The sequence below is a fragment of the Phaenicophaeus curvirostris genome, chromosome 4 (assembly GCF_032191515.1).
Source record: "Phaenicophaeus curvirostris isolate KB17595 chromosome 4, BPBGC_Pcur_1.0, whole genome shotgun sequence".
Taxonomy (NCBI): domain Eukaryota; kingdom Metazoa; phylum Chordata; class Aves; order Cuculiformes; family Cuculidae; genus Phaenicophaeus; species Phaenicophaeus curvirostris.
The window spans coordinates 16,782,365-17,070,722 of record NC_091395.1 but is presented as its reverse complement, the minus strand read 5'-3'; the positions used below and the strand labels follow the sequence as shown (position 1 = coordinate 17,070,722).

Sequence of the window (288,358 nt, the reverse complement as noted above, 5' to 3'; positions counted from 1 at the left end):
GGGAAGACAAGCTGATACCGAAAACGCCGGCAAATAAAACCCTCCAAGACTCCTTCTGGAGTTTTAGAAAGCAAGCGTCCTTTATCAGGCCCAGGCAACACGAGACAGTGATCTCCATCAATCACCCGCAGCGAGATAAGAGCTGGGGACGGGATGTATTTCCCACTTACATGCATATGTATAAAATTTCCCAGAAATCTTATGTATATTCTATTGCTTTCCAAGGTCTAATTTTAATGTTATGATGAACTTCACTACAGCCAGAAGTGTTGCTAACTTGGAGCTGGCTCCAGCTCCGTCTGACCTTGCGTTTGAGATGGGGAGAGGCTGAAACGGAGGGGATTACAGGAGAAGACACATCTGTTCAGCACAGATCATACTGGACACAGGTCGTTATCAACTTTAATAAATAGAAGGAAAGAAAACACGGTGTCAGAGGTACATTCTGTCTAACTTTGAAAAAAAATACAATTGCTTAGATGAAACTGAACTCTAAATCAAAAGTATTTAACTGTAATAGTGACTCCTTCTTGTATCAAAACAAATAAACAAACGTGAGAACACCTAAAATCAAAAGGTCCATAGTGCTTTGGCACAGCAGGGTGAGATATTCTTCAAGCCGATGAGTCGGGGACCCGATCTGCAGGTTGCGGTGTCCGGCTGAGCCGGGGCTGTGTCCCCCAGGGAGGGCTGGCTCTGCCCTGCCCAGAGCCCTTTCAGCCTCCAGCAACGGGGACAGGTGCCAGGGACCTCACCTTGCACAGCTTTTGCCCCGGGAATTCACCGTGACCGGGAGAGGGGTCTGCCTGAATTAAATCAAATATTCGTTTTATTTAGCAAACAAAACGCTTTACTGTTACCGTATGTTCTTCATTGCAAGAAAGCAGTCGGTTACTTTCCTAAAGTGATGGATAGATATTTGGACACCTTTTTGTTGTAGCAGCTCTGTAAAGCCACTGAATCACTCGTTGCCTGCCCTACATGGTGGAAAGGAACAGAGCCAGGAAAGCCTAATGTCCTTCTGGGTGCTAATTCCAGCTCTTAATCAAGATCTGATTACCAAAAAGGAAGACAGAGCATAAAAACGCTATAAAGATTTAAAATTTTTCTATCTTGCCCATAATTCACCCTGCAAATGTGTCCATTATGGCATTCACTCTAGCAGGAAAACTGCGATGTTGTTGCAAGATTCCCTACAGCAGAGCTCCTGCCAATGATGATGAATAATCTCGGTCCATATGCTTACTCTGTACAGCTCTACAGTACCAGCGTGCTCTCATTCTCTTTCTGCTTCTTCAAAAACACAGAATATCTGCAGAACAGTAAAAGCTAATTAAAAATAGTTAATAGGTTAATCAGGCTTGGTCTTATATTTATCTAATGCAGAGCACTGATTCTTTAGTAATGTAGCTCTGAGGCTTTATCATGAGCCAAGAAAATGAATCAGACATTTAATGGGGATGTGGAAACGGAAATTTCTTGTAAGACTACAAAATTGCAAGCCAACAATACACTAAAATATAATAAAGTTATCATTAAAATTCCACACATGGGAAGCTATCCTCTGTGTCCTCTCTCCCCGGGTGATAAACCTGGCCAGAAAATTTTTCAGGAGCCAGGCCTTTGGGCACACCTCACCTGCTTTTTAGTGTTCTTGTCCCCGAGTGTCTGCCTGCAGACCTGCTGTGACAGCCAGAAGCAGAGGCATCACTCCATGGGTGAAGACCCCCATTGCAGACCCCCTGAGCTGCTCTTCACGGCACCAAGAGCCATGAAACGCTGCCAGCTGTAGCTGGGGGCTGTACTGGAGGTGTTAGCCTAGGTCTGATATCACTTTGCGTTACTCGTTTGGTCTGATTGCGCAGGGATGGTTTCTGTGAGTAACAGCTTTGCGCTTCCAGCCGGTGGAGGATGCTGCGAGTTCTGCCTTCCTCGAGGGCTTCCAGTCCCTTCTGAGGACCTGCTCGTGTCACTTGGCTGCTCTAACGCCGTGGTCCCCACATCCTGGCCGAATTTCTGTTTCCATTTACACTGAAGGGTACCCAGAATAACTGGGAACGGAGGCTGAGACTGAGTGGAAAGAGAACGTGGTCATTGCCTTTTTAAAATAGCTGCAAGGATAAGGCGGGTGCTGCAGGCTGCTGCTCACAGTCACATCTGCTGCCATTTCAATATTTCTTTTGCTTTTCTTAAAAGACACGTTCGAGTATCCGGTATCCCCAGGAAGGCAAAATATTTTTCACCTTTCTGGAGCACTGAAAATGTTTGATGCCGGAGCAGAGCAGTTAATTTTACTTTTGATGAGTGATCGTTGATTCCAGCCTGACCCCTGCTGGGGGAAAGCCAGGAGGAGAGGATTACGAGTGCAGAGCGTCTCTCTGCTGGATCCACGGGCTCCCCAGGTGAATAGATCATCGAATCATCGAATCATCAGGTTGGAAAAGACCCACTGGATCATCGAGTCCAACCATTCCTATCAATCACTAAACCATGCCCCTCAGCACCTCGTCCGCCCATCTTTTAAACCCCTCCAGGGAAGGTGACTCAACCACCTCCCTGGTTGGCCTGTTCCAAATCTCCCCTGGCGGAGCTTGAGGCCATTCCCTCTTGTCCTGTCCCCTGTCACTTGGGAGAAGAGGCCAGCACCCTCCTCTCTACAACTTCCCTTTCAGGTAGTTACAGAGAGCAATGAGGTCTCCCCTCAGCCTCCTCTTCTCAGGGCTAAACTCCAGCTCTCTCAGCCGTTCCTCATGAGGCCTGTTCTCCAGCCCCCTCACCAGCTTTGTTGCTCTTCTCTGGACTCGCTCCAGAGCCTCAACATCCTTCTTGTGGTGAGGGGCCCAGAACTGAACACAGGATCCGAGGAGCGATCTCACCAGTGCCAAGTACAGAGGGAGAATAAGCTGTTTCTGATACAAGCCAAGATGCCATTGGCCTTCTTGGCCACCTGGGCACACTGATGGCTCATGTTCACTCGCTGTCAACAAACACCCCCAGATCTTTCTCCTCCAGGCAGCTTTCTAGACAGACTTCTCCTAGTCTGTAGCTGCACAGGGTTGTTGTGCCCCAAGTGCAGGACCCGGCACTTGGCCTTGTTAAACCTCATGCCATTGCTCTCAGCCCAGCAGTCCAGATATAATAGATAGAATAGAATAGTGTGCCTGCAAGGACCTGCTGCAGGTGCACCCACAGCTCCGCTGGCATCACGGCTCCAAAGCCCTGCTAGCAATAGCCGTGTGGCATTACTGATTACCAGGTCTCTGTTTAACCTAACTAATTAGTGCATGATGGATTTCTCATCATGACTGTGTTTGTCTGCTCCTGTGTGGTGCCACCAAGAGCTGTAGCTGGCACAGGTGCCCCTGTGATGCAACGTGGCATCCAGACAGTGCATTTCCCTCTAGCCACGAGCTTGCAAAGGACTGCAGTCCTTGCAGGAGGGGTGGCCCTTCTCTCCACTGGAAATGAGTGCAGAGATGCCAGGGACTGCTGCTGCCTCTGCCCACCTCAGTCTGCAGCATGAGTGCTTTTGAGTGGCCCGCTCCATGCCCAGGTGGGCTTGGGGAGCCCCTTGAGGGCTTGGACGCATGTGGCTGATCATAGAATCACAGAATCACAGAAACACAGAATAACCAGGTTGGAAGAGACCCATCAGATAATAGAGTCCAACCATTCCCATCAATCACTAAACCATGCCCCTCAGCACCGCGTCCACCCATCCCTTGAACACCTCCAGGGAAGGTGACTCAACCCCCGCCCTGGGCAGGGGTGCAATGTAGTGTAACAGGCTGGTTTCCTCTCTGTTCTTTTCAGCTGGTGGGGGGATCTCATGATATTTTATTTGTTGGTCCAAAGCAAGGGTAACTACTACATCTGTACTGAACCAAGTATGGAAAAAAACCCCAAAGCTATTTTAGAAACCTGCTACTAACAGTCATGCTGAAATGCGCGTGTTGGAGCCCAGATGTGTAACAGCAGGAACGAGAAGCACTTGTGCTCCATCTCACCCATTTCTCTTTGCCCAAGAGCTGCGAATGTGCTACCCTTCCAAAGTTACCTTCCTTTTTCTTTCCATTGTGCATTGCTGCACGGAAATTTCCCGCTGTGTGGTGCATGTGCATATGAGGTATGGATAAAGATGCCAGTTCAGACCCGACAGAGTTCATCCATCATCCCCAAGCCCTGGTCAGCCAGTTGAGCCACCCAAGCACATGCAGGGCAGCGAGTGTGCCCACAGTGCAGCGGTTGGGTGTGGGTCCAGGCTCTATCTCAGTGTTCCCGTGAGTGCTTTCTTGATGCGGATAGCCAGGTATCGCTGCAAGGCTGACGCTAATGTCTGGCTTTACTTTGGCTTCACACTAACAGCAAAAAAAAGTATGGAAATCTAACCGGCGTAGCTGGAGCTTTTCTACAGATTCTTTCACTCTGTGAGACAAATATATGTTCAGTAGGCGATCGCCGGCTATCGATCTCTAAGCAGCCCCCCATGGAAATCAGCAGAGAGAGCTTTGCTTAGAAATTGTTGGCACAGGGTGGTCCGGTGTCAGGGAACTGGAAATCGTTAAATTGATGATCTAAATGGGGATGGGAGGGAGAAAGCGGCGGCAGCAGCTATCATTATGTGCATATTTTTATGATTTTTAGAAAATCGTATTTCAGCATTTTCACATCGAAGGCTGACAGGACCGCATTGATTAGCAGAGTGAGACTAAGTGACTGAGAAAATTTCTGAGAGCAGTAGACTTTGTAACGCGACCTTGTTTAAGAAAAGACCTTGCTTGCTTCTTTCCAGCGTCCCGAGGTGGAGGGACATAAGCGGTGTGCGGGCACAGGGGGAGCTCAGGGAGCAGGGAGGTTCTCGGGGAGCTCCGGGAGGTTCTCGGGGAGCCCCGGGCTGTTCCCAGGCTGCATCCAGCACCCAGCGCCGTGTTCGTTCCCGCAGCTCCACCTAGCGAGGCTCTCTGCCGGCTCCCCGCCGCTGGAGACCGCAGCGATGGGTCCGCAGAGCAAGGCGGGTCCTCTCTGTCTTCCCCATCCTCCCCAGCCCTGGTCCCATCAACCCAGGCCAGGAAAGCTCCCCTCCAGCCCAGCAGCAGCAAGGTCCTCCTCAAGCACCCAGCTCTCCTGGCAGAGCAGGACTGGAAGAGAGAAGCCCATCTGAGGGAAAGGCACGAGGGACAAGGTGGAAACTTGATGCTTTCAGCCCCTCTTTTACAACCCAGTGAAAAAGCACCTCAGTGGTCTACAGGAGTTTCATCTCAATAGTGAACTTCATCTGGACTACCACCCCTTAGCTCTTTGCTTGTGAATCACTGCAGCACACTCGGGTCACTCCAAGCTCCCACTGCTCTCACAGCCTTGTCTCACTTCTTCTCTGAACCCAGATGGGCTCAGCAAGGCCACACTGGCCCTGGCACAAAACAGTGACAATGGGACAAGTGTCCAGTTAGTCTCAGCGTGTGGGCAAATATCGAGGGGAGTAACTACGCACTGCCAGGCCAGTTCCCCTGCCCCACCAGAGCAGCCAAGCAGACTCTGTGCTGCCCTTCCCACCACTGTAAACCCTTACCTCGTTATGCCCTGCACAGAGGCTGGCTGATTGCTTTGTACCTTTATTAGAATAAAATAAGGGAAGATACAAACTTATTATACAATAATACAACCTATGCAGTGCTACACACTAGGAAAAGTCTGGCTAGAAAGCTGCCTGGAGGAGAGGGACCTGGGGGTGTTGGTTGACAGCGACTGAACGTGAGCCAGCAGTGTGCCCAGGTGGCCAAGAAGGCCAATGGCATCTTGGCTTGTATCAGAAACGGCGTGACCAGGAGGTCCAGGGAGGTTATTCTCCCTCTGTACTCGGCACTGGTGAGACCGCTCCTCGAATCCTGTGTTCAGTTCTGGGCCCCTCACCACAAGAAGGATGTTGAGGCTCTGGAGCGAGTCCAGAGAAGAGCGACAAAGCCGGTGAGGGGGCTGGAGAACGGGTCTTATGAGGAGCGGCTTAGAGAGCTGGGGTTGTTTAGCCTGGAGGAGAGGAGGCTGAGGGGAGACCTCATTGCTCTCTATAACTACCTGAAAGGAGGTTGTAGAGAGGAGGGTGCTGGCCTCTTCTCCCAAGTGACGGGGGACAGGACAAGAGGCAATGGCCTCAAGCTCTGCCAGGGGAGATTTAGGCTGGACATCAGGAAAAAATTCTTCAATTTTTCACAGAAAGGGTCATTGGGCACTGGAACAGGCTGCCCAGGGAGGTGGTTGAGTCACCTTCCCTGGAGGTGTTTAAGGCATGGGTGGACGAGGTGCTAAGGGTCATGGTTTAGTGTTTGATAGGAATGGTTGGACTTGATGATCCGGTGGGTCTCTTCCAACCTGGTTATTCTATGATTCTATGATTATTTGTGTAATCGTGAAGGACACGATGCTTCTGCTTGCCCGGTGCCAGCAGAGGCTGCTGTCCCACCATGGAAGGGGCAAGAGCAACTCCTCCTGGATGGGGCCAGGGCTGTAGACTCTACCGTTGAGTTAGGAGTGTGCTATTGCTTTCCTTGGGATTTTCTGGAGCAGAGCATCCTGGCAGCAGGGTGAGCAGCAGGAAGGAGTTTTTTTCTCTCCCTCCTGCCGAAACGTGCCACCACCCAGCACTACAAACTCTAAGTGACCTTACTGTCCCCACCAACAGCATGGGGCTTTGTTACAGGGGCTGTAAGTGCTATGCCGTGGAGAGCTGAGCAGCACCTCCAGAAGCCTCAGAGCACGTCGTGGCTTCTGCCAGGCTCAGCCCCATTCTCTCTTGGAGGGGAGAGGACAAAGTGCCTCGTGCAACAGAGGTGACAGGCCTGCAGCTGCTCAGGGCTACCTGGCAGCTGTATGGAAGTGCAGGACAGCTGGACTTCTCTCCACGGGTGTGGTGGGGAAGGAAGGGAGAATGCTGTGGAGCCTGGGAGCTGCTGACTGAAGCAGGAAGACTGATGGTCATTTTTTTCTGTAATAAACGGAATCTTTAGGAGAGAACAGTTGTTCAGGCTTCTGTTTCCCCCCTGTGCTTTCCTCTCTCTAGAGAAGGACAGGAGATGCAGAACACTAAAAAGCTTACAGCCAAGGAGGGGCAATTTCCTGCTGTGAGATTGTGAATCCAACTTCCCACCTCAGTTTGAAGTGATCTTGCCAAGGACTCTCGGGATAAAGCATGCCACCATTTCTTGCCCCACAGAAGAAACTGTCATTTTTCCACAGGATTCTCAGTCATCTCTACCAGCTCCCTCTCCTGTTCATATTAGTGCTTTCCTTCTCATCTGTCATAACCAGTGGTGTCAATAGAAGTCATGTTCTGCATTTTCCATGGACTTCTAGTGGTACTGGAGACAGGGTAGCAGGGAATGCCTGGCTGCAGCAAGATACTCAAGGGTGTTTTGTCTCATCTGCTATCAGCCACGTTCTTGATGCTTTCCTATTTTGAAATTATTTTTTCCAGTATGAGCTTTGTTAGCCGTGGCATGGAGAATAATGTTCAGGAAGAACTTTCTGAGCCCATTTCAGCAGCTGCCTGAAAGTGAGTCTTCTTGTATGGGAAACAGGAATATTTCTGTAGTGTGCAATTGGATGGGGAAAAAAAATGGATCAGAGTTATCGAGCCTGAAGACACAGTTCTGGACTTCTTTCATCTTATCTTGGCTTTTCACTGCAGGTTTCAGGTGAGCAGGCAGATGTCTGGCACAACAGCAGAAGCAGTAGAAAGCCACTTGCTGTGATTAGTTTCCATTCCCATTCCAACTCTTGCTCTTACAGCAGTACCTGACCAGAGACTGGCCAGTTTGGTCAGAGTCCCAGCAGGAGCTAAAAATGCTGAGAAGCAGAACTGATGCCCCTTTGGGGCAGCCAGTACCTGATCCTTCTAGTGTTGCGTATCCCTCCTTCACCATGATCTCAGCATGAGGCAGGCAGCCAGCTGAGAGATTTGGAGGACAAGTAATAGGCTGATTCACCCCAGGTTCCTTGTTCCATTTAGCACACAGAGCATGTCTCTAGATGAAGCTGTCTGTTCAGGATCAAGAACTTTTCCAATAAATCTGGCACCTCCAGGTAAGAAAAAGAGGCAGGAGAAGAACTTGCTGACAGCTGCCCCCATGTGTGCAGGCGACCTGCAGAGGAGAGAATTGAGATCAGGAGCAGGAGTGTTGTGGCATACAGAAGTCACTAGTCAAGACTTGCTGAAAGGCTTGCAACCGCAGTCCTCAAAACTTAAAAAAAGTGAAGAGGCTTAGGGCTCTGTTGCAGCTCATGTTTTCTTGACTCTTTTTAGGCGAGGAGAAGACACTTCTCTCAACCCGTATCGCTGTGGTAAAGAGCTTGGGGTCTCATGTAACACAGTTCAAGTTTGCAGTGTTCGGAGAAAGATGGTAAAGATGCCAAAGGTACAACCAGTTAGCAATTTGTAGTGTATTTTTATGACTATGGCCCTGGAAGATAACTCTCAGAGACTTCACCTAAGGGAATATGTAGGAGCACTTTTGTGAAGCACAGCATGTACTTCAGACTGAAGACTACCACAGCTAAATGGCAGCAAACCAGGACTTCACAGGGCAAACTTTCCAGATCATGACTGTAATACTTGGCTTAGTTTCATCTGCCAACTGCTCACCACTTATAAAATACACTCCGAGTGTGCCATAATGCTCTTCCTGTCCCTTAAGATAGTAAGATGGTACTGCTGGCAAAACAGAGTGATATTTTATAAACTGCTAAAAATCAGAGGTGATCCCCGCTTATACCTTAGATGAACCTTATACCTTTTCTTATGAACTGGAAAGTAATAGAATGGATAATACTAGATTAAATGAAATGGCATAATACATCTTGAAAGCAGTGTAAAAAGTAGGGAAGCAAATACAGAGACCAAAAGCAGAGACAAGTGCAAGTTGTTCTCCATGCACCACGAGTCAAGTAAACAGTAAATATTTCATATGAAAGTGTTTCTCTGAACTGAGAATGGGAGATGTTGCTTAAGCTGCAGTTGCTTTTGCCTCAGTGTAAGAAGATGACAAAATACCCACTGATGAGACTGGGGATTAGACTTGTATCTGGCATGTCGGGGAGCACGTCTGTTGCAACGGGATGAAATGGGAATCACTCATACTGTAGTAGGAAAGCCCCATCCCTGAGAGCCCAACCATAAGAGAGTTTTGTGGTCAATTCAGTTAGAAGGCATTGAAAGAACCAGAATGACCCAAGACTGAAGAAGGAAAATAAAGTTTGGGCACAAGCACAGTCCCTCTGAGATCATGCAGAAGGGATTATCTTTTGCAGATGAAGACAGCTGGCTGTTTGATGCAGGCATCTGTGGTTTTAAGCCTGGTGCCAACCATATATATGTTAACATAAATGGTCTCCACCTTCAGTGAAACCAATGGGAAGTGCACTGGGCACAATGAGTTTGCTTGGCAAAGTTTCTCCTGTCAAGGAGGGAGCTGTGTAGGAGGCAACAGGTCTCTTCCTCCCTCCTGTCCTGTCTGCTGCAGGCTGTGGGTTAGGGTTCCCACGCTTGCCTGCGGGGAACCAGGCATCCCAGCACTCCTTGAGTCTCCATCCTGCTGGTACCACTCTGAAGGTGCTGCTGAGCTGTTGCGTAGCAGTCCTATCTGTGGAGTCACCCAAAGGAACCGTTATGTATCTAGTGAGGCCTTTTTAAAAGCATCTTATAAAACTTTATGGGGAGCAGCTTGCTCTGCAGTTCTGCTCAAAACACCCAGGGGGTAAGCTACCTTCTCCAAAGAATTAAGACTGACTTCAGTGGGTATCAGCTGATTCTGTCAGTGCTGCTTTTCATGACTTGTCTAGAATGGAGCCAGCTCTTCTTTTCTATCAGGCAGTGGCTTGGGTTTTGGCAGAGTGGTGCTGTCAGTCCCTTTAAGCAATCTTGTGATCACCTCCTGCAGCCTTACCCAGCTGGAGTTGCAAAGGTAAAGTCTCTAATCCTGGCATCAGCCAGCTTGTTTCTCCATCAGGCTTATCCCCACCTTCTTCCATGCCCACACACTCCTTGCAGAAGGTAACCCTGCCAGCAGTGAGGAGCTGCAAGCCGATAAATTATGGTATAGCAGAGTTTTGTATTAAAAGAAAGGCTCTGTATGGTTAATATAACATACAGTGCATGTGAAATCATGCAGGGAGGGTGTGTTGCAGATTCATGGCATGTTCAGGCAGTTGCAACAAGCAAATTCAAGAATTAATTTCACATCTTATATGAAAACAGCAGCAGCTTGCCAAACACCCACCATGTATGAACCTTTTTTTTTGGAAAAAAGAAAGAACATCTCATGGATTATGGTAGGAAGGAAGGATCAAGAATAATTCAGTAACTGTGCAGCCACTAGAACCAAACAGAAGATGACAGCTGCCTGAGGCAAAGGTTTCTGCAGCCAGACCTTTCACAGTGGTCACTAGATTATGTTCCTTAGACTTCAGTGCTTAATTTGGAAATAATGAGGTCAGTTTGTTTTGCTATTTTGTTTTGGTTGTTTTCTGGCATACAAGTGGCCTACTTTATAAAGTTCAAATGTGCAAGTAATAAGCAAATAATTCTCAACCATAAATACCATGGACTGTGGTGTTTTTATGCCAGACTAGCAAATGTAAACAGGTTACATGACATGTTAACTAAACACAAAACAACAATTCAGTGCTGTCAGTTGATTTAAATTACTAAAATATAGATGTGTTTGCTGTATTCATGATGCCTTGGCAAAGCATCATTGGCCTTTGATCCATTTTAAACCCGGCAAGACAGTATTAGAGTTCATACTGTATTCACTTAGACGGGGAAAAGCAGCATCTTGTTGACTCATACACTCCTATATCCTGGCGCCTTTCCTTTTTTTTTCCAGCATTTGAATCTAGTGCTTAGAGCTGGAGGAGGCTTCATCTCAGAGTGCACAGTTGTGTAATAATAAGCTTCTGACCTGGAATTTCAGCTTCCAGCATATCCCAAGCACCTGGGCTCCAGTGCCCTGCTCCCACGCGTCCTCTCAAGGCAGCACCAGGCAGTGTTTTTCAGCTCTCAGTTTTTTCAGAGGAGCACAGGGTATTAATAGCTCGCCTTGTGCTTTGTAGAAAAAACACCCGGTGCGATCTGAGGCTGTTGAATTGTTGTTTTCTCTGCTTCTTTCTGGCTTGTGGTTATCTTCGTTATAGTGATCTAGGCATGCAAAAAGACTATGAATTGATTAAATGCAAGCCATTACAATATTGTTCATGATTAATATTATCTGAGGGGATACCGAGCCCTTGTTCACATTGTTTGACATTGCTGTCTATGCTGACTGGCAGGTATTGACATTTTCCAGTTGTCTCACTTGCTCCATGCACCAGGAGGAATCCTTCTACAAAACCTCAAAGCTGCAAACAACTTCTGGTTCTGAGACTGCCAGCAATAGATGTGCTGTTCTCTCCTGCACGTGTTTCAAGGTGCCTTCTGTTCCTCAGCCTCCAAGCAGACAGGGGATCAGTTCCTTTCATTTGCTTCTGCTGCAGCAGCAGCCAAACAGCCCCACTCTGCTCCTGCCCTGCACAAGAGGCTTTCTATTGGTCAGAGGAGGCAACAGCAGCCCCTAGCCGGCTGCCTTTCTGTCAGGAGGCTTATGTAAGTGCTTTAACACAGGGTTTATATAACCATTTTAATGTCAGGGGCATAGTTTTGCGTCTGCCTGCGGAGAACTCCCTCTTCTGTGTGTAGGTTGAGGCACACAGTAGAAAGGCAGCTCCTGGCTAAGCAGGCAAGGCAAATCTGCCTGCTGTGGATACCTGGAGCGTAGGGTATGGGAATACAAGGAGAAGTCAAAGGCAAGACAGAACAACAAAAACCTCTGAGGCCTCACAGATCAAGATACCGAGCTTCCGACCAAGTGAGGTGATAATTTTTCATATCAGAGAAGTCAGCTAACACCTTCGCATGCAGAGACCATGGAACTTTCTGCCACACATTGTGAAACCACGCAGGGTCAGAATGTTTGGAGAAGTGATGTTACCTTCCAGCCAGTGTAGTTATTTGCCTCAAAAGAACCTGAATAACAGGGTGTTGACTTGGAAAATTCCCATCTAACCAGTCTAACCAGCGGCAACTCAAAAGACACACGGGGTTCTCATGACTGCAAGGGATTGCAACTGGAGAAGCAGGACAACTGTGCTCTCATGCTCTGCTTGCTTTCTAAGCTCCCAGCCCTGCAGCTTTTCTGTGAGCCCCTCACCTCTTTCCTCTGGGCTGGAGAGGCTTGAAAGGCTTTGCTGCAACACAGCTGTTTCACTGAGCACTTTGCAGGTTTAAAGGTGCATGGCAGCAGCAGGAGCACCTGGTTGGGAGAGAGAAGGAGCGAAGTTTGGGCTGGATTCCTAGTTGATCCGCAAGACTCCGGTCCTTGTTTTTAATTCTCTCTATCCTGGTGGCCCTGCCCAGGAGATTGCTCATTCCCTCACCCCACTATCACCAGTTCTTCATTGCTTGCTCTCTTGCTTATTCCCAAAACGCAGTGATTCATCTTCTTGTAATCACCTTGCCTCTGCTTATTAATATGTTTTCAGTACTTTGCCTTTTCCTTCTTTGCCATTATCATTACTTTCTTCCATCACACCATTTGATAAACAAGTATTTTTTTCTCCAAGCTTTTCTAGGCAAATTCTTTTCCCGTTCACTGTTTAGGCTGAGGATGAAGCAAAGATGTAGGACAAATGGAGGCTCCTACTCCTCTCCTGGATGGGACATAAACATCTGCTTAATGATCTTTATGCAAGTACTGAAGGACTGTCTCTGTCTTGTTGACCACGGAAGGGCCTTTTCCATGGCAAAAGCATAGCATCTAGTCATTCTCAGCCCTGTATTTGTTAGGCCGGGGTTGCCAGGAAGGTCCATAACAAGGCATGTACTTCTTCAGCCAGACTCAGCTGCTCCGTGGGGGCTGTTGGGCAGTTGATGTCCGCCCCACCCTGGGGCTACTGACCTGTGTGTGAGATCTGCAGGCTGGGGCAAAAAGCTTAGGTGTTTGCTCCACATGCTGCAGCCACCACAGATGGCAAAGCTGCACGACCAGACAAACTGCTTCTTATTAATTCTGCGCAGAGAAAATAATTCTTTATGCTTTCCTCTAGACAGCTGGTCCCATTGCAGGGCCAACAGAGTAAATACCCATCTTGCTCTAGAAGTAAGGGAAATTGTGGTTTCTTCTGAAAGCTTTGCTGGAGAAACACTTGCAAGGGAAAACCCAACAGCAGAAACATACTGAAAGAGGAGAGAGTGAAAAGGATGCCTCATTACCCAATGAAATCCACCCTGCACTCACCTCACCCTGTATGGTTTAGGTTTCTTCTCTGCTGGGAAGCTGTTTCCCACTTTTGCATATTCTGAGGAAGAAGAGCAGAGTTTTGACTCCATTTTCCCCTGTAGTATTTCACTTACGGAGAAATAAATTTGAAATTATACTCAGTAAAACTGAAGTTTTGGAGGATCCAGGCTATGCGGCCATATCACTGACCTCCACTGGGAGATCTCACCTCTGCCCATCCAGGATCCAGTGGCAGAAACTGTGCCTGTCTGGTCTGATGTTGACTCTGGTTTGCCTTGTGCTGGAGCAGCCCTTCTCCTAGCAGTGCATGGCTTCACAGAAATGGCTGTTCTTTCTGAACACCTGAGGGGCCGTGCTTCTTGGCAGTGAGGTCAGAGTTGGTTTATCAACGCCATAAACAGTGTCTGCTCACAGCAGTTCCCTCTAACTTGCTGAACCATGGTGTTGTCATTAAAAACATGCCAAGCATACCTTCAGAGCGGCACAATAATAACGTTGTTTACATAATAAAACTACATCATGAAATAAAACCAGTCAAGCTTGGGAAAAACAGTAACTATGGGGATAATGTAAATGACAGCAGACATGGCTAGACGCTGCCTTGCAGGAGGTGCTGGCCCTGTGTTTGCAGACACCGTAAGCCAGCATGTGGACATCAAGGTGACATCGAGACTGTCTTTATGGGAATGGTCCGAGGCAGCTGACTGTTGCCATGGCCAGACTGTCAGTAGCCAGTGGAGCGGGACGGGCACTGTAACAGGGTGGCCAGAGGAATTCAAGCAGGCTTTGGGAAGAGAAGGTAGTGTTTGCTCTCCTAATCACCTGATAAAAGCATACTAGAGCTGAGAGGCACTTCAATGTGGTCATCTGAATGGACAAGAGGGCCAGGATTGACACCAAATAGTAGCAATTCTCAGCACAGGGGTGATTTCCAGGCAGTTCATCAGGTCACGGTGTTCAGCAAGGTCTGCTTGCCAATGCACAGAGATGTGTCCTGCTTTGCTGTGCACCCAGGCATGTCTCTGATGCCTCTGGCACAGGGGCAGGTTGGGTGAAGAGGGCACCGTGTGCCTCTGCTCAGCCCCAGGACAGCTTGTCAAGCCAACAGTGGCCATTTTGAGAGGAAGGTAGCACCAGCAGTGCGGTCTTGGACACCTCGAGGGATGGGGCATAGACACCTTCCCTGGGCAAGCTCTGCCAGTGTCTCACCACACTCACAGTGAAGAAATTCCTCCTTATGTCTAGTCTAAATCTGCCCCTTTCCAGTTTATAGACATTCCCCGTAGCCCTATCACTACAAGCCTTTGTAAACAGCCCCTCCTCAGCCTTCTTGTAGCCCCGTCAGGTACTGGAAGGTCGCTATGAGATCTACTTGGAGTCTTCTCCAGGCTGAGCTACCCAAACCCTCTCAGCTTGTCCTCCAGCCCTTTGATCATCCGTGTAGCCCTCCTCTGGACCCATTCCAACAATTCCATCTCCTTATATTGGTGATTCCAGAACCGGGCACAGCACTCCAGCTGAGGTCTCACAAGAGAGGAACAGAGGGGCAGACTCCCCTCCCTCGACCTGCCGGCCACGCTCCTTTTGACGCAGCCCAGGGCACGTTTGGCCTTCTGGGCTGGGAGCGCACATTGCCTGCTCATGCCGAGCTTCTCATCTACCGGCACCCCCGAGTCCTTCTCCGCAGGGCAGCTCTCAATGACACCAACCCCTACTGGCTGTGGCACCCGCGAGGGCGGACGGGGACCCCCAGCCGGAGGGGGCGTGGCCAACGGCGGGGGCAGCGCGCTAGGGGCGGGGCTAGAGCCCGAGGGGGCGTGGTCAGCGGGGGGGGCGTGGTTACAGAAAGGGGCGGGGCCAGCGGCGGGGTAGAGCGCGGGGGCACGGGCGAGGCCAGGCGCGTGGGCGGGGCGAGGCGCGCGGGGGTGGGCGGGGCCAGCTGCGCGGGCGCCGATACAGGCGGGGCGGGGCCAATAGGGGCGGGCGGGGCCAGAGCCGTGGGCGGGGCCAAGCGTCGGGCGCACCTGGGCGGCCCCGCCCCGTCCGCCCCGGGGCCGCGGGCGGTTGCGCTCGGGTCCGGCCGCGGCGGCGTCGGCGGGGAGCGCCCCGCTCCCGGGTGGCGGGCACCGAGCCGGGCTCCGCAAGGGGAGCGAAGCACGTCGGAGGGAGCGGCCGGTCTCCGCGGAGCGGCCTCTCCGCCCTCCCCGACCCGCTCGGCTCGGCCCGGCCCGGCCCCGCTCCCCAGGCGCGATGTCGGCGCGGCGGCGGCGGCGGGCGGCCGCGGAGGAGGAGGAGGAGGAGGAGGCGGCGGGGAGCGACAAGGTGAGGGCGTGGAGGGTGAGGGACGGGGGCGTCGCGGCGGGAGGTGCGAGGGCTTCGTGGGGCGGGGGGGGGGTCGGGGAGGTGCGAGGGCCTCGAGGGGTGCGAGGGCCTCGAGGGGTGCGAGGCGTCGGGGCGGGTGCATCGGGACGGCTGGGCCCTCCCTACTCGAGCCGGGGCGAGGGGCCCACGCGTGTGTCCTGCCCCGCCGCCACCTGCCCCAGGTGAGGACGAAACCTGAACGCCTGGTTTCTCTCCGAGCCTGCAGCAAAAGCTCGACGTTGTAGTCCAGCCCTTGCGAGGCGCTGGGCCAGGCAGAAAGTGGGGTGCAGCGTATTGCAGCCGGTGTGGCAGCAGGGAAACAGGCACAGGGCGCTTGTCCGTGCAGGTTAAAGGCTTTCCCAGCGCTCCCCCAACAATTCTTTCTGTTTTATGGCCTTCTAAGTGATAGGCATTCAACTCTGGCCCAGAAAGACTTACAGTACGGCATTTCTGCTAAGGCAAGAGGTTTTTGAAATATTGGGTCTGGGCATCAGGTTCATTATAGTGGCAAAACAGCCACAGTGCTGTTCTTTTGTTTGCTGTGGAGTTAAGGCTTATCTCTACAAAAGCTGAGCACATCATGGTTGCTAGTTGCCTGGATGAAATGAAAGAAAGGTTCTCATTTTGGTAGCTGGATTTACAAGAGAAAAAAAAAAAAAGCAAGCTTTCTGATTGCTAAATTGAGTTTGCAATGCGTGGCGGCCGGTCCAGAGTTGGTAACTATTTAAACCTGCGTGTGTGTCAAAGTTGCAGAGTGTGCAGTCTGCCTTAGGCTTTCTGGCAAGGAATTGGAAAGTGAAACTAAATAGGTTTTATTCTGCACTTTGGTTGCGTGAACTCAAAGCCAATGAACCTCAAAATTTGAAGTTTTGTGCTGCATTGGGGCTGTGATCAATTAAAGTAAAGTTTAGACTGTAACTGCAGAGAGCATTTCTCTGTAGACAAGAATTAACTTTTAAACAGTATTTCACATAGCAGTGTGCGCAAAAAGCTGTTTTTTCTGTGGTGGTCTACAGGTTTGCTGTGTTTTGTAGGCCAAGTTCATTACTGACATTTGTGGCCTTCAAAGAATTCTTCCCATTCAAAGCCTCTAATCTTTGGGCTTCAAAAGGTGTGCAACTAAGACTTGTTAATGTTATTCTTGGTTTACCTGTATGATTTCCACAGGGGAAAAGGCTGTTTTTGCCCATAGGGCTACTGTGCTTTTACTTGCAGTGTTGGACAGTCTGGTGTTTCACCCAGTTTCAGATGGTGTGGAACAGACAGGACTCTGCTGCTGCATATGCAGCTAGGACATTGGTTTCAGGATATGCATTTCAATATGCATTACGTTTGTGATGACTGCTTGGACTGTTGGATACAGAAAGCTTTTTCCACTGCACAGAAAGACATTTTGATGCATTATGTGGTGGACCTTCCTTGTTCAACTTATCTGCGGTGTGTGTAGCACCAATGATCCTTGCCATGGCTCGGAAGTGACGTTAAGGGTTTATTTTACCCATTAAGCTGTCTTTAGTGCTGCTGATGACTAAAGACAAACCAGCATTTTGTTCTGAGTTGTCTGTCTGTGGGTGTTATGGCTACTAGGAAGAAAATTCATTCTATTCCAGTGAAAAACAGGACAACGGTCACAGTTTGGATCTCTGTTTTGAATATGAGTACCCAGGCAATGTCTACTGTAGGTGATTTATGATTCTATGTAGGTGATTTACGATTCCACAATTTGATGAGAAGCATCTGGTCATCTGGATTCGCAGATGCCACGTTATACACCTTCTTAAATGGTTTTCCTTCTGTTCTACCTCTTGCCTGACCTTTGCAACAAGTGGATAGCTTATCGTCCTTTGGCTATTTTGAGATGACCTGTTTGGTGTGGTAATTGCATATTTGGACACAAAACTTGGTTTTTTGTTTGTAACTACTCAGGATGGTCAGGATGCAGTGGTTTTCCACTGCTTCCTAGTACACAGCTCGGAAACATCACCCTCTTCCTTACTTGTAATGAGGAAGAAAACTTGGTTTTCTCCTTTCATATGGTAACTGCTTTTTGCTGCTTCTGTCTAGTTGACCCAGTTAGTTTAGACTTCCAAATACGTAAAGGCATCATGCTTTGAAGCACCGTGTTTACCAAAGTAGAGAAGCGCTCTGTATTTCCTGAAGAACTCCATGAACACTAAATCTTTCTGAAGAGTTATGTTTTGTACTATTCTTAGTATGTAATCTGATACTTCTCATGTTATACTTACAGTGTCGATAGAAGCTAATTTCCTACTGAAGGGAAGGAAAGCTGTTTGGTTTTTTTCTCCTTTGCATGTATTTTTTACCACTAACTGGACACAACTGGTAGCCATTTCTACGTCTGTATAATTTCAAGTAAAAGTTAACTTCCATGGTTTTGTGTGAAGGAATATGGTATGCCCTTCATGAAGCTTCATCTTGAAGTTCCCGAGTTCTGTAAGTCTTGTCCTCAGACGCTCGTTAGCTTGTTGGGATGATGACTTTTCACAAAATTCCCATGAATACGCTTTTGTCCTGCAGGTTTTGCATTTTCATGAGTTTGTTGTTTCTTTGCGTTGTTCTGTGGTGTGCAGGAGCAATTCTTCTGTTGTCCCTTTCTTATTTGCTGCTGCTCTTTTCCTAAGAATGTCTTGTCTAAGTGCCTTCATAAATACTCTGCAGCCTGTGAGAGCAAGAGGAATGACTTGGCATTCAAATACTTAATACGTGTAAGTCAGTCAGAGTTTTACAGATCAATCTGCCTGTGTTCATGCCTCTTTTAAAATTCCTGGTGTTTGCATTCTTTACTAGAAAGCAAGTGGCACTGTTTTCAAATGCTTAAAAGAAAGCTAATGTATCCTGGGAGTAACCACACGGTTACTCCTCTTTTTACTATGTGGAGTTGTTGGAGTAGTACGGGGAGGCGGTAGTGGAATTGTGTTGCATTGCTGGCTGTGGCAACAAGTATCAGTTTGCCTAGGATCACTGTTAATTATCTGTAAGTAAAACAAGCCTGGTATCACTGACCACCGCTTCTCCTGTGGTATTTGTTGAGACATTCTTTCTGGGGAATCAGTTGCTAGATAAATGGTTCAGACCTGTGAAGCTGGGTTTGGGACTTGGGTCTTTGATGCCCAAAACCTCCCAAAACGGCTTGGAAATAAATGAAATTCCTGATGGCAGGATGGGGTATGGTAGAACAATAGAGTCCATCATGGATCGCTTAGTTACTTCATTTGACTTACTACTTTTGGAATACCCAGAAAATGCATCCATTTAATTTTCACACAGCAGTCTCACCTCTTCCGTCTGCTACAAGCATAATAACAATTATAAGGGCTGACTGTTCCAAAAAACTCTGTTTTCTTGGAAGTGGTGGTGAATTAGTACTACTGCAGATAGATTTGTAGAATAGTTTGGGTTGGAAGGGACCCTTCAAAGTCATCTAGTCCACCCCTTCTGCAATGAAGAGGGACATCTTCCACTAGATCAGGTTGCTCAGAGCCCCATCCAACCTGACCTTCAGTGTTTCCAGGCATGGAGCACCTACCACCTCCCTGGGTCACCTGTGCTAGTGTTTCATCACCCTCATCATAGATTTTTTTTCCTTATATCTAGTCCCCCAGAAGTGTGAAGCACAGTGGTGAAGCTGACAGGTCAGTGGTCCCCAGGGTACTTCTTTCTGCTCTTTTTAAAAATGCATATGCTGTTTCCCTTTTTCAAGTCACCAGGGACTTTATCTGACTGCCATGTCTTCTCAAATATCATGGAGTTTGGCAACTACATCAGGCAATTTCCTCAGGACTCTGGGATGCATCTCATCAGATCCTGTAGACTTATGTATGTTCAGGTTCCTCAGGTGATCACAAAGGTGATCTTCTCTTACAGCAGGAGACTGATGCTAAAGCATCTGTAGGTTTCAGTCTTTGATTCAGTGTGTGCAGTTCTCCTGCTTGTGTTTCTGCATGTGTCCAACTTTAACAGTTAGGAAAAAAAGGTTTCATTATTCAAGTCCTTCCGATACTTTGATATCTTGAACGTATCGAGCTACATCTAACTAAATATGCTACAACATGGTCTAATTGAACTATTGTCTTCAGTGTAAAACTTGTAAGAGTGACTGCAGAAAAGGCAGATCTGGAGGAGAAAACTTACTTTAAGTAACATTTATACAGGTAAAATGATGATAATTAAATTCTTTTGCTTGCTAACTTTATTCACATTAGCTGTTGGAAAAGGTCTTCATTTTCTTAGTTGGTCTTCATGTAGATGCTGTGTTCTCCAGGAAAAACGTGTTTACTGTCTGTTTGGGAGTTCCTTAGCACATCCTGGAAGAAGTCCAGTACAAGCAAAACATGACAGGTGATTTTGTAACTAGAATAATCCTTGTGCGTGGTTCACTCAGCAAATGTTAATTGCAGTGGAGGTTGTGTGGTACAAAACAGCCGTTCAGGTGCATTATGTCCGTTGAGATGATGAAATGTTGACAGGTCTATTTTTTTTCCGCGTGACACATGGCTGTGCTCTGGTGGCTGTTGTGAAGTAGCCATCAAGCAGAAATCCTCATGGAAGCTTAATTTGTGGCAAGATGTTACATGTTTTTAACTCCTGCTAGGGAGGCTCAAACTTTGACTGTTTGAGTTTGTCCTTTCTATGGCCAGGTATTTGTAGTCTTGTGCAAGAAATTTAGCTTAAGGATGAAAGGCTTGTCTTTAAGGACACCAAAATTAAAACAAAACCCTACAACTAAATAAACCTTTGTCTCGGGGTGCTTTGGAAATTATGAAAACCAATGAGTGTCGTAATGTGTCAGACACGTTTATTATGTGCTGAGCTGTTTGTAAGCTGTGAATAACTGTCATGTTTGCCTTCTTCCTTGTATTTGTTATGCCTACATCATCTCAGCCTTGTTGGACTTGTATCCTATGAGCTGATCAGATAGGTTCTTTTGAAGAAACACATGCCCTGAAATGAAGAGAAGCAAGGCAACAACCTCATTGCAACATCTATCCGTTACAGACACTTGGAATGTGACTCAAGGAGAAGGGAGTGGCACATGTTCTGCATGTAAAAGCCTCTGTCACCTGCAGTTTGAGAACTCTAGAAAATAATGAAAACGTATCGGATCAAACATTTAATTTGGAGTTAGGGTTGAAAGATGTCGTAGTCATGTAGGACAGTAGAACTTCTGCTATTTTTAAGTAACCTTTGAAAACCTTGTAAATATCTTCTCATGGTATAAAGCTCATGGCATTTCAGTTAGTACCCCTTGCAGGTCCGGTTCCTGTGTGTTCATCTTGGCCAAATCCCAAACCTGAATAGCAGGAGAAGGAAGGGCTGCTGGGTTTTATACTGAACTTCAAAACTCCTTCTGCAAGGTCAAGCTGAAGTAGCAAGACTTTTTTTGAGGGCTTTGATAGTGGTTAACTTGGTGTTCTCTACCACTATGATTGTTGTACTTTTGGGGCTATAAACTGGAATGTTTATAATCTATCATGTAAAATAATTTAAAAAATAATTAGCAAGAAAGACTTGTCCCCCAGTGATGGGGTTCTCTAAGCATTTAATGATGCAGGAGACAATTAACTAGCTTTAAGGTACAACTTCCTTTTTGGCTTCTGACTTTGCAAATTAAATGCCTTATTCAGGAAATGACTGTGGCTATTATAGCAATTAGCTGGAAAATAAAGTATTCAAGGTCATTTTTGAGGTATGTTACAAAGGGGAGTTGAGGGTAGCTGAGGGTTTGTCTCCCATTGGTTATTGTAGCAATAGAAAGCTAAAAAATGACCAAATGCACCAAGTTCTATGCAACTTGCAGGTCACACCAGCCAAGCTTCCGGTAGAGGCAGTGTGAAGCATGAACTACTGAAAACCACAATGGATATACAGACTCCTTTTCTGGGTGTTCAGCTACTCTGAAAAATGCTATGCACCGGTGAACTCAGATGTTGGAAACAGCAAATCTAAAACATTGCTTCTGATGAGATGCATAAGTGACACTTGTGTGTTAAGTATCAGAGGGAGAAAACCCAGGGTGATTTTTTTTTTTTTAATGTTTAAACACCGATTGCCTGTGAAAATAATTTCTGCAACGCCAAAAGCCTAAAAATGGAACAAAAAAAAAGTTTGGGGGTGTTCTTACTTCTGAGTACTGAAAAGAGAGAACATCTCTGCCATGTGCAAGCAGGGATTAATATTAAAGACACTAAGTCATGGTTTTAGGGCCAGGATTACTGCCCATCATCTGCACAGTGAGTTGTGTCTTCTGGAACTACACAGGTAGCTTCCTGCACTCAAATGCAGGTCACAACAGATGGAACATGGCTTTGGGAGAGACCAGAGATTTCCTCCCCCCAATCATATCTATAGTTGATTTCCCAAGCTACGGCACAACAATATGAGAAACATCTCTAAATAACAAGGTGGCAAGCACAGTAATTTATTTATCTATGTGCTTTTTCAGATGTTCTAGAGACTTTCTGAAGTCTGGACCTCGCAGCATTTGTTGTTTTTACTTGTATTAATTGTAGACCATTTCGAGAAAGTGTTGTACAGGCTGCCTGGCCCTCGGAAGGGCCTTCAGCACCACGGTCAGCGCCCGGCCGCAGGGGCCTTGGGGCGCGGAGGGGGGCTGAAAGGCTTCCCTTCTCCTCCCTGCGGTGATGGTTACACCGAGTGTGACCTCTTGCCGACAGATCCAGAGAAAACAGCGATAGCCTACAGAGTAACCACGGGATTGTAGGCTGCCTTAATTCTGTGGTGTCTTGTGGAGCAGGCGAGGGGGAGCATGTACCTCTCCTGGCTTCCAAAATGCCAAAAAGACTCAGAACAAGGGGAGAAAAATATATTTTTAAAGAAAAGCAGCCACGTTCATGGAGATAGATTGAGGAGAAAGAATTGAGACATGCAATGAGCTGGAAAGAGGGAGAGTGAGAAATAGTAGTATGGCGGTGGTGAAAAAAGTTTTCAAGCCAAGTTACTTAACAGCCCCAAAGCTGTTAAGAACTGATGAACCTGAGACAGCAGAGCAGGCTGGAAGCTACTTGTAATCAAGTCAGGGAGGTCAGGAGGAAGTTCAGGTCTCTAGAGAGCCAGACACTGAGCTAGAGACAGCTCTCTGCCTTACTGCTGTGCTAGGGCTAAGTGCAGCCTTGTCTCTCTCCAGAACTGTGGTGTTTGTAACATCAGGTGTGAAGTAAATGATCAGCACCCTTAGAGTTTGCTTTATCTCAGGGGAAAAATAGGCTTGACAGTCTACTCTGACCGTTGATGACAATTTGTACTTTGTCACCAAAATATATTTTGCTTGTGGGTTAGACCCGCAGTCTGTGTAGATGGTGTCTGCCTCAGTGGTCATTAGTGAATACTGAAGAAATGACTGCAGCATTGGAGTCATACAAGAAATTATTCTGAGTAATACTGTGTCCATAGGAGACTTGGTCACTTCAGTTTGGTTTTGGATCTTTCTTTTCAAGCTAGTGGGTTCAAGTACTAGTGTTTGTATGTATGAGACTGTGCCAGCAACCTCTTTCCATTGTTTAAAAGGACTGTGTTTTTTCATGCATTCTATTTCCTTTTTGTTTTTCCCTTAATGTGACATTAAACCAGAAGACCTATCTCCTTATCCCATAAAGAGTTGGTTTGAAATGTAGTCGAGGGAATCTGTTAGGTCGGGGATTTCTGTTAAACTCGTGTGCTGTGTCAGCTACAGGATACAAATACCCTCATGCTTATCTACATGGGTCGAAAAAATTCCTAGAATGTGAAGTTCTTTGATCACAGAAGGTCATTTCACAACGTTTGAGTACTGGCCTTCTTATAAACATTTATTGGGATACATTTATCTCTTCCAACATTTATGGTTTCACTAGCACACCATTGTTTTCTTTTTAGAAAGTAATGAAGGTATTATAAATTCTTAAATCTATGTTTACAGGTCTCAATACTGTTTTCTCACATAATAACTAATGATCTTGCATGTTGTGTTCATTTCTTTTTTTTTTTTAATTTTAATTTATCACAGGAAGTTTATTTGGAAGAAAGACTTGGTGAGTTGGATCTCAGAAGTGATTCAGATGTTCCTTATGTTCCTCCACCAACAGACAGCACTCCAGAAATCCTCAAGAGGGCTTTGTCAGGCTTATCTGCCAGGTATAGTAAAACCAAGCAACTCAAATTTAATAGCTGCTGGCTAAAATTCTTACAGATTATGTTGTTTAATTTTTACACATTGTGCTGGGGTTTTAAATTTCGTATGATACACATGAAAATTCAATGATTTTTACTGTATGTCATTGATTTATGTTTTGATAGTCCCTCAGTGCAAGATTTTTTTGCATAGACCTGAAGAATGCCCATTGCATGCATTTCCATGTAAGCAGCTGAAATGTTAAGCTACAGTTTATGTAAACATTTGTCATTGCTTAGTCTGAGCAATGAAATGAAATGGGCTAAAGAATAGTTATTTGGTTTGATATCTAGAGTAGCTACTTCTGGGGGTTATAATAAACAGATTCCCTACATCCAAGGATAAGGGGAGGCAGTATTTGTGTATAAATGAAAAGGGAAGAAGTGCAAATTCTCTGCATGAGCTTTGCTAGCTTTTGGTGACAGCATTTCCACTTCTGAATCATTTTTCTTTATAGTTAAATACAACATAGCTTTTATTTTCATACCTTTTAAAGCACTGGGGTTTTTTTCCTGCTGTTTCTTTTCAAAACAAGATTTCTGCTTCCACCTCCTGTTTGGAGGAGCTTAAGGTCTAGCAAATGCAGGGGGGTGTGTGTGTATCGCAGACGGTCAGTCATGGGGACTGGCATATCCGTAGGAGATAATGAACTAAGTTCCTAGTATAACTTTTTATACAGTCCCTTTACAAGATTTAATCGGTCAAACCCTTTTGGAGCTGGCAATTAGCGCTGCATTTTTTTTCACTAATGCAATGAAAGAGCATTAGGTGTGTGACCAATGACATACCAAAAATCTGCCTTGTAACATGAATGCATATGTCATGTATACTTTATGCTTAACATAACAAACCAAGCAATATGCAATATATTTTATATTTTATACGCATTATTTTTTTTACACAGTATATTTTAGACGCAATGTAGGTCTTGCAGGAGTTGGAAGGAAGGACACCCAATCTGGACTATGATTAAAACCTTCCAAGTCCTCGTAAATAAACCTGGTACCTGCTATTAGGTACCTCTAATAGCAGGTTTTTGATATGCTCCTTTTATAATCTGTTGGCTGTTCCTGTTGTAATGTCTGGGAACCATAAACAAACATGTTGATCCCAGGTTTCAAAAAGCATGTTTTTGAACTCCACCAGCTCCAAGCAGAATGTGGTGCTCTTTACTGCCATCACACTGCAAGGAGTATCTAGTTCCTGTCACTTTCAGAGTTCTCTTACCATGTTAAATGTTGTGGAAGTCTTGGGCCTCCAAATCAGATTTGTTCCAAAGGGCACTTGCATGTTGATACCTCAAAGTCTGCAACTAAGAGGTGCAGGCAAAACTTTTCCTGTTTCATGTGCTTGAAATTCTTTATTGGAGTGTTTGCACAAAGGTGCTTTGAGTGCAAGATTAAATTCTTGGTGCATTATGAATGCTAGATTCAAACTTACCCACTAGTTTAGTAACAACACGAGTGAGTTGCAGTGTGCCTCTCGGAAATATCCTTTCTCTTAGTATTTGGCCTTTAGAGGAAATAATATTCCCAACTTTCCAGTGGAGAGTTAGGATACAATAGATTTGGCAGGTGGCTTCCTAGATTCTGGAGCATGTTGTCTTACTGAAGTTGTCTTTCCAGTGCTGACTTGTCGACACCCTCAAGATGCAATGCAGTATTTTAACATTATTCTTAAGGGAAGTCAAGTTCTTCTACGTTAGTCTTCCTCACTATAGATATAGCGCTAGGAGCAAGCTGCTACTCTATAACCCACATCACAGAGGAACACAAAGCTTCTGTTGCAATAAAGCCCATTGTGCCTTTGTTCTGATACTTAATGCAAATCCAATTAGTAGCTTTAGCCACCATTAACCTGCTGATGAATAACATCCTTGAAAATCAAATTAATATAGTCGAAGTTTACATTAAAACTGAAGTATGATACAAAGCTAACAGTGTCCCCTGAATCACCTGTATCTCCGGATGTAGCAGTGGAACACGAGACTGATACAAAGCGAAACGTCAGAAAGAATTTCTTTAAGCTGTAGTAGTGGTTTTTGTGTTTAGCTGTAACTTAGTAAGTTCGTGTACTTGTAGAGGGAAAAATCTTGAAGGGAAAAACACAGGCAAAAGAGCACAAAAACTTACTGAAAAGTAATATGAACAATTAAATACAGACTATTGATAACTAGAAACATTCTTATGGCACAATGGAACATGTGAAGAGTTTTTTAATTTTTTTCTTTTTCCAAATACACTAGGCACCTGATTTTTCCTGATACTGGCCTTTGAGGGAAAGGGGTTGGGAGTGTGGGGTGTGTAGAAAATAACATATTGGTTATTCTAGAAATGAAACCAAAACCAACCAAACCAGCAAAGACTTTTCAGTTATTTGGGCTTTTTGGAAAAGAACTCTTATTATTTTCAACTAAAGCATTCTGTACCTTGAATACTATGTTCAGCTTTGGGTCCCTCACAACAACAAAGACATTGAGGTGCTGGAGTGCATCCAGAGAAGGGCAACAAAGCTGGTGAAGGGGCTGGGCACAAGTCTTATGTGGAGCAGCAGAGTGAACTGGGGCTGTTTAGTCTGGAGAAAAGGAGACTCAGTGAGGTGGGTGTCCGTTTCTTCTCCTGAGTAGCAAGTGAGAGGACAAGAAGAAATGGCCTTAAGTTGCACCAAGGGAAGTTTAGATTGGAAAAATTTAGATTAGGAAAAATTTCTTCACCTAAAAGTTTGACAGGCTGCCCAGGGAAGTGGTTGACTTGCCATCCCTGGAGGTATTTAAAAGACTCATAGATGTGGTGCTTAGGGATATGATTTAGTGGTGGACTCAGCCATGTTAGGTTTATGGTTGGACTCGATGACCTTAAAGGTCTTTTCCAACCTAAATAATTCTATGGTAACAGGGATTTCTATTCTGCTCTCCTTAGGTAATGACAAGCAGCTGCAAAGGTCGACAAGGATGGAGGTGTACAGCTAGTTTAACCCATTGCCCCTCATTGTCACATGTTTTCTTTTCCCAATTCCAATGCTTGTAAGGGCACAGGGCTGCTTTCAGTAGATAACCTCCTGCCTGGTAAAATAGCAACTTTGTTGCCATAGAAAGTTGGTGATTGCCTGGGTTTTTTTGGTCTGTTATTCCTCAAGAGTCGTATGCTTTTTACCTGGCAGCCTTTCTTTCACATGTAAGCCTTTACATAGCTGGGTCCTCATCTGTCATGGTGATTTTGTGATGCTTTTTGAGGGTCCTGATGTATTTTCATAGCAAGTTTAATATGGGGTCGATACATTTAATTGCAACTGATGTTTGGGGAGGACTAAGGTGGCTAACTTTAATTTCTTCTACTGTGTATTCTCTTTAGTTAGATAGTTGGCTTATTCCATGTTTCTTGCTATGTGTTTTATTAAGCGTGAAAATTTCTGGAATTCCCACTGTTGCCAATACATTTTAATCTCTAGTTAGTAAAGGAAGTGGGATTTATTTTCATTTGTAACTGCTTGCTTTTTATTCTCTTGTTTTAAATAGATGGAAAAATTGGTGGATTCGTGGAATTCTCACTCTAGCTATGATTTCTGGGTTTTTTCTGATAATATACCTGGGATCATTTATGCTGATGCTTCTGGTAAGTTTGTTTAAGTACATTCTGCCATGCAGGAGTTACTTGATCTCTTCATTCATTGTGCCTAAACAGCTGGGAGCAAATTGCACAGACACTTCAGAGCATTTTCTTCTTTTATTTGTGTAAATGAAAATACTTTTGAAAAACACTGAACAAATTCAAAGCTGAGCCTTGTGGATTAGGGGCTTCTTATATACTGTAATTACTGGGGTTTTTTTTAAGTAGGAATGAAAGTAGCTCTAAAAAGTTGAACCATTATTGCTTTGAAGTTTACTAAACTGCCATCCATTTCTTTGTCCAGTTCCCATCACCTACTGTTTCTTTCTTTGAGGTTTGTTTTTAAACAACAACATGATATAGAATCATAGTATCACCAGGTTGGAAAAGACCCACCGGATCATCGAGTCCAACCATTCCTAGCAAACACTAAACCATGCCCCTCAGCACCTCATCCACCCATGCCTTAAACACCTCCAGGGAAGGTGAATCAACCATCTCCCTGGGCAGCCTGTTCCAGTGCCCAACGACCCTTTCCAAGAAAATTTCTTTCCTGATGTCCAGCCTGAACCTCCCCTGGCAAAACTTGAGGCCATTGCCTCTTGTCCTGTCCCCTGTCACTTGGGAGAAGAGGCCAGCACCCTCCTCTCCACAACTTCCTTTTAGGTAGTTGTAGAGAGCAATGAGGTCTCCCCTCAGCCTCCTCTTCTCCAGGCTAAACAACCCCAGCTCTCTCAGCCGCTCCTCATAAGGCCTGTTCTCCAGCCCCCTCACCAGCTTCGTTGCTTTTCTCTGGACTCGCTCCAGAGCCTCAACATCCTTCTTGTGGTGAGGGGCCCAGAAGTGATCACAGGATTCAAGGAGCGGTCTCACCAGTGCTGAGTACAGAGGGAGAATAACTTCCCTGGACCTGCTGGTCATGCTGTTTCTGATACAAGCCAATATGAAATAATAATAAAAATAATAATAAAAATAACAATAGCAATAATAATAATTACGCAGTCAGCCTTTCCTCTTGCTTTCCATCATTTTTATAGCTGGTATTTTTTTATGCTGATTTTGGCTAGGATAGAGTTAATTTTCTTCATAGTAGCTTGTACGTTTTGGATTTGTGCTGCAAATCTTGTTGATAATACAGGGATCTTTTCTTTACTACTGAGCAGTCCTTAGATGCAGTCACATCCTTTTCTGCTCCTCTCAGCACCCCAGTAGTGAGCGGGCTGGGAGTGCACAAGAGATAGATTGGGAGGGGTCACAGCTGGGACAGCTGACCCCAGCTGACCAAAGGGATATTCCATATCATATGATGTCATGCTTAAGCTGGGGAAAAATGGAGGGGAGGGTGTTTTAAGTTATGATATTTGTCTTCCCAAGTAAACATTATGCTGATAGAGCCCTGCTTTCCTGGAGATGGCTGAACGTCTGCCTGCCAATGGGAAGTTGTGAAGGAATTCCTTGTTTTGCTTTGCTTGCATGTGTGGCTTTTGTTTAGGTTATTAAACTGTCTTTCTCTCAACCCACAACTTTCGTTACTTTTACTCTTCTGAATCTTTCCCCTCCATCCCACTACAGGGCAGTGAGTGAGTGGCTGTGTGGTACTTAGTTGCCATCTGGGGTTAAACCATGACATTATGGTTTCACTATCTTTCCCTGTCATAGCAGGTAACAGTTTCCTAAAACACTGAAATTGCTGGTTTTGTGTAACTACTTTAATTTTTTTTTATTCTAAGTTTATTAAACTGTCAAAATGTACTTTTACTTTTTTTGCATGGCCTCCTATGAAACATATTTTGGATTGTATTCATAGAATCATTTAGGTTGGAAAAGACCTTTAAGAGAGTCAAGTCCAACCGTAAACCTAATGCTGCCAAGTCCACCACTAAACTGTGTCCCTAAGCACCACATCCATGTGTCTTGTAAATACCTTCGGAGATGGCTATTCTGCCAGTTCCCTGGGCAGTCCGTGCCAGTGCCTGACAAACCTTTCAAGTGAAGAAATTTTCCTTATGTCTAGACTGAACCTCCCCTGGTGCAACTTGAGGATGTTTCTTCATGTCCTATCATTTGTTACTTGGGAGAAGACACCAACACCCACCTCTCTGCAACCTTCTTTCAGGCAGTGGTAGACAGCAATGAGGTCTCCCCTTGGTCTCCTTTTCTTCATACTAATCAGCCCCACTTCCCTCAGCTGCTCCTCATGGGACTTGAACTTCAGACCCTTCACCAGGGTCAACCTTTGTTGCCTTTCTCTGGACGTACTCCAGCACTTCAGTGTCTTTCTTGGAGTGAGGATCCCAAAACTAAACACAAGATTCAAGGTGCAGCCTCATCAGCACCGAGTGCAGGGACACAATCACCTCCCTAGTCCTTCAGGTCACACTATTTCTGATACAAGCCAGGATGCTGTTGGCCTTCTTGGCCACCTGGGCCACTGCTGGCTTGTGTTCAGCAGGTTGTCAACCAACAGCCCGGGTCCTTTTCTACCAGGCAGCTTTCCAGCCATTCATACCCAGACCTGTATTGGTGCATAGGGTCGCTGTGTCCCAAGTGCAGAATCTCACACTTGGCCCTGTTGAACCCCATACAGTTGATCTTGGCCCATTGATCCAGCCTGTCTGGATCCCAGCCTTCTTTCTCTCAAGCAGATCAGCACTCCTGCCCAACTTGGTGTCATCTGCAAACTTACTGAGGGTGCACTCAGTTCTCTCATCCTGATCATGGGTAAAGACATTAAACAACTGGTACCAACACTGAGCCCTGGTGACACCACTTGTGACCAGGCACCAACTGGATTTAACTCCATCCACCACAACTCTTTGGGCCCAGCCATCCAGGCAGTTTTTTAACCAGTGAAGAGTGCACCCATCCAAGCCATGAGCAGCCAGTTTCTCCAGGAGAATGCTGTGGGAAACAGCATCAACGGCTTTGGTAAAGTTCAATTAAAGAACATCCAAAGCCTTGTCCACTAAGTGGGTCACAGTGTCATAGGAGCAGATCAGGTTAGTCAGGCACGACCTGCCTTTCCTAAACCCATGCTGACCTGGCCTGATCATGTGTTTGTCTTGTACGTGCTGTGTGATGGCACTCAAGAAAATCTGCTTCATAACCTTCCCTGGCACCGAGGACAGACTGACAGGCTCATAGTTCCCCAGATCCTTTTTCTGGCCCTCTTTATAGACGGGTGTCACATTTCCTAATCTCTAGTCGGGTGGGACCTGCCTTGTTAGCCAGGACTGTTGACAGATGATTGAAAGTGCCTTGGTGAGCGCTTCCTCCAGCTCCCTCAGTTCCTATCTGACTCCATCAGCTTGTGTATGTCTAAGTGATGTAGTGGGTTGCTAGTCATTTCCCCTTGGATTATGGGGGCTTCATTCTGCTTCCCATCCCCGTCTTTGAGCTTGGGGGCTAGGTACTGTGCGAACACCTGGTCTGACTATTAAAGACCAAGGGAAAGAAAGTATTAAGTACCTCAACCTTTTCCTAATCCTTTATCGCTGTTTCTCACACACAACCAGTAAAGGATGGAGATTCTCCTTAGCCCTTCTTTTGCTGCTAATATATTTGTAGACACATTTTTTTTATGGTCCTTTACTGCAATAGTCAGATTCAGTTCTAGTTGGACTTTGACCCTTCTAATGCTCTCCCTGCACAACCTCGCAACATCTTTGTAGTCCTGAGTTCTCTGCCCCTGCTTCCAAAGGTCATAAACTCCCTTTTTTTTCCCCGATATTGTTTTGAGCAACTGGAATGTTGTTTTACCAGTGTTACGGTCTGCATTGCAGTCTCTATGCCTGAATTAGGCTGGTGTATATTTCCTGTTTTCAGATGAGTGACATAACAAAGTAGTAATTAATCATTTCATCGGTGGAGGATTTCAATTTTTGTGTGTGAAGAAACAACAGAAGACCCCCTTTAAATTGTAGGTTATTGTGAAGACATATTTTTTTCTCAGTTCTTCCTTTAGTAGTCTGTTGTACTTGAGAGAGATGCTAACAAACAAAAGGGAATTAATTAATTTGCAGCATGATTCAGTATATTCATGGTATTCTCTGAGACTGCAATTATGGACATAGCTATCAGGAGCTTTTCATCATCAAAAAGTAATTAAATTTAGCATGGAATTGGAGTAGAGTTCTTCCTCTATTGTACCCTAAAGCAAAAACTGTCTTCTAATGTAATAAACTATTCATAAAGTTGACAAATGAGACTACGTAAAAGGAAGATTGGACGGAGACCCTAGATTTGTTCATTAATTATTTCATTTTACTAGAATCAAATAGCTTACATTATAACGAGAGTTGTCGTGCTAAAACCAAATCTTAACACTGAGACTGAAAATCTCTGGAGACTTGTAGGGAGAGTAAATTCTATGAAATTTGGAGGACAAGACTTGAAGCTGCTCTAAAAAGTTGGGAGGCATGTTTTATTTTTGCCTGCTATTGAGGTAATAGGCACAAGCCTCCATGCCTTTGAACCCCAGTGCTCTTTTTCACTGTAAGGTGCAATTCTTTAATTTTGCATATAGCGTTTTGGTTTTATAAAGTAGGCCAAGCTAAAGAAAGAGCGCAGGATAGGGGAGCTTCAAAATTAACTCACTGAGGTGATGTAAGGCAGTTTTAAACTGTGTTCACACATTGAGCAAGATGAAATTTATTTATGAATGCAGGCGGTAAGAAAATACTGCAAAGCTGAGCGTGCTGACACACACAGCGTGAGTAGATTCTTAGTTCTGCCTCTGTGCGGGATTACTGACCTGTGTTTGGCAATTCTTGATATCTGGGCAGGGCGATCTGCGTGCTGACTGTGAATCAGACAAAAGAGGCTCCTTTGGAGCCCACAGATTGACAGGACATACTACCTGACTTGAATGGTCAGGCGCTGCAGTAGTGAGATCAGCAAAATAAAATTAAGGCCGTGGAGGTGGTGTGACATTCAGACCTGGGTTAGGCAAGCTTTGCTTCTAATCATCAATGCTAAGTGCCCTTAATGAGATGCTTGCAAGTGGAAGATGAATGTGCAGGTTGTGTTGCACAGCTAGTTTTTTTCCATTGGGCCTAGAAGTTATTTCTTAAACTAAATTTAAAGGTAAAATTTAGCTAAAGGAAATAGAAGAGTCTTCTTTACAGGAGGTATTTTTGACCTGCTTCTGCCAAACTGTTTTAATGTAGAAAAGTCAGGAGTTTTCCCTTGTTTCATGAGTATGTCCTTGCAGTTGGTCCACTGATTTTTTTCCTCAGAATGCGTAGAGATTTTGAGAATTTCAGGGTGGGGATGGGAAGTGAAGCTTTAGTTTTCCTTGGACTTACTTTGACACTGTGTGTTTTCTGTATGGGATTTTAATTCAGAATAATTTCTCCCCTTAATGCAGGTTGCAGTGCTACTTACTGCCTTTAAGAAACAACTAGAGCATGTTTACATAGGTTTTTGTTTCTCTTTTTTTAGGTCTTAAGCATCCAAGTGAAGTGTTACCATGAAATCATTACTATAGGTTACAGAGTCTACCACTCCTATGATTTACCATGGTTTAGATCCCTCAGTTGGTGAGTAGCAACCAAGAACATCAGTGACTAGGGATGGGAAACATAAAGGCTGAGTAACTGAACTTTTATGAAAAGCTGTGACAGAATTGCTTGCAATACTGACTGTTTTGACTGAAAAGGATTTATTTGAAGGTCCTTCAAAAAGAGATGGCTGAAGATTTCACCTCAGCTGAACCTTGTGTGCGGACATAATCCCACCAAATTGTTTTCCAAAAGTTGTAGTAATACCTGCCCTTACTAGTTAGTTGATGGATTTAACCCTGTAAGATTATTGCTGAGTCAAGAAAGCTAAAAGGCAAAGTGTGTGGTCTAGTGGAACAGGAGATGTAGCAGTAACTCTTTAAGCCGAGAATCTTCAGACCAGGTGGCAGAAGTATAGTTACATTCAGATACACAAGCCCAATGTCAGATTTGCTGTCCTAGAACATCAGAGGATTCATTATGCAAGTACATAATTTCCTATTTGTAAGGCAAAAATTGCAAACTACCCTTATTAGGACACAAGAAAAGGATATGCAGAATTTCTTGTGTCAATATGGATTGAGAGTAGCCTGGAAAAGAAGCACTTGGGGTTGCTGGTGGATGAGAAGCTCAACATGAGCTGGCAGTGTGTCCTTGCAGCCCAGAAAGCCAACTGTATCCTGGGCTGCATCAAAAGAAGCGTGGCCAGCAGGTTGAGGGAGGGGATTCTGCTCCTCTACTCCGCTCTCATGACACCTAACCTGGAGTCCTGCATTCCTCAGCACAGGAAGGACAGGATGTGAGGTCAAAGGAGGGACATGAAGATGATCAGAGGGCTCAAGCACCTCCCATACAAGGACGATCTGAGAGAGATGGGCTTGTTTAGCCTAGAGAAGAGAAGTCTCTGGAGAGACCTTATAGCAGCCTTCCAGTAGTGAAAGGAGGCTTACAGGAAAGCTGGGGAGGGGCTCTGTCAGAGAGTGCAGGGATAGGACAAATGGTAATGGTTTTAAGCTGGAAGAGGGGAGATTTAGATTGGATATTAGGAAGACATTTTTTACTGTGAGGATGGTGAGACACATTAGATATTACAAAGAAATTCTTCATGATGAGGGAGGTGAGGCATTGGAATAGGTTGTCCAGAGAAGTCATAGAAGCCCCCATACCTGGGGGTGTTCAAGGCCAGGTTGGATGGGGCTTTAAGTAACCTGATCCAGTGGAAGGTACCCCTGCCCATTGCATGGGGGTTGGAATGAGATGATCTTTAAGGTCCCTCCTGATCCATACTACTCTATGATTCTATTAATATCAATGAAAGCAGATACTTGTTATGTACTTTTACAATATCTGAAAATGACTTGCATAGGTGCGGAGTGTTCAAAACTGTAGTTAAGGGTGGCATGAATTTTGCAACTGTGTCCTGCAAAATGTGTTTGTTTTTCTAGTGTGGTTCCATTATAAGTAGTAAATTACAAAAGTTGGTTTGTCAGAGGGGACACTGACGCAAAAGTATAAGACTGGATTTATACTTAAATTTTATTTTTGTGTCTTTTACTTCTATGTCTATAGGTATATCTTTTCTACCTTTCTGATTTTCCTTTTGTGTGGTGGGTTTGCTTGTCTGTTTTTAAGAATGACACTTAATCTTTTATTATTTTGTTAAGATAACTGCTAGCTGTTATGTTTTAGGTACTTTTTGCTGTGTGTGAACTACTTCTTCTATGGAGAGACTGTAGCCGATTACTTTGCTACATTTGTTCAGAGAAGAGAACAACTTCAATTCCTAATTCGTTACCACAGGTTTATATCTTTTGCACTCTATTTAATAGGTAAGTGCAGGAAATTGCAAAAAATGAAAGAACTTTGTGGTGCATTTGTTTCTGTGCTTGTTTCCTTAAGAAAATAAAAATTGCTCCTCAGCTTTATGTACTTTCAATTTCTTTTTCCTTTCAATGTTTGAGAAAATCAGGCATTTGCAGTTCCATTTTTCCTGTGAAAACATGAATATAATTTTTGAATTCACTGAGAAGAAGAAAGCGGCCAAAACAAAGCAGATGATCTTGAGAAAGTTGAGCTAATAGCGCTCAAGAGAAGTTGGCATGAATTAATTTTGATCGCTGAAGAACTGGGGCTTAGTACCTGAGTACATGGATGCTATTTTGGCAGCCTGTGGAGGTGACTTGGATGTGTGATTGTTGTGTTGGGCTGATGCTTTATTATGCAAGTGTTCTTCTAGGTCTATAGCAATAAGATTGACCAATATGTTTTAAACTGATTATTCAAAATGCCTGAGGCTTTATTCTGTCTGCAGGGTACTCAGGTGCTTACCTCATTAATAGATTTTCCTCCCTATCCAAAGACAGACATTTTAAAAGCCACTTCTCTACGAAGAAGAGACATAAGCTGGCAGTCTTGTGGGGTATCGCTTTGTGAACATGTAAATTTAGTCCACAGTGTTTTCAGCAATGTAGTTAATATTATGTTAGCCTAAAATTAAATCAACTGAAGAATCAAATTGGCATAAGGGACGGGAGCCAGCTGTGCTACAAATACTTGTAGAATATATTAAGGAACCTGGTCTTTGTGATGGACTGTCAGTCTGTGTACTGTTGGGTTTTTTTAAAACCAGATAAGAATTCTACTCGATCCTTAGACTGCAAACTGGAAACCAGCTTTGAAAGACTTGACCTTTTTCAGCTGGCTTTGGCTTGAGGAAACAAACATAACTAATGCCTCATGACCACTGAAGAGTGGTAAGGGGAAGAGATGAGACAAGCTAGTCATGGGCAAAAGCAGGAGGCAGAGCACAGCAGAGCCCCTTGGCGGCTGTGACATTGGGATTGTGGGGTCACTGAGAGGCTATCCCAGGGTGAGGGGTGTTTTGAAGACCTGTGACCCTTGCTGACACAAGGAGCTGCCCTGGGGAGAAGAGGTGCTCTGTTTGCCACCCAAAATGTTTCTTTCAGTGAGCTAAATTCTCCAATGCCTGCACTGCAGGCATTGTGTTGCATGCAGCTGCATGCATGTCTGCAGGAATGGGGCAAGCTGGTCTTTTTCTTTCAATTATTTATGTTAATTATTGAAAACCAGCTTGTTGGCCAGGTTTTGAGTGTTGTTTAAAGGAGATGGTCTCCTCCCCTGAAAACTGATGTCTGCTATGGGACCTCAAAAATAATGAAATGGATGATCAGTGCTGATGTTAACTAAATCTTGTGCTCTAATTAGAATAATTCTATTTGTACAATTAACTGAACAGAAGTAAATACTCCTGGCAGCAGAGGGATTAAAAGCTGCTTCAAGGGCAATTGCTGGTATATTACAGTTCAGTGTTATTAAATATAAGATGGTACAAACTACACTTGCTTTGTTTTCCAGGCTTCTGCATGTTTGTTTTGAGTTTAGTGAAGAAACATTATCGTCTGCAGTTTTACATGGTGTGTATTACCCACTTTACTGTGATCACTCACATTTTGCATGTCACTAGAAATAGTCATGTCCCTATGTTCATAAAATAGCTTGAAGAGGGTTGTGGAAAATGTCCTTAAACCAACACTAACATGAAATCCAGTGGTATTGGACTGTTTGGTATCTGTTCATTTTGCAGCTTATTACTATATCGTGACATGTGGCCTTTTCAGTCAATACAAGCCATCATTGGTGAGGCCTTGTGCATATACAACATGGTACATCTCCTGTAGTGACAGGCTGATGTGAAAGAGATTCCTGGATAAAGGATGTGCATCTGCGTCCCAGGTCTGAAGCCAAATAGTTCAGCATAGTGTGGGAAGTGGTTCTTGTGACTCAAGCATTACTTTGCAGAGGCCCCACTGAAGTACTGTGAAAGGAACTTGGTCTTAACTCCTGTATGGAAGATTTATTCTGTGACACTTAACATCGGTTCTGATCTGCTCTGCTGTGACTCAATAGGTTATCGCTGTGTTAAAATAAACCAATGTTCTCATCTCTTGTAATTGTCCACCTAATAAACAGCATAGTTGCTAGTCAAGGGCATGAACCATTTCCTTATATGTATTTTATAGGTCGAAAACTAATTTTGTAACATCACAAGTGAAAAAAAAACAAACGACCAAAAGCAAAACAGAAAAACACACCCAAACTCCCCAAACGCTACTGACACCCCCCTCCCTTCTATATACAATGATTTGAAGCAGCAGTGAAACAGTAATGCAGTACAGCTTGTGTCTTTGAAGAACTTGAGTAGTCAGGGCATTGCACAACCTTCAAGATTTCCTAAAGCTCCAGGAATGTCATTAACCCCTCTATTTCTACAGTCCTTTAGTTAGCATTTTACTGTTCAGGATCCCTAATTCTAGACTAGAACTTAGCTGAGCCCTGTATAAGCATGCAAAAATATCTTTTACTCAAAAAAAAATTACCCTGTTTGTGGGAGAACTTGCCTGACCAGGAGCTGCAGCTTTTTTAGGAGAGGTGGTCTTGATCTTCTAATCTGCAAAAAAAAAAAATTCCTCGTGTTTGTATTAGCACAAAGTAAACATGTAAGTTTTTTATGATTTTTTTCCCCCATTCTGGAAAGAAGGCAGAAAAAATACAGTCAGTCTCATGGCTTGGTGCCTGCTCAGAAAACGTGGAGGTGCAGCTGCCTAAGAGTTGCAGTAAAACAGAGGAAAGCTACGCATCCACTGTGTGGCAACATAGTGTTTGAACAGACAAGGAGAGTAGCCATTTGGGTTTAGGTAGTGCTTCAATACGACTGTACAATACTAAGAATTTTGCTGCAAAGAGTAATTAACCAACAGGTGTTATTTTCAGAAACCTTTATTTAGTTCTTGCACACACACGCCCTCTTTCAGCCTTCTTAAGTTGTCTTAGCTGGAAGTAGATACTGGCTGCCATAGGAACACACATGTGATAAGAGAATTAAAGTAGTAGGGCATTAAGTGTTAAATCGCCCAGAGATTTAGAGTGCTTAAATTTGCTGTTTCATGGAAAAACAGTAGTTCTTCTTATAAAAGCTTTTAGAAAATAAAATCTACTGTAGAATCTTGACTTGTAAAGTGTTTGAAAACCATTTTATTGTACACTGGTCCTACAAATAAACACCAAGCACATACAATAATAGTGAGGAAAATGACTATTTAGATGACCATGTGCATAAAAATTAACATTTTGGTTTTGCTAACCTGAGAATTTTCATGTTTCATAAGAGGACTGGTATTCTGTTGTGAGAGATGTTCACATCTGTGTAACATGACTCTTCCATGAGTAGTAGTTCATTACCATTTTATTGTTACAGTTCTAACATATCTGTTATATGTATATACAGAATATCACATTGCTTACATTTCTTTGCTGCTTTCATGCTGAAGGTGTATGTCTTATTAAATCAGATGTTAAACTGCACATTAAAAAATTCTGGGTGGAGGTAAGTGATGGGGAAATGTGTTAAAGTTTCAGTACTTGCTTCAGAAAGCCAACTAACTTGTGATATACTGTATGCACGCATCTCCTGCATTATCACTAGAACTGGTCTTTCCTGTGAGCTCCTAAGTAGCTCCTCTAGCTGACATGCCGGTATTTATCGAGGTGTATGGATTGGTGTTTTCACTAACTGTTGTGTTGTTGCATTGTTAACAGTTCGCATGGACTCATGTCACTTTGCTGATCACTGTAACTCAGTCTCATCTTGTCATCCAAAATCTCTTTGAAGGCATGATCTGGTAAGGGGACAGTAATAAACTGATTTGTAACTCTGTTGCACGGAAAGGTTGGTTCTTTTACATAGATCTGGTTAGGGAATAGTCGTGGGAGCAGTTAAAACAGCACAAATTAAAGGAGCATTAATGTCTGGTTGGAAGGAGAGTCAGAGGAACTGGGAGTGATGAGGTAAAGGATACAGGAAAGGAAGCAGAAACCTCTTTAACTAGATTGGTAGCCACAAATATGATAATTTGGAACAACCATTGCATATACTTGCAAGGAATAGGATTGCTTGCATGCTTGGTGAAATAGTTTCCATAGGATTTTGCTGAATGGATGAATAGCCAGCAATTCTTTTTTAGTTACTTGGGTGCTTCAGGTTGCTCTGAGCTGTTGAAGTTGGACTGTTTAAATTTGGTATCACCAATCTGGCCACCTTCCTTTCCCCCTTCCCTGCTGCCTCCTGGTTCTGATAAATTCAGATTACTTAAAATGAAGCGTTTATATCTTGGATATAGTTGGGTCATCTTAATGCCCCATTTCCAGCAATATGTTAAGTTCTGATGATGCAGTTAAACTTGATTACTTAAAACTTCTTATTAAAGAAAAGGTGTGTTTTTCCATCCTGCATTTCTTTAGGGACAGAGTAAATTATGAGTTGAGAAGGAAGGAAGAAGCACATGGAAGATAATTTATGTTCTTCCAAGGACAATATTGCATGTTCTCCTTTTTCTTTTCCTGATATATGTACAGCTGGGGAGATGATTGCAGAAAAGACGTGCTCATAGTTAGAAAGAAAGCCCAAATCCTTTGACAAAGTCTATATAAACAAATTCTTTTCATAGTAATCATGTTCATGTGCCAAAACATGAACCTAGTTGCCTTGCTAGCTTACTGTTTCTCATTTCCACTGGTGCTAGGCAATATAGCTTATTAATAAATTCCTGCTTTGAAAAGGGAAAAACCAGAGAGTTTAATAGCTTGAGTAATGAATTTAGATGCTGTCGACATGCAAAGAACACTTAGAAAGGTAACACAGGCTGCTCCAGGCTGACAAGACAAAAAAGAGGAAAACTTTTTTACATTTTTTTTTTAAATTTAAGTATCATTAAACTCTACAAGAGATTTGCTTGCTTTGATGTTACCAATAACATTAATGTGTTTATATCTGTTGGTTTCTTCTTTACTGTGGTATCAGTCTTCAAGCCTTATAGGAAAAAGCCAGCCTGTTCACGTTTCAAGCTCATGCACCGAAATAATATTTTAACTTGAACTAACATGGATGTGTAATGGTCTTGATTGGCTTAAGACTAAAACCAGTATAGCTAAATATGTTGCTCATGGGGGAACGAGGTGAACATGTTATGAAACATAATTCCTTCCAAATACTACAGAAAAATTTCACAGAAACAGCTTTCCTTTTTCTCCATTAAACTTTTAATGTCTTTCTCTAGGTTTCTGGTTCCAATCTCAAGTGTTATTTGCAATGACATTACTGCTTACATTTTTGGATTCTTCTTTGGCAGAACTCCATTAATTAAGGTATGTACTTAGGCAGTTCCTCACTAACAAACTTCTGCATTTTGTAGCATTTTTTATACTTGTTCAAAAACATATTCATGGAAAAAATGTTTTCTGCTGTATTGCATGGTACATATTTTTGTTTAAAAAATTCAAGACTCTGACTGTTCTGTTTCTGAAGGTTTGTAAGTGGAAACTGGGATTACTGTGGATATAATATTTGCATTACATTATAATGCAGTTTGAGCCTATTGCATCATCACAGAATTGTGTAGATTGGAAAAGACTTGTAAGATCATCAAGTCCAACCATTAACCCAACACTGCCAGGCCCACCATTTAACCATGTCCCTAAGCACCACATCCACATGTCTTTTAAATACCTTTCGAGGTAGTGACTCCACCGCTTCCCTGGGCAGCTTGTTCCTGAGCTTGACAACCCTTCCCTTGAAGGAGTTTTCCCCCAATATCCAGCCTAAACCTCCTGTGACACAGCTTGAGACCGTTTCCTCTTGTCCCATAGCTTGTCACTTGGGAGAAGAACCTGACCCCTGACTAACTTCAGGCTCCTTTCAGGAGGCTGTGGAGAGTGATAAGGTCTCCACTCCGCCTCCTTTTCTCCAGACTTAACAGCCCCAGTTCCCTCACCACTACCCATAATCCCTGTGCTCCAGGCCTTGTGGTCCAAATCCTCAGGTTTCTATTTACTGCATGTTTACGTACAGAAACTGTAATTTGAAATAAGCTGCTGCATCATATATACCTATTCCTCATCTGGTCTTGTTGACGTAGCACTGAAAAGGGCTCAAGTAGTAACCTTCCTATTCTGGTAGAATATGGAAGACTCCACAGAAAGCCATGAATTTATTTTCATGATGTTGCAGTGTTAACTTTTGGGTATTTAGTTGGTTCTGATATTAAGGTGCTCCTAAATTGAAAATATGATAGAATTTGGTGAGGAAAACACCTTGCTAGGTCAGTCTCTTTAGGCCTGCAGTTATTTGCTCTATCAGTTTGCCAGCTTCTTTGTAGGAACCTAGTGTCTCCTGAGGACCATCCCCAGCAGTAGCTGTCTAACACCCAGGCTGCTGTTGCTTATCTGAATGTGCACTTTCTAGCGGAGGCTTCCATCAGGGCCATAACATGCTCACACAAGTTTCCAAGTCTCGTGCTTGATGGACCTCAGCTCTTCAATCAGGGTCAGCTATGCCAGAGGCAGGCAGCAGCCTTCAGACAGCAGCAGCAGATGGGAAGGGAGCAATCTGTTCCCTCAAGCTGCCCAATGGCACTTGCCCTCTTTGCCTGGGACAGATTCTAGCCATACTCCTCTATTTATCATGTTCAGTGGCTGCAGCTGCTGATGTTCAGCATATCCCACATACATTTGAAAAAAACCAAGTAGGAGCTTAATTTTCACAAACAACATCCAGAAATAGAGTTTAAAAAAAGCTCAGTGATGCAACTGATGAGGCTAACACTATCTCTTTTGTGCTTAGCTGTCTCCCAAGAAGACCTGGGAAGGGTTCATTGGAGGCTTCTTTTCCACAGTTGTATTTGGATTTATTGTGAGTAACCACAGGATTTCCCTTGTATACATTCAGTCTTGAACTTCCTGGTTTTACTTGAAATAAAATTACTGACAAATTGGTTGTCTCAAACTGCTGAAAACTTAAGAGTTAGGGGTTTTTTTTGGGCTAGAGAATTCTGCCAATTCATTACTAGCTGGAAAGGCTAGGCAAGGCTTGCATCTTTCCTAAGTAGGTTATGTTGACTATTTTTGCCATTACTGTTACTGTATCTGGAATTGTTTTATTTATTAGTTGCATCCCTATTTTGAAATTGAAGCTTATTGATAGCATTATTTATGCTTTGTAAAGTAATACTTCTGTATTACATACTTCATAATGACATTTCTCCTGAGAAGTAGTTTACGTTGATGATATGCATAGAAGAAAATAACAGCATACAGTAACTGTTTTGATAAGTAATTTATCACCAAGGTCAGCAGAACTCATAACTGTCAAACTTGGTAGAAATGGTAGTTCACACTTCAGTGGAAAGATGGGCTGCAAAGAAATGATGAGTGGCTAATGTTTTGGATTTTATAATTCCAAAACATCCAGTAGATATGAATCTGAGAGGTATGAAAAGGAAAACAAGTTTGGAAATCATCACTAAGCACATTGAACATCCACATTTGTCTGCCTTGTTGAGGCATTCGACAACTTAAATAGGCCAATTTTACTCCATTCTGTGTCTCTGTTATTGAAAAGATTTTCATTATCCTCAGCTTGCAGTAACAAAGACATCCATTACAGTATGATTTTTGACTGTAACAACAAATGGCAATTTCGGGAGTCTCTGTTTTGCTTTTCAGTTTTCCTATTTTTTGGCTCAACATCAGTATTTCGTCTGCCCTGAGGAATATAACAGTGAAACCAACAGATTTGTGACAGAGTGCGAACCTTCAGAGCTGTTTCAGATGAAGAAGTACTCTCTGCCACCATTGCTTCAGGCTGTGTTGGGATGGGTAAGGGAAAAACCAAGGCTTTAGTTAAAATTGAAATGGTACTTCCCAGCTTGAAAGGTCTGGAAGCTGATAAGGCTTGAAGGGTGAGAACTGAATTGATACCATTGAGCCTTGTGTTGTCCCAACAAAATTGACTTAATAATTCCAACTCATAAACTTTTCTGTTTGAACAACTGGATAGTTTAGACTAGAAGAGGTGTCTTAACATAACTGCACAATGTAGCCAAAAATTAATTGGTTTTGGCTAGCTGTGACACAAATCAGAAACACAAGGTACAGGGTTTTTCACCTACAGGTGGTGTTTATCAGGATTGCTAGGTGAGGTGTACTCTACTCTCAGGGTTGAGGCCACAGAGCTTTCTCTCAAGGGCTGGAGCTTGTACCATTGCCTTGAAAGTGCTCAAACCTGAGTTAAAAACAAAATGAAACAGAACCAAAAAAGCCTAATCAGAAAAAACCAACAAACCCAAAACACCCCAACCGAAAAAACCCATGTCAGGAAGGAAAACAGGTACCTGTTGTCAAGGGAGTCTCTGTTATCTGTAAGAACTTGCATGGATCAAAACAAATTTCAAGCGTGTGGACAGACTGAGGGGAACATTGTCTATTTAAACAAAAGCCAAAAAGTATTGATGGGGTAAACCTTCTGTCTTCTATTATTGCCATATGTAGACAAAGGTGACTGTGGTGAACTAGAGCAAAATTCATGTATGTCTTGTGGGAGCACTTGAGAGATATGACAGTGAATTGAGTGAAGGTGACATGTTTGTGGAGAACATTGGGCCACCTCGTAGAACAACATGAGGAATTTGTGGAAAGCTGCATTGTTGAAAGGAAATGGAGCAGGAAAAGAAGAATGAGGAAAGACTAGAGAGCCTCATCGTATGTTACGGAATTAGCAGTTATGTTCCTTATGGTCAACTAAAAGGATTGGCTGAAACCCACATAATTTGTTAAAGTTAACTGTTTTAGCAACCTTGAATACTTCATCCTGTTCACACAACCAAACCTTTCAGCAGCTTTCTACAGTGTCTACTTTTACTTTCTTCACAGTATTAGGACACTGTTAGAAAAACTGGAGCTTGTGGAAATCTGCTCTATAACAGCCCCATTTTAAAATATTTAAGCTTAAAATGCCTACAATCAAACATATTGAAATACAGTGCTTATTATTTTTTTGCAGGAAGCGGTGAATATGTACCCATTTCAGATGCACAGCATTGCACTGTCAACATTTGCCTCATTAATTGGGCCATTTGGAGGATTCTTCGCCAGTGGATTTAAAAGAGCTTTCAAAATCAAGGTGTGTAAAGACTCCTGTAAACCAGTTTTGTTTTGGTTTTCTTCTTGAATTAGATAAATTGGTGGGTTGGGCTTTTATTTATTTTTTTTAATCATTCATTATGGTACCTAGTGTTTCTACAAAGGTGTGATGATGTCTGGGCTGTTTTTTAGCAGCAGCAGCAGTACTTAGTTTTATTAGATATATGTATGCCTTATTCTTAAAACTTTGTATAATCAACGTGCTACTTTAGTGTAGGAAATAGAAGAATAATTTTGTTTCATATTTTGGCTGATAATTACTCTTCCAAGTCATGTTGCAGTAGTGGCTTAGACAAGCAAGATGTGAGGCATTATATGTGAAATGAAAGGCAATCTGTAGATGCCTTAGAAACACAAGCAGTGGCTTACTCTTCATGTTGTTGGCTGGCTGTGTTTTACTGATAGTATTTGTGTCGTACGCAGATGCTGATGTGTCAGATTCACCAAAGCATGAGATGTTTGGCTGCCTTTGCCAATACAGTGCTGCCTTGTAACAAGAGCGTGTGTTGGCAAACGATGTGACGTGCTAACCTCTGTTTATTGCAAGGTGTGCGCTGCTGCTTGTGGCAGTGTTGTCCCTGGCTGGGATTAAGTGGCAGCAGGAGTGTGGGAAGAGGGCAGCCCCAAATTTTCTCCCGACCTTCTTTATGTCTTGGTAGGACTGCTGTAATTCTTATCCTGTTGCTTGTTGTTGTTCTTGTTGTTGTTCCCTATGTCCACCGGTTTGGGCATGTGCTTTGCACAAAAGCATATAAACCTCTGTTTGTGCTGATCTCCCATACATATGCTTGTACTTACCCCTCTTTCTTATCCTGGACCGAGCAGCTTGTCCAGCACTTTGCTAGCTACAGCCTCGTGTGCTGTCGTACCTGTATACCCAGGTAGCAGAAGACCCTTTGTGTGAAGAAGGCCTTTTGGGGGAGTAAAAAGTGCTTCTGAAAAGCAGCACTTATTCCTGAAGTAGAACATTAAAAAGTAGATTTTTGTAATACTTCTAGGCTCCAAGATGGTGACTTTCAGGAAAACAAGGAGATTGGGAATTGTTACTGAAGCAGTGTAGGTTAAGTTAAACACTGCATGCCTACCCAGCGCAGGAGGGCTGGAGTGACACTGGCGCAGGACTGTTTTAACTTGCTGGCAGTTGCCTCACATAACTAAGGTCAGAGGTTTCACCCAGCAAGTACAGAAGTGAGTGGGGATGACAAAAAGGATATACGCAGGTAATTTGGTTGATAAAGCTGTTCTTCAGACAAGAACGGTGTATTGAGTAGTGTATTGAGCTTTGTTTGATTCAGAAATATTTTAAGTAGTGATAATCTTTCATTACAGGGGTTTTTGATTCTGTTAAATATATTTATATTATATCCACAACACATATTATGTGTTTTAACTGTGGTTACCAAGAACCTAGTGAAAAAAGCAGCAGATGTATGGGCAGTACAACTTGCAAAACCAGTGTTAGGCAGTGGAAAGAATCCTCAAGATACCGCTTCTCTTGTAGCAAATATGCATTTGCTGGTAACAAGGGCTTCAGCAGCAGCTACCTGTAGAGGATGAAGCAATAAAAGTGTGAAAGAGGAGAATTAGATTCTGCAGAGGCAAGAAACAACAGCCATTAGCTTAAGAAGCTTGCTGCAAAATTAAGTATGTATAGGCACGCAAGTGTACTCAGTGTTGGCAAACGTGTACCTGACGTACTATTGTCCTCTTGTGTGATACTGTGGACAAGTTGCTTCATCTCTTCTTTTTCTTCTGACCCCTTGACTCACCTTTGCAGTTAACAACTCCTTTAGCAAAGGTGGCTCTTGCTAACTTTTGGCTCAGTGCAGTGAAACTGTAGCTTAATTGCAGCCTTAATGTGCTGCTACCAAGTACCATTAGTGTGTTTCATCCAAACCACTGACCGTGATTTTTTTTTTCCTCCCCTCTCCCTGTCCTTTACACCCAAAAGGATTTTGCAGACACAATCCCTGGGCATGGTGGGATAATGGATCGCTTTGATTGTCAGTACTTGATGGCCACTTTTGTTCATGTCTATATCACCAGTTTCATAAGGTAAGGGCTTTTTACAATATGAACTACTTAAGCTTGCAACATAGCTTCATCCGAGTTATGTTCTTCGCTGTTGGCACAATGGAGGTGGAAAGTTTCTAAATCTGATTTACACAATGATTTTAAATACAGAACCATTAAGAAAACATATGTCACTGCCTAGGCTTTGTGTCAGGTTCGAGCTGTGCCTTAATGTTTCTGGGACTGCTGCTAAATTTAGCCTGTGTACCAGAAAGTTTTGTGCAGCAGCCTCTTACAAGTTTTACTAGGATTTACTGATTACAGGGAGGTATGAGGATGGGGTTTGGGGCAGGAGGGTTCCAGCAGCATCTGATTTCCCTTTGTGTTTCTTGAAGAGCCTGTAGGTTGTGAAACCACAATTCTTCCTTAAAGTTTCACTACTTCTCAATGCCTTGACTTGGGATTTTCTGTTTAAGATGAAAAACATTATGGTTAAACAGGGGAAACAACTTCCTAAAAGTACTGCTTATCTTCCCTGAACCTCACCAACTTTAAAGAAGAAAACACAAGACTGACGATTCTCTTACAGTCAGTTATTTTAGTTCCTGGGGTGGGGCAGGCAGGGGATCAAAGTGATACATGCCCTTAGTTTTGTAAATACATATGGCTAAATAATTATTAGATGTATAATCAGCAACAGATTCTTTGCCTTAAATATAAGCCATATTAGAAGGAGACTGTGAATAAGTGACTAGCTAGGAAAGCTCGGTTTAATTTGTGGTTTTCTTTGCTGGCTTTGTGTGGTGGTTTAATCACAGCCAGCAACTAAGCACTGCCCAGCTGCTCACGCACTCACTGCCGCACAGTGGGATGGGGGAGAGAATCAGGGGAGTTAAAAGTGAGAAAACTCTTGAGTTGAGATAAAGACAGTTTAATAAACAAAGCAAAAGCTGAACACACAAGCAGAGCAAAGCAAGGAATTCATTCACAACTTCCCATCAGCAGGCAGGTGCTCAGCCATCTCCAGGAAAGCAGGACTCTAGCATGCATAATGGTGACTTGGGAAGACAAATGTCAAACATCCCCCTTCCTCTTTCTTCCCCAGCTTTAGGTGCTGAGCATGACATATGATATGGAATGTCCCTTTGATCAGTTGGGGTCAGCTGTCCCAGCTGTGTCCCCTCCCAGTGCCTTGTGCACCCTTGGCCCACTGGTGGGGTGGGGTGAGGAGCAGAAAAGATCTTGACTCTCTGTAAGCTCTGCTTGGAAGGAAGGAAAACATCCCTGTATTTATCAACGCTGTTTCCAGCACAAACCCAACGTTTAGCCCCATACAAGCTACTGTAAAGAAAATGAATTCTACCCCAGCCAAAACCAGCGCATTTGGCCAACTTTCCATTTAGCCCAATGGTACGCCGTTTATCTGGTAGCATACTAAACTAAAAAAGATCTGTTGATGAAAAATGTTTATTACAGTCATTAAGGATGAATCAGTGCATCTTATTTGTTGTAAGCCTTCCTAATATCTCCATTTGTCAGCAAATACAATAGCTTTTTAGTTTCTGTTCAGATTGAGCTAAGGAGTATGCTTTGCCAGTAATGCTCACCCATGCATCTGGAGGAGATAGACCTGGAGATCTCCATAACTTGCTGTCCCCCACAATGGGAAGGCACTGTTTGTGCAGCAAGAGGAAAATGGAAAGATGTCAAAAAGTTTCTTTAAAGCTGCTGCTCACACACACAAAACTTTTTTTGTCATTGACAGGGGTCCAAATCCCAGCAAACTGCTGAAACAGCTGTTGGTACTTCAGCCTGAGCAACAATTAAACGTGTATAAAGCCCTGAAATCTCACCTCATTGAAAAAGGAATCCTGCAGCCATCTCTGAGAGGGTAGTTTGTCAAAACAGAGGACTACGAGAAACCTTCATTTACAAGAAACCTGTGGAAAAGTATTGCAAATGTGCACATAGATAGTAGCTGAAGGAAAAGTAGAGTAGTTTGTGGTCTGGAAGAGGTGAATGTTTCCTGAATGAATGTGGATGCTATGACTTCATATTAGGATGCAGAATTTTTTACTCCTAAAATAGTTAAAATGCTTGCAAAGTAACAGCACCTGTGCTATTCCAGTTCCTGAAGTAGATGGCAGCAGTCTTCCTTCACCACTCAACCCAACGGGCTTTGTATTTTAAAAAGAAAATAAAGTTCACCATTAGTTTTTAATTAGTTATTTAATATTGTATATCTTAGCAATACTTTTTTGGTCTCCAGTGGTTACTGAAGTGTAAACAGATGAGGCAGGTTGTCACCTTTATATAGTCCAGTGCTGAAATTATGGTTGTTCAGAAAATACTTGTTAGCCTGGTTAAAGAACTACTGATAGCCCGTTTTACTACCTGTATTTACTGAGTCACTATGAAGTTTAAACTTTGCTCTGTTTTTAATCAAACAGCTTTCTTATGAAACTATTTCATGCTTTCATGAGAAAAGTAGCTTTACTGAAGTGAAGCTGGGCTCTTTGGGCTGTGGAGCTGCTGTTTTTCTGGTTAATGTTATGAAGTCTGAAGAAGCATCTTGAATCCAAGAGCAGAGATTACCTGAGAAAATGGGATTCTCCAACCCTGTAAATAGCTTACAGAGAATCTGGAGTTTTAACCCTTGTTTTCCATGGTCTGTTGATGTCTGAAGACAGTAATTCAAGCCTTATTCCTTGTGCCTAGTAACTACCACATAGAATGGGGCTATTTCCTTCTTTTTAAAAGCGTTTTGAGGTCCTCAGTAAAAAGTGAAGTTTAAGTGTTGTTTTATTAATGCGTTAGTGAAGGCAGAAACTTTAATTTCATGAATGTGCACAGTGCAAGGCAGCTTGTATGGCTCTGGTGTGTGTTGGTATTTATTAAGAAGATCCTCAAGCAAGCTCAGGTAACCACCTAGGTGTCTGAGTGGAGAGTTTTTATAGAAAGCAGCTATTCCGTAGACTTAGTGGGACACATGAGGAAAGCTGATGCTCTATAATTCCCAATCCTAGCTGTTTTCTTTCTTCATTTTGTGACACGTCTTGATGCAGATAAAAATGTAAACTTCTTTTGAAATTGTAAAAATTACTCCTGTACAAATGGAAAGCACAAATGCCAATTTTGTTTTGCTATACTGTAACTGGTTACAATTTAATTTTCCCAGCTAATTGTAAATAAGTTTCTCCTGTGGTGAATGTACCAATGCCTCATATATATGTGTGTGTGCGTATATATATATACACACACACATATAAAATACTATAAGATGAATATGTATGTGTGTATATATATAAAACGTGAAATTGTTAAATGATTGGTGCTACCTGAGGATAAAACCATGGAGCAATTCATTAAGGTGGGTGAAGCTTTATCTGTAAAGGTCAGACTGCTTTTTGTTGAACACCATGCAGCTAAGACCACCATACACTACTCTGTTTTGCACATGGTAGCGTGTGTACGGCTTGTGTGTGGAAAAGCACCCCTGTAACATGGCTATGAAACAAAATCTAGGTCTAAAGTAGTTCCTGTTGATGTCAGGTATCCGACAGGATTAAATTAAATCTGACCTGGAGATTGCAGTACTGTGTTGAAGGAACGCTCCAAGAGATGAAAAAATGGGCAGCATAGCCAGAGGTTAAAAGGTAGCACAGCCAGGGAGTGGGACATGTGGCAAGATACTTTAAAAAGAAGGGAGGGGAAAAGGAAAAGGTGAACAAACTGTAGTATACTTGGAAAACCAACTTGTAGATGAGGCTTTGGTTATGTACAGGACTTTGGTAAATGCTTATGGAAAAAACACAGCCATACTGGAGCTGGTATTTCCTTATCCTGGCTATTTAAGAAAAAAAAATAAAATTTATATATAGAAGATATATATATATAGAAAGGTAATTGTTACTTTGGAAACTTGAACTTTTTAGTGTAATTTTATAGCATGTATAATAAGGAAGTTAAAATATATTTTAGCATTTAATACAACAGAGCATTTGAAATTAATTTCTATTTGCGCAATAGAAACTTCAACACTGCGATTCTGCTGTTCAACATTAAAATGAAGAAGAGTTCACTTGTGACCTCACTTAGCAACTTTCTGTGCAGAGTAATAGCTTCCTGCTGGCTTAGGCTTGGTGTAAATAAAGCTCAGCAGGATCTGTCACCGTGAAGTGACAACTACGCTTGCTTGTTATGAAGTGCATTTACCCCACTTGTTACTTCAGTTGGTTCAAGCACTGCACCACGATCAGCAGGAAAGTTTAACTTTCTACACCAGTGATTCTTTTCGCTTACACTTTTATTCCAAGTTGCTGTAGTTGGTTGTTGAGCAAAAAAAGATGTACATTATGTAAATATTGTAAATGGTATGAGCATATAATGTCTGATTTAGTTTGACTGTTTCAATCTTTTGTTGAAGCAGGTGTTGTAAAAAAAATAAATAAAACTGGGACAGAAATGCTACTGTCTTGTATTTACTGTAGCGCACAGTGGGGAGAGATTTCTTAATGAGAATTTATATTCCTTTCTTTATTCCTTAAAGTATTGTTCTTAATAAGAAGCCTGTTATGTAAGCCTGTTATTAATTTCCTACCTTTTGCCTCTCAAGACTTCAGGCCATCCCTGACTGTTCCTGCAAGCAACTTCAATGATGTGCCTCCTCTCCAGAGGCGTGCAAGCTTGCCATCTCCTCCAAAAGGTGCTCACTTCAGCTATCCATAGTGTGCAGTGCAGTGTGGCTACTGCAGCTACCTGGAGCTGGCAGAAATGCCAAGTGACTCTTCCATTCCCCTTGCAGAGGATACAGCTGCACTTGCTTCCCTCTGTGTAGGAAATGCTGCTGCCTGTGGCCTCTGCAGTGCCAGGGAGAGGCTGGAAGAGGCTGGCACAGGCATCAAGGCCTGATCCTGGCTCTTGTGGTTCTCCCTGTCGCTCACAACCAGTCAACCCTGCGGATGAAACAACCAGAATTGCTGTGGTGAGTGCGGTACTTGTTCATTGGGCTCTTCTTGGGACAGCCAGGCTAGACTTTCTCCAGCGTCTGAGCATCTGCTGTGTCACAAGGACAGCGCTGCTACTTCTGGCCACTGCTGCTCCCTCTTTTTTCCACTCCAGGACTCTGCAAGGAAATCATGGCAATGCCAAGACTAAAGTTCTCACTCAAGTAGGGCTCAGTGACTCCTCTCCCCACCTCGCCACGTGCTGCATCTGGAAACACAAGTAATCTTTCTGCTTTCCTTATGTCAGGGAAATCTTGTTCTGGAACCCCAGCTCCTGTTCGTTATTCCTGGCACTGCTGGCCAGGAATATTCAGCATTCACCACGCGTGGGGATGACAGGGCAGCAGCTGTGAGCTGCCTCTCCCCTGATTTCCTGTCCCTGCCCTTTTAAGTTTTGGATCCAAGGCCCTTCAACTCCTGCAGACTCAAAGAAGCCAGGTTCATCTTGCCTCTAAATTACAGAGGAGACTTATATCTGTTAAACAAGCACCATCAGCAAATTGTGTGTATGCTGTGCACCTCCTCATACTTCAGACAACTAATGGAGAAGCACAGAGAGAGTTTTACTGTGACCTGCATCCGCTTCCTGATGCTCTTCCAAGGAAAGGAGGGGGAAAGTCAGCAGTGAGTTTTCTCCTGCTAGACAGATAATGTTTTGGACTGTTACTTGCACAGGAACAGGGAATTTTTCCCTTCAGCAGACAAAACCCCTTTAAGGTATCCTCACTGAGGCAGTTGGTAGAGCTGCTTCAGGGATACTAGCGCAGCAGTGGGCTGCCCTGACAGCTAAAATAACCCTGGCTTGTGCAGTTGCAGCAGAGAGAATTGGTGACTTGTATTTTTTTTTAGATGTTGGCTTCAGTTGTCACACGTAACAGTTAAGCCACACGGTGCAGTCCCTTTATCCAGCCTGTACTAGAATCCACACCATTGCTCTTTCTCTTGTGAAGAGTTTCCCAAGTATCAAGTGGATATTCAGTTCCATGGTTCAGCAATTTCAGATAGTGCAAACTTATATCTAAGTATCTGGTAGGATTCCAGAAAAGGGCAATAATGAGAAGTGTCACCCATAACTATAGAATCACAGAATCGTAGATTCGTTTAGGTTGAAAAAGACCCTTGAGATCATCGAGTCCATACACCTAACACTGCCAAGTCACCATTAATATACCACTGAGTGCTGCAGGCACTATGATGTGTTCATTTTATATATATTGCGCCCTCGCTCCCCAATACTGGTCGTTTGTTCTGCAAATTACAGGGATGTGTAAAAGAACAAATGAGAAAGACTGGATTTCATTAGTAGAGGTGTATCCTTTGCAAACAGGTATGAAAAGGCAACGTATTCAAGGTGTAAAACTTCATCTCCCACCAGTCCACTTTAGCTCGCCTAAGGTGAGAAGCAATAGCAACAGTTTGCTTCTCTCAAGAGGTTGCTGCTCCCACGCAAAGCGACCGGGCCAGCTGCTCCTGGCTCAGCAGGAACTCAAGTATTGAGCTAATCCCATGCCCAGCCTTCAGAGCAAGAGGGCAGGTTTTTACTTCTGTTCTTAGGACCCTGCTCTTTGAGCACAAGAAATTAAATACTTGTGCTATCTGGCAAGAATCGTGCACACCTCTAAAGAAAACAGAGTGAGAGCTCTTATTGCCCAATAATGGCTTATAGTAACTAGTCACTGGGGGTTTTGTGTACTTGAAGGGCGTGTTTAGCTCTGCATACTTTGACCTTGTTTCTGGTGTGACAAACTGTCATACCAGCCAGACACAGGCTACCCCGAGACGGTGAGAAGCGAGCTCTGCCAGACTCCCTGCTGTGCCGTGTCCCACTGCACTGAAACAAGTTTCTGACTTCAAATACAGACAGAAGCTCTGTAAAACTACAGATCAGGTCCTTTTTTTCCCTGCGGCAACTAAAATGTAGGCAAGTCTCTTAGCAGTTGACTCATATTTGTTTTGAAGAAGCAAATCGATGTGAAAACCAACTGCATTTAATCTAATTGTGCACGACCTTTTCTTTGTACAGCATCCCTCAAGCTAACTTTGAGCCCCTGCACAACTGAGACTAGTGATGCTTTGAGGTATCTCATCTACCACATTGCAAACCACCTGGTGGTACAGAGAAAGCATTAGATGGGTGGCTTGGGCATGGGTGTACGTGAACCGGGGTCTCCATGCCATGTGGACAAGTGCAAATCTCTCAAGGCGCAATTGATTTATTGCTAAATGATCTCCGGATATATAATATTTATATAGGGTTGAGGCAGGTCTGGATGACACTGAGGTTTGTTAAATGGATAATGCTGGTATGTGGCCTAGGACGAGCTGAACATTGCAGGAAGTTAGAAGAGTACTTGAGTAACCTAACAACATGCTCTGGCCTTATGTTCTTGTTGCCGAGAACAAGTCTTACGAGGAGCAGCTGAGAGAGCTGGGGTTGTTTAGCCTGGAGAAGAGGAGGCTGAGGGGAGACCTCATTGCTCTCTACAACTACCTGAAAGGAGGTTGTAGAGAGGAGGGTGCTGGCCTCTTCTCCCAAGTAACAGGGGACAGGACAAGGGGGAATGGCCTCAAGCTCTGCCAGGGGAGGTTTAGGCTGGACATCAGAAAAACAGTTTTCACAGAAAGGGTCCCTGGGCACTGGCAGAGGCTGCCCGGGGAGGTGGTTGAGTCACCTTCCCTGGAGGTGTTTAAAGGAGGGTGGATGAGGTGCTGAGGGACATGGTTTAGTGATTGATAGGAATGGTTGGACTCGATGATCCAGTGGGTCTTTTCCAACCTAGTGATTCTGTGATTCTGTGTGTCTGCTTATGGTCAGTGTTGGACACACGACACTCAGGTGAATCTTTGGTCAGACTGAGTACAGCCTTTTTTTTCATTCATCTTATTTTCTTGACTAATTGTTGGTCTTTTTTGGGCTCTGTTTGAAGGACTTAAACTTAAACAGGGTCAGGCTAAATAACAAGTTCATTCAAACAGCCTCGCTTTGGGGACCCAACCGCACATGTTTGCAGTCAGTGCTCCCTCTACAACACATGGACATCTCTCACATTGCCCTTGTTCCCTCCCCCTGCTTTTAAACAAAGGAGACTAAGTAGTCCAGATGAGAGGAACTGTCCTCTAGTTGCACAAGGTGGGGCTTATATTGGATATTAGGAAAAATTTCTTCACTTGAAAGTGCTGTCAAGTGCTGGCAGAGGCTGCCCAGGGAAGTGGCTGAGTCACCATCCCTGGAGGTGTTTACAAGATGTGTGGATGTGCTTAGGGATGTGGTTTAGTGGTGGACTTGGCAGTGTGGAGTTAAGGGATGGGCTTGGCGATCTCGAGTCTATTCCAACCCAAATGATTCTGAGATTCTATGACTAGATAGGTCAAGACTACCAGCTCAGCTAAAATAGAAATGAGATCGTGGTTTGGAAAAAGAACTGGCAAGCCTGGACCACAAAAGCAGCTTCTGTGAGAGACACCACAGCAGGAAGGCCAGAGCTGGGGATGAAGCCCTGACAGGTCCAGTAAAATTAGTGCCTTTGCCACACCTGCACCACAGCATCAACACGTGGCTTCTTAAATGACTGCTCACGTTCACTCTGATGGGTGTTCATGAAGTCTGTAATCCCAAATGCTTGAGCTTTTCCAGAAAAGTATGTATTTGACTTCATAGGGATTAAATTAATAGATTGCTAACAGAAATGTGAAGATTACAGGAACCAAAGAGCTTGTTCTAATATGCCCCATGATTCTACAAGGCACAAATCAGTACTTCTGCAGGTAACTCCTGCAGTGACTGACAAATTAATGCTATGCCCTGCCAAGCTTCCAGTCACCCATTTCTTTCCCTTCTCCTCCACACCCTCCTTTCAGCCTCCATGCAAATGGACACAGTAGGAAGGACTCTAGCTCTGCAGAGACACCGACTGCAGAGCGCTGACCCCTTGCAGCGAGCACCTCCCTGCCCGGATTGCAGCACACTCGTCGGGGCATGATAAGTATCACATTTCTAGTAGGTAAAGTGAAAAAAGTCACAGAAAAGATGATTGCACTGAAGCTTCCTGAGGTTTCCATAGGCAAAAAAAGCAAATAACTGGTGAACGTCAGGGAACACCAAGGAAAATGACATCAGGTGTGAGCCAGCTCCACAGAGCTCTGCAGCTTCCAGGGAGATATAGGGCCCTTCCCTGCCAGGGGATGTGGAAATGCTGAGGGCTGGGACTGCAGCCTCTTCCTGCTCAGGATTGAAGGGAGCTGCAGCCCTTTAGCTGAGGCATCTTCAATTATGAACACCTTGATGGAAAAAGAAATCCACCTTGTATTAAAAATAGAGAAGCTGTAGCAGTCTAAAGAGTTGTGGCATCTGTCATCCCAGCCAGTCTCCTATCAATACCAACAGGAGCAAGGACCAGTCAAATTACAGAGCACACGAACGAGTACTCTAGCTGATGCTTGGTGCTCCCCATCACAAAGCTTTCCCTAAGTAATTTGTGTTTGTTTTTCTTTTACTCCACATGTTCTTACTGATTTATTAGCTTAAGAGTTAAGATTGAACCAGTTTGCAACAGCATGTCTTGCTACTGTTTATTTTTTCTAGGTGTGGGCTTCAGGTAAAACCCAAGACAACAAGGTGCACTGTTAAAAGAGGCCGTGTTCTGGAAGCCCTAATTCAGTGGTGCAAAGTAATCCACTAAAAGCTAGTCAGCTGTTTCTAGCATTATGATCCCTTTCCGTGATCCGAAAAGAGGTGACGCTGACAATCTGTGTGTTGGCAGCTATCCTTAGACCAACATTTCTATTGCTACCACAGTCCCTTCTTCATGCCCTTCTCCTGCACACCGTGTCCTGGAGCCGCTGACTGCCCGCCCTAGGACCCTCAGCCAGTATTAGGCACGTTGACCTTGAGAAACCTGCTCCTTGCAAAGCTGCGTTTCAACCCCGAGACCTGAGCAGAACAAGGTTTCACCCAGATTTTTTTCTCATTACATTTTCGTGGTTGCCCAAGAGGCTTCTGCCTTGCTTAAGCAAAGGAAGAGATGCGAAAAGACTGGTGAAAGGTGACGTGCTGACAGGAATTGCCTGTTTGACTGCCCAGTGGTCTCCAGACCTGCAAGCCTGCACTGCAAACCCTGCTGTGAGTCCTGTGGCGCCCAGACGTGTGACACCCTCTCCCCGTTTGCCATGTCACATCTTGCCAGGGAGATGGTTGAGTTGCCATCCCTGAAGGTATTTAAAAGGTGGGTAGATGAAGCACTTAGTGATGCTGTTTAGTAGTGGATGTGTAGGGCTAGGCTCGATGATCTCAATGGTCTTTTCCAACCTAGTGATTCTATGCTTCTATCATCTTCACACAACTGTGCCCTGTGGTGCAAACTGCAGGGAATGCAGGGTCAACAGCAGGAAGAGATGCAAATATCAAACCAGAATGGTTTAGGCCATGGGCTGGGGAAGAGGAAGAGAAAGCGAGACGTAGTGTTTAGTAAGGGAAGACGATGTCTAGTTTGGTTTTACATAAGGAAAATAATAGTAACTTTTTGATAGTTTTAAGCCCTTCAGAGTGCCTTGCTTAAACCTGTTTGTGCCTTGCTTAAGTGTGGGAGGCACTGCTTCCCATCAGCAAGCCTGCTTCCAGTGTCATGGATGCTGTGTGCACGAGGAGACGCGCTCATAAACCCCCCAGCAGGAAGCAGCTTTTCTAATCAGATGTTTGTAATGAACTTGGGGTTATTTTTGTGAGGCAGTTTTCCAAATCGAAATTGAAGAAATAGTTTCTTTTTGGACAGACACACATATAAAGTTGAATAAATATCCAAGACTGAACTCCTTTGCAGAAGATAAAGCTCCTCACATTGGATGGTCTCCCCTGTTTGCTGTTCACTAGGTGGTCACTTGGTGTTAGTTCATTGATGTGAGCAGCAAAAAGCACCTGGTCTGTGCTCTAAAAGAGGAGCTTTTCTATCACTTGTGTTTGACAGGAGGGTAGGCGCCAACACATCAGTTCTTCAAGGATTAGAAGGGCTCACTTCAGAAATTCCAGCCACTAGGTTTTCAAAACATTGAGTATGGTGGCATTTGAAGCTAGCTGAAACTCAGATTGAAGACATGTCTTTTCCTGTACTTCTAAGAGTGTGTTTAACCTTCTCTTGTCAGACGAAACATGTTGAAAAACTTGTGACTGGCTCAATCACGTGCTGTTAATTTTATTCCAAGACCTGAGGTGGAACAGCTGCAAGTATCAACAAAGTGAGACACGTCAATTTTTTTTGTTAATGCTCAAAGTCTTGAAGATGTTTGACCAGCAGCAGAGGGAAACATGAGTTCAGTTTCCTGGCAGCAATATGAGCCTTTGCCTTACGGGATCTTCTCCACTCCTTTGAGCCATCATTTATACAGTTTTTTTGAATGCTTTCCTCAAAACGAATAGCAGAACCTGGAAGATGAAGATCAGCTATTACATGTAGGAAACCAGAGCAGATAAAATGGACGGAGCATGTAAGCTGGCTTCAGCAGACCGTCTGGGCTGGAGGGTCCACACCCAAACAAATAAGACCTACTGAAGTTCAGCACCTCCACCCAGGTTTCTCACTTCTTCAGAAGACCAGACTTCCCTGGGAGATAACACAGCTCTGTGGTGGGCTCTCCTTGCCAAGAACAGCAAGGGACAGACAGCACATGTCACAGGCAGAAAGGACAACTCCTGCTAGGCAAAGCGGTGTCTCTGCAGTCTCTGGTTTCACAAGATGCATGCCACTTTGAAGCTAGAAGGCTGGATGGCAAGATTTATTTGGGGAACTCTGGATAATCTTGGTATAAGGTAATTTTTGAAATGTTTGTAAGAATTAGGTGTTTCAGACTAGGGTGGGGGTGGCAAAGCCTGTGGCAGAAAACTTTCTGTACGTCCTAGATACCCTTAAATCTCTAGTCAGAACACAGTGTCTTTTGCAGCTGTGATTTATAGGGAGGTACCTGCTGCCTTTTGAGAGCCAAGCAAGTACAATCATTCCCCCTAGTCCCAGGGCAGGGGCGCAGTGATCACCTTTCCATGTCTGCTTCAGCACACAGTGGCACAAGAGTAGTTGCTCAGCTACTAGGTTTTGTCTCCTTGCTGTCTCTGAGGGCGCCTCTGTGCTGTGTCAGGAATGAGGCTCTTCTTGCCTCACACGGAGGCTGTTTGTAGCAGAAGTCTCTGACGCAGAGATTGTCTGAGAAGGAAAATGCACATTTAGTTATCTTAAAGGGCAAAACATTCACCTCCAAAGCTGCGGGTCTGAGTCCCAGTTCCCAGAGCTATTTCTGTCCTGGGAAACAAAGCTCTCTTCCCACTCCCTTCTGGAAAAAAGTTGGCATTGGCAGGTGCTCCAGCTTCTCCCAAGGAGTGGATGTGGAAGGCTGTGCATGCATGTTTAGAGTGTTTCAGATAAGCGTGGATCTTCAGGCTGATCCTCAGGCTCAAAGAGACCTATGTTTTGTGTAGCCCCAGAAGCAGAAGTATTTTGAGAATACGGCTTCCAAACATGCAGCAAAGGCTGCTAACTCTAGCTTTCATATTAACTGGAATAGACTTAATCAGAACACATCATGTTGTTCTGAAAGCCTTTGGTTTTGGATGAATTATCTCCTAAGGGGTTGGAGCGTCCCAGACACTTGAGCAAAGTGACAAATTGCCCTTATGCAATCAGTAGTACTCAAGGCTACATACACTTAGTAAACAGAAGGGGAAAATTAAGGTCTTCAACTTGGGCTCAAAGGGATCTGATGTCTTGTCATTAAACAGCTTTTCCCATGATTCAATGACCCTCTTCTCTCTAGCAAAGATACCTTTCCAAACTAGTCCTAAGCTAGCTAATTTCAGCCTCAAATAAAAACTAGGGAGGCCACTTGGTGAAGTGAATGGAGGTGAGGAGAAGCTTTTCCTTCAGCTTGCAGCATCCTTACCTCTTCTAACACCAGATGTACTTCCAAAAGCAGAATGCAAATTTGACCTTAGCCTGCTCCGTTGTAAACTGACAAATTATAGTCATTATGCAACCAAAGTAACTTCAGGATGCAAAAATGCATGTTTACAAACACTTCTTATCCAAAGAGAAGCAGAAGACATAGCTATAAAACAAGCCCGGATATTGACATCCACTGCAGGTCTAAAGGCCAAGAATGTCACCGAGTGGGGACACAAGCCTCCACTGCACTAATCGTTAAACAAGAAGACCTTTGCTAATCTAATAAATCACTGTAAGACTGTAGATGACCATAATTCTGCTAGGGTGGCACTGAAAATAGTGCTAGTCTGTAGATGTTGGTGTATTTGACGTCACTTCAAACCAAGGACAATGTCCTCCAAAGCGCTGGCTGGAGAACAATATTTGTCTTCCATATTATTCTAAATAATTTGTCAGCATCAGGTTTATTGTATTTGTCTCATCTGGTATACAATAATATATATATTTGAACAGGGGCTGTAAGACAGAAAATATAGCTTGTAGATTTCAGCTGCTCATGAGCTTTTTGCAGCAAAGACAGCTGGACAGCAGAACAGCCTGTCTGCTGCAGGTAGCATCGTCTCTAGCCACCAGATCACAAACTGTAAATCTCTAGGACAAAGCTTTAAATGCTTTTTAAAAAAATATTTACGATCTGTAGAAACACACATTCTATAAAGGTTCATAAAAGTTCATTTGGCAGAATCAGACAAGGTCCCTTTGTGTGCTTCATGGTTGCTTTTTAATTTGTGCAGAGATCTAGCGTGTCTTTAACCCAAGAATGATTTACTCACAGTGGCTCAATAACACTAACTTCACTCATATTTTTCTGGTTCATGGCGATTTCGTTTTGTTTTGTGGCAGGAGCATCTGTATACTCCCAGTGTGTGGAAAAGGTCACGACTGCCTGAAAATTTGGATGCTCCTATGTTAAAACCTTTGAAAATGTCCTTGTAAAACAGATTTAATTGAAAGCAACTTTGCCCAGTCTCTTCTGCTCCTGCCCTTTCAATTTTTGAAAGGCTCATTTAAAAACAAACAAACAGGAATGCCTCCCAAGAAATGCAGGGTTTTTTCTTAATTGCCTCACTAGGGAGTTATCTGTATTTAACTGTGCTGTAGCCAGAAATCAACTCCAATTTACACACTTACTCCTACGCCTGAAAACTTTCATAAGTGAGCAGTTATGCTCAGTTGTAGTTGTGATGCACAAGTAGGACTGTTCACTGGGCACCCCATCTGAATTTGGAATCCATCAAGGCTCTGAGGAAATTCAGCTGACCCCCTTGCCTACTGCCTTTGAGCTGTTACACTGCTGTTCGAGAAAGCAGTGGCTGCAGATCTCCAGCGCTGCAGTGAGAGCTACCAACAGTTAATGCATTTCCTAGATTCGAAAGCTTGAGGACTCGCAGTTGCTTGTAGTTCAGTGTGATAAAACGTGAACAAAAGCAGAAAGGAGGGCTGCAGTGATTTTTCTTTTCATGCCATTGCCAAAGGCATTTGGAAGGTGAGGCCTTTGAAAACCTCCTTGGAAGGATTTTAAGAGATAGGAAGCCAATCGTTGTTACTAAACAATGATATTTTTAATGATGTAACCCTTCAGTGTTAAAATTTAAGGCAAACAAGCTTCTCCACAAGGGTGCAATGTTGAGGCTGGTTTTACTGTAAGCGGCAGAAAGCTTTAATTCACTGCTCCTCTTCTAAGGGGTCAGATGATGATCTTTACATCAGTACACCAAAGGAAATAATTTAAACATAATTAACTTGAGCTAACACTGAAACTCTGGGGAACATGATGTTCTATGCAAGGGCATTTTAACTTGCTCTTTATCGGGGATGTGATATTACCGTTTGAATTAAGAAAATTCTTAATTAAACTTGAGCTAAGTGAGAATACAGTTGGGTTAATAACATTATATTTGCTCAGAGTGTAGTTCTGGGGTACTTTTAGAGTGGAGGAGGACTAAAATATTGTTCTACTGAGGATTAAGATACTGACTTATTTTTGTAAATGGTGTGCAACTTCTCCATTGCTTATGCCTGGTTCTCACATTCTTGTTTTGGTAACTGGTTTTGGGGAAAACAGGTTGTAAAATTAATCTTACCAGCATTAAGTTTTGTTCTCTATCTAACAGTTAGTAAATGGATTATTTTATACTTCTGTGCCTTTTCATATAGACTGTAGAGAGAGCTGTCTGTCGGGGGTTTTTTAAATAATTTTTATTTAAAAACTAACACACAAAATGTTAAAGGAAAGATCCCTACAGCAGGACTTTTGAGAGACAAGTTAAGGAGAAACTTAGAAATGAAGTGCATTGACATGAATCCTGAAAGACCGACAGCTAAATGCAATATTCTAGGAAAAAAAACAGTTCTTTTGCCTGGGACTAACAAACCAGAATATATTTTGATAGTTCAAAGGAAACTCACCTTCTTTTGTCTGACTGAAGAGACCAAGACACACACTATAATTTCCCCCAATGTATTTAGAGTGCAGCCCTTCATTCCATAAAACCCAGGCTGTTTTTTTTAAAATCTGCCTGATTTTTCAAGTACAAGAAGAGAGGAGGGAGTTGGGTTGTGTAGCTGCCTCCAGAAGAAGCTATTTGCAGCTGCAGAGCAGATATTGATTCCCTCCTCCTATATACAGTCAACTTAACTGTTGCAAATGGTCTGCAACCTGTAGCCCTGCTGCAGCATCCACTGTTCAGTCGTGAAACACGGACCAGCCATGTCCTCTGCAAGGCTTTGTAAAAAAAAAAAAAAATGCCAGTAGCTCAAAAATGGCTTTATATACATTTTTTTTTTTTAGGGTGTTAAGCGCTGGAGGTGCCACTGCCAGGTTCCAGCTACCCTAAAGTCAAGCCTGCACCCTATGGCACAGAGCCCATGGCCTTGCAGCTGGACCTGTTCAAGTGCACAAATTAGACTCTGCAGGGTATCTCCATTTTTTCCTCTTCTTATAAAACACCTCCCTCCCCAAAAAGCTCTATGCCCTTCCCTGCACCTCATTTTTCCAAGCAACTCTCTCCTTGCAACCTACCTTCAAAAAATCTCCTCTGCAGCCTGATAGACACAGTTCCTCTTGCTCTGAATCGATGCTTCTGTACAGAAAAAAACATAAGCCAGGATGTGTGTGCAGCAGCACTGCCACGCCTGCAGCACCTGCAGGAGGGCAATTAGAGAAAATATCTCCAGGGGAACAGGGCAGACTCAGGTCTCAAAATCCTGGTAGGGTACCAGGAAAGTCCAAATTCACCAAATGGACTGGCAAAAGGCAGAAAAGCAGAGTGTTAACTGTAAATGGGAAACCCAGAAACTTTGTGCAGTTACAACAAGATGAGTCTAGCCTGAGATTAGCCTTCTGGCTGGTAGTGAGAAGGTGCTGAGATGCTGCCTAGACTGGATGTCATGCTTTGGTGTGCTGGGGCTGTGACGTGGCCATATCACAGAATCACAGAATCACAGAATAACCAGGTTGGAAGAGACCCACCGGATCATCGAGTCCAACCGTTCCTATCAAAAAATGTCAGCATTGCCCTGGAAACCGTAAGAAAGCCCTGCTCTGGACTCTGCTTTGTAGACAGCTGATAGTGGCAACAGGACATCTGGAAACCATGTGAAAGCTGCAAAAGGTGGAAATGTGGTATGTAGGAAGCCTGTGAATTTCTCACTAAGCTTCTAGGAATGTGATGGAAACTCCTACATGGTAGAGATCTTCCTTGGGTGCCTCGGGAAGGAGTTTATCATCACAGTGCAAGCTAGATTTTACATTCATGCAAAAAATATCAATGTTATTTCTGGATAGGGAGATTGAGTCACCTTTCAGTTTTAGGTAAATCCAACAGGCAGTGTGTGTGTGTGACAGAAATGAGAATAGAATGGCATTCGTAGGTCACATAATCTAGATTTTTACAGCAGGTACAACTGTACCATCATGTCCCATTGAGAAAGCAACCTCATCTTGAATGTAGAAGCTATTTTACTACTGGAAATTTGTGACAGAAATGTGATTCCTTTCTCAGAGCATTAGGACTTCTATGGGCCAACATCTGTTATCTGAGACCAACACATCTAGCCATTTGAAAAGCACCAGTTAACATCTGATTATAGATAGCATAAACTGAGTTTTGTCGTCCTTGAGACCGCATAAATATACCAAGGCTGTAGCTTATCTCTACTACAATTTCAACTCTCTGGACACTGGATGTCACAGTTATTTTAACCTGGTATTTTTCCACTTTTCTTAATAGGCAGACTCCTTAAGAATGATCCAGTGAAGTTATGAATCCTGTATACTGGGTTTAAGTCACTGATGAGGCATTGACTCTCTCCAGTCATGTTTCACGTGGCTTGCTTAGAAATAGCCCTTAGCCACCTAGCATTCTACTACAGAAAATTCTTATCATCTGCTTTTGGAATAGTCAAAAGTTTGGCTAATAAAAGATAATGTTAGATTCACCTAGTCTATGTGATACCATTATTCTACTTGGAGATGGGGGATGCATGCAAAACACTTTTTTGTTTGAAATGAAATGCCCTTCCAGTGCAACATTAGTTGCAGGAGGATCTAGCTCTGGTTTGAATGAAAAAATACAGGGTTTAGGTACAAATGTGTATAAATCGACTGTTAAGGCTAGGAAATAAATGAAAGAAGTATCTTACCATGGAAACAGTAAGTTTTTGTAACAAAAGCTTCCTTTTTTCCACAGAACTTTGGTAATTTAGCCAAAGCATTAACCGGCTTGTTTTCAAAGTGCATGGTAAATAATAATAGTCAATAAGTAATAATAAATATTTTTAACCAACGTGTTCCTTGTTAATTACCTGTTCACTCTTTGAAAGTTGGAGTAAAAGCAGACGCCTAGTGATTTGGGAAATGAGGGCATTCTAAATTTATTTGGTCTCACGATTTTCTGTACTTACTGAAGTCTGTGCCGCGACAGACTCAGGTTGTCTGCAGGTATGCATAACAGAAACCTGCAGTGACAGAAGTTTTGTTCAATTGCATTGGCTGCTCACTGGAAGAGAGAAAGTTAGCATTGAATTTGGATCATGATAAATCAGATACTTTCATTGAAGCAGGAAATTGCATGTTAGGACAGTGTTGAGAAGGCCCTTTCAGTTATAGCTTTACAAATCCCTTTTCCTTGCTTGTAAGCGTGTTATTTCTCTTTGCTGTGAACAGTTATACAGGAAACCCTTTGGAAAGCCCTCTGGTCTTTAGATTATTCTGCGAGTTTGAGGCTGTTCTTGGATTAGAGTATCTTCCTAGGAAATCAACAGTGGAGTGGGGGTTTGTTTATCTGCAAGAGCGGATTGCATGCCCAAGGTTTTGTGACTGCTTTGTTCCAAAAATAATGTGTTTAAAAATAAATAAGGTACGTAACTCCCTTCACTCAATTTTGTTCCAGTGAGAAGCTGACCTACAGGCCTTGGATTTTTCCTGTGCCTTGGTCAAGGGACAAACAAATTTAACTAGACAGGAAGAGCTATCTTCGTTACTGCTACATCTAAAATAGAGTAATGTAGGGGGGCTTATTTGATCAGTCATTTCAGATTCTCCAAGCTATCATTATGGCTTTCTGTGAAAGCCTGTGAAAATAAAAATATCTTAGACAAAAATAACACTCCCTCATTCTAACACCACGGAGTGTCTCAGTACTTATCTGGCACATCCTTGGAGGCTGTATCAACAACAGTCTGAATTAGGTTGCTGTAAAAGGTGAACCATAAAAATAAGCGGTGTTTAGTGTCTTGTCCTCTGTCCTCTGAGGCTCTGACATGTACTGACTAAGTGCAATGCTCACAGGACAGAATAGCAGACATTAGAGGTTGTGCAGTGACTGCCAAGGTCAAAGCCAGTTCTGCAAAAGAACTGCATTGAATTCTTGCTCTGCTAAGATTTTTTTCACAAAACCTGATAGCAAAGATTAGCTTCTTGGTTCTTTCTCAGACATTCTGTACAGATTTCAAGTTTCTTCTGATACACAGTGGTAAAATACCCACTATAGGATTTGTGATAGAGGAGCGTTTTGGAGTCTCTTGGTATGAATATGCAGAACTTCATAAAAATAACCAAGGTGTATATTACTCTCAGACCTAAGGGACTTCGTTTAAAATCACTTTTTTCCTAAAAACACCTGCCTTGAAGGCTACATTAGTACTTCAAGATATTTATCTTCTGGGCAAACCACTATAAAATGCAGCACTATAAAATTTTTCAGCCTGCTTATTTTGAGATTCAATATATACCTTCACAAGGTAGCGTTTCGTACTCCATACAGAACAGTAACACCTTTGAAAAACAGAAAGACAACCTGTGGTCTGTAGGACTGAACCAGCAGCACCGACACCATCGCAATGGAAGCACACCACCAAGACAACCCTCTTATTTTAATTTCTCCAGAGGCACCAGATGGCAGCATTTTCCCTTACTCTGAGCGTGATTTCATCCTCCCGAATTCACTCTTGGGATCATCAGGCTTTGAGGCTGCGCAAGCCACAACGACCTCAGCTGAACTGCACCTTCTCTGTAGCCACCTGCTCTTTTTCCCACTTTCACTGGATGCATGAAGTCATATTCAGGTGGCCTGAATGCATTCCAGGCCCTTGAAATTGTGGTTTGCCTTTTGCCTGTGTGGGTCTGAGAGTCCGTAAGACTAATTAGCTCACAGGCACGTAAAAATTTAGACCCAGTGAATAAGGCTCCGAGTGATAGATTTTCCATATTCTCTAAATATTAAGTTGCATGAAGTTTATTTGCTTCTCTTTTTAACTACCCCCTCTTTCCCACGTACACACATGCACAATGTAATTCTCGCTTACAGGCAAATTTTGCATGTGTTCTTCTCTATCAGTGCTTTAATTCTTTCAATCTTGTAATAGCATTTAACTCTACACCTGTTAGGTAAGACTAGTTACGTGTGACTAGTTATGTCTGACTAAGCTTGTGATCTGTGTAGCCAGACCTCTGTTCCACACAAATAATCCGAGGCAGAGCAGGGATTTTGAGAATTTCACTTTGCAAACTATACAGTTATTTTGCAGTTATACAGATGTGGGCTGGGAATACTGTTTTCACACCATTCTCTGTCATGATTCTTCCCGTCACCCTCATGTTCTTGCTTATAAATCCAACGCTGCTTTACCCGTGGTTTCGTCGTCGAACAAACAAAGCCACATTATGTTCAGCTGTAACGAACTATGTATAAATCATCCACCTTTGAACCCGAAACCTGCAGCGCTGGGATGCAAATGTTTATTTACTTGAACTATGTGACTAACATCAACAGAGAGCAGAAGAAAGGCTGTTTATCTGAAATTGGGCTTGACTGCTAGGCCCCTAGGGAGTGAAGGAGGAGTAGCCTTGGCTGCTGCTTTCTTCAACAGTTACACCATTGGATTGCTGGTGTTTCTGCTGCGGTGGCTTTGTTAATGCTTTTCCAATGCTATGAACTCAGCAGCAGACTATTTGTGGATTGTTTAATCTATTAACTTCTGACAAGCTGCCCATTATTTTTCTGAAGAAAATATATGACAAGGGATTTTAAAAAAAATAAAAAATTTTCAAATTTCAGCCAAATCAAGTGTGAGTGTCACAGGACAGGGGCACAAAACGCTCCAAACTCCACCCTTCCTCTTATTTAATACCAAAGATTATGTATAAACAAACAGGAAGGAGGGAAGGACGAGTGCTTCTCCAAGCAATTAATAAGAATCTTTTATGATGAAAATGTTAGGCTGCATAAATTTGGAAAACAGTGCTATATTTTTCTCTTAAAATATTCTAATGAAGAACAGGCTAAAACTCCCTCAATTTTCTTTCACTTCCTTTTAGCAATTTCTTTCTTGTTCCAGATTTGCTTGTACTTTGGTATCAGCTAGGACATGCAAACAGGGCAAAAGTAGCTTTACTGCCCAAGATGTAGGAAATAAACGCAATGGAAGCATGCAATGGCACGCATTGCACCACTGAAAGATAATTGTGTTGGTTTCGCCTTACCTTCTAATAAAGCAAGCAAAAAATTTAAATCTCATTGTTTTTTAATGATTGAAGCAATCCCTTGCGCACAATTGCTTTGCAAATTGGAAGAAAAATTAACTGTAAATACTTTCTTCTGTCTCACTATAGCACCGTAATTACTAACTAGCATCTTCTCTGAGAAAGACAAGCGGGTACCTGTGATGAGCTTTACAAGAAGAGAGATGTTGAGAAGGCAGGAAGACTGTCTGCTGGCACTCAGTATGGATCATTACAGCTTGCCATTATTTATTTTGGAACTCTGACAACTGACTGAAACATGGGGACTATAAATAGGAATGCAATGAGCATTAACTGTGCAAGAAGAAAAACGCAATATAACTTGGCACACAGCAAAACTTGTGTCTGGTGTACAGCTGTCTGTGCAATGCTCACTGCCAGCCTGGAGGATTTCTCTGATTTCCCATTGTGTTAACCTCTACAGATAAAGAATTAGGAACGGCACCATCTCTGTAAGCTTTGATTCTTACTTGGTAGAGCTTGCAGAGACAGATCTTGTTCATCCTTTACATATGAAAGACACAAGTATCCTCCTCCACATAAATTACAGAGAGAAGACCTGTTTGTTTTGTGAAGTTTAAATGCTATGTACCATTCACAGACTGTCTTGCTCAGTAAGAGAAATAACGGTAGGAACAAGCCAATGAAATTGGTGTTTCCCCTTGCTGCGGTCCAGAATGAAAATATACTAAATAAGGCCAAGTTCTGCCTAGCACTCTGCATTGAGTTTCAGCTTCTAGACTGGCGTAGACAGTTTAGAAGGAGAACAGGAGAAAACACCTGTAAAAATTCAGATGTGCAATGAAACGTGCAGGTTAGCTTTGAATGGACTGAGATACTGACTTCGGTTGTTTTGTAACAGAAACACACTCTCCACCGACTTTGAGCTTAGCCTTCGCTCCAAGGGCAAATTATTTCAGTCCAGTACAGGACAGAATGCAGCTCAACACATATATATATTTTCTTCTGTGTGTACATTACTCCATGATGTATACAAAACATGGTGAGTGCCCTCAAAAGGCATCCCCTGAAAGCAAATCTTACAGTTTCATATTTTGAACCTTCTCATTTTCCCTTAGTTTTTCTTGTAAAATTTCTCATATAGCCCTAGCCATAGACAGCTATGGGTTTTTTTTCCCATAGCAGACAGTGACAATCACTTCGGTTAGCATATGATGTGGAAAGAGGAGGCTGCAAAGAGTGGTTGGGTGGAGAGAAAATGGTTGGGGAAGAGGTGGTTAAAATGCTTAGTGTCCAAAAAGTGGGAAAAAGCAGGCATTTAGTTAGGAGGGACAAAACAAGATACACATGGCATGATTTAAGTTTTTTTTCCAGAGACACAAGAATACCAACTGCCTAAGAGCTTCAGCCATGGATCATATCACAGTTGCTGTGATAGGAGTATGGGTGACATATTGTGCATGATTTCTGTCTCGGCGACTCTTCTAAACTTATTATTCTGCACAGAAATAAATACAGGTACAGCAAAGGGCCAGTCAGCCCCATTCCAACACCAACCATAGCCCGTGCTTGTCTCCTGCATTGGGCTAAATCTTGCTCCTACTAATACAGTGATTTTAGGGATATCTGAAACACCTTTAACAAGTAAAGACAGCGGTGTATTGGGTAGGCAAGAAGGTTACAAACTTGTTCTTGCTTATTTTGTTTTCCAGTTGGGATGAATAAGGTTTGTTTGTGTGGAATTATGCTTTCTCCTTAGCCTTAGCCTTAGTGCTCCTTAGCAGCCTAATTAGAGTTAGCCTCACTCCAGATATCTATGAGTTGTAAGCAGAGGCCTCCTCCACCTATATTAGGAATGGGATGATTTCCACTGCCAGCAGAAGAGCAGTACATCAGCCAGTAAAAACATTAAGTGGATTTACATGTTTGATGCTAATGGCCAGAAAGAATGGATAAATGGTGTTTACTCTGTTTGTCCTCAAGTACAAAGCTTCATTTAATAAGACCCCTTAGCAGAGGCAAAAGGCAACGGCCCCAGCTCTTGCTGCTGATAACTTGCCTTTGAAACACAGAGGTCTCAGATGGTTTGTGCATTGTTTATTGTAGCTTCTACCCCTGCAGCCAGATTCTCCAAACTGCTATTTAGTCTTTTCAGTGAAGACTTCAGAAGTTATTTTGTAGATGAAAAAATACCTGAAACAAAATATGTAGGGGATGAATAGCTGTCAGCAGCTGACTTTCAGCAGCTAAGTTTGTAAGTGACTGGAGGAAGGGTATCTGGTCACACATGTGTGGACACACCTTTGCACCATTCCTCAGGAGTATCTGAGCAGATGAAGCTTGCCTCAGGGTTGCAGCAATCCTCTGCACTGCATATCCAGTGCATGGCTAAACTGATGCTTTGTCCCACGGACAAGCTGGAGTCCTTTGGCCATGGGGAACTTAACTGAATTTCTATCTTAATTAGGAAAAGAGTAATGATTTCTGTGCTTAAACATTTGGATTATACAGATGAGATTGGCTGGCCAGCACAAACGTACAGCCCTCTTTGTTGTTGATACTAGGGCTTTTCAGTGGACTTCCCTAGATGTATTTACCTCCAATCTGAGGACAGGTTGAGAGAGCTTGGCTTGGTTCAGCCTGCAGAAGGCTCCAGGGAGACCTAATAGCAGCCTTCCAGGACTTTCAGGGGGTCTAAAGGAAAGCTGGAGAGGGGCTATTTATCAGGGAGTGCAGTGACAGGATGAGGGGTGACGGTTCTAAAATGGGAGATTTACATTAGATATTACAAAGAAATTCTTCACTATGAACATGGTGAGGCATTGGAATCAGTTGCCCAGAGAAATCGTGGATGCCCCATCCCTGGAGGTGTTCAAAACCAGGTCAGATGAGGCTTTGAGCAACCTGATCTGGTGGAAGGTGTCCCTGCCCATGCCAAGGGGACTGGAAGTGGATGATCTCTAAGGTCCCTTCCAAAGCAAATGATTCTATGATTCTACATATGCTTGATGAAAAGGTAAGGGAAAGCACCTGAACCCTAGCCCAAAGGCAGATTCTTTGCTCCTGCAATGACCTGGGTTTCCTTCCTCTGATCCCACACACAGGCTTTTTGCTGGGATGGCTCCTCCTCTCTGTGTAGGTCTGCAGCTACCTGTGAGAGGGAGGGGAAAGGACACCTTCTTTCAGCACCAGAGGAGCAGGGTTTCTTTCACAGAATGGGGAGAAACTAAACCCACCAAGTGAAGGGAAGTGTGGATGCTCCCTCCCTGGAAGTGTTCAAGGCCAGGTTGGATGGGGCTTTGAGTAACCTGATCCAGTGGGAGGTGTCTCTGCCCACGGCAGGGGGATTGGAACTGCATGGGCTTTAAGGTCCCTCACAACCCAAACCATTCTACGATTCCATGATGTGATGATTCCATGACTCAATGAAGCCATGATTAAATGATTCTAAGATTCGATGATTCCATGATTTGAAAATTTTATTATTTAATGATTCTAAGATTCTATGATTCCATGATTTGACAATTTTATGATTTAATGATTCCAGGACTCAATGATTCTATGATTAGATGAGTCTATGATTCAATGATTCCATGTTTTGATGATTAGACGATTCTATGATTTGATGATGCCATGATTCCATAATTCAATGATTCTGCAATTTGATGATTTGATGATGTCATTATTAGATTATTTAATGATTCTATGATCTGATAATTCTATGATTCTACAATCTGATTATTCCAGGATTTCATTATTTGATGATTCTATGATTATAATTACATGATTCTATGATTCAATGGTTTGATCACTCTGTGATTCAGTGGTTCAACCATTCTACAATTCGATGATTCCATGAATCGATGATTATGATTACATGATTTGTTGAGTCTATGATTCAATAATTCTATGATTCAATGGTTTGATCATTCTATGATTCCATGATTAAACAATTCTATGATTTAATTATTACAGGATTTGATGATTCCACAATTGATGATTCCATGAGTCTGTGGTTAAACGATTCCATGATTTGATGATGCCATGATTCCATAATTTAACAATTCCATGACTCTATGACATGACAATTCTGTGATTTGATGATTCCATGATGCCATTATTTTGTTATTCTATGATTTGATGATTCTACAGTTTGATGATTTTACGATTTGACTATTTTATGATTGTGTGATTCTACAACTGATGATTCCATGAGTTTGTGATTCAATGAATCATAGAATCACTAGGTTGGAAAAGACCTCTTAGATGTTCGAGTCCAACCATTCCTATCTGCCACTAAACCATGTCCATGCTTATATGAATTGATGACTCCACTATTTGATTATTTCTTTATTCTACAATTTGATGATTCCAGGATTTGACAATTCTGCAACTGATGATTCCATGAACCTATGATTCAATGATTCGATGATGTCATGATTCTATGATTTGACAATTCTACGATTTTATGATTTGATGAGTCTATGATTTGGCAACTCTGTGATTTGGTGATTCTATTAATCAATTATTTCATTATTCTATGATTTGATGATTCTACAATTTCATGGTTCTGTGATGGGGTTGTTTAGCCTGGAGGAGGCTGAGGGGAGACCTCATTGCTCTCTACAACTACCTGAAAGGAGGTTGTGGAGAGGAGGGTGCTGGCCTCTTCTCCCAAGTGACAGGGGACAGGACAGGACAAGGTGAATGGCCTCAAGCTTCCCCACGAGAGGTTCAGGAGGGATATCAGGAAAAATTTTTTTACGGAAAGGGTCACTGGGCACTGGCAGAGGCTGCCCAGGGAGGTGGTTGAGTCACCGTCCCTGGAGGTGTTTAAGGGACGGGTGGATAAGGTGCTGAGGGGCATTTAGTGACTGATAGGAATGGTTGGACTCGATGATCCAGTGGGTCTTTTCCAACCTAGTGATTCTCTGATTCGTTGACGATTCAGCGGTTCGATCGTCCTGCGATCCGATGACCCCAGTATCCCGGTATCCCGGCATCCCGGCCTCCCTGTTCCCGCCCCCGGGGCGGGGCGCGGCGGGGCGGGGGCCGGAGCAGGACAGCGCTAAGATGGCCACCGGCCGCCGCGGGGAGCGGCCCCGCCGCCTGCGCCCCGCCTTGCGCGGGCCCCGCGCCCCGGCCGGGCCCTGATGGGGCCACCGCCACCCGCCCCGCGTCCGGACGCCGCCGCCACAGCAGCAGCGGCGGAGCGGAGCGGCCGCCCCCGCGCCTAGAGACGCCCCCTCTCCCTCCTCCCCGAGCCGCGGCCGCCGCCGCCGCCCCGGGCGCCGAGACCCCGGTGAGCGCCCCCGGCACGACGCCTTTTGTTGAGCCGCGGGGACCCCGCGCCGCGCCCGCGGGCCGGGCCATGGCGCTGCCGGGGGTAGGGGGGGGAAAGCATTGTCGCGGCGCGCGCACGGCCCCCCCCCCCCCGCGGCTGTGCGCGTTGGGTCCGGCCCGGGAGTGGGGGAGGAAAGGGGGGGAGCAGGGGTGGGGAACAAGGGCCGCAGCGGGGACCCGGGATGGGGATGGAGGGGGACAGGAGCTGCACTGGGGACCTGGGATGGGGATGGAGGGGGGACAGGGGTTTCACTGGGGTCTTGGGATGGGGAGAAGGGGGCCAGGGGGCTGCCCTGGGGACCTGGGATGGGGAGAGGGGAAGAGCAGGAGCTGCCCCGGGGACCTGGGATGGAGATGGACGGGGGACAGGGGCTGCTTTGGGGACCTGGGATGGGGATGGGGATGGAGGAGGAGAAGGGGCTTCACTGGGGACTTGGGATGGGAATGGAGGGGGAACAGGGGCTTCACTGGGGACCCAGGATGAGGATGAAGGGGGAGGAGGAGCTGCACTGGGGACCCGGGATGGGGATGGAGTGGGGACAGGGGCTGCATTGGGGACCTGGGATGGGAATGGAGGGGACAGGGGCTGCTTTGAGAACCTGGGATGGGGATGGAGAGGGGACAGGGGCTGCACTGGGGCCTTGGGATGGGGGAGATGGGAGGGCAGGGCTGGGAGGGAGAGGGAGCAGGAGCTGCCCTGGGGACCCGGGATGGGGTGAGGTGGGGGGTTAGGGGTCACACCAAGAACTCGGGCTGGCGCTGGCAGAGGGGAGGCAGGAGACCTGCAATGGAGATAGGGGGTGGCAGGGCTGGGGAGCAGGAGCTGCGCTGGGGACCCGAGGTGGGGCTGGAGGGCAGGGACAAGGGCATTGATGATTCCGTTAATCAATTATTTCATTATTCTGTGATTTGATGATTCTACGATTTCATGGTTCTGTGATCTGATGGTTCCATGATGGGGTTGTGCTTTACCCTCCGCTTCATTTCTGGTTTTGATGTGGGGTGGTGGACCAGCCTGATCCGGTGGGAGGTGTCCCTGCCCACGGCAGGGGGGTTGGAACTGGATGGGCTTTAAGGTCTCATCTGACCCAAACCCTTCTAGGACTCTAGTTCTGGAGCTGTCAACCTCAAAGAGCAGCAGGGACGTTCTGGCTCAAGTGCCCAACGGTTTTCTCCTCGGACTGGGAGGTTGGAGGTCCTGGGAGGCTGGAGGTGCTGACGTACCTGCTGCTTTCCTTCAGGGTGATGCTTGCGGAGCTGGGAGGTGATGTGTGCAGATGGAGAGGTTTGCGTAGAGGCCAGTCAGTAGTGGCGGTTGCTAAGATTGGTGTTTGTCTTGAAAGATTTGGGCCATAATTTCTACATATCCTTCGTATGCCTGTGCAGGGAAGGATTTATCAAGAAAAAGTGCAGAGGACTAAATGTATGTATTTCAACCTGTAGTTTTGTGACTTATTAACTGAAATTTCTAGGCTAACAAGTAACTCCCAAGACTTTGGCACTGACCTGCGACTCCTGGCCTTATTTTAATAGTTGAGTTTTAGTTACTTGGTACTGCAGGCTTGTGACAAGGTCGGTTCATGTCCATGATTTGGACCGTGAAATTGTACTCTGGAAAACAAGTGGTAGATTTCCTGATAAGAACAGTGAATTTTGCGTATGGTAAAAACCAGAAATGGTCAACCAAGACATAAACTGTACCAGAGCTGTTTTACTACCTGATGCCTGTCCGTGCACCTGTGCCCAGTTATGACTGAACTGAGCTCTCAGGCTCCTGTGTATCCATGCCGGAGAGCCAGCTTGACTGTATCCTTGGAACATTTTGGTGACGAGCTAGCAGTACCTCGATGTAGGCTGTGTGAACAAATTGTATAGTTTGCAAGAACTGGCATTTTCTGCAGTATTTTGCTTGTCCTATGCAATGTTGGCAGCCTTGCAGCATTTGCAAATATGAAACTTACTGTTGTGTCACTTGCAGTAAGGCAACTAAATCCTTCTCTGTGCTTTTAGATTGCATGCAGGCATTTTTAAGAAGTGGAATGCATTGGGTGCCTGAAACCTGCATCCATGTTAATGTGGCATTGTGTCATTACTCTGTGATCCTGGTCAAGAAATGCTGATAATCTAACTTTGGCTTCACATTTGGACTACAAGCAGGTATTGCCATGCTATATGGTATAGGTCTGTTAAGCTTAATTAGACCCAGCTCTGAAAAATTCAACACCATTGATATTAATGTGTTTTGGGTAGAAGAACGCCTCAAATATCAGCAGTGGTAGACTAGAAATCAGTGAGTGCTATTCTTCGGTTTGGTATGTGTTTGCTAGGAACTGGACATATTTGCTTGCTTCTCCAATTTGCCGGGCAGTTTTAGGCTGCTAGACTTGAAATAAAAACGTACTATGTTTTGGGTTATGTGGTTGCAACTATATTGCAGCTCTTAGCTGATTATCTACGTGATTCAAATTGAAGCAAGTTAAGCACAATGCTACTGTGATTTTTTTTTTTTTTAGTATCTTCAGCACTCATTTGAAATGTGTTACAACATTTCTGTACTGAGGTTTAAGTAAGGGTTAGTATGTCAAGTTGATTGTTTATTTGCAGTTGGGTGCAGTAACATCAGCTACTTGATAGTATTGTGTGGTATAGTACTTTGGGAAAGGAGCTCATTTATTTATTTCCAAACAGTAACAGGAAGATGCTAAGTAACAAGATTCATATAATTCTTAACATTTTCAACCTAGAAATATCAAATTTAATTCAGAACGCTACATTGTCTTGTTGCATCTTGCTCCATGAGTGAGCTGAGAAGGTATGGTAACAGCTGTCTGGGTGGAGATGAAAACCTTGGTGTTTAGCTCTGGTTTACTGGAGCTACACTGCTAGAAGTACACAGGGTGAACACATCTTCAGGATGTACTGATGTTTGTTGCTGTTAGAGGAATTCAGCAATGCATTTCACACCTGCCAGTCTTACTTTATTTCATAGTTCTCTGCTAGTGTTCAGTTGGATTTTTTTTTTTTTGGCATACAGGAGACTTTTGGAATGTTTCATGTGCAGTGTGGATTGAGTGCAGGCAGATGTTCTGCTTACCCTTTGAAATACTCAGGACTGTCATGAGGTTGTTTGGAAACTTTGGTGTTGGAACATGGTGTTTCACTTCCCAAATGTTGATGTTAACTGTTTCGTAGCGTTGGGTTGTGCGGATTTACTTGGGTTTCTGGAGACGTGCTAAGCTGAAGAAAGAAAAGAAAAGCCGGTAGTTCCCTCTCTGATGGTTAAGTTGCTGAAGGACACATCTGCTGATGTTGATTAGCAGTTTTGTTCATCTTTGTAAGTGATTTTAAGTTCCTATTGTGAAATAGTGGAAATACTGTTTCAGCAGTGGCCTTTGACTTGCAGGACTTCCTGCTGTAAGCAAAGCTTGTATCATTTGCCCAAAATAAACAGATTTTTGAAGGGACATATACTGAGAAACCGTACCAGTGGGGCAGGTACTATGGGGTAAATTGTAACTTTCTGGTAATTAGAACTGTGGAAGTATATTCATGTGATGTGTTACTGGAATGAAACTGGCATTTTGAAATCAGAAATCAAATCTTTTGTTGGTCCATAATACAATTCTTGGGTATGTGTGTAGGGGGAAAACGAACTATTTCTTCATGGCTTTAATACTGATGCTCTTAACTTCAATGATTTACTCCTTGATTCTTTTGTGGTGGTGGTGGTGTTCCTAACTGCAGTAGTACAGCATTTAAAATGCCCAAGTTTTGCCAAATACTTAAACTACTAGTTTCTTTGAGTTATTGTTAATGCTGATTTATTTCTAAAACTAGTTATTTTTGTTACTTGTGTGTCCTGAGGGACCTACAACTTGAGTTGTAACTGTAAGCCTTCCTGCACCCTTCACAGTGTTAAAGGGACTGAGGCATGCTGACTTGGGATTGTTTCCTGGAACAGCTTGCTTCTTTAACTTTGATTTATAGTTTTCATCTTGTGCTAAACCGTTTCACTCTTGGGTAGCTCCTGATATCTTCTATTGGAGACTTTACATCCTGCTGCTGGGCTGTTCACACCTTGTCCAGGCTGGATAGGAGAAGACAGGTCATGATTATAAGGCCACTATGCACATTTGCTTTAGCCAGCTGTCCCACAGACAGTATAGAAGGTGTTACTGTATCCAGTATTCCTTTTTGTGCTCTCATTGCCAGAGCTGCTGATATTATATATGAAATTCTGCTAGCGGCTTGTAATATTTTAACTGAAGTAGTCGGTGTGGATGTGATGGCAGCATCTTAGCGCAGGTGATAGCACTGCAAACCTTGCAAGACTGAATGTGCCTTACTAGTGATCCAGCCTTGAGAGCACTTGTTTGGCAAGCAACCCATGTTTCATGATGCAGTATTGCAAGCTTTTGCTTGTTGGTCACATCTTCTTCTCTGATATTACAGGTAAGTGTGTATAGCACCTTCCTTTTTTAGGCAGTGAAGCATAATGCAGTACCTACAAGCTCTTTGTGTTTGGGTCACTCATCAGATGATGGGGATGATTATTTAAGCAAAGCTAGGTGATCTGTAGCACTAGTACTGCATATCTAGCTTGATCTTTATGCTAGTCCTGTACCAGAACTTAACAGGGGAAGGAGGAATACAAAATCCTGTGTAAAACTGTTGGGTTAGTCTTGTGTAGCATTTTCTGGCCCGAAATGGCTTATTCAAACTGTGTGTGCTGATTTGATACTCTCCTGTAATTAAAAGGAACTTTTGTATGAATGGTGAAAGGGGAACAATCTTTAGCTAATTTGCCTGTTGTATACGTGCCTGTAAAGCATTTAAATATGTAACTGTAATGACTGCGGGAGCTTGTCTTTTCTGCTTGGTCTTTAAAGTACCTGAAGGGTATTGGGGAGTTTTTGATTATTCCCCATGCCCCTCGCTCAGTTCAACAATGCCCTTTTTTTCATGAGGGTTGGTCGGAAGGTACCAAAAATTACTGGTTGCTCAACTGAAATAAGGTTTCATGCGTTAGGCACCTTCTTCCTCTCTGTCTCTCTCTAGAAGCTGCTACAAAAAGAGACTTGTCTGCTGTGAGGACTAGGTAGCAGCAGCCTGGTGGAGAGGCCATGGCTTTGGTCTGAGGTGCTGGTGCTGCTGTTGGAAGAACTGGGTTACTCCTGTTTAGGAGCTCTTGGCTGGTACCAAGGATTTAAAAGCAGATGCAAAATGCAGCTTTGTCCAGTTGCTGCAAAGAAGGAGGAATGGGTCTCCTTCCTTTTCTGTTTTATTTGCTACAAATGTGTAGGAGATACTTTGTTTCTTTCCCTCAAGTCTTCTGTGAGTGAAGGTAACATACAGCTTTTATTTTTTCCCATAAACAGCGCGGGGGTAAGATTTTCTGGTTTCTGTTTTGTGTGGAAATATGCAGTTGATGTAATTTTTTGACAATTGTGCTGATGTTTTTGAATTTTGAGTTACAGCAGGGAATCTTTTTGAGTTTTTCTTAAGTGTGTTTATTTTCTTTTCCTTTTTTTTTTTTTCCTTTCCCTACCCACGTGTTGAGCAACGCTGTGAGTGTTGGAAGTAGAATTGTCTGTATTGAGATTTGTGTAAAAAATTTGTTTGATATTCTCTTGCAATTGGATTATTCCAATGAGAGCTGCATGTCATGTTTTGGGATCTTTCCCTTTTGAGGGAAAACAGTTTTGATTGCTGTGCTGGTTTTGGTGTTTCATCAGTGTCCTGTGATGGATTTCTGCCTGTCTTAAGCATGTGACTCATAATGCTTCCGTCATACCACAGAATAGGAACGCATTTGCAGAACTTACTCCTTTTTTACATGTGATACAGTTTCTTCTGAAGTTTTAAAACTGATAGAACAGTATAATGCTAGGAAAGAGTGAATTGTGTGGAGGAAATGAACAGTAAGGGGCATTGAATGTTGTGAAGGCACATACATTCGCTTTTTTAGATAAACATTAAGACGTGGGAGTGCCTCAGTTATAATGATCTGATATGCGTTAAAAGAATGTTTAGGTTTTATACCTTTACAAGTATATTGTTATCTCTGTGTCATGCATTTTATTACAGTACTACAAGGAAAAATGTTTGAGCAAGTTGGCTAACTTACTGTACCAGTTATAATAAATATGAAAGCACGTGGAAAACATGGATTTTCTGGATGGCTTGTTTCATCCCTTTCTCTCTTGCTCTAGAGAGATTGCGTATTACACTGAAAGTATACTTTTTCAGGTTGGGTGGGTATTCATCACTTACATCCCTAACTAAAGCTTCTTATTCCAATTCCAAGACACCTATTTTAGCAGTCAGACCCTTTCTAGTTGTCTTTTGCCTATTTTTTTTTTCCAGAAACTTTTTGTAAGAACTTCCTATGTGGTGAAATAAATTATTCTCTCTTGAATCATTCGTTTTCCTTCTTACAATCATGCCAGTTTTGTGTTGGGACATGCATTTGAGGCTTTGCAGTGTAGGGGTTTCAGAGTATGGGGGGAGCTACTAAAATTGATGCTTAACTTAAAGTATCTGTATCAAATAAGCAATGGAGAAAAGCAAAACTTTCAGAGCTAACAGTTCAGTAGTAATGAGATAGACAGGTGGTCAGAAAGGTTAGATATTCCCTTCTATTCCCTAGATGTTTTTAGAGTGGTTTGGTTTTGGTTTTGAATGGTGTGACTTCAGTGAGAATGTGGATCAGGGGCTCTAGAGAGAAATGTTTGTCTGGTGATACCAGTAGTGGTAGCACCATCCATTGGGTATTAGAGGGCAGCTCTGCCTGGGTTGTCTTGCTGTTACTTTTCTCAGGATCTTTCTGCCAGGTGGAGCCTGGGCACCAGTGAATGTTTTATGTTCTTACGTTACTAAGTGACATTATTTTCAAATGAAGACATGGTAAAAATCACAGTATAATTCAAAGCAGCGTGGTTTGATTTGTGTAAACTAGGAGCGAATAGGATGTTGCTTCAGAAAGTGGGCTGTATTTGAATGCTGTGGCGATAATTGGTGTTGGTTGCTGCTCTTGCTGAGAACCAAAATCTTAACTTCCAGAGGGGCTGTAATAGGAAGAGAGGATTTGTACACCAGGGTCTTCCTAAAGTTTCTGTTTAGTTATTTGGCACTGTAAGTATATCCTTTTTTGTATAATTTGAGATTAGTGGAATAGAAAGAGAAATTGCAGGGCTAGGAAAATGCTTAGAGTGTCCAGAACAGATGCTGTTGATAAAAAAAATGCACACAGAGAGAATGCATGTGCTTTTTCATTAAAAACATGACAAAATATTAACTTGACTTGGTAACAAAACTTCTAAAAGCTTTCAAGTATATGGATGATGGGCAGAATGCCTAAAAGAAGGTGAGGATGGTTAAGAAAGTTAATCAGATACAGAAGTGCACCTCAGCTTTGGTCTGGGGTTTACTAGGATGGCATGGAGTATTGACCTTTGAGTTTTCCTTTGAGTTTTGCTTTGGCTGGATCATCTGGAGGCTCCAGTGGCAATACCAGGTTAAGTGGTTCCTGCACCCAGACTGCGGAGAGCAGAGGGCAAGTGTTGCGAACAAAGCAGTTGTCTGAGGACAGTTTTATGGAGGTCCTTGGGTCCTCATGTGAGACCTAGGGAGGAGATCAAGGCCTTGCTTTGTATTTGTGTGAATGCTAAGAACAGAACGTATTGCATGGTAGAATGACAGGCAAAGCAGATAAGTGTGTTTCTTTGAGCTTTTTGATGTTCTCAGGATCGCTAAATGTCATGGTCCAGGCCATCAGTTATAAGACTGACTCAAGTTAGAGCTTTTAAAGAATTAAAAGCATAAAATAAATGGATTTCCATTTTGATTTTTGAGCCCTGAGCATGCAGTAGTCATTTTCTCCCCACAACTTCACGGGCTATGACATGTTTTTAAACCTTCACATGGCAAAATGCTCAGAATTGGGATGCCATGAACGTGCTGAGATTGAGAAGGATGCGGTCAGAGCTGGCAATGCTCTTGTCATCGCTGGTTTCCTGTCTGATAAAGTGACTGAAGAGGAGTGAAATTTGTTTTATTTAGGAGTATTTTTACACTTGCAGAAGAAAAGATGCATTTCTGAACAGGCAGAAGTAAACATTCTTTATAAGCATTCATGTGGAATCGTCATAGAAACAGTTTTGGTCTTGCATCACAAACTAAATGCTAATACTTGAGTCAGTAGCAGTTGCACAGTGAGCCACAATAGAAATGTAAAAACAAAGTCTCCGTGGATATGATCTGGGAAGATGCTAATTTGCTTGTTAATTAGGCTTGCAAAAGTTTCTTTATCACAGTTCTGAGCAGTGAGGATAAGCTAGTGAAGAATATTTAATTTAGGTTTTGAGTGGGTCATGAAGTAACCAGGGAGTATCTCTTCAAGCTCTTCATTATTAGAGAGTGTAGAGGTGCGGTAGCAACACTTCTTTAACTTCTGGAGACACAAATGTTTTGCATTCAGTGTCTTGCCAGGGATGTAACCATGTTCCTAGCAGTGTTGGATGAGGGGGAAAAAAAAATTCCTTGCTCTCTATTTGAAATCCCATACTGGTGACGTTCTGTGCTTAGGGAGACGGGAAGCCAGATATGCTATATTAGTAGCTGGATTTTGTTGTTGTTGATTTTTGCCTAGCTAATTGCACAGTTTCCCGGTGTGAATTGGAGAAGCCTACTGTGCAGTTGAACCACCTAAAGCAATAACCTATTTTTATTTCAGTAAAGCACGTATGTGCATAGATGCTTGAAATGCACATGATGGTCTGAATGTTTGTGTTTTGGTTGGTTTGTGTGTTTCTTTGTTTTTTTAGTAATTGGAAGCAGGGAGACATATATTGCAAATAATGTACTTGGAAGAATATTTTTCATCTAGCTGTACGTGCCTTTAAGTGTTTATCTTTATGAAAGGAGATCAAGATAGTTGCTGGTTATGACAGCTGTGAGTCTGATGCTGGCCAGCCCCAAAAGATTCACAGGCTGGAGGATGGATAGTTTTTGTGGCTGATGGATGGAATCTCTTGTCTGTAGGAGAAGCTGCTGCTTAAGCTGCTGAGCTGTCTCCTCAACATGTGAGGTTTACAGTTGTGTTTTTAAAACACCATTCATTGGAAGTATGAGTGTTCATTGTGTCTAATGGAAGAATAATGCGTTCCCCTAATTATAGCAAACTCAGTGAGTTTAGAAACTCAGGTAATGAGTTTCATTACCTGAGTTTCTTCTAATTAATCAATTCAGCTGTCTGTTTCCCATTTTCAGTGTCTCCCCTTTTATTTATGAACTTATAATAAATGGTAGGATGCATCTGTCTGTGCTTATGTGTATTGTGTTAATGCCATTCCTTGTTTCTTTTTTGCAGAAAGTGTTGTCCTCACCTTCCCTTTCTTTTTTATGATATGTTTAAGTATTTTGATGCTAGTAAGTAAGCCTCTTACTCTTTATACTAGTTGTAATGAGTGTTCCTGAGGTGAGATTCCCAAGACCTAACAGAGTATTTTGGGAAGAAGACAGCAAAACATGGCAAGCTGGAGTCTTGTACTAAAAATACAGTACTGTCTCAAAATATATATCTCTTAATAGGTTATTTTTACTTTCTGCTGTTCGTTGTGCAAGGTCTTGTTGATTCATATTGAAGTGTAACTGACCCAGTCTAAATTAAAATTGTTTCAATAAAAAGGTGTGGAAAATGAGGAGGACAAAAAGAGAAAGGACTGAGAACATGGACATTTCAGAGCAGGATCTGAAAAATGGGTGTATTGGAGCAGTATATTTACAGTGCATGACAGCTTTTCACACTCTTTGGTGTTTCTTAATTAAAAACAACTGTCTTTTGAAAAATCTGGTACTTCAGTGGTGATCTTTGGATGATTGTAATGTTTTTTGCAGTAAGAAATTTATTTTCCTTCCACAAAAGTAGTAACGCCTCACTGCGTTGGTTGCAGCATCTTTTACTTAAATGGAAGCGTCTCTTTTGGAAAGATGTCCCATGTAATGAATAGCTCTGAGTTGGGAGGCTATCTTCTATAGTTAGTACTGTGTTCTCCTTGCCAATTATCACTCTAAGAGGTTTTTATTTCCAGACTGAAAGTGAATTTGCTTCCAGTGACTGTTGTAATACCATTATCCGCTAGGTTAGAGAGCCTTGTGCTATGTAGAAATGATCTGCATACGGAGAAGATAACTCAGTTGCTTTTCAACTTTGTATTGACCTTCAGTAATAAATTTTAGCTTTCACTGATAAATAAATTATATTGAAGTAGTTAGTAGTCAGTATTTGTACTCTATTTGCCCTCTTGATATTAAGATCGTTTAAGAGAGTGACCTTCACGTGCCTCAGGGTAGTCTGTTGGCATTCTGCTATATGAAGCAATGTTTCTTGCCTGCCCTGAAACTCTCCCCTCCTTCTTTACCTATCTCTCCCATTTTGGGGGTGCCTCTCACTGCATCCAAGGGCCGTGTAACTAGTTGCCATGGGCTTGTTGGTTGTCCTTTTGGAATTTGTACTTGATGTGCTCCAATCCTCTCTTCCCACTTTGGTTCCTAGCATGTAACTATGCATTTGACTGTACTAAAATAGATGATGATTTGAAAGTGCCTTCTCCACAAAGAGATCCAATGAATGGTGTCAGCCAGCAGTTGCCACGTATCCCCCATGTGCTCATCCAGGGGCATGAATTATTGTCTTCTTTTAAAATATTGGTTGTATTAGCTGGTGTACTTTTAATGGGATTAAAGTGAAGTTGCTGAGCTGGAGGTATCAGTTTAATGATGCTGAGCAGCACATGCCAGCTTTGGTAATGAGTGAGTATATTCATCTGAGGAGACCACGGTTATCTCAAAATGATCAGTTTAAGAATGTGGGTGAGATAGCAAATATAAACGTCCTTGAGAAAGATGCCTGGGAAATGTGAACTAAAATAGCTTGTCTAAACAACATGATCATAGTCACTTGCAATTCAGGCTTAAAAACATAGAGATTTTGTTATTCTACCCAATAGACTAGGGCTTGGATGGGGATGTTTTGATTTTTATTTGATTTGTGGTGTTTTTTGGGTTTTTTTTGCAGTGGTGCGTTTTGTTTTGTTCTGTTGTGTGCTTTTGCTTTGTTTTGTTTTTTTCCAATAGTTTAAGCATGTCATGTGGTTTCATTATATGAGGTCCTCCCAGTACTTAACCTGTTTGTTTCCTTTAAGCTTCCGCTATGCTGGTTCTCAACAGGGCAGGGAGATGGAGGTGGAGGCAAAGCAGTGCCATCTGTGCTACCATGCTTCTTGGAAGACAATTTATCTTCTGAGCTTTCTAGAGAAACTGTCCTAGTGGATCAGCATGCCTAAGAAAATGGTGTTGCAGTCACACAATACTATTTTCTTCATCCTCTTTCAGCTTAGGAGATAGCAGTAGTTGGTCCCACTTGGACGTACGTAGAGCTTCTGCCTTTGCTCTTTGGTCAGAGGAAAACGTTTGGGGATATGGGAAGGGGGAATATTTGTTTTCCGCCTCTGATGTTGTTTTCTCTTCAGTCACCCTCAGTTTTCATTCCTGCTCTTAGTTTCCTTCCCTGCTTCACCTCACTACTTAGCTCCTTGTTACCAGTCCCTTTTGGGCACCTCTTGCTGGATGGTAGAGTAATTGTTCTTCCTTCGGGTGTCACCACCAGTTGATAGAGGAGTAGGTGCTGTCTGAATCTATGCTCTACGTTATCAACATAATTTTAAGTTTTTCAGCCGCTTCCAAGTGGTGTGCTGACAAGTCTGGACAGGCAGACTGAAGGAATGTGTCAGCTTGCCACAAGTGAGAGCGCCCAGGTTAGTGACCCATCTCTGTTTCACAGTGTTTATCTTGTTGTGTCTGTTTCTGTAAGTCTGGCACATGTGCTCCTGGGAGTGCTTTAAATGAAACATATGCATTATTCTGCTTTCCTTTTGTGGTTTGTTTTGATATTCTGCTCTTGCAAAAAGCTCTGCTCATGAGAGCGAGCAAGAGAGAGTGTGTATGCTGGGTTGCCAGATCCCAGTTTGGAGGCCTTTTTTTTTTTTGTGTGTGTGTGTCATAATCTTGATTGTACATTCTTTGGGATCTGCACTTCAAAGCTTTTTTGTGGACATTCTGCAGGTCCATTGCTGATACAATCGGCTGGACTTCAGTTAAATTCAAATGCTTCAGTTAAAACAAATGCTTTGGATTTGTGCCAAAATACTGCTTGGAGAAAGATTGCTAGAGAGGATTCTTCAAACGTCCTTCTGGAAATGCTTCGGAGCAGGGGACAAAACACAGATAGCAGCATGGAGCCAATACACTCAGCCCCTCTCAAAACTCCCCCCCCCCCACCGCATTTTGTCTTTGGTTTTGTTTTTTTGGTTTGGTTTGGTTTTTGTTTTTTGTTTAAATATAGAGATCTCATTAGCACTAAAAATCAGAGGAAAATACACTGAACACTAAATGGATCTTTTACCCCCCCCCCCCCGCCTTCCCCTTAATTGCTTCTGGTAATTTCAGTTCATCTAAATTCAGGATGCCATTGACATTCCATATATTGCTGGTTTTTTTATACTTAATTTTTTTTGCTGTTATTTTTTCTTTCACTGTATACATGCACGGGTTGTTTGGCATTGTTTTATTTCTGATTCAGAGAATCTGGATTGAATTCCTTTTGCCTGTAGGACTGGTGATCAGTGAGTTAAACGACTTCAGGCTTATACAAGATAAGTACATCCTATTTTGTTTCTTTGTGTTAGTTGCTTCTGTAATTTGACTGGGATGATGTAAGGATGAAAGGTTTATGTCTGTTTCTTTTGCTGGGCAGGGGAGTAGTTTTTGAGACTTGGCCAAGTTGAGGAAGTTCATGTTTGTTCTTTTTAGGCCAAAACACAGTAAGCTTTGGGATTTCTTAGAGTATGCTACTGACAAAGCAGGCAAAAGCCTTTTAATAGTTTAAAGGAACAAAACAAATAACAATTATTTTCATTGCTTTATGTTATTGCTGCTTTAATTTTTTTTTCACCTGTTTCTAAGCTAAGTTTTAGGGTTATAAAGCATGAATAATCAGATCTGAACATGTCTATTTGAGCTTCTAGTAGTTTAAGTAAACAGGTTTTCAGGACTTCTCTTTTGCATCTCCTTTATGTCTTCTGGTAGTATCTCGTATTATTTCTCTGGAATCCAGAATCCTCCCACTCAGTTTTGTATTTTTTTCCACATCACTGATAATTGCTTTGATTATTGTTACTCCTCTGTTTTTTCTCCCCCTTTTTCTTTCTAATGTCTCCCTTTCTCCTTCCCCCCCCCTTGAAGAAAGAGTTATTTTTAATTTAATTGGGAAGGTTTTTTTTCAGGAATGAATGAATTTCAATTATAATTGCAAAGCCTAAAGACAAAAATTACCTATATACAAAAAGCCTAGTGGCTTAGAAAGGGTTTTGCCATGAGTTGAAGTTAGTTGTCTGTCCATTCTTCATAGAAAAAAAGGTCATTACAGATCTGAAGTATTTGATAGTAGATAGTGGGTGCTTGAGTTAAAAGAACCTGCTCATCAACTGTGTTATGCAGAGGGTGGAGTTCACCTCTCCTAAGTATGTGAGCCCAGCTGTTCAAAATGAAGGCAGATGTGTAGGATGCCCTTATAACCTTGGGAAGAAATAATCACCTTTTATGGATACTTGATTCTAATTACCTTAGATGCTGTTTTGAAGATCCTGCTTCCAGGGAGCTGTTTAATTGGAAATCATCAACTATAGAGCAACCCTAGACACCTAAAAAGTGAATCATTTAAGTCATTTAAGTCATCTTTTAGAAGTGTAAATTTACTAATAAGACACGCAATTGTATGCAAACCATTTCTGTGTACATGAGGAAATGGGTAGCACCGTTAAGTAGCATTGAAAGCCTAGCTGTGAGCTTTCTGACTTGCTCAGTTTTTAGTATTTGGGTATTTGTGTCTTAAGTAATTTATGTACAACTCCAGGTTTTGCACATTGGAGTTCTAGAGCGCTTTATGCTTGTGGCGTTTTTCCTCCTATTTTAGCACCAAACCCAAAGGGAATGGGAGCCTAGGTGGGATTGTCAGATGTTCGTGGATTCATAGAATGGTTTGGGTTGGAAGGGACCTTAAAGATCATGTCATTCCAACTCCCCTGCCATGGGCAGGGACACCTCTCACCAGACCGGGCTGCTCAAAGCCCCATCCAACCTGGCCCTTGAACACCTCCAGGGCTGGGGCATCTACAACTTCCTGGGACAACCTGTACCAGTGCCTCATCACCGTCATCATGAAGAATTTCTTCCTAATGCCTAATCTAAATCTTCCCCCCTTCCAATTTAAAGCCATTCAACCTCATCCTATCCCTACAGGCCCTTGTAAAAAGTCCCTCCCCACCTTTCTTGTAGGCTTCCTCTTGTCTTTTCCACAAGGGCATTACATTCTTGATCCACAAGAATCACTTGTTCACTCGCACTCAGTTTAGTGTGCAGTAGTGTCTTAAGAGCGGACTGGAGTTGCTTTACTTTTTGACGAGGTAAAATAGCTCCCTGAGTCCTGAACATGAGAATTGCTCGTGGCATTTGCCAGAGAGCCAGGAGGGGAGCGTGGGGGCTGCTGCTGAAGTTGGTGCAAGGAGCACTTGGTGCAGCGCAGGGTATTCGCCAAAATTCTGAGTTGTGGCAGAGCGGTTAGGAGAGTTAAGTGGCTTATTTAATTCAGAGCTGAGACGTTATAGATAAAGCTATGCTGCTCTGTAGCATATTCACCATAAGGGGCTTTAGGGGTTGGATTACTGCTATCTGCAGCAATCCCTAATAAGGAGGGAAGGAGAAGCAGGATTTGGAATATGCTACTCTCTGGTTGTGGTGGTGTGGCCACTGAAATGCTGCTGTGACCTGGCCACAGCTTCTGACGTAGAATCAGAGAATCACCAGGTTGGAAGAGATCCACCGGGTCATCGAGTCCAACCATTCCTATCAAACACTAAACCATGCCCCTTAGCACCTCGTCCACCCGTGCCTTAAACACCTCCAGGGAAGGTGACCTAACCACCTCCCTGGGCAGCCTGTTCCAGTGCCAAAATGCAAATGGTCAAGACAATCAGCTGCAGGGGTAGTGCCAGCAAGAGGTGTGGCAGAATAACATGTTTTGTTTTCCCGAGGCAAGTTCAGGGCTGGTGCATTAGGTGGAGAAGAGTGGTCCTTTCTGTATTGCTAGTCCCTGAATAGCTTGGATGTATAGGATCCATGTGTGTTGTGACAAGCACATTTATGCAGGCTTTCAGGTTAGTGGCTTCTCCGTTTCCCTTGACTAGAGATGGTTCCATTCTCATTTGTCTCCTTAGCCCTCATTTGTCTCCTTAACTAGGAGCTGATGTACTGGAGTGTTGGCTTATGGGGATATAGGTTAGGCATCTCCCCTTCTTCCTAAGTTGATCTGTGTTTCCGCTGCAATACAGATCCAAGTATTTCAGCTTCTCTTCAAGGGAACCTGCTGGTGCCTGCAGTGGATGCTGGAAGTGGTCTGTGCTGAGCACAGGGGTTAATACTCGGAGTTGTAGGTGCGAGCAGAAGATTGAATATCTGTTCTAACTTCGCACGATCAGTGAACTTTGCAATATTCTGGACACTAGCTAGAATGTAACAACAGGGCCCCAAATGGCCAAGATGCCATTTTGGCATCATCATTCTGGTTTTTTATTTTTTTTTCTGAAGTGCCACGGGGCCTCTTGAGTTTTATCCAGATGGCTTTCAGGTTTTGGCAACTATGACATGTACTTCCATATCCGAAGAAATTCAGGAATATTGCTGCATCATGTCTTTGCTGACTCTGCAATGCAGCAGCATTGGGCTGTGAGCACAAATCACGGTGGGAAGATATAAACCTTCTGACCAGAGGTGAGAACCACCAAATGGACAAGACTTAGAGCAGAAAAGAGATAATCACAGAGAAATGCAAGTTTTAGATGAGGAGATAAAACTTCTGTTCTTTTGGTCCATGTCCTTAATGAGAGGGCTATAATAAGGCTAGAATTATCTTTATGGTTTCAGTGCTGGCCTCTTAATCAGCATGCAGTATCTTTGCGGTCTTTCACGCTTGAGTCAAACCTCACTTTCACTCTTTGTGCAATGCCACAACGCATAACCACACAGGAAAACCTCTTCAGTGTGAGTTCTTTAGTGATGTCATTCCTCATAGGTTGCTTTATCTTCATTTCTTTTACAAATACTTTGCCAATTCTACTGTAGGTATCTGCAAAATACCCAATTATAGGATTAGAATTGTGTTACTGTTTAGAATTTTTCAGTAGTTTATGGTTCCAGTTCAAGTGGTATGATGGCCACAGAATTCAGAAAGTTCTGCAGCAACAGGAGGGGTCATGTTTCTTGCAAGGAGGCATTAGGGACAGCTTTCTGCAGTGCCAACATGTCTTCTGAGAGCAGGGCTGGAAAAGCCAGGTGGTATATTCTTGTGGCTTGGCAGTAGAACACGTTGCTTTTTAGGGGAAATAGGATGTTTTTCAGTAAGGATTAACATAGAATTTAATGTTTTATGTTCCAGTAAGCTAAAAAGTAATATTTGGAACTAGAGAGGATCTTCTCTTTAGTAGAATTTAACATGTGGTAATTCATTCATTAGCTGCTCTGTACTAAAAGGACATTTGTTGCTTATTTGTTTTTCTAATGAGAAGAAGAACTGACATTGTGTAACTTCTCAGGCAGCAGTGATTATGCAACTGATCCTGTTATTGTGGAACTGAAGTCCTTCCTATTCCCTGAGCACCAGCTGCTTGTGTCTGGTTGCTGGTTCTTTTTTTTTTTTTATTTCCCACTTCCCTCCATCGTTATTTTCTTTCCTGTGTTGCTGTTTCCTTTCCTCTCCAGTGTCAATGAAGCAGTGGCTTGTTTACGTTTGTTTTTCAAGTCAGTGTGCTGCAAAATCAAACTACCCTTGTATATCACATGAATTATGAAGTGTGTAGAGAAGTGATTTTTTCATGAGAAGTAGAATTGCTTGATATTTTATATAAGAGAAGGCATTTGCTTTGATCTAAATGAGAGGTTATAGCAAATGGCCTTTCAATCTGAGGTCAAAAGTTACGGGTTCATGTTCTCACGATGTTAGAAGCATGTAAGTAGCTGGGTGTTTTTTCTTCTTTAAAAAGCAATTTTAATTCTTTTCCCACCCTCCACCCCTCCCAGGGTTAACCAAATAAAATATGGTACTCCTGTGTATAAGATGAGGTAGTTGTAAATCTCATGCTTTTGCAGCCAAGTGATCTCACTGCAGTGTAATAAAGGCAGGCGATATATTGTAAAAATGCAGTATATCTTACCCTATTCATGCTTCATTTTCAGTTCGCAGTTTTACATCGTGCTGTTTCCATTTCAGGTTATGTAGCTTCCTGTGACCTTATGTGACTGTAGATCAGCTGTTTTAATCCACGATAAACATTCAGAAAGCTGCCTGTACAATGCTGGATGCTGATCAAGAGATGGTAGAGTTTTAGACTGCAGTGCTGTTCTCCGCTCACGGATAACTAAGTGTATCATATATGAGTTGCAACAGAGGAGAAATAATAGTTAATCTCTGGGAACACACTGTTTGCTACACTGCTTGTGTTTCCATGTCAAATGTGTCATAAATAAGCTCTAGTGTTTAGTGCCCTGTACTGGGAAATAAATTGTAGATAATTGTTTAAGATCCTTACTTAGTTTGTGAGTCTTACACTAAACAATTACAGGAAATGCAAAGGATGCATTTTTTTGCTCAATGTCTGTACTGTGGCTCAGGTATTTGAGGAGATGGCAGGTTGTCTTCGGATTTGTGGAAGTGCTGCTGTTTGAAAGAAGTTGTGGTCCACTTGGTCCAAGTAATGTTTGTTGGAATTTCTTTTCCTGCAGTGACAGTATTCCTATCTGTTCATACCTCTGCTCCCTGAATTTCTTGTAGCAGGAACATTAACTTACGGCTTCTATGTTATGTTGAGTCTCAAGTATATCCTTGCCTCACTATGTACATTGAATCCAATTTTGGTAGCCGCATTTGTCACCAAGTTAATATTTCCATTTTTGTTGAAGTCTTTGCTAGAGTTCATACCTTAGCCCCGCATTTCTGGCACTGCAAATGGGAATGTATCTCATCAAGACTCCTGATACTTGGGGAATCCCAGAAAGTAATGATGAGAAGGGAAGGATTGCAAGGATTTTTCTGGCCAAAACCCCTAAAACCAATGAAATAAATCCAGGAAAAAACAGCTGGGTATCCTGGCTAGCTCTTTGTTACGATGCTGGCGGGGATGCCCTGGTCTAATGTAGAGTTCCCTAAAGTAATGCTTTTCTAAAGCCCGTAACTTTATGGAGAATTTTAAAATCACTCTTCAGACCTTCTCAGCTGAGGTGTTCTTTGGTTCTGATCCCAGAGTTCTCAGTAACCTCAGAACTTCTCCAAGCTGTATTTCTGTAGCTTTTAGGGACTGTCAACACAAGCTGTGAAATAGGTAAGTTTGTTTTGTTTTGGTTTTTCAATAAATAAATTGATGAATTTGGAAATGACTCTGTAACTCACTAGGTAGCTTTTATAGGTCAGAGAAGGCCTGACTCAAAACACTTGATTTGGAAAATATCACATTGTGCCTCTGCGCAAAACATCTTTGTGTCAGATTCGCATATGCAGTGTTTCCAGGTACCAAAACAAACACTTGAAGGACAGTGAAATGGAAGTTAGTACATGTGGTTAACCTGGACTTCAGCAGTATGTCAGATCCTTTTTGAGATACAAACCTGTCAGTTCAGGAATTTGCCATCTGAATTCCAAAATAATAGTGATATATATATAGGGGAGGGTTTTCAAAGGTATCTCTGTGCTGTCTGCTGCAGAAAAGGTGACTATTTGAACTGGTGTGTTCCTGGCATGCTTATTGTTTGCCTCCATGTCTCCGCTTTTGACATGCGATTCCTGCAAATGGTTCATCTAGCGTTTAGCAATATGATCCTTGAAGGTTCTAACTGCTTTCTAGCAGTTTCAGTGAATTCATGCATAGCTAAGTATGTGACTCTGCTTGTAGTAATGTGTTTGACAGGGTATGGATGAGTAACTTAAAAGGCTTTTTTTCTTACTGCTGTTTTTGAAAATAGTCAGTGGTCAAGCCAGAGATCTTAGAAATTGAACAATTTGGGAGGAAGATGATGTTTCTTTGCTGCTTGGAGCAAAGTGGTTTGATTTTTTTTTTTTTTTTTTTTTTTACTTTAAATCTTGTGGTTTGTCTTCAGAGTTGCAGTTGCCTTAATCTCCCCTTTTCATTTTGAGCCTTAGTGAACTGTTGAGTTTTGTTATTGGGGAGTTTATTTGCTGTTGAAAGGAATGAAAAATTATAATCTTACATGTGTTTCTAAGAAGTTGCAGGTGAGGGTTGGTACCAGTGTACATTAGTGTTAGGAACATACTGGAAAAGAAGAGCAGCTTAAGCTCAGTAATAATCTTGAAGAATATCTTGATATGTCATGTAACATCTCTCTTAATTGTTCAGATTTCTACATCTAACTACTAAGGGCATATACATGAAATGTTAAACCTCTTAAAAAAGAATTTAACCTGCCTATCTCAGCTTTGCTTTTACAAGAGTAAATCTCAACTGTGTTACCAGTAAGGAGAGACTTGAGAAGATGGTTGGACTTGATGATCTTGGAGGTCTTTTCCAACCTTAATTGTTCTGTGCTTCTAAGAATTTTAATCAAGAGTGATCACTCTATTTAAAGGCAGTTTACATGTCAAATCTTGATCGAGAAGAGAACCAAGATAGTGATGTTTCATTGCAAAGAAGGCAGAATATTAGTGCTATTTATTTAAAGAAACAAATTCAAGTTTGATCTTCTGACAGACCTGGGTAGCAATATAAAAATCTGTGGCGTTTGGAAGTTGAAAAGCATGTAGTTCTGCTCTCTTGGTTAAGCAGCTTTTTTTTTTTTTTTTTTTTTTAAAAAAAAATCAAACAGACAGCCAACCAGTCTGAAAAGTGAAGCTCCTATAAACTGGGAAGGTGGTGACATAAATAAGCTTAAGGACTTGTCTTGTATGGTGCTTCCTGATTCTGTGATACCTTTCTTGAGCTCTGTTTATATAAGTCTCAGCTTGTAAACATAATCATTCTGGTACCTTGCAGTGTTCAGCAGTGTTCCTCATTTCATCACTGAGAACTATAGACTCCTGATTGTGTTGGGAAAAGCCTATTTCCATCAAAATAGCACCACGTGAACTTTGGCTTGTAACGATTACTTTAATGATTTGGGCAGCAAGCCAAATACAACATTTCTTTACAGAATTGGTAGGAATTTACAGTTATCAAGTGATGGTTAGCTTGTGTCTTTATGATCAAATGAACTGTAAGGACACTGAATCTGAAAATAAATCTGGACAAAAATAAACAAGTTTAAATGGTGTTAATAGCTTGTACGCCTCACCCATTTTTAGCCTTCTTTGTACTTCATATTTGCTTATTTCTTACATAGAAAAATGGTAATAGAATTTTACGGTATTGGGTTGGTTTTCTGTATTCATTATGAATGTACTTCTTTGTATGCTTTGATTGTGGCACAAATATTTTTATCCAGAATGGTGCTTTTGCTGCTTTACTCTGATATTGCTAGTGCACAATTTTCGAGTAGTTCTAACTTTGCAATAGGAAAAAGGATTGTGATGAACTTAGATTGCATTTAGTAGAAGAGTACTAGGATTTTTTGGTTTTTGTAAGTCCTCCATACACATGGTAGAGAAACATTGTAAAAGAATGGCATTGGTGGTGGAGGAAGAAGAGGTTCTTGAAATTATATTCACAGCAAGTTGAGTAAGAATGTGTTAAGGGGAAGGAACAAGCTGTATCATTAAGTGGCTGCTATATTCCTCTATCTAAATGTGGTCCCCCTCTCCCTCCATCAGCAAAAACCCAAAACCAAACACACCATGCCTCACTCTCCCTGAAACCCAAGACAAAATTCATGCATACGCAAACTCAGTAACTACAGATCTGTTAGAAATACTTACTAATAAAGATATGATTCTGAGTCCATGGCAGCAGGTAAATCTGATATAACTGGAAAATGAGTTAAAAGTATGATGTTGATACTTTTCTCTTAAGAAAATGCATGCTGCTGGCCATTACCTGTGAGGCGATTTCTCCATGTTGCAGATGGACAAAAAGTAGATTCACAGAGGTAAGATTTAACTTAATGCGAGGTCAGTTCTTGCACTTAGGAAAGTATTACCTGAGGTACAGCATCACACAAATAGTTCTGCTGTTGTCAAAGGGCAGTTTACTAGGGCAGCTGCTTTTGGACTGCACCATAGACTCATCTAAACTTGAGGTAGGACCACTGAAATGTTGCTACGCCATGGTTCACTGTGCTGCTTGTTATGGAAGGGTTGTTGGAACAGGTCAAAATTTTGCTCCCACACCAGCGATGCTGGAGAAATTCTTGTCACAGGACTTGTGCTAGAGGATGTGATGGTTGGAATGGTTCTTGAAAAACATCCTTGTATTAAACTGGATGTGAGTCAAATATAAAAGATGCTGCAAGTCAGGAGGTCTGTATGCTTGGGAGGGCCTGTTCTCTGTCCGACATGAACAGAAAGCAGACATGCTATAGTACTTTCTCCTGTTTTGCATTTACTGGAGTCTTCTTGGGCTGTTATTCTGGCCCCCAAGCAACTGCCTGGAGAGAAAGCTATGTCCAAGTGATGGAAAGGTTACCTTCCCTGTTGTAGAGTAGTAGAATAGACAGGAAGCTGAAGGCTGTTGATCAGAGTTGAAAGAATCCCTACAGCTGAAAGCTTTGATGAAGTGGAGCAGTTAAGTCAACTGACTTTGCCCATTAAATGTTAGAATGGGGTGCTGGGATTAAGACTTGCTGTATATGTGACTGTGGGGAAAAGAAGATCTCAAGATCTCTCAGGTTGGAAGAAACCTCAACAGGACCAGGTTTCAGTGGGCTTGATCCTGTTGTGTCTTGAAAACTTCCAGTGTCTGAGATGGTACAGCTTCTCTAGGTTCTGTTCTGGTGCCCCTCTGTCCTTGGGATGGGGAAAATGCTTTTCTTTACATTTAGTGTTTTATCCATTGATGCCTGTTGTCTCTTGTTCTCCTGCCATGCAGTGCTGTGAAAAGCCTGGCTTCATCTTTGGTTTGCAATAGCCTGTGGCACCTTTTAATATAGGGCAGCCTTCAGTCCTTGTTAGGAAATTGTAACTTTGTGTTTAATTAAATAAATAAGAATTAATATCCGTTTGGAATTAATGATTGGGACAGCGTAGTGATACATTAACTACATTTTGCAATATAACATCAGTAATTGTAGCTATATTGACCAAGCCAGCATGTAGACATTAATTAAGAGGGAAAAAATCTTTATTCACTTTTAAGTGTATTATTTGGAACAACTCGCACACTTCCTTTAATAAAAGAAACAAGCCCCCCACCCCCCGCCCCAAGGCAGTTGAATATAGTACTTAAAATTATGTTGCAAGCCTCCAGATATCATCAAAGTAGCTGCTCTGTTCTTAGGAGTGCCAGAGCATCTGTCCTCTGGGGAGGTATCTGACCTTTGGATTTCAGAATTGTAGATACCAGTGATTTAGATAATCAGGGTTTGTCTCTGTATCCAGAGGGTTTTATTCATTCCTGTGGAGAGCTAAAGGATTAGCAGGGCATTAGCTTCCTGAAATAAACAAAAGAACCCTTTTCTGTTTTTCTAGGTTTTGCTTCCAATTTGATGTAGCAAAATGTAATTTGTTCAGAGGTTTGTTTTATTCTTCCATAAATAAAATAGTAGCTTGTATAACCAATACACGCTCACTATTTGAATGTGTACTTGATCTGATTAAGGGCCCTGTCTTTTGATATTTGATCAACTTACAAAGCATGTACACCATCACTAATCTTTATTTTAGAAGAGATGACCACTGTAGAAAGCTTGACTGTCCTTATCCTCTTGGAGGTGCACAGGCATAAGCTGAGAGGAACTGGACATAAGCAGCAACAAGGTAAATCACAGCTAGGATAAAAATTTACACCGTGAAGGTAGTCAAACTCTGGAATTGCCTATGGGATTTCCAACCTAAGAGATGCTCAGAACTCGCCTAGAACTCTGAGTAACCTGATCTAAGCTGACCCTGTGCTGAGCAAAGTTTAGACCACGCGACCTTCATAGATGCCTTCCAGCATATATCATTCTGTACTTAAATTTATTCCTATGATAGGAGTACTAGTGCTGTGACAGTAAGACGCAATTACTTAATGTGAAAACCTCTATGTAAAAAGATAATGCTTCTTATCAAGCAATTTAACTAATGAAATTCTATGTCACAGGTGACCTGTAAGTCAGTTGAGTGTATCTGTGTAGGGAGTATCTTGAGTTTAACACTGACAAATTGCAATGTATTTCTGTAAGAAGTGCATCCCTTTGCTGTTAAGGGCAGAACACCATTTATGGGTGATTGTGGATTAATGCATCCTTGGCAAAGACTTCTGTAAATTGAGGATTGAGTACAGTAGATGAGAACCTTCTGAAGACAACTTGAAATAAATTTTACTAATCTATTTAAATGTACATGGGTTTGATGGTTCATTTGGTGGGGGAATTAGCATTTATTTCCATTTGGAGCATCAGCTTATAGTAGTAGATATTATCAAAGAATGCAAATTAAATTAGGAAGTAATTAAAGAGAGAAGTAGCATCAAGCGTAACGACAATTTTCTTGTTCCTTTTTCAGTCTAATTTTGGCCTTGACTTAATGTAAATGTGCAGTTTATAGAGCGCTACTTCTTTCCAGTGACATAGAGATCGGAGGTTGCGTTGAAGTCTTCGTGGCGCTTTCAAGTGACTGTGGGAACACTAAAGTAAGGCTTGGGCTGTCCTTCAGAGCTTCCCTGCAGTAGATGAAACTGGATTTGTTTCCTTGACTTTCATTGTCTTGCTTTAAAAGAACTTGAGCTGTTGGTGTTAAACCTTTGTGTTTACCTTGTGCCAAATAGTTGCAAGTTATATTTTGGTGTTCTGCCCCTCTGTGTACTGAATGCTTCTGGAGGAGACGTGAATGCAGTTGCAGCTCGAGTAGTTTCTCTAGGGTGATGTCTCCTTTTATTTTACCTGGCTGGCATTTTGTATATGTATCTCCTCAGCAGTTTGCTGTATTGAGAAGAATCTGGCTGAAATGCAACCTATTTAAGTCTAGAACTTTTCAGTTTAAAAGGGGTTATTGTCTGAAAGGTGTCAGTGTGGTGCCTGAGATATCATCTGTCGAGTTCTGTATTTTGGATTGCTTTTAGTTCTTGGATGACTTCAGTGGAAAGGAGCATCATTTTAAGAGTTTTATCTAGTAAGGTAGGTGTGATGATCTGTCATTACTGCCTCTTTCATGAAGGTCCTCCCCTTTTCTGCTTAGTGTGAAGGTGTCTGTTTTGAGGGCTGGCACAGGGCTTGTGTCAGTGAGATATCTTTCTCCTCCCCTTTTTCCTTCCCCCCAAAGATGGTTAATTGTTGGGAATATGAGATAAAGCACTCGCGTTGTTTTAGCTTGGTTATTACTGGGATTGTCTGCTCAAACAACATTTCTGACATTGCGAGAAGTAGAGGCTTTATTTGTCTACAGTGCTTATCTGTTCTTATGTGTGGTTTTGGAGCTTGGAGATGGGACATCTGTGCAGGACTTTGTGCCCTGAATCAGGCTCTTTTAATTAGTCATAAAGCAGGGCCATTTATAATGCAGATGACTGTATCTAAGATCTTCTGCTTCCATCTCCAGAAAGTTGTTTAAGGTGTGGTGGTGTTTCCTCCTTTCCCCCAGCTGGTACCATCTTTCTAGTGTTGCTTGCTTTCCAAGCTGCATTATGCTTGCTCTTGGGTGCAACCTTTTTCACCTCTGACTTACAGCACTCCACCAGCTTGAGGATGCCCTTGGCTACTGTAGGAATAAGTATTAGCAATGGCCTTTCTGAAACTCAGTGCCCAGTGTTACCGCTTCTAGTGAGAAAATACTGTCTGAAAAACACGCAGTTAACTTTCAGAAAATGAAGTTACTTAGATGAGACATAGCTAAAGTTAGGAAACTGGCTCCAATTTAGCTCAAACCACAACAGTAACGTCTTCCTCGAATCCTCTCTGATGTAACATGTGAGTTTTGTAGCTTCACAAAATGTGGAAATAGATAGGAAAATACCTGGTTAAGTCTGAATAGGTTTCTGTTGAATACCCGTGATGCATAGCATAGAAGAAACTTGATGCTATTTTAGGGCTTTTGTGTTTGTTTATATTCTGGTGGCACCAGTATGGTATGTGTAAACTTCATAAATGTAGTTTATCCACAGAGCAATACTTGCAGAATATCTTAAATGAGGGGAACGCAGCTAAGCTGGAAGCCTGCAGAGCATTTGTATGTTTGTTTCAGAAATGACATGTACTAGAAAGCAGATTTTATGATCTTGCTTTACCAATTTGCTTGTTTGCGGGAACAGAGTGGTTTGTGATTGCAGAGATTTGTTCAGCGCTTTCTGTGGGATGTCTGGTGAGGGCACCAATCAAATTCTATTTGATTTTTTTTAACTATAGAAACAGTGCCTAGAAGTACTGAAATATTCAGTTGAAATGAAAATAGAGACCTAACTAAAACTCCTGGTGGAATACCTAGTGGGATGCAGGAGTGCAAATGTTTTATGTTACAGCGAGCAAATTATTTAAAGGATGAGGACAAAAAAGTAATGGCAGCGAAGAGAAATTATTCAAATTATGCATACGTGCGTATTATTAGAAGTGGATTTAAAGTAATCAGCATCAATTCTGAAGAGGAATGTTTGGATAAGCAGTAGTCAAAATTCAGTTGACCGTATTGCTTTTCTTAACAGAAAGATGTTTCTAATGAAAAAGTGCATTTATTATAAAATATATGCTGACCCAATGTATTATAGAGTTCAAAAAAACCAAAAGCTTTTATTCATCTGATGGAAAAATATTTTTTATAATCTGATGTAATTATACAAACTACAGAAATTAACTTTTTCAAGAAATGCCTACAGAGTGAAACTCGTCTGAAAGACCATCTTCTAAGTTTGATGGTCACTGCTGTGCAGTGCCGCTTATGTTTTTATTGGTCATGGCTCACGCTGGTCACCCTAATATTATGTGTTGAAAAAATAATTGCAAAGGACATGTTGTAACCCTTGGAACCGAAGGAAGACCTTGGGTGCAGCAGGGAGCTGTATGTAAGCCATGGGCGGGGGTGTTTTTGTGACTGAAACTTGTTTTCTGAATGACACTTGATTTCTGGAAAATAATGCATGTCGCTACTGCCAGAGCTCAGTGGTGGGTCATGAAAATGAAGTGACTGAGAACTGGGAGTGTGGCTTCTCCGTTGTGCAGGTGTCTGCTGAATCGCATGCTGCCTGTATGTTATCAGTGCAGATGTGTTCTGGTGGATGAGAAATCCTGAAAGTATTTGTGTTTCAGTTCAAGAGGAAACCTGTCAGCTTTTTGATACACTTATTACTTGTCATTTACTTTTTCATGAGGTAGTTGCCTCTTCATATGCTTTTGAAATGGCCGTGAGAAGACACCTAATATGAAATGGGTATTTTGGGTCTCCTCTATGCTTCTCTTCCATCGTGGGTTTCGGCAGCCTCTGGATAGTGTGGGATCTGCAAATGAGAAATCCATTCGTCAAAGAGCAGGGTGCTGTGTGTCTTCTCACTGCATGTCTGGAAAGGTGCAGTCTGATTCAGGGTGAACCAATATTCCTTTCTGCACCCATTCGTGGACAGAGATGGGTAAGGAAGCCTGTAGACAGTGCCACCATGGAGTTCCTTCTGTGCCTGCATCCCACCAGCAAGTCCGTTGGCCCTGCAGAGGGTTTAGAACCTAGTTCAGATGGAGAGGAGGTGAATGCCCTAAGAAATCTCTAGGAAAAGTAGATTTGAGCCTTGACTGTTTGGACAAACATAGATCCTTTCCTGAAACACGAGGAGGAAGGGGTTTGTTTTCAGTGTTTAACATGCCAGTGTATTTCCCAGAGGCATTTCTCCTTTACAGAGGAGACTCAATTAAGCAGGAGGTAACTGTGGGCCTGCGGTTATGTTGCCCAGGCCTGGTATGAACCTGGAAGTCCACGCTGGCAGAGAAGCAGCTAAGGAATTGCATAAGTCATAGGCATGAATGCAGCGACACACGTGAGGATGGATTCTACGATATCTGCTGGTCTGAGTTTTTATAGTTTATTTTACCTATGGTGGCCACTGCAGGTGGGTTGCTGGAGCTAATCTCCTGCGAAAATAATTAATTGGATGCTGTGTGGCCTGTGGGAAGGAGGGGTAGATGAGCCAAAGTAGTGAAGATGCTATTGAGGATGCTAGTGGCGTGAGTGCATGAAGTGCCTGAGCAAGTGGATCCCTCTGGAAATGGAGCTCATTAGCCTCTCATCCTGTGCAGGGCAGGGGAGCGTTGATATATTTTTATAGTTTGCTCAGGTGCCTTTATCAGTTTCCTGGATTAAACTAGGAGTATTCTTTCTAAAAGCAGGCCTCATTCAACAAGCAAGGGCCCTGAGTCTTTCAACAAAATAAACACAGTTTAAAAACTCCCAGGAGTCCCAAATGGAGTACTTTGTTAATTGACTTCCCTTCCTTGTCCTTGGAGTAGCAGAGGGTTTTATAGTCATGAACGATGGAGTTAGGAGAGAACTTTACTTTACCTGTTAATTCTGAACTCTTGTGCTTGCCAGCAAGTTACTTAAGATCTTAGTGCATACAACAAGGCTGTAGCAAAATTTCAAGTTTGTCCCATGAGTACCATTCCCTCACAAAACCTTTCTAAGATACATGATACCGTGCTGCTTTTTTTGACCTGTGTCAATTTCCCTCCCTGAAATCTTCCTTGCTTCTTTTAATGCACTAAATAATAAACCAAGAAACTATGTGAATAGCATAAGGCTTTCCCAGTTGCTTTATTTATGCCTGTACTGTGTAGGAACGCCCAAAGTGCTAGTGTTGAATGGGGCAGACTGGAAATCGGAGATAATACAATGGTCTGACCTCTCATGGCTAACTTAGCAAGGTGCAGCATTTCTCCAGTTTTTTGCCAGGTCCAGCAGTGAATAGTGCTGATTTTGCTGCCTTTCCCACCTGCCTTGGGTGAGTGGGGTAATCTTGTTGTGGTGGATTCATGGAGTCATGCTGAAGTGAGGTCAGGCTCGGTGCACCTTGTTGACTTGTGTGTGTCCACTTGTAAATTCTGAGATAAACATTTTGTAATTCCAAAAAAAAATAGGTGCAAAAACCAGGAGAAAGGCCAAGGAAAGCTGTGTGCATTCAGTAGCTCACAATTGCTCACTTGGGTTTGGGTCAGCGCAGCTTAGTTCTTATTCCCGTACTGTAATGATGAGAAATCACTTAGTTCCTTGGAGGGATGCTCTTGCTGATCACAAACTGTCAGTGCATTAATTACTCAGCTTGCACTTTACAGTAACTCTCCTAGCAGTTCATGTGCTCTCAGTGAGTATCACTTAATTGGGAAGATAATGCTTGTTAGGCTTAATGTTCTGTGTCGATTTCTACTTTGTTACAGCTCCTTTTCCAGGAGCTATTTAAAATATTCCTTAGGTTTGTCGAAGTCCAGTTGTCACAGGGGTGACTGCTCTTCCAATTCAGAACAGCAAAACTCTGTGATTATATTGTAACATTTTTATTCTAACATTTTTCCTTTTTCCTTTACCTAGTGAAAGAACAGCTTTGGTGTTGAAGAGAAACCTTGGAAAGGAATGAGCCCTGTTCTCTTGAAGATGTTTGCCCTGATCCCAGGAATGCTGTAGAGGTTAGTGACATGAATGCTTAAGAGCTTTTGTAGACGTTTCCTTTTAATTTGTAGTTGGCACGCTCTTCAAAAAATTCTATGTGAATCAGTTCATTTGCCTGTCACAGAGGTAAATCAGGCACTGTCAGAACACAGGCAGTTTAAAATTGCTCTACGCTAACAGAATTTAGAGTTTTATCTGTAGATGCTGTAGAAATGTATAGCTGGATGGTCACATAAAGTTGTGTGATGCGATATGTTTCAGAGTCAAGCTGCATTGAACTCGGAGGTTTTAATTGATAGGCTTAAAAGAAAAAGGCAACAATGGTCATGAAAAACTCAAAAAATAATAATGTACTAAGTCTCTCATTTTAACTTGGAGAGAAGAATACTTCTCCTCTTCAGGAGAATGACAGGTTGGGAAAGGTCCGTTCGGTATCCACACAAAGAAAATGTTATCTCTACTTTTGCCTTGAGTGACTTGAATTTTCGTTTTATATCATAGTTCCTTTGGATTATGTACAAGCTGGGTAGGTTGCTTGCTGTGAGTGTTTTTTCCAATAGCTACATAGTCCTGCAAATATTATGGCATACAAGATGCCTCCTCTTGCAAGTAAAATACTGTCTAGTTTACTTTCTCATTGTTTGTAACGCTAAAGAAGATTAAATTGATTTACCACCTGATGGATTTCTTTACCAGTGAAGTCAAAAAAGCTCATACAACTATCAAATTCAGTAGTGCTTTGTTTTGCTGATGCAAAATGAATGTAGTGAGTAAAATTTGATGGAGGGAGGGGGAAGAACTAGGCATATTGAAGCTCTCTGAAACAAAAGAAGTGAATTTCTGTAGCAGCAGTTGAGTTAAAATCTGTTAAACCTGTTTGCCTGCTGCAAAGGTTTTATAATCTTCAGTAGCTTATTGTAAAGCATAGATTTGTCTGGTGTGGCTACTGATGAGTAATGTCCGAGCTTTGCTAGGTCACCTTTTAACATACAGACCCACATAGAGCAAGAATTAAAAAAAACAGTGGAAAAAATGCTGTAGCGCATCAGAGAGACAAAGTGAAGAGGTGACCCAGTGGTAAAAGACCCACGCACAAGGAAATGCTAGTTGACATTGCTCTTTGAAGTGTGTAAAGCTTAACAGCTGTTCTTGTAAGCGGTGCTGTTTCTTGCAGAGAGCTTTAGTTATTCATATGTTCTCATCACCTTTGTCTTATCCATGTAAAACTCAGAGTTGTGAAATGTTCAAGGAGATGGATCACTTTTACTTTAACAAAAGCACACAGACAAAAACCCCAGAACACATCCTTCCATATAAAATCCTGCATTCCAACGTCAGTGTTTTCATTCTAGTTCTGTGCTACTTCTTCAGTCTCCCATGTTTTATTCATTAACAAAAAAAAAAAAAATCTCTTCACAAGGGGATCTGATAGTAATATGTTTTTGTTCACTTTCGTAGAAAATACCTTGCTCCTTTCAACTTATTTTTGTTTAGATTTTCTTTATAAAAATATGTTCTACTTTATGCAGAATAAAAAAAGATGAAGGGTTCGTCTGCTCTCGTTAGTCTCCATCTTGACTTAGGAAAGGCAGTTTGTTTCAAGCAGACTGAATGCAGGCTGTTTTGTGAATGTGAAGACTGTCTTATTATTATCATGATCTGCTGTTCAGATACTTCTGTAGGAAGTACTTCCTTGGCACTATATGCATCTTGTTCTTCCAGTTCCAAGGATGTGCAAGAACTGGCAGAGCTTATTAGCTTGAGTTTAGCACTGCTGTGGTTGTATTCTTTTCAGACCTGAGTCTGCCATACTTGATACGGTTGGACAGTCTGTGGGGCCACGTTGAGTTTATTTCCAGCTGCAGCTACATGGTAAAAGTTGTGATGTGGTTGATAAACACATGGAAGATAATAAGATAAGGGAAAACAGCGAACCGACATGAATTTATCAGGGAGAAAATCATATGAAGCTGTTTACTTTGCTTCCTTGGTGGATGAATTGGATTGCTCCATAAGGGAGAGAAGGGATAGAAATGATAGAACTTGAAGTGTATAAGCGTTTGAAGGATGTTTTTTTGAATGTAATACATGTAGTGATTTTTTTAAGAAAACAGAATCTTCCTTAAGCCACTGTACTGCAGGAGCAAAATTTATTAAAAATGTTTCAGTGGAGTAGTTAACAGGGACTTGGGATCACCTGGAAAGGCATTTCAAGTAGGCTTCCTTACTAGCTACTCTGTCTGGATTTGTCAATAATGGCATCCGTCATTTAGATGGTGGAGTCTACTTACAAAATATGCAGATGATGTGAGTTTGGGAGTAGACAGTATGGACACCACAAAGGGTTTATATTAAGGTGTTTAACTTTAATTGGGGTAAGCTAAGTGTTTGTGTGTGTTCATTTGATGTGACTCACCAAATGTTTTTGTTACACTGCAGTAACTCAGTGTATGCAGCCTGAGTATATTGAGCTTACTAAGTTGGATGGCCTCTTCCAACAATCACTTTTGTTTGTGATACTTTTCTATTCTTTAGTAAAATTACAGCACTGAAACCTAGTACTGGTATGGAAATGGTTGTTACCCTAAAAAATGGTGTAGCTGAATTTGAGTTCCTGGGACACCACTGAGTTACACCTGTGGAAGGTAAGGTTAGCAATGCTCTTGGAAAGTCCCAGCATTTTTCTCTTAGCTGGAGGGAAGCAGCTTAGTCACAGTGGAGTAGGCAGCTGCTCTTGCAGGTTTCTAGCAGTGCCACCTTCCCTGCCTTTTCTCCGATGGCATAGGAACAGATCCAGTTAGGCAGCTAACACCAAGACTGCCTCCCGTGCTTTGGTCCCCATAATGCAGCTGAAGAAGCTTGTCTGGGCTTTGAAAGCAGGCTACTCCTGCAGCCCCTTTTTGTGTGTCTGTAAGCAGAGTCCAAAACATATGCTGCTATCTGAGTGGCTGTTTGTGGCTCAGGAAGGATGGATGGGTGTGAGGCAGGGAGAAGCAGTGCTTGAGGTGTTTATTAAATGGATCATTTGGCGTGTGAAGAGGGACATGAGAGAAAAATAGCTTCTGTGTACTTTTTGCTAGAGCACTGGAGGAGTTACCGGTGCTTCCCTCAGAACCTCAAGCCTTTTTCCTTGCAGGACTTTGCCCTAATGTTGGTTGTATGGTAGTAATTACTTTTGTCTGCTGCAGAGAGAAAATGTACGAGTAGGGAGGAGTGACTGGTTTCCTTGAAGAGTTTTTATAGAAGGTATGAAACGTTGAAATATTTGTCATCTGGGATGGTGTTGAAGAAGTCTGAGCTTTTTTTAAGCTCCTTGTGATAGAAAGGGATGTTGGCATGCTGTTATGGTGTTTTAGTTTCCTGGGTCCCTCAGAGGTATGCACCAATATTTCACATGGGGCAAATAATTTTTTTTTAGCAATAGATTAGTACCTCAAATGCATTTGATGTATTCCTGCCTATTGCTGAAGCCATGGGCTCTCATGGAAGTGAAACATAGTGAGGGAAAAAGTTATCTCTGAGTTTCAATCTGTGGAGATGCTGCTCTCTGGTTCTGTAATCCCTGCTGCTGTTTTCCTAACTTCTTGAAGTATGGCTTTTGCTCTTTGGTATTCTAGCATGTGCTTTTCTATGAAAACTACAAATTAAGTTGGTAGTAGGTACACCTTAGGACCAGAGACCTGGTGCACCAGTGGTGTAAGTGAAAGAGCAAGAATGCTGTGAATGTTTCATGCCCCTCTTATGTCCTAAACAGAGGGTGTTGTAAGAGCTACTAAAGGTAAGTGATAGCCTGTGAAAGGCAAGCCTTAGGTGGTCCCTTGGAAAGACTCTAGGTCCCATGAATTGAAATAAACTGGAGACACGGTAAACCCAGTTTTAAAGCTTTCTCTTGTTTGATTTTAACTTCAAAAAGCTGCCCGGGAGAAATCTCAAAGGCATGTTCCTATAGATGCAGGAATAACTGTTCCAAGTGCTAAAAGATGAAACTCTGATGTGCAGCAATTTTTATAAGGGAGGAAATAACAATGAGGAAGTTGACTGCTGTCTTTGCAGTGAGAGTTTTAGAAATACAGTTTGCTCTTCAGCATTGCTGCAAGGTCACATTTTTTTTAAAAAACAAAACAGAAAAACAATGGAGACAAAAAAATTCACCCCTGTAATATCTTCATGAAAGTAGTGGTAGCAAGAGGCTGCTGCTCTCAGCTTTTCTCCATGGTTCAGGAGGATGAAACTTCTTCCTGTGGTAGAGATCAATATCTTAATACATCTTCTATTGAGCCCCCTAATATGGAAGCCTTGCACAAATAATTCCTCAAAGAGGGAATGAACAGCTACAGAGAAAGGCTCTGTACCTGTGCTGAGGTACGTCTTTGTGACTGCGTTGACTTTCTTGCTTCTGTGCCATTTGTCAGAGCTGAACCCGGCCACTCTTTTGAATGATGCCATCTCTTGAACTTGGTAACAAGTGTGAAGTCATCACTGTGACTCTGCAGTTACTTTTCAGCATGCAGGATACACTCTTGTGCCACAGGCTGTCGTTACCCAGCTGAGTCGTGGGAATGTGTGTGTCTGTGCATGTGCATTTTATGTAATATGTAACAGTGTTTATATAAATCCGTTTACTCCAAGGGCCTGAATATTGCTACCCCTCTGAGGTCTGTGTGGATTACTCAGGTTTTAAAGCATCCTTTCTTTGCTCAAATTTAGCTATTATCAAACAAGTTGATATAAAAAGCTCAAACACCTTTTTCTTTCTCTTGCTCCTTGTTCCCAGTTTGAGTAACCTGGAGTGTGTACTTGAGGGAACATTTGCAAATTCTGACAGAGTAGTAAAATCAAATTAAAGGATGGATTACATGGTAAAAATGAAAAGGAATGTTATATCCAACACAGAAAAATGAGGCTGTGGCTGTAGCTCTTTTTACCTAACAAATTAAGAAAATCAACTCTGATCACCTTCAAAATAGTTCCCATCTGAGTTGACACACAGCTGCATATGACGCTGCCAATGTTCAAAGCAATTCCACAGTTCATTTTCTGAAAGCCTGTTGAGGATCTCCATTTTTGCTTTCACATCTGCTGACAAAAAAATGGGTTCCTTTGAGCACCAACTTGATCTTTGGGAAGAGGCAGAAATTGGAGGGAGACAGGTCTGGTGAATAAGGTGGGTGCTCAAGCACAATGATGGTGCTATTAGTTAAAAACTTCTTCACAGACCAAGCACTGTAGGCTGGTGCACACTGACGTTTTTCAGCTGAGGGTAAGAAAATATCTGTATTTGAACACTTGTCCACTCGTACCAAGTGAAGCAATTGAATTGAGCCTTGTTTTGACCATGACAGGTTAGAACATGTTCTATAAGCATCTATTTGTCCCCTTCCCACTCTTGGTTTCCAAGCTATAGGGTTAGTCTTTTTTTTGTGTCAGACCTTGTATATGGATGTACAAGAGAAGCCTTTGTTGTGGTGCCCCTGCAATTAAATCCTAGCACTGAGCATTTATTTACCTGATATTTGTTTGGCAATGCGTTGCTGGGTTTCACTCTGTTTATTGCATTGTGCTTATCTTAAAAATAAACAAGTGCTTTATGCTCATTCTGAGCACTGCTTACTGTTAAAGCTTAAGAGGGACACAAAACTAGGGAAAAGGGATAGCATTGAAGAAGTCCTGTCTTACCACTGGTGGAAAGCAAGTTCTGTCTGCAGCTTCTGTGCATCCTGCAACAGCCAAGTGCTCTACAGGATGTCCAAGTGAGTCCACACGCTCTCACAGATGCACTGCAGAAGCCAGGACTGGTAATAAATAACAACCAGCAAGTAATTTCTGTAGCTGTAAAGGACATTGAGGCATATTTGATATACAATTACTGTCTTTGGTTTTTTGCTCGTTGTTGATGTTTTTTATTCCTCCAGCAAGGAAGGATATTTCCTTAGTGTGTGCGTTGTGCATATGTGTAGATGAATCTAGGGTAGAATGGGAATAAACTCAGCTTCAGTAGTTGTACTTATATTGTGTGGATATTCAGACTCTTTTCTGGGATAAATTTCTTTAAAAAGCAGTGACCGCTGCTGTCTAGGATGATCATTTGAGCATCCTTCTGTGGCACTGGGAGAATTTTTTTCGGAGAGCTGCAGCTTCAATCCTGATTTGTCTTCTTTATATTTGGTTATTACTGGAGAAGGGAGATAGTGTGGTGAGACATAACACGTGAGTAACTATAGGTATTTGATAATGGATTTCCTTGGGAAACCCTACCAATTTTGGCTTGTTCTTGTTATTAAAACACAAGGAAACACTTAGCCTTGTTGATATGAGGCAACTGTTTTGAGCATGGTGCTGTGCATGAAAATAGCATTGCCAGCTAGAATAGCAAACGCTCTTTAAAAAAAGAAGAAAAACAGGCATGAAAATGTAAAGTTAAGAAAACTCACATTGCAGCTGAACTAGATTCTGGTAAAAAATATCTCTTGTACTCCTTTAATTTTTCCAGAATAATTAGTTTTGTTGTAACTGAAATATAAGCAAATTTACTTTCCTCTGAGATAAGAAGAGCAGGGAAAATGTCGCCTTACAAATTCATGTGTAAGTGGTGATACATCATACTTATTTGCAGTGACTGTGCTGCTGACCAGATGCCTTTGTACTCAAGCATCCAGTTTTCCATCTGCTGCTTGTGCGATTTTGATTTACTTCTGTAAAGCAGCTGTATCAGTTACTGTAGCTTGGGCACTGGAAGGCCAGAGGAATCCCTTCCCTTCAGCTTTGTGAATCCCTTCCCTTCAGCTTCACAGTCCCTCCCCTTCCCGCATCCTCAGGCTGGCCGGGAGGGCCCAGCTGTGCTCTGCCATGGGACCTGCCTGGGTGCTGGTACGGCTGGCGCTGCGAAGCTGGCGAGGGCCACCTGACTGTCAGAGGGACGGGTACCAGCGAGGGGCTGGCACTGGCCTGCAGGCAGAGGAATGCACTGTCTCCTATCGGTGTTGTCTTACAAGGAGAGGATTTGAAAACCAAGATGCTTGCACTGAACTTTGAGAATTCGAGGTACGATGAAACCGAGATGAATACAAACTGCTTGTATTTCTTTGCATGGCAGTTTTCTTCCTCCCTCACACTAACAGTGAATTACACGACTTGCTTCTGTGAAGTTGTACTTCTTGTTGTCTGACTCTACTGGAGTTGTACTTGCTGTTATAAAAGAGAAACCGAACTGAATGACAAGCTGAGAGTTAGTCAAAATATAGCAATATTTTGAATAATTTCAGTAATGTAACTGCATAATTCTTTGTGTTTAGGATATTGACTGTACAGAAGTACATGAAAGATAAGTAGCTTACACTTGTCATTCTACCTAAGAAGGAAAATAATTGGCTTTAAGTGTGCCATGTGCACAGTGTTCAAAATGCAAGCCTGTTCTCAAGTGTGGTAGTTCTGCTGTGAAGCAAGCCATTGTCAACTTACATTTCCAAGAATGTTGTCTAATATAACAAAGTTGGAGAAGAACCCATCATATTAAAAGAGTAATTTGCCGGTCTCTTGAGTGCTATAGTCTTCATTTTTTCCCTTTGTATAAGAGAGGCTCGCTTTTTAGGCATTTCTAGCTGTCCTATTTAATCTTGCAGAGGAACGTATAAACTTCTGTCGAGAAAGCCTTTATTCACTGTGAAATATAATTTCCATTTTGGCATTATTGTCAAGTGAGAGTAGAACGTGGGTAATGGAGAGGAAAACAAAAATAGGTTTGAAAGTAGTTATGGTAAATAATACATACACTAACCCCATTTCTGGCAATAAAAAATAAACTAAGCATGAATTTTTAAAAAAGTTGCAGCTTTGTCCCTGTATGAGAGACACCAGCTTTAATGTCCAAGAATGTAGACATCCACTTTGGTCATGTGTTATAGTGTGCTAGTGAACACCAGGAAAAATATTTTGGCAGTGCTACATACTTCATTGAAAAATTGGAGAGAACTGGAAGAATGTGTTCACTTGAGCAATTAATATGGCTTTAAAAGTCTGCAGCTTTAGTCTGCTTTGTGGATTTTTGGTTTGGGGGTTGTTTGGCAAGTGGTGTGTGGTTTTTTCTTTCTTTTTTCTGTATTATCTTTTATCTGACATTCACTGCTGGGGAATGGAAATCCTGTGGCTCTAATGAGGCACTTCCAAATCAGAAGAGCTGTATCCTGCTTATGTTCTGTTCTGGTCTTCCTTTGCAAGCCTCGTAGCCCTCTTGACGGATTCTGCCTGATCATCTGAGAGCAGCAACGTCTCCTGCGTGTTAGTGGGCAGATAGATCACTTTCCTGTAATGAAAGACTTGCCATCAGCTATTGTCCCCATGAGCAGCGTGGGGAGGCTGTTTCCAAAGCCAGGACTGGGAGACCAAGGTGATATCTACCTCTGCCCGAAGTCCTCAGGGCTCAGTGTGGTGTTTGAAGGCTTTGAGATGGAGATGGGTCAGGTTGCTTTTATCTGCAACTCAGGACTATCGTCCTCAGAGTTGCCCAATGGAAAAGAGGCGGGAGAGGAGAAGCAGCAGCAGAAGAGAGGGGAAATGAGGAAAGACAGTGCTGTTGTCTCCCTTTTTAAAATACTTTGATTATGTGAAACGTAAGAATCTTTACTGGTTTTCCCAGTGGCAACGCATCTGCTGGAGCAACGCAACCGATGAAGGGTCTAGAGAACAAGTCTTATGAGGAGTGGCTGAGAGAACTGGCATTGTTTAGTCTGGAGAAAAGAAGGCTCAGAGGAGACCTTATAGCAAGGTGGAGGTCAGTCCCTTCTCCCAAGTAGCAAGGGATAGGATGAAAGAAAAAGGTCTCAAGTTGAGCCAGAGGAGGTTTAGACTGGATATTAGGAAGAATTTCTTCACTAAAAGTATTGTAGAGCACTTGCACAGACTGCCCAGAAAAGTGGTTGAGTTCCCATCCCTGGTATTTAAAAGACACGTCGATGTGGTGCTTAGGGATATGGTTTAATAGTGGACTTAGCATTTTTAGGTTTGTGGTTGGACTCGATAATCTTATAGGTCTTTCCAGCTTAGATAACTCTATGATTTCTGCACTGTATATTATAGAATCATAGAATCATAGAACAACCAGGTTGGAAGAGACCCACCGGATCATCGAGTCCAACCATTCCTATCAAACACTAAACCATGCCCCTTAGCACCTCGTCCACCTGTGCCTTAAACACCTCCAGGGAAGGTGACTCAACCACCTCCCTGGGCAGCCTGTTCCAGTGCCCAATGACCCTTTCTGTGAAAAATTTTTTCCTAATGTCCAGCCTAAACCTCCCCTGGCGGAGCTTGAGGCCATTCCCTCTCATCCTGTCCCCTGTCACTTGGGAGAAGAGGCCAACACCCTCCTCTCTACAACCTCCTTTCAGGTAGTTGTAGAGAGCAATGAGGTCTCCCCTCAGCCTCCTCTTCTCCAGGCTAAACAACCCCAGCTCTCTCAGCCGTTCCTCATAAGACCTGCTCTCCAGCCCCCTCACCAGCTTTGTTGCTCTTCTCTGGACTTGTTCCAGAGCCTCAACATCCTTCTTGTGGTGAGGGGCCCAGAAATGAACACAGGATTCAAGATGCAGTCTCACCAGTGCCGAGTACAGAGGGAGAATAACCTCCCTGGACCTGCTGATCACACCGTTTCTGATACAAGCCAAGATGCCATTGGCCTTCTTGGCCACCTGGGCCACTGCTGGCTCATGTTCAGTCGCTGTCAACCAACACCCCCAGGTCCCTCTCCTCCTGGCAGCTTTCTAGACAGACTTCTCCTAGTCTGTAGCACTGCACAGGGTTGTTGTGCCCCAAGTGCAGGACCCGGCATTTGGCCTTGTTAAACCTTTATGCAGGTTTAACCTGTATGTTAAACCCTTATGCAGCACTTGGTTCTGGGGGAGGTCAGTGAATGTCTTTGAACCATCCTAGTTTCAGTGTAGGGGAATCCCATGTAAGAAAAGTCAGTTCAGGAGCAGAGCATTAAACGACATTGTCCACAGTGGGGAGCTTCTCCGTGGTGTTTGTAGAGGATTCTGTGCCTGGCGGCTGTAGAAGGTGGTCAAGTTCAGCAGCTTCCTGTTGGTGCAAATACACAGTGCAATAATGCAGTAGCTGGAAGAGATTAGTTATGGTCTAAAAGACAGTATTGGTGTGCATGCAAATATTTCTACTGCTTTTCTGTTCATCTCTGGTCTCAATTGCCAGTTACAAAGTCTTGGACTGTTTTGTTTTGTTTTCTACTTAAGATGAACATGCAACTTCAGAGAGATGATTATTCACCCTTATTTGCTTCCTTTTGCTTCAGAAATAAACAGGCATTTGTGCACAGGGTTTAATGCTGATCTTAATGCTGATGCACTGCTGTTTCTGTTGCACTGGTTTGGGTTTTTTTGACTAGATGGTAGTAGAGGGAGGAATTTTATTACATCAGCCAAGCATGTGCTAGTAAGATCATTTTGTTGTTTTTCTTATTCAGGTTGTTAGAAACAAGGGCATGTCTATGGAGACAAAATTTGCAGGTAACAGGCTTCTACTTATTGCTCTTTCATGTGTAAGATTCCTAAAGGCATAAGAAATACTCAGCTTTTTTACATGGCTGAAGGAAGTTTATGCTTTAGATTGCTGTTGGGAAATAAAAACCACCACCGCAGCAAAAAATCAGGACCCACTTTGCATGATACCATGCTCCTTTTGTAAAAATTCAATTGCTTTTTTAGCTAAAAATCAGAACTGTGCTTGCACTGTTGTCATCAAGCGTGCTGTTGGGGACTAGCTTGTTCAGTGTGTGTCCTTCCTGCTTGGATGTAGCAGCATGTTCCAAGTTGCAGGTTTCCTTCTCCATGAGTGCCCCACTTGGAAAGGCAAACGCACCAAATGCACTCTCGACTGTTCCTAATGACAGCTCATTGTTTCGTTTTTGATTGTAGTAGAAGAACTTTTCTAGGAAGGCATTTTTACTTTGCTTGTTCACTGCTAATGCAAGTGCCACTCTCTGAAACAGATTTTTTTTTCAGTTTTTTTTTTTTATGCCTTCATTTTTATCTACATGCCAACCAGGCACACACTTATCTCTTGAGATCACAGATTATTTTGTTTGTTGTTTTTTTGTGTCTCCCTCTTTTTTTTTTTATTTTTTTGAGGGCTTTCTTAGCAGCATTTCCTCTCCTGAATGCCCTGGTTTAGTCATTGCCATGCAGTTCAGGTTGGCAAAGCAAAATTTCAGTTCTGCTCTGTTCCCAGTGGGCTGTAACCAGCATTCCGTTTGTCCAGTTAATGCAAATCAGTTTATTCAGGCCTTTTTAAAACAAACATAAAAAAACCCCAAGAAAAATGGCATTCAAAGATGCTGAAGATATTTTACCACAGAACATAGCAAAACTTATTAATTATAACTTGCTCTCAAAAATATTGAGGAAGCAAATAACCTGTTCTGGTTTAGGTTGTATTTTTTAACCACTTATTACCTATCTTTAATAGTATCCACCAAGCTTTTCCTGACACTGCGTAGATTAGTTGTTGCATAAGCTTTCAGAATAGTGTTCTGGATCTGAATAATAGGTGGATTCCTCCATTTCAGATGATTTTACTGAGGTGCTAATGTTTCTGAGATGTTTCAGTACTTCCAGCATATGTTCAGAACCAGAATGATGTTCCAGTACTTGCTTTCCTCCAGTATGTTTCTTGGCTGTACTGAGGTTTGTAGGATAATCTGAGTTTGCTTTCCTGTTTTCTTGTCACCTCACAGTTGTGAACAGGGATCATTCACACCAGCAAGGTGTCCTGTTACAAAGCTCCAGATTAACACGAATCCGGTATATTTTAGTTCCCAAAAGAAATCTGCTGCGTTTATAATGTGTGCAGACTCAGAACACAGAAAATAAGAATTTTTATTCTCTCAGATTGAAATTTGTTAACTTACCAGGCATAATTTTCCTGTGAATGAGTATTCCAAAAATGTGTGTCAGGGGAGAAATTTCTGTTAGTTTGGTTCTTATCTTTCATGTCTGTGCTTCAGCCAGCATGTGCTTTCCTTCTTCCTGTCAGGATTTTTGTGTTGCACACGTCAATCTCCTCACTTACCACGTTTCTCTGGAAAATTGTGTCCTCTGTGCTCCTTGAAGGAGCGGAGGAATTGTATACCCAGAACTAGTTGAGACTTCATTGCAGTCAGAGCTGGACTGCCAGCTTGAGACCACATTGGAACAGGACAAAGGAGTGGAAAAAATATCTTAGGAGTTTGAGTGCACAAACATGAGCAAATAGTTTCTTGGAGCCTGAATGTCTATGAATGAACCACCTGAATGTGCTAATGCAGGTCTTTCCTTTCAAAATAATACCTGTTTTGATCTTTACTGAAACAGATAATTAGGATTAATGAAACATTATCTTTTTTCCTGGAGCGACCATTCTTCATCTCCTAAAGCAGAAAGGCTTCTTTTATACATGAAGTTTGGTCCTCAACTCTGCAACAGCAATATAGTTTTCCTTGCACAAATTATTTAAAACCTTCTTCTGGAATAAATACGAAGGGTTTTTTTCTGACCTAAGGAGACGCCATGGGGTGAACAGTTTGAGGTATGGAACTGTAGACTTGCTTCATGGCTAGCAAATCTGAACTGCTTTTTGGAGATCAGACCTGTGTTTATGTGTGGATGAAGTGATTAAAGACTTCACACCGAAATCCACAGAATAAGCTGTGTAGAACACAGCAGGTAAATGTGGGTTTTGGGTAGCCTTGGGGAAGGGCTGTATTTCTTCATCTGGTTTTGTGAAGATATGGAAGACCATCTATACTGTTACAGGTACCTCAAAGACAAGGTTTTCTTTACCTCTTAGTTAGATGTTGGATGTTGATGCAAAATTTATTATGTGCCATTTGGCTTCTGAAATGTGGCAATTACTCGTTAAAATTCCCTGACCTTTTTCAAAGGCCACCTTTAAACAAGTGGTGGATGTATCTACTCAAGTGCTTACAAGAGCAGAATTACCTTTCTGTTCTCTGGGTAGTATGTGGTAGGTCAGGATGAAATGAGAATTCATCTTTCGTTTCAGTTGAAAAAGATGTAGAGCAGAAAATGGAAAGGCAGAAACCTTAAATGAAACTGTGGTCAATCTAAATAGTCTGTATTGCAGCTTTCTGGCAGTTTGCTTTGTGGGCATTTGTAATTTAGCTTTTTCAGTTTATGACTGAACTGCAAAATGGGAGTCCTTAAGTCTTGTTAAAGGCTTGCATAAAGAAAAGCAGTACTGAGAATTGTGATTAAGATCTGTCAGCAGCACAGTGTGTGCTAAATAAAGATCTAGGAAGCAATTTTGTCAGCATCCAGACAAAAATCATATTCTTGATGCTGTTTGGACAGTTCTGCTCACACTAGGAAAAGGCAGCACAGGCGCTTGCTTCCTCATGAGCTCTTTGTTGCTCTCTGTAAAACTGATTTGTAGCTTCTTCGTGTCTGATAAACCTATGAGCTTTGAGCACTACCCCTAGATATCTATGAACAATGATTTTAATCAAATCCTTTACCTCCTTATGTACCTCAATAGCCCTTCTTACTGGGTAACTGTTGTTATGTGCTGTTGCACTAAAAAGTGAAGTTGAATTGGGCTCTTCAGTTGCAAGGGCATAAGGGGTGGTAGGTCTGCACTTGAGATCTTAAATTTGTCTGTACTCTTGGTGTACAGATACAGACACAAAGACACAAAGATAATTGATGCAACTTGAACTGTGGTTTGGAGAAGTACTACACAATCTTTTTCCACTCTAGTAGGATTTAATGCTTTGCTTTATAGGCTTTATGTTTCAAAGGTGATGGAAGAAACGTTTGTAGCTGGGAAATATTTTATTAAAATATTGGAAGTAGTTTTGGGGAATAAGGTTTTGTGGTTATTAATTAAAGAATAGGGGAAATGCAGTGATAGGGTTATCTTCTAGACATAAGCTGTACGCTAGTAAGTCAGGGAAAAATAGACTGTATGCAGAAGTAAAAAGCAAGTCTTCATTTTCTTATTTGAACGGTGTGAAGTGTGAAACCTTCATATAACTGAAATGAATTTTTACTTAAGTTGATGCCAAATTACAAGTGCATGCATTATTTTTTAGTGAGATAGCTTTCCTCCATGCCAGCACAGGTCAAAAGTATCACTGTTGTTTAATTGTTGTCCTCCTTTTTCACTGAATATAAAACATTGACCTTCAAGAGGATACAAACCACAGGAAGTCTACTCTATCAGCATTTGCTATTATGTGTCATTATCATGAATAATTTGTGGGAAATGGACCTAGAAATAAGACTGATAGTTCGTGGTTTATACCTGTGTCTTTCTCACTAACCAGTTACGTTCTTCATGTTTGTTGGAGTGTTAAGAATTTTTGTTTGCTATGAAGTCAAGGCGTTAAGGTCAGACTGAGCTTAAGAAGAGCATTTCTAATGCTGCAAGTAACAAAGGGATTGTATCTTTTAATACTCATCTGATTTGAGTTCAGAGAACAGGAAAAGCACATCCTGATTTAGGATAGCAACCCTTCCTCCCTCCTTCCTTGCAAATCCTTGCATTTAGCAATTAATAAATCTTTGCAATACAAAAATTAGAGTGGGGGTTGATGGCGTTTTCCTGTTGGGAGGATTTCTCAATTAAATAGTTCCTCTTTCAAGCAGATGACTTGCTGTTTAACAAGAGGAAAACTTAGTACAGGAATAGATGCTTTTGTTATTGAATCAGCATGCAGGTTTTGCTCCAGGCCCTGTCTTACAGGGACCAGGCTATATTCCCTAAATGAGTGCGTCTGTCAGGGAGTGCTGATGGCTTCCTTTTCAGCAACACAGCTTCCTTGTGCATGATTTTCTCTAAGTAGTTGGTTTTGGGGAAACAGGAGGAAGTAGTTGTGTTCCTCACTTCCCTTCCTGCTGATGCTTTTGCCTTCAAAGAGAACGTATTATTCCTGTTCATTTCTAAGGACAAATGGATTCATGTCTAGCCTGTAACAGCTCTTTATTGTTTCTTTTGACGGCCAAAAAAAGAGTCCTTTTCAATAATGGGTATTCATCTTTGGAATGTTAGTAGTGACTACATGGATTGTGAATTTTAAAATCGCAACAGAAATAAAAGTCGTAGTGTAGAGGGAAGTAACTGGTGTGGAATTCACTGATAGTAGTGGACTTCTGGGATTTAGCGCAGCAGTGAGATTTCTCTTCAGGTTCATTTTCCTGAGGTAGCTGGGGTGGAGGTGTGCAATGGTGTTACACTATAATCTGCAAAGAAAGAAACTGGTTCCTGTTTCACTGCTAAGCTGCTGATGTAATGCCAATACAGTGCCTGGAGAAGCATATGTGACTGTAATCACAAAGCAGATAATTACCTAGCTGCTTGTTTAAATAACACCCTCTTGGAACTAGAAGCATGGCTTGGACCTGTAATAGCTATTGTGAAAGTAAGTGCGTCTTATGCAGCTTCTGTCTGCATTTTTTTTCTTCACAAATGTTTTGATAGCTCCAGTCATATTACCTGTGCATTAGCGCACCCTGATGTGTGCTAATGATTATGTGTGCGTGTTATGTTTTTTGCGCAACGTCTGTCTGTGCGCTTTGTAAGTTGTTAGTGTTTTATGTAACGTCATTCATGATCATTAGTCCAACAGCTTCCACTAAGTGTAGCAAACACTAAAATGTTATATTAAAGGGTTGAAGTTACCTCTTGCACTAACTAAAATGAAACTTCTCTAGAATCCCATGGGTTCATCTTGTAGGATTCTGATACAAATTTAAGAGAGAAGTGAAGACCTCAACGGATGGGTTTATATCAGAGCTGCTCACATGGGTCTGCTCCGTTTGTGCTCATATGGAGGTGAGCAGCCTTCTGGCAGCCAATGGAAGAAAACAAAAGGATTTTTTAAGGAAGGATGCTCATGCTATGCCTCTGCTTGCTTCATTTTACCACTAGGAGAAAATTACTTGTACAACTAGGAGAAAACAGCAATGTGTTTTATAAGAGCAGCATTTTTGTTCTTGCTATCTTTGAAATCTATTTTATCAAGTGTCTTATTTTGGTTGTGGTCCATACAGAGTGTTATGATACACAGCTTCCATTAATTCACCTTTTTAGTTCAAATAGCAGAAGATGAGTGCCGGGGGTCAAACTGCTTTGACTCCTGATAAACTGTGTGCCTGTCACAGGGGGGCTGCCTTACAGAGCTTCCACTTGCTTAGTTTTCCCGTTCAAAATAACTTAACTTCTTACTCAGCTTAAAAAGCCAGAGCTGGACCATCCAGCTCAGAGGTTCCCTGTGAGAAGGGTGCCTGCTTGGTCCTTCTGGGGTGAAACTTGTCAAGGCTGTGTAGTAAAGAACATGTGGCTGTGCCAGGCTGAAGAAGCTGGAAGAGGGGACACGAGGTACTGCAGAGCCTCCTCTCCTGAGAACCAGCTTCTGTCCTTGCCTCTTCCACAAAACTCTTCGTGGCGTTCTCGGAGTTGCTGTCTAGTTGTATACTTTGTGTACTGGGCTTCTAGCTTCAAGATTGCAAGCTGACAGGGAGGACATCAACTGGTCTCTAATGGATACAACAGAAGCAGACAAAGATTCAAGCATTACAAGATGCCATGTAGGATTAACTACTCTCCAAGGTTTCTTAAACTAGATGTCCAAATTATTAAGTGCCACCAGTTTTAGTGTAAGGTGTGTATTTGTTCATTTTGGTCATTGAGGCTGTTAACATGTCCATGCTGTGGGGCCAGATTTATGAAAGTGAGTTGATTTAATAACCATGGGGTGTTTTGATCTGGCAGCGATGAGCAGGACAGACAAACTCATGAGGAAATGCGTCACCGTGTGTGCAGAGCGGGCGTTCAGCCGGGCTGCAGTAACCAATGTGTGGAGGGATAAAATGACAAAATACTGAGCAGCTGCTGGTGCAGGGAGGGCCATGTCCTGCCTGTGTGCTCAGAGAGGCAGGAGGCCCGGTGGAGGACTGTCAGAGGTGAGCATGCAATTGAAGGCTGTGCTGCACTAAGCCAGGCTGTGTTCAAGCTCTGCAAGTGGTTACCAGGCAGGTGTTCCCGAACTTGTGAGTTTGCTTCTCCTAAGGTTCTTTTCCTGTAGGCTGTTGCTGTGCAGGGCACTTGGTTGTCGTGTGCATGAAGAGGTGACCTCGGCTGTTACTGAAAATACTGGAGTCCTTTCCTTTTTGGCATTAAGGAGACTGACAGGCTTTAATGCTGAATTCAAGTCATGTGGTGGTCACAGCTGACTGTGAAGACTGTGCAGATGCTTTCACTTAGAATGGGAAGGTCCCTTCTTTGAGGTATTATTTTGTTTGTAGCAAAAGTTTTACGTGTAGGTGTACTGCTTTCTCTTCTGTAGCGCTAAGCCTAAACAAAGAAAACCTCAGTCAAAATATTTGTACAGGATTTAGTAGCAACATACTGCCTTTTCAAATGGGGAACAAGTGTAATGTTCTGGGTTAGTATTTCTAATATATCGTTCCTCCGAAGATTTTTATTTTATTTTATTTTGATTTTATTTTATTTTTATTTTAGAGGACTTCAAACATCTCAGTGTTTTCTTGTCATTCAAATTTTGGTACTGGGATTCACAATGAGGAAGCATTAAACCATGAATAGTCCTTCTAAGGTTTGGACCTAATGCTGAAGCCCCCAGAGCCTCAGCTGTCTTCTTTGTATTTCCACAGATAATCTGTGCTATGGTAATAAGGAAAAATATCACTGTATTTGCTTTGGCAAATTCTTTCAGATTTCATATACTATATATATACACAGTATATATATTTTGGATTATGCTTCGTGGTGCCCATGCTAGCATTTTTCTAGTAGGACAGAAACACAGTAGGACTCAACTCGAATAATTCCACAAGTAGTATCTACTCTGCCTACATTTGTGTTGATCTGCAGTGGAATTGAGGGTAGACTTTACACGTGATTCTGAAGACTAAGAATGAGCAGAAAATGCTGCCAGAAGATGCTGATGCAAAGGGCAGATAACATCATTGAAGAAAAGCAGCATATATTGCAATGATCTCTGTGTATAAATGTGTTACTAGACTTTGTTTGTGAACTCCATATCTGTGAAAAACATCATAGAAGAAAACACTTCATTGTAAGGGATGTGCACAAAGTACTGTCCTCTAGGAGGATTTTCTTGAGCTTTGCAGGGACATCTTTGGGATGGAAATATGAAATTCCGTGGCATTGTGGTATTTAGATATGGGGTTTGGATTTTGGGTTGTTTTTTAGGGGGGAAGAGGGAGTTCAAGTTCCAACCGAATTAAGTATGCACATGGAATGTTATCAATTTTATAGTGTCTTTTGTGTTACCTGTAGGAAAAAAACCCCGAAATTTAAATCAATTTGGATATTACACCATTTTAACCATTCTCCCCTCATCTCTGCCCAGCCTGTTACGTTGAAAATGTGGCTGTACTAGGGAACAGGCAGGGAGGGACCATGAGTCTGTTAAGAATGTGAGGACTACTTTAATTGTTCTCTCCATTTGTCATCCCTCTGGGTTAAAACTGCTCTAGCAGAGCTAAACGGATCACATCTTGGAGAAGCTGTCGCAGCAGGCTCCTGTTACTAAGGGAAGAACTGCATAGGATGTATTTAGTTAGGCTTTTCTGACTTCAAGACAATTGTCAGATCTAGAGCTATAACTGTGTGGCTGAGCCAGTCCAAGTTCTTGTTTTATAACAGGTGTGTGCTTCGGCTGAGTAGCAGTGGGATCTAAAAGGAAAAATTGGCTGCGCTGGCAAAAGTCTACAGCAGTGGTGGATTCCGTCATGACAACAACAACATGCGTTTTGGATGTTGGATTTAGAGTTCTTATCATTCTGCGAGTTGTGAAGAGAAATTTAAAGTATTATCTTTAAAAGAGTTTATGAAAAAGAAAATACAGGCTATTTTTCTGCTGTTTATGCAGTGAAGGTTTGGCTCATTGAGGACAAATGCAGTATTCTGGTTTGTGTTTTGGTTAGTGTCAGGGTTTAGCCCTGGCCCAGCTAATTTCAGAAGCTAAAACCAAGAAGTTGGGCTTCCATTTCCCCTTGTCCCCACCTCCAGGGAAGGGGGTAGGAAACTTGCAGGTAGGAAACTAAACTACAGCTTTAATGAAATAATAAGGAAGATAATAAGAAAATACTATATACATGAGGTCGCACACCCACCTTGCCCCTTGATGACTGTACAACACCACAAATATTGCAGAGCAGACACAAAGGAGAGGGTGTGAGGCTAGGAGGGAGCTGGCTCTGGAACTAGGTTCTGGAATGCACAGATCTGGGATCAGGAGCAAACAGACAGATGAGGTCCTCAGTGGACATTGGCCGTTGAAGAAGAGAGACAGACCCTCGTGATCCCTCAGTTTTATACCGAGTATGATGTATATGGGATGGAATGCTCTGGCCAGTCACCTGTCATGTCCACCCCTCCCTGCAGGTGCAACCTTTTTCACCTCTGACATGCGGCGCTCCACCAGCTTGAGGATGGCCTTGGCTGCTGTAGGAATAAGTATTAGCAATGGCCTTTTTGCACCCCAGTGCCCAATGTTATCACCTCTAGTGAGAAAATGCTGTCTGAAAAGCATGCAGTTAACTTTCAAAAAATGAAGTTACTTAGATGAGACTTGGATGAATTCAGAAAACTGACTCTGCTTTAACTCAAACGACAACAGTTAGTTTACGTGTTATTATGGCAGGGGAAGAGTTGAAAAACTGAGGGGTTTGAGAAAAGGTGTGAGTTTCCAGAGGAAATGCCTCCCAAGATGGTGCTGTTTCCTTTTCAACTACGTGAATCATACTAATTTGAGGTCTGTTACCTGTATTATTTCTTAGGGATAATACACTAAAAAATGACATCCAATTCTGTCTCATTTTTCTTCAACTGTGAAAAAACAATGCAGATTTCCAGCACTGGCTGCCAGTTGCTGGCTTGTACATTAGCTTAGCTTTTTTGGTGACTCCTTTTTTTATAAATGTGTTTTTGCATTGTATCAAAACATTTGTTAGCATCGGTTCCTAGTTTTTCTAGCATGTTATTAAAATGCTGTTTTATGAACACATTCCACAAGGGTATTTTGATTTTGGGTTAGAGAGAGAATGTTTCTTTTGTTAATGCTTCTTACTAGTGGTTAATTATCTTCAGTTTTAAAAGTGTAGTCCTCATTTGTCACTGGTGCTATTTTCCTGGCATTAGCACCCATCTACTGTCTTTCCTCACAACTTAGTCTCTGGGTTTGAGTTCTTCAGAAACAGTTATTTTCCCTCTATTACTCCAATCACGGCACCTTTGTAATTCATCACTTCTCCTTTTAATAACTGACCTTTCATTGCAACCTCTCTTTGATAATTAAGTTCTTCAGTTTCTGGCTGTGAGGCATTTTCTCCCCTTAAATAACTTGTATAGGTTGTTACTGACCTTCACGTTTAAGTGATGAGAAGTAGAATTACAATTCTGTGGAGTATTTAATTGTTGGTCTCCTTCACCTATGGAGCTGAAACTGTTTCCCTGTTTTCCCCCTTGCTCCTTTCCCTAATTGAATGTAGCTTTGAGAATAATCCCTTTTGCTGTTTTGTCGAGCTGGATACATCTGTTGCGGCATTTATCTGCTCTGACCCTCTCTATTCTTGTACAAGGTCCTGCTTGATAGACCTCAGTCTCATGTTCAGAAGATTTGGTCCCTGCTGATTTGAAGACTAACAGAGAGCTAAATACAGATGCTGTGTCATACCCATGAGGTGTTTTTAAAATATATATTTTACAGTGGTAGAAGCGGAATCTGGGCAAGATAAAGCAGGGCTTCAGAGCCTTAGGGGCATGAGTGAACAGGACAGGGGTCCAAGTGATCTTCTACGTTATCTTGCCAGTCGGAGATAGGGATGTGTGTAAGATTTAACATCACTTGCAGATCAACTCCTGGTTTCGCAGCTGATGTCATCACCAAGGCTTTAGCTTCTGTGATCACAAGACGTTCCTTGATGAATACAGATTACTGAGGAGATGTAGGATCTGCCTACGTAGAAAAAGGAAAGAGCGTTTTTGGAGGTGGATTGGCTGTCTTAGTACATCACGCTCTAAAGTAAGAAGCTTGGGTGAAAAGGTTCAAAGTCAGAACTACGCTTGTGTGCTCGCAAGCAGAGTAGATGAGTACACCTACCTACGAGAGCAGTGATAAACAGCACTTCAGCCCTCCAAAAAGATTCCACCAAAAAGGTGAGAGAGTTGACAGTCAAGATGAAATGCTTCTCTACCAATGCACACAGCACAGGTAACAACCAGGAGGAGCTGGAAAGCTGTAATCTGACCACTGTCGCTGAAACTTGGTGGGATGAATCATGTGATTGGAGCACTGCAGTTAATGGCTAGGAAGCATTCAGGAGTGACAGGCAAGCAAGGAAAGGTGGAGGATTGCACAGTGCTTTTTTTTTTTTTTGAAAAACAACAGTGCACAAGTGAAAATTCTGGGTGAAAATTAGAGACAAAGCCACCAATTAAACCTCGTGGCTGGTGTTTACCAAAGATGACAATCAGAGGGAGGATGTTGATGAAGTGTTCTGACTACAGGAAGCATCACACTTTGCAGGCCTTGATTTTGCTGGGGGACTTCAGCCACCCTGACATTTGCTGGGAATGATCTTTAAAGGTCCCTTCCAAATGAAACCATTCCGTGATTCTGAAATGTTTCTTGTGCTTCAGGAGGGAGAAGACTGAGGTGTTCTGCAGACCCAACAGCTGAGTTATGAGATGAACAATAACTCCGTTTGATAGCTTTGTCCATTTGCCATAGGAAAGTCAAGAAAAAAAATTAAGCATGCGCTGTGTGATAAAGCCAATGTCTGAGGGAGTTTGAAGGTCCTGTTTGATTTAGTTTTCAAGTACACATCTGGTACTGATTTTGTTCTAGAATTATTCTGAGAATACTTTGTGTTGTGTAGCTAATGCTGTTGGTGCTGTTCACTGTGCACCACAGAATCATAAAAAGAATGTAATAAAAAATACTGAAGTGTTTTGTGGTATTTGAAGCCTGGTCAATCCTGCTTTGTGCTGAAGAGTATCGAATGTCCCCTATTTCAAGTTACTGGCTTTCAATTCTCTGAACACATACTAATCAATACCTAGCATATAAAATTAGCTAATGCTCTAATCTGCAGTGTGGTGCTTATTGTGAGAAAGGGTGCTCTATATTTAAAGGCTTTTATGGCATAATGCCTCAATCTGTACTCAGTGAATTTGTTTTTCTTTCTGAGCAGGATACAAGAGAGCTTCCAGAAATCAGTCAAGATGAATATGGTGAAGAGGATCATGGGCCGGCCACGGCAGGAAGAGTGCAGCCCACAGGATAATGCGTTAGGCTTGATGCATCTGCGTCGCCTTTTCACAGAGCTCTGTCATCCTCCACGGCACATGACCCAAAAAGAACAAGAAGAAAAACTTTACATGATGTTGCCAGTGTTTAACAGGGTAAGAATCTGCAAGAGATGTTTTCTTTGAATTGGCTACTTGTATATTATATTCCCGAGACTTTTCATTTAGCACCACAAAGCTTTTCTTCCGCTGGTTTTCTTTCACTTCTCCCCTTCTCCTCACATAGTGCGTGTTAGCAGATAAACCTGATGTTGGAGATTTCTTTCTATTACTGTTTTTTTTCTGAATTGCAATCCACAGTTGCATGTTGACTTGTCACATGGCTTTTCTGCAGAGCTTGCTGTTACATTGAGTCGTCTCATTTCCAATGTAAACTTACTTTTAGCAAGTTTAATACCCACTTGTTTTTGTGAGAGCACTATCCTTGAGTCTAAATTACTCTCTTCTCTTCTTTGCATTTAGTGTGCTAGTCCATATTTATAGGTAACAGCCATACTATCTCCTGTCAGACTTGCTTCTGCTAGGCTACACAAGCTGAAAAATTCTCATCTTCTCTCATGATAGATTTTCTATATTCATCACCTTTGTAGCCTTTTTCCTACGTATAGACTCTGAATCCCTCTTCTTGGACGAGGGGGATTTTGAACAAGCAATCTGTACAGAAGATACAATAGCCACTTGTACAATGCCATGCCTATTTCACTCGTCTCTTGTGCTCTGAGATCTTGTTTGGAGGTGGGACTGTGATGACTGTCACTGGAATTAATAGGAACTAAATCCTCATGACTTATATCACTCAGTTACTGCACCACTTCATTGTGAATAATAACTTTGATGGTAGTTTTAAGGTCTTGAAAGAGCAGTGGGTACAGATCTAGCTTTCCTTTTTTTTTTTTTCCTTGCTGTGGCCTGGACCCTTGCTCCTGAAGCTCTTCAAGTGATGAATTTGTGCTTGTACTGTAGAGAAGTGGAATCACACAAAAACTAAAATGCAAAGACTTAATAGGAAAATTAATTTAACTTTCTCCTTTTTAGATTGATGTTTTGTTGAAAGTATGGCTTATGATGATATTAGACATTGAACTGCTTACGTGCCTTGTAGAAAAATTAATCCTAGTCCAGGCATAGCATTAATAGGATTTTCAGTCTACTAAGTAGCATGCTTTAGTGGATAGATTCCTTTAACATCATTCTGTTGCCCTAGGTCTTATTCCTAGTTCTCCTGGTAACCTGTTGTGTGAGTCTGGGAGAAATAAGTTCAGTTAATCTGCTTCCTCTTTAATTTATCTGCTTACATTTTATGCCCTTTAGTTATGGACTTTCTTAATTTGTTTTTACAAATTAGTAGAATGGAATCTTAATCTTGGTTTGAGCCCATGAAGGTTAGTTTGATGCAGTAATGCTTGTAAATCTCCCTCTGGTGGTTACAGGTGGTTGATGCTTCTGAAAAAGGGAACATATCCTCTATAGCTGCTTCACCACCTTAGTTGCAGTTTGCCAGTGATGAAGTTCTTTCCTGGCCCTTGTAGTTGTTACTTGCAGTAGCATTGTATCTATGGAAATCACAATTGGTGATATAACTGAGTTTAAGATAAACTAGTGCAGGAGTGCATGTCCTTTTTTCTGTGCAGCAGTCTTTCCTTAGACTTTGATGAGACTTCAGAGATAAAAAGAATAGTTAAGTTTTAATTTCACTGTTGTTTCTCCCTTTTCTCTACTTCCCTTTCCTTCTCGCAACACTTTTTTCCCCCTCCTTTACACCACTTGCTGGTTTTGTCCTAGTCCTCAGTCCTTCCACTTGACCCTGTTGAAACCTGGTTGTAGCTGCCTGATGTCTTTGCCCCATTTGTTCTCTTTTATTATCCTTCCTTTGGCTCATGTGTTTAAACATGCTGAAAAATAAATCAAGAGCCCTAAGTTTTCTTTTTGTGCAGTCAAAATCAGCTCTTGCCTAACTCATTTCAGGTACCATTTTGATTTCTTGAAAAGGTGAATTGTTTCTGTGATTTCAGTCTGTGTGAATATATCTTTGCTACTCTTCTGCTGGATCCCAATTCTTCCCTTGTTTATCATATTATTTTTCCCTCCCCTGTGTTGCTCGTGTCTCTTTTCTGTTCTTTACAGAATCCATCTAATTTTGTGGATGGGCTTTTTTACCTCCTCTAAATCCTAGAAAGTCTTTTGTTTGCTTCTTTACTGAGGTGAACTTGATGCTGAAACATGAAGCTCTAAGTGCTTGCCAAAATGTTTTCCATTTAAATCCTGCCTGCTGTTGTGTCTCTTCTTCCCTGTTGTGTCTTTGTTGGTTTTTAACATCACCACCCTTAAACTCTGGCTGTTTTTAATCTGTGACCTTCTTGGAGTTACCTGTGCCATAAATACAGACTGTTGCCAGATGTTTCCAATCTCTGTGGAATCTGAATCATAGTCTGGCACATCGAGGGAAAGATATAATTTTTGTGTTCTTTCACTTCATTTCTCACAGTCCCTGATAACCGCTATCAGTTGTCGACAAATTGTTAGTGTAGCACAAACAAAACTGATTTCTCTTGGTCACTCAGGTATCATCTGTCCCTATTACAGGGGCATTTTTTCCCTTGTGTTTTATATAAGTGCATATATCTTTCTACATTCAAAAGGCTGGGCAGTTGTGATGTTGTCTATTTATTTCTACTTCCACAGTTTACTTTTTTAGGTTCCTGGTTAATGCCACCTTCTTTTGAGTGTTATACATGGAGTCTGCTGTGGCTTCCTTGGCTTACCTAGTTTTGTGTTTTCTGGAGTGTCAGCTGTCTGTGGTACAGCTTGTTTTGGAACAATGCCACTAGGTTAGCAACTCTGCAAGTCAAAGTAAGGCAAACTCTTAAATTGATTGGAATTAAAAAAGGGAATAGGAGAAATATCTCATCTTCATAAGTGTCTCATATGGGATTTCCTGTGGGAGACATGGTGGATCTTGGCTTACTCTAAATTCCGGGATGACTTTCTTCTGAAACCTACTTTTGCTGACAGGGAAGACTAAAACATTGTCAGAAGTTACTTTTTAATTTTGTTCTTTTTTCTCAAAAGCAGTCCTTTGCTGCAAGTGTTCTAAGGTATCTGTTAATAACGTGATTCAAATTCAGACTCTGAATCCCTCAGTTACTTTGTATAGTTACCTATATTCTGTTGAACAGGTCTAAGTGAGATTGAGGAGTACCTGTGTTCCACTGAATTGCATTTCCTTACTGGTATTTTGAGGGTTATTCATCAGTAAGTCCAGAGGAGCATTCATAGCTTTGGTTCATCAGTACAGCATGTCTCTATCGTGCTGTAGCTTAAACCATCTTGCTAGTTCTGGTAACGAATGAGTTTAGAAACCATTTCTGTTTCCTCATTGTTCAGGAAGGCTGTGAAATGATGAATCACGTAGTAATGAAAAGCTAAATCGGTGCACAGTTAACAAAAGATTTGCCCTCTGGAAGAGTAGTCAAAAGGCTCCTTTCAGTTTGCTGTGTTCACGGAAGCATTGCTCCACCAGCACAGTAGTAATGCTTTTGTAGTATGGAAAAAGTGGATGGAATGATGAAGAAGCTGATTTGGAATAAGTGGTACCTTGTTTACGTTTTCTTGAGAGCCTTGCTTTTCCTTGTAAAAAAGGTGATTTACTTGTAACGTGTTTCATCTCCTGTTCCTGGTGTTTACTACTGCCTTTAGTCAAAGAGTATATTGCTGTCCAATGCAGATGCTTGTTCTACATTTGGTTATGAGGCAACTAAATTCAAAACCAGTTCACCTCAGTCAGCCTTTTACTGTAACTCTGGGTTTCCTGGTATCTGCTCTCAGCTCTGGGCAACTTCAGGATAGGTAACAGGTCTATTAGTTTTTCCTTTCTCCTTGGTCTGAATGAGAGAGCTTTAAACAGTTAACAATAGAGAGATGCTCTGCAAATGTGTGTTCTAGACTAGATAATCTTGCCTAGGATATACCAGTCAACACACAAGCCTCGAGGCCCTCTTCTCTTCTTATGGCCTTGTGGAAGTCAGAGGCTCTCAGATGAACTGGGAACTGATGCAAGCAACTACAAAAGGAGGTCTTGTGAAGGGTTTGGGGAAATTTGGATTGTCTGTATTGGGAATGTTGTGTGCTTTCTAATCCCAAAGAGGAGTGGTGTTCTTGGTCTGTCAAACCAGCTTCTGTCTGTAACGTATGGGCTCTGGTTTGCTTTCTTTATTAGGAGTAGTGGTTGAAATTTCCTGTATGAGAAATGCTTAAGTTTTAGGTGAAAAAATATTTTTATTGTGAGAAAACAGTGTGTTCTATTTTAGTGTTGTATTTTTGGCTCAGTTTCATCATGACTTTTCAATGCGAGTAGGCAGGAAAAAATTTTTGGCTATTCTGTATGTGCCAGAGGAACTGATACTAAGGGGAGAGAGAAGTCAAACGTAAGCAAAGGTTTTCTGTCTTCGGCCTTTTACGTTTTCTTTGGTAACTTTGCAGTTCCAAGGTAAGTCGGTACCACAGTTGTATCCCTGTTGGCTGTAGTATTGTGGATTTCACTGGATGTCCCTAGACTTAATAGTTACCTCAGTCAATTGTGTCTGCAGACATATGAAGATAACTGGGTCACCCAGGAAAAGGAGATGAGGGCGTGGCAGCTATTGATTCCAAATCAATTGCACTGCTCTAGAGATGTAAATATAACATGTTGAACTAAAGTTTTATTAGAAAATACTGTAATCTGTTATGCTTCCTGGCTCATCGGTGAGGTTCCTGCAAGTTAGGTAAATAGACACAAGGAAGAAAAATGTAAATGAGCAGAGGAGTATTGAGATCATTCATGTGTTCAGCAGGCTTTTTTTCAGCAGCGACATAAGTGATGATAGCAGAATTTGGATTGCATGTTTTGTTTGGTAATGAATATTGTGGTTTTACTCTGACCATTTTAGTGCAAGGACTACATTGGAAGTGTGGATAGCGGCTCCTTTTTCTGTGCAGTGTTGAATGAAAAGTAACTTTTCTCAACAGCCAGCTAATCAATTCTGAGATAATGTCGTGTTCCATAGCTTAGTGCAATATCACAGTTAACACATTTCTCCCTGTTAAATGTGATTCAATAGAGGATTTAATAACTAAGTTAATGCTTAATCATTAAGAATAAGTTACAAGAATTAAGTGACCATTTATGAAAAAATTTCCTAGTAACAACTGCTGTTATGCTCAGGAGGATCTCAAGAGAGGAGAGTTAGGATACCAGCAATGTGGGAGGCTTCCTGGTGTTGTTGGTATATCGAAGGGAGACCTAACAGGGCAGTTCTCCTTTCTAGTCCCTTCTAGGAAATTTTACACGCATCATTCTGTACACGCAGTTCACCCCTGTGGGGTGTTTAGGTCCAGCAGAGAGCAAAGGAGTAACTCTTGAAAACAGAACTCTTGCTGGAGAATTTGCTCTGGTATCTAGTCTTCACCCCATTATGTGCATTCTCGGTACTGTGGGGCTTTGTGGGGTTTTCATCTTGCAAGAAAACTCTTGCTTCCCTTTTTCCCCTTCATCAGACTTTACCTCCCTGAATGATGATGCAATTCCAACTTACTTCCTTATGTCTTGGAGAATGCAGTGTGAAAACTAGTACAGCAATGAATTCTGTAGCAGGAAAACAAAAATTTGTCATCTCCTTCATAATACTCTTCTTTGGAAAGGGAAGTGGTGGTTTATAGTGATCCTTGTAAACTGAATGACTTTCTGATGCATCCGTTTTCTCATTTTAGGTGTTTGGAAATGCTCCTCCAAGTACAATGACAGAAAAATTTTCTGATCTTCTGCAGTTTACTACTCAAGTGTCACGATTGATGGTGACTGAAATTCGACGGAGAGCATCAAATAAGTCCACAGGTATTGCATGGGGCACAAGTTTCAGCTTTGTGAGATGTGCATGATGAATTTCAGATCAGTCAAAATAGCATGAGCTGCCATCCACAGCAGCTGTTAAGGCTTAGAAATTGAAGTCTTCACAGCAAAAATGTGTTGCCCTCGGTTTCTTTGAGCTAAGAGAGAGGAGAAGGCTAGAGTTTTCCTCCCAGGTTTATAAAGAAAGCGGAGTTCCACAAACTTGACAACACATCAAAGAGAGGAGTTAACTAAGTTGTATCACCTACTCGGAGAAGGAGACCAAGGATATGTTTGCGGACAGCTGTATCTTGCCTGAGGTGTCTGTTGGTGATGTGTTTTGACCCTCAGATATGTTAACATTCTAAACCCATGCATTTTTAAGTTAGCTGTTGGCCTGGAAGGTGATACAAAAGTACAGAGAGTCTTAACGTTAGGGTCAACACCACCAGGCCTAGAAAATGTTAGTGGACCCCCCTTTTGCTCTGTTTATTGAATGTTGGGGTGAAATTTGCTTCTGTTGAACCCTGAATGTGTCAGAACCTGACCACATATTGAGAGTTGAATAAATGGGGACAATGCGCCGAGAAAGCATGTTTCATGAGCTTTCCTCTTCGATTTCCTCTTCTGAAGAGGAGTGTTTCCAACAAGTATCAAGTTTTTCTTCAGTGGATAGTTTTAAGATGTGTGCTGGCTTCTTAGTTTGGATTTGGTGGTAAATAAGGAAATAGCAGGCTAGAAAAGGCTGTGCGAATTGTTATGCATGAAGTCAGGAGTCACAAACTGTGCCAATTACAATTTCTTTCCATTTTAAGTAAATGACTAACAGTGAAACATTCCAGATGGCTAAACAGATATTGTAGACAAAACCTGTTCTCTATGGGTAAACAGGCGCAAAAAGGTTTTTTCTTTGGGTATTTAGGGGAAATGAATGTCCAAAAGCCGTGCTGGCAGAATGGTGGTATTCATTTGACCTTTTTTTCTCAGGAACATCTGTTATGCCTCCTAGTCAGTTGAATTGTGCTAAGGTGGCCTTTTTTGTGTGTTTATTACATAAGCCAGACCTCTCCTTACTGCTCTGAGATAATCTAGTTGTCATCCTTGAAACCTCTCAAGTCGGAGGTAGATGGTGGTGGTGGTGGTTTTAGGGGGGTTTCTTGTTTTCTATACCACTTGGAAACTTAACTGCGATGACTTAAAAGATAGTTTGGCACTCTTCTGAGCTTTAATGTAATGAGTACCAGTGTTTTTAATAAAATGGAAAACAGTAGTTTTTCCACTGTTATCAAGATTGCCTTTGCTTTGGTCAGTAAACCCTTTTCAGATCTCATGTAACAAGGCCTGATAGGTCCATATTCTGCAATTACGTTGTCTTTTATAGCCTAAGGACCAGGGAATTGCAGTTTGCTTTCCAGAAATGACCAAATAACAAGCTGTTAAAACTCACAGTTTGCAAACTTGTGTTAAACTGTTTAGAGCTCAATACACGTTTCCTGTGATACTGAAAAAAAAAAATAGAAATTGTCTTTATTTTAAAGACATAATATTGTGTCTATGAGTTGTGAAGGCTCTTGCATTTTTGTTTTAAGCTTCCGTTCTTGTGTACCAAACAAAAAGATACAGCATATCTTAATAGGTAATTATATCTCCTAGCATGTTTTTAAAAGTGAGAAACTGTAGTAACAACTGTATGCAGGAAATGTCTCTGGTCAAGTGCAAATTCCTGATGGTGTGAAGTGCTCCATTTAAGTCAGTAAAATTGCTGAGTTTGTTTTAGAGACAAGCTTTCCATGCAACCGTTATCAAAAGTCAACTTTAGATAGTTAATGAAAGGGAAAAAAGTTCACATGAACTTGCTTTCTATCTGTAAAGAGATAAATGTGTTGGCAGCATTTTACAGTTGGGAATGCGATATGATTAAATCTTACCTGTTGGGATGCTTTGTTTGGTTTGGGATTTCCCCCTGCAGCCTCTACTCCATCTCATAATGGAGCACATGGCAATTTTTTTCATCAGGCCTTTGAATATTTATGCTAATCGTTGTGTGAGTAATGCCTGCTGTTGCGGAGGCATATCTCAGTTATTCTTGGCAGACTGTGGTGCTTTTCTGAGAACAGTGTTTCATGATTCAGTAGTAACTGTGCCAGCACCCTATCTTAAGTGGTCTCTGAACGTTGCCGTTGTAGTTACGTGTTCAACTACAATTTCAGCTGTCTTGTTTCTCTAGAATGGATGTAGCCTTGGAGAAAGAAAAATGAAGCAGTTAAAATTGAGTTAAATAACCTTGTACATTTAAGTCCTTGCTGTAAGACAGTGATAATTTGCAAGTGACAGCAACAAACATATCTGAGAGAATTAGTGCGTGGTTTCCATTGCCCTGGGGTATCTAGTCTGTTTTAGAAGATGATGGGGTCATGGTTGAGGGCTCTGCATACTTGAGATTTTTAGCTGCTATAATTTCCACAAATAAATCCAATTTCATGTCTGAATTGATCAGAAAGTTGTGGTGCTACTATCCTAACATGGTTCAAACATCTATTTTTAGCGTAGTCTTAGTTCTGAAAGGAACCTTTCTTTTGGGAGCCAAATGCATTTGCCTCAGGGCTGAAAAAGATAAGACTTTAAAAGAGACGGGATCAGCTGGAACCTTGCTAGAATAAATATGGCTACTAATGGCTACTTTGGGTACTGATGCTGGAGGGCAGGCGAGGCTTTTATTTCATGTATTTTTCAAAAGACATACGCCTGGATGTTTCCTCTGTCATTTTGCAAATATTTCAACAGTGTGTCCTGGAGCGCTTGGCACATCATCGTAATTTAGACCCAGTGCAAAGAGAAGCACACAGCAGGGAAGGTTAGTTGAGGCAATCCCTCGGGTACAAACAGCAGGACTTGTGTGCTATTTTAAGGTGTCTGGTTAGGCTGATGCATGCTGGAGTCTGGTCCTCAAAGTCCTCTGCGTGGAGTTGGCTGGTAGGCAGGAGAGCTGTCTCTGTGCCACAGGGGCTGTGAGCTGAATAGCCTGGGACCTCTTGGTGTGTCGTTCAGTGAGTGCCTGTGCCTTGTACATGAGAAATTCCAGCTACTGAATGGTTTCACATTGCAGATTTAAAGCTAATTGCATGAAGCTGCCCTTCCTGGATCAAATTTTGAACCCGCATCACCAAATGGTGGGTTCCTGGCTCCAGTCACTAAGAAACAGGGCAAGTACAGAATACGTGATTTTCTTTCACTCTTAACAGCTTCTCGTATTTCAGTAGTTCAGGATGTGCAAACCTGTGATTTAGTACCTTGTGGTGGTTGTTCCATGTTTACTAAAATTGATTTCTAACTTGGCTCACTGTTGTTTGCATTTCAAGTGCACCAAATGAGATGGTGACAGCCAGCATTCATTGTATTAGGATGTAGAAACACTTGGCTCTCACAGGGAGATTCAGAATGATTCCCTAAGCGATGGGCAGTCCTGCAGCTTAGAAAGTCCTTCCCCAGTCAGAATATGAGTAAGTGGTTGTCAGGACAATCTGTGAAGCCTGTGCGGAAGGGTAGAAAACTGAAGTATGAGAAAGCAGAATGGTTCATCACAGGGCTGGAACACTTTTTTTAACTGCCTTTCAAGATCAGTTTCAAAAGATGGGTTTGGGGTTTTTTTCAGTGATTTCTTATGTGCTGGTCTGTGTACATCACTGTTTTATGCACCTTTTAAACTAAATATAGTTGTCTTGCTTTGTTGATTTTTGTCAATATTTATTGCATATTTGCAACATTCTTTGTATGTATTTGTCTCAGTGTTTACCATTTAATGCTGAATTTATTTTTACTGTACCTCCAGACTGTGTCCAGCTAATCCTTCCTACCTCCAGAAACAACATTTCAGTTGCTGTTTATGCCCTCTGAATGTTGTGGTGATTGGTTGTGGGGTTTTCTTTGGGTTTTTTTTAGGGGTGATGTGGAGGAGCGAGGTTCGTTGGTTGTGGGGTTGGATGTTTTCGTTTTGGTTTGGGTTTTTTTTTTTCACCTCCCTTTCTTTTTCTTCTTAGTTTCCCTGATTTACTCAAACTGTTTAACCAGTGAAAATGCTTTTAGCTTCTTAGACATTTCTCTAACTGATCTACTGAAAGATTCATTATCTCACCTTCAAACCACTTTGGGAGACCAAATTGATAAACATTCATCATCATAATGTTTAACCATTGCAGAAAAGCACATCGGTGGTTTGCATTTGGCCTCTGACAATGCCTCCCTTTATTACAGTCTTTTAAAAATTCCATTGATCTGCAAACTCTGCTTTTATTGTTAATTTTTATTGCAGTTAACCTCTGTCATCTCAGCAGAACTAATGTTCTGTTTGTCTAAGATATGCCAGAGTTAGTGTTATTTGTTCAAGCACATCGCACATTGTGGGCAAGTTAGTGACGGTAGTTAAAGGAAGCTTCTTATCTTCTACAAATAAGGAGCCTTTTGTGCTCCTTCCATAAAGAAGTCTGAAGTTTTCTTGATAAATGTTACTTGTAGTGTCTGCTTTTTGAAGAGTTCAGGATCTTTCTCACTGAAACAAGTAGACTTAGGGACTGCTTTTAGATTTCTTTTGGTACATTAGTTAACTTTTCTTCTGTTTAGAGGGGAGTGTGGTGGAAATTATCTCACATGCTGTGACTACCTGTCTAGTGTTTATTCGTATTTAATATTTTTCCTGTCCTGTGGGTGACTTTGCTTTACAAGGTGATTGATTTGAATTTATTGAAATTGCTGTGGAAGGGAAGCGGTGTCCTATCATCAGGTGTCTGTTCTGACCAGCGACTGCTATATCTTGTTACTTTTGGTTAACCTTCTATTTATTTTTTTATGCTCTTTACCAGGCCTTATGCGAGTCAAGTGTAGTGCAGTACAGCGCCTTCCCAAGAGATCCTAGAAAGCTTGTGTTTATTGGCTGGCTTAGTGAGGCTAAATACTGGTGCAGTTGAATTGTTTATCTTTGGATGAGCAGCCCTGTGTTTCTGCAGGCTGCAAAGGCATTAGCCACTTCATATCTGCGGCTTGTGCTGACAGCTCCACACAATTCCTGCTGATTGAAGGAAGACAATTTGCCATCCCATTTTTGTTTGGTTTGATACTTCTCTTTCTGCCTTGGCAGTTGAAATGATTTGTACTCTTTAACTCTAGGTATCTGACTGTGTTTCCAGGCACGAGAAGTAGCAGAGACTTCTTGAAGGCTCGAATAGAGAAGGGGTGGTTGACTTCAGCTCGCTCCCCATGCCACTCCGACATAGTTGCCCATACATCCCACTCCCTGCCCTCTTTGGCATATGCACAGATATTTTTTCACTAGTATATTTTTTCACTAGGATAAGAATAAGCTATACAAAAGTCTGATGATGCTATTACTTGCTGTTAATGGTACACAGAATGTCTTAACTGAAAGCTTCACATACTCAGTTTGCTATAGCTATAGGCAATAGCGCTGCTTGTGATGCAGTTGTTGCTGTAGGCTAGCAATCTGAATGAGTCTAATCCCATTGCTTTTTAGCTGCTGCTTTTCTGAATTCTAGGATACAAAGCACTTATCTCTTATCTATGAAACAACTTCTGGTATTTGATTCTTACAAGCCTCTGTGCCACATATACTGAATCCACGTTGAAAAATCTGACTACTCTGTATTAACCATGCAACCACATAATTATATTCTTACTGACATGTACGTGCTTGCACAGTTGTGCAGCTATGTATGCTTACATATTATTTTGTAGATTTTTCTCTTTACTCTTCTGTGGTTTTACTAGCTAGCATATCCCACACCTAGAGTTAGTGTTTTTTTTCTGAAGGACACCCGAGTGGGGCACATGGAGGATGTTACATTAAAAAAATTATTTGAGCACTTCAGAACCAAGGAAAAGGTACAAGAAATAAATAAAGACTAGTGCTGATGATAGAAATTAATCTTAAATGATAGTGCTATCAAATTTGCTCAGAGCACATGACAAGAGAACTTCTTCCTGCACTTAAAATTCTGTCTGTGTTTTAGGTAGTGCTTAATTAACACTGATGGTTTTGAAACTGCTATTTATAGTGTTCAACTGCTGTGCAATTTAGGATGCCAGCAGTATGACAACGTTTTCAGAAGCAAATACTTAACCCCTGAGTCTTACATGCGAAGATGACTGAAAGAGCCATCGATTCAACGAGTGGCTTTTGGAGACTGTGCCCAAAGGAGGCCGTGCAAACCTCTGTGGTACCAGCTTTACCTGCTTACAGTTAGAAACTGATTGCCTGGCTCTGTGGTTGATCAGAAAGAGAATGGGCCTACTAAGTAGCACCTAACCTGGGCTGGTGGGGCACTGTCACTGTAGAAGCAGTGTGTGATTAGACACTCAAAAATTAGGAAAGTGGCTTTTGCCAGCAGTTCTGGTGTTCTGTGTAAACCTCTGGTGAGAGACCTGTGGCTGTTGTGCTTGTCAAGGTGTCTGCTCGTATGCCTAACCATCTGGCTGATGTTTAGCAGTGATGGTTTTGAAGACAAAGTGCCCACCAGGTACTTCAGTCAGCACGCTGGGATGTTGGTGCATGTCCACATTTGTGTGAGTTTTAAACTTTACCTTACCTTTCAACTTAGTATTTTAGGCTTGGAGCATTCTCTATGTCACTCTCATGCAGGTAGGTGCCTCCCCCTGCTTCAGCACCAGAAGTGAAAAAGCCAGTGTTTTGTACAAAACCTATTGTGGAATAAAGCTGCAAATCAAAAACATGTGAAATAGCCGTTGCACAAATAAACCAGGTCTGGTTTTCTCTTCCTTTTTTTTTCTTTTTTTCCTAGTATTAGGACTATAAAAGGGTTTCTGGGCTTTAGGGAGAAATACCTCCTCTTTGCACGTGGAAGGAATGAAAGTGACACCAGAACGGGTGATGTGAAATCCCCCTGAGTGAGACTTCAAATAGACTTTTCTTTCTTATATGAGAGAAAATCATAGAATAAGAGAGGTCTGTTGTCGGACTGCACAGTCACGGCTGGACCAACTGTGAGATGGGAGTAGGTGTGTAGGGCTCGATCCTGTTGTGTTTTGAAAACCTCCGTGGGTGATGACAACGCAGCTTCTCTAGGTGTGTAGGGCTGGATCCTGTTGTGTTTTGAAAACCTCCGTGGGTGACGACAATGCAGCTTCTCTGGGCCCTATTTCAGTGCATCTCTGTCCTTGAGGTGGGGGGAAATTTGTCCCTTAGTGCTGTCTGAACCTCTTTTGTTTAAGCCTGTTGTCTCATGCCCTCCAGCCATGCAGTGGTGTGAAGAGTTGGGCTCTAACTTCTCCATACCTCCCTTCACTATGGGCACTAGGGTTCAGTGTCCCCTGAGGCTGTCCTCTCTCCTGGCTGAACAAGCCCTGATTCCTCAGCCTCTCTTCACAGGGTTGGTGCACCAGCCCCTAAACATCTTGTTTGCCCTCTGCTTGAGGTCCTGTTCATCATTGTGTTCCTTGTATTGGCTTGGGACCAAAACTGAACGCAGCATTCCACATGTGTTCTTATGAGCACTGTACAGACAGGGATAGTCACTTCTCTTCATCAGCCAGCTGTCTTCCTGTTAATAAAAGTGTTTCTTTACACTTTGGGTTTTGTTTTCTTGGTTCACCAGTACACCTGGTGGCTGATAGTCTTTTCTCTGTGTGGTAATAGTCTCTCTTGGGAGAAGTTAATATTAGGAATGTAATGCAAACAACTGTAAACATCTTTGAGGATCATCTACTTTGTAGGCTTACTGGTCCAGTTCAGCTTACGGTCTGGTGCTCCATAAAATTACCTTTTCAAGTGTAGTCAGTGCCGGAAGTTTGAGAAGTACTTTGCCGTATAAAGTGTGTTTGCTTCAGAACAAACCCCTTTGCAGGTATGTGCTGGGGAATGTTGGCAGCAGATGAAACAAGCTAGTGCCAAGATTAAAATTAGATTTGTCTTCAGTTGCTGATTTATTCCTCCATTAGTAATTCCTTTATTCCTTTTTTTTAGCAATATTGTGCACCTTCCTTTTCTGTCTTAGTTGACACTAAAAGCATTGAAGGTGATTCATATGCAGTTATTAATGAAAAGTGATTTTGGGTTTCCCTTAAGGGTAATGGACAGTCATCATGACTGGCATAGGTTCCTTAGCCTAAGTGTGTATTCAGACAGCAGTAAGGTAGGATTGCATGTTCTGCTTATTTATTTTTTGAGGCTGATAACTTGTTTACTAGGCTGAATATTTATCTTTATTTCTGACCAATACAGCATAGCATCTGATTCCAGGAGTGTTGCCCCAGTAATAAGAATTAGCCAGAAGTTAGCATTTTCATTTTCCAAAAATTGTAGGATGGGAACATGGCAATTACTTGTCTTAGTCTTAATTTTAGTTCCTATTTTTTATTCCTTTTGGCTTTCTGCACGTCTCCTTCTCTCCAATCTTTCCCCAATTTTCTCCACGTTTCAGTGCTGCTTGCTTTTTTTTTTTTTTTCTTTCAGAAATTGAGTATTAGCTTTTCCCACTGAGAGCATGATGGTGACTCTGTTCTCTGGAAGAGAATAGATTGTATTTGATAAAGCCAAAATAACTCAAAAGTTGCTTCGTGTTACTGAAATCTCTTTTCTTGTTTAAAAGGTTATACATGACCTGAAAACATCCTTTTCTCAGCCTTTCGTAGTGTCAGAACAAAGTGCATGTGGAAGACTGGAATGTGTCTGGAGAGTGTAGGCCTAAGCCTAGTCCTTTTTTCAAGTAGTGGTGAACTGAACTCATGCTCAAGCACTTGAGACTGTTGGGGGGATGTGTGCCATTCTGCGGATTATCAAGTTGAATTCTTATTGCTTTTTTTTTTTTAACTGTTCTCTTACAGAGGCCGCAAGTCGTGCCATCGTCCAATTTCTGGAGGTCAATCAAAGTGAAGAAGCAAGTAGAGGTTGGATGCTGCTCACCACAATCAATTTACTAGCTTCATCAGGACAGGTTAGTCTTAAGCAGTAGTAAATTGTGGAGTGGGAGAGACAAAAGCAATAAAATAATGAGCTGCATGAACATGCACTAAAAGGTGTTGTAACTGTATTCTGCTTTCCGTGTTACGATCCTTTTTTCTATTATACTGCCACTGAACTTCAGCTTTAGCTCCCTGTGGATTCAGATGCATAAAGCCCCCCTATCATTTTGGAACTTTAATTTATAATATTCTTTTGAATTATGCACAAACCTTTTATTGTTCCCCAAAGGCTTTTCTTGCATGCTGCTGCTTAGCACCCCATGAGATGCATGCCCCATACAGCACCTCAGACTTTGAACTTGGACTCCCCATTGAAGGAGGGCAGCAGCAGTTGCAAAAAACAAAGCCAGCAGCAGTGATGAGTGGGTGATACCATGAACACTGCCTCCGCTTTTGGTGCTGCCCTCCTATCTCTGTCAGTGTACTGACAGCTGCTTGGTTTGATCTTTATGCTCTAATCTGCCTTTGTAATTCAGCACATCATCTTATCTGTGTTTAGTGTGTTGCCAGCCTCCACCCCAATTTGTCTTTTTTTCCCTGCTGATGCTTTCATGTTTTCTATTACTTTGCTCCTTGCTTGCTTTTACCTTCTAGCCAAGTCAAGTAAATTGAATAGTCCTCCCACTCCCATTTCTGCTACTACAAAGAACAGATAGCTAACAAAGGTTTGGTTGAAGGTCTTGTAATTAACTTGTAAGCTTCTGTTGGCAAAGACTGACAGTTTTTGTTTATGTCCTGTACATTTCTCCAAACTGTGGCTGTTAGATACTGTTGTTGTGTAAATAAATTATGATCCTATTTTTAAGGTTACAGTTTAGATAGACATTCAAGTGAGATGGTAGATCTGTACTGCCGTGTGGGCATCTCACTAAAGGTGTGAGAAAGATAAAGCAGCATTTGAGTCAGCTGCATTATAGGAGTGTGACTTTTTGAATGTAGGAATTAGCTGAATTTTTTTTCCTCTGTTTTCTTTTTCCCCAGAAAACTGTGGACTGCATGACTACAATGTCAGTGCCTTCCACACTTGTTAAATGTCTATATCTGTTTTTTGACCTTCCACATGTGCCTGAGGTAGTTGGAGGAGCGCAGAATGAACTACCTCTCGCAGAGCGCCGAGCGCTACTACAGAAAGTCTTTGTACAGGTAAGAAAGGTAAAGTAGGTCATGGAATTGGCAAGAGGAGTGGAAATACTTCATGTGAGAAAAGTCTAGAAACTGTTCATTTGAACGAGATTTTGCTCTTTCTTGATTCTTCACAAGCTGATGGCTCGGAGGAAGATGGATTTTCCTCCAAGCACAGTCGAGATTAAACTTGACTCCCCCTCTGGTTTTTGGTCTTGGTTAATATTCACAAAAATACATGCAACTGTTCTGCACAGCTGCTTAAAAGGAGCAGCATGTTGATTGTTACTCTGTTTTAATGAAATTGGTCCAAGTCCTTGGTATCTTTGGCATCTTTGGCTGCTACTGATTGAAGTAGACATAGTAGTAAGTATTGATAATAATCTGTGAATTAATTTAACGTATTCTGTTTTCTTTTTAATTATGAAAACAAACTATGGATACAGAAAAAAATCATGTAATACCATCTAAGCTTGCAGTTACTGTTACAGTTATCCCCCAGATTTCCCAGGGAGACCAGTGGCTCTGTCTGACCTGCTCCTGCTTTCTGAAGTTTCCATTGTTGAACTTGCAAAGAAATTCCCACACATTTTCGTGAAGAAACCTGTCCCTCTTCAAGGACCTTAAAGTCATGCTTTCAAATGAGCTGGCTGGAATGGGCGAGGTTTCAGATAGTTTCCAGACCTTCTAAACCTTCTCCTCTGGACGCAGACAGCCTTGCAAAGTCTTCCTCCAGTTTTTGAGGAGGGAGCCTCAGCTTTTCCTGCAGAAGACACAAAGTGGACATCAGATGTTCTCAAAACATGCAGAAAAGGGAGCATAACTTAGTAACTTTGGTATTGTGGCTGTGTTTTGTCTTGTTTATGGTAACCTGGAAATTCATATCCAGATGTTAGTTATGTGGGTGGGTCTACAGTGTTGCTGTAGCCTTTCTTGCCACACTGTTTTGGCTGTTTTCATTTGACCAAGATGTTAGGGGTGCTGCTCTGCTAAACAACCCAGCAATAGCCTTCCTCCTGCATTAGGAATGGATACAAGTTTACTTCACAGAGCCTCTTCTCCACTGCGGCGTTTAGACTTGTAAATTGAGTAACTAGCAGACTCTCCAAGCATGGAATAACCTTGTGTCCATACAAGCATGTTATGTCAACCTAAGAGCTTTAAACTGCTGCTAGTCATTTTAAACTGAACTGGGACTTGTAATAACCATGCATTGAACAACCTTATCTTTCATTTTTTTTTAATGGGTATGCTAAATGGAAGGATGTTTCACCTTTTACTAAGTCTAGGCAAAAATAGCAGTCATCAGGCTATTAATGCTATATTTTTTAATGACTGTTTCAGATCCTAGTAAAATTGTGCAGTTTTGTGTCCCCGGCGGAAGAACTGGCTCAAAAGGATGATCTCCAGCTTCTGTTCAGTGCAATAACCTCGTGGTGCCCTCCCTATAATCTGCCTTGGAGGAAGAGTGCAGGGGAAGTACTAATGACCATATCACGTCATGGCCTTAGTGTCAATGTAGTGAAATACATTCATGGTATGTATCCTAATCTGTATTATTCATTGTGGGGTTTTTTTGTTCTTTGTCTTTCATGGTTTTCTTAGTTAGGAGGTAGGCATGAAAACAATAAATTGAGGAAAACTGCTAGGGGTTTTGCTTGTATTTACATGCAGGTGAAATTTCATAGTGCTTGAATAGCAAAGAGGAGTTTGTAGCTGAATCTGCCTCGTGCACATTTCAGTTTAACATTGATGGATAGAGTTACCCCTCGTGTTTTGGTGTAGAGCTTATGATGACCTAAAGGAATGGCTTTACGTGGTCTCAGTAACTGCCTGTGTTGAAAAATGCTCACTGGGAAGATGCATAAGTTTGTAATTTTTGCTGTGAGCATTAATTCTTAAGAGGATTTGGTTGTTTTGGTCCTGCATTTGAATTAGCAGCAGCTGCAGCCCCTTGTAAAAGCGTGAGGCAAGCTAGCAGTGCCCTGTTTACAGCTGCTTGTCTGGGTGCCACTCTAGCTGGCAGTGGAAGTGTCTGAGGAAGCTGCAGGAAGAGGAACCAGCTCCACGTGTTCTGCTGATGCAGTTCAAGCTATTAGAAGCCCGTGAAAGCTGCTACCCTGTAGTAAATATGGGTGCATTATGCAAACCAGAGTGAGCTGATTTGTGTGTGCTGGGAGTAGACTCTTTCTCCCAGATATCTTGCTTTTGCAGGAAGAGACTGGGTGAGACTGTTAAGCCACCACTGATTTGCAATTTGTACTCTCTGTTATCCAGGACATTGGGTGGGATAGTCTGGTAACAGCAAAAGCTGTGTAATATGGGTGCTAGGAAATTCTTGAGGAGCATGGCATATGGGCACAGAAACACTTGAGTGCGAACCTCCAAGTACTGCTTGATAGAACAACCAACTGGCTTCTTCCGCTGTAGTCCAGCCCAGCTTCCCTGTGGATCCACAACCCAAGGATGTTATCCCTGGGGCCTAGCCCAGAGAGGCTCTCCTTCACCTGGCTGAGACCCACACCTATGCCCAAAGGAGGAGGTCTCTCAATACCAGCACTGCTAGAAAGCTCACATGTAGCATGTCCTAAAACCTATATCACAACTGAATGCAGAAATTTTGGGACACAGCTGGGAAGAGCCTGGCTGTTGGATGGATTTGCAGCCCCTATTCTTGGCTGGTTTACTAGGTTGCTGACCCATTCAGCCGGACTGTATTTCTTCCCCACCTTGCCGTACAGCTTATAGGTTGTAGGTTTTGTGCCAAAATAAATCCTGAAGGCCAAAATAAAATCACCTCATGGGCTTAGTCCAGCCTTCAAGCCACCAAATGACTGAAGCAAACAGAATAATTCCATTTTGTCTCCTGTCCCTTCTTGAGACAAATAGCATCCTGACTGTTTCAGGCATGAGAACTATCATAAAGGAGTGTTTCTGTAGGTGGTTAGATTTCAGTAGCTGATATAAAAAGGACTTTATTCATCATGTGTCTTTAGAAGGGACTGGTTATGTTTAGCAAAGGCAGCTGCCAAGCTGGTTCATGATAAAGAATATAAGAGCAAGGAGACTAAACTCAACATTAAAGAGGATATTAGCAGCTTGGGAGCAGCTTTGCCTACGAAATACTCATTTTACACTAATTTAAAACAGCATGGGTATTCAGGTATGTAGGATTTGGGGTAGGAGAGTCGGTAGAAGATGCTTCTAGTATTATATTTAGGCCTTTTAGACTGTAGGACCACATAGAAGCGTTTGTAGTTTTTAAATTGGAACAACGGTTGAAGTGAACTCGCATCCCTATCATTCACTTTCTACGGGGAAAAAAAAAAGAAACCCAGTTTCCTCACACCCTAGAAAGCAAGTAATCACAAGGCTCCACAAAACCATTTTGACAGGTTGTGAAATATGTCACCCTGCTCTTGCATACTTCACAGAAAATTTCAGTCTGTGGATTTTTTTCTTGTGCTAGCAATGTGTTTCTAGTTCCAGTCAGAAAGATGTGAATGTACCAAGTTACTTGGAAGCAAAGAATAGTCATAAGCTAAGTATTTTCAGATAGGACTTAAAAGGTGATAGGTGTTTTGCCTGCATCCGTAACGGCCTTCTGGTGAGTTTTTGATCAGTGTAGAAGGTGTATGTGTACATGTGAAAATGTTATGGGGCACAGCAAAGAAAATAACCAAGTTTTGACTGTGATGCTGACAGCTACTACAGTTATCACTTCTCTATGGGCTTGGTCCACAGAGGAGTGAGGCTGCTGTATCAAAGGATGTTCTAGGTTCTTTAAAAAGTGAAATAAAAATCTTTAAAAGAAAACCAGTCAGCATTCCTCCTTGCTTGCTTATAATGAAATGAACCTGACTTAAGAGGTAATACAATCCGTCAAGAGACTTATCTCATATTCAGGAAAAAAATTACAACGCTTCATCATATGCAAAGGAGCATCCTTTCACTGTCTCGTCCGGTAAAACTTTTTAGGGTTAAAAAAAATGGCATTTGTCTACACAGTTTCCACCTTACAAGAGTAAAGAGTATAAGATTATAAGAGTACAAGAGTAAAGATTATAAAAGGGAGGGAGAGGTTGGCGGAAAGAGGTTAGGGTTCAGATCCAAATCCTACGCATCTTCAAGTGTTCTGTGATGTTAAATGCTATGTGATAAGACGTAGTTAAGTAACAGTTACCTTATTGATGTCATTTTTCTGCTAGTTATGTTCCTTGCTGTGATTAATTTCTTGATTGCATTTCTTTTCAGAAAAGGAGTGTTTGTCCACGTGTGTTCAGAACATGCAGCAGTCTGATGACCTTTCTCCCCTAGAAATAGTTGAGATGTTTGCTGGACTTTCTTGTTTTCTCAAAGACTCCAGTGATGTATCCCAGACATTGTTGGATGATTTTAGGATATGGCAAGGATACAGCTTTCTCTGTGACCTCCTCCTCAGGTATTTAAGAGAGCTTGAAGGAATGCAGACAGATCACTGTGAGCTTTTCAGAAAAAGATTTCTTAATAAAGAATAGGTGAATAGGTTTGAACAAATAAGTGATTGCAGGTTATTATGAAATGAAGATACTAGGACCAAAACATGAAACTGTGCTTCTCTCCATTTATGAAACTACATTGTGTAACTTTTTGTTCATTAGTACTAGTTCATTACTAAATGTTTCTGTATGTCCTAAGAAAACAGAGGTTTAAAAGCAACTGGTACTAAAAATTTAGAAAAAAAATCAGAAGACAAGTGATTTCTGTTTGAGATATGGTTTTGTTTTAACACACTATCGTAATGAAACGTCTTGTGTGTAAATGTGGTGCATGCTACTTAGTACTGAAGAGAAATTACATAAGCTCTAGTTTCAGAGTGCTAGAGAAAACACTCATGTTACTAGGGAATCAGGATATATATGTATTTTTTAATTATTTTTTTTTTATTAAGGATACTGTTAACATGTTAATGCATCACAGAATATGGTAATGAAAATGTCTGCCCAACAAAACTTGGATGTGTGATCCATCTCTGTGAAAGGAACTTCATTCTTTCCTTTCCCACTCAGCAAATTAGTGTCTGCTGCATTATTTATGTAAAATCTATAGTCAGTCTGTGTACCGTTTTTTGGATATGAAATTCTGAGGAAGCATGCTTAGCTGTTGAAATATATGTACATTTTACACATCCAAGACGGAAACTGGGAAATGATATCTATGAGCATACACCTTAGGAAGCAAACTTGAGTCAGAGATGATTAGGAACAGTGCTGTAATGTCCATTAATGAGAAGTGTTAATGTTATCTCTAAGCCATTCATTTTGGGTGCTAGGATGCTAAGTTTTGGCACCCAAATATTTGAGCTAAATTTTCTGTGACACAGTATGGTTTCAGGGTTTTTGTTTGTTTTAAATGAATTCCAGAAATAGACGTGATATTTGAAATTCTTAGTTTCAGTTAAAATTATTCATAAAGTATCTTGGATACCACAAAAGCTAGAATACTTGCTAAGGAATTGTTATTATTCTTGTAGTATAAATGATGATTTTGAGTACATTTTACTAATGCATTCATTCAAGGTGATGTAATTCAAACTCAGCTGTTTTACAGAAACTGCCAGCCAGAGGTTAGGTGGGATTTCAGGGGGACGCGTTGTCATTAGCAATATCATTTCCCAGTACAAAAGCCATTGTCTGTAGATCAAGTGTTTTAAGTAAACTCTCTCCAGAGCTTGCTTGTCTTTAAAATCAAAGAATGGGAGATCTCTAATGAGAGCTACAGCAGGACTTAGAGGTGTTTGCATGTGTGATTGAAGGAGAGCACCAGAATTCATCAGTTGACATGAGTAAAGTTTAAAAGCATAGGAATGCATTATCCTTCTTTGCAGGGTGACTCTAGAAAACTTGCTTAAAGATTCTTAATCTTGCAGAAATGCCTGGCATAAGGTGAATAGCACATACCTACATGCGTTTTTGTCAGCAATTTGTGCATTGTAGAAGAGGTGGAAGATGATTCAAAACATGACTGCTGGTTTGATGGCCAGATCTCTGGTTTTTGTAAGTTTTAGTTTATTTGATCATACAAACATAGAACCGCTTGGTTGGAAAAGACCTTTGAGATCATCAAGTCCAACCACCACTAAACCTTATCCTGAGCACTTAATCTATCTGTCTTTTAAACACTAAACCAGGGATGGTGACTCTACCACCTCCCTGGACAGCCAGTTCCAGTGCCCGATAACCCTTTCGGTGAAGAAATTTTTCCTTATGTCCAGTCTTAAGCTCCCCTGGCACAACTTGGGGCCATTCCCTCTCATCCTATCACCTGTCACTCAGGAGACGAGACCAATACCCACCTCGCTACAGCCTCCTTTCAGGCAGTTGTAGACAGTGACAAGGTCTCCCCTCAGCAACGTTTGATTTGATCTTCAAATCAAAATACAGTTTGTTTCAAAAAATCATCATCTCGGTCAAGCCTATGTGTAGGTCAGTGAGAAATTAAAATAATGTGTTCTCCCTGGAAATATTTTGGCTCAAACCTATTGACAGAGGCTTGTTCAGCTCTATGGCTCTGTTGTGAAGGTAACTGGCATGTGGGGTTCTGAAATCTGGACACTGGGTGTCAAGCTGCAAAGAAGAAAGGGTTTGGAGCTGGTAATGCAAAAGGACATGTGAAGAAGGTGACTTACTAAGAAACTGCAGGGAGATATGTGAGGACCAAAGAAGTGAGTATGTAATTTCACCTTGATGATATGAAAAGATGGGGTGTGTGAAGGATGAGTAAAGTGGCAGTAGATGAGCTGCGTGCTTCTGCAACAGTTGTTTGAAAGAGATTCAGCCACGTGTCTAACTGAGGAGAAGGTAGAAGGTGCAGAATGAGCTGCTTCTAAGGCCTCTCAAGGACTCTTGTCAGCAAGAAGAAATATAGAGCTCACATTGCATGAACGAATAGGATGTTGTGGTCCCCGGCTTTCTCCTGAGATCTATAGAGATTATAGAGTTAGTAAGTGATTTCTGGTGAGGTAGAAGGAAAGTTAGGATTGTCCTGGAGTTCAGAGTCAAGTTTTTAGGTTTTGGTTGAATGGTCTGTTGCTGGCAGGAAACAATCATTGGAATGGAATGATAGCATTTCCACCTTCTTGTGTTCAAAGGTAAGGGCCTGTAGTTCTAACAAAGATGCTTCATCGTGTGCTTCTAAGTGTTAACCTTCTACTAGGATTACCATTTCATTAACATAAAATATTAACTCTCAGGGTGGCAGATAGAGTTTAACAAGTAAATTATAGATTTATGTAATGACAGACTATCTAGGTATTTTCCTATCCAATAGCTTCATGTCTGTAAAAGGCTGATAAAAGTAATTTTCACATCTGTGCTGCTTTTTAGCAGAGTATTGAGTTCAGGGGAAGATTTATGAGGTGAATTTCTGTGGCAAATAAATGTATGTTCTCATAAATCCACTAGTGCTTGACTGACTTAATGGAATGAAATATGAACAGAGAACATGTAAAATACTTCAGGAATAGGGCTCTAAGTTAGTAGAGTAAAATGGAAGAGATATTAGTGATTGGAGTTGAAACAAGGTAGGACTGCTAACTTGATCTATTGTGTTTTCTTTAGATTAGAACAGGCAAAAGAAGCTGAATCTAAGGATGCCTTGAAGGACTTAGTTAATTTGATAACTTCCTTAACAACATATGGTGTAAATGAATTAAAGCCAGCTGGTGTGACCACTGGAGTACCTTTCCTGCTCCCTGGGTTTGCAGTCCCACAGCCTGCAGGCAAAGGTGAGTCTGCTTTCTCTCTTTCTCTGTTTGTTTTTCAAATGTAAACAACAAAGAAGCTGTCCACCACACGAACCATTTGCAACTGAGTCTAGGTTCTTTTACTAAGCTTCTGTATCAAATTCTTAATTTTATTGGTCTCAAAGGTTCGATTCTGCAGTTGGTATCCAAAGGAGGAAGTGTCAGACTTGTAACTTTGAGGACTAAAGGCTGAGTCAGACATCTCTCACTGCAAAGCTGACAGTTTCTATGTGGACATTTTAAGAGATTATCATAATGGAGAGGTGCACTGATTAGGTTTATGGTGTTTTAAGCTGCTCTTACTAGATTGATGTAAAAGGCTGATGTGCTGGTTTGATATTGTTTCTCTTTTTTGGTTCAGATTTCGTTTTGGTTAGCTTTTGTCAGCTTAGGCAGGTGTAACTTGGGAGATGAAATCTGTTGTTTCGTCATCACTGTTCAGAGTGGTGAAATCTGTGGTATGCTTGTAACCACAGTCAATTATAATATGGAGACAAGGTTAAGGAAGTCTGAGGGGGGGAAAGGGGTTTGTAAAAATGAACTTCTTTTCACATTGTGTGTATAAACTTAAAACTCTGGGAAGTCTTTTATGTAACTAAGGAGTTTGGAATTTGACAGTGACCATAAAGCTAGTTTGTTACTTGGGCTTTTTATGGGATTTAGTAATACCAGGGGTACTAGGAAGTTTTTTTGTGATAGTTAAATTTATAGATTTATAGGCTAATGGACCTCCTTTCACTGTTTAACCAGATTCCTTGGACAATGACTTCCTTTCTCTGGTATTGAGAGAGTTCAGTGTTTATGGGAATTGTTTTGCATTTGCCCTGAGTAGGGAAAGGTGATAGTCACACTCATAGCTTAATTTCACCATGTTTCGATAATAATACAGTTTTTACTTGAACTAGTTGACTTTTCTGATACAATAGCATGGGAGAACCATGACCTATTGCAATTTCTAAAGGAATAATTTTATTTAATTTTCTAGTGGTTGTCGTGACATCTCAGTTCCTTCTTCCTTGAGCTTTCGTAACCCCGTCCTGTTACTTACATTGTAACATGACTATTCTTCCAGCATGTGAAATTGTTCAAGGATGTTTTCTGGAGAAATACTGGCAGAGAAGGCAGTGGGGCTAGGCATGAAGATACCTACATTTACCTTTATATTGGACAACTTAGTTTTTAAACAGTGAAGAGGGCAGCAATCCATAGTGTTTGTGATAAATCAGGATTCTTTGTTTATGAAAGGGGTTTAAAATCATGTTAACAGTTTTCTTATTTTCAAACAAGCAGCAAGATTTTATTGTTATGGCATCCTAAATGCTTTGTTTAGAATACTTTGTTTCAAGTTATCACTCTTGATTTTTTTAATTATTTTTACCGTTAGTTATTTTCTGTATCATGGTGTTTGTCCACTGTGACTTGTACAGGTCCCGTAGAACTTAAAACTTTGGCTTTGAGACATCTTTTTAGTCAAGTGAGACTCATATCTGCCTACAGAAAATTCTGGGGTCAGAGAGAGCACTCGTAAATGATGCCTTCTTTGGATAAATAAACTAATTTTTATTCAGCTTGAAGGTATTTACAAGAAGAAATTTGACCAGGCTTTTAAAGATGTGAAGTCATTGTGTGCTAGTAGAGCTACTCTATACTTTGCAACTCTTTCCCTTTGTTTTAATTCACTAATGGTTAACAGTACTGGACTCTGCCAAGGTTTTCTTATTCCCAGGCCTGATTCCTAAAGCCAGCTTCATGCCACCTTCTGGTACCAGTATGGTCATTCACACCAGTTAATCCAGACTTGAGCCAGAGCAGCGTGCCTGTGTAAGGCAGGCAGCTGCCAGCCTTACACTGTCCTGAGGAGTTTCTCTATGTGTAGTTCTCTTTCTCACAGGCAATTGTCAAAGAGTGGAAGCAAGGAGATAATTTGGAGTCCATGCCTGTTTTCTAGCTTTGAACCCAGCTGACAAGGATTTGTCATCGCTTATTGCTCTGGAGTGAGGGGATACAGATGGCTGTTACTCAAAACTTAGCCTGCTGAATACTTGCAGGGGACCGAGTTGCATTCTGCGTTACAGAATACCGAATGTGTTACTGTTGTTTCAATGAGTTTTCTCTTGGCCTGTGTAGAGGACAGGCAGGCTTTGCTGCCTTTAGAACTATATCCCACTGCATGCTTGAACAATAGGTCTGTTACCTCTTCAGCTAAATGAAAAATCATTTTATTGCGTAAACACTTACTTCTAGAAATGAAGATGACATTTTATCAAACAGTAGGCTGTGGGATTTGCAATGCAAGTGGTTGTGCAGAGGCTTTTTTGAAGTCAGTTTTAATAAAGTTTTTACTGTACCTGGCACATACAGTTATTCATTATTAAAATACATGCATCATTATTAAGTGTACTCATTGTTTTATGACTACTAAGAACTTACTCTTTCCTTTTTCCTCCCATCTATCTCGCTTTGTTTCCTCATTTAGGTCACAGTGTGAGGAATATTCAAGCATTTGCAGTCCTCCAGAATGCATTTTTGAGAGCAAAAACCAGCTATCTAGCACAAATCATCCTCGATGCCATCACAAATATTTATATGGCGGACAGTGCCAACTACTTCATTTTGGAATCGCAGCACACGTTGTCTCAGTTTGCAGAGAAGATTCCTAAACTTCCAGAAGTGCAGACCAAATACTTTGAGATGCTGGAGTTCGTTGTCTTCAGCTTGAATTACATACCCTGTAAAGAACTGATCAGTGTGAGCATCCTTTTAAAATCCAGCGCTTCTTTTCAGTGTAGCATCATTGCCATGAAGACACTCCTTAAGTTCACCCGTCATGACTACATCTTTAAGGATGTCTTCAGGGAAGTGGGACTTCTGGAAGTGATGGTAAATCTTCTTCATAAATATGCAGCCCTTCTGAAAGATCCCACGCAGGCACTGAACGATCAAGGTAGTGTGTGCTCTTTTCTTTTCTTTCTTTTTGCTAATATATGTCTCTTTGGCTGGGGATGGTGGAGGTTGGCACTTAAGAGGAGAAACAACTGAGTCTGAACATGAATCTGAAGGGCTGAGTTTTGCTGGGGGCTGCTGTGTCATCTTAAAAGCTTGTTGGAATTGCTTCTCTTTTAACATTCTGCAAGAAACTCAAGGCAAGCTTTAATGAAAGATGCTGTATGAATGCAGATTACAGGAGTTGATAGTTTCCTTTTTTAATGTTTTATTTATGTATTGGTTTTAATATTTGTTACCTACCATGAAAAGAACAAGTGGAAGAGTAACACACAGTATCTATATTCTTCCTCACAAAAGGTTGTGCATTTCATTGTGTTTAGCCCCAGTTTTGAAAAAATGTTGTAAAGGGCGTATCTGAGCTCTTAGTAGGAGCATGTATTCAAGTTTACAGTCTTTTTAGAAGTTCTGCATTTTTCTAGCAGTTTGTTTTATTAAAAAGAATCAAATTAGTTCTCATCTATCTAGAATTGAAGCTATCTGAGATAAGCTGCATAGTTGCTTAGCCTGCAAAGCAGGCCCTGCCAGGTGCCCTACATGCATACACTCACACAGAGAGTTTTTTTTACATTCTTTATTGAAACTGGAGTCCAGTTAGCATGCATCACTGACACTTATTTTTTAATCATAATTGTTAGACATTTCACGTGGGTTTATTGCCTGAAGCTTTGTTAGTGAATGGTAGCAATTGGTTAGAGTTAGAAAGCTTTGTTGCCAACAACTCCATAGAAACATTTTCTCATGTTCTTGTAAGTAAATGGGCTAAACTGACGTCTGATTCGAGTGTTGCCTGAGCGTGAGTGCCCTTGTGTTGTGGCTTGCTTCTTATTAGTCATTTAAGAAAATATTTTTTCTGGAGTGTGACTCTGTTTAAGGTGCCACTCGCAGTGTTTGTTTGTCTGTCACACCTGTTGAATCACCAGCACATCTGCTGTAATTAAGTGACTGTGGGATTTCTCTTTTCAAGTACTGACTGCTGAACAAGAACAGATCCTGCTAAGTCTTGAACTGTGGTCTGTTTTTGTGGCTTCAAGAAACAACAGTTGGGGATATGAAACTACGCATAGAGCTGCAGTGTCAGCCACTGAGCTCGCAGTGCTCAAAAGTTTCTGTTTAAATTCTTGTATTTATACATTAACTTTTCAAATTATTCATAGTTAAGCTTTCCCAGGAATGCACATGTAGACTGAATCTTAATTTGCTTTGAAATGTGGTTAGGCTGCATGTTCTCTGGGCAAGCAAAGAAAATAAAAGTGTTAGTGGAAAGTATCAAAAAGCATCTTAGAAAAGAACAGTTTTTATTATGACTTTGGCTTCTGAAATTATTTTTAGGGGATTCAAAAACCAGTTCATTTGAGGACCAAAAGCAGCTGGCTTTATCGGTTATGGAGACCTTGACAGTACTACTACAAGGATCAAACACAAACGCAGGTACGTAGAGAGTGTGCTGTCAAAATATTTGTAAAAGGATGGACTTTAGAAAATAATACCTGAAAGCAAAGTAGTCCTGACTTCCTCTTTTCAGGCAGGTAATTAAACACACTGAAATATACTTTTTCTCTTGCCGGGTATTTCTAGAAGAATAGGCAACAAAAACTAGAGTGTCTAAAGTAAAGGAGTACAAGATAGTGTATCTCTGAGTTTCTTCACTATGGTCTGCCTGAAGGCAACCACCACACCCCACCAGTCTCCAACAATGCTGTAATAATTTGTATTAGGGCTTCTAATACAGGTTGTATATCGACAAATTTAAGAATGTAATTAGACATGTAGTTAGCTGTTGACAGCGTCCCATCTACTTAAATGTAGTTAATGATGCTGTGTGTTTAGTGGAAAAATGGCTTATTCCCTGTCAGTGTGTATAAATAGAGCTCGTTATGAGTGTTCTCTTCTAAATCAGGCAGGTTTATATTATGCTTCGTTAGCCAAGACTTAGTGACATTGAAATAGACAGTATTTCCTCAATTTTGGTTTTGGTTTTTTTTTGCTTTTATTTAAGTAGGATTAACCATGATCTGTGACAGATGCTTAAGAATGAAATCCTGAAATTTGTCCAGCTTGGTTGACAGTTCACTCTTTAAACACTAGGTCTTGGGATAATGATGTAAAGCTTGTAACTTTACATCTGGAGGGGCGGTATTTGTGGCATAAATAGGTATTATGGAGCCTTGCAGCGCTTCATACCACACTCAAAGCTTCGTTTCTGGTCTTATACCACTATGTCTAATAAGGTTTCCTGATTATTGCATAACTGATCACCAGATTTCAGACAACAAATTTGCACGTCCAGACAGGCTCACTGGATAGTTGAGAATCTGGACCAAGAGTGGGAGAAGTATAAAATGTTGTCTTAGTCTCTCTAAAAGTAAGAGACCTGATCACTGAGGGAATGCGCTTTGCCTGTGAAGAGGTGCAACCAACTTAACTGCCTCAGGGTCTGAGGGTTCTGCTTGTGCCTTGTCCAAGTCGCTGTCTCATCCAAAGAATGTCAGAGAAAGCAGGAGGCAGGAAACCAGAAATGGATAGTGAGACTAATGCTTGGATATGTGCAGTAAAGGGAATAAACGTTGTCCTAACTAGGTTGTAAATCCTAAACTTGGTCATTTAAACTGCTCTTTTAGTTCATGGTTGGAGGGAAAATGATCCCTTTTGATACAGTCATGCAGCATTGATGCATTTCCTTATTGTGTTTTCATCTTCAGTAGTTAACATAGGGCAGTACTGTAGCTACTGACACTATGCTAAGTACACATTGTATGTGCCATATATATTCCAGTTTGGTTTTTATGATGTTTTCAGAATCAATTTTCATTTGATTTTCAGTCAATATCACACATATGTTCTTCTGAGTGTCCGGTAAGCTTAAGAAGCATTCTTTGACTTAAGCTTTATCCCTACAGAGATAGGTTTTGCCACAAGAAAACTTCTGCAGAGTTTTAAAAATCTTATGGATGGACAAAATCGCTTCTCAACCAACACTCCTAGCTTGCTTGTCTTGCCCAGAAGCAGCCTAATCATGTGTTTGGCAATGAACTAAATGTAATATAAACGCTATCCTTAGTCAAAAGAGCATATAGTCTTCACTAAAGATGGAGGATTCACTATGTTGTTTCCTTTGTTTCATCTTGTTACTCTTTGAGAGCTCATATGAAAAGAATAAGTGTTGCTGGACTAACAGAATTATTGAGGAAATTCTTACAACTGACCTGTGTCCCTGTACTCAGCACCTTCAGTGAAAAATATTTTCGGAGAAAAATTGTTCAATTTCTGCTGTTATTTGTGGTAGAAAAGGAAAAAAAGTAAGGCATAGAACATTCATAGGGCTAAACTCCTGCTATCAAATTTGTTGAAGTGAAAAGAAATGCCTTTCATGTTTTGTTGTTGTTATTGTTTGTTGCTGATGGTATTTTTCACCCTCCTTATGTGCTTATTTCCCCTCCCCCCTTTCTGAGTAGGTATTTTCAGGGAGTTTGGTGGCGCTAGGTGCGTGCACAACATAGTGAAGTATCCCCAGTGCCGGCAGCATGCCCTGATGATCATCCAGCAGTTGGTGTTATCACCTAGTGGAGAAGATGATATGGGCACTTTGTTGGGACTGATGCACTCGGCTCCACCTACAGAACTGCAGCTGAAAACGGACATCCTAAGGGTAAATGAAATATTGCTCAGGCCTCTTGCTCCTAAGCCACCTTTTTAAAACAATAACACTGAGAAGGGATTGGATTGAACAGTTAGTATTTAGCCACCGAATGTAGTTTGTTTCTGGAGTTGAAATGTGTATGTTTGCATGGGTTTTGTTTTCTTCCATCTGTCCGTGGCATGTTTCAGAATCGGAGATGAGGTCTAGTCTAAAGTGTGAGTATGTGTTCTGCTGTTAGTAGCATCACTTGTAGTCAGCCTCAGTGGATAGGAAATTAAATTCTACAGTTATGATAACCTTCCCCAGAAGAGTATTCAGTTAAAAATAATGAGAATACATGGGAGAAGGGAAAGCGAGCATGTAACACAAGTTTATTTTCAGTGCTGGCTTGAGTTTTCTTGTGGCACTTACTTTATTTTACCAGTTTGTTAGTTACAAATGCTGAATTGGTGAACAGAAATGTCAATTGTACTGGCCCTAATAGAAGATAAAGCCAAAGAACTTGCTTGCTTAAGCAAAAAGTAGTGGTAAGGCTGTGACTGGAGGAGGAAGAGAGTAAACTCTTATCTGTTTTCTGTAGCATTAGGTTATTGGCTGCTACTCTAGACCCACAATTTCTTCTCAGAATAGCTAATGTTATTTTTGTGAATTGATATAATAGTGTTATTTTAAGGTAGAAAAGCTGAGGCAAGTAGTAATAAGTAAATGAATTTAACTGAAGAGAACACAGAGTTATCTAGGTTCATCTGTTACAAGGAGCTGTAATATTTCTCTGTCAGATGAGCAGCTTCATCTTATTGCAAAAGACAGAAGGGAAAGCTAGTAATAAAATGATTCCTTTGACCTGGTTTTTCCGTCAGGCTCTTCAGTCATTTCTGAGCACATCTCGTTGACAATTCTGTAGGGGAGAGAAAGGATATTGCAGTTGCCCATTGTATGTAACATCCAGAGCAGGGTTTCTGTCCTTCATCGGACCTGATGTATTTGTTATCCATCAGTGCTGTTTTCAGAAGTTTTGGTTATGGAATTGGACACTCAGAGTGGTGCAGTGATGTGTTTCTTGCTGTTTATCCAGGTCTGACAGGAAATGAGATCCTGCCTTCAAAGGAAAGGCAGTCTCACTGTTTCACTGCCCATCTCCTGAGTGCTTAAAATGAAACAAAAATGCATGTTTCTGAAGTAGTAAACTCTTGGTCATGAAAGATTCACCCCCGCCCCCTTGCCTCTTTTTCTGTATCAGTAACATTTATGTTGTTTCTGATGCTTCGTGTAAAGACTTTCTTCCGTATTTCATGTTCACATGGGTCAAACTCCTCATGGCAGCTGGTTCTTTTGTTGGTTTTTGGTCAGGTGGATGGACTTCCCCACCTCCTGCTTTCATAGGTGAATGAATATTATTCCATACTACATAGATTCATGTAGTTTGCATTGTTTATAACTGAGACTTTGGATTTGTTCAGCAAGTAAGGTTTTATCATTTTTTGTTTCTCTCAGGCTTATGTTTGAACTGCAATGCTTAAAATCAAGTTTCACTCAATTCAGAGATTTTTGGGTTTCCGTATAAAGGAGGGCTGTATGGAGGTTTGGGGCTAATTCTTTGCTGCTGCTGTCTTTGAGTGCTATTGTGTCTTTGTAGCTTCCAGGTGCTTACGCACTATAGATTTCTGTGTTAAGATGCTCTGAGGTATAGATTTCTCATTGCTACAGGCAGTAGCCCACTCTTGTTTGAAATTTTGTGAAGTATGGTGGCAGAGTGGGTTCCTTTCTGATAGTGACAAGGCAGAGAACCTAGCTAAGGGAATTATTTGGGAGTTTTGGGTTCTGTTCTAGGCTTGGTCAAGTCTTTAGTATTGGCAGGTTTCCTTGGTTTCTTATTTCTGAGTTAGGGTTGATACTTTACTTTTTCCTCCCTCTTTTTCCATTTTTATTTTGTAAGCTATTGAGGATGGCAATTCTTGCAGTACAAAGTAGATCTTTAGAGACTGCAGGCATTATGCAGTTCTGGCAAATGACATGAGAATTTCGCTTGCGTATGAAACAAAAACGTTCCTACCTTTTTTCAAGCTGTTAGTAACGCTGCTGCTTTTCCTCTTTCTTCTTTGTTTTTGTTTGTTTTGTCCATAGGCCCTGCTCTCAGTTCTGAGAGAAAGTCACCGCACAAGAACTGTTTTCAGAAAAGTTGGTGGATTTGTGTATGTCACATCTTTACTTGTTGCTATGGAAAGATCTTTGTGCTCGCCGCCTAAGAATGGCTGGGAGAAAGTAAACCAGAATCAAGTATTTGAACTACTTCACACTGTTTTCTGCACATTGACTGCAGCAATGCGCTATGAGCCAGCCAACTCTCATTTCTTCAAAACAGAGATCCAGTATGAAAAACTGGCAGATGCTGTTCGATTACTAGGCTGCTTCTCAGACTCGAGAAAAATAAGCCCCTTGAATGTCTTCCCCTCAAATACACAACTATTTCAAAGGCTTTTGGAGGATGATCTAATATCCCTGGATTCTGTGTCACCTACACTAAGACACTGCAGCAAACTTTTTATTTACCTCTACAAGGTCGCAACAGATTCTTTTGACAGGTATGGACTTGACTCTTTTCTTATTTTCCTCTGCTTGCCCCTCCACCCCAACCTGGTGTTCCCCAAAATAGTTTTCTTCCAATATGTTCATTGCAAGCTTCTGTATTTCCATTTTAATCTGTGTTTTTGTTCTTCATGCCAGCGTCAACATATCTGACCAAACATTAACTTAGCTTACTGATATTCTCGAGAGTATGCAGTATTCTCTCTGACACTGAATGTTTTTGTCATGGCAGCAATTAAGATAGAGATGTCAGTTTATCATTATATTGGTGTTGAAGCAGCCTGTTGGTTGATAGGCAGACTGGTTACTTTATCTTACAGAGGTACTAGATGTTCATGCTTTTATTATGTCAAATGAAAAATTGGTTGTTGAAAGTCCCGATTAAATTTCCTGTTTCCTTTGATACGTGTCTTTAAAGTAGGTAGTTAGATAATATTGTGGCAAATTTAGAATCATAGAGTCATTTAGCTTGGAAAAACCTATAAGATCATCAAGTCCAATCCTTAACCTCACACTGCCAAGTCCACCACTAAATCACTTCTCTAAGCACCACATCTACACATCTTTTAAATACCTCCAAGGACGGTGACTTGACCACTTCTCTGGGCAGCTTGTTCCAATACTTGATAACCCTTTTGGTGCAGTAGTTTTTCCTAATATTCAATCTAAACATCCCCTAGTGCAACTTGAGGTCACTTCCTCTTGTTCCATCACTTGTTATTTGGGAGAAGAGACCAATACCTGCCTCACTACAGCCTCCTTTCAGTTAGTTGTAGAAGGCCATAAGGTATCCCCTGAGCCTCCTTTTTCCAAACTAAGCTCATTTGGACTGGATGTCTTGTTTAAGAGGGATTATGATGTTCTTTAAAGTTCTGTAAACTATTGGTTTTTAAATTTAAGTGGGAGATGCTTCCAGAGTTAAACTTCTGGAGTTTAAATTATACTTGAGATTTGAAATAAACAGTAATGTATTCATTCAAAATGACAACAAAACTTACTGAAGTATGTGTTGAAGTTGGGCTGGTCTTAAAGTAGTTCTTACCCATAATTTAAAGTACAACAAAGTTAAAACACAGACCTAAGCTTTGTATCTGAGAGCTTGGAGCTTATGCACCCCAGCTGTTTAATGCCTGTGACCTTATTAAAATAAGACAGGCAAACAAACATGAGGTCTGAGTTTTTCACGTGGCTGAGTATTTTAAAATACTAGTAAAGCTACAAAACAAAATAAAACCCAAACCCCAGCCACCACCCCCCAAGCTGCAACCAAACGAATAACAAACCCCCAGCCAAAAGCCAAATAGAGAAATCAATTTATTTAATGCCATTTTAAAATGTTCTTAAAGCACTCGGATAGGGGGATGAAAATGTGTATTAAGAATGTGTTGCACGTACTGTAGAAGCTATAACACTGCCTAACAGTAGAGTATGAGGAATTAATGGGGTAAGTAAATTCTGTGGTGGTGTTCTGTAAGCTACCTCATCAAGTTCCTTTTTTTTGCTGTCATCAGTGACTACATTCTTCTTTCTCTATTAATTTTTCTGTTCATCATTCTTTCAAATGTTTACACTGACTTTTGTTTCTTACTTGTCTTAGTTATACACAGTTGACTGAGGCTTTACTTTCTCCTTTCAATTTCTGCTGTTTAACATTGAAAGATGTTCTGTTTTGCTAGTGTGGTCATACCAGTGAAACTCGGCGGGTTAATGAACAAGCACTACAGGGTCATGCTGTAAAAAAAAAAGTGTGGGCTTTCCATGTCTGTGTGTTTACCTTGTGTGTGTTCAGTGATGTCCTTTGTCATCCATGTTGTTTCTGGAGAATGGATCCTAGTAATGATTTTATTGGTACTTTTGTAAAACTAACAAACTTATGGCCTCTGGTTTCTTCTCTAACTTCTCTGTCCTACTCCTGTCTGTTTTGTCTGTAGTCGTGCAGAACAGATCCCTCCTTGCCTGACAAATGAGACTTCTCTCCCCTCTCCCTGGGGTACGCCAGCTTTGTCCAGGAAAAGGTACCGACCCTTCAAAGAGAAGCTATCTTGCTTCTGATTTCTCTCTCACTGTTGTGTTTCTTAGTTTGGTGGTTGTTTTTTTTCTCTTTAGTTGCTATTTTTCCGAGGTGTGCATTTTTGCACGTGTTTACTGGATAAAATTAATGTAAACGGATGTTCCATAGTGAATCGAGGTAGTGATGCTAATGGATGAGGTGAAAGATGTTTCCAGACTCTTGAAACACTTAACTTTAAGGTCACGGTTCAAAACCAAATAAGGTCTAGTATAAGAAGTGATCTAAGGGAGGTATAAATTACACCCTCGGGAGCAATTCAAAGAAGTTCAGACTGTGTGAGTAGATCAGTTAATACAGCAGGATTTCTTTTTTCTTGACTAATTTTTCAAGAAAAGGTACTTTCAGTATTAATGTGGATGGGTTGTTAAGGTGCTCATTTGTTAGTAATTGCATAGAATAAAAAATAAAAAAATGAACCTGTCAGTATTTGACTACCAAATAACGTAGATGCATGCTGAAAGAAAAGAAAGCACAAATGGCACAATCCAGAAATTCTAGCCTCCACTTTCCCTTCCAAGGTACTGTCTTTCCTTATGCATCTTAGCATCTTGTAGATTATTTTTTCTTTTAAAAGGGAAGATTACTGATTCAACAACAGTATGACTTCAGGCCTGTGCAAATGATAAAGGAGATTTTTCCCAGAGTCCCCAGGGAAGGGGGCAGCCATTCGTTATCTGAAGGTTAGGCAGAGATTTGCTTTTGAAGGCTAAAAAGACTTTTGAAAGACCGTGGGTTATTAGAGGTGCAAGTGCCATTTGTGGAAAAAGGTCATTCTTGCTTGGCGTACAGTTTAAAATATGCCGTCAAGTTTCATGTTTGGAATGTAAAATGTTTTGCAAAGGGAAGCAACCAAAGCTGCTTTTGGAAACTAGTTTGAAAAGAAATGTTTGTACTTGATCGGATTAATAATGAGAAGCCTTTTTCTTTCTTGGTGAGTGACATTACCCACACCATATCTAGGTATTCTGCAGTGACTGGTGTGGATGAGGCCACTTTCCCAGTAGTACAGAACCTCTTAGACTGTTGTTTCTTTTATAACATTGAAGCATTTAAAACAAATGTTGCAGTTGAAGTTCACAGGGAAAAACCATAGCTGCCAAACTCTTTTCTCTCATTTACTCTGAAGAAACTTGAAAGAAAACAGTGTTTCCTGGGGAGGCTTTTTACAGCTTTGGCCCCAATATTAACTTTTAGCATTATGGGTTGGCCTTTGCTTTCCTACATTTTGCTGTTCTGCCAGGTGTAACTGGCATGGTGCTCAGGTTCACTGAATTACTCGAATGCACAGGTATGCAAAAGCTTGCAGGAGAACACGTGCAATGCCTGCCAAGCAGGAGCTGATTCCAGGGTATAATGAGTAAGAGTGTCAGATGTGTACAAATATGTGTGTGTATGAATAGGTATGTTAGTATTCCTGTGGTTTTTGTAGTACTGAAAATGCACGCGCTATTTTGAAAACTGTGGGGTATAAGGTGAGGTAAAGATTGGATAGTTGAAAAAGTCAGTGTCCCTGTAGGATACTTGGGTCAAGTCAGGTAAGCACCTTGGGTACCTACTGGAGTAAAGGAGTGTGCTTGACATGGACCTTCATAAATGAAAAAGACTTTTTAAAATACTTACACAAAAAATTTGTGTAAGACTCAAAGCAAAAATGGACAGAAAGAATGATCGTGCTGCCTTGGGTGACTTTTCAAATCCTTTCTGTAAAAGCATGTTGTCAAGTAAATAAAATAGACTAGTCTAGGTTTTTAAAGTCTGTTGTTTTAAGTCTGTTTGAGCAGCTGTCTGCTTTCTCACAGTTCTTTGTGTCACGTTTGTCATTCCTAGTGCATTCAGTGCCAGTAGCTGGGATCTTCCTACTTTCAAAAATAAGCAACTTGGGGTTTGTAGTCCAACATTATTTGGTTTTCTTTTTTTCTCTCTTTAAATGTCAGATACAGTCAGATTCTGTCGAAGTTGACTCTTCTGAAAGAAGTGTTTGCTCTTCACTTATTGTTTTCTCTCTCCTCTTTTTTTCCCTGGGATCTCCCATGTTGCTGAGCTCTAGTTCTCTGCCTTTTGACTCATAAGACAGGTGCCTGAGGGAAAGCCCTGAGTTGTTTCACTAAAAGAGCAAGCAGACACTGTGCGCACGAATGATTCTTCTAAACAGAAACAGTACCATTCTGGTTTTCATGCATGCAGCCTAAAAAGGTTTTGGATACATAGATATGCTAATATTCTCTCTGATACGTGTGCCACTTCTCAAAGCTGTATTTCCCTGAGGAGTGGTGCCCTCCAAGTGTTAATGACTCCTCCAGCGCATGCATTGGGATGATGGTACATACCTGTGCTCCCTGTTACATGGAATGCATTGTTCTTCCACCCCTTCTGTCTAATATGAATCAAGAACTACAGCTTTGCCAGTTGTTCAGTTGCTGTAAGTTTTGGCAGGGAAAAAAGCTTACCTTGGCACAGCATTCTTTTTGTTGTTGCTTATTTGTTGAGTGGTTGCTTTGGGCCTGGCAGAGTGAAGTATGGAACACAATGTAGTTTGTTTGTGAATCATACTGAGCAATGGCTTGGGTTTTTGTTGGACTCTCTGTACTATTGTGTTATAACCTCATAGTTTACCTAATGAGATGAATGCTCAGGATGCTTAGAAGTAAGATTTGTCCTTAAAAGTGGACGATTTTCTAAGAATGTCTCAGGTTGTGGAATTTCACTTGACTGAAGAGCATTCTTAAATACAAATGGATATTAAGCTTTTAAACTGTATTCTGTAACTTGCATTGAGAGGCTCAATGTGACATTGGAAAGAGGGAGCGGTTTACTTCTACAGATGTAAAACAGTGCTCTTGTTAGGATACATGAGAAACAATTGCCCATGTTTCAATTTCTATATTAAGACAGAGAAAAGGGTTGAGATACCATCCCTGTGTGATAGTGTTACCAGTTGTTCTGCTGTTCTTAATTCCACTTTATTTTAGAAGAGAGAATGAAGCCTTCTTCTGCGTTCCAGATGTCTGAGTTGGTGAGTCTGCTAGAGACGTTTAAGAAATCAGTGGTTAGAGAGTTTTAAAAACACTAGAAAAATTGATTAGGGCAGATTTTTTTTTTTCTTAGTGGTTGGTTACAATGCAATTGCCATACTATTTCATGTTTGCTGTAAGTATTAGCTGAATGAATAAAGCATCAGTGATTTAATCTTTCTTCAAAATCTCTCTTTTAAGCACTTGCTTTTGCTTCTAAAGTACTATCTTGAAAGTATATGTGCAGTAAGCTGCTTGTGCTGTTTGTGTGTCAGATCTTCTGCTGAAAGAATGGCTGCTGCTACCTGTGAGAGTTTCAGTGAGAAACACGTCTACAGCTCTCAGCACAAGTGGTTGCTTCTAAGTCAGTGTGTCAAAGCCTCATCCCTGGATCAGTCTAAAGCAGCTTAACGTAAAACTACATTGCTGTGGCGGTCAAGGAAATAGAGCATACGGACTGCTGGCACGTGTGTGCACTGAGACCAGCTTTCTATTCCTGTAGGCTGATTATAGATTGCAGTGCATTTTCTAGTAGCATATTTTATAATCAGTTGTTAATGAAAAGCAGATGGAGGGGAAAGGCATTCAAAGCTGAATCTGTCCCCTAGAACAGGAGCGGTGGTAACTTGTATGCTGCTATCACTATACTGCTTCTGCAACTGGAGTGAAAAGAGGGAGGCAATAAAGGCAACCTTTAAGTTCTTCAAACCACGTCACATCTAGACTTTGGAGTTCAAGCATAATCAAGAAATTGTAACCCTTCCAGGTTGTCTTTGGGGAAACATGTCCAACAGGTTTGAGAAGAGGAAAGACTTGGTCTATCCACTTGAGGGAAGAGAAAGAAGGGTGGGAAATAATGTCTGTAGGGAGTTCAACTTTACAGCTGTCTGACAAATGCAAAGCTCACAGATGGGTATTGTAACCATGGGATGTTTTCTGTCCTGCAGGCACGCATACCATTCTGTTTCAACACCTCCTGTTTGCCCTCAGAAAAATATAGCTGATGTGAAACTCCAAACAGGACCCACATCCATACAAAGCTCTGATGCAGTCATTATTCACCCTGGTGCTATGCTTTCAATGCTGGATCTTCTGGCCTCTGTTGGATCAGCTACACACCCAGAGGTAGGGAAAATATTTCTGCTGTCTTAAGCTTTGAGAGGACCGAGGAAAAAGGATGGCTATGGGAAACAGGGAAACCAATGCTATCTTCTTGCTTTTTGCTGAGAAACTAGCATGTTTTGTGGACTGAGTTGACTAACTGGTGTAATAAAGGTGTGATAGAAATCGTTTTATTTCATAGGCTTTGCTTTGTTTGTCTCTTCCAAGTGCCTGGTAACAATGTAAATTTAAAGAAGTGCCTGAAGCGGTCATCAGATAAGTTTACAAGCCCTGTGGTTAATCCATGGTTTCCCTAATGTATCAGGTGTTAATGTACAGGGAGGACACAGTATTGGACATTATAGCTCAGTGTATGTGTGCTGTTTGAAAGAGGTGGACTATGTTCTAGTTCCAGAATAGTCCTGCCTGCTTTGTACAATTCCCAAACTAAAATCTGTATCTGTGCTTTTGTACATAAAAGATTTGTTGGACCCTTTTCAAAGTTGCTTAAGTATTTTTTGTTTGAGATGTTTACACTGAAGAACTCTGTTTACTTTTAGAAAATCTGAAACCTTGCAAAAATTACTAGACTTGATTCTTCTTTCTTGTCCTCTTCAGAGCATTAACTTGGCAGTTGTGTTGCATATATCTTAAATTTTATTAAGATTATTATGATGGTGGGGAGCAGAGCAAAGCCCCCATAATCCAAGGGGAAATGGTTAGTGACCTGCATACACCATTTAGACACCAATCTATGGGGCTGGATGGGGTCCAACCAAAGGTACTGAGGGAGCTGACAGAAGTGCTCACCAAGACACTTCCCATCATTTATCAGAGGTCCTGGCTAACAGAGGAGCTAGGGGAAGGGTCTGGAGCACAAGTCTTACAGGGAGTGGCTGAGGGAAGTGGAACTGTTTAGTTTGGAGAAGAGAAGGCCAAGGGGAGACCTTATTACTGTCTACAACTGCCTGAAAGGAGGTTATAGTGAGGTGGGTGTTGGCCTCTTCTCTTGAGTAACAAGTGACAGGACGAGAAAACACCAAGAGTTACACCAATAGAGGTTTAGATTGGATATTAGGAAAAAATTCTTCACTGGAAGAGTTGTCAAGTGCTGGCAGAGGTTGAGTCACCATCCATGGAGGTGTTTAAAAGACATGTAGATGTGGTGCCTAGGAACATAGTTTCGTGGTGGACTTAGCAGTGTTAGGTTAATGGTTGGACTCAACGATCTTAAAGGCCATTTCCAACCTAAGCGCTTCTGTGATTCTATGTTAAGATACTAGGAATACCTTAGCAGTCACAAAAATAAAACTTATTAGTACTCCCTAAGCACATAGAACTTCTGAACTGACTCAGTTCTGTTGGCGAAAGAGAGGCTAGTTTAACCATCCCTGCCTGGATTGTTTTTCTTTACCATGGTCGTGGTAATCCTTCATAAAACTTATCCTATTTTTCATTAGTGTCTCTTCACACACATGTGCTCACACCTCCAACACACACACACACATATATATGTATTTGAGTATTGGATGTTTTGTGTATTTATTGCTAACAGTAGTTTCCTTTTCATTATTATACTTAAGGAGTTTCTTTTATTTGCCTTCTCAGTTTGTGTCTTTTCAAGTTGCACGCTCATCTCTTTTTCAGCATGCGTTGGATCTCCAGCTGGCAGTGGCCAATATCCTGCAATCTCTGGTGCACACAGAGAGAAACCAGCAAGTCATGTGTGAAGCTGGGCTCCATGCACGACTTCTACAAAGATGTAGTGCTGCTCTGGCTGATGAGGACCACTCGCTACATCCACCACTCCAAAGGATGTTTGAAAGGCTAGCCTCCCAGGCGCTGCAGCCAATGGTGTTGAGGTCAGAAAGATAGTAGTGAAGTCCAGTTGGGATGAGCCCTCCTGCCTGGGCTATAAATGGCTTGGATCAGTAGAGAGCAGAAGTGACCTTGTGTGGTAGTGATTGCATGGGATCCCATTTTATTTCTCATCAATTAGGCTGTCTTGCTTCTGTTAATCAGCATGTAACCCTGGAGATGTTGGGAATTGGAGGGGTGGGGAGGAGGGAGAGGTGTGGAGCAGGGAAATCTGTTTGGTGTTTTTCACAGAAGTTGTGCTGAAGGTAAATGTTTGCTTTCTTGAAAATCTGAAGAGGATATAAAAAATGCCATTCCTGGCTAGGTCCTCAGGAAGAGGAAATATGAGGATGGGTTCCTTGACTTCTCTGTGCCATATTAAATACCTCAGACAGGAAAACTTCAGGCCAGCAGTTTTATTTAGCACTTTAGTTTGTGTGAAGAAAGTGCAGGAATGTAATGCAAGAGGTGTCTGGAAAAGTCTGGGGATTCACAGCTTTAAAAAGTTGATCTTTTAGGTATATTAATGCAAGTAGGTTTGTACATCCACACTAGTACTAGAAAAGAAACTTGAAAAGTTTAAGAGCATATTTTGCACCATTGTTAAAGACCCATGCAGTTGTATTATGGTTTGGATTGGTTGCTAGATCTTGCAGCCTTTCAATATAAAAAGGAAGCTTATAGGAGCAACAGAGACACTTTTTACCAGGGCCATTAGTGACAGGACCAGGGGCAAGGATTTTAAACTGAAAGAGGGTAGATTTAGATTAGATAGAAGGAAGACATTTTTTACAATGAAGGTGGTGAGGCACTGGAACAGGTTGCCCAGAGAAGCTGTGGATGTCATGTTATCAAAGTGTTCAAGGATGAGGTGGGGTGGTGCTTTGAGCAACCCAATATAGTGAAAAATGTCCCAGCAGATGTGTTAGACTAGGTGATCTGTAAGGTCCCTTCCAACTACAAACCATCCTGTAGAATCATAGAATCATAGAATAACCAGGTTGGAAGAGACCCACCGGATCATCGAGTCCAACCATTTCTATCAAACACTAAACATTGATCTCAGCTGGAGTGAGGAATTCGATTGTATTGTCTCCCATGGGTTGCCAACTGGCTGACCAACAGCCAGGACAGCTGCTCAGTTCACTTCAGTGGTGTGTAGCTGTATCAGAAATTATTCTGCGAGGAGCACGCTTGGTGGTAGTCACATCACAGGGACTTAAGCTTCCCTAAGCATAGGTACTGATAGTCTAGGTAGCTCTAGATACAGATACTGTAACTGTCTGCAGATATAGATGTTGGTAACTGTGAAACAATCCCCCAGCCAAGCAGGACACGCAGATAAAACAAAGCTCAGGTCACTTACTCGCTTCAGCCTGTAGTCATCTTTCCAGATGCGTTCAGCTTGCTGAATGTGCATCAGTGAGTGTCCTGTGTTCTCCTGCAGGATGCGGCAGCCTCCTGACAAGTCTTGGGAATGAAGAGAAGGGAATTGAGAACTTTATCAAAATTGTTTGATTAGCTAAAATATCAACTTTTGAGAGCATGTGTTCAAAACTTCAGTAGTTTCAAATGGATCAAATATGTTTCTTGTAATTATGCTTTAGTTTGTTTTCTTATTTAAAAGTTATGGTTATTACAAGTAATTATTGTCTTTTTTTTAGAAGTGGTATTAGATTTGGTGCCATTCTAGACAAAGAAATAGTCAAAATTATTTGTAAAATTTTTTATCCTCTTTCTTAGGGAATTTTTACGCTTGGGAAACCCTTTGAATTGCGGAGCTTGGGACAAAAAGCTGTTGAAACAGTACCGAGTGCACAAACCCAGCTCGCTGAGTTTTGAACCGGAAATGAGAAGTAGGTGTTGGAAGTGATAGAAATGTGCGTAAAGAATGCTTCACTAGCATGCCCTGACTGCATACTTGTAGATAAGCATCTGTAGACACCTGGCATGGCCCCAGCTTTGTATGAATGTGAAATATCAAAACAATTCAATTGGAGAAAGTTCTAAAAGCATTGGGAATGTAGTACTTGCAGTGAAGTAATTAAAACCTTCTATTTTGGGAACAGTAACCACTAAATACCAGAGTAGTTTGCTCTTAAGTCTTGTAGATCCCAAGTTTGTAGTTGTTTAACAGTTAAAAGGAAAAATATTTGTCTCAGATACTTTCACATGCACATCACATGTAGTCTCTCTCATGAGCTCAGTAAGGTGTCCAGTACAATAACTGTAATTCCTACACTTAAGCATAACTCCATTTATTTCATATAGACTTAAGAACCTGGCTCATCATTAGCATCACTAGTAATGAGAAAGAAATAGAAAGAATTAATAAGAATTAAGGCACAATTTACTTAATCTGACAAAATCTTAGTCTAATAATAGTGATAAAGAGGTAGAATTTGAGGTTGGAGCAGCCACTCTTAATTATTTAAAGTTCAGCAGTCCCTTTTTGACCGTTCATTAATTTTTCGTGGTAAATATTTGCAGTGGTTTTACTTGTGGCTTGCTTTCAATAAGTTTACTTTCTTAGTATATTATTATAAAAATGAAATATTTAATAGTATGTGGTAAGCATGTGTTGAATTATGAGGGTGTAGTAACTTAAAAATTTACAAGAATAAGGACAGCCATCATTTTTGTTTTGTTTTTTTTTTAAAAAAGGAATGGTCAAGGAGGGACCCCATGACAACTCAGTTTTAGTTTTAATACTGGAATTAACATTGTAGGAAGGTTTTCACAATGTGTTTTGGTAGTATATTCACTAGGTAGTCCTCGATTCTAGATACAAATGCTTCCATGTATGTGGAAATTTTCTGTATAACTTTGTTGTGTTATCCTCTCATGGAAGTTCATCCATCTGATGCAATACTTCATTCTATCAACAGTTAGACATCAGATCCGATTTTCACACTGGAAAGTTACATCTGTTTCACAGCCATTTGATGAATCAGTTGATAAACTGCACTGAATGTCTAACAGATGGATTCCTCCAGCTGATCCAAGACTCCCATCCACATGCAGCCTTTCCTATTATTCTCCCTGAGTTGTATGTTAATTTGGGGAGTAGCTGCTCATGTAATATAGGAGGGTCTCGGTAGATGGTAATACAAAGAAATTATGGATAGGTTTCCAAAGCATGTAATATTTATTGCTGTTCAGTCACTGTATGGCTGGTTGTGACATGTAGTTAAAAATGCCTCAGTTGAAACGTTTGAATTATTTAAAAGGAACTAGAAAGTTCTGGATGGTACTGAATAACAAGCCTTCAATCATGAAATAAATGTACCAAATAACTGAATTTGCGTTATGTCATGAGGTTCAGGATAATTAAAAAGAGGAGAGAAGGAGAGATTCAACTCATGACCAGCGCTTTTTTTAATAACCTATTTATTTTCAATAGGTTATTATCACAGGGAAAATTAAACGACGACAGTTGTGGAAATGTGAGTCAATTGTGAAAGATTTTTAACCTGGAAAGAGAAGGCAAAGCTAACTTCTGAGTGCTTCAAGTTATGTTAAATTTCCAAAGCTAAGCTTACTGAGCCCTTTTGTTTGTTGAAAGCTCTGAGACTTTTACCTAAGAGTTACTGCATCTGAAAAATATGAAGCAGAGTTTATTCTGCCTGTTAGATCAGGCAGCAGGAATGTGCCTGAAACAGCCTCTGGGAAAAGGACACTTTCCCAATGTAAGGTAATGGGATGACCTCTTGGCTCAAATTTTTTGGCTTTACCACAGTCTTTCTATAATACCTTATGCAAGATGATTGTGTCTCTGCCTTAGTTGAACGTTTTATAATGAGAATAATACTCCCCAACTCATAATCTTCTCAGAGGCAGAACTACTCAACAATGATTGACAATTCAACTATATTGCCTTGGAAGCAGTAGTTGAAAAGTCCTAATAAATAGCCTGAAAATGCCTCCGTTTTGCAATGCTCTGTTGTTTCTTGGCTTCTACTGTAGATAGCATGGTTACCTCAATGGAAGGTCTGGGTTCTGACAGCGTCTTCAGTTTGCATGAAGACAGCCACTATCGGATAAGCAAGAGCCTGCTTAAGCCAGCAGAAGGGAGCACAGTACCCCTGACGAGAGTGAAGTGTTTGGTCTCCATGACAACCCCACACGATATCAGGCTTCACGGATCATCAGTTACGCCGGCATTCATTGAGTTTGACACATCTCTTGAAGGATTTGGGTAAGGTCCTACAGCGCTCTCAAATAACATGGGGAATAGTGCAATGTTTTCCTACTTTCTTCGTTCAAATAAATACCTGTAATCTTTCACTGACTGTTTGCAAATCAGAAACAAATAAATTCTTTAGAGAAAAGAAAGGACTACTTCATGCCATGTAATTTCCACTCTGTCATTCAGTAATGCCTTGAAACCAAATCCTTACTTGCCATGTGGGAAAGTAGAAGTAGATATGTAATCTAAAGTTTGATAGTACCCACTCCGTTCCGAATTTCCTTTTAAAACAAAGGAACACCAACATACCTTTGCAGGAGCTCATTAATTGCTAGGAGCAAGTCCAGAGGAGGCCATGAAGATGACCAGAGGGCTGGAGCACCTCCCATAGAAGGACAGGCTGAAAGAGTTGGGTTTGTTTAGCCTAGGAAAGAGAAGGCTCTGGGCAGACCTTATAGTAACCTTCTAGTACTTAAAGGGGGCGACAGGAAAGCTGGAGTTGCTTTCAAGATGGGTCAAGTTAACTCTTTATAGCTTGTGTGAGAACAAAATAACTCCTAGCTCAGTCAGGCAATTCATTTACATTAGACTTGCCTGCTTAAGTGCAAATGTCAACACGATGATGATTCTTCAACAAGAAGAGCTGTCATTTTGCCTCCAGTAGGACAAACAGTATAAACTGGAAGCTGAACTGTGGGGATTAATTCCACCTCAGGTAGGCTGATCACTGATGCCATCTCAGCTTTTCAGATCTTTTAGTACCTAAGGAAGGTATGTTTCCGTTGTCCCCCCAGTGTCAGTGGCTGTTGTAAGGACCAAGCGTAGCTGATTTGGTGAAATATGACATTACTGTGAGAGCATACACATTTAAGATAAGAACACATTAGTATGCAATTACTAGATCCTTTGAATATTTAGCTAATGCAGTCTCTTTGAGAGTGCAGAACATCTTGAAGGCTGCAGCAAGTTACAGTTGCTCACAAGGGAACATCTTACGCGATGGAGCCACGTGAGCAGAAATCTCTGTGCCTTTGCACCAAAGACGTGTTGCCAAAGCTCTTTATGCTTGTGATAATTTAGCTTCGCAAGGAGAAATCTTGAGAATTCATTTCTGGTTTTTATGACATACAGTCAAGGAGAGTGCTGGTGTGCTTATGGTATATTTTCCTATGCTGGTTTGGTTTTTTTTTATTGAACTCTGGTCATATTGACTTTCATAAACTCTAGTGTGTTACTGGTTTTATGTTTAATAGCTGCCTGTTCTTGCCAAGTTTGGCTCCCCATAATGCACCTACAAATAATGCTGTTACAACGGGGCTTATTGATGGTGCGGTTGTCAGTGGAATTGGAACTGGTAAGTACTTGAGAGTGACTGTTAGTGTTTTGTATCTTACGTTTAGTTCTTTTACGTTTATTTATTAGCCATGAAATGGTACTATGGTGTTGGATGTTGTACACCTGTAATTAAAAACTTCTTGTGGGTTTGTGTGTGTGTCTGTTGCTTTTTGCCCCCAAGTCAATGAAAAGCAGTATAAAATATAAATGTGTGATTGCTTTAAAATACAATGTTTTCAGCAGAAGACTAAATTGTAGTCAAGAGAAGCGTATGAATAATGAACCTGGATGCGTTAAGAACAAGCTTAGGTAGTAGTGTGAAGAGCATAGGAAAAGGAATTAATTGTAATGCTGTGCTTGTGGCTGTGTTCTGCTGAATTGTCGACTGAATTTATTACAGGTGTAGTTACACACATCATCACAAAAATTCCATCTAAATTGTTTGCTATCCCTTGTATTCATTTGCTATAGGCTGTTTGCCCTACATGAACCTGGTGTGCTGGGGTGCTAGTTGAACACAGTAGCTTAGTTAAAAAAGGTGTTCAGTCTAAACACTAACTTGAAGGTTTGCTGCAGCGAGATGGAGTTAGTGTTAGACAGTACTTAAAGTCTCTGAGCTCTTTGTTCTGTGGGAGTACACCAGGAGTTGAAATGTAGTCAAGTGTATGTGGTGGAGAAATCATCTTCAACAGAGGCTTCTTCAGCAAGTCACACCTATGGACAAGCTGCAACAAGTTTCTAGCTTGTCATCATAATATTAGCATTTTTTTCCACTTTTTGACTAGAGAACTGAAACTGGGTTATTCTCAACAAGCACAGTTTCAGAGTTGATTTTTGGTTTTAGAAGAGGTGGGAATCGTGTGCAATTCTTGCTGTTCTTGATTGTGAAAGAAACCCCTCTGAGCTAGCTTTCTGTGGCTTTTTCTCCAAGTTTGAGTCAGAAATGAAAGAAGTAGCATTGAAGTCCTTGAAGGACAAGTCTGAGAAAGCACAGTGCTGTCAACTGAGCTGTCAGGAAAAAAGGAGCAGGAACAAGTAGGTATGCTAAGTACTATCTACTACAGCTATATAACGGGCTTTCATTTTTGTTTTTAGGTGAAAGATTTTTCCCACCACCATCAGGTTTAAGCTACTCCACTTGGTTTTGCATTGAACATTTTAGTACGCCTCCTAATAACCATCCTGTGAGACTACTTACTGTAGTGCGGCGTGCAAACTCCTCAGAGCAGCATTATGTCTGCCTTGCCATTGTCCTCTCAGCAAAAGACAGGTCACTGATTGTTTCAACTAAAGAAGAATTGCTTCAGAATTATGGTAAGAGTTGTGTTGCATTATCAGCTAATCCTGACAATGCTGGGGATGCAACAGGAAGTTCATTCTGAACCATATATATAGAAGAATTTTGTGTAATGGAACTTCACTTGCAACTTCACCAGTTCCTAGTGGGTTTTTACAATGGAGAAAAGCAAAATGTAAACTTTCATGAATAAACTAAGGAGCTTCTTTGGTTTCCAAAGGAGATTTGATATCTTCATATAAAGAAAAATTTTTGCCAAACCCCCAAGTATTATTGATTTGAAGGAAGGATTACAGCATTGCTTTTGGAAGGTTTTTGCCTTTTATTTATCTTGTATCATTCATTTTAGACATGTCTTGAGGTGCAAATATTGACTATCTTTGCCTTTAAACACCTTGGGAAGGATTTTTCAATCTGGATAATTCTAATGCTAGAGGGTAATTTGAAGGTGATCAGTCATTTGCTTCATTTTTAAATGCTGTGATCAGTTTTCAGGAAGAGTTTGTAGCTTCATTCAGTGTCTACAATCAAAAGTGGAATTACTGGAGTTGCAGTGAACTTCTACGTGAAGCTGTGAGGCCAGTGAATTTGCTAGAGACAGCTTTTAGTGTGGTATGGGGCATCAGTCTTAGCCATGTTCTGTCTCCTTCTTTGTCCTCTGTCAAAGCCTCCAAAAATGGTCAGTTTTGATAGGCTGTTCACATACTGTGGCTGTAGAGGAGCTGAGGGGAGCAGGGCAGCCTTCTGTCTGCGTTTCAGGCTTAGCTCTTTACCAGACCAACACGCTGGGTTACAAGTGGTTATGAAAAATCTGCTCCTGCCTTTGTTCTTTCCTTTGGAGTAGCAGGTGCTAATGAAGAATTAATACAACTGTTATTATTTTTTAAAAACCCAAACAGCAGAGCAGGCAGTTACTGAATATTCCTTATTTCCATGATAAGCAGACATTCACATCATTAACTGCAGTAGTTTCTCTTAGTAGAAGTCATGTACGAAACCTAAAACTTGAGACCTGTAGAGCCATAGTATAAGGGAAGAACTAAACGTCTTAAATTATAAAGATATTGGTGGTGTTTTCTTTCTCAGAAGACCAAATTCTTCTAAGACAATCCAGTTTAACTTCATATTAATTGCTTTAGCCTACGGTGGAGCTATAGATAATATTCTTTTTAGTTTGTAAGCCCGTATTAGCTAACTCTTAAAGAGATTTGATTTGAAGAGGCTTTGTCAGAGAAGATCTGAAGGTCTCTGACTACAAAGACTGATTTTCAATTGAATGGGATATTTTGCTTTACTGGAGTGCCACCCTGTCATCACTAAGTCATAGTTGGTGTGCTGTCAAGTGCTGAGCAGGTAAGAACTGAGATGGCAGCCCCGCCAGCCCAGGGACTGGAAATACTAGTCGTCTATTATCAAAATAAATGGAGTGGTTAAGGATCCTTCTTGTGAGTGAGAGCTGTGCTCAAAGGTGTTTGGCTGAGAAAAAGAACTTGAGGTTATTTTTTGTAACTGAAAGTTAGTTCCAAGTAATCGGCTTTTATCATTTTCCTTGTGCAAGTGTTCTCCCTGTGCAGGCAGCTGTTGAGGTAAGAGAATTAGTGGTTTCTTTGCCTTCAATATGAAAGAATGAAGGCCTGAAAAGCCCCTGTTTTCTCTTGAAGTGTTCCCTGGTGGAAAATTTGAGCTTATTCTTTTCCTTTGTTTGGGGGAGGGAGGAAGTGAAGGGTTGCTTTTAAGTAGAGTGTGGGTCGTTTGCTTTGCAATGGAGAAGCTAATGCATGTGAATATTGATCGTGCCTCTGGTATGAAGTCAAAAGCCTTTTAGAGAAATTAAAAACTTGTATGCTGAGAACTGAAGTATATATTAACATTCAGGAGAAGAGAATTCAGCACCCATGGATGAAGGAGGACCTGGGGAATGCTTGAAGAGTATGATTGCGTGAATTGAGGGGTTGGGGGGGATCTCAGGCTTTCAACCTAATCTTTAACTTTACTTATGCTTTGTAATTTAGCGTGATTTTGAGGCAGGCACTTTGAAAGGCAATCTTTTTACTGATTTTCTTTTGTGTGTGACCCAGTTGTTTAAGCGAGATAGTGACCAGCTTATACTGAGTGCCTGTGTTCAGGTGCTGGAGGTTAAAAGGGACTTCTGGGATAAAGCTGGGGCTGCCTGTGCCTAGGATATGGCTGGTTCTTTTCAGCCTGGTCCACAATGAACCTCTGCAGGGTGCAGGAAAGTCCAGCAGCCAGGCTTGTGGCAGGTCTGGGAAGACATGTGAATAAGAGGGAGAAACACTGCGTGGAGTGAGGAGTAAGTTAAAAAATGTGAGAGAAAGCACCCAGAGGAGACTAAAATGAAAGCAGATGGGAGGGGAAGCGCTGCTTCAGGCACTGGAGCAGAGATCAGTCCTCTGCAGCCCCTGGAGAAAACCTTACTGAAGCAGGTAATGGGGCATATGGAGGAGACCACAGTGCAGCTGGGAAAAGTGTGGGGTGAAAGTCCAAGAAGTATGGATTTCTTGTTCTGCACAGCATGAAAAAGGTAAAAACTAGGTCTGTAGATCTGGAGAGGCATCCGTTATTTCTTACTGACTACTGCTGTAAAAGCTTTTGTAGAACAATAATGAAAAAAAAATCTTCCCGTGACCTGTACAGTGGTGTGAGAAAGTTAGTAAAAGCTGAGCAAACAAGTCATTCCAACAAAATCTCAGAGGAAGAGGTAATCTCAGAGGAAGAGGTAAAACGTAATTGTCAAAAGTCTGAAAGTATCCTGAGAGTTTTCTTAGATAATAATTATGGCAAATGAGTAAGAGACCCGTTGTTGAATTTACTACCAAACATGTTGATTTTTTAATGCGCAAGTTATCTAATGATGCTCAGCTTGTCAAATTGTGACTATTTGACCCAAATGCTTTATCAAAAATTCTGATTTCATTCTTTAAGTTACTGTGTCTTGAAGTCTAAAGTAGTATCTTGTTAATTATACGACTTCATTCATATCTCGTTAATTGTAGTTTTGATGACATTGTTAACTATGTGTTTTCTGAAATTTTGGCTTTAATTTATTCCTGTAGATTTTTTTTTTTGTGTGTGTAACTTCTAATGACGTAAGAAATTTAAAACAGGCAAGTAACGTTTCTGCTGGTGTCCGCTATTTTCCCCTTTAGTCGATGACTTCAGTGAGGAGTCGTCATTTTATGAAATTCTTCCTTGTTGTGCCCGTTTTCGCTGTGGTGACCTCATTGTGGAAGGCCAGTGGCATCACCTAGTTCTGGTCATGAGTAAAGGCATGCTAAAGAACAGCACAGCGGCACTCTACCTTGATGGACAGCTTGTTAACACTGTTAAGGTAAAATAAATCTTTAAGTCCTTGGGTTTGCTGGTTGGAATGATTTTGCTCTCTGAATGTATATGTGTAAAAAACCAGACAACAACTACAAAACTACACACATGCAAAAAATGCCAAACCAAAACTGAAAACCAAACCCAAAATGAGGAGCCTTGTGAAAGGGGTCTTTGCTCAGTACACAGCTCAGACCCAGACCTAGTCCTTTTAAGAGAAGTTAATAAATACCTTCTTGGTCACGAGTAGTAATAATGCTAAAGTTGCACATGTTGTACTGAATGTGAGGCAAGTGTGGTGTTTCTGTGGCACTGACTAGATTAATTAGAAAGAGAGTAAAAAGCTGAGGAAGACTTATCCCAGGACCATTTGGCAGATCAAACTTTGAATGATAGGAAGATTGAGTAAGACAGTTTTGCCAATTTAGCCATTTTTTCCCCTTTCCAACCATCTTGCCACCCCAAAAATAGTATCCCCTTATCAGTAGTAGCCACTGAGATGTCCAGTGTTGTTGATAGCTGATTGTAGGTAAAACACGTTTATTTGTAAAAGTCAATATTTTCTTGTTGGGTGGAAGAAACTGGGAGACTGAAAGCAGCTAGAGAGCAGTGAACAGCACTGTGGACCTGTCCACTGAGCACAAAGTATTCCTGACCTGTAACTGATAACCAAAGAGCATTTGACATCTGGAGGTGTTGGCCTTAAGGGAGTAAACCAGTCATGATGTGGGGTGCGAATTAGCTAGTGTTGCACTACTATAGATAAAACAGTATTCTGAGTTTCAAAGTTTGCCTTTCATTATTCCTTTTGCAGAAAGAGAATGTAGTAACTTCACTTGTCATGCTAATAGCTATAACACATGAGCATGTATCCGGCCATATGTGACTACGTTAAGTAGCTGATAACAGAATTTTCACAAGGTAGACAGAAAATACCTGAAAGATTGTTACTGTCGTAGCATAAAGGCCAGCATAGTCTGGGTCTTGCCATCTGAAGATTTTATCATGTTTGCACTTAGCTTAAAACAGTGTAATTACCAAAGGCACATTTTTCACCAGCTGAAAGAGAAGGAGGAAGAATGTAAGGTTATGAGGTCATCTTACTGCTTTTGCAAAAAATAATGACCATTATAAAACACCATGTTTTTAGAAGCAAGATACATCCTTGTTCGTTAGCATTTTTAAGCACAGAACTTGCATATTTTCATCCTGTGTTTTTGTACACGCCTTCATCTTTTTGAAAGCCACTTCTAATCTTTGAATTTAACTTACTAGTTTTTCACTGACTTTTGCTGCATGGTATCAGAATACCATGCATCACACAGCAATTTATTACATCCCCTGGTTTGCAAATGGCTTTCCCGAGTTTCTGATCTGTTTACTTTCTTTTCAGAGTACCCATGCTATCCCAATAACTGTGTTTTTCTCCTTTACAGCTTCACTATATTCATAGTAGCCCTAGTGGGTCTGGTTCTGCCAACCCACCTGTAGTCAGCACTGTTTATGCCTATATTGGGACACCACCTGCGCAGCGCCAGCTCTCTTCCTTAGTGTGGCGTTTGGGCCCTACGCATTTCCTGGAGGAAGTTTTACCTGCCCCAGGTGTTAGCACCATTTATGAGCTGGGACCAAATTATGTGGGAAGCTTTCAAGCGGTGTACCTACCATGTAAGTACAGTCCGAATGGCAGCTAGCAACTAGGTGTAGTGGAATCTTTTGCATGCGTATCGATGGAAGGGATGAGAAAGGAGAGTGTGTGGTAGCAGAGAGGAGATGTCAGTTGTTCATAGGAAGATCAGTAGCTGCTGTTAAAGAAGATGATAGAAATCCAAATTACTGTTTTAACGTAATTCTGGTAGTTCTCGTACTGAAGTATAATAGAACTGCTTGTAATCCTCACTTTGGTTTTAAACCAGTTACAAATGCTTAAAGCTGTCATTATTCATTCTGTATCTTATATTTATCTGTAGAAAGAGGTTGGAAAAGTATTTTAACATGTCAGTTTCTAGTGATAGCACTTACTTGCAAACCTGCAATGTATTTTGTACTTTAAACACAGCTGTCTTGAAATGTCATTTTTTATATGGCTTAAATAGGTCAAATGGTGGAAAAAATCCAACGGGGACTGTGGTGTAGGAGGTAGTCTTTAAGCATTCATTGTGAACAATACTGTTACATTTTTTTAAGCATTCTTCTTTGGCATTGAGAGGAGTGCAACACAAAGTAACAAAGATGTGAATAACCTTGTTAGAAATGTGTACCTGTAGCCCTGGTTTTAACTGTTCAGACAACACATTCTTCATTGGCTCTGGTAAGATGAACTGCCACCAGTGAGATTTTTCCTGTTCTGTAGGGCTCCCTGTTTTTCTGTGCAGTTAGAGTATCTCTTACCAACATCAGTATTGTGTCAGATGATGATCATTGCTTTACCTGGCTGTCACAGGGCTTTTTGAGGGGGGGGCAGGGAACATATCAAGCTGTTTTGTCCTTATATTGTCTTTCTCCATGAGGACATTAAATGCTGTCCAGCTCTTCCGGAGAGACACTGTCACCTCCTCAAGGAAGGAGGCAGTGAGTGATGAGAGTGATAGAAAGATAAAAGTATGTACAAGGATTGCACAGAATCTTACTTCTCGTGATGGAAGCTTTGCCTAGAGTGGACAGACACCTCCCCTCTCCCCACTCCCCAACGTATATGATCTTCAAGCTGTGAAAGAACAAAATATCATGAAAAAGAAGGTAGCTTTCCTTGCCCGTCTTGAGTGAAAAACTTCACAGAATTGAATTTTGTCATCTACAAATCTGTGTCGTGTACTTGTTTTTTTGACAACTAGACCAACCTGGCAAGCAACTCTGGATTTAGGTGTCTGCTGCTCAGTAATAATTTCTTCAGGAAGGTGTTTTGACTGGCACTGTGCAAGTACCTAATTCCATCCATGTGAATTTCCACAAAGCAAGTTTCATGCACGTGAATTTTTTTCATTCAATTCTGAGAATTCAGAGGCCTTCCTGCCTTTATACTAAGGCCATTTTCACTGGGAAGCCCACAGTACCTTAAAGGAATCCTTCATTCTTTAACATACCAACTTTTTCCAGTGTGGTGATATTTCTCCCACACAAGCTTTGCTCAGTTCATTGCATATCAGGAGTGGTCTGCTCCAGAACAAAGTGCGTGTTTCTGTTTGGTGGCTGATTTCCTGTCGTGTGCCCTGTGCCAAACCCTGAGGAGTTTGGTAGGGATTGCAGTGTGAAGCTCTGTATCTTACCCTTTTATCTTAGTGTTTCTTTCCAAAATGCTTGTTTTTCCTTCGGGTAATGATTATTTGTGGGAGTCTTGGAGAAGGGAAGAGCCTTTGCAGTCTTCTGCTATTCTCCTTTACAGGGAAACTGTCTGACTTGCCATTTGCCCATGCAATGCTTCTGTCAGAAGTTTTGTCCCTTATTTCAGGGAGTGAGAATACTGTCTTCTGAGAGTTTGTCCTGTGTTAAAACAAAAGGAAAAACCTGATACTCTTAAGTTTTCAAAATACCCCTCAGACTAGTTCAGGAGAAGGAAATTCCTTTGTTCACTGAAATGGAGGAATGTTCTCAGAGCATCTGTGTCAGAGGATCTAGTGAGGATTTCATTTATGGGGAAAGCAAGACTTCTGTAACTCTCTCCTCAATGAGACTTGACAAAGATGTGACTCCAATTCAAAAATTGTGTAGGTGCCCAGCTTCTTGTTTGTTTCAGTGTTAGGTGAAGATCCTTCATACTTTATTAGTTCCATTAATATGTTTCACTGGAGTTGCAGATACCTTTTGAGCTGGAATGAAGATGCAGAAGTGAATCCCCATGTTGAGCTTGCAGGTGCTGGATTTTGCACGCGTCCTCTGAGCATTGTAGACAGCAGTCCCTCAAGAAACATCCACTTCCAGAGCAATGAATGCAACATTTTAATGATACGGTTATATATTCTCTTCGATTCCTGAGCCTTTTGGCTTTTATTCAGTCTTACATATTTTGTTCCATCCTCTAAGGCTGTTTTCCTGGCAAACTGCTGTAAAAAGCCTGTTGTCACAGGCAAAGATGCAAATGCACCAAATAATTATCTGTTTTTTGATTACATTGTTCTAATTCAAGTGGGAAGGGAGGTGAACAGCCCTTAGGCTATAGGCAAGTTGAGTACGGTGTTACCTTCAAAACATTCATGTGAAGAAGCACCAAATCTTCTACTGCTTGGTCAAGCCCCAGGCTGCCAGTTGCCATTATCAGTTAATATTGTTGACTTTCTTGAAAGGAAACGTATGCTGTGTGTTGCCCTTTTATCTTAAATAGCAGATTTATTCCATGACTCGTATGCTATCAAGCAACACTTCAGTGCAACAAAAACCAATACCAAATCTCAGATAATTGTGAAACCTCTCTTCTATACCTATTCTACTATATAATTTAAAGATTTTACCCTTAAAGCTAATAAGAAAAATTACTGAAATGAACTTTTATTTTTGTCTTTAAGGCAAAGATTCAAAGTCTGAAGGAATCAACCCATCTCCAGTGTCCTTGGTACCAGAAGAGAAGGTCTCTTTTGGTCTCTATGCGCTGTCAGTTTCTTCATTTACAGTGGCAAGAATAAGGAAAGTTTACAACAAGTTGGATAGTAAAGCTATTGCTAAACAGGTATGTTGAGGAAGTGAATTGACTGATATGTGCTACTTGTTTGTTACTTTCTTTTAACTTCTTTGAAGGCAATTTGCTCAACGCAACCAGGAACAATAATGCACTTGTCAGAAGAATTGCTGGGATCACTAGTAGATATGCCTCTTAGTGCTTTTTGGAGGTATTTTGGCTTTTTAATCTGGATGGCAGTTGTAATCCTGTTGAAAAACAGTTAGATTATATCAGTGAATGACATTTCTGCTGTTGCAGATGAATAAAGCAGATAGCTTAGTCCTCTGACTGTGATTCAGATTCAGAAACCAGAATATCAGTCTACATTTTTCTTCTAAATACATTGAAAGTCAGTGAATTATTTGTACAAAGGACCATCTATAGAGAAAGGCTGAGAGTTGGGGTTGTTTATACTGAAGAAGAGAAGGCTCTGAGAAGACTTTATTGCAGCCTTTCAAAACATACGGGAGGAGCTTATAAGAACAGTGGAGATAGAGACCTTCTATCAAGGTGTGTAGCAACGGGGAAGGGTTTAAAACTAAAAGAAGATGGATTTAGGTTGGGCATAAAGAGAAAACTTGGAGAGTTGTGAGACACTAGAAGAGTTTGCCTAGAGAAGCTGTGAATGCCTTATCCCTGGAAGGATTTGAGGTCAGTCTGACTGGATGGTGTTTTCAGCAACCAGGTTTAGTAGATGATGTCCCTACCCAAAGGATGGTTGTCTAAGTAGGTGATCTTTAAAGGTCTCTTTCAACCCAAACAATTCTATGATCTGGTGGAATTATTTTTAAAGTTAGATTCATCTTCCTTAAACTTTGGAGACTGGAGATTTCTCTTTACTTTAGAGAATGTCTTAATGATCTAGCATAATTTTACTTTGTTAAATGTTACTGAGTCTTTATCGCTGGAGGAAAAATACACAACTTATGTTTAGGCTTAAAAAACCTGTTCAACACTTGCTTTTTTCTTGTTTTGTTCAGTTGGCGATTTCTTCTCATGAAAATGCCACACCTGTGAAACTGCTACATAACTCAGCAGGCCACTTGAATGGACCAGCACGCCCCATTGGGGCTGCTTTGATAGGATATTTGGGTGAGTTGAGTACTTGAGAAGCATTATGCTTAAAGATGGTTAATTTCTTGTCAAAAGAACATAAATCAATTAGTTGATGAATGTTAATGCCCCACTGTTAAACTTATTTAACAGTTTTATTTTCTCTGCCTATGCTCAGGAGTAAGAACGTTTATCCCCAAGCCTGTTGCCACTACACTGCAGTACATTGGTGGAGCTGCTGCTATTTTGGGACTTGTAGCCATGGCATCAGATGTAGAAGGGTTGTACGCAGCTGTGAAGGCCTTGGTCTGTGTGGTTAAGAGCAATCCACTAGCCAGCAAAGAAATGGAAAGAATCAGAGGTTATCAGGTATGTAAGAAATGTCTTGAAACAGATCACATTGCTAAGACAGTGAAATTCAATCAGTTCCTGTGGAAATCCCTTCTTGTCTCGTCGTAACTTGAGTTTCTGCTCTAAAGTTTACTGAGCTCTTGGCTAACTAGCATAGATGAGTTATTTTGGAGGGGCTTTTAAAAGAGAGAATAGAAAGTTTTGCCGGCACGTTTAGCTGCTTTGCTGAAACTGATCCTTCCTTAATAGCAAGGAACAACTATGGCGCTTAGATGATTCTTTTCCTGTGATTGCAAATCCGCTCCTGCAAGCTTGGGGCTTCTATATCCATGATCTGCCAGCAAGAGAGGAGAACAGGAACACATGAAGAAAACCTTACGAGTGGACTCCTAGAATTGTCGTTTTGAGGAAACTGCACAGACTTTATAGCTAGGGATGCTGTTTGCTTTCAAGGTGAAGACTTCTTAATTCTCCATCAGTGTGGGGAAAATGCAGTTAGTTATGCAGAAGGATAGATTGATTGACTTGAAAAGATCTTCCCATAACCAATGCACTTTACATTTCTTACGAAAACCCCTTTACTGGAAGGGAAGGTTTGTGCTGTGGTTTGAGCGGCGTAGTTACAAACCTTTTAGTGCTAATGGATAGTATAGTATGTTGAAACATGTTAATCCATGTAGCCTGTTGTAGACCTTGGCATACTTTGACCAAACAAATGTAGACAGTAGTCCTCCTCGCACCATAAGCAGTGTATCATCACATACGACCTTTCATTCCACTTGCATTGACCTCAGCTAATAGCATGGTTTGAGAGAGAGTCCCAGAAATCTATTTTTCTTTAGTAATGTTTCAAGGAGGTTGATGAAGCTGAACAGGCTGGTATGTTGAGTCTTGACAAGTTTGCATCAGAAGATGAGGAATAGCAGTAGTACATCTGGCAAATTGTTTTTTCCTATCGTGTGCTGTCTTAAGCTGTGACTGTCAGAGAGCTGAGGTGTGTCTCTGTGCCTAATCCTGAGGGCCTAGATACTATCTGCGTTGTAGAACAGATGTTTCATGAGGCGGAGGCTGTCCTAGTCCCTTCCAACCCAAACCATTCTGTGAATCTAAAATGCTGCTTTCAAGCTTTTTTCATCCAGAGTATCACCTTTAAGGACCTTCTTATAGGGGATATTTTGTCCATGCTTCTTTGTGCTTAGACAGTGTTGCTCTGTGTTGATGGGCTACTAATTTCTTTCTTGTTTACTTGTTGAAGTTGCTGGCAATGCTGCTAAAGAAGAAGCGATCCCTACTGAACAGCCACATACTCCATCTGACCTTCTCCTTGGTGGGAACTGTTGATAGCGGGCATGAGACCTCCATTATTCCAAATTCTGCTGCCTTCCAGGACCTACTGTGCGATTTTGAAGTATGTAAAGCTGCACAGGAAAGTGATGGTGATAGTGGATAGTGACTAAGTCAGGTGCTAATAGCATACCTTAAATATAATAACAGCGAAGTTGGTTGTTGTTCTGAGAACTTACTGTTTCATATATAGTACAGTAAAGCAACTGAGAAGAAAGATTACTGGTAACTTTTCCTGCTGAAGTGGCTTGAATCACTGTAGAAACAATAAAAGGATACCACAGATGTTTCTATTTTTTGTTTTTCTAGAAGATGTTTTGTAGTTTTCTGTTCCGCAGCAATTTCTTTTAACCTGTGTCCTACTTGCAGTACATATGTTGAGGTATGAAAAATGTACTGAAAAGAGCAGCAGGAGGTAAACTTTGAACATAGCACATAGGAATCACTTTATCATGCATCTTTGCAAAGTTAATAGTAGGGCAATTAAAATTCTTCTTGCATGACCTATGAAACATTTAATCATGGTTATGTTAAACTAAGGAAAGTAGAAAAATTCAGAAGGAAATGCTAATGTAACGGAGGCCGATAAACAGTGCTGTATGATGTGTAGAACTTGCACTTTAGTGTCTGCTCCTTGGGCATTAAATGTACTTGACACATACTGACTAAAAAAATTCTAATTTCACATATACTAAAATAAGTAAACTACTGCCACTTTTAATGCAGTTGTACAGTTCTGACTTAATAGCGCAAGTCCATCTCGCGCAAACAGCTTTATGGAGTTACCCATTTCCTTTTTCAGATGTCTACTTGAGTATTTCGGAGCACTCCTGGAAATTGTTCAAGGGTCTTGTCTATGAAAAAACTCCTACTGCTTTACTATTGTCATTACTGTAATAAAATCAACTGGCCTTGTTAACTTTTTTTTGAGATCTTAAATGTCTTCAGTGCATCCAGCCCCCTTTGCTAAGATCACCAAAACACTAGAATTGTGGCTGAAAAAGAAGAGGAAATGAAAAGGGCAAACCTGAGCTTTTTTTGGTTGGTTTTTTTTTTTTTTAAGCCTAGTGAGGTTCTAATACAGAGGAAATGCGTCACGCATTGAAGTTCCTTTTTTGTTTTCTTTTTGAGGCATAAAATGAAAACTAGAAGTTTTTGCTATATCTAAGTGTAATTTCTTCAGAGTAGTGTAGCTAGTTGTTCGTTAATAAACCTTTTAAATTACAAAAATGGTTCCTTTGTGCTCACAAAATATAACATAGACTTAATAGAAGTTATTACATGTACAAGAGGTAATACTTGTGGTAGGAGTCTTACGGTTGAAGAACTGTTTAGCAGTGAAGAGTGTGGATCACAGACCAGCTCCTTCTACACTGAGGCTTTTTTCTTTCCCCCATAAAGGAACCAGCTGAGAAGTTTCATCAATGGTACATAGTCACTCAGACAGCAACTACTGTTCAAAAGACCTAATTTCATATTGTTTAGTTCATGTCTGTCTTTTTTTCCCCTGAAGGCCAAGAACAACCGGAGAACAAATACACTTAAGAGTCTAAAAATATGCAAGTAATAGATCTGTGAGTCACTAAGAAAAAACTTTGTAAAAGCCTTAGGTTTTGGGTTTTTTTTTCTTTTGAATAATTTCTGTATTCAGAAATCAATGACCCAAACCTTTCACTTTAATTGGATGTGTTAGCTGTTCTTACTCATACGCTAAACCAGGAAATTAAAAGATTTATTCTGATCATTTTGGATTAAAAGATTAGAACAAAAGCAAGAACTAGAAAGCTTTTGGTTTAAGCCAGTTTTATACACTAGAGCAAAAGTATTAATTATGTTTTGTTCAACAGTAAGTCAGTTTTAAGATTTGCAGCTAGAACTGTGAGCTTTCTGTCTTTTTTATTACTCTTATTGATTGAAGAACCAATTTTTTTTTTTTTGGAGAGGATCTAAATAATTTAAAACAGTGTGCAGGAAATACTGGGTAAGGATTAAAAAAACAAAAAACAACCCAAAACCAGAGAAGACCTTGAGTTCAATTTTGGCAGAAGATATGAAGTTAATTTTATAAAGAGAAAATCTTCTCTTAAACCAAGTGAACTTAACACAACATTTCAAATCAGCCTTGTAAACCCTAATAACTCCTTGGAGTCATTGCTCCATCTCTTTAAAGAGAAATTCCAGTTTGTGTGCAACTTTTTTGACTAGAACCCTTTAAAAGTTTTCAACGTGATACACTATCAGACAATGGTACCAATGTGTTTCTTTAGTCGTCTTTAGTATATTTAAATCTTTATCTGAAGTTGAAGAACATTGCGATGAGTTTTTGAGCACAATGACCATGTAGATGAGCAGTTTTCATATCTTCAAGCCTTTCATAACCTTTGTTATAGTCAGCTCAGTTTTTAATCTTAAAGTGTATTTATGTACAAAACATTGCTTATTTTCTATTTCAGGTCTGGCTTCATGCACCTTATGAACTTCATCTGTCATTATTTGAGCACTTCATAGAACTTCTCACTGAGTCCAGGTATGAGCCAATGCCAGCCTAGTAATGCGACTTACAGGACTGGGTATTACGTAAAGGATGCTCCAACTTTAAATTGCCACTTCCTTTCTTTCCTCTTTCAGTGAAGCAGCAAAGAATGCTAAGTTAATGAGAGAATTTCAGCTCATCCCGAGACTGCTCTTGACTCTTCGAGATATGTCTCTGTCCCAGCCTACTATTGCTGCGATTAGTAACGTGCTGAGCTTTCTGCTTCAAGGCTTCCCTAGCAGCTATGACTTGCTCAGGTAGCCCACATCTGTGATAACGCTGGCTTTTGTGGTTTTATTACGTTGATGATTTTGGTCAAAAATGCATACTGGTGATACTGCTGCGGAGTAAGTAATGTGAAATGCTCGTGTACTGAATTTCTTCCTCCAAGACGTAAGTGAAGTAGATATAAACAATAATTTTGTTAATGCCTTGAGTTGCATATTAAATTCACCTGGCATCTAAACAGGTACAACTGAATGTTCAAACTGGCTTAATGTTCTGCAGGCGAAGAGTATCAGTGCTGTATTGCACTTGTTCATGTGAAACACTGAGCACTTTTCTTAAACATCTTATCATGCTTCTTGGTTACTTTCCCACATGAAAGGTTTAATTCAAGATTTTTGCTTAATCATTGTGCAGATAAAAACGTGAGGCTGACGGATGTAGTACTGTTAATTATGACTGATGAAAGCTACATAAGGAATTGCAGTTCATGCACACAGGAGTATTTGAAATGCTTTAAAATGAGTTCAGGTCCTTGAAAACTTAATTATTCTTCTCTCCTGTTTCCTTTTAATGGAAATAGATAAAATATTGCCAACCTCAGGGTTTTTTGCATAGAAGTGGTCATGTTTTTGGCTACTCACTTTAAGTACAATTAAAAGTGTCAGAAGCATCAACTTGAGTATCTTACCTGTCTGTCTTAATGAATCAAGAATAAAACTGTTGATTTTATGTTTAAATGGTTACAGAACAGATTGTAGATTATTCTTGTTCTCCTTCCTGGAAATAAAGAAGAAAAGTATTGTATAACTTGGGAAAAGTTATACGAGCTAGGTACCATTTTAAGTCAGTTCCAGAAGAAAGAGGAATATATTGCATCTCCTTTTTGTCATAGCCATAGAATCACAGAATGACCTGAGTTGAAAGGTACCCACAAGGGTCATTGAGTCCCACTCCTGTCCCTGCACAGGACAACCCCAACATTCACACCATGTGTGTGAGGATGTTGTCCAAATGTTTCCTGAATGTTGTCTTCCCTGGGGAGCTGTTCCAGTGCTCTACCACCCTCTGAGTGAAGAACCTTTTCCCAATGTCCAACCTAACCCTCCCCTGGAACATCTTACTGCCGTTCCCTCAGGTCCTATCATTGTTAAACAGATAGGAGATCAGTGCCTGCTGTTCGTCCTCCCCTTGTGAAGAAGCTGTAGACTGCAATGATGTCTCCCCTCGGTCTCCTCTATGCTGAACAGATCAAATTCCCTTACCTGTAGACTTGCCTGCAAAGATTCCATTAATTACTTGATGGTAATATGTTTTTTTGGCTGGTAACTTCACTTGGAAACAGCTTTCCTCTGTTTTCGGATGTGAGAAATGTGATAGTTTTGGGTATCACCTTCTCTATTATGGCTTTATATTTAAGGAGAATTATTGGTAGATGAGAGCATATCTGTCATATTGATGAATGATTTTTTTTGTGTACATGTCAAGGTTTGGACAGTTCATCTCTTCCACTTTACCTACATTTGCAGTCTGTGAAAAGTTTGTGGTCATGGAAGTAAACCATGAAGAAAAGCTTGACAGTGGTAAGTGGCTTAGAAGAAGTAGAAGGTAAATACTTTGTGATCTCTTCTGTGCTTAAATACTTCAAATATAGAAGTAGTGCCATTAGCGATATTATAATTTTGTTATAACCTGACTGCTGGTGAGTTGTAGTACTTCAGTTTTCAGTATTGTGTGCAAAGCAGAGCAAAATCCATGTACTCCTGGGGTTTTTTCCTTCATTTGACACTGCATGGTTTTGTTGTGCTTCCTCCTTTTGCTCCTTCAACTCAGCTGTGCATCTCTGCTGCTTTGTGGGGAGAGAAAGAAGACCGAAGTGGTTTGCTAGGTGCATCTGCTTTACAGATGTGGAGGAAGTGAAAGAATTACAGTCTGATTTTTTTTTTTAAAGGCAAAAAAATCAAGTTTCTTTGCTGTCCTTGAAGAGTGTTTATGTTGAATTGTTTTGACACCATTTCTATATTTGTTTTCCTAAAGTTTTTTCTTAGGCAGTTGTGTTTTCAATCAGTCTCTCTGAACAGAGATTGTTTTAGTGATAATGGAGCACCAAACATTTCTCAGCAGTTTAGAGCAGGCTGCCTGCACTTTAGCCCGGCTTCCTCTTGACCTGAGTGGGATCAGGTTGTGTTTGATTATGTATGGAATTTATGAATTGCCTTTGAAATGTCCAAGTTCCAAAAGCCTGATTTTTCTTCTTTTTTTTTTTTTTTATACTGGATATTTAGGAACAGAGGATGATTTTGGAGGACTTGTTTCAGCTAATCTTATTCTACTGCGGAACAGGCTTTTAGATATCCTTCTGAAACTTCTGTATACATCTAAAGAAAAGACAACTGTTAATTTGCAGTAAGTACAAAAAAAACTTGAGCAAGAGAAAGAATACAATTGTTTGTTTTACAAGGGAGAATTATACAGCCCCTATTCAATTCACTAGTTGAACTGCATAGTTTTATAGGAACCATTGGATGATTTATGCACATGTCACTGAATTAGCTTTAGGTGTGCTAACAGAAATGGAATGCATGATTATTGAGTTGTATGCGGTCAGTAGCAAGAATGATAGAACTAATACATGTCTTTCAGCTACTGCATTAACTGGTTTTTGTTTCAAATCTTTAAAAAAGAAGTGTAAGACCATGGTCAACAGCATTTGAAGAAACATGCTTCAGGTTAGGAACAATAGAAATAAATATCAGGAAGATATGTACGAAACCTGGGGGAAGGTTGCTTGCTTCTTGTTAGTTCATAGAAGAAAAATAATGTTTGTAAAACTGTTAATTTTATAACTGAGGGACAGAGGACCACAAGTGAGTAGGATTTAGTGGGAACAAGTGTGGATGCCTGGGTACTTTGATTGGGTTTTTTTTTAAGCTTTGTTATCTGGAGAGCCAATTCTTTAATTCTCTGCTCTCCTCATGTACTAATTGGCGCAGTTTTCCCATGACTTCATGCATGGCTATAGAGAAAATAAAACTCTGTCGAAAGAAAACTTGTGTAGGTTATGTAGTAATTGACTGAGCAAAAAAAACCAAGACTATACATATTCTTTCAAAGTTTCCCAAGCAACTGCTCCCTTAAAAAAACAAACAACCTTTGTTTTTTATACCAGTTTATTAAAAAGGCTTGAGAAGACTCTATAGCTCTGTATGGCTAAACAAAAAGTATTTGGAAATTGTAATTTGTGGACAAACATTTCCAGTTCAGCATTTCACATTTGTTATCTAAAGCAGCAATTGCAGAAGTCTGGCAATAGTGCCAGGAACTGTATTTAGTATTGCCTTTCTGCTAAACAAATAAACTGTAAGTGCTCCTTTTAACAAAATTTGGTGAGAAACATTTCATGTTGTGTAGCAAACTTACTTAAGAATTCCATTAAATCTTTGCTAGATCTGGATTTTTTATGATCTTTACCTGTGGTGGAGGACACTGGCTTCCGGTATCCAGTAGGAAAATAAATGCTGTAAAAATGTGACTTCTTTTTTATTTTTTTCCCTCTTTAATTAGGGCTTGTGAAGAATTGGTCAAGACGCTGGGTTTTGACTGGATTATGATGTTTATGGAGGAACATCTACATTCCACCACGGTCACAGCAGCCATGAGAATTCTTGTGGTCCTGTTGAGTAATCAATCCATCCTTATCAAATTTAAGGAGGGTCTCAGTGGTGGAGGCTGGCTTGATCAGACAGATTCTGTCTTGACCAATAAGATCGGTACTGTGCTAGGTATGGCATCTCATCCCCCTCTTGACTGCAGGACTGCATGGAAGTGTGTGTGCGTATGTGTCAAGGCAGGGGTTATTGTATGAATAATGTCTGATAGATGCATCCTTTCTGTTGCTGTCGTTCGTGCCTCTGCATTTCATTTTTCTTACAACTAAAAGATTTCCTAGGCAAAAGAGAGCACTTTTACAAAACTGCCCTTCAGTTGACATTAAGCAGATTTCCTTGTAGTTCAGTATAACCTCATCATCTACACGAAGCCTGTATAGCTAGTTAACCGTACCAGAAAAAAACTGTGTCCTGCAAGCAGGCACCTCTGAGCTAGATGCAAAGGTAGCATGGCGTAACACCTTATGTACCTAGCTAATAAAGATTCAGTAAAATTTACTTGTTTGTTTTACTTTTATTAGTTAGAGCATTGTGCGATGATCTCCCTGAGCTGCTTTTGTCAGTTAGATATACCAGTTCAGGTTTTTGCTGTCTTGGGAATTAGCGTTCACAATACCATCTCAGCCTTTTTTCCTCTCCTGCATTCTTCTTTGTACTCACTTTGCAGGTTCTTAAAGTCTTACTTATCCAACTTATTAGACCTTTCCATTATCGTGTTTGGTCTAGAATCCAGTGTATAAGGTTGTAGAGCTACAGAACCCAATTTCAGCATATCTAAGCTGTCTGAAGTGCATCTCCAAGTGTGCAAAATAACCTGTATCAATTCTGTGTTAACAACTGTAGTGATGATTTCCCATGCACCTGGGGTTTTTTTTAGTCAAAATAAAATAATGTCCATTCAGACCCTAATCCAAACCCATTGACGTTAAAATGGGAGTCTTTCATGAGCTTGAGTAGGCTTTAGATCAGTGCAGTGGTATTTAAAGTACTTTTAACTAACTTGTTTCTAAAATGACTGTACCAGGAGATACCCCTCTGTGTTGCAGCAGAATAGGATCTGTTTCTGCAGTAAAGATTTTTCTGGATTGGTTCACTGAAGGGAAATAATTGTGAAGTGTAGAAGCCCTCTTACTTCAGGAAGAGGGGTTTTCCTGAAATGAAAATATAAAATCCATTTTTTTCTGCTTTGTCTCTTTGAAATCTATCAAAATATCTTATGCCATCTTGCTATTTTTTGCATAAATAGAACTGCCTATTAAACCTGCCTGTTTACAGTGCTTTCCCATGATATATCCCTCAGGATATTGAACTAGGAACATAGGATGGTTCTTTGTGTTACTAATAAATTAGCAAGGTTAAGGAAAGCAGTTTTTCTGAAGCCATGTTACACATGCGAACGCTTACTGTTAATGTACTATAGCATCTGTTCTTTGGCTAATTCTGATTGAAGTCCTGTATTTTATTTAAGAAACAACTTTTTCACATGTATCTGCCTTGTGTGCATGTACCGTAGGACTTAAAAACCATTGATATTTTAGGGAATTGACTGTTGTTTATTTGATCTCTGCTTTAAATGCCTGATGACATAAATGTTTCTTTGGTGATGAAATCTTTCAAAGTAAGATTTTGATTTACAATCGGATTTGGAGAGCATTTGTAGAGTTTTCCTTTTTTTTCTTATTATAGTATCGCTTTAATTGAATCCAAGCTAAACTGTGACTAAACAGATAGTTTTAAACTTGTGTCTCATCAAATGACAGTGACAGATTTGTCTAGTTTTCATACCCCATGTTTTTTAATAAATTACAACACATTGGCTCCAAGATTCCTCATGAAACCAAATACAAGCCATTTTTGCACAAGATTACTTATGAAATTCATGCAGCATTGTAGCAAAGGTTTCATTGGCTTGAGTACTGTTAGATGCTTTCTGTTTAAAAACTCAGTTTCTGGGGGAAAGAGTATCTGTATTGGAGCCTAAGAAAAACAAACTGATATCTGGCAGTATGAGAAGAGTGGCTTATGATCTGTGGTGATGCAGAGACAGAACTATCTTCCTGCCTTCTTCCTCACTTGAAAATAAGCACTTCCGCTGTGCCAGTGTCTTTTTTTTTTTATTTTTATTTTAAATAGAAAAATTAAATGCCTAGGTAGAAGCAGGGTCACAAAAGGTGAATTCTGTGCCTCTAGCAGCACTTAAAATAGAATAAGACTGTTCAGTGCTTCATGCCAGCTGGTTCATCTGTAACAAAACAGCTGAAACAAGGTGCTCCTAAGAGCATCTTGTCCATTGACTTAAACAGGCCATGGGATTTTCATGTAAATTTGTACTGAGATCACGGTGATACTTCGCTCTCAGCCAGTGAAATATCTTTTTTCAAAAGCTTGCATATTTTAAGAGTCTGAAATAGTGGTTGCAGTCAGAGAATGAACCTGTATGCATCTGCAGTAGCATTAGGCAGTCTGCATGGAGCAGTGTCATCTATGTGGTATGGGAAAGCAGCGATTTCCCTTTTTTTAATTGACTAAAAATATTAGATACCTGAAGTAGAACTGGGTAATAAGTGTATGATAGTCTGTATGCACGCATTCGTGTTTTACAGCATTAATTTCTGAGAAGGTACCCTTCTGAGATCACCACTTGAGTCAGCGAGCTTCACAAGCATTTCCCTTGTAACAGCGTCGGCTTTTTATGTTTTTGTTCATCTTAGGGTTCAATGTCGGCAGGAGTGCTGGTGGCAGATCGACAGTCCGGGAGATTAACCGCGATGCTTGTCACTTCCCAGGCTTTCCTGTTCTGCAGTCCCTTCTCCCCAAGCACACTAACGTACCTGCACTCTATTTCCTCCTCATGGCCCTTTTTCTGCAGCAGCCGGTCACTGAGCTGCCCGAAAACCTGCAGGTCAGTGCGCCTGTCAGCAGCAGCCGATGTAATCAGGGTTGCCAGGTAGGGATTAATTAGTAAGGTGTAAATGTAATTGTCTGTCATGAAAGAAAATAATGGATTAACCAGGCTCCCTCCTTCTCTGCAGCTGACTCACAATCGTGACATCGTGTTCAGTGCTGAGTGGTTTGGGGTGGGAGGACAAGGTACTGTGGGATGGAAGTGTGTGGAAGACAGCCAGTTGTAGCATAGCTGTCACTGGTGTCTTTCTGGTCTGTTTTGGGGTCTAATGAGAAGCAGATCCCTGGTTCAAGCTGCTGTGATGTGGGCATTGAAAGGGACATCATTTTTCGCTTGCTTTCTTTGGGGTTTGTTGGTAGGTTGGTTTGGTAGGGAGTTGATGTGTTGAAGAGACTTCATGAGGTTACACACAAAACAAAGCGGCTTTTACTTCAGAAAGTCTCCTAGTTTTCTTGGGAGACATCTCAGTTGCTACTGGCAAACAGTTATTGTTCTTATTCTGAACAGGCTGATTTTAGACTTGTTTCAATTGTATATAAATGAGTGGATATTTTATGGTCTCCAGCGGAGTCCTAGGAAGCCTCAGTATAGTGCTTTATGGAGAAAAGCCGTGCTCCAGGTAGACATGGTGCCTGTTTAGAATGGAGGCAGTGCTAACATCTTTCATATCAGTGGTAACAGTGAAGCAAAAATTACAGACCAGAAAATGTATTCTTCCTGTCTTCTTACTAAAGAATACTTGAAAGCACATTCAGCATTGTGCAGCCATGAAGCAGAGGCAGGAAGTTTACCTCCTGCTTACAGCTTTGTAGTACAGCACTGTTCAATTGAAACTAAATTCAACTACTGAAAATATTTAGCAGTAGCATTCTTAATGCTACAGGTAGCCACTTTGTCCTGTTTTATTTTTTAATTGATTTAACTTGTTGGACTTGCTGGAAAATGCAACTTGATTTTTTTGTTTTGTTCTTTTTTTTTTTCTGTGGGATACTGTGTGAGTTTTACTGCTAGACATGAGTGAAGGAAACAAGTGGGTTTGCAGCACCTGTAAATGCTTAAATACTTAGAAAGGTGAGAGCTGAAGTTATGTTAGCCCATGATTAGAAAGAATTTTCTTCGTGACACGTGACCTTCATATCAAGCCTTTGGGAGTAAAGTTTGGAGGACATTGAACAACTCATGGTTCAGATGCTGCCAGATGAGCCTATTGTAGGTATAATAAAAAGCAGTATCAGATTGCACAGGAAAAATATTTTTTTAATGTTGTTTTTCTTTTTCACTTCTTACAGTTTGATTTAGACTCTATTTGGACTTTCATATTTGGAGTTCCTGCCTCCTGTGGCACTGTTACCTCTTCAATACACAGTGTTTGCACAGAAGCTGCCTTCTTATTATTGGGAATGCTGAGGAGCATGCTGAATTCCGTAAGCATAAAAACATTTGCTCATATTTGAATATACAAAATTGTTCGAGTTTGCCATGTGGTCAAAAGTCCGATTAGAAAACTTGACATTTTGTTAGTGTCATGATGAACCAGTCTTGTGAGTTAGGCTCATAATAACTGGGGGAAAACCAGCATTGTCAGTGGGTTGTTTTATCTTACTCTGTTTTTCAGTATCTGTAGAAATATTAGTGGCCACAAAATTAATACTGCTCTTTCACAGAAAGGCTGGGCTTTGTGTATTTCTGCAATTAAAACAAAACAAGAAAGCAGAAGGATAAAATGCCTTTGGCAGAGATCATTTAATTTCTTTCCTGGTTAACATCATGGGGGAATGTTTGAGACGTTATATCCCATCTGCTCAGAGCCATGTGAGTTGCAGATTTCGTGCATGAACCTTCCACATGCAGAGAAGTCCCCTGACTATTAATAGCCACATGCTGGAGGAAACTAATTTACTGACAGAAAAATGTGTCATCTTCTCATCATTGAATCTAATGTCAAGAGTAGTGAAAGTTGGTTTCCAGTGGGAAAATTCAGTGTTTTCTTAGAGCTAGTGTATTATCCGCTGCAAATTATCTCGTGAAATGTTTAAAAAGCAGCATCTGTTTGGTCGTTGCCTGTTTGGTTGTCAGGTGTTTGCAGTATGCTCTGAGAAGCATTGCTTGCATATCTCTCCCATGCTAAGGTGTGTCTTCTGGATGTGTGTACTGATTGCATGTTCATGACCTGCTGCAGTACACGTTCCTGTTGCCTTGTGTTCTGTCTCCTGCTGGTGACCTGTTCTGTCAGGTGTTTGATCCTCACCTGTCTGAACACATTTGTGATGTGCTCAGAGACTCATGCTGTCTCTTGCCTTGTTGCCTTATGCTGTATTGTCGGGTATTTGTTCAGATGTGCCATCACTTTTGGGTTGACGTGAGTCAGGTCATGTTTACCAACATGTTTTAAATCGTTGCATGTTAGGACACGTGTTTTGTCTTATGTCGGTTTGGTCTTATGTGTTGTAAATGTGGCTACTCTTGTTAGTGGCGTGCTCGAGCACGTGCTCAGGCATAGGTTTCTGTCGTGTTACACTGCCGTGTGGTTTTTGCTGTAGATTTATCATGTGTTCGGCCATCTGTCTGGTCACATGTCATCATGGTGTTGCAATGTGTTTCAGCCTGTTTTATCACAACTTATCATGTTGTCATGTTTGTCATTTTCAGCTATGTGTTCCTTACACATTGGTGTTATGGTGACGTGCTGCCATGTGTTCAGTCACATGTTTGTGATAGATGGACACTTTCTCTTATCACATGTTCTGTTGTCACCTGTTGCAGGCGCATTGTTTGGACATATGGTTTGTGTGTGTGTGTGTTAGAAAGTTGGTGGCTTATTCAATTGCCACACAGTCTGGAGGCAAGAACAGCTATGCGTGTGGTCACGTGTTTGGTCAGGTGTTCATCATGTGGTGATGTGCTCAGACACATGTTCTGTCACCTTGGGTCAGGTTTGTCACATGTTGGTGATGTGCTTGAACACATTTGATGCTGCTTGTTTGATCAGACAATAGGTCACTCATTTGGACATAGTGTGTTCATTCATATGTTCTAGACAAGTGTTTGGTCGTGCTTTCTCATAAGCATTCCAGTGCACATTTGACATGTTTTGGATGTGGTTTTCACACTTGGTGATGTGCTTGGCCGCATGTTCAGTTACTTATTTCCACTCTGCCTATGCAAGTGTTTGTCCGTGTGGCCCCATTTTTGATCACACATCACAGTCACATGTTTCTTTGCATGTTTGACAATGTGATTGCATTTTTCACCCTACAGCTCTTCTTCCTGCAGCTCTTTCCGAAATGAGCATTCTTCAGTTGGTGCCATCTGTGCTAATGTGCTGCTTGTTTTTTCCACCCAGCCTTGGCAGTCGGAGGAAGAAGGCTCTTGGCTTCGAGAATACCCAGTCACCTTGATGCAATTCTTTCGATATTTGTATCACAACGTGCCAGACCTCATTTCCCTGTGGATGAGTCCAGAGTTCCTGTGTGCGCTGGCAGCAACAGTGTTTCCTTTCAACATACGGCCTTACTCTGAGATGGTATGGAATCCAAGGACTTAGATGTTTTGGTTTTCCCCTGAACATTACTTCTGATGATTTATCAATTAACAGTCATACCAGACATAAAGCTCTTCTTAACCCTGCTGAAATAGGTGGTTGTAAAGGCTGGGTTGGACATTTTGTACTTGGACTTTAGGACTGAGAGAGCTGCATGTTCAGCTGAAGGGCAAACGCTAAGTAGTGGCGTCTGAAACTTCATTTGGTGGGGGAATGTATGCAGTTTATTTGTTTTCTGGTGGATAAGTTTTTCATTCATATGATCAATGTAAGCTCACATTTACAGAAGCAAAAGAGACTGCAACAGCCTGTGCTTTCAACCCTCTGTCCTGGAGGATGGGATAACACCTAGAAGTTTTTTCCTCCCACTTCCCATTTCTTCTTTTGTAGCTTAACCACAGAACAGTATTCTTGTATTGCCTGGAACTGCTGAGTTGAAGCCAGGAGAGGCTGTGAATTCACCTTTGCTTGTGCTGCTGCCTGTGAGCTAAGCATCACTTAAAAATAATATTATTTCTAAAGTGTGAATGGAATAGAAACAAGCACTTATTGTTAGCAATCATCTAAAAGTAATTTTACTAAGAACATGGAAGGTTAGTTAGGCTACAGGTAGATAAATGCTAGAACTAGGGAGGGTATGATAAAATACTTCAGGAAATACCCGTGACATGCTACCTTTTTGTCATCAATAGAAGTCAGAGATGAATTTTTAAAGGTCTGTGCTGATGAGTATCTCAGAGATTAGTTTATTTTGCGTTTTAGTTTAACTTGTACTTGAAGTAGATTCTAGAAGCTCTCAACCGAAAAAAAAGGTGCCACTTACAAACTGGTGATGCTGATCTGGCATTCACTTGTATAGAGTTTTTAGAGGTGCCTTGTGTTCTTGAACAGGTTTTACTTTAACTACTAGCTCCCTTGAAACTTTGTGTCTGACAACTTGAGCTCTTTACTGTAGGTTTCTCTTGACTCAAATCAGTTTGCTCCTCCAGCATTTCCCTCTGACCGAGCATGACAAACTAATCAGTTCCTTGTGAACCAGCCAGGTTCCTGTGACAAAGTGCTGGAGCCCAAATTCAGCCTAGTGACAAAATTCCTAACTTTCAGCCTTTCTATGATTGCCACTAAAGCCAGAACGATACACACTCAGGTTTCTCTGCGTTTTTTGGGAAAACTCTCCTACATTCGAGCTTGTTGAGGGAAATTATATTGTCTCCATTTGTGTTTGGAGGAGGATGTAGAGAAAACCAGTCTGTTGGATTTGATAGCTTTCAGTACTATTTGCACTTTTATTAAGTGAAGAGTTAGTTCCTCTCCAAATTACTTGTTTATCAGAAACAGAAAAACTGTAGAGACACCTTTTTTATTTTAAAATTAAAGAGATTTTTGGGAAGCTGGCATAGCCATAATAGTGCTCTGACGAAAGTATAATATTAAAAAAAAGAAAAAGCTCAGTTCCATTTTTGTTTTCTGTAACATAAACTTGATGGCCTTTTCTAGTTGGCTTCTGTCCTGATTTTTTTTTAACTGCTTTAGTTAATTTTTTCAAAACTTCTCTTTTTTTGCAATGAGAAAATTTCATTTTGCAAAGTGTCTGGAAATTGCTGAAGTACTTCTTGTTGCTAAGTGAATATGAAATGTGGCCTCAAGGTCACATACTCGTGCCAGTCTTCACTGATTCCTGTTTGCTTTGGGAAGACTAAGGCAGAATTTGAATGTTTCTCCTGTTGGGTCTAAGGGAACTGGTTCTGAACCTAATAATCTTGTTAAAAGGCTTCTTAAGCAAAATGTGAAGAACCTTAGAAAGACAGGTGAAGAATAGATTAGCGAACAGATTGCTTTTAGCTTGCTGATCTCTAGAGTTTTAATACACTGTTTCTTACAGGTCACTGATCTTGATGATGAAGTTGGTTCCCCAGCTGAAGAGTTTAAAGCCTTTGCAGCTGATTCTGGTATGAACAGGAGCCAGTCGGAATACTGCAATGTTGGCACCAAGACATACCTAACCAACCATCCTGCCAAGAAGTTTGTGTTTGACTTCATGCGTGTACTGATAATTGATAACTTATGTCTCACACCAGCCAGCAAACAGACTCCACTGGTAGATCTTCTGCTAGAGGTACAGTTTCTTTGGGTTTTATGTTTTGTTTTTATTATTTTAACTTATTGTGATGCTTTATTCTCTAAAATATTTTCTTCTATTTACCTGTTGAAGTTAGAGGAGTGATGGCCTGGGATTCAGTAGAATCTTGCAAATTGTCATGAAATAAGAGGGGGAAAAAGAACTACAACACTTGCATCTCAAATAGTACTTTGCTCACTTGTCTTTAACAGCTTGGAAAAGCTAAGAAAGCATGTGCAGAGGGTTTATGTTGGCCTTTCTTTGAGAATGTTTTCTGGACGACTTCTCTCTGCCCCTCCCACCCCTCCCCCGACCCCGGCCCCGGCATTTGTGTATATTGGTGATCACCTCGGGTGCTTTAGCTGACAGTCTGCACACTGGTTACTTGCTGTGCTCTCTTCTCTTTGCACCACAGCCCTATGACCACTTTCATTTGGCCAACCAAATTGGTCTCTTAATTGCTGAGCACGCCAGGTCACTGTGTATTTCTATTTTGTGCTCACTTCAGAGCAGCCATAATCTTGTTTTTACATCTTAGCCACTGCCTCCTTTTGTCTGGAGGTAGGTCATAGATCACAACACCAGATGTTCAACAGAGCTGCATGAGAAGTTGTAACTTTCTTGAAGTTTTATTTCTGTGGAATATCATTCATTTGTTTAACACCTTTCCGACCATGACGGCTATATTGGTGTTGTTGAAAATATAAAATCTCTGCAGAAATACTGAGGCTTTTGTTTTCTTCATGTTAGTTAAGAAGAAGTGGCAGACATATGGTGCCATATGCTATAAGAATTCACAAGATAACTGTGTCATCTTCCTGTGAATTATCTTTTAAAGCTTGTGACACCTGCAGAAAGCATCATTCTTTTAATGGTAAAGTAGAGAATGAGTTGAGTTACTGTTTAATTTGCCCACACCTTCTTCAGACAATGTATTTTGAAACGTTCAGTTCACATCAAATCACATTCTCCCTTGACCTGCCTGTTACCTTATCTGTGTGTTGCTCAATCTCCCAGATTTTTTTCATAGCTGTAGGAATTATGGACTATTTTGTTGATAGCTGCAGGAATTTTTTACTTTGCCTGTATATTTTCTAAACTATTTCCTGGGGCAGTTGGGCGTCTCTTCTGGTGTCGCATTGCGAAAAATGAATTGTCAAGATACAGTCGTATGCAAACATCAGGAAGCATGTTTGAGGCAACACCAGTGCTGTTTAATATCTTCATCAATGATATTGACAGCGAGATTAAGTGCACTCTCAGCAAGTTTGCAGATGGCACCAAGCTGAGTGGTATAGTTGCCACATCAGAAGGATGGGATGTCATCCAGAGGGACCTGGACAGGCTGGAGGAGTGGGGCTCTGTGAACATCATGAGTTTAACAAGGCCAAGTTACAAGGTTCTACACCTGGGTCAGGGCAATCCCTGGTTTCAATAAAGGATGGAGGATGATGTGATTGAGGCAGGCCCTGCAGAGAAGGACTTGGAGGTGCTATAGATGAGAAGCTCTACATAAGCCAGCAATGTGCACTTGCAGCCCAGAAGGCCAACTGTATGCTGGACTACCTCAAAGAAAGTGTGGCCTGCAGGTCAAAAGAGGGGATTCTGCCCCTCTATTCGTCTTTTGTGAGACCCTATCTGGAGTGCTATGTCCAGTTCTGGAATCATCGGCATAAGAAGGATATGGAACTGTTGGAACGGGTCCGGAGGAGGGCTACAAAGATGATCAGAGGGCTGGAGCACCTCCCGTATGAGGACAGGCTGAGAGAGTTGGGCTTGTTCAGCCTGGAGAAAAGAAGGCTCTGAGGAGATCTTATAGCGAGCGACCTTCCAGTACCTGAAGGGAGCCTACAAGAGAGCTGGGGAAGGGCTGTTTACCAAGGCTTATAGTGATAGGATAAGGTGCAATGGGTATAAACTGGAGAGGGGCGGATTTAGATTAGACATAAAGAAGAATTTCTTCATTATGAGAGTGGTGAGGCCCTGGCACAGGTTGCAGAGGGAAGTTGTGGCTGCCCCATCCCTGGAGGTGTTCAGGGCTGGCATGGATGGGTCCTTGGGCAGCCTGATCTCGTGAGGTATCCCTGCCCATGGCAGGGAATTGGAACCAGGTGATCTTTAAGGTTCCTTCCAACCCAAACTATTCTATGATTCTATTATTGATGTTCATTACTGGCTGCCCGCAGAAGACTGGATGTGTACACTGCTAAATTGTTACAGCGCAAGACTAAGCAGGTTCATTTAACATTACATTGCTTTCTGGAACTGTTTAAGTGCATCATTCAGTTAGGTGTGCTTGCATACCTAATGTATGCATTGTTTGCATTGAACAAACAAGGTGATATAACGGTTTTCCCCTATAAGTGCAAATGAAATTAGAAAGGCTTAGCTCATCCTTCTCTTATGAACCATACCAAGGCTGCTCTATTAATATACAGAACCCCATGCAGAAGTGATGTTCAGTGTACATGTTTGATCTGTCCTGTTGACTGGGGTTTTTTTGCTGAAGGAGGTAACTATGTGAACTGCGAAGATCACAGGTTAACCATGCACCTTTTTAGAATGAGCACTTTATTTGGCAGAAGATAAATCTGCTGGGTTTACATAGGAATAATGCCTGCCCTGTAAGACTGCCTCCAACCAGAGTATGCTTGACGTGCATTCTTAATGTTTTAGGTGAAGCCAAGACTTTTGAATTGAGACAGGATGTTAAGATAAAAAAAAAAAGATAGTTCATGAGAGCTGAGAAAAGAGAAATTCACCTAGAAAGTCCCCTCCCCCTCAGATTCTCTCACTCAGTTATTCATTATCTTACCGTTGTGTTTCTTTTATCAGGCTTCTCCTGAAAGATCAACACGAACACAGCAGAAGGAGTTTCAGACATATGTTTTGGATGGAGTGATGGACCACTTACTTGCAGCTGATGTTTTATTGGGTAATAGAGCAAAGTTTAATTATAAATCTGTTGATTTGAGCAAAACATTTTGATGATTTAACTTTTTTTTAATATTAGTGTCCTCTTTTGTTACAGCTTGATTCTCTTATCTTTCTTCCTGCCCTTTCCTTTGCTCTGATGTGTAAATACTGTTGCTGTGCTCGCATGTTTCTTTCACTATCTTGATTGGGCCAAAGCTGTAAAATATTAATGGATTATTAAAAAAAATATATGGGATGAATAGCTTGGATACGTAAGCTGGAGAAATTGCAATCACGTAAAAAAAAGTGAAACTGGATTTTGCATCATCTCTCTTGCCCTTCTTGCCTTGTAGAGGATCTGGAAGTTTTGTCAGTTTATTGTGGGTGGGTGGGACTTTAGTTTTTAAAAGTTAGCTTTGTTTCCATTTCCTTCTACTGCACTTTTATTACGAATGCAGCACCCCAGAAAAAGGCTTTGGCACTACTACTGCATTGATCAGGAAGAGACTTAGAAGCTTGTAACTTGGATGTCTGTACAGTGGATTTTCCCACCAGAGCATGGGTTCAGATGATTTTGAAGTGGCCTGTAGGAATATCACTGCTCGGGTGCACAGTTGGATTTTATGGTGGCCTGCTGGACTTAGCAGGAGCTCTCAATCTGCTTTATCTCCATCCCAGGTTGTCGTGGGGCAGCATACATTTCTGTTCAGATGTGCTGGGAACACTCCCTCTTTCTTGCCACAGCAATGATTTGTCATTCTGTGGGTGCCGTGTGTTAATAAAATAAATCCAGAGTTGAGTTACGTAAAGCTTTGGGTGAAGCTCTTAGAGGAGCTGCCCACACTTACAAGTATTTCTGTGCAGCCCAGGAGCAGGACTTTGATTTCCTGAGGTGTTGTTCCTTCAGGGTTCTGCCACCTTCCTCTGGGTGCTGTTAGTTGCTTTATGTGCAGGGGCATCAACAAGTGCGTAAATGTAGGTGAAATTCCAGCAAAATCAACACCACTTATGGGCTTTCTGGGGTGTGGTTGGTTGTTTGGGTTTTCTTTTTTTCATGGAGGCACTTTCACTTGTCAAACTTCTCTGAGTATAGAAGCTGGGCTGATGTTAACTTACACGCGGACACGTGTAGTTGAAGCCCAGTGACTTTGTTTCTTTGAAGGAAGCACGGTGAGGTAGCAGTGATGCCAAATGATATCACTTATTATCTCAGGGTGTTTAAAAAGGTTATTTTCTTTTTGAAAAAGCAAAAGTACCATTTAAAAAAGCTATAGGTGGTTCTGCACACGTGCAGCTCTAGTTGAGAAGGAGGACCATACATAAGCATGATGCCTCAGGATCATGGCAGTATCATTCCTTCTGGACTCCCTCCACAGCCTCCCTGTTTTGGCCTTTGTCGCTGTCAGTTTCAGACGTTCGTTTGCCACCAAGGTCGTTATGAGGAGGCCTTGAGGTTTTAGCTTGTTCTTTGAGAGAATCTTTTTTTCACAGATGTCTAAAAAGAACAGAATATCGAGAAAGTATTTTTGCAGATGTGGGTTTTTTGATAAGTGAAGAAAGCTTTGGGGTTTTTTTTTGTTACCTAGGTGAAGATGCATCTTTGCCTATAACGAGTGGAGGAAGCTACCAAGTGCTGGTGAACAATGTGTTTTATTTTACACAGCGTGTGGTAGATAAGCTTTGGCAGGGCATGTTCAACAAAGAATCCAAACTTCTAGTGGACTTCATAATCCAGCTCATTGCACAGGTAAGAATATTATTCTATTAGCCTGCTTGCAAGAACATTTCCGTGGGTTATGTTAAAGTCCATGAAGTGATGTCACCAAGCAGCCTGCTAGTGATGCATGCCAGGTCAGCATAGAAACACACTTTTCTTCTCCAGGCTTTCTCTATTTTGTACTGAGCTTCCTTTATACATCTTGTCGGCGTGGAGTGCTTCAATATGGGGCAGTTGAGTAAAAACTGCTTTCAGATGACATAATTTTTTAGAAATCCCCCAAAACAAAATTTATTTCGCATGAAGCTGTGTAAATTTGCCTTGATGTTTTGGGGTGAGGTTCTACATGGACTGTTATTGAGAACTGGTAGAAGACTACTGCTGTTAGAAATCAGCAGTGTCTTTATAAATGTTGAAATTTTAAGTGCATCGTCATGTGTTAACGTTACTTCAGTAGTTGAAATTTGTGGCATTGATGCTTTTAGTAAAATACCAGTTTTGAAAAATGAGCATGGGTTAACTCAGGGGAAGATTATCTGCCGGTAAATTGATTTTCTACTAGTATCTGATCCTTTTTTTTTTTACTTCACATCAGTCAAAAAGAAGATCTCAGGGAATATCGCTGGATGCTATTTATCACTGCCTGAACAGGACCATCTTGTATCAGTTCTCAAGGGCACACAAAACTGTTCCTCAGCAAGTGGCTCTCCTTGATTCCTTAAGGGTCCTTACTGTGAACAGAAACTTAATTCTGGGACCTGGAAATCACGATCAAGAGTTCATCAGTTGCTTAGCTCACTGCTTGATTAATCTGCACGTGGGAAGGTAATTATCTTGGACAGAAGTTCATTGCAGAACCAGGGCTGTGAAGTGTTAAAATCACCTCTCTCAGCAGTGATGCTCATCTCACGAATAAGTCAGCAAATTCTGGATAACTGTTTATAACTTTCCACCGAAATGCAAGATTAAATGATTAATTTTGAAACACAAATGGGTTTGAAGAACCCAGGTGGAGGCAACATTCCTACCTCCTTTTAGAGAGATATTTTAAAATACTGACACAAATGTGTATCTAACCATTTTTTTGTTATGCTCTGGTAGTTTGAAATGTTTTCAAGGCAGAAAGAAACACCGATGTTAAGTAGTTAATAGTTAAAGAGGTCTATCGTTAGATTTATTGTCTATTGAATAGTTTTGTCTCAATTCCTTTTGTTAGTACTTGAATGTATAGCATTGAGTAAGTCCAGTCAGGCATTAAAGCAAATGCCCGTGATAAATGCTGTAGTTACCTGCATTGCTGCAAATTTGTGCCTGGCACTTCTGGTTTTTCATCTCAAAAAGATAAAGGACTCGTTTTTCATCCAAAGACATGCAGGAGGCATCCGCAGCAGAAACCCTGACATTCTCCATTTGTGGCCTCCGCTGTTTCATGTTTCTTCAAATGTTACTGTCTTCGTCTAGCAACATCAGTGTCTGTGGGGTGTCATTTTTCATACACCTGCAGTTCAGCTTGTGACAGCAGATTATCAGAACTCAAGTGGACAGAAGTGAATATACATTGCTGTATAGCATGTGTTGATCTTTGGATGTGGTCACAGAGAATCAAGAGCTTTAGCTTGGTTTTGTTTGGTTGGGTTTTTTTTCCCCTGATTGTTGTTAATTTATTGTGTGTTTGCAGTAACGTTGATGGGTTTGGACTGGAAGCAGAAGCCAGGATGACAACTTGGCACATTATGATCCCTTCTGATATAGAACCAGATGGAGTCTACAATCAAGATGTCAGTGAAGGTAATCTGAGAGTGACAAAGTCACAGATGTCTGCTAATGCCTCTTCTGTATTGGCACCACTAATGTTTTACCCCAATTACTCTTAATGTTGGGTGGGTCATGAGGGGTGTGTAGAGTGTATAAGCATATATAAAAAATAGATGAGAAAAACACTTAGCAGTACCAAGACAGACATACCCAGGATAAATGACTGTTCTGTTAAAATAGTAAGAGCTTTTCATTGTTTTCTGAACATGCACTGGAATTAGAAGTAACTGCTTTATATGCACTGAGTTGAATGCAATAGAAATGGCTTGTTTTAAGTGTACAGTATGGTTTTCTATCAGCTGGATTTATATGAGCATAGGTAAGAAGTAATTGGTGTAAGCTGTAGAATTACTATTCAGTTGCATCCTCGGCATCTTTGACTCAAAGGAAATTTATGAACTAGCTGTGGAAAAAAGAGTTCGGTGATTTGGGGTTTTTTCCTTACATTTATATGTTTAGTATTTATATAGGCATGTACTTACACACACAGTCATGTGTAAAAATATTAAAGTGTAAATTTTTCACAGAAAGGGTCATTGGGCACTGGCAGAGGCTGCCCAGGAAGATGGTTGAGTCACCGTCCCTGGAGGTTTTTAAGGCCATGAGGGACATGGTTTAGTGTTTGATAGGAACGGTTGGACTCAATGATCTGGTGGGTCTCTTCCAACCTGGTTATTCTGTGATTCTATGTATGGAATTATATATGTGTATATAGACATATAGTTCCATAAGATTTGGGGGTTTAATACCATTTTTGTCAATATAGACATGTGGGAGAAGAATGACAGCTATTCAGATTCAGAGAAAAAGTTGCCAAAATTAACTGTTGGATACTTTCTGATAGCAAATAAATGGCAAAAAAAAGGCAGTCTGACCACAGGCATTTCACAAGTCACGCAAGAGGGCAAGGAACTGGAGTGTAATTGCAGAAATTTAATTCATTACTGTAAAAACACGGTTTACATAAAAACCGTAGAGAGCTTGCTGTTTGTGATCTTGTACCTATGCAGGTCGCCAGCTTCTTTTAAAAGCCATAAACAGAGTGTGGACAGAGCTGATCCATAGTAAAAAACAGGTTTTAGAAGAAGTTTTCAAAGTGACGCTACCTGTCAATGATCGCGGACAAGTGGATATAGCTGTTGCAAGACCTTTTATTGAGGAAGCAAGTTTAAAGTGTTGGCAAAATCATTTGGGTAAGTGTAGCTCTGAGGATTTATCTGTCCTGAATGATAGATTTCCCTGAAATGAACCATATGCACTGGATTTGTTTATACATAGCTGATTTTCACCTCTTCAGATGAGGACACAGCTCATAGATTGTGGACCCAGATTTTTATAATTGATAAAAGGAATGACAAGTCTGTTTGTCATATTTCATTTCAAAATGCCCAGATTGCGCCTTGGGATGTTGCCTTGTACAAGTCATGGAAGTTTGATGGGAATGTGAGTGCTGCTGCCACTCTTTAAAAAAAATCATATAACAACAAAAACCCCCAAACAAACAAAATCACAAACACACAAACACTAATCCCTTAAACACCCACCTTTTTAAAGCAGCAGAAAAGGTTGTTCTACTTGAAGAATCAACTGTAATGGGAAGAGAGGAATGAAAAAAACACGTAGAAAGTGTTCCTAATGCTTTCTTTTTGTTTTTTCAGCTCATGAGAAGAAATGCATCAGTAGAGGAGAGGCTTTGGTTCCAACCACACAGTCCAAACTTTCACGAGTTAGCAGTGGATTTGGCCTCTCTAAACTAACAGGTTCCAGAAGAAACCGCAAGGAGAGTGGGCTCAATAAACACAACCTCTCTACACAGGTAATTTCTGTCAATTAGTAACACACAATCTAAAATCCAGCAATGTATGTTCAGGGTTTGTGGTAAATATCCGGATATAAGGAATCCTGTGGAGTATGAAGTGATATGTGCTGCTTGGTTTTCCCCTTTTGGAATATCCAGACTAGGCATCTTGCTTCTGCATGTACTAATCTAGTGGATATGTTTGTGTATCAGCGACATTAAGCCAAGAGTTAAACTCTTCATTGTTGGTGAGACTGTTCAATTGCTTCTGGTTACATATATGCTTTACTGCTTTGTTAGTCTGGGTCTTAAATTCAGTTTACAATACTGCTCTGAAATGGAAGCTGTGAAATAGGTGCTTGTCCTTTTTTCCATCGTACACACAAAATCATGTGATTTAGGAAAATCCCTATATGAACGTGTATGTATTATGACTAAACAGTGCTGGGTCCAGTTCTGTTCAATGTATTTAGCAGTGATCTGGATGAATGGATTGAATGTTCCTTTAAGTTAATGGATGACTCTAAACCGGGGTGAAGTGTCAATCTGTTTGAGGGTAGGGAAGCTCTACAGAGGGATCTGGACAGATTGAATCAATGAACCGAGGCCAACTGTATGGGGTTCAGCGAGGCCAGGTGCCAGGCGCTGCACTTGGGATACAACAACCCCATGCGGCGCTACAGGCTTGGGGAAGAGTGGCTCGAATGCTGCCTGGAGGAGAAGGACCTGGGGGTGTTGGTTGACAGCAACTGAACACAAGCCAGCAGTGTGCCCAGGTGGCCAAGAAGGCCAATGGCATCTTGGCTTGTGTCAGAAACAGCATGGCCAGCAGGACCAGGGAGGTTATTCTCCCTCTGTACTCAGCACTGGTGAGACGGCTCCTTGAATCCTGTATTCAGTTCTGGGCCCCTTGCTACAAGGAGTGCATCGAGGCTCTGGAACGAGTCCAGAGAAGAGTGATGAAGCTGGTGAAGGGGCTGGAGAACAAGTCTTGGAAGGAGTGACTGAGGGAACTGCAGTTGTTTATCCTGGAGAAGAGGAGGCTGAGGAGAGACCTTATTGCTCTTTACTACCGCCTGAAAGGATAAAAGGATGGGTGTTGATCTCTTCTCCCAAGTGATAGGATGAGAGGGAATGGCCTCAGGTTGGACAAGGGGAGGTTCAGATTAGACATAAAGAAAAATTTCTTCACCGAAAGGATCTTGGGCACTGGCAGAGGTTGCCCTGGGTGGGAGGTGGTTGAGTCCTATCACTGGAGCTACTTAAAAGAAGGGTAGATTAAGTGCTCAGTGATGTGGTTTAGTAGTGGACATGTACATTGGACTCAATCTCAAAGGTCTTTTCTAACCGAACAATTCTATGATTCTTTGAAATGCCGCTTTGCACTGTTTTTATTGTACCTGAGAGAAGAGTTCAGCAAAACAATATGTGATGGTAAAACTGGACATTTGCTTTACAAACCTGCTTGCTTAAAAAAAATAACAACACGAAAAAAAGAGTTAGATCAGAGTAGCCCAGCAGTAGTGCTCTCGGTAGGATGGTACATGCTGGAGCATTGCAAAGAGTATGTAGTATCTGAGGCACTGAAAACAAAGGAAAGAGAGTGATTTGAAAGTTTTAGAGGATTAAGTTCTTACTGTATTTACAACTTTTAACACTGGGAAGATGTTGGGTCAAGGGAAGCAGATGTATTCCCATCACAAGGAAATTTATAAGTCTGTTGACTTCATCAGGAGTTATTTGTGCCCTGTGAAGAAAAAATATCTTGCCAGTTCTCTTACTTACTGAAAATTATTTAATGCACTCAGTCCTTTTCCTGGTGAGCAGGCATACACCTTAAAATGAAAAGGAAGAAACAAACTGAGCTGACAGGAACTGTTGCTGGGTGTATGGGTAGAAGGAGCACTAAGTGAGAACAGGTATATTGCAATACCTAGAGAGGGGTGCTGGGTATCTTCAGGATTTCCAACAAACTGGGCAGCATCCACAAACTATTATTTAAAAAGGAAATAGAGAAAAGTGGCAATATTTGTCAGTGCCAATTTTCAGCTCTTTGGTCGTGTTCTGTTGTGTTTGGAATGTTTTCAAAATACTTGCCAGTTTCTTTTAAAGGACATTTCTCAACATGAATCTGCTGCCATAAAAAAAAACCAACCACAAACAAAAAATACTGTTGCATGCAGTAGTTTGAAAGTCATTAAATTCATTATCTAAGTCTGTCTTTTTTTTTTTTTTTTTTTTTTAGGAAACTGGTTTTTGAGCAAGCTTAGCAAGCTGGTGTATTCATAGGATTTTCATTCAAACAAAACCTGCTTTTATAAAATGTCTTTCTGTCCTCTTACATTTGTATTAGGAAATTTCCCAGTGGATGTTTACTCACATTGCGGTGGTTCGGGACCTGGTTGATATGCAGTATAAAGAATATCAGGAGGTATGGAGGAATTAATTACTTGACTCTGGTTTGACCTGTTAGGTTACAGCAATCCCATTTCTCAGTATGGATCTTGTGAAATATTATGTTATCATTGGTGAACTGCTTGAATGTTCAGATACAATTGTTACTTTAAAGATTTTTTTTTTTAAATGCAATCAAATAAACTAATTTTGATATGGATGTAGTTTAAGACTCTTGTAACAATATTACACAAGTTAAATCTTATTTTTTTTCAAGAAGCTTAAGTAGCCTTTCCATAGAAGTGTAGTAAAAAGAAATAAAAAAAAGGCTGAGAGATTTGAAATATGCTAGAATATGCTATCTTTCTGAAGTGTTGTACAAAAATTTAAGAGATGTGGGGAAGCATTGTGTGAAACACAACTTTCATAGCAACAAAGAAATTTTTTTATACCTTCCCCAAATCGTGCAGAGATAGAATGTGGCCGCCCTATGCCTTCCAGGATTAAATCATAGTGCCCTGTGGTTTCTTCCAAACGTCCACAAAGACTTTTGGTTCAAACCAGTTGCTGAGCTGCATGCTATAAATCTTAAGAAATCAGCTTCTGAGAGGCATGAGCCATTGGAAGTGATTAGGTTAAAAAAAAAACCGAAACACCAAAACAAACGAAAAACAAACCCAACAAAAAAACCCTCCACCAAACTTCATTTCGTTTAACTTCTCTCTCCTGTGTAAATACAGGCAAGGAAGGCCTCCAAAACAATTTTTGTTTTCATTCTTTAAATCCTTTTTCAAAATCGATGGATTAGTGTTGCATTCCCCTCAAATCTGTCATTAGTGATACACAGCAAAAGCAGAGCTTTTACCTTCTTTTCTCTTTTTTTGTTGAGAATATTACAGTGTGAACCCTGCCTTAGTGGTAACTGACACTGGAATTTCATTAAGGTGTACTTGAAAATGCTAGTAGAATTATGAATTATTACATGCTTTTCTGTAATGTAGTGAAAATGTCTCTGCTCACATTAGAGGCAGGCTTAAAAGCATCATTCCTGACGCATATACAAATGTCTTTGTATCCAGCGTCAGCAGAATGCATTAAAATACGTGACAGAAGAGTGGTCTCAAATTGAATACGAGTTACTACGAGAGCGAGGTTTGTGGGGTCCCCCCATTGGCTCCCATCTTGACAAGTGGATGTTGGAGATGACTGAGGGTCCCTGCAGAATGAGGAAGAAGATGGTGCGAAATGACATGTTTTATGTTCAGTATCCTTACATGCCTGAAGCTGAACAAGAAACAAATGTGCTGGTAAGTATTCAAGATTTTGCGATGCATCATTTTATGTCTGTATTTCTCTAAGTTTTTCTTAAGAAACGTGTTTTGCTCTGTGGATATTACTTGGTATTCTGACTGGATATCCTAAATGGTTGGTAAGGTCCACTTGTTCCGCATAGTTTACTTAGGGAAGAGGCTGAATCACTCTGCTCAAAACTAAGTGCACTCAAAGCCTTGTAATAGCAACGTAAGATGAGGTGTGCTTACATCAGCTAAGTGGCAGTGCCAGAGAAAAGCAGAGGCATCTCCACAAGCCTCTAGAGGCTCAGAAGTGCCATAACTGTGGAAGTCTGAGTTCTCAGCTAGATAACATGGTAAACAGTGATCTGAAAAGAAAAAAAAAGAGAGAAATAAACAGGCTACAGGCCTTGGTTTGAGTGCGTTCATAAAATGTACTTTCATCTGTCCACAATATGAACATGGACTGTGTAACAGAAATACTTTGGCCTTTGAAAGCTTGGCAGATAGTTCCTGTTAATTTTGGAATACTGATTTAGGAAATGGAGCAGTCTTTATTATGTCTTTTTAGGCATATGTGTATGCATGCAGGACTTTTTTCCTGAAATAAGGCATGACTGTCAAAGTACTTAAAACAAGCAAGCAAAAAATAGCATTCAACCAGTTTTAAACCCTTAGATATATTTTCTGCTTGCAGTCTGACAAGCAATAGCTGTAGTGATAGCCTAGTTCACCTGAAGTGGAGAACATGCCGTCATACGTTCTTCTCAAAAGTGTTCTTTCTCTGATGCTTATGTAATTGATGCCCTGTTTTCAGTCTGACTTCTCAAGTAGACTTCCTGAGACATCTGATGATACCATTCCTCAAAAGGTAAAGAAACAAGTACACTGAAAGAATGTAAAATAAATACGATGTTTTTTCTTCCTGCATGTTAGGCAAACTTAACAAGGCTTCTACGTTTGGCTTTCAACCTGCTCTTTCAGTAAATATTTCCAGGCCTAAAAGTGTTTTCAGTAATCACGTTAGAAGATGTTACTGTGCTCTCCTCAACCTTCACCTAATAAAACTTTGTGTAGATCTTACCTTCTTTGCTGCACACTAACAGGCTGTGTTGGGCTGTGCTATCACTGTTCTCACTGTGTAAAGTGTTGTGGCTTTGGGATCTGAACTAATGGTCGATGGAACATGTTTAGTAATGGGCAACACAATCACTTGGAAGCACTTACTTGGAAAGTAAGTTTCTTTCAGAGAGAGAGAATCTAGTGAGCAGGTTTTTTCCTTTTTTGGCTGTAATGCGTTTTAACAGGCTTACTTTCGTTAGAGCCCAGATCGATTTTGTCTTAGCTGACTCTTTTCCTCATTTTTACTATTAATGAAACATACACATTTGTTCAAAAAAAATATGAATCTTACCTTGAAGATATCAGCCTTGTTTGGAAGTGGCTGCTATTCAAGCAGTTCAGTATTATGTTGCTTCTCTGTTAATTATGTTTGTGGTCTTGCCCATCACTAAGTACAACATACAATGTGCGCTCACTCCTTTTGAATTATATTCAGTAAACTAATACATATAAAAGAAAGTAATTCTGTTATACAGAATATCTAATATAATTTGTTGCTGTTTTCTTCATATTAGCAGTGTGAGTTAGGATTTCTCTTGTAGGCTATACATAAGTTGTTTCTACAGAAGTTTTAAGTGGCAACATTTAAGTGGCATTTTTGTGTTGATAAGAAGTGAAGACTTAAGTGTGAACATAAGTGAGCAAATTAAGATAAGTGAGATCACAGTTCCCTAAGTTTTTAATTTTAAGGGCAGCCAGTTTGACCTGAAATAATAAATCTCTGTGTTGCTGATCTGAGTATCTTGTCAAGCATCCAGTTGTAATAAAGCTAGTTTGATTTTAGGGATCATTAGTTTCCCACTACAGTATTGTGATAGTACAGATGAATAAAACAAACTAGAAGAAAACCCCAAATGAAGCACATAAACACAATTTACGTATCTCTGGTTATTACTGCAAAAGTGGGCAAGGGAAAATCATGATTGAAATGGAAATGGCAGTGATATTTTACAATTCTACTTAATGTAAAGCGTTGAACTGGATTTGTAGTAATAATAATAGGCTGTAATTATCCCAACCTGATTCTGAAATTCATGTAAAATAATGCTACCAAAAAAGAAATTATTTGTGATGGAGAACTGAACATGTTTGCAAAGCTTTCTAGATTTTGAGTAGTTGGAGAAAAAAATTTTCACAGCACTATAAAATCCATGGGGTTTCATCCATCCATGTGCATCAGTGAGTTTTATTTTCAGAAAGGCTCTTGGCTCTCTTATCTTCACCTGTATCCTCTGTTATCATTCCAACGTATTTATTGTCCTCATTTAGCTCTTACTTCTATTTCAAATGTTACCTCTGTAATCCAGTGAGGAACGTAAGAATTAGCCTGTGATGGGGGGCAGGAAGGACAAAGCTGGGGGGAGAGAAATCCTCACAAAGCCAAACCCAAACAAAACAAAAAAAGTTACCACCACCATAAGGAAATTTATTGTAATCAGTTGTTTTCACCTTAAAGGTGCAAATGGTACTTCAAGAATTTGGTTAAATGGACGCTCTTGTGCCAGATTCCTGCCACCAAACCTTAAGAATCTTTACTAAAAAGAAACCAAACAACCTGAATTAATTAAAAATTTCTGAGCCTTAAAGCTTGTCCCTGGCTGCTTTTAGTTCACATCAACTTCCACATATCTCTGTCTTTCCTTGAGGCAAGTTTATATTCAAACTATTGACTAATGAATAAGCTGCATATGTTGTAGGGAGATATATAAGATGATAAAACAGCCATCTGATCTGTCAATCTTAAGCACAAGTATCACAGCCTTTTGTGACTTGCCACACTTCTTATTACCCATGTTCTCAGTTTATTTGCAGGCATTTCTGCAACCCCATTATCACCTGAGTGGCTGAGTAGCTCTCTTGCAAATTAGCTGACAGGTTAGATCTTCAGAAGAGTGTCTGTTTCTGTATGTGTTGGTGTCTGACTAAGCACGCACAAAGCACTCGATGGGCATGCAGTGCTGCACACAGTATTGCTGAAACACATGCACTGAAGTGAGTGAGGAGCTGACTGATGAAGCAATTTTTTCAATTATTCCTAAGAAACCTGCTCGTTACCGAAGAGCTATAAGTTATGACAGTAAGGAGTACTACATGCGCCTGGCTTCTGGAAACCCTGCAGTCTTTCAGGATGCTATAGAAGAGAATACAGTGGGTGAAACAACTCAGCAGGAGCCAGAACATGGGGAAGACACTATTGCAAGAGTCAAAGGTGAGATCATTTGTTCTGTCCTGAACTGTTTTCTTTAAATATATCTGCCTTTGTCTTCTGCATTTGCAGTAAGATAAGCATAAGGATCCTGTAGGACTCTTATTTTTCTGTCTTAGAATTGGATTAGTCATTTCTAAGTTCAGTAGGTTTTGCAAAGTAAATTTTTGTGTCAGGTTTTTATCTATCTCTGTTCTTATTTTTTAGGCCTGGTGAAGCCTCCCCTGAAACGATCTCGCTCTGCTCCTGATGGAGGAGATGATGAGAACCAGGACCAATCGCAGGATCAAATTGTTGAGGGGAGTTCGATTGATGAAGAGGAGAAGACTGACAATACAACTCTACTTCGACTTCTTGAAGAAGGAGAGAAGGTACTGTGTAAATGTCCTAAATACCTTCCCTAACCTACAGCTGAATTTGCTTAGTATTTCGTCAGCTTCGTCCTTGAAATCAAATGTGTGTTCTGGCTCAAAGAGGTCCCAAGCTGAAAACCCTGTGCTGGAAACATTTTTCTTCTTTGCTTCTGCCTGCTAGGGGAAAAACAACCTTTCCCAAAAAGAATACTGCAAGCTATCCCGTGCTTGGATTATTATGCTGTCAGCTTAACAAGTCCAGGCAGAAAATATATGTTGAAAATATAAATACTGAGTTTCGCAGACTGTCTATAATTAATTATCCCCTTCGTTAGAATGAAAACCCTTGATAACTAGTATTTTTTCCCCAAGAACAGTGTTGAACCACCATGCTGTGTATTTGTTATTCAAAACTTGGAAGTATACCAGTAAATACTTTCGTGATCGTAGTCAAGTGGGCTGCAGTTTTAAAATACGCTCAAGAATCACAGTGTGAGTGGATAAGTTGGTAAATACATAAATCCATATTAAACAGATGAGGCTTTATTTAACACCCTTCCCAATTGCCAGTCATGTCTCTCATTAAGGGGAAAAATAGCATAATTTTTGCTGTATTTACAAGTGATAAAACACTGTCTGGGGTTTGTTATAACAAAGCAATGGTCTGAGCCTGAGGTCCTTTTTGATAGGAACGGTTGAACTCGATGACCCAATGGGTCTCTTCCAGCCTAGTTATTCTATGATTCTATGATTTCTTAAGCTGCTTTTCCTAAGTATCTGCTTTTCATTACAGATTCAGCATATGTACCGCTGTGCTCGAGTTCAGGGACTTGACACCAGCGAAGGGCTGCTTCTCTTCGGCAAAGAGCACTTCTATGTCATTGATGGATTTACCATGACAGCCACCAGAGAAATACGGGATATTGAGACACTGCCTCCGAAGTGAGTAGTTTAATCAAGTGTTTCTTCAGTCTCTAATAGCTGAACAAGAACTATTTAATGAGATTTTTTGAGGAGTCGACTGCAAAATAATGTCAGATTCAGAAAGACCTCAGGAGCCATTTCCTCAGGAGCAATTTGCATCGCACAATGTGGTATGGTTTGTTGTGAAAATCAAGTGTTTCTAAAACTGGACTTGCATATGAATGAAGAAAAATAATTCTTTCGATTTATCTTCTCTTTAATCACTTCTCTCTTGCCTGTTTATGCCCCTTTACAGGATGCATGAGCCAATCATACCTAGGGGAGCAAGGCAAGGTCCAAGTCAACTCAAAAGAACATGCAGCATTTTTGCGTATGAAGATATCAAGGAAGTACATAAAAGGAGATACCTTTTGCAGGTAATGGACACTGTTTGTATTGAGGAGCCAACTTTGGAATTTTTTGACAATGTCATTTTTAAAAAGTAAAATAAATATTTAACTGATCAGTATTTGGAAAGTGAAGTTATTCACTGTGTAGAAATTGAAGTACTTAATTTGGGCGTACTTAATTTGGGCATCCTTGTTTGAACGTTTGACTTGACATGGTTTAGTTTATTGGGTGTATTGGTGAATTCTAGTGTTTTCAAAAAAAAACGTCTGGCCCCACTAAGCAAAGTTTGCTTCACCATAATTTGGTGTTAGATGTAGTATAGTATGACTAAACTGGTCTGCACCTTCAGAGGTGACAAGCAAATATGTTACTGTTGACATGGGTTTGTTCTCTTTGTTTTCAGCCAATTGCAATTGAAGTTTTCTCAGGAGATGGACGGAACTATCTTCTAGCTTTCCAAAAAGGGGTTAGAAACAAAGTTTATCAAAGGTATTGTAAAATAAGTTAGAACTAATATGAATATTTGCAAGTATCTGTCTGGAGCCATATTTGAGCCTACAGTGACCTAAAAACCAGAAACAGATTGTAAGAGTGATGGATTTTAGTGGATAACCTAATGGCAACTTAGTGCTGCGTGGAAGAACTGCTAGGAAGCGCTGATGCCTGCATGCGAAACTTACTGTATGCATTCAGTGAGAAAAGGGTCTTTCTGGATTTGTTGAAGATGTTACATAGCTGCTCAAAATGAAGTCTGTAACTGTACTAAATGCACTCTGTTTCTAAGGAAAAGACATACCAAGGACAGAAACACTGATCTTAATCTTCTTTCAACTGCTGATGCAGGTTTTTGGCTGTGGTGCCATCTCTAACTGACAGTTCAGAGTCAGTGTCTGGGCAGAGACCAAACACCAGCGTAGAGCAAGGGTAGGTGATTCTGTTCTTCACAAGCTCTGCAGCTCATCAATTTCAAATAAATGATGCTTGCATCAAGATCAGAATTCACTGGAGAGTACTGCAACCTCAGTATAAAATTGGGCATTACCAACCACGGTCAGTGACTTTGTGCTCCAGTTATTTTGAACATACCAATATAATTGGTGGAATTGGTCTATCTTTTTACTAATTAATATATGCAATCAGGGTTAATGTTATCAGTACACAGATATTTTATGAAAGGAACTGGAGTGCCAAAGCCAATGAAATTTGTCTAAATTTTAAAAAGATATTTTCCATGTCATGAGCCTGTTAAATACATTTGCGCTTGCACTGAATTGCATAATTAATGTGCATAATTTTAATGGTCCTTGTTTAGAAGTAAAAAAGGCACTGCTTAAGCAAAAAGGAACGAAACCTGATATTTATAATTGTTACAATTTACAAGTTTTTATCTTTAAACTTTTGATTTTCTTGTGACAATGTAACAGAGATCTTACTGCTAAGTCAGAAAATGCACTTCCTTCTTCCCATTAGGTCTGGCTTGCTTAGCACTTTAGTGGGAGAAAAATCTGTTACTCAAAGATGGGAAGTAAGTATGAAAATCTGGGGGGGGTTGTATTAAATTACACATTTTGTAGCGATATTTAATTAATCAGTGCACATAAGTTGCATGCTCTTATTCAAACAGGTGGAATATACTGCTATAGGAAGTGTGTCTCAGCACTTTAGTGCACAGTATTGCATGATGTCATCATCCAATAGGAAATGATTTTGCCGTTTAAAATTCAAGGGGAGAGACTGTAAAGTAGTAATATTGAAGTTTCTTATGTTTGAATAGAGCTGAACACCTTGACAGTCTGGCAGCGTAGGCATTTGATTGTTGTAAATTGAACACTTCACAGTGCTGTTATCTGTCTTCCTTAAGAGAGGAGAAATCAGTAACTTCCAGTACCTGATGCACTTAAACACTCTGGCGGGCAGATCCTATAACGATCTCATGCAGTACCCTGTCTTTCCCTGGATCCTCGCAGACTATGATTCAGAGGTAAATGAAACATCTTGTTAGCCTTGTCAGCAGCCTTTTGCTTGCTAAAGGTTTTGCAAATATTACAGCTGGCTCATTACAGCCTTGGTAAAGCCAAGCCTTATCTTTATTGCCGGTAGTAATGTTCCTTCTCTTCATCAGTGGGTGTGATGTTAGAGGCTGCGCCGTGCGGGCAGTTCCTTGCCTGCACTGATTTTATGGATGATCCTGGACTGTGATAGGCAAGGGCCGGGAAACATAGCTTGTTCTAAGGCAATTGCCTCTCTGTTGCAGCAGTCCCTGTAAGTCTTTGCATTGGCTTTCCACTGAATATCTTGAAAGACATTAAGCCCACAGAGAAATGATGCTTGTGTGGAAAACTGTGTTAGGGGCTACAAAGAAATACGGCCCCATGGTGAAGAATTTGCTTTTTAAAAAAATGAAACATCCTATTAATGCTTTGTGTGCAGCCATTGCTACCAGCTAGACCATAACATAAAATATTGTTAAGGTGCATGTCAGCTGTTCAAGAACAGAACTGGGGGACTCTTGAGGACAGGATGATGGTAGCAGGGCAAAAAGTATTCAGATGGGACTTAAAATAAAGAATAATGACTCTCTTAAAACAATCCTTTGGACTTACCTAAACATATCCAACGTTGCAGCTACTGTGTGTCTAAAAATAAAAGATGACAGTCTTAGGAGGTATGTAGTCTTAAACGGGTTGTCAGCAGTGTTGAAAGGGTTTTGTTTGTGTTTGGGTTTTTTTATTTTTTAATAGATTTGGTGTCTGTTATTTTTAAAGGAGCTGGATCTTACGAATCCCAAGACATTCAGAAACCTGGCCAAGCCCATGGGAGCTCAAACAGAAGACAGGTTAGCCCAATACAAGAAGCGATACAAAGATTGGGAAGATCCAAATGGTAAGTAATGATATGTCCTGTAGGAGGAACAGAGGGACGTGTACCTGTCACATGATGGGAGTGAGTAATGGATTTCATATTATGGGTTAAGAGGCCTGGATGTGAATATGCAGAACTCTTATCATGTGTTTTAGCGAGTCTCCAATAAATACTACCTTCAAGCAAAAGGGTGGTGGCTTTCTTGCGGTGTATTTGTTTCGTACTTGAATGACAGCCTTTACTTATGTGTAAAAATAAAGACTAAACAGTTGCACATTCAGAACAGTTTAACATTGTCTAAAGAGTAAAGTAGCTGTCTCTACTAATACAGTTTGAGTGCTGCTGCAAGGAGAGAAGTTGTACAAAAGAATGGGAATACTTCTGCGTTAGCAACACTTTAGCTTTTTCATTTCTTGTCTAATGCATTTTTCTTTTGCTAGTATTTTCTTAGCAAAAAAAATAGACTCGGAATGAGATGCAATTAAGTTACTTATTCTTTATTTTAGAGCATCCTTGTGTATAGAAAATAAAACCTGTGTGTTTGTCAAGGCAGCTATTATACAACACACTTTTTTTGTGTGCTTTTATTGAAGACAGAAGCCTTTTTAGCTACTGCGGTGCTGTTCAGTATCAAGCAACAGCCAGTGGCAAGGTTGTTCATTTCTAGAAATGAACCAATATATCCGAAGTGTTATTTATTTATGCAGACTTTCTGCCAGGAGATGAAGAAATTAAAAGCTGTAAAACATCTGTAGCCAACAATTCTGTAACGTATTTCTGCCCAAGCCTTTAAATCCACAGCATCTAGTAAGACAAAAAGTAAAATTAAAGTTCCTTCAGCAGAAATCACCAAAGCTGCGCTGCAACATTTCAATTAGTTAAAATTAAAAATGACTAATGATTCGGTATTGCTCTGCAGAAGCCCATTGAACTAGAAGCACTGGTCTGCAGCCAGAACTCAAGTGGTGGCTGTGAAAAAGCATAAAGCTTTCATATTCTTGAGATTTAAAAGTGCAGATTCCTATTTTAAATGTGTTCAAGGTCATAGAGTAATCAAAAGGCAGCACCAATTAAATTTATTAAATTTTTCTTCAGTAAGTACTGATTTTGTCACCTAACTGCTTTATTTTGTTCTCTTGTTTATGATTTTTAATCTTCTGCAGGGGAAACTCCAGCTTATCACTATGGGACCCACTATTCATCGGCCATGATAGTGGCTTCCTATCTTGTACGGATGGAGCCGTTTACTCAGATTTTCTTACGGTTACAGGTAAAAATTACATTGCCTCACTTTTTTTCCTGCTGTACGTTTGAGGCCTAAGTGAGAAATAGAATCAATGGGCTATATTTTTATCAAATATGCTAGAAGAAATATTTTTAGCTGAATCATTATTGCCTGGGAGGTTTTTGATGTTTCTTGTAAAAAATGTAGTGGAATTCACTTCTTTTTTTCTTGTACATTTTTCTATATGTGTGCCGAGAAAAATTGCAGCATACAAAAAAACAAAGCAAGTTTTATTGTGAGAAATACTTCTCTCATCATGCTTTATTTGTCTGTTGTTGAAAGATTATATGCCAGTTGTGTAGTTCTGTGCTGGAGGTGTTGAAAGATTATTTTCAAGCAATATGTCTATCCAAACAACCATTTTAGTAATCAGTGTTAAAATAAACATTTGCAGAGCCTGGAATAGTTTGTCAGTTTGATGGGAAAGGGAGTTTGTAACGTCACACATAAAATATTTTCCTAGACAGAAGCCATCAGACAAAAAGATTTGTGTTTCTTCAGAAGAGAATAAACTTTAAAATAGGTCTTGATGACTCTCTTCTTAAAATTCTGTATCTCAGTGCTTTATGTTTATTATTATTGCATACCAAAAAGTAAGGCAGCTGTTCAAATTGGTTTTGTTACAGGAAGAAACATGCTACGTTCTGTAGTGTCTTTATTAAATAGAGAATGTTCTGATTTGCCCTCTTGGCAAAATCTGCTGTGCTGAGAGCTGTTGCAATGCTGACATGCTTCTCACTTTGTCCCACAGGGTGGTCACTTTGACCTGGCTGACCGAATGTTTCACAGCGTACGGGAGGCTTGGTATTCAGCGTCGAAGCACAACATGGCAGACGTGAAGGAGCTCATCCCAGAGTTCTTCTACCTCCCTGAGTTCCTGCTGAATTCCAACAATTTTGACCTAGGTAGACAGAAAGAGCTTGATAGCAATGAGAGCAGTGCCAGACATGAGAAAAGTATCTCATAATATGGGCAGATAAAGATTTGTTTAGCTGCACGAGAAAATGATAGACGATCTGCACATTCTGATGTGAAAGCACAAGTGAGATCACTTCTGGTGTTTCCTGATATTACATGTTTATTCGATATTGCATCTGAAAACCTGAATGAATGGGGACCCGTCAGGTTGTCAGGAAGACTGTAGCAGTAATTCTTACTGCCTCTGTGATACCTCAAATTTATCAGACTTAAGATATTTTCTCAAGCAGTGAATATTAATTTTAAGCCATTAATGCAAAGCTTGTTCTGAGAGTTGCCAAACAAGACACTGAAATACCCAAAAAGGATTTTTGTTTGGAGTGGTGTGTTTTAGTTGATTTTGGGGTGTTCTATCCATTCAAAATTCACAGTCATGTTTCATGTGGTGTTTCTCTGGTTTGCGTTTTTCTCCACATAACTTGCTACTCCATGATGGTTCTCACTATCTCTTTTGTGGATTTTTTTAAGACATGCAAAATCTATTTGACAGTCTTCACTTTTAGAACTTCCTCTTAACGTTCTCCTCAAGGCTTTGCTGAAATGTCATAGTTGGCTTTTGTGAGAGATTATTGTACAGGAGTCAAATTTCACACCTCTTGGCCATAGGAGATGCATGTTCCATAGAATGTATGTCACACTTAGCAGTGGTGTTAAGCTCTTATTTTTTTGAGCTCTGTGCTGTGAATCTAATATCAATAGTAAAGATTAATCAGATTTTAGCAGCCTCAAATCCTTCATTCAAAATGCATTGTAAGAGATTGGAAGCACAACCTTAAAAAACCAAAAGCAAACTCAAACGAACACTCTGCAAAACCTCTCACAGGTGTATCTCACACAGAAGGGTATGGCTGCTACCAGAAAAATGTTTAGATCTTGTCCACTTAGCTCCATGTCTCATAATTTTGGACCGTGGCCATCGGAGTCCTAGCAATTATTCACTGAGCATTTGGAATAACAGTAGAAGAGGTTTTGTTATGCATAACTGTCAAACACTCCGTGATACTTTTGTTTGTGTTAATTTGTAGTAATCCCACTGCCCTTCTTCCAAGACAGAGAGGAGGAAGGTTCAGAGTCTTACAATGCAAGCAGTGTTTATGTTGGAGCAATGTGCTTAGTACTTGTGTACCCCTGTAAACTTGGACATTTGTTGATGGTCTTCTGAGCTGATAGGAAGCGTGGAATTGTGTCTTGGCAACAAGCAATAAAGCAAGAGTATAACTGGGAAGTCTTAACAAACATGGTTTTAGTAATCGCAACATGCCACCCTTTAATGTTCAGAGTGGGAAGGGGGCTCTCCAAGACCCAGATGAATATGTATGGCCAGATTGTGCCCAGGGGAATCACCAGTGTCCTTGAGCGCGAAGCTTGGGAAGGATACCAGTTACCTTTTCACTGTTAGGGAGCAAATCTTTAGCCTGCACTCCTGTGATGTGTAGCCATTCTCATGGGTAAAACAATATTTCTGTTCCTCAATACGGAACATTTGTGTTGTGAAGAAAATTAATTCCAGGATGAAATACTGTTCCACCAGGGCTTCTCAATACAGTTTGTTGCTACAGTGTCTTGGACTGGGATTTATTGTCTTCACAATATACTCGCTAGACGTGCTGTTGCTATATATGCACTAAACCAATACCAAATACTGGAAACTAGGCCCTCTCTTACATTGAGGCTAACATGTTTATGCCTGTTTTCCTTTTAGAATAAGAACAAGGAAGTCAAAAAGAGATGAGAAAATGAACCTTGCTGTGTCAGTTCCTCTGAGTACAAAATGGGCAGCTTCTATGGTAGCAGTTCTTGGTAGCAGGGTTGGCTGCTTGGTGCAAACTAAACAGACACAACAAAGATTTTGTTTGTGCAGTGGTTGCAAAAGGCTGTTTTACTGACTGTTTTCATTAACTTTCGTGCCCTGCTGTGGGTCTTTCCTGCGATGGGGAATGAAAAGCAGACATTTACTTAAATAGAGAAGTAAAGACGTAATAATCCTGTCCCAAAACATGGGGAACTATAAAAGTTTTGAGTTCAAACTGTACGTTACGAAGTTGTGAATACTGAGGAGGAATAATCTAATCAATGCCTCTACCTAGAAGTGTAATGTTTGTTTTGAAATGAATGTTTTGTTGCTGAAACACTATGATCATCTTCAAAACTCTTAGCAGTGAGTATTTGAATTCTTCTTCCTGTGAGCAATCTTTTCTGAACAGCTGAGGCAGATTTTTTTTTGTTTTTCAGTGCCCAGCATTTAAAAATGACACAGCATTTTTTAAGAAAGAGTGACATTACTTGGGTTAGAAAGGAAAGGTATTAGAATTTGGTTTCTTAAAGCAATTTTTATTCACTGTTGCTCTTGCAGTGCAGTTGCAGTCCTCTAATTTTTTCTTTTTTTTTTATTTTAATAGGTTGCAAACAAAATGGCACTAAACTTGGCGATGTAATACTCCCTCCATGGGCAAAAGGCGATCCTCGTGAATTTATCAGAGTTCATCGGGAGGTAATTTGCATTTTAGTAATGACAATAGAATACATCAGCTAGGGCTTTTCTGGGTTGAAGACTAATTGTGGCAAAGGTTTACAGAACCCAAGGTTTCCTCCCCTTCCTTTTTCGCTAGGGAGGAGTGTGTTGGGGCAAGACTTGCTTCAAGGAAAAAGCTTTATCAAAACGTAACAAGAATACGTCAAAATAAATTCTGCAATTTTCTTTGTGACAGATGTAGTAGACTCAACTAGTGACCAATACGGCTGGTTTTAATGCATGCCCTTTGAATTTCAGGCTCTGGAATGTGATTTTGTGAGTGCACACCTGCATGAGTGGATTGACTTGATCTTTGGCTATAAACAGCAAGGTCCTGCTGCAGTAGAAGCTGTAAATGTCTTTCACCATCTCTTCTATGAGGGGCAAGTGGACATATATAACATCAACGATCCATTAAAAGAGACAGCTACCATAGGATTCATTAATAACTTTGGACAGATACCAAAGCAGGTATACTCTTGTAGAATTCTTATTTGCTGGGTGACACTTGAATTGAAATGTATTAATATAGAATGAGAAAGTATTTTAGGATTGAAACTTCCTGGGAGTGTTTTTCCATAAATATTCTTCTTTGATGTGAAATCATTTACGTTTCCATCATAAATGTAGTGAAGATGAAATTTGCGCTTTGCTTGCAAGATTAAAAATTACTTTTTTTTTCTCCTTGCATCCTTAAAATAAAGGTGAAATGAATTATGGTTCAGCTGTAAAAATAGGCATAAAAACAAAAGTATATTCCTGCTGCAAAGTCAGAGGGTAGCAGTGAAAGTGCAGCTTTGAAGTACTGCCTGGTGTTTAGATATTTTAAGTTATCCTGTAATGCTCATGTTTGGGTTTTTTAACATCAGTTTCTTGGTGCTCTGCAGGACTTGGTCGCATATTTTTATTTGAAGAATCCATTGAAAAGAATATAAATTAAGAAGATTGACTTCTTAAATTAATAGGATTGACTCTTGGAGGACAGCTATAGCTAAGAAGCTAAATAGACACATTTTTGGTGCAGCTTTAAAGTTTATGTTCTTCTTAAGAGACTACGATAAATTATTAAATGCAATACTAAATCTGAAGTTTTACTGTCTGGGGTTTCAGTGTTGGGGGGTGTGATGGTTTCTTTCTTTCTAGCTTTCTTCATTTTTGTTTTTTTTAAATTAGGCATTTCTTAGGATGTGGCCTTTTTTGCTGTCCGGTGAAACTTTTAAATGTCATTTGTGATTTTTCCAGTCCTAGATCAGGTGAAAGCCACAAATACCTTCAGCATTTCTCTGGCAACCCAACGCACATGTTGGGCACTCTAGACTGCAGCGGCAGATAATGTTTCAGGACAGCCACAGGATATTTCCTGTGGGGACCTACTAACACCTGTCTGTGTCATTTCTTGGAAGGAAAGCTGAGAACTGCTAATCTATCTTCTGTGGCTACTTTTTTCCTTAGTAATCTAGATATTTAGTGGCTATGGGGTTTACTCCTTTTAAGCAATAGTTAGTCACTGGTTGTGATGATAATCAGACATGGCCCAACTGAATCCACGATGAACAAATAAAGATTGAGGCTGGAAGCAGGACAATTGAAGAGTATTGCAGCTGAGTCTGAAGGTCTGCTTGAATCTTCAAATGCCTGTTAGGTACAAACCTATGATGAGATGTACCAGAAATTGCATAGTGCTTTGCTAGAGGAAATAGACAAATTGCAGTAAATTTGGGAAACTCAAAACTCTTTCCTTAGGTTATTTTTGGTGGTGAGTACATTTTTATGTAACTGTAGAGTTTTTGCTGTAGCCCCCTGTGACGGTCTACAGTGGATCAAGGGCAGGCTGTCTTAGTGATGTGGCTGCTGTGCACTTTTTCAGTCCTCTGCTGCATGGAGATATAACACAAAGAACATATCTTCTTTATCCCATCTCTTCTACTAGTAATGCCCCTGGTAGTTCTGTTTCCCGTTTTCGGAAGTTGTGCTGCAAAACATTCCAGAGCCCGTGGTGCACTGGGAGGAGGGCTCTCGCAGACTCTGTGATGGTCCCAAGATGCCACAGCCCGGGTGGGATAAAAGCAGGAGCAAGAGGAGCAGTTGCCCAAAGGAGAAAGGAGTTTGGCTGTTTTTCTTGCTGGAACTGCCATTTTTTTAGATAGATTGTCTATGTGAAAACCGTGTGATGTGCCTTCTCTTTCTGTCTTCTTATAGCCCAGCCAGCCGGAGACGTGCTGTAGTTCAGGGAGAGCTGTGGCACGTGGGCCTGTTGTTACCCCTTGTACCCAGAGCATAGGTGCAAGCAGTAGAAACGTGTGTACACACTCATAGCTCAGATACTTCAGGCTTATGCGTGTTCTGTCTGCTTTGGCTAGGCAAACAGCGAACACGTTTTGAAGTGCTGTAAGGAAAATAACTTTCAGCCTTAGAATTTCAGTTCTACTTTCAGTGCTTTAGTAGCCTCTCTGTGAAAGAGAATCAAAGTCTTACAAAATATCACTCAGCGTTTATATTTGTCATTTACACATTATGATACGTATCATCCATCATCTAAGATGTTTATTATGAATTTAGAAAGTAATAAATCTTAGTGCACGTCATTGAGCGCGACTTCTTAGAAATAACGATTGGCTTGTTTAACGCTGTCTGGGATATCAGGAGTGGTCACCAAAGCAGTAAAATGGAAATTCAATCACTCTTAACGAAAAGCTAGGTGCTAAGATGCATTTCTTGTGCGTGATTGTCATATGTGGCTCAGTTACATGGCCACTCCTGCCTTGACTCTGTTCTTTGGTAGCCTGGCAGCCTCCAAGTGCGCGAGGTGCTCTTTGTGGGACGCAGTTTGCTTCAAAGGCAAAACCTTGCTTTCTGTTTGCTGTAGGTTAGAATTTAACCCATCAACTTGGGGATTTTTGCTTGCTTTACTTCAACTGCTTTTGCAACAGGAGGTAGCTTTAAAAATACTTTGCTTGTTATAGCCTTGTTGGATTTCGTGTTATTTGTTGATGTCTTATTGAAATGGTTGCCATCAGTTATTAGTGAATACCAAGAACCTTAAAAGTAACGTTTGCTGACTTGGAGGATTTTTAGAAGGTAAATTGGATGTACTGATGATCTTTTTAAGCTTGTGTTCTTGTAAAGCTGTAATTTTTTATGATAATTTGTTGATGAATTTCAGCTCTTTAAAAAACCCCACCCACCAAAGCGTGTTAGAAGCCGACCGAATGGCGAGGCTGTGGGAACCTCTGTGCCCCCTGGTTCCACAAGTGACAAGATCTTTTTCCATCATTTGGATAACCTGCGGCCGTCTCTTGCCCCGGTGAAAGGTAAACTGTAAAACCATGGTAGTTATTCCTGTTTCTTTGTCAGAGCATTCAGAGTTTCGGCAAGATCATCCTTGTGTGTTTAAGGGACGAGTGGGTGAGGCACTGAAGGGCATGGTTTAGTGTTTAATAGGAATGGTTGGACTCGATGATCCAGTGGGTCTTTTCCAGCCTGGTGATTCTATGATTATTTTCTGTGTTTTGCTTAGTTCTTATGTTCTTAATGTCTATACTTTTGTGAGAAAGAAATATTTAAAATATCCTAGTGCTGTAGGGTTATGTTTTTAGCCATCTTAAAGTGTATTTGGGAAGCACCAAATCTGTTATATAAAACCTTTTTAAAAACAGAGGCATAAAATTAGGCCCAAGTACCTCTTTAAATTTTAATTTAACAAACAATATTCAGGGTATGTTCCTTCTGGGCCTCATTTTTTGGTGATTTTTGTAGCAGGGTTCTTTATCACAGTGCCAAGAAATTGTAAGAAATGTTGGCAGGAGAGGGTGATGTTGGTAGCTGCACTAGGATGAGAAAAGGTGGGTTTTGACTTAATATTTGATGTTGGACTGAACAAAAGTTAGTTTTCTGTGAGGCAGGTAAGTGCTATACAGTGATTTCTTTCCTACTTGGTTAAAAGAATCTGTGCCTGCCTACTGAAAAGAGAGAAGGATGTGCTGTTACAACACGGCATAGCAGGACTACAGTCTAAGACAGGAAGTTAGAAAACACTAATTTTATTCGGAACGCTTGGGGAAAAACAGGTAGGACACTACGGGCTGTAGTCAGGAATGTACCCTCTGGAAACGCTTGACCAAGGTATTGGAAATGGTGCTATAAACTTGTGCTGAAAATGATACGATCAGTTTTAATGACCACAGACGTCTTGTCTGAACAAAAACTTGGGCAGCATCACAGGTGGGATTAGAGCCTAGGGGTGATGGTATCACCACCGGTGATGGTGCTTAGCCCTGCATTTGCTAGGAATACAGCAAAAGTTCCCATCATTGCAGTTGAAACAAAGACATGAGGAACATCAGTAATACAGAGATCCTGCTTTTGCAGAGCATCAGCTATTTAATAGGATCAGATAGTATTTGTCTGTGGTAGCAATCAAACATATCCCTGTTTTCTTTTTTAGAGCTCAAGGAGCCTGTGGGACAGATCGTGTGTACTGATAAAGGCATTCTGGCAGTAGAGCAGAATAAGGTTCTCATCCCACCTGCATGGAATAAAACTTTTGCTTGGGGCTATGCAGACCTCAGCTGCAGGCTGGGTACCTATGAGTCGGACAAGGTTTGTGATCTGAAATTTGTTTCAGTGCTGAATGTACCAAAAGGAATTAGTACTCAATAGTAAAAAAATTCAACAGTGGAACTTTATTTCAATTGTGAGTGAAATAATCTTGTACTGCATGTGTTTTATTGCTTCCTATCTGATGGTCTTCATTGTAACGCTGGCAGAATGACAGAAACCAATTAATAATTTTTTATCTGGTCTGCAAAATGTGAACAAATTAAATCTATGCATTTAAAACTCTTCTCTCATGTTCTCTCAGGAGGCATCTCATGGCAGAGGCTGGAATTGCTTCTGTTTGAGGGAAAACTGCTTAAGGGTTAGGAGCGATGTCTTAGTTACTTAATAGTCCAGTGTGCAGGGCAGCATCAGATTGTCTTTATTTTTATCCTACCAAACACTAATCCTGTAAGTAATTCTTCTTCTGTTTTCTTTATTTTTAGGCAGTAATTGTTTACGAATGTTTGTCAGAATGGGGTCAGATACTGTGTGCCATTTGCCCCAACCCCAAACTTGTTATCACTGGAGGAACAAGCACAGCAGTGTGTGTGTGGGAAATGGGCATCTCCAAAGAAAAAGCTAAAGCCCTTACACTGAAACAGGTAAAATGCAATAAAGATGCCTCTTACATAAATTATGTTACAAGATAAAAAGAATTACAAAAGGCTTATTGCTCATGAAGTAAGCTTCGAAATTATTAGTCCAGTAGACCTTTGGAGAACTGAGTAGTCGAGGTACTGATCTGCATTGAAAGTGAGCAAAACGCATCTCTCAAATTGTATCATTTTTAAGGATAGTTGATTGCCTGGAGCTTTTTGGAGAGATGGGGAATTTGGTAGCAATGCTAACAAAATTATACAGGTGTGTTTTGTGAAATCTGCTTTAATTGTAGTGTTGTATATAAAATACCCTGATCTGAACTGTGTCAGGGAGGGCAGTGAAGGAGACTGTTCCAAGGTTTCCATTTCCTTTTTAATTACCATTTGGATATACTTTAATTGCACTTCTGTGCAAAACTTTATTGTTCCTGGCAGTGATGTTTGTGGAGCAGAGTATAATTGTTCAAGATCACCTTAAGTTGTTCTTGCTTTGTTGATACAAAACATTGACTTTTAACCTAATAAAGGAGCACTCGTGCATTAAAGTGAGTTGCAGCTAAGTGCAGAGTAAAGTCTTATTTGTTTACTGATAAAAACCCAACCAAAACACAAAACCCACTCACAAACAAAACAAAACGAAAACTGCCCCCAACTACCTCAACGGATTTTAGAAGCTGTGTATTAGTTACAGGTACCGAGACTGTGAAGCGTTACTGTTCCTGTCAGCCTGTCTATAGCAGGACTTTTTCCAGAGGAAAGCTTCCTCTTAACTTAAGAAATGTAGAAAATTATTTAGTAACTTCCCGTGTGTCACCTCCAACAACTGCCCAAAGTTGTTTCCAAAGCTTTTTAGGAACAGTGCAAGATAAAATTCTTGAATTTGAGCAGCATACTGAAGGCCAATTACTGTACTTTAGCCAATGATTTGTAACTGAGTAAGATGCAATATTCCGACTGCGTTCCGGACTCCTGTTCCAATGGCCTGTTAAGCCAAAAATGTAAAAGCAGTGACTAATACAAGTAGATGCTTGTAATTTTCTCCTCTTTCCAACTGACTTTGCCTTTTTGTTGCAACACTTTCATGCCTGTTGTCTATTCTCTAACATCAGAGTTTGAGAAAACAGAAGTCTGTGTGGGAGCTATTTTCTAGTTACAAAGAATTTGTTTTCAGAATGTAATTTCAGGTTGCAGCGTGGAACACAGAGTAATCTGATAAATAGGCTACTGGTGCAGATGGGGTTGGAAAATTATTTTTAGGTGGGGTTTTTTATAACATGTAGGAGGCTTTTTAAATAGAGGAAATATTAACTTTTTCAATTATGTAAACAGTTGCCAACTGAAGTAAGACAGTTGCATCTTCTGACGTGGTATTTATGTTTACATTATCAGAATCTTTACAGATAGGTAGGTTTAGTGTAGTAATTTTTGTACGCTGTTCTGATCACAGCTTATTCCTTTCGACTCTTGTTTTGCAGGCATTACTGGGTCATACTGACACTGTCACGTGCTTAACAACATCGCTAGCTTATCACATAATTGTGAGTGGATCACGAGACCGCACCTGCATCATCTGGGATTTGAATAAACTCTCTTTTCTAACCCAGCTTCGAGGTCACAGGGCTCCAGTTTCAGCACTCTGTATAAATGAACTAACGGTAAGAACCAAACACCATTCACCAGTGCACAGTGGGAACAGTAGCAAAGAAAAACAAACTAGGTCATCTGTTAGCTTGGCAAAAATTGTATAACTCATCTGAAAACTAATTAGCTGGCTTAGGGAATCTTTTTGCATCTTTTGTGCAGAGGCACACACAGGTTTAGTTCCATACAGAGCTGCTTGAGCTCAGAAGGATTTAATGCCAGTGCTGGCAGCATTGCAGCTGGTGTGGTATTCCAAGTGGGTTGTCAAACCTGCCACAGGAGCTGAGAAAAGGTTTTGATACGTGACCTTGGTTGACTTCAGTTCTGTTAAGCTTAATTTAAAGGAAGCAGAAGATACCTTGGATGGAGCTGCAGTGACAATTGTAGTAGAAACAAATATATCCTGAAAGTTTCTCCTTGGTGGTCCTATAAGTTACAGTTGCGAATTATCCAGCTCCCATGCACACCAAAGAATTTGTCTGAGTTGAAACTTAATGTAGGTGGTCTTTCAGAGCTTGATGGACCAGCTGGAGGAGGTGTAGTGCTTGAAATCAAGACAAAACAAAGCTGTCATGAAAGGAGGGGATAGCAAGAGGCACATATTATTAGCTGCTAATAGTCTGGTGGTTGTAGTGTTGCCACTGTCTTAGACTGCAGCTCCCATTTAACCTCTGCAGTAGTTTGGAGGCAAATAAAGTTTAAAGGTGGTGCATGTTCGTGAAAAAGGAGTCAACAAAAGCAGACTTCGAAAACTGAGAAGGGAGAGTAGTGAAAATACACTGTTGGACTATTTTGCTGTGAAAATTGGAGGGATTGGTCTGTTTGTTGTGTGCAACAACAAATAGGTGGCTACGAAGTCTGATTTTTTACATACAGTTTTTTAAAAAAGTTTATTGTCCTAAAGATTTGTTTAGGTGGCCAAACTCAGCTGTAACAGAACTTCCTGAGAAGTGCCAGCTTTGATGACTGAACTTGGCTTATAAATAATCCTGGCTTGTGTTTTTTGCTGGAAGAAACCTGAGACTAATATTGAAGTATGGAGTTGCTACTTGTCTTTGCAGGGGGATATCGTATCGTGTGCTGGCACTTACATCCATGTATGGAGCATTAATGGCAGCCCTACTGCAAGCGTAAACACTTTCACTGGCCGAAGCCAGCAAATAATGTGCTGCATTGTGTCAGAGATGAACGAGTGGGATACCCAGAACGTCATAGTAACAGGACATTCAGATGGAGTTGTCCGGGTAAGTACTAGAAGTCACTGCTTGGAAAAACAAGTGTGTGCTGTAGTAGTAGTTAAGAGAAGTCATGTGTACCCAGTGCAGTGTCCTGCTGATACCAGAAGCTGGCCTGCTCTACTTGGCTGTTCCACCTAAACTTAGCCCTGCAGAAAGGAGTCCAGGCTGGGTAGACAACGCAGAAAGGTTTTGGTGCTGGAACTAGCTGTGCCATTTCTGCACAGGGTGGTGCGCTGTATCCTGTCCACAAGTGAGATGGACATTGAAGGTTCATGGAAAACACTTTCAATGAGCAGAAGTTCCTATGCAGTCTTTCAGTTTTCTTTCTCCTTTTTGATGCAGCCATTGTGACCTGGTAACTAGCAATAGTCAGCTGCACACATTTTCCTTCCTGCTTTGTTTTGGTCTCTTTTTAGTCACGAGTTTTCATGTCTGGACATTGTAGTTTTCATGCAGCATTTTTTGTTTTGTACACCTTGAGACAATTCATTTTTCTGCCTAGAAAGAAAAGAGACGCTTAGTGTCATCTCTGATCACTGCAAGTCTAACCCCATTTTTCAGTACTTTGCTGTGTGCAGTCCTGGATCTGCCTTAGCAATCCGACCAGAAGATTCTGGTCATATGGAGTGGATTTTTTTTTTTTGAACAGCTAAGTTGTTAAAAAATAGCATAAGGTATGCGATTCAGGCATGAACGCAGACATCCTCTTACGGTATCTAGCCCCAGAAACCAGGTCGTAGTATGAAGATGTGACCTGCCTCTCATGCTACTAGTTGAAACACAGAGTTCTAATGAGCCGTCTTAACTCTAGAAGTAGCTCAGAAGAAAGCTCAGAGTTCAGTATATGCTGCTTTGCTTCTCCCCTGTCCTTCCAGTTCTGGCGGATGGAGTTTTTGCAAGTACCAGAAACACCAGCTCCAGAGCCTGCAGAAATGCTGGAAATGCAAGAGGATTGTCAGGAAGCACAAATAGGTAATACCTCCTGCTGAGCGTTTTGTATTTGCCTTTCATCTGATCTTCACTACACACAGGTAAAATTCTGTGTTCATGCAGTGCAGAATGGACAATGGGGATTTTTGTCCCAGAAGACGGTAGACATCCAGTGAGCATAATAACTATGGCATCAGAGTTCTTTGTTCTCCACTTTGCTTATGGTGGTTTAATACAGCTGCGAGTAACAAAAAATCATGCCCATCATAGCTTTACTTCTGTGAAGACTGAACTTTTCTGTGTGTGGCTGTTTCTGCTGTAAGTGAACCCACTGGATGCTACCGTTGTCCAGCAGTGCTGATCATACCATTTTCCGTTCTCAGAAGATTTTGGTCTGTGCTTGACGGGTGTTTGTTTTAGCCATCTCATCTTCCTCTTGCCCTCTTCCTGTTGAAGATACGATCTGGATTTGGACCTGTATCACATGATACTCATTAGTAATTATTATGTGAATACAGCTTTTTTTTTCAGTGTCACAAGGGATAGAACTACCTTCTGCACTTGGTTTTTTGTATTAACAAAACCTGTTATTAACAAATTGACGTAAAGTTTCTCAGTCAGCCGGAGTTTCGGCATAGCTGGCTGTGCTTATTTGCGTCATTTCTGCTGAAAGGCAGCAGGATTTCATTTTGTTAACTTGAGCATTTATAAAAATTTTTCTCATTGTGTCTGTTGTAGCCTACCTCAGATGGACTATCGCAGGAAATAGCTTCAGCTAGGGAGTGCTGTTTTCTGACAGGACATTGCAAAAGAAGATGAGTAGTGTGATTCCTGCTGATACTTAGGATAGCAGGAGCAGAATCTCTAAAGACTTCGAGATGCCTGCATGCAGCTTCCCTCTGGTCATGCTGTGATGGTACCTATTGGGCTGTAGGTAGCGGAGCAGCAGAAGAGGGAAAAAGCTCAGGCTATAGGCAGGTTTGCTAACAATGTCTTCTCTCCTGTTGGATGAATCCAGGGCAGGAAGCCCACGAAGAGGACAGCAGCGACTCTGAGGCAGACGATCCGTGCATAGGCCAAGACACAAAACTGCAGGAGAGCCAGAGTCAACCAAGCAGCACCAGCCACAGGCCTAGGTCGTCATCAAACAGAGCGGTGGCAGCGTGGTCAGCAGACAGCGGCTCTGATGACTCCAGGCGTTGGTCAGATCAGCTCAGCTTGGATGAGAAAGATGGCTTTATCTTTGTGAATTATTCTGAGGGACAAGCGAAAATGCATCCCCATGCTCAGGTTAACCACCCACACCCCAGCTATGCTGAAGCACGGCACTACAGCAAGCTTAAACCAGGTAAAAGAAATTGGGCGTGCTGCCTTTGTCAGATGAATGTGCTGCCTCATTGCTCTCTACAACTACCTGAAAGGAGGTTGTAGAGAGGAGGGTGCTGGCCTCTTCTTCCAAGAGGGAATGGCCTCAAGCTCCGCCAGGGGAGGTTTAGGCTAGACGTTAGGAAAAAATTCTTTACAGAAAGGGTCATTGGGCACTGGAACAGGCTGCCCAGGGAGGTGGTTGAGTCACCTTCCCTGGAGGTGTTTAAGGCACGGGTGGATGAGGTGCTGAGGGATATGGTTTAGTGTTTGATAGGAACGGTTGGACTCGATGATCCGGTGGGTCTCTTCCAACCTGGTTGTTCTGTGATTCTGCCAGCACTGACCCGTAAGGCCGTCTCACTGATAAATTCCGAAACGGTCAGTGAAGAGAAAAAGTTATGTGCAGAGGTTGCATGTTGGCTTAAGCTTTTCCTGAGAGGCTGTGGTCCATTTATGCTGGCCAGCAGCTAAGGTGCTCGCTCGCCACTGCCACCACAACCCCTCCTGCAGTAGGATGGTGGAGAGAATACAAAGAGCAAAAGCAAGGGAATTTGTGAGTTGAGGTAAGGATGGTCTAATAAGTGAAGGAAAGAGGAGAACATAGCAAAACAAATGATGCAAAGGTAATTGCTTTCTACCTCCTGCACGGAGAAAGATGGCCAGCCAGTCTCTGAGCAAACGGCTGCCTCCAAACCCCCTCTTCTCAGTTTTATTGCTGAGCATGATGTTATACGGTGTGGAATACTCCTTTGGTCAGTTTGAGTCAGCTGTCCAGCTTGTGTCCCCTCACAACGTATTGTGCATCTCCAAACTTCTGATGAGGGGTGGGGAGCAGAGCAGAGTGGGGAGAAAGAGAAAACCTGACGTTCTGCAAGAACTGCTCAACAACAGCCAAAGCATTGGTGTGTCATCAACGCTGTTCTAGTCACGTAGCCAAAACACAGCATCATGTGGGCTTTTATGAAGAAAATTATTGACAGTTGAGTCTCGAGATTAAAAATCAATGAAAATAAGTAAAATAAAAAATGAAACCCAAAGCTATCCCAGTCCTGTCAGGCTGTGGTTATAGGGCTTCCCCGCATACGTCACCACTCTCTGTAGCTCCCAGCTGGGCTTAGAGAATTGGAGACTCTGCATGTTGTTACGTATCCTCTCCTTTCTCCTTGGGGAGCACTTGAAAACTGTGGTTTCCCAGGGTCAAACTTGAGTCAGAGAGAGTTATCTCTTAGGAGGGATTTTTTTCATTCTGTGAAGTCACACAGAAAGGTGTGTTGGGGGAGTATGGAACACACATGAGAACAAGCAAGTTTGCTTTCTCCTCTCCTACTTCCTGTTCCTTTCTAGGATACAGATGGGAGCGTCAGTTGGTGTTTAGGAGCAAACTAACTATGCACACGGCATTCGATCGCAAAGACAACGCACATCCAGCAGAAATCACTGCACTCGGCATCTCTAAGTGAGTAGCTTGCAAGCAATTGATTAAAACATTTTTGTCAGTGTTGTCAGTGAGATGTGGTATGAACCAGCCATTGTTCTTTGCATAATGCTGGTTTTGTGGTGTTTCTGTTTAGGGTAGCCTTGTTCAAGGACTGAGATTAAAAAAATAACAAAACAAGTAGACTTATTCTGCTGCATTATGTTCCTAGAGTGTTGTTATAGCTCTGTTTCTCAGTCAGACCAGGCTAATTTGTGCATTAGTTCCTATGCTAGTAGTTTAATGTCGTTACTTATTCTGACATGCAAAACTGGTCATCAGTGTCTGTGCCAGAGTTGTTGCAGGAATGCTTTTGCTTTTTTTTCTTGCAGGGATCACAGCAGAATTCTTATTGGGGATGGTCGAGGCAGAGTGTTCAGCTGGTCCGTAAGCGATCAGCCTGGCCGATCTGCAGCCGATCACTGGGTGAAGGACGAGGGGGGAGACAGCTGCTCGGGCTGCGCAGTCCGATTTTCTCTCACTGAGAGACGTCACCATTGCAGGAACTGTGGACAGCTCTTCTGCCAGAAGTAAGCCAGGCAGCAGTCTCCTTTGGGCTCTTTTCTATACTGAGTTTTAAGCTCTTGCGTACCACGGAACTCTGCTGAAAGACACAGATTTCCGTTACCAAAAGAGAACTAATGAAGAATAAACATCAAAAATCTCAGAACTTCCAAGGAGAAGTTAGAAAAGACAGAACAGCCCCTTTATAAATCCAGTTAACAAGACAGGTATTGGGTGGTAATGAAGTCTGCTTGCAGCTTTGAAAATCTCCCTGTTGCCTGTCTGGGAAAAATCTAGATTAATGAACTTAACAAAGGAAAAGGTTAAAAAAAAAAAAAATAACACACACCAAAACAAACCAAACCAAACAAAACAAAAAAAACAGAAAAACAAGCTGCTTTTGCAGCAGCTAGTTCTTCTTGTCAGTCTACAAGCAGCTGTGTCAAAATGTAAATTGTGCACGGGACTGTAAGGGTGTTGATTTAGGAAGCCAGTAGCATGCAGCCTCAGACAGGAAAATGTATGATGGAGGATGTGTGAGCTCCCCTTTCCCAGGAGTCTCTTCTCTGGTCCACTGGGTCGGAGATGGTATTTCTAGTCTCATCTCGGTAGCTGTGCTTTGAATCTCAACTGGTGACAACAGCTGGTTTTAAGCTACCTGTCTGGCAGAGTTGTTGCGTTGTTTCTGTTTCTGCCACACTGCCTTGCATTTCTTTGTCAAGATATGTTTGGACAGTTTTCTGGTATTTGGAGTCATGAAGATCATTTCCACACCTGGATAGAAAATTGCCAAGTTAGGAGAGGATCTGTATTCACAGTGATGTTTGTTTTCCTCTACAGGTGCAGTAGGTTTCAATCTGAAATCAAGCGTCTGAAGATTTCATCGCCGGTCAGAGTGTGCCAGAACTGCTTCTACAACCTGCAGCACGAGCGGGGTGCGGAGGACGGGTCCAGAAATTGATGGGGTCCTGGCAAACGGAGATCCCAATCCAGCCCCGCCGTCACTCCAAGGACCAGTGAGAGTATCGTGCAGTGATCGGAAGGGATTAGAACATTGTTTACACTTAAGTTTATATTGAGTTTTAAGCACTAAAAGTAAAAAGGGATCATTGAATTGATTTGTGTTGACAGAAGGTGAGAGGCCAACAGGATGAAGTGGAGAGCAAGGCCCAGGAAGACGTGATTTATAACCACAAATCCAATAGAACTGTCAACCCCTAAACCTGTGTTGACGTGGCTATTGAGAAAATCCTCACTTATCCTAAAAACCCGTTCTTGTCTTGTTTTTGTAGAGCTAGACATCTTTATTGGGGGGAGGGGGGGGGGAGGCTTTTTAGAAGATAGTTGTAAATCTGCCTTCTTCGCAAGCAACTGTGTATATTGTAAATAGGTATAACGGCCTTTTTATCTAAATATGAACTTAACTGCCTGTTACATGGGACTTCAGATTAACCACTGTACTTTGTGTGGCATCTTTATCTCATCTATCAATTTAAATACGAATGTTTAAACAAAAATCAGAAAACTCAAAGGCATTACGCGTATTTCTGTTTAAAACCTAGTCTGTGCATGTTTGTCCTTTCAGTTGCCCACGGTATCTTATTTTAAGTAGGGCTATTCATAGAATTACATGGATTTTTTTCAAAAGAAAACATTTTTAAGACTAGGACTTGGAGTATTTTATTCTATAGCTGTAAGATAACCAGGAGCTAAATTGTACACTTGTGTTGCGTTTTATACCAAACTATTTACCACCTCAGTGTTGTTCATATTTAATAAGGCCTCTTTTATACATATGCCAGAGCTGGAGTTTTGTTAATAACTTTAATGTTCATTAGCAGCTGATTCATGCAGTGCAAGAACCAGCTTTTACCTTCTTTACTCAATAGCAATTGGCTTGCATATAGGTACAGAGTGAATTCCTTGTGCATAAAATTTAACCGCTGTTGTCCTGTAGCTTCTTTGCAAAAAAACTTTTGGAACAATAGGCATTGCTCTAAAACAGGGTGGTAGTAGTCACATCAGAAACACTTCTAAGAGCTATCCTTGTGTTTCAGCATGTCATCAACTTGAGGACAGCAGTAGATTTCCATTATGGTTTTTAAGTTCCAGTATGGATTTAATTGCAGTATTTTTTTACTACTTTGTCATTTCTTTTGCACTACATATGGGATGAAGTAGAGACACTGATATCCGCTGGGATTTGGAACGTGCGCATTGGATAGGCCCATGGACATAGTTTCGGACAGAGATCTTGTCAGTGGGTTTTTGGATGGGGGAGGGGAGCAGGGGGCAGGTTGGTGTTTGGTTTGGTTTGGGTTTTTTTTTTAATGTGTATATATTTTGTAAATGGGTGACAAACTGATCTAGATCTAGGTATATTCACAATGGATTCTTTTAAATAACAGTAAAGATCTGACCCAAATCAACAGAAGACAGGTGGCTCTGCTTTTGCTCTGCTGGTACTTCAGTGAGTGAAGGCACTCCCTGAAGACAATGGGATTATCCTTCTCTTGGAATGATTTGGGCAGACTGCTTTGGGACAGCAAATGACTAAATCTAGCGCTGTCATTGGAATTGCACCATCAAAAATGTCAGACCCTCTGCAGTGGTGTGAGCTCTTTCCAGAAGGTCTTTGGCACTAGGGAACACACCCGTCTTCTCTTGATTTGAGCTTCTAGTGGCGAATAATTTGTTAATCCTGACCACTTACTATTTACGCTGGTATCACACGTTTATGCACTGAAGGTTAAATATGTATTTTGATACATGTTTGTTTATTATGTATGTGCTGGTCTGTAAAATGAGATATATTCCTGTTTTGCTATGTATACTAGGTCCCCAGATGAACAGAAAGGCTTCTCTAGAGCCATTGCACGCTGTTAAGTAAAATGCAGGTTTATTGAAATGAGCTGACCCAAATAGATCCCTTTGGATCCAAAGAATGATCATCAAATAGCCACACGGCATGGCTACGCTGACAGATTAGTCCCTAAAACAAGAAGACGTCGTCAGTAAGCGTGCGTGGAGCACTGGAATTTCTATGTTCAGCTGTTCTCTCTAACGTTGCCTTCACCCTTCCCAACATGATGCAAAACCAGCATAATTCAGAAAACAGGCTAGTGGCCTTAACGCTTTCAGTTTGAAGAAAAGGCTATTTTAACAACCCTTAAATGCCTTTGAGTCCAGAGTTTTCTTCCCCTTTCCTTCAGATTCAAATTGAAACCAAATTTAAGGAAACCCTTTTTTTCTACGGCCTGGAAGTTGCACAGCCACATAATTAAACACTAATAAAACCCAGGTTTGTGTCACTAACACTGATGGTAATTGGAGCACTAAAGAAAGCAGTTGGCATATAGTACTAATGCAGGATAGTGTTCAGCTGCATAAGCAGGTAGTGGAGATGGTCTGTGTGTTTGATGTTTGGCAGCGCACTAAAAAAATTAAGGTCACTATTCTTTACAAACTCTGTAGCAGAAAGGTGAGTCCCAATTTACGTTTTGCCAACAGATCACCACAGCCCTCTGATTTAATTCTTCGGTTGCACTGTTCCAAAAACCCCGTTCTTGCTAGTAGGAGGTGGAGGGGGGAAAAACCACACCTGTTCGTATTTCCTCTGGCAGCTGGCGCTGTGGGCAACTGTTTTGTTCACTTGGGAGTGGGTTTATTTCCATTTCTTTCAAGCTTCTAATGCAAATACTTGCTTTGTTTTCCATGTAAAAATCTGTTGAGCAAAAATATACTCATGTACACTAACATTAGTAGACTGTATTCTCTGCAAGTACCTCACACGTCTTCTCCTGCCTTGTTCTTTGTAGTATAACTTATCCATGTACTCCTAACATTCGTACGTAGTGTGCAACCGTAGTGTCATGCTTAGGAGAGGGGGTTGGCTGCCTGCAGCCGACAGCCGTCAGTTCAATAGCAAAACACTTTAGGTAAGTTATTTTGCACTTTCTTATGTATAAAATTGGTAGAAACTTATATTTGCTTTGTATCATTTAAAGACTCCTTTCGTTTCAGTAAATGAACTGTGTATAAGATATTTATGCAGTTAAAACTGTTTTTAGAAAGTATTTTTAATTTCAGCAAGTTTGGTTACTTGTTGCATGACTATTAACACAGCTGACTTTTTGTGTCAGTGCAATGTATATTTTTTTTTGTCCTGTTATTAACTTGTAAGCCCTAGTTAAATGGCCATTTATTTGTACAGCATCAGGAGTAAATTGAAGATAACTGGCTAAGACTGGAGTGTGGAATTTTGTACTATATTGCAGAATCCAGTATCTGTTTTTTGGTGGTTACGTAAAAGGCCTGACGATTTACTATCTAGTGTGCAATCTGTGATATCTGAATGTTCATTGTATATTTGTCTCCAATGCAAAAAGGTAGAGTAACACAATTACAACAATACATGATTAAATGCAATAGTTCAGGTACTGAAGTATTTTTTTCATTTCAAATAAATACCTGCTATTTACCACCAAAAAGCTGTTTTGCATTTGTTGGAAAGACATTTGCAGCTGAATAAATGTTTTTAACATGGGAATGGTAACTAATGAATAATGTGTTTCTGTGTCCTCGAGGAGTATTACTTGTTATGGTTTTGCCTTCTGAACATGAGTTGTCATGCACGATAATGCAGAGTGAAATCGTGTGTTCTCTCTATTCTTGTTTTGCTTTCTAAGTGTCATTGTTAAGTGTGAAGCCAGCAGGATTTGACAGAGTGTGTAGAAGAACAGGCTGTACCCAGATACACAAAGCAGACGGGACAGAATTATTTCAGTCATGCTCAGTGAGGATGGTGGAAGAGAGGGAGGTACTGAAATTCAATTTCCTAATTCTTCAGTCCATTTTTATACCCTTTTCTAAGCGGGTAATTGTGGGGTTTCATTTTGGCAGTTAATTTTGTGCCAACACTGGTGGCTAAAGGTTCCTCCTTAACTAAAAACCATGATGCGGTTGGGCATCTGATGTTCTTTGGCTGATGAGCACCAGAGTTGACATCGCGTTCTTGGTATTTGACAGTAAGTGATTTCTTTGATTATAAAAGATAAGGAACTTCTACCAATGAACCTCATTGTCTACACTTATTGTGCTTAAGTCCTTCCATGAACTCTCTGGGGTTTTTAGTTATTAAGTGTGCTCTCAGGCAGCAGTTGTATAGAAGTGATTTTTCACAGCTTGGTTATATAGCCCAGGTAAAGTCCGCTTTTCATAGGTTCTCATAAGCATTTCTCACTCAGGGATTTCCATATTTTAAATCTTCTCATACACTGAAAAAAGTTTTCTCTGTGTTTTGGGGGCATCACTGTCCTTCCCAGCACACCTGCAGCCACGCGGCAGCTGCCGAGACAGGCAGCCTGGCGAGCTGCTCTGCTGTCATGGAGCAGGTCACGAATGAAATTCCTCAGAGCATTTCGAGGCGCTAAACCTTGCGCCTGGGCTGTAGGTTCTGGTGTCACTGCCCACTCTTTCGCAGGGCGGCATTGGGGCGGGTGCTCTGCTAACAGTAGCTCCAGGCTGGTCTGTGCAGCTGGATTGTTTGGGATGTAGTGTGTTAACCTCATTTTGCTGTAGGCAAAAAATGAGTCAGCCACCTCATTTGAAATGCAGCATATTATGTTGGCTAACTTGGGCTTAACTTGAGGCAGCACTCGGAATGACGCAAAGAACTCACGTTTAGTGTCGCATCCTGCCTACAGAGAGCTCTGCAAGCGCCTCGTCTCCACTGCTCCTGAAGTCATGGAGGGCACCGCTTGGCTTTGGGAAGGTGAGCCAGCCTCAGAGGGTGCGTTCTTGACCCTCATGTGCTCTCAGCACCCCAGTGTGCGTGTGTCCTTGGCGCCTCTGCCAGCCTGTGGTGTGTCCCAGCTCCCTCCCCCGGGGTGTCCAAGCCTTGATGGAACAAAATTAAAAGGAGGTTGTGGAGAGGAGGGTGCTGGCCTCTTCTCCCAAGTGACAGGGGACAGGACAAGAGGGAATGGCCTCAAGCTCCACCAGGGGAGGTTCAGGCTTGACACCAGGAAAAAAATTTTCACAGAAAGGGTCATTGGGCACTGGAACAGGCTGCCCAGGGAGGTGGTTGAGTCACCTTCCCTGGAGGTGTTTAAGGGACGGGTGGACGAGGTGCTAAGGGGCATGGTTTAGTGTTTGATAGGAATGGTTGGACTCGATGATCCAGTGGGTCTTTTCCAACCTGGTGATTCTATGATTCTATGAAAACACAATTTGCCTTTGGAGTTTGCCAAGGAGGTTGTGGAGCCTGGCAGGCAGGGCTGCGCCGCTGGCCCCCTGGGATCCCCTGGAGAGGGGGGAGAGTGAAGGTGCCAGGAGCGAGTGCAGGGATGTGGCAGGGCCCTGACAGACCTTTCGACTGGGAAAGTGCAGCCCTAGCCCTGCCTTGTAGAGCTCAAGCTTTGGTGTTGGCGTTAAGATAGCGCAGTTTAGAGTCCTTGTTGCAAATTAGTTGTTGGGAGAGTTAATTTGGCCCCTTTCTGTGTAGACAAGCAAAAGGGTGATTAATTAGGAAAGCCATAGCCTTTTGTGATGTTCCTGCGTGGGAGAAGGAAGAACAGTGCCCTGTGAAATTCAGGTAGCTCAAATGTTGGTGGAGCCGTAAAATCCCCACCAGGCACCAGAGGGGCCAGCAGCCGCTTTTGGACTGAACCAACCAACCCATAAGTGAGAGGGCAGCTCACTGCCAGTGCACCAGCCTTTAACTCCAGCTCCACCACATCTGTGGCCAGAGGCACCTCCCAGGGCCAGGTATTCAATTCAGCGACTAAAACCATGGGCCAGACCTTCTGAGGTGTCTGTTGCGTGTGCCGGCCGTGCATGGAAGGTCTGTAGCTGTCTGTTAGCAGGGGACCTCCCTGGAGGTGTTTAAGGCACGGGTGGATGAGGTGCTGAGGGGCACGGTTTAGTGTTTGATAGGAATGGTTGGACTCGATGATCCTGTGGGTCTCTTCCAACCTGGTGATTCTATGATTCTATGAAGCTGCTGTCTGGCATTTCCTCCTGTGACAGTGCCACAGTCCAGCCCATCATTACCAAATTTGGGGTCGATCTGCTGCAATTACTGGCAGTGGAACCCATCTGTCTCCATGCCAGGACATGGTCACAATCCACATGTGAGTTTACGGTGCCGCGCAGGGTAGAGGAGAAACAGGGTAAGCGAGCACAGGAATAGGACGGATGTGTTGGGACCCAAATCCCACCCTGTCTTCCTGGAGGACTTGAGGAGTGTTGCATTGGGTGCGTGGCTGGCAGCAAAGGAAGGGGAATTTGGAAGGAATGGGATCAAAATTGGAATGCGGCCACTGATGAATATAAGGAGAATGGTGACTGCTCAAGGGTCTGCCACAGCCCCTGGTGTGGGGCACACAGGCCAGCCGGAGATGCAGTGTAGTTTCTAATCACAAAGGTCTAGGAAAAGTCATTATTGCATGGAGGGGAATGACTGAAAAATGTAATGATCACATTGAATAAATAACGGGTAAAACCAGGCTGCCAAGAGCACAGATCCATGTGGTATTCCAGCAGGCCAGAGCCCTTCCCCAGGAGGAGGGACTGCTCCCTTCCCACCTTTGGTGCTTCTGAGCAAGGGAAAAGGTGACCTCTGGGCAAGAGTGCATTACAAACATAAATACCACAGTCGGGTTTGTGTGTGTGGACACAGAGCAAGGCTCTTGCCCAGCAGTAGTGAGAAAACCTCTGTGTAATCAGCCACCACCCTGCCTGGTGCAGGTTGGCTGCCCTCAGCTTGGGAAAAGCTTCCAGCCCTTCCCGCGAGCAGCTTTGGTGAGTGCCCCACGTGAGAGCAGGGATTGCTTTCCTTAAAGCTTGGCTGCTCTCCCAAGACCGCACTGACGAAACCAGGCAGGGAACCACCACAGCGCTGCTGGGACTTGGCTGCACTCCTCCTCTCCTGCCCATGTGCATGAACTTGTGGGTCACAGGGACACTCATTACGGGACAAATGCTCCGATTGCAGAGTGACCCAGGAGCCATTTCCCAGCTTCCAGCCCACAGCTCTTAAGATTCACCAACCTGGGCAGCGGCTGCTGTGTGCTTCCCACCACGGGATGTATGGGGCTGAGAGCTGATCAGCTCCCAGCTGAGCTGAGAAGGGCATCAGCAACGAGATAGCAAAAAAAGGACTCTGGTCTCAGTTGCAGGAAACTGCTAGGACCTCGCTGAAGTCAAGGCTGCTCCTCTCAAAGCAGAGAGTAGAAGTCGGTTTGAATTCAGCTGTAAAAGCTGTAGTAATTAGAAATAATAGTGATCTCAGGGTTTTATATCTGTGGATGAGTTAAAACCCTCAGCTCTTACCTTCTCCTTATCATTTCTTTTAAGATAAATGGAAAGTCTTGAATCCAAAATATATTCTGTTATTGAGGAGGGCCAATTTGTTTCTTTCCACTGTGTCACTGGATGACATTGCTCGACATGAAAACTACCCAGAGAGCCTTCCTGCTTCACAAAAGAATTGGTTTGATAAGAGAGGGCTTATTTTAGCAAGACATCCTTCTGATTTCTTGGTATTGGCCTCTTCTCCCAAGTGACAGGGGACAGGACAAGAGGGAATGGCCTCAAGCTCCGACAGGGGAGGTTTAGGCTGGACATCAGGAAAAAAATTTTTCACAGAAAGGGTCATTGGGCACTGGCAGAGGCTGCCCAGGGGGGTGGTTGAGTCACCTTCCCTGGAGGTGTTTAAGGGACAGGTGGACGAGGTGCTAAGGGACATGGTTTAGTGATTGATAGGAATGGTTGGACTCGATCCAGTGGGTCCTTTCCAACCTGGTGATTCTATGATTCTATTGTAATAGATCAAAACATAAAAGGTTAAAATAGCAAGTTAGAACATGTTGTCCTGATGCGGCAAAGCCCACAGACGCTGACAGAGCGTGGAGACAAAAGGTTTTTGCACTGGTTATCACTGGGTGAATGTCTGTGTAGGCAAAGCCTTGGTTATCAGAAGGTTTTTATGGCAGGGGCTGGGGCCCAAGGCTAAGAGGTCACCCGTGACACGGCTTGAGAAGGAGAAACTTATCTGGTAGTTTGCAATGCGGTGGAAGAAGAAAAATCCATTTGTGGTGACACAACTCTAGAAGCCAGTTATTTATTAACAGATCTTTTAAGCATTCCAGCACAGACTTCTCTGCTCCACTGTAGCTTTGAGTTGATGAAGACAAACAAATGTTTGGGGGGAAAAAAAAACAAAAGGCAAAATGGACACCTTTAAAAAATTAATAAGTAGATGAATATGGACACTGATTACACCAAATATAAACATCAAACCACAGGAATTATACATAGTCCTAAGGTAAACTCTGTAATGAACACACGCAATTGCACTTAAGTCTGTAGAAAGTTATAACTCGCACCACTGCCCAAGCACTCGATATCCTGGGTCACAAAGACACCCTGCTGGATGTCTCCGCAATGAGGACAGCAGCTTCGGAACCAAGGAATACCTAGAGTGTTGCTATACCATACATTCAGCTTGTTGGGTGAGTGACTTATGAATGTATTTATTTAAGAAAAAAATATTAAACTAGTTTCACGGGTATCTGTTGATCTGTGCTTCTCCCTTAGCTACAAATCCCAGCACCTTTGACCACAACACATCTACCTGCTGTGACAGAAAAGGTGATTTGATACCCCGATCCTGTGGAAGTCAGTGGAAATCCTGCAGTGAGTCCAAGCTCCTCACAATCTGCATTTCCCCCAAGTGTGTAAAAGCAGCAGTATTGCTGATCTCCTCCCACATCCCCATTCTCAGCTGTGCTCTGTGATTACTCTCTAGCCCTGAGCTTTTCAACCAAAAAGGACTGTTGTATTGAGGACCCTGTGTTAAACAAACCATTGGATATCATCTGTTTCTATCTCTTGCACTATGTTCACCTTCCACAGAGACCAGGTCTCCTAAATCAAGGCTGCAAATGACCTCTTAGGGAGTTCCCTCTACAAACTGCAAGAAAAACCCGTTCCAGGGAGTGGAGAAAGCGAGCTGGAGCTCTAGTTGCAGTCTCAGCACCCCTGCTAGTAAATCCCCTAGCAACATATCCTTCGTATCTTCACAGTAAAAACCAGTATCCAGCTGGACAGCGCTTTTTGCCTTTCTGCAGCCACAGCCCCTGCTCCCGCAGTGCCTGTACAGCGAGAGACGCCGCCGTGCCAAGGGGAGGGTTCAGGCAAGAAAATGCTCCTACCAGATCTAGTGGAAGTTCAGAATCCATCCCTAATAGGAAAAGAAAAAAGCAAACGCTTGTTACAGTTTGCTCAGCAGGTCACCCTGAATGCTCAGCTCGGTCCATAACAAACAAAAAATACTATTGTTTTTGTTGAAAGCAGAGATGCACAGGAAAGACAGGGATCAAGTGAGCAACCTGAGATTCTGCTTGATCTCATTTCAAGTGTTAAGATACCTCTCCTAATCCTTCAATAAGAAACCTCTCTGATGGGCAGCTGCTGCTGGTAGGACAATTCGCTCTTTGTACTCAAGTTGAAAGGAGCTCTCTTTCCAGCTTGAGGAGAACTTCGCTGGTCCCTGGGGTGTAAAGCTGATTCCTTGCGGAGCTGCTATGGGCAGCTGGAAGCTTACTGGGTGAACCAGTAGTACAGCTTCCTCACAGCAGAGCAGCACCTGGCTCTGGTGGAAAACCCTGTGCCAAGAGGTTTACTGGTTGGCCATTCCCAGGACACTGCTAACTTGATCCACTGGTACCACTCTGACAAACAACTTCCATTTTCCCTAATGTGGGAAACTGCTATCGCTGTCAAAATAGCCCAAAACTGAAATGCAAGGGCAGGTTCTTGGTCTATTCACCACCCAGGACATCGCAGATTTTCCCAAGATTCTTAGGAGAGAAACAAGGTTTGGTGCAGCTGCCACTAAATTTTACGGGAGCTCACCGTCATCTTGGTAGGAAAAAGCAGCGTTGCGGTTCAGGAGGCAGAGACCAACAGTCCTAATGGAGCATTTCTACAAAACACTATTCTTTCAAGCTGGCACTCAAGTGTTGCCATGTGCAGCACAAAGTAAGGAATCTACACAAACCAGTGTGAAGGTACCTCTGTTCTTAACAGAAGAAGGAGCACACAGGCTACTGGGGCACTTGGCAAAGCGTTTCACTTCATCGATAGCTCATCTACTTCACAATGAGATGCAGAAAACGAGAGTGAACAGGCAGGGAATAACTTGTGCGTAAGAAATGCATCTCTCTAACCTCTTGTCAGTTATTGTTTCACTTTTGCTTAGAGCAAAATGGCTCCTACCTTACTTTTATGTAAGTGCTAATTTATTCTTGAAGTTTCTTAGTAGCTCTACAAAGTGCTGTTCAATAGTGGTAAGTTTTCAACTTCAATACAAATAAGTGGTTCCACAGATAAAGGGCACTGTGTGCTGAATTCTTTCTCCCATCCACTTCCAGGCACTGCATTTCTGTCTCAGGAGATGTCCCTTCATTGCAATATAAAATTCTGGCATTTGCCCTGCTCCCTGCAATGACACCCACGAGTCCTTTCCAAAAATGTTCTGTGATTTTATACAGTAACAACACCCACCAGTACATCTTTATCTAATCATTTTCTATTTTGCAAAGCTTTGTCTTATCCCTTCCTTTATAACATATAAAAGTAGTTTTAGATAGATCCTCCCTCTGAGAGATAGCCTCTCTGTTCAAAGAAATAAAAGCTCCCTTCTGTTCTCTATGAAATCAGGCAACTAGTTAGGGATAAAACAAAAAATGCCCCAAAACCTCCAATGAGAAGAAAAACTGTCATTTGATGTTACATCTAGGTCAATGTTCAGAGTAGCTTCTAACTGCCACGTTGCTCCTCACAGCACCTGCTCCTTATTTGCAGTGTTTTTCATTAGCAGCCAGCATTTCATTCCCTGTCTTCAGCTTGGCAAGTATCCAGCACTGGCTCAAAAAAAAAAAAAAATCAGTGTGTACTTGTCATGAAGCTCCCCCAGCACCCATGAGAGCTTCTGTCTGGACCTTCCGCTAAGCAGAAATAACCAGCAGTTTGGAACAGGGCACTGTTCCTGGAGCTTGTCTAAATCCCTGCAGCTCTGCTGGAGCCGGTGGGACACTGGATACCAAAGCCACCCCCACAGCAACTCCCTCTCCAGAGCCTCTGCCTCTTCTCTGTGCCTGGACTGAGGCTGCTTCGCACTGTGCTTAACCCTTTGGTAGCTCTATCAGCCTTGCTGCTCCAGCAGGTCACTTTTTTGGCAGGGGAAAGGCTCTCAGCTGTTCATGCTGCAGCACAAGCCGCTCATAATCCCGTTCCCCCAGCCGCTCTCTGAACCTCTGGCCAGTGCGACATCTCATCCAGTGCGACATCTCCTCAAGTGCTCAGGAGAAACCGTGTTTTCCCATTTTTGCCATGAAAACTTGCCTCAGATTGAGAACCTGCTCCCACTGGTAACAACTAGAAGTGCCCCTCTACCTCAGGTAAATTTGATTTCAAGCAAAGACTGAACCTCCATCCTGGGGAAAATCTGAGAAGGGACTATTATTGTAAACAAGTGATGTGCTCGCTACAGCATCCTGGGCAACAGCATCCAATACAACAAAGATTTACTTATACCAACTCACAAGCTCTTCGTACTTATAAACTGAACATATAGGTTATACACACCACGTAATGTACCAAAGTGATGGGACAAAATGAATGTACCTTCTGAACACCTAGAACTTAATGCCAAGCTCTGTTGGGTGCTGCTAGGCCTTCAACCAGAGGCAAGGAAAAGCATGTGGAATGACTGTCTAAAGTGTAACCCTGGCTAAAAGGAAAGGCCTAAAACGTAACGGAAAATGAGATACTTCACACTGGAAAATAAGAATCGGGCCAGGCATGTTGGAAATATTTTTCCCTATTGCAAGGTGATTTAGCGTTAGGCAACTTCTTTTTCACTTCTTTTGTTTTGTTTCGTTCTTGTAGTTGTGCTGTTGGAAACATCCATCGAATGAAAAAGCTTGAGAAGAGCCCAGATCTCCTCTGCCCGTATCTTGTTGCAACAGGGTGACACAGAGGCCACAGGGGCTGCACACCTGATGTGGAGCGGAGAAAGAAGGAAGTGTGAAAGAGGCACAGTGGGACAGACCTGTGTCACAGCAGCGATACGAGCTGGCTCAGAGCTCTGCCCCACTGTGCATCACTGGATGCAGACTTCCTCCGGAAAGGGAAGTGGAAATGCTTCCTTTAAGTATAAAACTACCTTCTGGTGTCTGAATACCTGACACCTACTAGAAACAATACCCAAAACTTATAAAAATTACCTTACATTATAATAATGCTCTCTCTTTTCTCTAGCTTGCTTGGTTTGGGCTTTTTACAGCTCCCTGTATACCGTGAAGAGACACAGGAGACCACGAATAACTGAAAGAAACCTTTGGTGGAGGGCAGAAAAATCGTCACATATTTATGAAGAAATAAACTCTTCCCTCTTACACGTCCAAAGAATCTTGATGAGTAAACTCTTTGAAATCAGTTGTCTTTAAAAATTTTAAAAAAAAAAAAAAGAAAAAGACTATGTGAATCTCCGGATATCAAAACCGTGCAGCTTTTTCCCTCCTCTGTGCTCCTCTGAAGCACTGGCACACCAAAGAGAAGACAGTGCAAGGTGCTGCTCTGTGGTTCACAGAGACCGTACAGGCTTTAGATCCAATACAGAAACATTCCCATCTGTCCAATGGCACATGGCTCCAGCCTGCTTCATCTCCTTGGAGCTAGAGAAACACAGATGATGGAGGTGAGAGCATAAAGCCCTGCAAAGCAGTACTGTCTCAGGAAGTTGTTCAGCTACACCAAAGCCGCTGGCATCAGAACCTAAACACTTCTGAAATGTCTCCCTGAAGCACAGGGGAGTTGTGGGTGGCTGCACAGCAGAGGAAGACAACAAACCTGCCTTCTGTCTACAAAAGAACACTGCGCGTTTGTTCCCCTGTGTATCAACATACAAAGAAACCAGCATGTGGCTCAGAGACTCAGACTTACGCAGCTGCCAGGTAACTAAAGGCCCTGGGTAATACAAGCAGGTATGAAACACTTGTGGAACACCTCCAGCCTCAGCTGAAAGCCCAGAGCCTCCTCTATTTGAACAGAGTGATGCACAGAGCTGCTGGAACTACAAATCCAAAGAAATAGCTGCCTCAATGCTGACTGGAATAAATAAATGCAGCAAAACGTAATCAGCCATAAGCAACAACGGGGCATTACGCACCGAGGAACGGTGGCATCTTCTATAACACTGGGAACAGAAGAGATGGACAAGACACTGAGTCAACCTACGAACAGATGGATGTGTTCTTCTTATAGCACTTTGTGTCCAGATTATGGCAGGAAAAGATAGCTGTGGTGGCAGGTCTTCATGCCCACCTCCCACTAGAAGCAAAACTGCGGCTGAAGGAGAAGTTGATCTCGCTGGTTTTGTACTTTCCCCATGCTCCAAATGGCACTATGACAACTGTGCTGTTGTCTTCTGTTCCAAATTGTATTGCCTGAGAGAAGAAACAAATTGTCACCTTCGTCATCTTCCCTTGAAAAGGAAACAAGTGCTGGCTCCACAAGGGACAACATGCCCTGAGGTCAAAGACTTCCTTGCCTCCTCCCAGCCCTGCTGTGGCATTCTGGCGTGCCCCAGAGCTTTCCAAAGGATATGCCACCATCCAGAACCCTGGTGAAGAAACTGGCTACTTCTGTCTATGCTGATGACATATTTAGCACAGGAATAAACTGCAGTTATGGTCTCATGCAGTTTGGTGGCTCGTGAGCTAAGCAAGTTAAATGGAATTATGCTTGGCAAGGATGTGGCAAGACCCAGGGTAAGGAAAAGGCCAGCCAGTGGGACTAGCAAATGTCTCAACCAGCACAGTTCAATTCATTGAATGCATCATTTTAAACTCCGGGGGTTTTCTTAAAAGTGAACCAAACAAAAACCAACAACAAGCATTCGGTGCCAAGAGAAGCCGTGGCACCTCATTGCTCTCTACAACTACCTGAAAGGAGGTTGTGGAGAGCAGGGAGCTGGCCTCTTCTCCCAAGTGACAGGGAACAGGACAAGAGGGAATGGCCTCAAGCTCCGCCAGGGGAGGTTCAGGCTGAACATTACAAAAAAGTTTTCACAGAAAGGGTCATTGGACACTGGAACAGGCTGCCCAGGGAGGTGGTTGATTCACCTTCCCTGGAGGTGTTTAAGGCATGGGTGGACGAGGTGCTGAGGGGCATGGTTTAGTGTTTGATAGGAATGGTTGGACTGGATGATCAGTGGGTCTCTTCCAACCTGGTGATTCTATGATTACCTGTTCAGTGACAACATGAGCAGCTTCAGCAGGATCATGGCACTGGTTAATGAAGTCACAGATCTCCTGACTGTTCACCATGAAGTTAATACCGTCTGTAGTGAGGACCAGGAAGCTGTCATCTGCATGATGCAGCTGCAATAAAGGTAAACAGTATGCACAACGATGGAGTGAATGCTGCAAGACAAAGTAACTGCCTTCATTTTGTTCACACTCTTGTTGTCAAGGCCTTTTTCTGGGCGTGCTGCGTGCCCTCCAGCTTTCTGTGCAAGGACTAACTGCAACCCCCAAACCCTTGGCTAGCGAAAGCTGCCCCTTGAATCCTCAAGCACATTATTTAGAACCAAGTGAAGAGAAGTTCCTGGGGCTCTGGGAGGTGTGCTGGGGAAACGTATCAAACAGAATACAAGCTGAGAGAAAAACCTTCCTGCAAAAGTGAAGGCAACTGCGCTGAATACCTTTTGGGTGGTTAATTTGTTTTCTGGACATCTACAGAGCTATGGTAAGATGCATGCAACTGCCCTTTGCTCCTCCCAAGTGTGCAAATTTCTACATATTCTGCTTCTTTCAGTGACAGCCCATCCATATCCCACCGAGATCTCAGTGATGGTTTTGTATTAGCATTAACCTCATAATTATTCGTTTGACCACTAACCGCAAACAGACTAACACCTTTGTATTTCAATAATGGATAACACATGTTATCTTTCTTCCCTAATTCTATATTGTACTGCAATAAATGGAGTCTGGAAGTTGATCTGGCTGAATTCAGTGTCAGGACCAGATTATTTTCTGTCCTGTTAGTGTTGATGTGAAATTACTTAATTAGAATTGGTCTCCAGTTACTTCACCACAAATAAAAATCCAACAGTTGGCCATCAGGCTTCACATGGGCACATGTCACGTGGTTAACACCACCTGCATCAAATACCTATGACGCCTGAATATTGCTGTTCCTGTTAACCAGGCCTTCTTTTACCTTAACCCTTTTTGTTTCTGGCTCGGCTATCACACCAATGCTTTTAAGATCCAAATCTCCTATGCTCCGCGTCATTGCAAGTCTACCATTCACATGAGGTTGTCCCAAACTGTTCCAGGCAATGAAGCCACCACACTTCTTAATCCTGTCCAGAGGCACAAAAGAAAAAATGAATGAGTTACTGCATCACGCCATTACCCCTGTTTCCATCTAGTTTCTGTCACTAGCTGCTGATGTGGAATGGGGTACAGAGGACTTAAGCTGGGAGACTGAGGATTGTTTTTTGCTGTTTAGAGGGCTCCATAAAAGGGATGTGGCTTGATGGGCTGAGTCCTGACCTGGAAACCATAGTGCACGTCTTCAGGTCTTGGTTCTAACTTGGCAGTCTTGGACAAGTCTGAACCACGTGCTCACGGCTCTGCACTGTGTTCTAGTTGCTACTGATCTTACTGCTGAGACAGTTTATGCTCATGCAGGGTTTTCCACATCCCTGGTCCTCTAAATGTTACTAAATGAAATAATGCTGCTTGCTGCCACCTCAGAGGTGGTCTCGGGGTGTTTTTTCAACTCTCTGCTTTCTTCCAAGCCCAACCCAGCAGCAGAACACAAAAACATCCTGACTGAGGCTGTTCCCTGGGAAGCCACATCATCAGCCGACAGGTACCTGTCCTTCTCCTCCTTTCTTTCTGGAGTATGGTCAATGGTGAGTTTCATGGCCTTTCCCTTTCGACACAGCAGAGCACGACTGTCTCCCACACTTGCCACAACCAGCTCAATGCCGTCCCGGAGCAGAGCCACTGTTGCAGTGGTCCCAGAGTTCATCAGAGATGCTACAAACGTCATAGCAAAAGGAGAGGTTTTAGCGCTGCCTCTAAGTACAGGACCATTTATAACAGCAACAGTTTCAATTGGTAAAATGAAAACAACTTGTACTCTACATTACCAGTAAGTAACTGCTTTTAAGTTTAAACTAAATCTACATATTAAAAAAAAAATACAGCAAACATGCACGCATGTAGGACTGGGGGGAGAGGGTGGAAAGGGAAAGGATGAGTATTTCTGTGCAACAACATGGCTCCATGCAAAGAGGGCAAGTGGAGTAAAAATGATACAAGGTACAGTGGCTTCCTTTCAGCTTGCAGCAAATAGTTTTTCTGTCCCGCTAGTTCATTTCAAGCTAAGGGTTATTGTCCTTATCCCTGGGAACAAAAAAGCTGATGGCTCCTCCATTCTGTTAGGTGGTGAAACAACTCATTACTGCTTACTCAATTTCAGTTGAGTAATAATAATAGTAGCTCCACATAGCTTGCTGGCAGAGAAACACTAGATTGCTCCTTTACCTAAGTCTCAGGTGGATCCTCCGATTGCTTTCAGAGTTGTTACAATCTCCCCCTGCTTCCCCCAGCCTTGCCAAGAGGTGAAGCGTTCAGCCAGCAGGTCACTGGCCCTTTTCAGAAAGGGATGCTGCTGCCTTCAGGCCCTGTCAGCCTGCTGGAGGTCCCAGCACTAAGGTGAAGCTGGATTCCCCCTTGCCTCGTGCCTGCAAGCCCATGCAGTCAGCTGGCAGTGGCTCTCCAAGCAATCTGTGCGAGGCACTGGTGGGATCACTTGACAGGCGGCACTCAGTGGCTGCTGAGAGGGCAAAACAGAGCTCTTGCTGCTCTCTTCCTTCTCTTACAGGATGCGGGAGTGAGCTGAGCTGACTGACTGTGTTCAGAGACCTGGCTGGATTAACTGGCGTGAGTAAATTTAAGGGCTTCTTGTTTAAATTATTATAATGCTTGGGGGGAAAAAAAAAAGTGGTTGAAAAGGAGACATGCAAGTCTGCAGATTTCAGAAAAGCTCTGCAGTTCTATCTGTGGTGATGGAAATGTCAGAAGAACTGTCCAACTTTCCTTTTTTGTTTGCTTTTTGAAAGAAGCAGCCCTATTTTACAGTCAATTACCTTCCCTTCCTGCAAATTATGGAAAGGTAACCCAGTGAAAGGTGCTTGGGAAGCTGTAACTCCTGCCAACTTAAGCTATTTCGGTAAAACACCTGGCCAGGACAAGCTATTGCCCAGAACATATTTGCATTCACAGGCACGACAAATCCCCTTGAGAGGCCCTCTGTTGGTCTCCTGCATTCTGGAATTTTCTAGTTTTTCAGGTTTTAAAAGCAAGCCAATTCAAAAGGGGTTTAGGGCTAACTCAGGACTGAGAATCCCAGTTATATTCCTGTTTTCACATCTGACAATTACAGATCTTTCCACCACCACTTCTGCAGAGCTCTGCTACAACTACATGCACTCCCACCTCCGGCCCTTCAGCCCTGACCCCGGGGAAGCGGGATGGATCTGCGACAGGACTGCGTGTTTGAGCTGGAGGAATGCCAGCCAGCCCCATCTCTGACCAGCTACCGCAAACCGCGTATCTGCAGCACGACCCCCCGTGTGCCACAGAAACAGAAATGCAAGAACTCTGGGATCTTGGCAACTTTTTTTTCCCATACCAGCAAGGTCTCAGCACCACGTAAGTAAAACAGGGTTGGGAGCAAATTGAAGTGCACAAAGCCCTGAAAGATGCATTGAGCCTTGTTGTGCCACGAAAGCAGTGAGTTGATGAATGCAAAATTCACAAAAGCCTGAACTAGGCTTGCGTTATTATTTAAAACAGGTATTATTACTGCAGTGAAGACTGTTTAGCTCTACGCTTAAAAACACGTCCGTTGTGAACATCAGCCATGGTGACCTCGGTCAAATCTTGGACTATGTTACGGCTGCCACACAGGCTACAATATTCCAGATATTTAATGCCAGCAGCTTCTGACTGTTCACGTAAGCACTGGCATCCTGTTTCTAATTTGAAGCAAGGACTAGTCCAGTGCAGGCTCACTTTGAGGCACATTTTGAAAGTAAGATGCCAATAATCAGCAGTGTAATTAGAAATTTTAGTAGAACCAGTAAAATACCTGTTTTAGCCAACAGTTAAAGAAGTAAAGTGAAGAACCTATGTAAAACTACCTTTTTATTTCACAGAAAGTACATTTTATGTAGATGTTAATATTAATGCAGAACTGTTGCTACTCTCCCATTTCATTCCTTGGTTTTGGAACTATGCTGACAAACATACACAGTTTCTGAAAAAATTAGGATCCGTAAGTCATGGAATCATAGAATCACTAGGTTGGAAAAGACCTTTGAGATCATCGAATCCAACCGTACCTGTCCACTACTAAATCACATCCCCAAGCATTTTATCCACACTCCATCTTTTAAATACTAGTCTTTAATTCTTAAATGACTGGAAACATTTGGATATTCAGATGAATCTGCAGCTTTCAAGTGCAAAATCTCAAAGCCAAAAGAACCACCATCACAAAATCAGGGGATGGTGCTAAAGTCAAGGTATTGTCCAAAAGTGTGGTAATGTTCATAGTGAGTTGAGCTTTATATAGATTTATTAGTCAAACAGCACTTCTAGAAAAACAAAAGCTGCTCACACTCTCTTCCTTGGAAGTGCATGATCTGGGTAGGGGTGCAGGAACAGGGCTGTAGCTGGTCTACATGCATTACTGGATTTCCAGCAGAGCTCAAAAACACAGGAATGATGATGGGATAGCATTGCTAATGCTTTACAACTGCTGCTAGGTCATTTAATAATATCAAAATATGTTGCATCAGCATATATATGTATATATATTTATTTTAACAATTAAAGAGTTTATTTTTTTTTCCTAACAATATCACTATAAAACTAAGATCTTTCAATAGGTTCTTAACACTCACTGGACAAATTTTACTGCAAGTCATCTCTACTAATGTGACAAAGAGGATGTGGGAACCTTCCAGTAGTCCAGGCTAGGAACCGCCGGACTCCTTCACCTGGGACAAAATTAAGCAGATCTCTCTTGCCACTGAAGCCCAGCATATAGTGTCCAGGGCCTCCAGTTCTAGAGCTGCTGACCAGGTACAGTGTCTGCCACAAATAACACGCACACAGAGGCAAATAGGAAATTCACCCAGGGACTTTGTTCAAACAAAATAAACCTGCAACACTGGAGATGAAAGAATAAGGGCTGCAGAACAAGGGAAGCAGTCGCTCTTGGCTTTGCCTGGATCATCTTTCGCAGGCCATACTTGAGGCTTACATGCACATCTTAGGCCACAGATAAATCAGCCTTGGCATTTCTGGGGAATTGCCACCGTTCTCACCTTCTTGCTAAAATTATGTGACAAAATCAGTTTAAATTCAGTCAAAATAAAAGCTACTTTTTTTTTTTTTTCCTCCTGTGGAGGCAGGTAACCAACAAATCACCCAAAGAATTCTATTAATGCTTGAGGGCCAGCAGTCTCATTTACAACAAGAATGGCCACTGAAGAACATGTTCAGTACAGAATATCTGCTTTCTCAAGGTAATTTATTTTTAGTGTGTATATATATATTTATACATGACACAAAAATGTGGAGTGCAAACCAGCGTCAATTAAAATGGGGCCATCTTAAGGGCACTGAATAAAAGCATATAAACCATTTTGACCCATGGGAAAATATGCAAAATAAGCACTCCTTTAATACTGTAATTAGTATCTTTAACTTGATTGGGCAATAATCAGGGCCCTTGGATAAAAAGGTGGCCTTTTGTAATGTTGATAGATTTATGAAATATTTAAGTACAATTTCTGCAGCTCTCCCTTTTCCTCAGTGTTGCAGGTTAACACATTCAAAGAAATAAAAATTGTATGTTTGAATGGTAATTAAAAATAACAAACAACAAACCCCACTACTTTTTAAATTTACTTATTTTTAAATAACTTTTGCTGTTTGCTCAGCATAATAAGTTTCCAGGAGTGCCTTTCAAACATAGATACATCAATTAATACCTGGCTATGTTTTAATAAGATGGCTATTCCAGAAGTGAGTGGCCAAGGTGATTAGAGCTGGATGCACTGAACACAGAGATCAATAGACAGACCCCCTGTTGTTTTCTCCGAGTAGTGGATCGCAGCAAACATAAGCAGCATCAGAACCTTGTAGGACTGCAATCGGACAGGTTTGTCTTGCATTTCCCCAGAGAGTTGCTCAAATTTCCTCAAGCATGTGATTCACTTCTCTATTTCTGACCTTGCTGAGAAAAGCTACTTCAGCCTTCACATTTCAGATGTAGTGGCTGGTCAAAAATATCAGAAAGCTCTGTCCATCTGTGTTAACGGTTGTCCCACGGATAATGGGAGCTTCCTTTACTGTGTCTTTTCCTACATTTATCAGTGATTTAAAAGGGTCTGGATATATTTAAATGCATGGAAGTAAATGAAAATGTATTTTTTAAGAGATTTCAAACACCATGCTTCAGGGCCCAGGCATATCTCTAAGCTGTTAATGATTTGAAAGGATTTAGGCGGAGGACAGATTATCCCAGATCTGCCTACAGCAAGTTTCTTAATGCTTCTCTGTGAAGCAACAGGTACAGATCATTGTCCGCAGGGATCTGGGGCCAGTCTCCAGCAGGCCAGCACAGCACTGCAGCTGCACTACTGACCTGCACACCAGACACAGTAACAGTATCTGGAACACACCCACCCACCTTTTTTTAACAGAAAGCTCACAGAAACTATTGTGCTATGTGTTTTCCGTCTGTAATTTCAAATACTCTATAACTGTCAAGCGACCTACAAAGGGCCGTGCCCTTGAAGACACAGCTAGGTGCCCCAACAAGGCACAGTTCTAGCCCTGTTAAATTTGTGCCATTATAGGAGGTTCTCACCCCATATCATAAACAATGCATCAAGCAATATCCAGGCAATTTTGGCTACAGAGATTTGTCCCAGGACTTATGTTCCTTCAAACACCCGGCCACACAATTTCAAAGCTGGTCATGTGTCAGTAAAGACCTGGACATCCTAGACATGCGCTTGGGTTTTTTTGCAGGTACAATGAAAGGAGTGAACCCTGGCAGAGCCATCTATTCGAACAAGACTAAGCTATTACTGTCCACTTTGTCAGCCATGGCTAGGTTTCAAAAAGTGATCAGTCTTGGGGAGCATCCAGTGTATCCCAGATACCCAGTGTTACATGACCAGCCACCATTTTCAGCATACTTATAGCAACTGACTTGACTGTCACATCTTGAATAGCCATAATTAATCACAAATTTTGCTGGCAAACTCAATCAGTTTGGAAGCAGGTGTCTAACAACAATACATGCCAAGCATTTAAATTTTATGTAACTCTCAAAGCAGCAACAACAACAAAAATATCAACACCAGGCAGTCAACATAGTACTGAATTATTTTAACAACAGACATGCAAAAAGTTCAATATGTTCAGAAATCCTCGCTTGTTTCTAAACCTGGCTACCCTGCTCCAGTCTTACAGCCTGATTTTCAGCTGGGCAACCAATCAAGAGCACTGGGCACTCCTAGACACCTCTGGCTCCTGCAAGACCTTGCAGGTGCTCAGACTGTCTGAGAAACACTGAGTGCTTGCCAGAGCACGGCCCCTGTTGATGTTTGACAGTGCTTTTGCCCTCTATTTTGTTTGGCCTCAAGCACTTTAATGAAGAGGGATTGTCCGGTATCTTGGTAACTGTTACATAAATTTGCTGGCATTTGCATTATGTTTCATTAAGCTGCACCAGTTAGCTAAACGATACCAAAAAAATGTAACCCTAGAAGTAGTTCCAAAATGCTCAGCTTGCTGTACAGCTTGGATGTCAGACATGGGTGTTTTCCAGTTCTGTACGTCTCATGTACAAAATGCTATAACCAGAAACTGTTTTCAGAGTAATATACCAAGAACAATCTTTCTTTTCAAGGAGCTCCTCTAACACTTAACAGAGGTCGCTTCAACGAGCCAAACCAAGAGCTGTCCTGCTAACAAAAGGGAAGGGAGGGGGACAAATATAACAGCTCTTCATGATAGTGAAATGAAAGGTCCTGATCCAGGGAAGCACATAAGGTTGCATTCAGATACTTTCTTGAATCCGTGTTTTTAAGAAAACATATTTGCAAAGAGACTCTTGGATAAAAAGCACATCTGTTCTACTGATGTGTGTGTCTCATAAAACTCACCCCTTAGGTCAAAAGGGAAATGAGTATTATAGATTTGATCTCCCCTTTTTAAGGGCTGCATTTCAGGACTTAAAACTTTTTATCCTGATACCCCTGTACCTTAGATTGTAGCAGGTAAGAGCAAAGGTGTGTATATCCCTCACAGTGCTGCAACAGTCAGACCACCTGTCCTGCCAGGAAATATTTGAGTCTACCTAGATTCATCTAGCAGTTAAAGTGCAGGAAGCCACTCCATTACTTAGTTGTATGCATTCATTTCTTAAGAAAAGTAGCTCAAGAATACAGTATCACTTCAGACTCCAGAGGGTTTGTTGGTTTCAAGTCTGTATTGGAGAGAAAACTTTTATAGCTTTTGTTCTTCTGAACTGACCTCAGTCACTTTTGCCAGCACCTGCACTGGAACAGGTCTTTTGTTGTTGTTGTGGGGTGGTTTTTGATTGGGTTAGGTTGTGGTTGTTCTTGGTTGTTTAAGTGTTTTTTAAGACTGGCTAAACTGACTCTTAACAGTTTTATCTCATGGCTGAGGAAGTTCCTGTGACAGAACCAGGATGGGGAGCTCTATTCCCCTTCCCAAGTTACTCTCTGTAAACTCGAGTTGCAGGAACTGGAACTTCAGATGTACTTATTCTCTCTCTCTATATAGAAGAACTTGATCAACAGCTAGGACTAAGGAGCCTAAAAGGGCTGGTGCCAGCTTTGCCATAGCCTTACCACAGCCAACCTTGTTTTCCTCTTCACTGCTTTTTCCCCCTTTCACACTCAGCTACTCCTGTGATTCTGTTCGTGCAGAAGCAACATCCATTGTATTAATTTTGGATTACAGTTCTCCCCAGGTGCAGCAGCCAAGTTAGAAAGGGAAGCTTTTGACATTGTTGCTTTTAACCCACAGGAATAAGAGCTTTAAAACAAACAGACAAACAAACAAAATCCAACCAACCAAAAAAACCCCAAAACAAAACAGAACAAAACCCTGCCAAAAAAGCCAAACCAAAAGCCCCCTCCAGGTTTCTCACACAGTGAAGTTATGCTTCTTGCAAACCTAAATCACTCTTCGCTAACTTGACAAACCCTTCCTTTGACGCAATCGTCCAAGGAGAAATTCACTGATCATTATGCTAACATTCAGATTAATAACTTCCCCAGTAAATCTGCTTTAGATTTTTTTGTAGCTTTTTCATTTTAAGGAGGTAAAGCCTAATTTGCAGTAAGTGATCAGAGCAAAATCCTATGTTAAGGAAAACTGTTTTCAAGCATTTTTCTGGACATTTTACTACAAAACTACTGAACAAATAAGAAAAGCCTTATTCTCCACACCCATATAAGTAGAATATTTTTTTACCTACCATCAGCAGACAGATTAACGTGCCTTTCATATGCTTTGTTTATTTCTAGAAAAGCTTTGTTCAAAACATTTTCCAGGTTCTCCTCCTGAGCAAGAAATTCTCTGGAAACAAACAAGCAAATAAAAAATTAAACTTCTTTCGAAGAAATATACAACTTGGTAAATCTCTTCCATATTCTTACCCCCTCCCTGCACGCATTGAATAGTGCTGGATTTCAGTGAAAATGTAGTATGATTTTACTCATGATCTGCACTGGAAACATAATGCTGTAATTTTGCAAATAGATAAAACTTCTCTCCCAACACCTGGGGATATAATACAAGAGACACCAGTGAGTGTAAGCAAGCTGCAGGTCAGTGATCCCAGCGACACCATCTGAAAACAGTCAATTCACACTCTCTGTGTTCCTAGTCCTTTCCTGGAAGGTGGGTACAGCCTCATTTCCTATTCTGTCTTTGTGGGCTTGCTCAAATGAGGCAGGCACCATACAGAGTAAGTAGTTCATAGTGTGTCCCGTGTAACAGATGGCTCCAGTCTGGTGTTCCTGTTGTCCCCTTGGGCTAGGTGGCTATATAACCTAGGAGAATTAGCAACAATGTATGACCCACCATTTCCCTTTCAGTCCTAAGGAAAGAATCTCTAACTCATTTGACACACATTCATTAGATGCACACTTACTTAATATATTTTTCCATGTACTTGTCACAGAAGTCTGCTGCTGCTGCCCCACCATGTCCATCGTACACTGCAAAGTACAGGACATCCTCTGTCAGCTGAGCATAATCAAACCGGTCTTCATTTTCCTTACGTTTTCCGATATGGCTAGCACAGCCCACCTTGGCCAGACTGACTTTTGGAATTGGCTTCCCATACTTTATGCTTGGTGGGAGGAGAATAGGTTCATCAATGCGATTGTCCCAGATGCCAAAGCTGTCCCATGTGGTGGGTCGCCCGCTTCCGTCTGCATCAAAGCGGGAAGCACGGCGCTCGGAGATGGAGCTGTAGCAGGCAGCTGTCGGACGCTTCTCGTCTTGCAAGAGGCGGGACGTCAGCACGGCTGTCCTCCTCACTTGATACCCTCCATTTCGTACCAAATTAATTAAAGTAACTGTTGACATAACTTGTCTTCACTGAGATTCGTAGGAACAAAATATCAAGAATAAAAGATATGCAGCTGCCGGAATGTCTTCGAGAACAAAGAGAAAACTGATCAGGAAACGAGAAGCACAGGAAGAGAAATTTTCAGTTACATCATTCACGAAACAATGTCACCCTCAGAGACCGCTAATCTTGCACAGCACAGCACTGCCAAGAAGAAACTCCAGAGGCATCTGCATGACTCACCCAGAAACAATCTTACACAGACCAGCCCACATTTAAGAGGGAGCTCTGCAGATAGATCAAGGTAAGGCATTTCTGCTAGCTGCCTGCATCTACAGGATGACTGTTCAAAGGTTGAAGAAGTTGTGATGGAGCAAAGAAGAGTGATAATGACTTTGCTCCAAGTCAGCTAAAATAGGAATATGTGAAAAGATGAGGCAAGGTCATAAAAATGAGCTTATCATGCATGCTCTTCCAACAATTGCCAAAATGTCTGCACTGAGGCTCCTGGGGGGAGGGCAGGAGAAATATATTTGCTTAGCTTTTAAAGAGTTTTTTTTCATGTGCACATGATATTCATTCTGTCACATTTATTGAGGTCTTGAACAATACTTCAACCATACCAAACAGAATTGCATCTGTAAATCTGAAATATTTGTTAAAACTATATTTTTACATTACTACACAAAATCTGAGTGCTTGCCAAAACACGCAGCCCGAAGTAACTTAATAAGTGGCTGCTTTAGTAGAAAACGGCTGTGACATGAGCTTTCTGGAGGTCACCATTGAAGTTGTCTGTTCACAGCTCAAAGCACGTTGCTTTAGATGCTCGTTTTACCTTTTATGCAATTCTCAGATGAAGAAAGGTTTCTTTACTTGGCACTTAGAGAGTAACTGTCAACTTGATAAAGAGACCAAAAGCACTGGGAATCACTGTGGTTCTACCAGACTAATGTGGGCTTGACCACCAGGAGAGCGGAACTGACCATTTGGAATGTTAAGGTTTTCCATTTTATTTTGGGGTCACAGCAACACCACACCCTTATTTCAGTATACTTACAGGTATTTAAAAACTGATTTACTTCCTTGAGCTGCTTTTTTTTTTCCTGTTACCCTCAACTCATAACAAAAGTATGTTAACTTCCTTCTGTGAAACACAGCATGACTGAACTGACAGCCTGCCAATTAACAAAACTCACACTTAGTTTCACTTCTGTCAGCTTGAAAGGAGAATATAAAATGTTAGATATATTTAGATTTCAGTATCCAGAGCACGAATCGTAGGATTAATCCAAAATCCCAAGCTGATCTATGCCTTTCTTTCCTCTCTACAGGCCTTTTTTTTTCCAGGCAAGTATAAATACTGACAGTGGTTTGGCTTTTCAAGTGTGTCTGCAACTCAGGAGTTGGTCTTTAGTTGCTGTGATGAAAAAATCGTTATCAGTTGCACATAGGACAGTCTGTGCTTTCCTAACCCATATATTTGCAAATACAGGGCAAGCCTATCTGGGCAAAACAGGACTGAGGTACTGGAAAGCAGGGCAGTGGTGTTAAAGCCGAAGTCCAAGACAGGCAATTGTAAACGGACTTGTAGATGTGATACTGCTGCTGTATTCAGCATTGGTGAGGCCGCATCTCCAATACTGTGTTCATTTTTGGGCCTCTCAGTACAAGAAAGACATTGAGGTCCTGGAGTGCACGCACAGAAGAGTGACAAAACTGGTGAAGGGTCTGCAGAACAAATCTTATGAGGAGCAGCTGAAGGAACCAGGGTTATTTAACCTGGATAAAAGGAGGCTGAGGGGAGACCTTATCACTCTCTATAACTGCCTGAAAGGAGGTTGTAGAGAGGTGGGTCCTTGCCTCTTCTCCCAAGTGACAGCACGAGAGAGAATAGCCTCAAGTGGCGCCGGGGAGGTTCAGGTTGGATATTAGGAAAAATTTCTTCACCAAAAGGGGTACTGGGCACTGGCAGAAGCTGCCCAAGGAGGTGGTTGAGTCCCCATCTCTGGATGTATTTAAAAGATGGGTGGATGAGGCGATTAACGATATGGTTTAGTAGTGGACAGGTACAGTTGGGCTTGATGATCTCAAAGGTCTTTTCCAACCTTGTGATTCTATGAAATCTGGTTTGAGGTGCTCCATCTGATCCTGTTAATCTGCACACATTTAACTTAAAGAAATGGTTCCTGCAGGCAGAAAAGGAAATGCAATGCTTCCATCAAACAAAGTGAGTGATTAAGCTGCAGTTCAGCAGGTGTGGTGCCCCTTTTAGAGGCTGGATGCTTCACAAAGCTAGTGAGGGGGCTGGAGAACAAGTCTTATGAGGAGAGGCTGAGAGAGTTGGGGTTGTTTAGCCTGGAGAAGAGGAGGCTGAGGGGAGACCTCATTGCCCTCTCTAACTACCTGAAAGGAGGTTGTGGAGAGCAGGGAGCTGGCCTCTTTTCCCAAGTGTCAGGGGACAGGACAAGGGGGAATGGCCTCAAGCTCCACCAGGGGAGGTTCAGGCTTGACATCAGGACAGAAGTTTTCACGGAAAGGGTCATTGGGCACTGGAACAGGCTGCCCAGGGAGGTGGTTGAGTCACCTTCCCTGGAGGTGTTTAAAAGACAGGTGGATGAGGTGCTGAGGGGCATGGTTTAGTGTTTGATAGGAATGGTTGGACTCGATGGTCCGGTGGGTCTCTTCCAACCTGGTGATTCTATGATTCTATGACATCTTCCAGAATGCGAGGAAAAATGGGGTAAAAAAAACCAAAACCAAACCCCAAATCCTGAAGAAAGGGCAGGCGTGCGGGCTGCCCCGGGGCAGGAAACCGCAAAATGAACATGTCTGAGTGCACCGGCTTCTCAGACCCCCCGGTGTGAGCGTGTTACCTCAGACAGGGTCGAGATCCGTGACAATATCACCTCCCCAACCACCCCCCAGCCTGGACAACAAGCCGCGCAACAGCAGCAATGCAAAGAGGTTGCTGCGGGCGTTTAATTACGAATTAACGCGGGTCCGACCGAGCTCGGAGGGGTTGGCTCTGCGGAGAGGGAAGCCCAGGCAGCGCGGCTGAGGGCAGGGGAGGCAGAGCAGCCCCGGCTCCGCGGGGAAGGAGGGCGAGGGGAGCCCCGGCCCAAGGAAAACGGTACCAGTGAGCGGGAGCGCCGGGACGGGGGAGGAGAGGGAAGGAGCGATCCCCGAGCCCTGCAGGCAGCCCTTACCTGGTTCCGCGCCCGGGAGGCGGCGGCGGCGGCGGCGGCGGGAGCAGCAGCGCCCAACGATGCGAGCGCGGCGCCTCCCCGCGCCGGACTGCAGCGGCCGCGCCCCCTCCCGTCAGGCCACGCCCCCTCCCGGCCTGGCGGCCAATCGGAGGCCGGCTCGGTGGCGTCGGGCCACGCCCCCTCCCGGCCCGACGACCAATCGGAACCCGATCCCGCGCAGCCCCTCCCGCTCTTTCCCGGCGCAGCCAGTAGCGCGCGCCGCCGCGGGCGAGCCCCCCCGGCCGCCCCCGCCCCGCCCTGCTCGGGGAACGGGGCCGGGAAGGTGGGGGGGGTGGGTAACGTGTCTAGAATCATGGAAGGGGTTGGCTTGGAAGAAGCCTTAGTGATCATCCAGTTCCAACCCCGCAGGGACACCTCCCACCAGACCAGGCTGCCCAGGGCCCCATCCAACCTGGCCTTGAACACCCCCAGGGATGGGGCAGCCACAGCTTCCCTGGGCAACCTGCGCCAGTGCCTCATCGATTTTTGTGAAGAAATTCCTCCTTATGTATAGCCTAATCTTCCCCTCTGCAATTTAAAGCCATTCCCCCTCATCCTATTCTTCTGTGGCTTTGTAAAAAAGTCCCTCCCCAGCTTTCTTGTAGCCCCTTCAGGTACTGGAAGGTCGCTATAAGGAATTGGAGCCTTCTCCAGGCTGAACAACCCCAACTCTCTCAGCCTGTCCTCATATGGGCTTATAAGGAGAGAACTGGGGGTACGGGGGGTCAGCCTGGAGAAAAGGAGACTGAAGGGAGACCTTTAATCCTCTCTATGACTGAAGGGAGGTGGCACTGTGGTGGGTCCTGGTCTCTTCTCCCAAGTGACAGGCAATAGGATGGGGGGTTGTGCCTCAAGTTGCACCATCGGACATTAGGAAAGATTTCTTCATCAAAAGGGTTATGGGGCACTGGCAGAGGCTGCCCAGAGAGGTGGTTGAGTCCCCATCCCTGGAGGTGGATAAGACAGGTATAAGACAGGTGGATAAAGTGCTTAGGGATGTGATTTAGTATTGGACAGATATGGCTGGGCTTCAAAGGTCTTTCAAAAGTCTTTTCCAACCTAATGAATCCATGATTCTGTGATTCTCTGTCCCTGGTAGTGATGGTCAGAAAATGTGCAGACATGGTACTTCAGGACGTTGGTTTAGTAGGCACGGTGGTGTTGGACTGACAGTTGGACTGAATGATCTTAAAGGTCTTTTCCAGCCTTAATGATCCTATGAAGACATCAAGCCCTGCACAGCCACTCTGTGTGCACTGTGCTGCATTCTTCACCCCATGAAGCTGGTCTCAGCCAGGCAGAACGTCCAAGCACCAGGACAAGCAGTTTGCATCTGCAGTGATTGCTCATGGGCTTCTCGAGAAGCCCTTGGGAAACAGTGTTGGTGGTGTTTAGGGAAAATGCAGTGATAAATGTAAAACGCAGTGATAAATGTAAAACGCATTGAGTGTGCTGCTCCAAGGTGCAGTTTCTGTGAAGAGCCCCTGCTGCCTCCTTTATACTTGACCCGTGTCCAAATAGCAGTTTGAAGGGATCATTTACAGGGCACTGTGCTACTGGCAGTCTTTGACCTTTGACGCAATTTGGCGGATCGGATGACTCCAATTACAAAAGCCCATGAAACACACCTTCTCATGGCCCCCTAGAGACAAGAGTACTCCACAACAGAAACCTGGAGAGAAAAATGCTAGCCGACGGTTTCCAGAAGAGCTTAAGGAGGTCACTGTCAAGTTTATCCCAGATATTTGTGAGGTAGGGAAGTTTGGGGTTTGGGTTTGTTTTTTTTTTTAAATTTCAAGGGCACTATCATCTCTAACTTTTCTCTGTGATTGACTTTCACCTTATAAAAAGCCCTTTAAAACGTGATATTGGACTTGCAAGTTTACAGACTGACAGTTTCAGTTTCGTAACTAGGGACTTCACAAAGGCACAGATATTTCAGGAAATCAAGGTCTCTTAGTTCTGACTACAGATTCTTAAGAACTTGAACCTATGTATCTGTAGCTATTGCTGTTTTAGGTGGCATCCTTAATCTGCTAAATCTGCCATGTCATTCTGCTGCAATGTCATCTTTACTGTGTCCTGAACAAAGCTTGATGTTAGCTGTCTCCCTTTTGTATTCAGCAGGGAATAGCTAAGCAGTCCTATTGCCCACTGCACGATGTGCCTTGACTGCAAAATCCATCAGCTTCTGGCCAGAAAAGCAGCAAGAAAACCCTCACAGCTCTCACTGTATGGGTCTACTTGTAGAAGAAGGGGTTAAGTAAGCCTGGTAGCACCTACCAGACTGTTCTGGTTTTCAGATACATGGTGTCCCACATAGCATTTAGAATGAAATTTGATCCCGTGAGCTTCTGAGTGATAGCAGTGCTGTCATCTGTCACTGCAAGTTGTTCCCTGGATCCCGTTTGTCCACAGTGAGACAAAAGAAAAATGATGCTCCGTGGAAACCACCAGCTGCCCTGGCATTAGTAAAAGAGTGGCAGTTCTCCTAAGCAGAAGCGATCCATATGGAGGGCACATCCAAACTAGGGCAGTGATTTATTGAGAATGAAAATGGGGTGTTACCCTGGACGCAAAACAGGTATTGGTACCAGCACAGCATCCTGAAGTGTCAGTGACCTACATGATATTTGGCGCAAGTGCTGAGAGACAACTTCTGCCCTTGATAGTTTGCAGTGAAGGCCAGCATGGAAATCATAAATGTTCCACGTGCAGTGGAACTACTTTTCTATTTGCAGGATTTTGGAAGATAAGTTAAGGGGCAGCAGCAGGAATTTGAGGTGGCAGGAGAAAAGAGTCAGCAGGCTTAACTTCTTAAGCTTTGTGAAGCAGGCTTGAAGATGACGCCAGGGCACAGTGGCAAGGATCTTCAGGGGAATAGGTGGGGGCACAGGCTGGGAAGGATAGGATACGGTACAGCACTTGTTCTTTGAGGGGCCTCTTATAGTACTCAGAGGACAGGAGGCAAAAAAAAAAAAATCAGAAACAGGAAGGGCAGGAATGAAAGAACATTTGTTTTCAACTGCAAACAGTTAATTTGGACTTGCCTTTGCATTTTTTTTTCCCCTAAAGCATTAGTTAAATTTTCCATCTGTCCTAACAAGGAATTTCTGCTCCTGCAAGATTATCTTTCATGCTCTTTTCTATCTTACTGCCTCTGGCCTTGCTTCTCCATCATGGTCATGACCTTTCCCAGCCTTGCTGCCCATTCTGCTTTACTTTGTTCTCCTTTTCCTTCACAATTTGCAAGTATTTTTCTGCAATTATTTCTCTGGTGCTACCTCTCTTCCCTTTCTTACTCAACCTTCTTTCCTGCGCACTTCCATCTTTGGATTCAAAAAACCTTAATTGTCTTATGTGTCTGGAAAACAAACCAAACTACTGGGGCGTGGTTGGGTGCCAGTGTGCTAGCATGCTGTCCTGACCAGCGTTGTAACTGCAGCTGTGAATCTTGGGTGGGTGGAAAAGAAATGTCAATTGTAATCTCCATGTATTATATCACAGACCAAGCTAGAAATGCAGAGCAAACTGGTTCTGAACACCGTGCTTTTCTCACCAGCACAATCTGTTCTGCAATGCCTGACATTACAAGTGAGTGGACTTACATTTCTGCCATTCTTTCTATCTTCATAAGTGAAGAATTGTTCCCTATGGTGCACTCCTAGCTGATTATCTCTCTGTACTCTCTAGGTTTGCTAGCAGATAGAAGAGACCAGAAAGCTTCCTGTGGCTGTGGTGAAGGGAAGTGCCTCCCTCTCTGACCTTCAAATAATTGGCAACAATTATTATTTTTCATGGCAGTTTCCAAAGGCAGTCCTTCAAAGTCAGGTGAGCTAATGTGGGAAAGGCATGTATGGCTGCTGTCAGGCCTTAAATGCACCAAGAAGCTCCACAGGCTCTACCCCTGCTGTCAGCATGGACCTTGGTGCTGGGAAAGGAGCTATGGGAAACCTTATTGAGTATCTCTCTCCCCCTTGGCTTGGGAGCCGAATTTCGGTTCAGGCCCTTGCCCAAACTGTGCTGCCTGGCTGTGTATTTCGCTGATCCTGTGCTTTCCTGGCTGACGTAACTTCCTGGCTTGATCTCAAACCTGTCTCGTCTCTGTGGTCAGGCTTGGTGGTCCATGGACTGTGGCTGACCCCTGTTGCTGTCACCAGCGGGCCTGGCTTTCCTTGTTTGGTTGCTGTGGGGCTGTCAGCGGGGTCTCTGCCTGCCTCGTCATCACCCTCACCCCACCAGCTCATCTGCCCTGGTGGAGCAGCCGTGCTTCTCCTTGCTGAGAAAGACTGCACACAGTCCTCTGCGTGTGGGTCAAAGCCGGCTTCCTTCTTCCAGGGAAATGCACTTTTTTGCACTCTTGCCAAGTATTGCCCTTGCATAAATAATAATAGTGTTAACATTGAAACATGATATAAGAAATCTAGTAATAGTTCTGCTTATAAACACGAAAGAGAAAAATGAAACTGTATTATTTTGGCAATGTTCAAATGACGTGCAATGCCTAATTCTCAAACTGATGTTCTATACTTCTGCAGGGTGATGTGTCATCCCTTGTGTGCTTCTGATTATCTTAAGAAGTTTCTGTCTCATTTGGGACCTATGACTGACTTACACAGAGACAGAAGGCATTCTGAAACAGGACAGTTATGGTGCAACTGGAGGAGATTTACAGGACTGCCCAGATCAGACTGCTGGCTCTAAACCAGTTCTCATTCTTAGGAGTTAGCTGCACCTCTGTTGCCATAGGATGCCTCTCAGTTCAGATGACATGGCTCTCTTCTGTCCTGGTAAAGAAGGAAAATAAACTGTATCTAAACACCACCCACTATCTGGGAAGGTCAGATCAAAAGCATGCTTAGAATATTAGCTGTAGAGATTAAAACAAAAGTCAGGTTTCTGTACTGAGTGATCCTGGGTGTGGTGGGTCAATCTTTGTTGGCCGCCAGCTGCCCAGCAAGTTGCTCTGTTACTCCCCCTCGTCAGCAAGCAGTGCCAGCACCACTCAGCTGTAGCCAAAACACTAGTGCGTTTTCAAGGCTGCTCTAGCTACAAAACTAAAACCCAGCACTATGAGGACTGACATAGGGTAAGTTAACTGCATCCCAGCCTGATCCAATACAACATGTTTTCTGAAAACAGTAATAAAAAAAGGTTGATCTGTTTATGCTGAAACTTTAAATGACTTTTGAGTATCCAAGCAGTTTATTTTGAAACAGAAAAAAGGTTTGGTTTTTGCTGAGCTTTTTTTGCCCCTAGTAAAGAGTCTGTCCCCTTAAATGCAGGAATAAGTGAGTTAGAACAGAATGTTCCTAGCCCTTCACATTGTGCCTTTGGCATTCTCCATTTACAGCATTTTAGCTGTGCAAATTGAATTTGTCCTTGAACCATTGGGAAGTACTGTAAGTTAGAAGTGATGCTTTAAAACATTAGGTTGTAAGACATGATAACTTTGTATTAGAAATATGTAAAAAAAATTGCTTTCTGGAGTGGCTGCACAGCAGCACAGCCGATTTTGTTGCAGTGACATGGGTTCGGTTTTATAAAGACAATATTCCAGATCAGAAGTCAGTCATCTGTCTGCCAAGAGGAACCACAAGCATATTTCTATCTTAATGATTAAGGAATATTCCTAATGACCATTGAAGAACAGTTGTAATTTGACAGCAGAAAATCATTCTGGCTTTTGAATACGTGGCAAATATTTTAAAATAGGCTTTTAAGTGGTTTCCTTAGCAACCACTCTTCCCTAGAGATCGGCGCATGCTGTTAAGTATCATCCTGGGTCCAGATCAGCTTTGCAATATTCAAGACACTTGTTTAAAACGCTGCCAGGTCATGCGCAGTTCCTTGCTGTCCAACAGCCCCGGAGCATGGAGGGAAGCTTGCATGTGCCAGACTTTTCTACAGCCATGCTAGGACACACCTCTTGGTAGTGAGCTGGCATAGGCGCCCCGATGGGTGGGGGAGCCGGCTCTGCTCACTATTGGCTGCTTTCTCATCCAGCGACTGTGAGGAATAAAGGGGGTCGTTTCTCATTGATCTACTTCTCCACCTCCAGCTCTAAGAAAATGCTTGTGGCTCCCTTTGAAAGAAGTATCAAGCACAGCTCTTAACTGAGCACAGCTCGTATTCTTTTTTTCTTTTTTTTTTTTCCTTGTATCTGAAGTGCCTGGGGTATTAGATAATTTATCCTTCAGTCCCATACTCAGTGTTCACAATCCACAGGAATGTAAAGCCATTAATGGTGGAGAATCCAGGAGGTGACATTAATATAAATAAGCACCTCTTCTGCTGTCCTCCAAAGCTTTACAGTTGGGGTTTTTTTTTTTTCTGATTTGGATTGTCTTCCCTGTTTCCTTTGGATATTTGGGGTTTAAGGCAGCATTGTCAGAACTGACCTTAAAGAAAACAAATGGTGCTCAGGAGAAATGTGATTAACAGTGATCCTAATGGAGGGCATTCAGCCTGTGTTTGTCATCAGCCCTGTGAGAGCCTAATCAGATTCTCTAGCAGCGCTGGGGCCTCCTGGGACAGAATTCTCTCTGTTTCTGGCTGGTAGGTCAGAACTTGTTCCAGCTGCTGCAAAAAGAGTGAAAGTCATTTTCTCCTGATGCCTTCTCACTTTGTGCCCTTGTTACCTTGGGATTTGGCTGCTGCAAAGCCTCTCTGTGAGGCTTCTCTTTAAAACTGTTCAGAGACACAGAGACCTAGCATAGCATGTGAAAGCTGCCCATCGTGCCCTCAGTGCCTACAGTGCTGAGTATGATGAGTTCTTTGGCTCTACCCTGGCACCCAGGAGGTCTGGGTTTCTGCGTGCAGTGGAAACACAAAGTCCTACTGATAAACGCCTATGTGACTTCATCAGGGCGTTGCTGTGACAGCCAGGCAGCTCCTCTGGCTTCTGTGCCTGAGCTAAAATTGGAGTAGGTATTCAAAAGGGAAGAAGAGGGACTGCCAGTGCCCACGTATCTGAGAGTCACTGCATTGTTCATCTGAAATAGCTCACATCTGTCAACCTTCAGAGTCGAGCTGTTGTGACCATTCTCAGGTGACTTGGAAAATAGGGTGGTGAAGAGAGGTAATCTCTGAGAAGCATCCTTTAAGAGTATTTTGATAGTTGTGTTTCTTTAGGTAAGCCAGCTCTGTAGGAATATATTCTTGCTTGGCCATGCATTTATTTTTGTAACTCTCAAGAGGAAGGCTTTTCTAGAACTTACGCAGAAAAAGAGCTTGCTTTTTGACAGTGGTTGCTACCTTGTACTTGTGATTTTCGTGTATTCGTAGGTAGTAATCGTGCAGAAGTCAGCTCATTTGTGACCCAGTCGTGGTATCATTGTACTTAACAGCAGTTTTTATTTCCTGTTTCCTGACTCATCTTTTCTTAGTTGTTGTTAATACATCCACTGCCTGCTACTATGGAAAAGGTTATTATTTATTGTCCTAAAAGCAAAGTAGGAAGTATAGGATAACAGGCATTGAACATTATAATCCTTGCCTCTTCTGTAAGACAAAAACTGAGGAGATATTCAAGTTAAAATACATGTTTGTAAAAAAACCAAAAAAAAACGTAAAAAATGAAATCCTGTAGCATCATCTTGTAATGTAGAGATTTCACGAGATCTTATGTTTATAAGTGAACCTGTCAGCTTATTGGGCCTTGACCCAAAGCATATGGAAATTTCTGAGAATCCTCATGTTAGCTTAGTGTGAACTGCATTGGGTCCACAGGAAGATGAATGTGGTCACAATTGCATGTTGTGCAGTTGTGCCCTGCTATCATCACCATTGTTCAAGGCTTTACAAGGTCTGTTTTTAAATGCTCTTGTGACAAACAGAAATATGTACACGCACTGCTTCTGTCTTAACAGCTGTCAATCCTAAATCACAGTGTGAACAGTGAATAAGTTGCTAGAGTGCATTTTCTCCAACATGCTGCTTTAGGTCTGGGCTGAAACTGCAGGGCCAGAATGGAGGATCCTTTCCATATGCTGCAGCATCCCTAAACAGACTGGGCAGCTGAGAAGGAGACCCAGGTGTTCCCCAAGACCTCTCTGCAGGGGGTGACAACCAGCACTCCAAGCACATGGGAGACATAGGACACTGTGTCTTCATTTCAGGGGAGCCAACATCAGAAGACTGACTACTAGGGTCACTGTTAATACCCTATTCAAGGTAAATTGAGTTGTCTGCTGTTTCTGCAAGATTTATACCACCTCTTCTCCACTGGTGCCTCTTGTCTCTTTTTGGTTGGCCTCTGTGCAGTCTGAGGACTCTACTCACCACAGCAGTCACAATGTGGCTATTTCTGAATTCAGGGTATTACTGTGTGAGCCTTTGGAAAAGCAGCATTTTTACACTGTCTTTTAACTAAATCATTTTAAATGGCACATTATTAAATGTTGTTTATCACTTGTTGACCACGTTGGAACACTTGACCTTTGCATAAACTACATGCAAAATATTTGACGAAGCCATGCAAAATATTATCCTCATTTCTTACTCGAATTTCTAAAACATCTGACTTGAAACAACATAAGGGAGACAGAAATTAACAGGAATCCACATGACCTGTACGGTGAAATGTCACTTAATGCAGACAGTATGATACCATCTTAATGTATGCTTTGATGCCACAAGGCTGGAATAGAGAAAAGACAGAGCGCCCAGTACAACACAATACACAGTAGAAGCAGCAAATTTAATTTGTTTCTCTCGAAGGGCTAGATAATGCATTTAAATAATTTTGTACTGCAGCGAAGTTGAATTTCACAGACCTGAGTCTATGACAGAAAGAAATCAAGACGTGAGACACCTGTTGCAGACGGCCCAGCTCCTTGTTGGGCACTTTCCCAACATGTATAAACTGGGGAGGGGATATCAGTTACAGGTGGACAATCCAGCTGGCAGGACAGACCTTCAGAAGCTTCGAAGGCAAATGCAACGAGTAGCTGTAACACATCTGATAGCTTTATGCCTGTGCATACATCTACATAACAATATGGACCAGATTATGTGAATATAATATCCAGTCAATAAAGGCACAAGCAGCTTCAACAGATGTTCACAATATTATTTTCAAGATTTTAAGATTTCTCCATATGCCTGAATTCAGTTGCTGACTTACTCTCTGACAAATCTAGAAGCATATTCCAGAAAGATCCAATGTTAGTTTCTGTTAAAAAGAAACAGGGAAATATAACCTCTAGCAACATTTTATGATGATGATTTATAAGCTGGTGTTTTGATTTCTATCTTGTTATTTAATTGCTTGACACCAAGAAAACCTGTCTGTCGTGCTGTGCAGGTGTTTATCTGGAATGACTAGAGGGCTGTGGAGATTTTCAGGTAACTCACCCATTTAATGATGTTTGCAGTCTTGATGGGTTAGGAAGTTGCCTTTTGGTTCTCACATTGTGTATCTTCTTAGGTGCTAATGGGGAATAGATTTGGTTAGGACATTGCAGTTAGGGGACGTGTTTGCACCTTCTTCTCAAAAATTGGGGCCTTTCATAGAACCAGGCATAGAATTACAAATGCAGGACTGTGGTGGCATCTAGCCAGCTTTTCATCATGTGTCTCCATACCTATTCAGCAAGTGCTTCCTGGCTGGTTTGAAGGTTGGTCCTGTCACTGGCACTTCACCAGGATGAGACTGCTGGGTTTACCTGCAGTCTGAGGGCAAAGCAGGGCTACAGCCACCCACTTCATGCCTTTGGACAACACCTGCTCACCACCCATCTCTTGACATGTGCTGTGATAAAAATTGCAATTAATGGGAAGGATTTTATGGAAAGACTGAAGTCAAAAGTGCCTTGACAAGGAAGACAGCAAAAGGGAGGTGGTTGAGTCACCTTCCCTGGAGGTGTTTAAGGGACCGGTAGATGAGGTGCTGAGGGGCATGGTTTAATGATTGATAGGAATGGTTGGACTTGATGATCCAGCAGGTCTTTTCCAACCTAGTGATTCTATGTTTCTACAAAAATAAACCCAAAGGCCATGCTATGGGGTACATATTTGCAGCTTGTACACACCTTGGGCAATAGAAAAAGCTGAGGGTGAGATGGCAGATGGCCTGGATATTATTCAATGCCCTTTTCCTGCATCGCCACATGGAGAGCAATCTGCCTTCCCACAGAGCTGCCCTCCCTTATGCCCTTGTCTGACAGGGAATCATCACCTCTTCCATTGGAAATGCAGTGTTTTTGTAAATGCATCACTCACTGTGTGTTGACAGGGCGTGCAGGTTATGTGTGTGGGGGTGTGTGTTGCATGTTGATGTGCAGAGGTCAGTTATGCCATGGGGGGGGGGGGTGTGCAGGGGGCTGTAGGTGTGTAGGTAGGTGGGTGGGGGGGATGCGTGGCCTGTGGAGGTGTGGCTGTACAGTGGGGGGGGTGTGGGTATGTGGAAGAGGGTGTGAGGCTTGTGGGGGTGTGGGCGAGCGGGGGTGCGTGTAGGCGTGCGCGGTGATGGTGGCGTGGGTGGGTAGGGGGAGGTGCGGGGGATGCGTGCGTGACCCGGTGCCGGCGAGGAGCAGCGCGGCCCCGGCCGGGCCTCACCGCGGGGCGGAGGTGGCGGGGGCTAAGGGGGTCGGGGTCACTTCCGGGGATCGCGCGGGAGGCGCTTCCGCTGCCGGTTCCACGGGCTTCGCGCCCCGAACAGCGGCGACAGCGCATGCGCAGTGGCGCGTGCACGCCGCCCCCCCCTTCCCTGTCACCCCCCTTCCCGGAGCTGCGCGTGCGCAGTGCCGCGCGCCCCACCCCTCTGCGCGACCGAAACGCGGTACTTGGGGGCGGTGGGGGGGGAAGCGGGGGAGCCCGTCGCCGCGCATGCGCGATGGCGCGCGCGCCCCCGCGTGCTCGCCGCCTGGCGGCCGGACGGCGCCACTGCAGCGCGGGGCCGCACCGCCCCCCGGCCGTTCCCCCCCCCACCGCGGCACCCGGGCAGGCGCAGAATCGCTAGGCTGGAAAAGAGCTTTGAGGTCATCGAGCCCAGCCGTACCTGGCCGCTACGAAACCATATCCCTGAGCGCCTCATCTACCCGTCCTCTAAACACCTCCAGGGACGGGCAGCCTCTGCCAATGCCGCAGAACCCTTCCGGTGAAGAAATTTTTCCTGATGTCCAGTCAGCGAGGAAGCTGGTGAAAGGGCTGGAGAACAAGTCTTATGAGGAGAGGCTGAGAGAGCTGGGGTTGTTCAGCCTGGAGAAGAGGAGGCTGAGGGGAGACCTCATTGCTCTCTATAACTACCTGAAAGGACGTTGTGGAGAGGAGGGAGCTGGCCTCTTCTCCCAAGTGACAGGGGACAGGACAAGAGGAAATGGCCTCAAGCTCCACCAGGAGAGGTTTAGGCTGGACATCAGGAAAAAATTTTTCACGGAAAGGGTCATTGGGCACTGGCAGAGGCTGCCCAGGGAGGTGGTTGAGTCACCTTCCCTGGAGGTGTTTAAAGACGGGTCGATGAGGTGCTGAGGGATATGGTTTAGTGATTGATGGGAATGGTTGGACTCGATGACCCAGTGGGTCCTTTCCAACCTAGTGATTTTATGATTCTATGATCTGAACCTCCCCTGGTGAGGCCATTCCCTCTCATCCTATCACCTGTCACTTGGGAGAAGAGGTCAGCACCCACCTCTCTACAACCTCCTTTCAGGTAGTTGTATAGAGCAATAAGGTCTCTCCTCAGCCTCCTCAAGGCTAATCAACCCCAGTTCCTTCATCTGCTCCCCATAATCCTTGTTCTCCAGCCCCTTCACCACCTTTGTTGCTCTTCTCTGGATGCACTCCAGCCCCTCAATGTCCTTATTGTACTGAGGGGCCCACAACTGAACACACTATTTGAGGTGCAGTCTCACCAGTGCCAAGTATAGGGTCACAATCACTTCCCTGCTCCTGCTGGCCACGCTGTTTCTGATAAAAGCCAGGATGCTGTTGGCCTTCATGGCCACCTGGGACACTACTGGCTCATATTCAGTCAGTTGTTGACCAACAACTCAGGCCCATTTCCACGAGGCAGCTTTCTAGCCACTCTTCCCCAAGCCTGTAGTGCTGCACAGGGTTGTTGAGTCCCAAGTGCAAGACTCGGCACTTTCCCTTGTTGAACCCCATACAGTCCTTGGTCCATTGATCCAGGCTGTTCAGATCCCTCTGTAGAGCCTTCCTGCCCTCAAGCAGATCAACTTTTCCACATAACTTGTTGTCACTTGCAAACCTACTAAGGGCACACTTTAACCCCCCATCCAGGAAACTGATGAGTTCCTCCTGGTATGTCTTGTCACCTGTCACTTTTTAAATTTTCTTTCAAGGCGTCCCTCTGTGTTGTTCAATGTACCTATTTTTTAATTCCTGACTATGTTTCTTGTACCCTTTTGCTTTTAAAATTAGAATCATAGAATGGTTTGCGTTGCAAGGGACCATGAAGATCATCTAGTTCTACCTACCCTGCCATGGACAAGGACATCTCACTGATCAGGCTGCCCAAGGCCCCATCCAACCTGGCTTTCAGCACCTCCAGGGGTGGGGCAGCCACAGCTTCCCTGGGCAGCCTGGGCCAATGTCTCACTGCCCTCATAGTGAAAAAATTCCTCCTTATGTCTAGTCTAAATGTTCCCCTCTCCAGTTTATACCCATTGCCCCTAGTCCTATCACTACAAGCCTTTGTAAACAGTCCCACCCCAGCTTTCCTGTAGCCCCTTCAGGTACTGGAATGTTGCTATAAGATCTCCTTGGAGCCTTCTCTTCTCCAGGCTGAACAACCCCAATTCTCTCAGCCTGTCCTGGTGTGGGAGGTGCTCCAGCCCTCTGATCATCCTTGTAGCCCTCCTCTGGACCTGTTCCAACAGCTCCATATCCTTCTTATGTAGAGGATTCCAGAACTGGATACAATACTCTGTATGAAGTCTCACAAGAGAAGGATAGAGGGACAGAATCAACTCCCTCAACCTTCTGGCCACACTTCAGCCAGGATACGGTTGGCCTTCTGGCCAATTCTCTGTCTCTGTATTGGGTTTGTGTGTCAAGATTTTGGTAGAGGTGGTGCTGCAGGATTGGTTTCTGTGAGAAAACACCATAAGCTGCCCTCATGGTGGATGAAGACAGTTCCAGCTGGCTGTAAAAGGGATCAGCTGCTGGCCAAAGGTGAGTCACTGTTCTCCAGCTGTGACTCACCAGTGATGAGTAGAGGGGAAGGACCATCAGGCTTTGCTACTGCCCTAAGCAAGGTGGTGTTCCTAGAGACTGTAAGAAGCAGAGGTATTCCTGTCTACTGTCCTGTCAGACTGGCCCATGAGGAACAGGATGCTTGGCAACCAGCAGGAGGTTGAAGAAGAGGACATGAGCTGCACAATGTGGTTTGTATATGCACCTTGTAAAATGAAATAATTTCTGATGAGCAGAACTGGTTATGAAAACCATGTCTGTCTGTACTAGACCTGGGTTTGAGGGATATGTGGAAAGAAGTTCTCGCTTTAATCATGAAGGTCTAGCATCTCTATTTGTAGCGGGAAGGCTTTGTGGGAAAAGGGAGTATTTGCCTCCTTATAGAGGGTTGCAAACCGCCTGCAGGAATGAATGTCATTTCATGTTTCAGAAGCCAGGATGTTTTAAGTAGGTCCCTGTAAATCTTTGGAAATGCAGAGGAAGCAATGCCTCTTGTCTTGTCCTCTAGCTGTCTCTTTTTGCTACAAAACAGCTTAACTGTTTTGACTCTTTTTTTGTCTCTGCCACCCAACATTACCGGCCCTTGCAATCCATTTCCTCAACATGAAGGGGTTCTGTAATACCCTTTTCTACGAATTGTTACACAAGATAAGGACAATGTATCAGAAACCTATCTGTTCTTAGTTTCCCTAAATCAAATCAGTCCTGAAGATCTTACTGCAGTTTATGAAAAGGAGAAGTCGCTCTCCTTATCCCCCAGCGCAGATGAAGCGAGGGGCACCTTTAATGTCAAGGGGAGCTGACAGCGCACAGCTTGGTCAGCATAAGGAAGAATTTCTTTAACATGAGAGTGGTGAGGCACTGGCACAGGTTGCCTAGGGAAGCTGTGGATGCCTCATTGCTGGGGGTGTTCAAGGACAGGTTGGATGGGGCTTTGGGCAGCCTGGTGTGATGGGATATCCCTGCCTATTGTAGGGGAGTTGGAACTAGATGATCTTTAGGGTCCTTTTAGGGTCCCAAACCACTCTGATTCTACGATAACACTTTCAGATACTGCTTGGGATTTCTTAAAAAAGAAGGCATGAAGTATTGTTTAGTCTTGCTCTTTCAGGTTTCCAGTCTAAACAGAATGGATTTCTATTACTGCTATTTAAACACTCATAAGAAATTGAACCTTGCGGTATCTTTATTTTTTTAAACCACCTGTGAGAACTAGCAGTTCTTCCCCAAACAGACTCTCTTACAGGAAACTGCATTCTTTTTTATACACAGACCATACAAACTATTATCAAGTAATCAACAAAACCCATACTTTATTTAACATATAATTTTTAAAACACCAGAATAAACCCAAGAAACTTACTCAAAAATTTGGCTGTGGTAGTGGGTCTTTCTTTCTTTGTAAGATCGATGCAGTCAATTTATTTAAACATGTTTAACTCCTGGACATAAATTATTTTTAAGAATCCAAGCCAGACTACTGATTTATTTTAATAAAAGGAAAACTCAGGAGACCTCACTAGGTTTTGTTGCTTTCTGTAACTGAGATTTTTTTTTCTATCTAATATTTGTTAATATACTGCACAACAAAATAAATAGTCTTGTATAACTTATTTATGTATATGCATTCATGTTCAAGTAAGGAATTGTCAGCATTTTGCTTAGTGTTTAGTGGTTGATAGGAATGGTTGGACTCGATGATCCTAAGGGTCTTTTCAAACCTAGTGATTCTGTGATTCTGTATCTAAATCAGAAAAAATATTCTTTGTATTGTAAAAAAAAAGGCAATCTTCCCTTTTGTTTTGTCATAAAGTATACCTAACACATTCTTTCACCAAATTTCCCTTTGCTTTTACCTTACAAAGTAAAACACAAACGCTTTGTTTTAACTTCTTCTCTTCCCTTCTCAGATAAGTTCTACAATTGTTTCTGCGCTTCCAGTTCAGCAGTTTTTATAGACAAGGTCAATCTAGAGAAATAACTTGTGCAGCAAAAAAAGCAAACCCAACTCTGTATCTCCACCGTGTGCTAGAGCCTGATGGCCTATTTCCATAGTAAATTCACTTAACTTTATACACAAAAGCCTGTAATTTAGGAAAAATATTTAGGTTTGTTCTGTGTAACCCTTTGCTCTTGCCTACAAAGAGGAGATATTAAGGAACAGATTAATCAAACCCAAATTTCATTTGGAGTAACATTAGTCAACAGTTCATGTGTAATTTAGGCGGACAGAATCAGAGTCGGAGTGCTTTGCCAGGCAGTGCGGGGAGTATATGCTTTTTCATAGGACCACTATATATTTAATTATATTAAATATAATATATATTTGATTTTGCTTAAAAATTACATTATTTAGCTAGCTCTAAGTATTTACACCCTAGTGCAAGTCCTGATGCAGGCAGCCTTATGCCTCGTTGACAATGTTTTCCTTAGAAGCCTGGCTCACAAGAGAACCTCTGTGTTGTCCCATTGCCTTGTGCGAGTACAGCTTTCGTCCTTTGTGGGTCCTCGTTAATTAAAAATACTTCGAATAGTTTGAATCCCACTGTAGCAAAACATTACGGCATAACCCATAAATTATGAAGAAAAAATACTGCTAGCAGGGATCACTTCCCAGCATTCATAATAACAGGGTGGCTCACTGCATTTCCAGTCTCTCTCACCTCTTGTCTGGCTGTAATCGCCGCCTACTGCTGCTGCTCTGCCCCTGCCCCAGGAGTGGGGAAGGGGCAGGGAATGGGGGTGCCAATATCTGCCTTTCCCCTCGAAAAGCCCTGTTCATTTCCTCCAGATGGTGTTGCTTTGGCGAGTGGATTGAAGAGAATCTGCACAGGCAGAGCCAAGACGTTGAGTGCTATGGTTGGACGTTTTTGAAGAGCAGAAAACTATTTAGACAAAAATCATAGTGTCTCTATATAAGTATGATTAAATCTGGTCTCTATAGGGAATAGAGCCCGGATGTTCTATGCTGTCTTCATCTTTTACTTCTGCAAATGAGTTGGAGGCAGATAGTGGCTGCAATTTTCTGCCCCTTTAGATAACTTTTCACTGTATTATTCAGACTTAGCTGGTTTAGGACACTTTTGTGTTAAGTATTTGCATTGCAAAAATCCATTCTCTCTGCTGCTTTTTCTAAGCAAATAGTTGATTTTCAAGATTTTATTAATCTGTGTGTTTCCTAATTATCTTTTTTCTTTTTCTGGTGTTTTATAGTCTGGAATTTATCCATAAACCTGGTAATTTTCTGACTATAGTGAGTTTCCTGAAACTGGGATATCATGCACCTTTTCATAGAAGTTTATTTTATCTCCTTGTTAGGTTTTTCTTAAAGCTCTGATTTTTCAATAAGTTCTTATTATGTGAAAGTGCCCTAGTGAGGTGATTGAGCATTTTCTTTATCAGTTATTTCCTACCAAATTTGCTATGGTGCAGGATAAATTCTCTCTCCTTCTACTGTGAACTCAGCTATAGTTAATCATGCAATTTAGTCTGATGATAATTTATTCCAGCTAGTGATGCATGAGATGTAAAAAGGCCAAAAGAGGAGCTTGAGGGACTGGAAATTAGGAGGGAAAAATTCCCAAACCAAACATTCCCACCTTTTTTCCTTGCAGACTCAGCATATCTTTTGCTGAAATTACTGAGACACCATGGAGCCCTGCTTTTTTTTTTTTTTTTTTTTTTTTGCAGTCTCTTGGTATTGGAATCACGCTTTAAATCATTCTGCAAAAGCATGACTTAGTTAACACTTCATTATGCAAGAAGATTTCCACTATGCTGTAGTTGGCAGAAAAATCTGATTTTCCTCATGCATTTTATCCATCACCCATGTCAAATTAAGAAAATGTGACTTTAAAAGCTTTTGTCTAAAAGGCATGTGACTGAATGTCTGTTAACACAATCATCAGTTGTACTAGGCAAGTATGTTAAAAATATGAAAGATCAGATACCACAGTTAAATTAAGATATTTCTGTGTTGTTTTTTTTTTTTCCTTCAGGGAACAAATATTTCACTATATAGCACTATTTGAAGAGTAACATGTTTCATCTTGAGGATCATGAATGGCTTGCAGTATGATTTTACAATGTGGTTAGTTAAATTAATTTAGTAATTGGAGAACATGGTTATTTGCTCACATAAGGGTTTCCAAATGGTGATCTTCTGACTACCAGCTCTCTGAAGTGTCATAGTAGCAGTTGCGTATGTAGTCCCAGGGCCAAATCGTTCCTTTCACAACTTGTATTAGGGTGATGGGAGCCTCCAAAATATTTGAGGATAGCAAGTGGTGTAGGAAACCTAGCAGTCATAATCTTAGTGGAAAAATCTTTTTCAAAAAGCAGGAAATAGACTTATCTCTGGAATGATGCTATATCCAGTCACCAGTGATGTTCACACTCTTGTAAGACTAGGATTCAAGCCTCTAAAAAATATGTGGATAGTTATGGTTAATTTTTACAGCTGAATCTCAAACCTTTAATTCAAATTTTCCTCCATTCTTGGAGTAAGACTCCAATTTGCAACATCTATAAATTCAGTCAGTGAGGTTGTATGCAACTGAATAATAATATCTAATAATATCTATTTTATTTTTGTATCTTGCTAATATACAAACCTCAGAAGAATATATCTTTTTTTTTTTTCAACCCTTGCCATTCTACTGAAAGTGTACTCTAAAAGAAAGGAGGAGGAAAAAACACACCCATAGCATTTTCATCGAAACCAGTTCAGGTAAAACTTTATTTCTGCACCTGGCCTTTTTTTTTCCCTCATCTTTTTCAGCTAAATATAATGTTCTAACTAAAGATACCTCAGTGCATTTTAATAGGCATGGGCTCATGCAGAAAGACTTCTCAGCACTGGGCTCAGATCTGTAATAATTTCCTGACAAAGAAATTATAGACATATTTGACATGAAGTGTCATCAAGAAATCATCTAGTCCACTTCCCTACTATAAATACTCTTAGACCCATTTATGTAACTTATTGAATAAAGAGCGCAGTGAATGTTGTAGAAAATCGCTGCTACTCTGATATTCTGTATTTTTCATGATGCTAACACAGAGTTTTTTCTGCTGATGTGACTGGGTATCAGAAAATATTTGTGAATTTCCTTTTTTTATAACTACCAATGTTCAAACTGATAATTTTTAACAATATCTTGAACGACTTCTCATTTCAAAATATGACATTATACTTTTATAAACTACCTATGCACATGGAAAGAGGCAATTAAAAAGCTTCTGATCTGTATTACTTTAGAAAAAACAGTTCTAGAGTACATTAAACCAGTCTGTTAAGTGCTTCCATCTTTAAAATCCTCCTGAAAATGCAGATGTAGCTTTGAAAACTGACATCCCCTCCAAGAAAAAGAAACCCATATAGTGGTACATTAATGTCACACTATTTAAAAGAAAGACTGCCAGAAATGAAATGGTAAGGACTGAGTTTAAATTAGGTTCAAGTCATGTGTCTAAGTTAAAATTGCGACTAGCGTTTCTGTAGAGATAGTACAAACTCAGATGGATAATGCTGTTGCAAGGTACCTTATAGGAAGACGAGTCCCAAGTAACGACGGTGCACCAATGCGATGCTAAATCGTTCTCCCTTTATTGCCAAAGTATCACTTATTTATACACCTTAAAGCTGTCTACGTGCCACAAGACATAACATTATTGGTTAAAACAAGCTGTCCACGCGCTCAAGGTTGCTTCTCATTGGTTATCATGCGATGCGCTGCAGTTAGTTTGCTCAGCCTGAGTAAGAGCAAAGACCTCGTGCTCATCAATTTGAAACAAGACAGTGTCCAAGATAAGACTTAGCTGCCAAGCCGCAATTAACAATGTTTCAGCCTTGCGGTTTCACATCCTGCTCAGCTCCCTCCTTATCGCTTGCAATGTTTCTTGTACCATCCCTACAAGATGGATTCAAGGTTTCCACTGTGTGTTCTCAGTCACGTATACCTACGTTAAAGTTTTCATTACAAGGCCTGGATTGTTCACAGTCAACAAGTCATGTCTTCCCTGGACCAAAAATTCCTCCACATAATGCCCTGAGAAAACTGGTCTGGGTTGGCCTGTACGACTCTTGATTCTGTGAAGAAGGAAGGGACCTCAGGCTCAACCATTCTCAGTGCCTGCTGTGTACACCCGTTTTCCTGCAGTTCAGGACAGAGTGTCTTTGTGCTTTCAGGAGACTGGCCTGGAAGGCTGACCAGCTCTCCGTGGCCTTTTGCCCTTCAGAGCACCCTCCCCTGAAATCCTATATGCTAGCTGCCCAACCAAGCTGAAGTTCAGAGGTTTTGGTCTGCCACTGCTCCTTCTGCTCCCTGCTACTTCTCCTACTTAGCTCCCTTTGCTTTTCGGAGAAAAAAAATAATAAAATAAGGCAAGGTCCAGTAAAGTAGATCTGAAACTGTGCAAAGCCACTCATTTTGCCGACATTGGGTTAGAATTTTAGCTGCTGCGTGGCAACATCCAGTTGCCTTCAGACTGTAAAGCTGGCATAAGCTTTTTCCTTGTTTTCCCAAGTGTCAGTTTTCTTCAAGGAGAGAAAATGATGATAAAACACCTGCCACATTATTTCTGCGAATATGCTATATGCGCTGAGGAACTGGGAAAGAGCTATAGATGGCCAGCCAGGTTCAGAAAGAAATTCTCCATTTTTCTGTGCTTGAGACAAGGTTATGGGCTTTTTTTTTTTTTTTGTCTGAATATATTTAGGCTGTCTAGGAATTTCTAATACACTAAGATCTGTCAAGAGATGTGGTGGACACTCCCTGAGTTGTAGCACTGCCCAACCAACTCTTTACCAGCCTCTTCCACAGCATTTTGGTGACAGCAGAGGAGATCTATTTCCACTTCCCAAATGGAGCGCCCCAAAAGTTGTCATCATATAATGTGTCACGATGCAGCTTGAACAGCTTGCTCTTTTTTTAACCCTCTCTCCCTCCACATACAATACAGAATTGTCTGTCCTTCTCTGTGGGTTTGTGTGTTGCCGGTCTCTCCAGTTACCTCTGGGGAGGGAAATTTGTAGAGGGAAGATTTCACTTATCATGTAAAGAGATTTGGTTCTCAAACCAAGTGGTCACTACTCCTCCAAAAATGAATGTGCTTTCCATCACTGTGAAGGATCTCTACCAAAAAATTCTTCATATGCAGAAATGTACTTATCGCAGGATTTGTGGACAATAAAGAAATGAAGAATCGGCCAATAAAAGTGTTATCCAAATACTGAAAATGGCAGGGATAAAACTGGCATTTTATAAAATATGACCTATTTGGAACTTATCTAAATGGCTCTTAAAGCATTTTGAACTTATTAATGTTGACTGCCCTCTTGTTGTCCTCCCCCATAGCACAGTGATTTGAATTCATTCCTTGGTCAGTTCTTCAAAAGGTCCGTCTCCCATGGTTTCCCCATCACTGGTAGAATTTGAAGGCACTGAAGAAAGCCTGATGACGACAGCTGACCACATTGCATCAGAACTGATGCAACGTAACTGACTGGCTTCTGCAGAGCTACATTCACTCACAAGAGAGCTGAGCTCTGGTCCCTGTGATAAAAACAAAATGTCAGGGAGGAAAGGTCAGAGATGGAGTTCAGAAATTTCTGCTGAGGAGAATCAGTTATTTTAACTCTCTACTCTAAACGTGAACTGGATAATATTCTTCCATACATTGTGTGTTTTCCCTAGGGATCTCCCAGTTCATTGAAGGAATAACTGGACTTGAGAGGCAGTGGTTAAAGGTGGTAGAGCAACATGTCAAACCCCTTTTTTCCACCTTATAAATTACCCCTTTTTTCCACCTTATAAATTCAGCTGCCTAGGAGGAAACCACCTCATGACTTGGACCGCTTTAGCACAAACATTAATAATAACAAATTCTAATTGGTCATTATTGCTTGAACAGAAAATATCAGATTTCATTTTCACCATAAGGAAATGAAAATGTCATGTACTGTAATATGACAAGTATGGAATTTACAGTAGTGATATGTACTTGTAATTACCTTTATATGTGTAAATGCACACAAAGCAGAACACCAGGGAGGCCGTTTTACAACAGATTTAATCAAGAGAACATCTACGTCTCCTCATAAACTAACTTAAACAACTTTGAAAAAAGAATGGAGTTGATTAGACAGGTTAATGGGGTGATGTCTTTATAAATGACAGATGGCCACGTTAGAACAGAAAGTTGTTCACTCTCCATTTTTTATTTTATTTTACTTATGAGACTATTTTACTATTTTTTTTCTTATAAAAGCATTGCTCGTACATTTTTGATCAGCACTGGTTCACTGAGGAAAAAAAAAAAGCAATTTCCAATGAAGCTGAACTTTTAAATGGATGGATGTTGTTATTATGCTTTAAATGGCAATAATCAAAACTAAAATACAAAATGAATTTTTCTTAATTCCTGTTCCTTGTAAACATCCTGACCTCCCCTCAGTGGCCTGCAAATGGAGAAAAGTGCTTACAGATTTGCAAGCTCATGAGAACATAACAAAGGAATGGAAACATGAAGAAGAAAGGCAAGTTTTCCTGTTATGACAAAGGAAACTCATTAGTGGTGAATTTGACATTGTAATTAAAAAAATAGGATTAAAAAAGGCAAGAGTCTTAATTAAGAATAATAAATATTATTGTAGTGCAATATTAGCTATACTTGAAAAAAAAATCCTCCTTGAGCATCATGATGTTACCTCAAAATTATCTGAGTGTAGAATGTGGAACAGCAATGTGGGATAGCCTAGATTGCTAATCTTCCTTCAGATATTCAGATATCTGGGAGTGGATAATCCATACATTTAACTGAAGGTACCTGTACCAAGACCTTTGGGGACCGCAGCTAGGCCTGGAAAGGAAGAAGTGCGATAGCTGAAGTTCCTGTTGATAGCTGTGGTAACACCAGCAGCTCTTGGCTCTCTCCTGGGTGCCGTGCTGCACGGCATGGCACATGCTGCACGTACCATGAGTTCTGAAACACTATCTGATGATTTCCAGTGCCTACTACACTGCTAGATAATCACAATTGTGCAATTATTTCTGCAACATTCTCCCATCTCTCCTTCTTCCATATGAAAAATGACCATTCCTAAATGGACAAGAAATAAAGAAAATAAGATGCACTTTGCTGAACTTTTACTCTTCTTTTTTTTTTCCTTTTTCCTCTTCCTAGGGCATTTTTCACTGATCTGAAGTGTACAGCTTCTTCATGTGATGCAGATCTTTGATTAGAACATCTCTCTAGCCTTCCAGACATGACTTTGAAAACCGAAGTCTCCCAGGAATGTTTTCTCTTGAAAATTTCTGTCTGAATTAAGGATTTATGAGAAGTGCTAGACTAAGTTTTGAAAAAAATTTGGATCTTTGGGCTTTTTTTTTGCATTTATCGGGACTGTAGTGCCAGTGCAGTGAAACAGTCCTTAAATATGTATGTGACACTCTACAGCAGATAGCAGTAATGAAATATAATTCTAGGTACTCAGTCAGGAGAACATAGCTGCAACGTATCAGAGTCTGGTTCAGAATTTTTGCAAGCCTTCCAAGTGCTAGCATACTGCTGATTTTTTTGACAAAATACAGTTGCGTAACACTAGTTCAATTTTATTTATCTGTACATAGGTAAATCAATACCTTCCATGATGACGGCTAATCCTCATTAACAGAAACAGATCAGCTTATCTCTTGGGTGGGTGAGTAGATGGCTGGCAGCTGCAGAGATATAATGGTCTAGCTTTTTCTAGCAGTATTATAATCAACAGGTTTGGATGATAATTTGGCCTTGTATTTAACTCACTACACAACTTGACCAACTTGTCCCATAATTCATCTCTTATTAACATAAGAAAATAAATCTCACACAGAGTATTCATCTACGTAATAGCTGTGACCAGCTTTGTGTTCCGTATTAGCATTTCCAACAGATTAATTGCTATAATGTCAGTAGCACCACTTATCAAGGTATTGCCATCTGCTCAAGTGTTACCAAACTCGGATGGACATAATGCCATGGAAATTGTGTATATATACCTCTGCTCAGTTAATTTCTTAAATTTAGCCAAACTTTTACTGTGTCCTAGCACCACAGGCAACCCCTGCTGGCAGATTCTGCATCATCTCTGGGGCTCCGATTTCCTCCAGAGTTAGCTAGATGCTCACAGCATTTTGAGATGGAGGTGCCATTTTTTTTTTGTTTGTTTGTTTTCGGTTGGTGCTAACTCGAGTAATCGGGTCAGTGGTGGATCTCTGGTTTCATAAATATAGCGGGGATATGATGTGGGGGATAACACGGAAAGGATTATGCAAAAGATTTTTATCTTTAGGAAATACCAGCTTCCACAGTGCCTGATGCTTAACAGTAAGCTCTGTTCAGTAACTCTTCCAGCGCCTGGCTGCCTAGTAAAGTATTCAGTCTGAGTGCCCTGATATGCAAAGTGCCACAGCTAATCTACTCAGACAATCCTTGATCACTTCAGTTTATTGTGATTTCTCAAGTATTATAAATATGTAAAAGAATGTTCCTGAGTACACAGCTCTCATAATATTCTAATAAAAGATGCTGCAGTTTGCAAGAGTCTGGTAAATGCCACAATCTTCTGTTTTCATTCCATTCCTAAAACACTGATTCCCTTGATTGTTTACTGTTCTGTATGGACTCTCTCCCTGTATACCTCCTCGCTGTTTATCCCTCTTTCTGTTAGAAGTCTCTTAGTGCCTGTTCCTTTTACTGTTTTGTTCTGTTTCATTCACTTCACAGTTTTGATACAGTCCCCCTCTTTCCTTCCAAACACGAAGATGACCTCCTCTTCCTTGTCCTGCTCACCCTCCTACACACAACCCTATGAAATATTCTCTCTCACACTGAGCTGCCTCCCTCTGTATCCTACACAAGTATCTCTTCAGGGGGAACTATACTGAAAAGAAAACGAGATAACAAAAAAATGCGTGTGACACCTTAAAATGTAAGTTAATTAGTAGTTCTATTATAAAAGTTTCAGGTCAGCTAATACAGTATCCAAAAAGTGTAATAACTATATAAAAGAAGAAAAACAAATACAGCATGAATTCTCAGAGACACCCCACAGCCCTCAATTATCTTCTTGTGTAGCCACCGGTTGCTGTGCAGTCTCTGGGAAACAATTGTTTAGCCAAAATCCTCAGGCTTGTCTGTTCTCTTCTGACTGTTTTTACTTCGCTGTCGTGATCTAGAGAAATGCTAAAGGCCAGAGGGATGTTACACAGCTATGTGTTCATTACAGGAGCAGCTCTAATCTTTGTAGTTGTAACTATACAATAGAGCTGAAAGACCAAAGCATCACAATACATACCAACAGTGAGCTGTTTCAATAGTAGTAATTCACATTTTTGTTACTTGTTCCTTTCTGTGATGTGGCAAAGGCCCGTAACTGCATTTACTCCACAGTATCTTAATCCAGCCTCTGTGAGAAGCAATTTGTTGGGGATTTTAAAACATCCTCTGAGATCATACTAGAGTTTTACGCAGAAAACCTCTCATAATCCCTCTTGAAACTCTAATATGGAGCTATTTCTAGGTCCTTTGCTTCTTTTGGACTCTTTGCTTTCAACTCTCGCTTTTTAAATAGCAGAACCGGATTTGGCTGGAGAGTTTGAACAGTACGTGCGAAATGACTGCAGTGCAAGCCGGCTGTAGCGAGGTGGGTGGGTACAGCTGCCAGGCCAGGAGCGGCTCCTTCCTCAAGCCCACAGAATCCTTTGGGTCCAGCACAGCAGGGCAGGTAAGTGCAAGCTCAAGGCCACCTCCCTGCCAGCACACTCTGCAAGCATGAAGAGATCTGTTCTGATGAATACGGCATTTAACTCAGGTTGTGGTGAATAGGGTGTTAGTGAAGAGACATGATTTGTAATGGCATACATTTTTGTTCTGCCTAAAACCAGCACAGGGTTTACTACCAAACAAAAAACAAAGTAAAGGTGCCTCACAGTGCTGCCGGAAATGGAATCCCTAAGAGAACTTTCACAACACCAGTTACATCTTATAGTACAATTGAGGGAGTGCAAAAAAGGCTAACAAAATAAGGGCATATGACTCAGAAGGAAAAGTAACAAGTGCTCATTAAAAAAAGTGCACAGGGT

The 288,358-nt window shown here is 41.7% G+C and overlaps 3 protein-coding genes across 7 annotated transcripts; 2 read left to right on the top strand and 1 right to left on the bottom strand.

Annotated features, from left to right (window-relative positions):
• Positions 1-15,567: 15,567 nt before the first annotated feature.
• Positions 15,568-49,678, top strand: CDS1 (CDP-diacylglycerol synthase 1). Its single transcript, XM_069855356.1, has 13 exons — positions 15,568-15,647; positions 23,710-23,837; positions 27,389-27,485; positions 32,922-33,019; positions 34,670-34,809; positions 36,356-36,414; positions 38,597-38,679; positions 40,114-40,201; positions 41,676-41,744; positions 42,557-42,709; positions 43,893-44,012; positions 45,984-46,087; positions 47,811-49,678. The coding sequence occupies exons 1-13, from the start codon at positions 15,576-15,578 to the stop codon at positions 47,938-47,940; spliced, it is 1,341 nt and encodes a 446-aa protein (XP_069711457.1). The 5' UTR covers positions 15,568-15,575; the 3' UTR covers positions 47,941-49,678.
• A 22,532-nt stretch (positions 49,679-72,210) lies between these two features.
• Positions 72,211-238,529, top strand: WDFY3 (WD repeat and FYVE domain containing 3). 4 transcript variants are annotated; one of them, XM_069855348.1, is made up of 67 exons: positions 72,211-72,319; positions 101,102-101,196; positions 123,427-123,637; positions 129,290-129,413; positions 138,258-138,367; positions 139,377-139,538; positions 140,862-141,054; positions 143,772-143,958; positions 147,116-147,282; positions 149,777-150,244; positions 151,636-151,734; positions 153,759-153,952; positions 156,068-156,525; positions 158,461-158,544; positions 162,559-162,736; positions 164,360-164,574; positions 166,313-166,425; positions 168,536-168,767; positions 170,012-170,112; positions 171,189-171,407; positions 174,558-174,739; positions 176,169-176,400; positions 179,232-179,392; positions 180,364-180,475; positions 180,615-180,805; positions 182,043-182,195; positions 184,585-184,658; positions 184,760-184,921; positions 186,378-186,472; positions 187,175-187,295; positions 188,454-188,671; positions 191,269-191,459; positions 192,752-192,886; positions 194,806-194,985; positions 196,886-197,119; positions 199,958-200,057; positions 201,625-201,785; positions 202,351-202,580; positions 203,434-203,543; positions 204,581-204,763; positions 205,229-205,386; positions 207,722-207,799; positions 208,842-209,069; positions 209,872-209,925; positions 212,217-212,385; positions 212,590-212,753; positions 213,529-213,677; positions 213,955-214,075; positions 214,453-214,538; positions 214,893-214,973; positions 215,520-215,574; positions 215,911-216,030; positions 216,815-216,932; positions 218,075-218,181; positions 218,948-219,101; positions 221,574-221,665; positions 221,945-222,157; positions 224,850-224,997; positions 226,131-226,285; positions 226,729-226,887; positions 228,360-228,539; positions 229,587-229,769; positions 230,639-230,735; positions 231,712-232,041; positions 233,406-233,517; positions 233,868-234,065; positions 234,880-238,529. In XM_069855348.1, the coding sequence occupies exons 3-67, from the start codon at positions 123,458-123,460 to the stop codon at positions 234,998-235,000; spliced, it is 10,539 nt and encodes a 3,512-aa protein (XP_069711449.1). In that variant the 5' UTR covers positions 72,211-72,319; positions 101,102-101,196; positions 123,427-123,457; the 3' UTR covers positions 235,001-238,529. The 4 variants fall into 4 exon arrangements, with proteins under 4 accessions (XP_069711449.1, XP_069711448.1, XP_069711450.1 ...); XM_069855347.1 differs by having other exon boundaries at positions 191,269-191,504; XM_069855349.1 differs by lacking the exon at positions 209,872-209,925 and having other exon boundaries at positions 191,269-191,504.
• A 7,734-nt stretch (positions 238,530-246,263) lies between these two features.
• PPM1K (protein phosphatase, Mg2+/Mn2+ dependent 1K) lies at positions 246,264-263,117 on the bottom strand. Of its 2 annotated transcripts, none has more exons than XM_069855345.1 (7): positions 263,037-263,117; positions 259,405-259,932; positions 258,727-258,827; positions 251,000-251,165; positions 250,336-250,480; positions 249,357-249,491; positions 246,264-248,555 (listed from the first exon to the last, which is right to left on the bottom strand). In XM_069855345.1, exons 2-7 carry the CDS (start codon positions 259,842-259,844, stop codon positions 248,424-248,426), a joined length of 1,119 nt encoding a protein of 372 aa, XP_069711446.1. In that variant the 5' UTR covers positions 259,845-259,932; positions 263,037-263,117; the 3' UTR covers positions 246,264-248,423. The 2 variants fall into 2 exon arrangements, with proteins under 2 accessions (XP_069711446.1, XP_069711447.1); XM_069855346.1 differs by lacking the exon at positions 263,037-263,117 and adding an exon at positions 260,071-260,309.
• Between the last annotated feature and the right edge of the window lie 25,241 nt (positions 263,118-288,358).

Bases quoted from the DNA above. Each gene is read 5' to 3' on its own strand.
- PPM1K (XM_069855345.1), bottom strand. From the start codon at position 259,844: ATGTCAACAGTTACTTTAATTAATTTGGTACGAAATGGAGGGTATCAA. The intron at 250,481-250,999 runs GTACCTGTCGGC...GCCTCTGGACAG, and splicing joins AGAAAGGAGGAGAAGGACAG to GATTAAGAAGTGTGGTGGCT. The intron at 248,556-249,356 runs GTAATCATAGAA...TTCTTCTCTCAG, and splicing joins CTCATGTTGTCACTGAACAG to GCAATACAATTTGGAACAGA.
- WDFY3 (XM_069855347.1), top strand. From the start codon at position 123,458: ATGAATATGGTGAAGAGGATCATGGGCCGGCCACGGCAGGAAGAGTGC. The intron at 204,764-205,228 runs GTAAGTGTAGCT...TTGTTTTTTCAG, and splicing joins GTGTTGGCAAAATCATTTGG to CTCATGAGAAGAAATGCATC. The intron at 230,736-231,711 runs GTAATACCTCCT...GGATGAATCCAG, and splicing joins TTGTCAGGAAGCACAAATAG to GGCAGGAAGCCCACGAAGAG.
- CDS1 (XM_069855356.1), top strand. From the start codon at position 15,576: ATGTCGGCGCGGCGGCGGCGGCGGGCGGCCGCGGAGGAGGAGGAGGAG. The intron at 23,838-27,388 runs GTATAGTAAAAC...TGTTTTAAATAG, and splicing joins TTGTCAGGCTTATCTGCCAG to ATGGAAAAATTGGTGGATTC. The intron at 44,013-45,983 runs GTGTGTAAAGAC...TACACCCAAAAG, and splicing joins AAAGAGCTTTCAAAATCAAG to GATTTTGCAGACACAATCCC.